General features: G+C 44.5%; 1 protein-coding gene and 1 non-coding gene across 3 annotated transcripts; one reads left to right on the forward strand and one right to left on the reverse strand.

Annotated features, from left to right (window-relative positions):
- Positions 1 to 78006: 78006 nt before the first annotated feature.
- CLIC5 (chloride intracellular channel 5) lies at positions 78007 to 242990 on the reverse strand. 2 transcript variants are annotated; one of them, XM_032647614.1, is made up of 6 exons: positions 242516 to 242990; positions 128550 to 128659; positions 124630 to 124755; positions 116709 to 116815; positions 88538 to 88722; positions 78007 to 82469 (listed from the first exon to the last, which is right to left on the reverse strand). In XM_032647614.1, exons 1-6 carry the CDS (start codon positions 242984 to 242986, stop codon positions 82302 to 82304), a joined length of 1167 nt encoding a protein of 388 aa, XP_032503505.1. In that variant the 5' UTR covers positions 242987 to 242990; the 3' UTR covers positions 78007 to 82301. The 2 variants fall into 2 exon arrangements, with proteins under 2 accessions (XP_032503505.1, XP_032503506.1); XM_032647615.1 differs by lacking the exon at positions 242516 to 242990 and adding an exon at positions 186434 to 186845.
- LOC116762948 lies at positions 189811 to 189916 on the forward strand. The gene has a single exon (XR_004352376.1). It is a non-coding gene; the product is annotated as a U6 spliceosomal RNA (small nuclear RNA).
- Positions 242991 to 259893: the final 16903 nt, after the last annotated feature.

Below are 259893 nucleotides of genomic sequence, written 5' to 3' on the forward strand. Positions count from 1 at the left end.
AGATCATTCTTCTTTCCAGACAGAACAAAAGCAAAGCAGGGGTCTGAGCACTCTACTTTCAGTATATCATCCTTCAAATATACAGCATGGACATCAGCTCCTAGGCTTCTCTCTGACTGTTCAGTTAGTCTGTGCTGGCCCCACAAAAAAATCTCTTCTGACTCTTGCATTGTCACTAACCTCACTCATCGTAGACCAGGGTGACCAACCATTCTGGTTTATTTAGAACTCTCCCAGTTTTAGCACTGAACACTCCATGTCCTGGGAATCCCTTCAGTCCTACACAAACCAGAACAGCTGGTCACTCTGTCAGGACTATGACCTCCTTGATACTCTTCTTCTGTATGTATATTCATGTGATATTCATGTTTGATTTACCATTTATCTTTTGTCTCTACTTCTGAAATACAATTCTGAGTTGTGTAAGAATACTGATTTATTTCAATTGCATTACCTTTTTTTTTTTTTTAATCAGGTGGAGACATCACTTGACTTCTATTGAGTAAAGGGATACTTGGGACTTTCCATGTGAGCATCCTGTGTGAGGCGTCAGAGCTGCTCGAGGAATTGGCTTGCTACTTAGGTTCTTTTCCTATTTGCAGATGAATTCTAAACCATACAGATCCTTCGTTTGACTAAGAGAGTGACACAAAGGATCTGAGACACCAAGAGGATGACCCTAGATAAGGAAAGCAAGCCAGCTGATCTGTCGCTCGGTACAGAAAGGCAGGAGGCTAAAGCACAGCCAATTCCTGGAGCTTAACAAGCCACCAAATGCTCACAAGGATGCCCAAATATCCCCAAGCTGATCCCATGCCTTCTGCTAATATCCTGCTTCTTGCACCTCTTGCTTCCACCTTCTGACGTGGGTGGTTCTAATATCATTTGGGGAAGGAGCAGAAACCACAAGAAGGCTGTGTTGTATTGAGTTAAGACAGGGGATTTCTTGAGATCTATATTAGTCTTAGAATGCACACATTTGCAACAGACTTTATACTCTCTCCTCTGTGATTCTTTGCCTTTAAATGGATACTAAATTTCTTAAAAATGACTTCAAGCTAGGCCAACTTTTAATTTTCTTTAAAGTTACATCAGGTCCTCTACTATTTAAAAGGGATATAGGAATCAGTACCAGGGGCTAAAATTAAATAAATCCCCCAAATTAACCATTCGATCTACTTGAGACATTTCCCTCTTTCCTTTCACTTGAGATCAAAAGATGGTTTTCCATCACAGCGATAACTGCTTCCCCACTCCTTTTTAAGATCTTCCCAACATTTTCTCTTGGCACTCTGCTCTTGGCACCTCCCATTATCTGCATCTGGGTGGCACCATCCATGCCCTCCAGTAGAACACAGTCTTCTCTGACCACAACACATCCTCCCTCCTGTCCTGGTCCCCTCACTCACTTGTTTTCCGGAAACCTCTCCATAGCAGATCTGTGAATTTTAACATAGCTGTCTATCTCCTTGACTTGTATTACTCCATCCCCTTTTCCCAAAAATGTCCTCTTCTTTGGAATTCTAGTTTTAAGATTCATCCCACTAGGTTGTAGACCCATCTCATTAAGACATGGGGATGCCTAGGAGAATATGGTCCATGAGATCATCTGAACTTCTCTTCGTTTATGCATCAAATCAAAGGCTATCTTGGTTTGCAGGTAAGGTCTCCTCTCTCTCTTCCAGACACAAGGATACCTTTAAACTCCACCTGGAAATGCTTAAGAAAACCTTAAGCACCCTAAAATCCCTCCACCATGATTGGAATAAATCCTCAGATTAACTTATCATGGTGGAACCAAAGAAAGAAAGGTGCTGCCTTTCAAAGTTATAGTCTTGCCACCTCCTAGAAGGAAGGCAGCCTTTCTACTAAGTGGGCAGCTGCTCTTTTTTTAAGAAGACACTTTAATGAGCCTTTGATTATACATCCTGTTCTATTTATATGGATGCCTTTGAGTCAAAGAGAGGCCTAAAATGGTTTTGCAAGATTTTTGTGAAAATTTTGGTGTCCTTTGGGTTAGCCTAAGGGCTCACCATTGGGGGAAGGGAGGTAATAGCAGGCAGAGGCTTGGGGAAGAAAGATGATGAGAAAGGAGCCCTGATTTGTGACGGATCTGGAGTCACCATCTTGGATAGTGGACATCCAAGCCCTCATGAAGGGCTAAGACAACCAACTTTATTAACATTCTTATCAGATATCCAATTTTAAGTTGTTTCCTGTCCTCTGCTGTAATCCTTCAAAGTCTGTTCCACACAAGATTGTTGGGTTTGCCTTGGGGAATAAAAGGAGGCTGATCTGCCCTTGGGGGCAGTGTTACGGGTGAGAGGAGCATGGGCTGAAATCTGAGATGACTGGGGGAAAACCAGGAACAAGGGTTTAGGGCTGGCAGGTAGAGGCAAGCTCCAAAAGATTGTAAATACCGTCGAAATCCTGAGAAATACTGGAGAGGCACTGGATTCCCCATAGTTATGGAAGATAAAGACTTGAATTATTTTATCTGACTATTAGACAGAAGATAATACCCAACTTGAGGATATGGGGAGTGGGAAGGGTAAGCTGTGACAAAGCGAGAAAGAGGCATGGACATATATACACTACCAAACGTAAAATAGATAGCTAGTGGGAAGCAGCCGCATAGCACAGGGAGATCAGCTCGGTGCTTTGTGACCACCTGGAGGGGTGGGATAGGGAGGGTGGGAGGGAGGGAGACGCAAGAGGGAAGAGATATGGGAACATATGTATATGTATAACTGATTCACTTTGTTATAAAGCAGAAACTAACACAGCATTGTAAAATAATTATACTCCAATAAAGATGTTAAACAAACAAAAAAAAGAAGATAATACCCAAAGCTTGTACACCTGGGGTCACTTGGGTTATATTATTTATGAGAATCCTTCTTTTTGAATAGCAGACAAGCTAAAACCTTCAGGGAAGATATCAAGTCTCTCAACAGACTTTCATAAACACTGTTACTTGGACCCCCGTCCAATGAAAATTTAACTTGCATAGTAATTTTCTCACGTTTTGCTACTTTCCTCTGACACAACACAGATACATAGCGGTGTGCAGAGACAACAGCTCCACTTTTGGACATGCACCGAGTACTTCTATTATTACAGCTGCAGGGTGATCTGAAACGTCCGACATAGGGCAACAGATGAGGGGGGTTGTCAGAATGTTTGAAACCAACTCAAGGTCCTGAAGGAGGATGGCTGAGTGTGTGTCACAGAATCATTCCCTGACCTTGGGTTGCATGTGTGTTGAAGAATACATCTTAGGATGTGGTGAGTGGGGCTTAGCAGCAAGAGTGTTTAAGCAGGGGTGATATTTTTTGTCTGGAGGGTAAGGTGCCTTGTGCATCCAGGAACTTCTGTTTGTGAGAAGCAGGACCCCAGGCAATGGGGAAGAGTATGGTAAACATGCCCTGAACCCAGGGAAAGATGCCTGGCTAGAACCATGTGTTCATTGAAATGAATCTAAGATAATGAACCTCTAGTACCAGATCAGCTGCTTACCATTGCCACAGACTCCTGAGGGAGAGCGACAGAGGAAATGTACTTTATTTCTAACCTAGACTTTGACCCCATGTCCTTATCTGGTGTCATGCCTGAGGCACTGGGATGAGTCATAAGTGAACTGTAAAGACATTTTTCTCCTGTAATCCAAGACCTAAAGTCATGGCTTTTTGTCCTCTTCCCACTGGTTTCTACTCTCACCTCTCTCTTAGTGAGGGTGCACCCAAAATCATGAACCCAAGAGAAAGAGAATATTGGCCAATTTCAAGCCCACATCATCTCCTCCTGTCCAAAGCTCACTGCCCAGAGCAGAGATCCAACTGTCCTAAGACTTTGTGATTTCAGAACTCTTCCTCTTGGAAATGGCAGAGAGATGAGAGTGTTGGGGAAGCCACCTAGAGAGGAGTAGGAGTCTTTGAGCTCCTTGTAGACGTAAGAGGCAGCCACAAATATTATGTTAGGGTGGAGACTCACGTCAGTGGGCTGTGCTTCAGAGCAGGGCACCCGTCCCCATGGAAATAACGGGATAAGGGGGGAACAATGACTGCGAGGATGAGGCTAAGGCTAGAGGTTTGGTGGACACAGAATGCTCACCTCGTTCCCATCAGCTCCCAAGACTAATTCTAAACTAGTACCAAACATGCCCATTGGTTGGGATGGGGCTTCTGATTTGCTGCCTGGCTTGGTTAGGGCTGAATTGGGGCCAGAATGGGGCTGGGATGGTAATGAAAAGAGATCAAGTCTTGCAGGTCATGAGACTGGGACAGGAGGGAGGGATAAAAGAATCATCCATAAGATACTATGGGCTCTGTCTTTCTTGACCATGGAGACCCACATTAGCCCTCTTTAAGCTTTCCTGTTCAGGCAGGATTGGGACAAGAAATTCATCTGTAGCAATTCTACAATGACATCTCTGATATACCTGGGAGAGGGTCATATTTTCATACAGCAGCAGGAAACTGTCAGATGAACTGCTCATTGAAGACTCAGCCATGTCTTTGGTTAGTTGTCACCTAGCTATTCTGATATATTGTTTGAACATATTGGTTTCTTGGCTAGATTTATTGCATTTAATACACTTACAATATGTACAAATCAGTGCAGCACTGATTCAAACAATAAGAAGGGACACCAGGACCAACTGGATAGATGCCACACCCAATCAGAAGGGATGCCATGACCCATCAAAACTGATAGCACCATACCTGTGTAGACCGGCCGAGGGGCAGCCCGGTTCCCAGGAGAGCTTGGAATAATTCATTCCAACAGGAGCCTTCTACGAGTGAGAATTTCAAGAAAGTATGAGAGGCTTGTCGAGTTTATAGTTCCTTAAATTCTTGCAAGAGGTGCCTTGAGGCAAGGCTGGTCTTCTTAGCACATTGCAGGGCAAATGCAGTGAAAGTTCATGAGGGTAAAGCGGCAACCAGATCTTAGCCACTGGCCACCACTCTTCTGCTGAGGACTTTCAAGCAAATGTGCGTGGGGGGCGGAGGCAGAAAGATACACGCCAAGTTTAGCCTGAATTCCGTCGAGACCGATATGCACACTCAGGCACATGTGTAGTTGCTCACGTGTGGGAGCTCACACAGCACTCCTTGCTGGCTTGGGCTGTTGTGGTTCAGGGGAGCTGGGCCCAGGCAGAGCCAGCGGCTGGCAAAGGCATTGTTCATTGTATTGTGAGTGACATGAAATCCACGTTTGCCAGCCAGCCCACATAGCTGTGGCGATGCGAGAGGCTCGCTTTAGATCACGCATTCCACTGCCGTGCATGGATTAATATGGCTTTGAAAGGGCTTTTATTTCTTTCTTTCAAATTTAATATGAGAGTATATGAGGAAGAACATGGTAGCAATTAGCTGCTGCTAGGAATTTTATGAGCAGAAACCACATTAATGACGCCAGGGGTAGTGCTGAGATCAATTTTGCTATGTTATTTTTTCCCTTTTTCCCCCTTTCCCTCTTAAAAGGCCAGGCCAAAGCTGCAGGATGGTATCAGGTGGGTGGTCCTAATGGTGAAGGTTCTTTCTTTCAAGACAGGTAGCCTGGCTCATCCCGACCTTGGATCTCGCACAGAGCCTGTCAGGCGGGTCTAGCCTTGTTCTGGAACCTGGAGCAGCCATAAGGATGGGAAATAGTCTCGCCTTGGTTCTGACAGGTGGAGAAAAATCCTTGCAAGAAGTGTCCACAGTGAAGCTGCTACCAAAGAGAAATCAAGTATCCTGCATGTTTCTCAGTTTCAGCAAAGGGAATCAGAATAAAACATGGGTATTAGCTAGGAAAAAATAAATGGAAGCGAACAGTCTTTATAAATTCTCAGGAAGCGTGGCAATGGTTTAAAAATATTTTACCTGAAGCCAAGGGAAAGGGTTGGTATTGGATAAAGGGACTGGATGCAGGAAGCCAGCCTCTGCATAGCTTTTGGGGACCATGTGATGAAGCCAACTGTGGTCTGTGTTCAAAAAAGATCTGGATTCTTGAAAGAAACGAAAATAAGTGTGTTGCCAAGTCACAAACCTTGATCTAGTCATGAAAGGAAAACCTGTAAACATAAAACAAGTGAGATAGAGTCCCAGCCATGGTAGCGAAGCAGCTGGCAGGAGAGGTAAATAAAAAAACCAAACCCAACAAAAACAAAAATAACAAAAAGCAAGAAATGCCTTAGGCTGCTTGAGGAAAAATCGATACGAAGGTGGTGAGAAGAGAGCTTTGACTTCTGATCCTTTTCTAGGATGAGAATGGAGAGCAATGGAGAGCTCTGGGAAAAGCAGAGCTGAGATGGAAAACTGAGGCTTCTTCTGGGATTAAGAAGAGACGGATATATGTCCAGGAGTGGAATTGCTGGATCATATGGTAATCCTATTTTTAGTTTTCTGAGGAACCTCCATACTGTTTTCCACAGTGGCTGCACTAACTTACTTTCCCACCAACAGTGTAGGAGGGTTCCCTTTTCCATGTGGACAGAACTATAATTCAAAAAGATACACGCACCCCTATGTTCAGAGCAGCACTCTTCAAAATAGTGAAGACATGGAAACAACCAAAATGTCCATCGACAGATGAATGGATAAAGTTATGGTACATATATACAATGGAATACTACTCAGCCATAAGAAAGAATGAAATAATGCCTTTTGCAGCTACATGGATGGACCTAGAGATTACCATACTAAGTTAAGTAAGTCAGACAAAGACAAATACTCTATGATATCATTTATATGTGGAATCTAAAGTATGACACAAATGAACCTATCTATGAAACAGAAACAGAATCACGGATATAAATAGACTGGTGGTTACCAAGCGGGAGGGAGTTGGGGGAGGGATGGATTGGGAGTTTGGGGTTAGCCGATGCAAACTATTATATATAGGATGGATAAACAGCAAGGTCCTACTGTAGAGCACAGGGTTTTCCATTATAAACCATAATGGAAAAGAGTATAAAAAAGAATGCATGTGTATGTATAACTGGATCACTTTGCTGTACAGCAGTAATTAACACAACATCTTAAATCAAAACTAGACTTCAATTTTAAAAAAGAAAAAGAAAAAAAAGAAAGGATGGGCCACCTATGGGTGAGAGAGGGAATCGCAGCTGCCTCTGGAGAATAAGCGCATGCACCATCCTTCACGTCAGCTGAACTGAGGGTTGTGGTTTAATGTCCAGGAAGCCTTTGGGCTTCTGACTCAAGCAGAGATTCAGGATGACCATAAAGGAAGATCTGATTAGCACAGATCAGATCTGTGTATTTTCCCCTAAAATATACAAAACGATAGTGGTTTGTTCACTTTGCTTCATGTCAAATGTTTGCATGAAGCAGCATCTTTTTGACCAATAGCAGGTAGAGAAGTCATGATGCTACATCTACAGGGGCTTGAATCTCTGACTCACTTGAATGCTGGGCACATCTGATACTTGGCAGTTTGTTTGGATGATGGAAACAATACCATCAAATATCATCTGCTAGAAACATGATTAAATGGCCTGTTTCCTGACATTTCCTGATGAAAACATTGTATTTTAGCTCAGACATGAATATTTCAATGATAGAGAACTAGACTGTTAGTAAACTTGGCTCAGTGAAAACATTCCGCATTTAAAGGTTTTTTTGATTTGGGTTCAGCTTTTTTTAGAATGGGCCACCTTATAAAATTTCTGATGCCTTAGCTAAATATTGTCAGATTGGAAAGAGGCTATAACAAACATGTGTGAAGGAGTTAAACAGCATCATTGGTTTAAAACATAGTGTGATTTAAATGTAAATGTAATTTAAACTACAAACAATCATGAAATGACTCTCCATCTCCTCTCAAATAAAGCAAATCAAACACAAGGTCAGTGTTAATAGAAAAAAGAACTTGTGCTGGGTATGTGAGTTCTCACTGTATTTTGTTTTTTAAACCATGCATGCATGTTATATAAATTCTTTCTGCTAGTTTTCACAATAAAAGAGTTTACAAAATTAACTTGTTGGAACTGCGAGCTTAACCTCCCTCCTATACATGCATGTACACATGCACACATTTAGTTAGTATGAGTCAAATCCTCATAAAAATTCTAGATTTGAGTGACACAGAGAGTCAGGAAAATAATGAGAGGAACCAGCACGATGAGGGAACTCTGAAGGCGTTGGCATCCATCGTGTAACCTACAGAAGACAAGGACCTGGTTGATTTAATAATGGTCTCCCAGTTTATGCAGGGTTTTTATGCGGAAGATGGTGTCCAGATGTTTTTCATTTCTAGTGAAGACAGAAAAAAAAAAAAAAACTGGAGGAGCTGGAATTGCATCAGGGGAGATTAGGTTGGAGATGAAGGAGCAGGTCCTGGTTGAAGGGTTGTGAGACATTGGAACGAACAACCAAGGAAGATTATGAAATCCCCATCTCTGGAATTCTTAAATGAATGTGATCTGCGTGAATCAACGCGGTGGATTGGTTTAGATATCTGCCTGGGATGGCTGAGCCGACCGTTTCCGTGGGCCAAGTCCCCCTGGGGCGCCCTGACTCTGCTGCACTGAGTGTATTGCATGTGGCAGGGAACCCAGTGCGTGGAGCCAGAAGCCTGCTGCCTCGTGGCGAAGCTGCTGGTCTGTGTGCTGGGTAAGCTGACACTTCACGATCCTGTAGACTCGAACGGCTCCAGGGGCATTTAGGATCGTTCTGACTGCCAACTGCCACCTTGAAATAGGAAAAGTATTTTAAACAAACCCTCCAGGACATGCAGGCTGAGGGTGTATTTGCAGTGCTCAGAATACACGGTCACCGGACACCTTGGAGAGGCAACTGAAAACTATTAGCGCAGCAGGAACCCCCGCGGAAAAGAGATGTGGGAGCTGGAAGATCTGAACATTAAACTTATCTCCTCTCTTTCTCTTTCTAAAACATTTTTTGACATAGAAGCTAAATGTTCTTGATGACCAGATTTCTCTCTCTCTCTTTCATTTTTCTTTCTTGAGTTCTTTCAAGCTTTTTTTTAAACATAAAAAAATATTTAAGGTACGACAATTAGGTCTCATGGATACTGAGAGGCAAACGCAGAGAATTTGAAGGAGGCAATTCAATTTTTTTGTTAAAAAAATAAAGGCCCAGAGCTTTGCTTTCCTTATAAAGGGATACTTTTCCTTGTGTCTGTTTTAAATATATTTCTTAAGGTGATGAAACATCCCAGGGAACAGAGCTGTATGTGAAGAGATTTGTGTGGAAAGGAGGATTTTAAAAACTCTTTTTTTTTTTTCATCTTCCCGAGGCAGCCCAGCCTCGTACTTCAAAAGAGCTGAGTAGAACTTCTACCTAAGGGACAGCTTACCTCCCCCGGCGGGCTTGGTTTCCATACCATGGTTTTTCTGGAAATGTCCTCTTTCCATACGCTACCTCTGAGTCACGCCTCATTAAGAGTGATGATTATGATCTCCTCTGGACGTTCTGATGCTGCTGAGAACCGGGAGGATATTTTGAGCCCTGGAATTCAGTCTCTGCCACATGTTTGGATTAACAACCAGTTAAACCTTGCTAAGGCAATATTTTTCTATGCAGTTAGTTTTTATACCAAACAAGGTTTGTAGTAACTGGATGCCCTACTTGAGCAAAACTGTTTACCAGAAAATAAATCACTCCTGGCATTAAGAAAACACAAGCCCAGGGATTCGCCAGCCGAACCTCATCCCGTTCATTTCTCATAAACCTAGCCCCAGACATGTGCATTCTCATCTACAATGACTTATGCTTTGAATTGTGGTCTCTTTATTTCCATGCCCATTATAATGCTTACCTAAACATTTCCCTCTGTTTAGCTGCGGTGCTTCTGGTAATGACTTCTATTTGGATGCTGGGAAGCATTTACCAGACTTCAGCAAGCCCTATGGAAAGAAAGAGAGAGGGAGAGAGAGAGAGAGAGAGAGAGAGAGAGAGAGAGAAGGCAGGAAGAAGGGAGGAAGGAAGGAGGGAGCAGGGAGGTGGAGAAGGAGGGAGGGAGGGAGAGGGAGAGATTGATTGAGGAAGGAAGGGGAGAAAGGGAAGGAGGGAGAGCAGAAAAGAGGCATAGTTTTTTCCTAAGAGGCCATAGAATAACAGAGAATTAGAACTTGAAGCGATTTCAGGCTTATCTAATTTCACCTCTGTGATTTGCAGATGAGATACATAGGAGCATGACTGGCTTTGGGTACCATAGGAGGCAGAAAGGTGGGCTGTGAACACAGGTCTGCCAACTCCTGTTGACCTTTGCCCTGCGCTGAAATTTCTTCTCTCCTCCGGTAGTTTTCTTTTCCACCGGACATCCTGAATGCCTAAATGAGAGGTTAGAAAAACAAGATATGGTTGGCCAGGTGCTCCTGGGAAGAAATAATGGAACTAAGCTGAAGTTGGCAGTCTTTCCATTATGGTAACCAAGACAGTCAGTGGGTTCCAGGGATCAGCTGCACGCTGCCCGTATGGGACAGGGCCTCTTATGAATGGTCCCGTCCAAATTCTGGCAGGCACTTAACACCAGTCAAAGCCATGTTGGAAGAAGCTGTTGGTTGTGCAAATGTCAGGGAAAAACAGGAAAATGATCCAAACATATGAGTTTGTCAGATTTTGAGGATTTTGTTGAAATTCTTATAAAAAAATGGAAGAACATTCATTCCTTGAGTAATGATTTGTTTATTCTATTGACCTCAAGTCAGAGCTAGTAGCTCTAATCACTTGGAGTAAATCTAATTGGCTTCCTACCACTAGGAAGGCCCGATCCTACTCAATTCTGTTCATAAACCATAAATGCCATACAAAGGAAAAGACACCCCCAAAATAATCCAAAAGATTTAGAATGAGCTCCCTCATCATTTCTTCAATCTGACTTTGGTATATTGGAATATTTTTGGAGAATTTTCTACTCATGTGTATTTTTGACAATAGGTGCAAACCCATGGGTTTTGAGAATCCAAAGTGAGTTGTTGAGCATGTGAAGATTTAGCCATTAATGAAATAATTTTTTTTTTTTCTTCCAAGTTGACTTTTTCCTTTGCTTTAACTGAGTACTGTCTTTTGTCAGAGAGACTGGGGTCATGAATGTAACTTCAAGGGAGTTCCCCCGGTTCACTTGTTTCAGTGATAAAGCCATATACGTGGAACCGCACTGAACTTGGGTTCTAGCGTTGAAACCACTTCTTTAGGCCTAATTTGCATAGGCTACAAATATCTTGAGAGCTGGGGCAAGACTTTTGAACGGACTACATTATCCAGCATTTTTCTTTGCAAATACAGTGGACGAAGGAACCCATAAATGAATGAAGGCCAGGATGAATCATTTCATAGCACAATGTGATTTAGATTTTCCTATGCACATAACCATACAGCAGTGATTACTGGGCCCTCGCTGTGTGTAACGCTCTGTGAGAGGCACAGAGTGAGACAAACAGGTGCATGTCATAGCAGATGGTTTCTGCCCTCAGGGAGCTTACACACTGCACAGGGCAGAGCCCCAATTCTCAACCTGTCCCTCTTGGTGATGTCGTGGATCAGGTCAGCTGTGGGGGTCACCATCATCCCCAGGGGTCCCCCATCACTCATAAGAGGTCTGGCATTGTCTCTCTTCTCCCTGTAGGTTTTCCCCCACCCCCTCTCTCTCCCCTCCTACCCACTTCTGATGTCAAGGCATCTGGCTGGAGGACCAGCGCTGATGGATGGGATTCTTCATGTATTTGACAGTTACTGAATATTATTAGGGGAAACCCATATGAAATTGCAGTTTTTGTAGGTCAGAAACAGTCAGTTGTCAATAAGTTCATATGATTAAATCAAACATTTAGCACATTTGTATGAAGTGGATAATCCATGAGCTTTGGAGGTGTTTTAGATTTTTCCAAGAAGTCTGTTTTCTAGGACCCTCCCTCAGCCAGACAGGCCCAGTGTCAGTGGCGAAGGGTTTTGGGTGCACTGTGCTTCTAGGAGGGGAGAGTTGATGAGGTTTTGTTCATTCCAGCTGAGGTACCCTGAGCTGGAGGGATGCCTTTGGTGTGAAGAATATTTTGAAAACTCTTGTTTGTTTGCCAAAATAATCTGATTTGGATAATTACATCATAAAAATTTAAACGTAAGTACAACTATATGAAAAGATCTAAGAGCTCAGAATGATGTGACTTAGTGAGTCCCTGTTTTTCCTGTAATCCCTCCTGTTTCACTCATTGTGCTGGCTTGAAAACCTACTGACTTCATTTGAATCTGAAAACATCCAATTTAAAAAAATAACTCAGGTATTAGCATTCTTGCTTTAAAGATGAAGAAGCTGAGATGGTGACTATAGTTAATCATATTGTATTGCATATTTGAAAGTTGCTTAGAGAGTAGATCTTAAAATCTCTTATCACCAGAGAAAATTTTTCGTTACTATGTATGGTGATGGATGTTAACACGACATATTGTGAGGATCATTTTACAGCATATACAAATATTGAATCATTATGTTGTATACCTGAGACGAATATAATGTTATATGTCAATTATACCTCAGTGAAAACAAAAAATTACTTTGTCAAAAAAATGCATAAAAAAATAACTCAGGGGGTTTCCCTGGTGCCGCAGTGGCTGAGAGTCTGCCTGCCGATGCAGGGGACACGGGTTCGTGCCCCGGTCCGGGAAGATCCCACATGCCGTGGAGCGGCTGGGCCCGTGAGCCATGGCCGCTGCGCCTGCGCGTCTGGAGCCTGTGGTCTGCAACCGGAGAGGCCGCAGCGGTGAGAGGCCTGCGTACCGCAAAAAAATAAAAAATAACTCAGGTAATGCATGAGCATGTAGATATTAAACGGAAGAAAAAAGGAAGAGGAGGAGCAGGTGTAGGGGGAGAAGGAAACGAAGAGGAAAAGAAAAAATGTTAAACCTCTATGAACACAGCCTAGAGAGAGCTGATTTTCATGTTTCGGTGAAGCTGCTTCTAGACTTTTTTCCAAACAGGTTATGCTTTGAAAATGCAAATATTCTAGGGAGGTGGAGGGGAAACTATTAATCACTTATAATTTACTGCAGATCAATGATAACAAGCGCTTCCAGAACTGAACATGTCTTGAAAAATATTTCAGACCAATCCTCAACCAGGGGTGATTTTAGCCTCCAGAGGACGTTTGGTGTGTCTGAAAACATGTTTGGCTGTCACAGCTCCTGGCGTCTAGAGAGCAGAGGCCAAGGATGTTTCTAACCATCCTATGCACAGGACAGACCTCAACAACAAAGAAGAATTAGCCCCAGATGTCAATAGTGTCAGTAGGTGAAAAAGCCTGTTTTTGACCGGTTCCCTTATTTTCAGAGTAAGGAGTCCAGAGTTGGAAGATCATTTATGCAAAGTCACTCAGCCAATAGCAGGGGAGGGATGAGAACCCTTGCCTCCTGATTGAGTCCAGGGTTCTTTTCACTGCCCTGGAATGAAAGGCTTTTCTCCCGATATCTTGTTGAGACCAGCAATGTGAGATGAGAAAGTAGAAATCTTGATAGCTAATGGGGGACTCAGGACAATATGAGGGGATAATTCCAAAACAGAGGTCTGGGAGGAGAGACAGATCCAGTTAGCGGGAGGTGAGAGCCTGCAAACAGCAGAAATGGAATAGCCACAGAGCACTGAGGGGGTGATGGAAACCAGTTCTAGAAAAGGCACAAAAAGAGCAGTGGGGATAGATCCCCCCCAAAGATTGCTTGCTTGGCAGTTTTGTATGGATATTTTTAGGGTGACTAACTTGTCCCTGTTTGCATAGGACTGTCCTGGTTTAAAATCTAAAAATCCCATGTTCTGGGAACCCCCTTCATTCTGGGCAAACCAGGAAGGTCAGTCACTCTATTTCCCATTCCCTCACATGAAAAGACCTGATAAAAGTGATTCTGCCACATTGCATATTAGTTTGGTGAATTGGAGAAATTTGGTGAAGGGTACCTGGGACCTCTCTGTACATTTTTGTAACTTCCTGTGACTATACAAGTATTTCAAAATGCAAATTTAAAAATAGATCATTAAATGTGATATGAATGAATAACTAACCCCTCAACTGAAACTTCAGGGCGATTTCATGGGGCCAGATGAACACCCAGGGTTGAAAGTTCTTTCTGAGTGTCACAGGTACCACATCACCACTGTGGGCAATGACTTCATGGGGTATGTGGAAAGAGCAGTGAGGGTGACTTTTGGACACAGTACAGATGGTGTGGTCGGCATATAGGCATTGTCGTTTTATCTTGAAGTAGTCCAGATCTCCTTGTGATGCAAACAGTGTCGTTTGGGGAATAAGCAAGGGACAAGGATTTATAGGAGAGAAAAATCACAGAAGCTTTCCACTGAGATAGCTGTTCGTTCATTCATTCATTCTGGTACCAAACCCTCTGCTAAGTGATAAAATTTGAATTGGGAGCTCTTCTCATCCCTGCAAGGGGTTTTGGTTTGGGGGCCAAAAGAAAGGCCTTGAGGGGCTTCCCTGGTGGCGCAGTGGTTGAGAGTCCGCCTGCCGATGCAGGGGACACGGGTTCGTGCCCCGGTCCGGGAAGATCCCACATGCCGCAGAGCGGCTGGGCCCCTGAGCCACGGCCGCTGAGCCTGCGCGTCCGGAGCCTGTGCTCCGCAACGGGAGAGGCCACAACAGTGAGAGGCCCACATACCGCAAAAAAAAAAGAAAAAGAAAGAAAGGCCTTGAGCAAAAAGGGCCCAGGTTGACTTTAACAGTGTAAATTTAACTTTTTTCATAAGAAGAATGGAACATTAGTTGAATACCTTCTGTGTTCAAGTCATTGCGGTTGTAAGTTAGACAGCTCAGCATCTGTGTCTTCAAGCAGATAAAACAACTGCACTTTACAGAGGCCCTTTCAGTTTATAGACATCTTTAAAAACATGTTTTAATTTAATGGAACTTGCATTTTTTAAAGGGGGACATCCACAAATTGAAACACATCAAGTAAAAAGTCTCCCTGATGGGCTTGGGAACCTGAGCATGGGGCAGAAATGTTTGACCAGAAGACTTCCCAATCCACTCCAAATTTCTTAGCTTTTTGGCTGAAATCCTGGAGAAATTGTGTCTAATTTTCCACTGGAGGTGGAAGGCATACAACTCTTCCGCATAACCAGGGAATGTACTATTCCACAGGGCTTGATTTTAGCCTTGCTCCAGACTCTTAGAAGTGTCCTGTCCTATTTGCTTGAGGACTGTAATTGCATTCTCAGGGTTAGAGGGCCTTTCATCTTCCTGTTACGGGTCATCCTTCCTGAGAGCAGGAACTCTTTTTAGCTTCAAATGAATGCTACTGTATGCTTTACCAAAAGCAGGAGGAAAGTACAGCGGGCAGTAGGCCATAGCAAGTGGGCCAGGAGAGAAATGGAGTCAGGAAACAGATGGTAATGGGGGAAAGGAGGAAGGAAAGCATAAATATGCTAAAACAGGAAGTGGAAGGAGGGGAGGCAAGCCTTGCTCTCTTCTTTTTGTTGAGAATCGCCCATGGTCAGAAAGCCAGAGCTGCCATCTTGTTTTAAGGTGAGTCCCCTCCAGCATTTTGTCTTTAGTCTTTAGCAAAGAAGATCAAAGAGCTGGAAGAAGCAGTGGGAGGAGCTTTTAAAAAATACCTGCTCCCAAGTCCCACCTCCAGAGATTCTGAGACCATTGGTCCCAATAGGATTCAAGCATAGGTATATCTTTGACGCTCCCCAGGTGAAAGCCATAGTTGAGAACCACTAGTGTAACCTCCCTAATTATTATGGATGGAGAAATCAAGTCCCAGAGATGTTAAGCAACTGATAGGGGTCCACACAGCTAGACCCAGAGGTGGATCTGCCACTCAGGTCTCCCGACCCCCGTGGAAGAAGTTTCTAATAATGCAAGTTGAATCCCTAACACATCAAGGACAAGGCCAGGCATGCTATAGATGTCAGAGGAGTGCTTCTTTCCCTAATAGACTTCTTTTTTAAAACACACCTGACATGGGGCCTGTCACGTAGCAGCACTTACTAAATATTTGCTGAATGAGTGGCACATGACATTTTCCTCCCCACTCCCACCAGAAGCGTTACAATAACATGTTCAAAGGTGCTAAAGCGAAATGGAAACGACTTTCACATTCAGTCCCTTTCTTGCTGACCACTGGTTACCTTTTTGTGACTCAACCTACAAGTCTGTGATTGAGTGGATGATGGAATTCGAGGGGATTTCCATTCAAATAATGAAGGAGCTGTTGGGTTTTCAGCTTCAAATTCTTTCCCTTGTTAGAGAAAGTGAAACATTATCTTGAGTATTTAAATCCTGCTGAATGGTTTTTCAATAGAAGTGATTGAACAAAAAAAACCATTTTTTAAAATAATTTTTGGAGGAATTTGTTCCATTCTGTCTTGTGTTTCACTCTAAACAATTTTTTTTTTAGCAAAAATTATTCTCCGTGCCATAAATGTGTGGTGAGTGCCTCCCAGCCATATTTCCACACAGAACACAGGTCTTTGCCAATTTTTTTTGTATGTAGAGCCCCAATGGGTGATGGCCCAGAACTGAAACCCTATCTAATGCTACTAAAGTCTTGGATTGAGAAAGGTCTTAAAATCACCTTTGGTGGTTTAGAGAGAAATCTCTAAAATCAACCCAGGATCTCTAGTTTCTCTTCTTTACTAGGACTGTTGATGATGAGAGACAAAGCCTTCTTCGTATTGGACTGGAAGCTTTTGAAGGCAAGGATCAGGTCTGTTTTCCACTTTCATATCCTTCACACATGGTACGTCCTCTAAACCATGCATTCTCCACAGAGGTGATAATGCCCCCAAGGGGTGAAAGTGATTCTTGGGGGAGGGCAATGAAAATGTCTTAGAAATGGTTTATGGCCCTTCAGTGGGCCACAGTACATAAAGAGGTATACAGTATATTGGTGGTATTAAAGTTTCATGAGGAGATGGGGCGAAATTTTTCTTAAAAGCCTCCTTAAGGGGAGTCATAATGAGAAAGAGGTCGGGAAACCCTGCTGTAAACATATTTACTGACTGAATGAATGAGTGTGATGTCGTGCTAGAGACAACGAATATTCCTGGAAAATTGCTAAGAGACAGTGTTTCGTGGCTCTGTTTTCTAGAGCTGAACAACTAACCTGGGCAAAGACTCCTGTGTGCAGAGATTTTGCCGAAGACCATGACATTTTGACTTCCACTGGACCTGTTCTCTACATTTCTCATTGTCATTTTGATTTGAGATTCGAAGTTAAACCACAGGCACCAGGGATGACTCCTTGGCCTTTTGCTTTTTGAGTGTAAAAATAGGAGAGTTGGATCCGTGGGAATCACCTGAAGGTCATAAATCTGGGTAGCACGAGAGCAGCAGTGGCAAGGAACAAAGCAAAGCAATTTAATAGGGACGGATCCACCACCTTTCACTTACAGAGCATCTGTTCAGCTGTGTGTTACCTCCACTATGGCTCCACCACTTACCAGATTCTATTAACACATGAATCTCAGTTAACTCATCTCTAAAATGGGGACAAGATGGGTACCATAGTTACATCACAGAGTTCTTGTTGGTATCAAATGAGACAATAGGTATGGACAAGCATTCTAAACTACAAATTATTCATTTTAGGGTGCTATTATTATCCTGACGATTGAAGTATTATTAGGAATAGATTCTGTACGAAGAAGCAAGGGAATATTTGAAGGAATAAAATTTTCCCATGCCCAGGGCAGTTAGTGGGCCCTGGAAGACCCCACGTGGCCCTACTTGAATGCAAGGGGGGCTGGGAAATGAGACCTCTGATAGAGCAGTGACCACCCAGAAATGATGGGGGCACAAGGAAGATGGATAACAGGCTCTGCCACAAGAGACAACAATGTATCTAAATACTAATCTTCCCTAGTGCAAGGGCATCCAGGAAGTTAAAACATTATAGGATGATCCCCTTGAAAGCATTCCCAGTTCCGAATCTTGCCACCCCCTGACCCTCCCCATCTCTGTCCTTGGGTCTCTCTTCCTCTTTCCAAGAGCACCTCCTTCTTTTCCACTTTCGCCATGTAAATTCCTAGGTTTGAGGAAGTGCCACTCCACCTGGTAGGAGTTTCTCTCACCAAAGGATCCAGCCCTTACCCTCCAGGAGATTTCCCCTAAATTGGAGTTCTTCAGTCTGGAATAATCTGCTATCTTTGGTGGTTCCTGAGGGGATACGAGGACAGTAAAACATTCCATGCTGATCTTTGACATCCCGAGACCTTCAGATGTATCTATGGGGGGGGGGTGGGTACGAGTGCAATCGATCTGGTCCCCACGGAGCTTTCCAGGTTCAAGATACGGAGCAGTTACACTTTCTTATTTTTCCAGGTTTCTAAAGTACATATTATTGGAAGAGGCACACACACGCACATCTTCTGAGGATGAAGATGAATTTTCAGAGAAATTCTGATTTCAACCGATGAAGAAGGGTAGAAACACTTTCTTAATTACCCCACATTTGGTGGACTGCTTCTCTCATAGTAGAATTAGTGATTCAAGTATTAACACAAAGTGTTGGTTGGTTGGTTGATTTTTTCCATTCTTCTTTGACTTTTAAAAGTACTCTAAAACCTTCTGAGAAATGTGAAGCGTTGGAATTACCACTTGCAATCGTCTATTTCAATTCCTAGACATATGCCTTCCCCTTGCCCAATCCCTGTAGGGGGTGGGAATGGTTTCATTCTTCCACTTCAGACGTCCTTCCACTATGCTTCGTCCTGTCATGCTTATTCGTGCCTCAGTACCTTTGCCTATCTCATTCCCCTGACTAGGAATGCCCTTGAATAATTTTTTTTTTCACTTTTCAATACACAACCTCAGTCTTACTCTCTCTGTAAAACTCTCCCTGGGTTCTCTGGCCCATGCCGTTCTGTTTCTCTGACCTTCCATTATATTCCACAAAGTTGAAAAAAATAATCATTCTATGTATTTTTTTTCTCTGTTGCCAATGTTGTATTTGCAGATACACATAGTATGTGCTTTAGGCACATTTATTGGCCGAAGGAATGTTAGTGAACGGCTAGAAGTAAGAGAATCCTGGGTGATTTTTTTTTAATTAATTAATTTATTTATTTTTGGCTGTGTTGGGTATTCATTGTTGCCCACTGGCTTTCTCTAGTTGTGGCGAGTGGGGGCTACTCTTCATTGTGGTGTGCAGGCTTCTCATTGCGGTGGCTTCTCTTGTTGTAAAGCACCGGCTCTAGGCGTGCGGGCTTCAGTAGTTGTAGCACACGGGTTCAGTAGTTATGGCTCACAGGCTTAGCTGCTCCGCAGCATGTAGGATCGTCCTGGAGTAGGGATCGAACCCGTGTCCCCTGCATTGACAGGCAGATTCTTAACCACTGCGCCACCAGGGAAGTCCCAATCCTGGGTGATTGATGACAGATGGTTTTCTTAAAACTCCTTGTGAGCAAGAAATGATCATATGATTTCATTATTCTCACTAGCTGGGCAACCTTAAGCAACTTACTTAACTTCTGAAAGTTTCAGTTTATCAGTGTATAAAACAGGTAATGATGACCACTTTATCCATTTTTCAGAAGAATCAGAAATAAGATACGAAAAGTGGCAAGCTCAGTGCCTGGCACGTAGTAGGTGCTCAGAAAATAGTAACTGCCCTTGCTATTACTGTTGTTGTTGTTATTTTCTGCAGTACCTGGTACAGTGGGGGGTATGTTGATTAGATCAGGGGGCAAGAAATCAACGGAGGGAAATAATTTGGAGGAGAAACAAGAAGACCCAGTAAGAGTGCCACATCTTAGCACCATAGCCCAAGCCAGGCAGAAGTGAAATCTTTCCCACTGCATTTCCTGGACTGGTGTGCACTGCTGCACCCACACCTTAGCTCAGACTACGTGAGGAGTGTGATAAACCAGTACTCTGAATAGTGCCTTTCATGAGGTGGTTCAGATAAAAATCTTACCATTCAATTTTTTATTTACAACTTCGAAATTCTAGATCGGTTGACATTGGCTCAAACCTTGAAACCAACTGATGGGAAGGAAAATCTGTTATTGATTTACTTTCTCTCTCTCTCTCTCTCTCTCTCTCTCTCTCTCTCTCTTTCTCTCTCTCTCTCTCTCTCTTTTTTTCTTCTGAGCACAGACCAAAATTCTCTCCAAAACAAGTATGGGGGCCTCACAATCCTTGGGAACTGACAGGGGAGGCGTGGGATGGGAAGCATTTACATCTCATTGCTGGCTCCTAGGGGTATCCCCTCTTCAAACTTTCACTCTCTGGCAAACCAGGCTTCTTCCACATCCCTAGGGAAGCCCTTGCTCAGCAGAGAGTCCTACAAACAGGACTCAGCAAACTTGGATTCTGTTCTGGCCGGGCTCTCTCTATAACCCCTTCTACCATGTATACACATTTTAGCAGACGCCTTCCCTGGACGGTCTCCTGCCTTTGCCATCACTTTCCAGAGGGGAGGGTTTAGAGGTGGAATATTCCAATCAAGTAGGTAAAGCCACAAGGAGAAAGAAAGGTTTAAATCCAGCCCTATAGGGAGCCTCACACTCCAGGTTAGCATTAAGCCTGATACAGGGCACAACAAAAGAATGATGGTAATTTTTTTAAATTAATTTTTATTGGAGTATAGTTGATTTACAATGTTGTGTTATTTTCAGGTGTATAGCAAAGTGAATCAGTTATACGTATCCACATATCCACATTTTTTAGATTCTTTTCCCATGCAGGTCATTACAGAGTATTGAGTAGAGTTCCCTGTGCTATACAGTCTATCCTTATGAGTTATCTATTTTACATATAGTAGTGTATACATGTCAATCCCAATCTCCCAATTTACCCCTCCCCCTTCTTCCCTCTTCGTAACCGTAAGTTTTTTTTCCTACATCTGTGAGGAACGATGGTAATTGAATGAGTGCCAGATACCGAGCTGGGTACTCATGTATTCTCTTATTGATTTTTCATAGTGATCTTGGATAGCGGAACTTATTACCCTGAATAAATTAGTCTCGGGCAGCCTAAACGACTTGTGCAATATCATAAGGCTGGTAAGTAGTGGGACCAAACAAAGCATTTCCCCCAGGCTTCACCATCCCTTATAGGAAGGTGTTTCAGGGGCTCCCTGGACTCATGGGGACTTACAGATCACAGTGGAGAATTGTTCCCAGAGAGACTGATGATGGAGCTCTGGCCCGAGTGGTGGAGCCCTGGGTCCTGCTCCTACGTTGCCAGTCCTTTAAAAAATACCCGGCATCAATCCCACTGTATTTTATTTGGTAAGTCTTTGCAGGACCAACAAGATTGAAGGGGAGGGAAAATGAACTCCCCTTCTCAACAGGGAAAGTGACAATGATTGGGTGGTCGTATCTAATCCACACTAGGTCTCTGGAGCTACTAATCCCTGAGGGGTCTGGAGAGCTAAAGTTTTCCCTGTACTTCATCTCTCTGTTGTGCTTTGTGCTTTTCAAAACCCCTCGGCAAATATTCTTTCACTGGATTCTCTTTTCTAAACGCAGCAGCTGGAGAAATTCTTTTCAAACTCAAGTCAGACTATGTCACTCCTCTGCTCCAAACCATCCAGCGACTCCTGTCTCCGTCAGAGTCCCAGTGAAAGGCCTTACCAGGCCCTACCCCGTCTGGTCCTGCTTCCCTGGGACCTCAGAGCGACCGCTCATCTCACGCCCTCTGCTCCAGCCACTCTGGCCTCATCATCTTTGAACTGCAGACTCACACTCGCTCCAGGGCCTTTGCCCCTGCCATTCCCACCACCTGGAATGCTCTTCCCCCAAATATTCCCTGGACCCACTCCCTTACCTCCTTTGGGTCCAAGTCCCAATTGCAGCGTCTTAGAGATGCCCTGCCCAATTACTGCACAGCACTTCCCACCTGCCTTTCCTGCTTTACTGTTCGCCGAAGCACTTAGCACCGCTAGAAATTCTGTATGTTTGGCTTATTCCCTTATTTCTCTGCTTCCCCCAGTGGAGCTTCAGGGGCAGAGAGACTTTTGCCCACTTTGTTTATGACTGAATCCTCCCCTCCCCAGGGGCTACAATGTGCCTGGCCCCCTGGCCCTTAGCGATGATCCCTAAAGACTTAGAATGAAATATTGGATAAAAGCATGAATTCTCATAGCAATGATACCTATTGGTCAGTGTAACTATTGTGTTCTCAGCTTTGCAGGTGAAGAAACAGAAGCCCAGGAGTTTCCGTGCCTGGTCTGAAGCCAAGCACATAGTGGCACGGCCGGCTTTAGAACCCAGCTGCCATGCCTTGGGTCCTTTGGGCAGCAACTTGTTCAGTTCCCATGTGGCTGTTTTCATGCAGAGATGTGAATGGTTCAGGACAGGCACGATCCACAGTCATACAGGCTTTTGCCACAGTGAGAAGAGGGTACCACACTGCTGTCATTTCCTGGACAGAGAAATATGCATCTCTGCCAGCTGGGTTCAGAGCGGTAGTAATTACAAAAGTCTGGAGGGAAGTGAGAAGAAGCGTCAGGGACGTTTAACAACCCTCACTGACCTGCAAATTATTATTTACAGTAACACAGAGCATTTCCTCTGCAGAGGCAAAGACATAGACCCTATTATACATGTGCTATTTTTTTTTTTTTTTTTTTTTTAATAAGCGTGAATCCCCATAGGGCTCTCCGGAAGCAGATAGAGAACAGAAAGGGTGACTGGGCAGTTCAGAATGGACTTACCCTTAGGAGACGAAAAGAATGAATGCTTGCTGTTTTTATTAAATTCCTCCCAGGAAGTCTAGGAAGATGATATTAAATATTCATCAGACATCTCCTGCTGGGTGAGCACACTGCTTGGAGATGGCGGATCTGGAGAAGTGTGTTGGGATTGACTGCCAGGGATTGGGGGCGAGGAGTGGGGGGCTTTGATTCTGGTCTCTTCCAACCTTGTCCCTGGGGTATAGACCTTCCCTGGCCTGTGACTGCCCGAGCTGTAACACTTCCACTGACAGGGAGCTCGTTACCTCCCACAGCCCTTTTGTCTTATGACACAGCCTCTGCTGAGCCACTGTCTGCCTCCTGTACATCCCTCCTTTCAGTTTTAGTTCTGTGCTCTGAAGTGACAGCGAATAACTCTACTACGTCCGTATCAAATAAGCGCTCTTAACACACGACCAACAAGTTCTTATTGTCTCGTTGGCTCTAAAAGGCAGAACGTGGCAACTAGCCGTTCTTGAAAGCAGGAGTTCCCTGGCAGTCCTCCAAGGGCGTGTGTGTGTGTGTGTGTGTGTGTGTGTGCGTGTGTGCGTGTGCGTGTGTGTTATGGGGTAAGGACCATATTTCTGGTGTGATGGCACAGAGCATGGCATTGGAGTCAAGCTGTCTGTGCTCCTGACTCTGTCACACAGCTGTGTAACTTGGGTGTAACACTTAGCCTCTCTGTGCCTCAGTTTCTCCATCTGTAAAATGGAAATAATAATAGTGACACTCTCACGGGGTTGTTGTGAGGATTAAATTAGCTAGTGCCTGTGAAGTGTCAGCACAGTGCTTACGTAGTGCATAGCGCGCTTACCTGTGCGCTTACCTGTACGCTCTTAATGCTGCCCATCCAGCATCCTTCGGGAGGATGCTGTTTCTACCTGGTCATAAGGAAGAAGAAGCCTGGGGGGCTGGTGGACTAGTCCTTGGTGCCTCCCCTTCAATGCTTCCCTGTTTCTCTCTCTCTTTTTCTACATTCATTCCTCGGTCCCTCCCCAGTGGTCTAGTCCCCAGAGACTGTACTCTCAGCTGGGTACCTGCCCCTTCCAGTCGCAGCCCCAGAGACCCTTGCACTGTCACAGGGGATTGGAGAAATCCAAAATTCTTAAAGGTCCAAAGGAGTGAATCTGAGGGTGACATCTCAGTATCATGAGTGAGAAAGGGGTATCTGGGGATAACTAAACGTCTTCCCAGTACCCCTTCACATCACACACCCATAAACTCACCTACTTGGAGTGTTGGTTGGATGTGTCAGTGGAATCACAGCTTCCTGCCAAATGTGTTCAACTTGACACCCTCCACCTCCCTAAGCTCATGACAAGCCCTTCGATACAGCCAGGCCTGCACATCAGAATGAACTGATACATCACATAACATGATAAGAAGAAAACATGATTGATAGGTGGTATTCATGTTCCAAATGTTGAAAGGGTTAAAGAGAAATATAATTAAGGAGTTATAGTCAATATCTTGTAATAACGTATAATGGAAAAGAATCTGAAAGTATATACATATTCTTTTTTAATTCTTTATATGTATATAACTGAACTATTTTTCTGTACACCTGAAACTAACAAAATATTGTAAATCAACTATATTTCAATTAAAAAATAAGCTACAAGGATATATGGTACAACACAGGAAATAAAGCCAATATTTTGTAATAACTACAAATGGTAGAGGATGGTTGTTAAAGCGCCTTGTTTTTTCTACAACACCATCTTCAGACACATTTAGTCATATTGTTCTTCAAGGTCTTGGGGCCAGTGACAGTTCACAGGTCCACATGACCCCCAGGAAAACTGGCACGTCCCTAGGCCTCCAAAGTCCTAGGGTAGCCCTGTCTTGTGCCCACCAGCCTCTTGTCTCCAGATATGTTTTCCAGGGGTGAGACACATGTCACCATGAGCTCCGCAAATTTCCTGAGGTCAAGCCCTCTCCCCCACTGAGGGATTGGAAGCTCCACCCTCCCTGGCTGTGTGACTTTGAGCAAGTAACCTAACCTCTCTGTACCTTAGTTCCCCCAGCTCCAAAACGGAGTTAACAATAGAACCTACCTCAGAGGGTTGGAATGGGAATTCAGGGAGTTAGTTTATACACGAAAAGCCCTTAGGACAGTGGTTCCCAGCTTCAGTACACTTGGAACCTTGATAAAACACAGATTGCTGGATCACTACCCTCATCCCAGAGTGTTCCTTTAGTTTGCATTTCTAACAGGTTCCCAGGTGATGCTGATTCTGTCCAACAAAGCATGCTGTTTTATTTTACTTTATTTATTTTTAATAGGTAAGAAGTGGATTTATTTAGAGAGAAACACACTCCACATACAGAGCGTGGGCCATCTCAGAAGGCGAGAGCCCCCAAAATATCAAACACCATGTTTTAGAACAATGCCTGGCATGGGACCAGTGCTGTGTGATTTGTTTGTTATTCATTATTTACATGAGAAATGAAAAAAAGAACACACAGTATCTTTGGAATACATGACATGATTAAATGTCACATTTAGAAGATTTTGGATATCAAGTGGATTAGCAAGTCCTCCTACTGCAAGAGAAGGTCCGTAGGAGGATTTGAAGATGGTGGGACATGGAGAGCAGCCTGATATGTCTCAGTATCCAGGAGTCCCACTGGCCCTCCCTCTGCTGCTGAATTTATGGGTAAAACCTGAGACAGGAGCTGGAGAGCCAGATAAGGCCTGCCTGGCCTCACTCCCCAAGTATTTAGGGCTCAGCCTGGCACCAGGTGCTATAGGAGAAAATGGCACAAATGATCGGGCCTCTACCTTAAATGATCTCAGTTAAGGAGCTGCATCCAACACACACCAAACAATGAAAGAACATCGTAGGTACTGGAGGGCAGACACGGTGCCACTGCAGATGCTGTAGGAGGTGACCCGTGTGTCCAAAGCTGGAGAGCCATGCGTCACACTGACCAGCGTCTAAAGCTTTATCCCCCGATTACCAGTTGTACAGCCTTGGAGAACACGCTCTGGCTGGCTGAGCTTCCATTATCCCATCTGTAAAGAATAGGACAGCCTACTTATTCCCAGGGTCCCTGGGATGCTATGAAGCACTGCAGAGCCCAGCGAGGACAGGGCCCCAGCCTGTCCCGTGCATTGCCGAATCCCTGCTCCTGCTGGTCCCCTGGCCTGTCATAGGCGCTCTTTACTTTTTTTTTTTTTTTTTTTTTTTTACGGTACGCGGGCCTCTCACTGTTGTGGCCTCTCCCGTTGCGGAGCACAGGCTCCGGACGCGCAGGCTCAGCGGCCATGGCTCACAGGCCCAGCCGCTCCGCGGCATGTGGATCTTCCCGGACCGGGGCACGAACCCACGTCCCCTGCAACGGCAGGCGGACTCTCAACCACTGCGCCACCAGGGAAGCCCCTTACTTTTTATAGAATGAGTGCACGGCTGAGTCCAGTGCTCACAGTGTCTGGCTGGTGCGGCTCCGCATGGGTGACTGTCCTTACTGATGTTTTCATTTTGGGTGACGACTGGCTTGATTCGGGGAGGCCAGTGGAAGATGAAGAGAGTGCTCTGGACCCGGAGGGCTGGAAGGCATGAGGAGGATGAAGGCACTTCCCATGTCGCCGAGGGTGGAAGCCATGATGGGGAAGCAAGAAGGAGGAAGGTGTGTCTGGGGAAGCGAGGGGACAGGAGGGCTGAGGACCAAGACGGCCGGGGAGGGGTTGGGGGAGGGGAGCTCCAGGGACTATGCTTCCAACAAAAGGCATTTCTCGTCCCCCACCCCCTTCTCAGGTCCATGTGGTTACGCACCACAGAAGGAGGCAAAGAGCCGAGGTCAACGTTTCTTCTTGTTTCCACTCTAGTAAATCATTTCGGTAAAGGGGATCAACCTGGCATGGAGGGGCATTTCTTAACGTTTTCAAATCAGCTTTTGGTGTCTTAGGTCAGCCTATAAACACGACTTGAGCCCCAGGGGCCCCCATCTAGCTCACCCTGGTATTTAAGATATTAGAAAGATAGCCTCAAAATAAGTTGTTCTTTCATCTTACTTCGTTTGAATACTCCTTTATTCTTCTAGACTTCTGCAAAGTCTAGACACCGATCTGGTCTCTCATGTACCCCCAAGATGAAGAATCAGAGGGGCAAGATGCTCCCTGCAGGAGGATACCAGCAGGAGCTATTAGCACGTGGAGAAAGAAAGATTAGAAAAGCTGCAGAGAGAGAAAAAGTGCATCTTCACGGGCCAACTGGGTGGCCCTCGGTACATGAATACTGTTAACTTTGACCTTGTCGGATAACTGCCCACACCCAATCCTCCCCCGCCGGCACCTCCATCATCTACCCTCCACGCTGCCACAGGGAACCTTTAATAAATGCGTGCCTGATTGTCCTATCTGCTTTTTACTCCTGGCTTATAAACCTCCCTTGGGCCTCCCAAACTGCGAGATTGGGTAGGTTTGGCATAGAAGGCTTTTCGCAATTTGCCTCCGATTTAACTTTCCAACTTCATTCTCATTTGCTTCTATCCTCTTGCTAGAATTTGATGTCTCCTTTCACTGGTGTCTTACCTAGAAAACTCCTATTCACCCTTCAGGCGAATTCATCCCCAGCCAATGCCTCCTCCCTTCCCAGGCCTACTACGAGGAGGATACTTCTGTCGCCCGCAGTTCCTCAGCCTCCAGCCTGGAGGGAGAAATGCAATCAGCAGAGTTCACTTCTCCATCTGTCACTATGGGAACCTCAGCCATCCTTCAGTCTTTCAAAAGCTCCCTCCTCTGGTTTTCCTTCTAGTCTCCAGAAGATGTCGTCTGAGTGTTCGTGTGTGCGGCTGTCATCTCCCTCATGGCAGTTGCCAGTTTCCTTCTCTGATGAGGTGAAGCGAGTTCCCAGGCCCCCGCAGCTGCTGTCAGCATGCTCTGGGGTAACTGTGCCCCAGTGCTGTCTTCTGCTGCCTGTGGAAGCCTGTGCTTTCTTTCCTGTATCCTATGCGTGCCGGTCTGGCTCACAGCTCTGTGTTGCTGAACCACTCCCAAACGGGGACAAGGAGAGAATAATCCTCATACAAATATACTGTGAAGAGCTCACACGCCCCTCACCTTTCCTGTGCATCAGACACGATGCTAAACACTTCTGTGGATTCTACATTTTAATACTCAAAGTTACCCTGGAAGCAAATACTATTATTCCCATTTTACAGGTAAGGATCACAACAGTGGAGGCTGGGAGAGACGAGGTACCTTGCTTGAGTTCTCACAGCTGGTAAAGTTTGGCTATGAGTTTAAGTTTGGCTCCAGAGTCCACAACCTTGACCTTTGGGTGGTGTGCCCTCCCACTTGGTTTGTACACCAGCTTCCATGAGATGGAGAGATGCCTTAACTCATAGATGGCCAGTTCCCTCGGCAGTCTATCACCTGGAACTCTCTATTTTACCCCCAAACAGTGCCTGCATATAGTAGAAGCTCAACAAGTATTAAATGGATGAATGAATAAGTACATAAGTAGAATCTCATTCCCATCTGACCCCCTCACCCCTAACTGATGGGCCTGAGGTTGCCCTATCCTTCCTCAACCTTCAAAATCAGAGCAATAATATTGCCTAGATGGGTTCCTTCTAAAGCGCAGGCAAAGATGCTAATGTCTGTGAAGTGGAACTCCCATGTCCCCAGGTCTCAATGACAACAACGCGACCTGAGCTGGGTTTTGCCCTCACCTGCTCACAAGGGTCTCCGCGCTCTGCACAGCCCCACCCAGTCACTTTGGGGATCCTGGGAGGATGTGTCACAGGTGCCAGCGGTAGTCAGCACATGGTGTCCTCCACCTCCCTTCTCTACCCATGATGTGCCCTCTGTGCCCGGCCTCCTGAGCTGCCTCTCCACCTCCGGAGCACCGCCGTCCACGTTCAGGGCCATCTCCTTGGAGAGTGGCGGCTCCTAAAGGTGCCAGAGCCGTGAGTGTTCTGTTTAGATGGGAAAGGGCTGCTACCCTACTCTTCGTCACACACCCAGTCACCTGGGGCTTGACCAGGTGATGATCGGAGTGCCCATGGCTTACCAAGTCCTTCAGCAACCCTCCCCTCCAGCTTCACGTGGCAGCCGCTGGCTCCGCACATTTGGACCTGGTGGGTGTGTGCGTATGTGTGTGTCTCTGTGCCGTCCTCCTCCCCCTCCCCCACCCCCTGCTTCCCACACTCCACGCCAGGCTGCTCGCTGGTCTCCTTCCCCCACGACGCTAATCAACCCCTGAATATAGATGTTTGCTGGTCTTGGTTCCTCACCCTCCTCCCCACTCATCCGACAAATCCAGCAACATATGGATTCATTTTAAGGATTATCCAGGACACCCCCCGCCTCCATCCGCGAGCTACAGACCTAGAAGATCAGTTCCTCAGCCCAGACATCTGATGAGCCAGCCTGCTGGGAGGAGGGGATTGCACCGAGCTTTAGCAACAGGTCTGGCATGTCCAGATTTAAGGGCTGGATTTACTATGAAGCTGATAAGGCTTAAGTTTTAGGACCTCCCTCCCCCGCTCGCATGCGAGAGGCCCTGGTGCTCATACGTCTTTGTAAAATTGGCAGAAGTAAGCTATTTTAAGGTAGTCAAGGTTTCTGTCTTTTCTCCCCAACCTTCCCTCCAATACCTCCCTTCCTGTCAGGTGACATTGGAGTGGCCGTGGGCACTTGGGGGATCTGGATAAAGGGCAATTGCATTGGGGATACATAAGTTCAGGTTTCTCGGGTGTATATTAGTGTCGTTTGTCATCATACCCATGTACGATTATGCTATTGCAAACCCTCCTCGTGTAGGAACGTCAGGGAAAATCCTACTACCCGCTGGGTGGACTTGCCCCCCATCATGGCCTGAAGGTGCAGAGTCAAAATCATCTCATTTTGACTGTGTCCTAAGGTGCCTGGCACTGGTAGGATGAGACTGAAGGAGAAGCCAGGTATAATGGTGTGGAGCCAGAAGCCAATCTGTGGGAAAGTCTTCCCAACATCACATATCTAAAATTGTAAGTAGAAGACTTTGGCATCTCATCACCAGAGGACCATTCCAGACAGGGACGGGAAGGGAGGGAGCATGTCAGATCCAGACTAGCTTCTGGTTTATATATCAGCCTCCTATGTGTTTGGTTATCAAACACCTGCCTGTAAGAAACTCATCTTTCATATCTGGGCACGTGTGGGCTAAATCTAACTGCTGCACCCACCGGGCTGAGGACCAGTGTGTGGACGACTGGAGTTTCATCAGGCTACTGCTTCTCTGGGAGCCGGCCAGCCTGCCCCTGACGACACCTTCCCTCTCACCAAGCTCCCTCTTAAGTGTAATAGACCTCAGAACATTTTGCAAAGAGGTAAGTACCACCACTGTGCTTTGGAATATACTACTCAGCCAATGCAAACAGGTTTTTGGGTTCTTTTTAACCAAATTTGGTAGCCTGGCTTATCGCTCCCTCCTGCCCTCTGGCAAGTCGCAATGTGTGCTGCAGGTTTGCTGCAGAGCACTGGCTCTTGGGGGTTGATGATTTGTCACTTGGGTCTATGTGGCAATAGAGGTGGATTCCAAGAAACACACGTTTAAGAAATTCAGGAAGGAGCAAGGAAGTGGATATGATCATTGGCTAATTGGTCTGTTAGGCCAAAAACGCCCTTTTCAGTGCTCATCACAGCACCGTCGCCAACTCCTAAGTAGTGGTGACCTCCCTTGAGGTTGTTCTGTGAATGACTGTGATAAATGGCTGGTTTGGGAAGGTTAGGGATTTTTCTCCCTTTGCTTGTTCTTTTCTCTTTTTCCTCCCCTCTTTGGTTGTTTGGGATCTTATTGAAAATCACAAACCAGAAAGAAAACGGCTGCCAAGATCTGTGGTGAACATTCCAAGAATCGGGTCACTGTGGCCTGTGGTTCTCAGCTCAACTTAAGTTCAGGTTGCTTTGGCAATCACTCAGTACATTCTCCTTAAAATACACACTTACCCTTGGTTTACCAGTAAGCAGGGGGTGGAAATGGGCGGAAGGGTCAGGCTCAATAATGTGGCAGGATATATTTTTATACATCTATCTATATATAAATATAGATAGATAGATAGATAGATAGATCCATCTCCCCACCCCCACCTAAACATTGTGTCTCTATGGGGCTGCCACTGAGTCAGATGCCTTGGAACAAAAACAAATCTAGAGGCTAAGTACATGGTTTTCGGAGGAAATTGAACAACTCTGTAGGCAGGTTCTCAGTGTAACTTCAACCAGGGATTCTGTGGCTGCTTGTGAAGGCACCAGGTCAGCATAAGAGCATTTATGACAGAGCAAGATGGTGCTAGTGAGGTTTCCCCCTTTCATCACATAAAGACTGGGTACTGAAAAAGCCTGAACCCATAGTCAAGAGCCATACTTTCTACGTATTGCTCCACTTCCTGCTAAACTGAGGAGGGAGCCGCATCGGTTTGCTTCTCTGGGCCTTACTTTGTTCATAATGAGATGATTGGGTCAATTATTTGACAACATGCATTCCTTCTGCATTTACCCAAACTCAACTCAAATATTCTTCCCACCACAAACGCTTTCATCATTACCCTGGGGTGAGTCATAGAAAGCAAATTTCACACTGTGATCGAACATGTCACATTTTCCAACACGGTATATTCTGTAGCAGTGATATTATTAATTTTTACTAAGTTGCAGCACCAGTACATCCAGAAAGGGAAAAGCTAGAATTGCAGAATGTATAAAAAAATGATTTCTGCTATAAACTGTGTCACAAATAATGGCCAAAAATATATTGTACAAAGAGGGGCTACTGTGTCAGCTTTGGAAATTAACTTAGGATCATTTGTATGTAGCACCCTTTTCTCTTTTTTAAATGCAAGAGTTGTTGTGTTTTTTTTGTACTTAAAACTATGTCTTCTTAAGCACGTTAAAAATTTCTTAAATGGCATTTACACTACTATTTGGCTTAGGTTTGCCTATGTGCCCCCAAGGTGCACAAATTCTAAATTAGTGAGGTCTGAATTAATGAGATATTATCACACTTACTTTTGGAATGTGTTGAATCAATTGATAACTAACTCTTGAAATACCCTAAACTAGAGAAATAAATATGATATGACCTAGGAGACTACATCTGAAGCAGAGAGTCCTTTATCTAACAAATGCTGGGACATATAGAGTTAAATTCAAAACAAAATGAGATTTGCTGAGGTCCTGAATGCTAATATGTACTGCATTAGCCTTGAGATGGGTAGGGTCCTTCATAACAAAATAGAACACTTGCCAAATCTGGTATCTTAAAACAGTAATGTAGACTCCAGCCTTCTGATTAAATTCTTTGGATATTAAAATTTGGTTTGACCTAGATTCGAAGTGACTAGATTTTTTTCTTCCCCTGTAAATTTCAGGGACCTCCATAGCGAGGCAGAGGGGCTGAATCTAAATCTCGCTTTTAAAGACACTCATAAAAACACACTCAGCATTAAAAGTTTCCACCCGAGGCAAAGAGCAAAACAAGTTTGATTCAAACAGCAAAAACAGCAGTAAAAAAAAAAAAAAAAAAAAATTTAGAAAATTCTGTAATTAGACCTCAACATGGAAATATGTTCTAAATAATTTAAGTGATTGTGGTCAAATAAAGAACAGAAATGGCAAAGCTGTTCCATTTTTGCAGGAGCTACTTTTCAGTTCCCTTCCCTGCACTCACCAGCACCATAAAACATTAGTGTTGGAAGGGTCATTAATGACCATCTACTCCAGCCGGCCTTATAGAGAAGGAGATCCAGAGAGGCAATGGAATTGGAATTGGCCAATGTCAGGAATCAATTAGTGATGGAATGCCAACTAGAACCCAGCTCTTTCTGAGCTACCACATGGCACGGCAGTGTGTCTAATAGGCACTTACTAGATGTTTGTGGAATTGAATGAACATACCCTTCGAGTTTTTACTGGGAACCGAATCAGTCAAAAGTCACCCATCTTTTTTCTCATATGTGTCTTTTCTCCAAGACACCTTTTCCGAGTCTGATTTCCTGGATTCAAGGAATGATTTATGGAGAAGGGAGTTGAGTTGGGGCCACTGAAGGAGGAGGTTTTTCTTCACACTGAAGTTTGGGATGGGAGGGAAGGGAAAAAGATAAAGAGAAAAAGGCTATGAAAATCCAGTGATTTTCCGAAACAAATTCTTGAATCTATTTTAATAGGATTGGTAGTTAGGTCTGCATTCTCATGTTTTTGAGGGAGTTAAAAGTCATCCCGGTGTAGAACAGAGTAGGCACTTACTAACTGTTGAATGAATGAATATGTGTTTTATATACAGTATCTCCTTGAAGTGTCTCCAGCTTTCTGGAAGTAGCTTTCATCCCCATTTTCTGAAGGAGGAAACTGAGGCTCAGAGAACATAATGGCTGGCCCAAGGTGTTAAATATCTTCTTTGAATACTTCATACTTTTCCTCTTGCCTCTTAGTGAAAGAGTTCCAGTCTTCCCATCAACTTCTTGCTCTACTATGAATTTTTTTTTATGTGGGCAAAAAGGAAAAATATAGGCCTCTGATGCATGGCTGAAACCACAGAAGAATAGGAAAAATCAAAATGGCTTTGGGTTGGCATATGCCAAATGCCATTGCACAAAGGAAATTGCATGCTTATTTGGAAGGAGAGAAGGGTGAAAGTAAATGACAGCTCAAGTGCTTTGCAGCTGCCTTACTTAATCCTGTTTCCAGTTTAATAACATGCTCTAGGTCAAGAGTCCTACGTTCAAAGAGACTTTGTGGGGTCTATATAATGAGCCTGGTATTGAGTTCCTGGGTTCCCTTTTCTGAAGAACCCAGCATAACTCCATTGGCATGGTCTCTTTCAATGGGAGGAGAAGAGCAACTTTGTTTATGCCTGTATGTCTAGCCTCTGTTTCAGGGAATGACATCACCTCTCAGCAAGTACTTCAGCTAATGGAAGAGGTCAGGAAAAATGACCGGCATCGCCCTTTTCTGAATCCCACCTCATCTGCAAAATGAGCTTTTTATGAAGGAAATGATTTGCTTATTAGGTAAAGTAAACAGAGACACAATATCAAGTTAAAAAGGAACAGGTTTAGATTCAGAGTGACACTGAGCAAATAGCCAGGCTGGACCTCTCAGGCCCCCATGGGAAGTGGGGAGGCCAAGACAAGAATGACTCCAATTAACCTCAGTGGGGAAGGGCTTGCAATGTGGCATGTTCACTCCACTGATGGCTAAACTGTGCAGCTCTGGAGAGTAGAAGGGCCGAGATGGGGAGACAGAAAGGCATCTGACTGCAGCATAATTTCAGCTTTTAAACTCTGAAAACCAGACTCTGATGAAGAACTGAGAGTCTCCAGGTGAATTCTGCCTTTCTAACCACAAGGAAACTGAGGCTCAGGGAGATTTAGATGCTTGGCCAAGGTCCCAGAATAATTAGCATCTGAGCCAAGTCTTATACCCAGGTTTCTTTGTTATCATAGCAGGGGTTGAAACTTCTACCTTCAAGCATTCCAAGCAAAACTCACCCATGCTTGCAGGAAACACATCTGTCTTGTTCACCAAAGTGCTGGGCACATAGCAGATGCTCACAAAATATTTGAAGAATGAAAGAAAGAAATCCAGATCTGAATATTGATTGGGACCAAAGAGTGAAGCAAACAAAAATTCCAGATTATAACCAGTTTGAGCCCTGAGCTGGTTCCCAGGATGTAGGTTGAAAATTCTATTCTGGTCCTGGACTAGACACACACCAAAGAGAACCTGGAAACAAAATGTTGTGGTGATCAAGTGTAAAGGTCAGCCACTTTCCTCTAGCTTATAGTATGATAAGGAATAAATGAGTCCTTAGCAAGTACCTAGTGGGGAGAGTGAATGCTCGATAGTTAGTTAGTGGTGATGATGATGATGGTGATGATGATCGTGTTGGTGGTGATGATGGTGATGATGGTGATGATGATGATGATGGTGGTGATGATGGTGGTGATGATGGTGATGATGATGATGATCGTGTTGGTGGTGATGATGGTGATGATGGTGGTGATGATGGTGGTGATGATGGTGATGATGGTCGTGATGATGTTGGTGATGATGATGATGAATGAGGATGATGGTGATGATGGTGATGATGGTGATGATGATTGTGATGATGGTGATGATAATGATGATGATGGTGATGAGGATGGTGATGATGATGGTGATGATGGTGATGATGATGGTGATGATGATGATGATGGTGATGATGATGGTGATGATGGTGATGATGATGATGGTGATGATGATGGTGGTGATGATGGTGGTGATGATGGTGATGATGATGATGATCGTGTTGGTGGTGATGATGGTGACAATGATGGTGGTGATGGTGATGAATGAGGATGACGGTGATGATGATAATGATGATGGTGCTTAAGATGACAATGACGAAATTTGTACTACACCAGATTCAGGTCCCTAACTTGAGGTTTCTTCCATTTTTTAGCAACTTGTGTGACTCGACCATAGCCATTGTTTTTCATAACTAGAACTAGTGTAGATATATTGTTCATTAAAAAAATTAAGAAAACAACAAGAAAAAAGGACATTGGAACTGCATCCCAGGCTTCTTTATAATTTGTGATGAGTGAAGGTGAATAAGAAGTGAGAAGATTCACAGAATATTCAGGATTTCCAACTGTGAAGAAGTCAGGGCATATGGCATGTGCAATTTCCTTTTCCATAGAATGACCAGATTAACTTTCCTAAACGTTGTGTTCATCACGTCACTCCCCTGCTCAAAAACCTTCAAGGGCTCGCCATCACCCACCCAGAAACATGCAGAGAGTACACATTCATTAGCCTGGTGCTCCAGAAGGCTTCAGTCTCACCTTGACTGGTCCCCATGATCTTCAGGGAATGTGTACTATAGCCTCGATCCACTTGTCCTCATCTGAACTTACCTTGCAACTTCTGCCTTCAGGTAGTTGACTACCTGTGATACTGTATTAATAGTAAGCATTCCAGCTGCAGTCTTCCCACTTGATTCTGGCAGGGGAAGACTGTCTTTCTGCCAAAGACTATGTGAATTTGATAGTTTCTACTGTATCAGATGCACTAAAGATGGTGGAAAGATCCGTGTCCCCAGGTGTAACACCAGTGAGAGAATGAATCCGATGCAAGCCCCATGTCTGCTCAGCCTGTTTTTCCTGGATGATCTGCCTCAGCCCCTGGGGGCCTTCTAAGTATTTTCTTCAGCTGGAGTCTTCAGCTCACTGGCTTTAACGTCTGCAATGCCCACGGTCCTCCCAGCAAGGTGCTCTTCTATTCACTGTCAAATGACTGAGCAGCCACTGCAACAGCTCTGAGTGAGTGTCTGTATGTGTCCATGTGAGAAGGGTCATGGAAGCTGAGATATTTCAACTGGAACCTGGCTATGTGACGAGGACTGGGGAATGGCATGAACATGGAGGAAGGATTGTACAGACGTGTTTAGGCTCAGGGAGTAACCCAGTTTGATTGGAGCTTCAAGTGTTAGAAGAGTGGAAATTTGAAGTGAAAGAATGAGGTCATGTTAGAGATGGCTTGAAAGCCAGGTCTGAGGCTTCAGATTCCAGGGAAAGGCAGGCAGGCCTGGTGACAGGAGGATCTGAACTAGGGTGGCAAACAAGAAGGTCAACTCTTGCTCTAGAATTTAACCTCCTGTGTGGTGCTTTATTTATCAAGTGGGACTATGGTAGTTTTCCTATAAAATTGTCATGTAGATTAGATTATATAGCATACGTAAAATGACTCTTTGTGAAATGAATGGTAAATGAATTTAGCAAATTATTGGTCCCATTTTCATAAAGGGTAAGAGGATAGATTCTACTAATTGCAGAACAATCAACATGGTGGGGTTCTTGGGTGAGATTCTAGATCAAACGATTGGGAATTTGGTTAGTGGTTTGCAAGCATGAAATAAGGAAGCTGTCACTGTCAGGAGGCAGCTTGGGTTTCATGAGAACTCTTCATGTGAGCACAGTATCATTCCCTTTGTTGTGATGGTTGCCTGTCTCACCCAGAAAAGGCAGCAGAAGTAGCATGTCTGGATTTCAGTGAGACAACTTGCAAGATTCTTCTTTGTAACAGGCTGATGACCAACAGAGAAGAGGGCACTGCAGGACAGTGCATTGGCTGGTTTGAAAACTTGTCCCCCAAAGTGGTGGAATCAGTCAAAGTGATGTCAAGCTGCAGACGTTTTCTAAGTGGCATGCTACCCATTTAGTTCAACATTTTAAGAAAAGAACATAGAGAAGCATACAGGTCTGCTTATCGAATATGCAAACGGCAAAGACTCTGGAAGGAAAGTAAAAGTTAAGTAATAAGACCAGGATTTAAAAAATTCTATTATTTAGAGATTGCTACAGTATTTAGGTTTTGACAATAAACACTTTATTTCATGATGCGTTTTCAGAACAATATTATCCATGCATCCAAATCACAGACACTCTCTCTCTGTCTCTCTCTCTGTCTCTCTGTCTCTCTGTCTCTGTCTCTCTCTCTCTCTCTCTCTCTCTCTCTCTCTCTCTCTCTCTCTCTCGGCTTCCTGAACTTCTATGAATATTCTGTTCCCCTGACACAGAACTAGCCCCATAGGAATGGAACAAAGACAGAACTCTCCTTCTAAAAGACCAAGCTGTAAAATTAGTAAAGGAATAAAAACCAGCTGGAGAAATATGATAGCTGTTATTCCGAGCCCATGAACCTGAAAAGATAGTTTATTTTAGAAGACAAACAAAATCTGCCTTCTGTTTGATCTGGGACAGCATCCATCGTCAGAAGCCATCCGTTTGCATTTAGTTACTCTGGAGGTTTGGGACAAGCCGTACAGGCATTGTAAACAAAGAACAGAAAGGATCGGTTTCCATCTTAATTTGACAGTAAACAGTACTAATTTGACTCTGTAGCTGTTTATCGATACCCAGGAAAAAAAGAAGTTGCAATTCAATAGAAAGAACAGTAGCCAGTGCATTGGGGCAGAATGGTTCATAAGATGGCAAGAACCAGGCTGTCTTGAATCTGTCCATGTTAGAAGAACATGATGTAAATTGCCACGTGATGTGGTTTTCATCTGGCAGCAGGGCCAGCAGTGGGAGTGTGTAGTTTTTTGCCTTCAGAGAAGGCTTTCTGTAGTGGCTTCATCTTGACTTGTCTTAGCAGCTACCAATGGGTCCCCTGTCAGTCACTTAATATTTTACAGAAAACCGTTCTGACCCCAGGGAAGTTTTTTTATTCACTCACTCACTTATTTGATAAATGTTTATTAAGTGCTTACTATATGCTGAACGCTGGGTTGTTGGAGATAAGAAGATGATTATAGGGGTTTTCCTGGTGGTGCAGTGGTTGAGAGTCCGCCTGCCGATGCAGGGGACGCAGGTTCATGCCCCGGTCTGGGAAGATCTCACATGCCACAGAGCTGTTGGGCCCGTGAGCCACGGACGCTGAGCCTGTGCGTCCGGAGTCTGTGCTCCGCAACGGGGGAGAGGCCACAACAGTAAGAGACCCGCGTACCGCAAAAAAAAAAAAAAAAAAAAAAAAAAAAAAAAATGAAGATGAATATAGCTATAGAGAAATTTGCAAACAAATAATGGTGACACAATAAGGTAAGCACAGTAATAGAAGCATACTCTAGTTAATCAGAGTCTGGTTAGTTGAGCTCCTGTTATGTGTCATCCATGAATTAGTCATACAGAACTAGGCTTTAGTATCGTAGATTGGATTTGAAAGCTATCACCAACATAGCTCATTTTTTCCTTCCTTCCTTCATTCATTCATTTGTTATATTTTGGGTGATTCTAACAAAGACACTTTGGAGAGTGCTTTTCATGCATTACCTCAGTTAATCCGCAAAACCTCATTATAAGATAGAGGCACTATTGTCGCCATGCATTTGGCCAATAAAGAAGCTATGGTGTGGTCTCTATGGAGAACAGTATGGAGGTTTCTTAAAAAACTAAAATAGAGTTACCATATGGTCCTGCAATCCCACTCCTGGGCATATATTTGAAAGAGATGAAAACTCTAATTTGAATAAAATACATCCACCCCAATGTCCACAGCAGCACTATTTACTATAGCCAAGACGTGGAAACAATCTAAATGTCCATTGACAGATAAATGGATAAATAAGATGCGATATATAGATATATATAATGGAATATATATATATATAATATATATAATGGAATATTACTCAGCCATAAAAAGAATGAAATAATGCCATTTGCAGCCACATGGATGGACCTAGAGATTATCATACCAAGTGAAGTAAGTCAGACAGAGAAAAAGCAAATATTATATGATATCCCTTACATGTGGAATCTCAAAAAGTGATACAAATGAACTTATTTACAAAACAGAAACAGACTCACAGACATAGAAAACAAATTTATGGTTACCAAAGGGGAAATGGGGGGACGGATAAATTAGGAGTTTGGGATTAACAGATATACACTACTATACATAAAATAGATAAACAACAAGGTCCTACTGTATAGCACAGGGAATTATAGTCAATATCTTATAGTAACATATAATGGAAAAGAATCTGCAAAAGAATATATATACATATATATATATATATATATATATATATATTCACTTCGCTATACACCTGAAACTAATACAACATTGTAAATCAACTGTACTTCAATAAAAAGTTGTTTGTTTGGGGAAAAAAAAAGAAGCTACGGGTACAGATGTTGCATTTCTTGCCAGTGGTCATGCAACTACTACGTGGAGAAACCAGGGACAGAATCCCAGTTCTGTGGACTCCAAATTCCATGCTCTTTATAATAATGCTTCCTTTTAAGGTACTTAGAGGTTGTGAATCCCTGTGGCTCATCATGTACATCAATTATCACTGTCATATATTTTTGAAAAATCATAGGTTTTCCAATAAAGACAACATTTATCCTAGTACTTTATTACAATTTACATCTCAGACCTGTTCACAGAACATTAAACTGCCACCTTGAGAGGACACTCAGGGTCTTCTGCTTAGAATAAACAGGCTACTGTGCTTTAGTTCTTTCAAACATATTTGTTGAGCACTTACTATGTGCCAGGAATGAATGCAGGCTTTGTCATTACTGAAAGTCACAACTCCGATCAAGACATTATCCCTGTGACATTTTCCCGATTCTTTACCAGGAACAGTTTCCTGCCTTCCCAATACAAAATTTAAAACAAACATAATCCCACAGGATTTTAAATAATTTTGAAGATATTGACCATTTGCTGTCAACCCAGGGAAAATAGTAAGAGTGAACAGCTATTAGAAGAAAAAAAAATCCTGTCATAGGTTCAGTTTAGTAAGAACATGCAATTTTACTACTTATATCTTAATTTATGTTCCTTTCGGATGCAATTGAATCTCTGTCATTAGGTCATATCTGGCCTGGCCAAATCAAGCATTCTATTTAGAAAATGGAACACTTGCTGCAGCCAGCATCTCTCGATTTCACTTTTTAAAAAGCTGAAGCGATGGACTTGTGACTTCCAGATGATTTCATGCAGTTGGTTTGCCTATGTTCTGATGCACAGTAAATGTCAGCTTTGGAAATCTGGATGGCAAGGGAGAGGGCATATGGATTTCGTAAAGTGGCAGAATGTGCTCCTTTATCATATGGTATTTTTTTTTTTTTTTTTTTTTTTTTTTTTTTTTGCGGTATGCGGGCCTCTCACTGCTGTGGCCTCTCCCGTTGCGGAGCACAGGCTCCGGACACGCAGGCTCAGCGGCCATGGCTCACGGGCTCAGCCGCTCTGCGGCATGCGGGATCTTCCCGGACCGGGGCACGAACCTGTGTCCCCTGCATCGGCAGGCGGACTCTCAACCACTGCGCCACCAGGGAAGCCCCATATGGTATTTTTTTAGGACACTCTTCTGTTGAACATAAAAATATGGGGGAGCATAGTTCTGAACATCGTTACAGGGAAATAAACTGAAGCTCAGTTAGGCTGGTTTTGAACCAAGGTTCTATTCTGCATCACTGATCTATGCCTTGTCACCTGAGTGCTATGACCCGCTGCGGTTTTGCTGGGTAATTTGAGTTTGGAGCATTCACTGCAAAAAATAGTTCCACAGATTCATAAAATAGTACTTTACAGTGACCTATCACCTCGGGGACGCTACGGCACCCTCAGACGTAAACAGCACAACACCCTGACTCCACTGCCCTTAAAGAATTTCAGAGATAGGCCATCTTAGGATTGGCTAATTAAGTGGCTCAGCAACACTGTCCGAGACCCGGGTGCTTTCCATCCCTCTTCTCTGCCATCTTCCCAGAGTTAGCATTGTGCTTAGGCGTGTCACCCTACGGTAGCAAGACACCTGCTGCAGTAGGACCAGTATCACATCTAGATGCACCATGTCCAGGGGAAGGAGATACCATTTCTTCCTATGCATCTTTTTAAAATCAGGAAAATCTTTTCCCCGAGTTCAAAGAGGACCTGGCCCCACATCCCAGTGGTCAGAAGTGAGTTACATGCCTGACTTCCACCAGTCACTGGTAAGAGGAAGGGATCTGCCTTTATGAGCTTAGACCAGCCAGAGCACATCCCCTAAAGGAAACGACTATGGAGAAGAGCAGAACCTGAACAAAGTCAGGCTTCAGTTACCAAGAAGTTGGGGTAAGTGGCTCTTAGGTAGGCAACCAAGAGTGTCTGCTAGAAGGGGCACGCTTGGTCTGTCTAACCTTCTAACAGCCTCATGTAGAAAGTAAGGCATGACAACCCCCAACACGCAGAAGAGAAAACTGAACAGTTCAGTTATCTGTTCAAGTCCACTTGGAATTAAATGGCAAAGTCAAGATTCCAACCAAAGCCTTCAGTCCTGAGTCTACTGGTCTCCTTGGTCTTGGGATAGTCACGGACTATGACTTTTCGTTCCTCTAGTTCTTACTACTCCCTTTCCTGGTGCCTGAATTCAGCTAAGATTTGTCTTCTCACAATGACGGATGACGAGCTACCATTCAGAGAGCACTTGCCGTGCCAGGCACTGTGCTAAAATCTTTACACAGTTAGTCCCACAAAACCCCAAATCATACAACTGATGTGAGGACCTGGGGCTTGATCCTGAGCTGTCGGTTCTAGAATCACGTCCTGAGCCATTACACTATTAGGGAGGGGATTGCCAGGACTGCATTGGGCTAATGTGAAGTGAATTCAACATTGCACAAACCAGAGAGAACTTCTGAATGGAAGTGGCTTTACAAGGATAGATCATGTGCCCTTGGAGACCACTGTCACCTGGGATGGTGGAAGAATCCTTTTAGTGAATCCACTTACTCCCAGTTACAGAGCCTTCCATGAAGGCTCCACCCTTCCTGAACTTTGTCCAGGAAAAAACAATCCCAACTGATCCTCGGTTTTCTTATTCGCAAAATGGGAATAAAATGTAATTCCTACCTCACAGCTTTGTTATCGCCAAGATTAAGGAAGGATCTACACAGAAATGTTCTGTACATTGCAGATCATTCTAATGATTTTTAGTAATCATCATTGCCCTTGGCATCCCTTGCTTTCAGAGATCAGGGTGTTTTATGCATGTGACTCATCTTCTCTGCCCTCTGAGACGGGCAGAGGGTTAAGAAATGAGAAACTGTGAAGTGCTACTGGCAGTCTTGCAGATGGCCAAGGACAGTCAGCTTCATCCCTCCCGAGGGCCCTCTATTCTCTGTAGGAGTTCACCGTCCACCACACCTCCCCTCCTCCTAGGATGTCTTCCTCACCTCTCCTGCTGTTCCCCACATGCCTCACCTCTTGCCCTCAAAGCTGTATAATTCCTGGGTCCCACCCCCTGAGTTTCTGATTCTGCATTTCTAATGAGATCCCAGGCGACACCCATGCTGCTGCTGCAGGGCTCGCAATTGGAGAACCGCTGCCTTACACCCCCTTGGCTCTCCTGTTAGGTGCTATGGCAGAAAACAGGTGTATCAGGTTTCTGATCCGAGGAGAGCTGTGACTTCCTGGATGCTGAAGCAACTTTCTACCTAGATAGAGCAAGCACTTGCCCTTGTGGTGTGACGTAGGGGCACCAGCAGACCAGCTGGGCCTTCCATGAAGTCTCCACCCTTCCTGAACTTAATCCCTTCTCTTTGCCTCCCTCCCTGCAGCCTTACCAAGGAGAGATTCATCTTCCTGCTTCTTTGTTTCTTTTTGTCATAAATTGCTTTTTTATAGTGTAGATGCTACTGGAAGTACTGAGGAACATCATCTGTCACTCATACGTAAGATTTAATTAAATCAGGCTCCCCTTTGACTTGGTGGAGAATACCTTCACGGGAGAAGGGGATTTTTGATTTGTTTGGAGAAATTGCAGGAGGAAGACCTTTTTTTTTTTTTTCACGGTTCGCGGGCCTCTCACTGTTGTGGCCTCTCCCGTTGCGGAGCACAGGCTCCGGACTTGCAGGCTCAGCGGCCATGGCTCACGGACGCAGCCACTCCGCGGCACGTGGGATCTTCCCGGACCGGGGCACGAACCCGTGTCCCCTGCATCGGCAGGCGGACTCTCAACCACTGCGCCACCAGGGAAGCCCGGAAGACCTATTTTTAAATGATGGAGGGTTGCTGGGTGCCCGGTGGGTGAGCATGCCCAAGGAGGCCACGTGCCATTTTGAGCTGAGCTGTTCCTTCTTGCTGGGAGGAGCTACTGAATCTGGGTGGGTGAGGGAGAGAGAGGGATGCAGATTTTCGTTTTCAGATCACAAAGGCTCGTCCTCATTCAAATATGGGAATCAAAGGTCGGGGGTTGGGCAAACACGAATGACTCCCAGGGCCTCTGCTGACCGAGATACGCCTTCTGGTGACAACACCCCAGCATCTGGTGAAGGAGTCTGAGCGCTGGGTGGTCTGTGCCCTGCGTTCGTGGGAACGTCTGTTGGCTTCTTTGCTGAATTCTATTTACTGAAGAGCCTTGGGTTTATTCCCAAGGACTGTAACAAAGGCCACTCAGCCTCTGTCTCCAGTTTCCTCTCTCTGTGTCTCCCTCTGGGCCTCCTCTTTCTCTCTTTTTCCTCTCGTCAGCCTCTCCATTTCTCTGTTTCTAGTCTCTCGTTCTCTCTCCCCATGAAGGGAGATGTGAAGAAACTTCTCTGGACAGAAGATCTAAATTACCAGCCCCTGAACAACAACTTTGTCCGTTTCTAGGAGGTGCCATTTGCAAAGAATTCCATCAAAATGGCACCCTCTCAGAGTCGAGATACTTTGGCGACTGTGGCCAGCGCTTTCCTTAGTCCCTGCTCCTAACTAGTTAGGAAGAATGAGGATAGAGTGAGCGTAGAGGTGGGTTGAGGAAGAGCAGAGACCCCCTTCAACAGGCCCAATACCAGGGAAAATTCCAGTTCCCTTTCATCTGCTCCTCTGCTTCTCCAGGACAACAGGCAGCTGTCCTAAGTAGCAGATGGGATTTCAGACCCCTGGCATGCTGGTTGGGGAAATAGTCTAGCTCAGAGATTTGGGGCTGGGGCTGTCCATAGCTTTCAGAGGACCCGTCTCACACTGTATCTAGGACAGGGATCTCCAGAGGGCAATTAACATCTGCTACCCCAGTCGCTGAGGCTTCTGGATCCCTTAAAGGAGAGTCTTAAAGCCGTCTTCTCTCTGCATTCCTGTCTTTTGTTCCTGAGACACAGGGCCATGCACAGCAAGGACCAACAGCCATGGAGAAGTGTGGAAATCATTTAGTATAAGTCTCCCAGAGGAATGCAGAATTTCGGATCAAAGTTAGAAGGGACCCGTCAGGCAGTATTTATCCTCCCCTTTCTGAGTTCTGATGACTGACATTGTTCTGTTTTTATTACTGGCCCTTGGAAGCAATTGTTTTAGAAAAATATTGTCTAGACCTGAAATTGAGTGAATATGACATTAATTACAGAGGCTTTCCTCGGAGTGTCTCTTTGCCAGCTGTGTTTTCTGTGCGGGAGCCGATGGGGGCTCCCAGAGAGATGCTGATGGCGAAGGGAAGGAACCTCCAGGGTGGAGGGCCTGCCGTCCACCAGGTTTTGAGCTACGCCTTTAATACTGGTTCCTTCATTTCCCCTTCACGAGGACCTTATGAAGTCGGCACCATTTCCCCTGTTTGACAGATAAAGAAACTGAGCCTCAGGGAAGTTCAGAGGGCAAAAAAGGTGAAGTCAGGATTCAGATCCAGGTCAACCGAGCTCTGAAATTTATGTCTTTCTATCCCATCCAGACCACTGCAGCAAGGTAACTTGGGATGAGACATGAGATATCCATTTAGTAATAGATTCACTTAAAATGATAATTTGTTTGTATAGATTTTTAAGGAAGCTTTTTTCTACTGGGAATCCTAATGCATTACTAGATCACTGCATCAATGTAGTGGGTTATAATGACCAGCATTAAAAAAAAAAAGGAAAGAAAGAAAGAAAATCTGTGTTTTAATAACACACAAGTGTGTGTAAGTATGTACATACATAGGCCAGGTTTTGTGGGCCTAAAGCTGACTTGACCTGGGGGCCCCTATTTATGAAAAAGGATATACAATTTTTTTAGAATGAAGGTGACATCACAAGACATTACTAATTTTAAAAAGGTGACCAGAAACATCACAAAATCCAGAAAACAACATGATGTTTTTATTAATTATTTGATGCACTCTATAATACTAGTTTTCCTATATATGTGGGCTGCATGCTCTTTGAGCATTTCTTTATATAATTGCAATATTATATCATTTTCTACAGAAAGAGACATTTTCTTTCTTTCTTTCTTTCTCTTTCTTTCTTTCTTTCTTTCTTTCTTTCTTTCTTTCGAAGGTTTGAAGTATAGTTAATTTACAATGTTGTGTTAGTTTCAAGTGTACAGCAAAAGAAATATATATCTTTTTTTCAGATTATTTTCCATTATAGGTTATTATAAGAGAAATAGATATTTTGACCTTTTTCAGTGTGGTTGATTGAAAAAAATTTTTATTATTGAGAGAAAAGTTTTTTTTTAGCATCATAACTTGTAATTAACAGTGCCATCTGACATTTTTAGACTGTTTGCAGATTTGGGGGGAAAAAAATCTATCATGTTTTTTTTCCATTATGTACTGTAAGCCTGGGTAGAATTTCCCATAGACTAGCTTCTGACTTCACACATTTCACATTTTCTCCCCTGCAACCACACACTTTCAACGATGGACGTCACAGGATGTATCCGCTGTGCTAGGACAGTTAAGCCTGTACTTTTATGTCACAATGACAACGGTTTGGCGCAGTGGGCGGTCAGAAGAGTCCTGAGAGTTATTCGTATCTTGGGAGGACTGGCAGAAACTTAATCTAAAGAGAAGTGCCTATGAAATAGCATCTCTCTGTCTCTCTCTATCCATGTCTCATGAAACCCAATTAGATGTATCCCCAACTCCCCATCTCAACTTCTATTTAATTGGATCCACAAAATTCCCACTTTCCTTCCAGCACTACCCAAGGCATGGAGAAGATTAGCGGAAGGGAAGCTGGAATGGAAAGACACAATAGTCTCTATCTCTTCTGTTTTCAAATGTTATAAAAACATCTAACCGTATGAACACATCCCTAGGGTCCTTCACAAGACCTTCTGCAAGTGAGTGACACGAAGCTTAAATTGCACTAGCTTCATGGAAAATCCTTACTTCTTAGAGGAGGTAGATGGTATTACCGATGGATATATGTTTTTTCCCTAAGGTGTGCTAGGGTTACAGAAGGATTGAGAACCAGAGTTTGGGAGTTGATAAAATATCAATCTTGGTGCTCTGTAGCTGGTGCCCTTTTTGGGACAAGAGTTGGCTAACTTTTTCTGTAAATGTAGTAAATATTTTACCCTTTGTGGGCCATGTGATCTCAGTGGCAACTACTCAACTCTGCTTTCCCAGTATAAAAGCAGCTCTAGACAATACATAAACAAATTGTGTGACTGTGTTCCAATATACCTTTATTAAAAAAAAAAAAAAAAAAACAGGAGTAGTTTGCTGACCCCTGTTTTAGCAGATCTCCCTTGAGTTCCTTTACTGAGGGCACGGAAGCTCTCAAGGAGGGAGTGTGCCTTCCACTGCTGCTATGTGAGGGGGTCTTTACTGGCGTCTGCCATCTCTTGGTGACTTCAGGACAGGAGGAAGGAAGAGAGATGTCTTATGAGATGGACAAGACCAAGCACTTTTCAGAGACACAGACTTTATTTTCTGCTTCCTCCTGCCATTTTTAAGTCAAACATACTGTAGAAGCAGACTTGTGGTTCTCCCGGCTAACCTGGGTCACCTCACCAGATGTAACTGAAATACTTGGTGAGTCGAATTTGTTTTCGTCTATTTTTTGAGGTTGTGAGGACCCCAGGAACCTTCTGGCACTGACCCGTATCACCCAGACCTGCCACTGTTGGTCCATGTCTATTTCTGCAGCATCTGTGCTAACATTAGCAACATCTAAATTTTCTTGGGTCAGAATATTAGAATGATTAAGGCATAGCTTCTGTAATTATCTTCTCGAAGAGAGGCCTTACAGGAAAAACACAGAACTCTTCTTTTTCTTTTTTTTGGGGGGGAAAACTTCAAACTATTTCACCAAATCGCTATGATTTGTATACTTCAGAGTTAAAATTAGGAAGAAATTTTAGTATTACTTTCCCTTTCTCTCTTCCCTCTCATTTTAACTGAGTTATAAGAAAGGACTTGATTAAATAAAGTGGGAGGCATCATGTTGTAATTTAAAGCATTTTGGAGTTCAGTTTTCCTCATATATACATTCTCTTTATTATATTATATTTCCACTCCCCCAATTAGATGTTTAGCATCAGTAACAGATGCCCATGTCACATCTAATGTGCACTGATGGGATAATGTCCAATATTAGCCCAGGGAGTTAGCTAATACTCAGTGTAAATAGTCTAAAAATATTTTATTTAACCCTTCAGATATGAGCAGCTCCATTTACCAGCCCTACTAAGAAAAGGAATGACACTTCAATTACATTTCAGTTATGGCAAAAAGAGCAAGTCTTGGCTAATGGTAAGTTAGTTCATTAGAGAAAGTTAATAATCATAATTTTTACAATTGCAAAGTATTTTGATTTTGGTTTTGTTTTTTTATAATCACTTTCCTGGAAATTATTTGAGAAGATTTTATATTTCTTCTATGAATGGTACAGGATCTATCAAAAGAGATGGGTCCGAAGTTACACTTTTGATAAACGGTCAAGTTGGGACCATTTATCCAAGTTGGTACCCTGTCAAAAAAATTCCCCTATGGTGAGTGAATTAAGATTCAGTGTTGGCTCTCTGATAGCATGAGGTAGTGATGGGTAAAGGGCAGGGCTTCTGAATCACGCTGAAATATATTAGCATCCTGTCCTTGCTGGTGTGAATTTGGGCAATAATTTAATCTCTAGAACCTCTGTTTTTCATGTGTGATTGGGAACAGTAAAACTCAATTTTTTAAGACTGAAATGAGATTATTATGTCAGAACATTTGATAAGCTGCAACTTAGCTAGTTATGTTAGATATCTTTTCTCTACCCAGTTTCTATAAACAGTGGTTATTGACCTTGGATGCACATTTGAATTACCCAGATAGCTCTTGATGCCCTGACAAACTCCAGATATTAAAATCTAATAAATAACTGAAAATTAGACTGCTTGTCTCTGAGATCATTTAATTGTCCCCACACCAAAAGTGGGCACAAGGGAGCCAGAAATCTTAGCTATAAACCCAACAATGTTTCATTTGTGTGTGGAAATTTGGTAGGAGGGAGGGAGAGGTCTTGTAACAATAGATTATATTTTCACAGCTCTTTTATGTTATGTTTTACAGAGCTCTTCATATATGTTACTGATTTCATTCTCTTGGCAACTGAAAGTTTTTTCAGCTTCAAAAATATTACACCCCTTGCAAAAGTTCACACAGTTTTTAAGTGGAAGAACCAAGACTCACTCCCAGGTATTCAAACTCTAATTCATTCCCAGTCTCCAAACTTTATGTTAAGTCAGTGTAGAAGATGCTCCGTTATCTGTTTAGCCAAGTGTTTCTTCCCTCTAAGCAGACTGGTGAAGGGAGGAGCAGAGAGGCTTCCTATGTCAGGAAGAAAGTTACCTGCTCCCACACTGGCCAGCCCCGGGAATCAAAGGCTGTTTTTGCAGAAAGATGCAAGAAGAGACTCAGTTACTCAGGGGTATCCCAGCTATAGCCTGAGAGCCCAGGGTAAGTGATTCTTGGGTGTGTGGCTTTCCAGAGTAGAACAGTTTCCCCCAAAATTGGAGGACTAACTTTTTTATTTTACTGAACAAGGACATAAAAAACAAAAGCAAAAACAAAGCAACACAAAATCTGTCATCTTACTACCAATATAATCTCCATGAAGATATCTAACATGACCTCCAAAAAAGACAGAGAGAACATACTCTCAGAATAAAGGACATCTTTTTCACAGAATAAATCTAGCTTTATGAACAATGCCCTCCCACCCTCCCTTCCTTCCTCTCTCCCCTTTTCTTCCTCTCTCTCTCTTTCTCTCTCTCTCTCTCTCTCTCTCTCTCCTCTTTACAGTGCAGTGCAGTCCACGAGCAGGTCTTTGAGCTCCAGAATCGAAGCTTTCCATTCTCTCTGGAAACAGATACCTCTTCGATTTGGTAGAGGCCCAGAGGTAGGAGTGAACTAAACCAATTGTGTGTTTCTTGGAGTCTCTGAGATCTGTGTGTTTCCAAGAAATGTTCAGGATTAAAAATATGAGTGCACCATGATGTAAGAGAGCATGTAGCAGAGCGGAGGCAGGGCACCAACGTACTGAAATGTGCCCACTGAAAACCAAAGGGACCCACCTCTCCTCTTCCCAAAGGAGGTGAAAGAGCTCAACTGCCATGGAAAACACGAAGTCTGAGCACTGCCCATGCATTTGACAGCCCTGAGGGCTCCTTGGGGAAGAGCCTGGGTGGGTCCGTCAGGAGAGGGAGGGGGCTGTATTGCTTGGAGAGCAGCGCTCCAAGTTGGATATTGCCCTTTGCAATAGGGAGATTGGGTTTCCCTCTGATTGTGTTTAATGCTCATGCAATCACAGTTGAGCATGAATCACTTCATTTCCTTTTGGTTGCCCCACCCTCCTACCCACTCCCTTCTACACACACTTGAACCTCCCCAGAAAGTTTCCAGAAACTCTCCACCAAGCCCAGGTCTTTGGTAGTCAGGGCTGTCTCTTGGCTTGGTTCTGCTGTGCCTTTCGAAGGGCAGGGGGTGGTGGGTGGAGGTGGGGACACAGATTTACAGATCCATCCAGTCTTTGGTGAAGACTATGTACATTCTACAGCCTCAGTGAAGTGTTGTCCATGGACCAGCATAGCGGGCATCCCTGGGAGGCTTGTGAGAAGTGCCCCACTCCAGAACCACCAAATCAGAATCTGCATTTTAAAAGGCCCCCAGGTGATTCGTGTGTCCGCTAGAGTCTGAGAAGTGCTGCCCTACAGCACTCTGGGTCTTAAAATACCTCTGACATTGGCCTCTGCCCACAGCTGAGATGTAGCTGAGAGTTTAAAAAAAAAAAAACCTCGTAATTCCCATACAACTGTAGAGTGAATTCATAGATTCATTGAACTCATTCAGCAAGAAAACTGCAGGATGCTAAAACTGCTTTACAAGAGAATGAAAGAGACTGCAGTATATAGAGTCAATGCAAGACAGTTTGATGAAGTAAGATAGACACTTTAAATACAAAATTAGGTAATGTCCTACAGGACCATACAACTCTATCCCTTGAGATTATGTTTTTTATTAGACAGACTTCACTTACATCTCTACCAGATAAAAATTATGTGTCATCTATCAATCTTCTATAAATTAACAACTAACTTTACAAAGTCCGGGCTCTTAATCGGTATTAAATAAGAAGTCAAAAAGGCTATATCCCCAGGACAAAATCAAGGCTTCTGAGGCAGTGCTCTAGTATGACTCCAAAAGGGAACTCAGTCATCTTTTGTGTTATTTCCAAATTTTGGATCAGAGTATGACTAGAGAGAGGGCGACCAGCTTCTTCCTGCCACAAAGCATCTTCTTCTCTGACCTTCCCAGGAGATACATCCCATTCCACTAGGTTTCAGTTCCTCTCACCGGAGGCACTTCAGGACTGGAAAGTAAGATTAAGGTCCGGTAGAAACAAGAGAAAGGAGAGGCTTGTCTATTTCTCTTCCTTTATCATGTTGACATGGATCCCTTTAACTATTACCTTAGATGGCAGAGAGAGCCCAGCCCTCAGGAGATAAGATGCAAGATGGGCCCAGAACAATAAGAAGATGGATTCAAGAAAAGGACAGGTTCTTGGATACCAGGATAGGAGCTGGAAGCACAATGGGCAGGTTCTGTGAGAGTCTTCCACACTGACATCCAGATCAGCAGGAAACTTGAGTCTGTGGCCCCAGGAGGGCAGATGGACGGAAGTCCCGGGGGCCAGAAAGTGTGGGGGAACACAGAATTCATTCCTATTCATTCAACCTTCAGTGACCAACTAGTGTGTTCTGCACATCAGGCTACCATGATAAGTCAAAGTCAATCTCTGTCTCGGGGATGGTTTAGTCCAGGCATTTTCACCTGGGTTTCATAAAGAGGCTTCTGGAAGCCCTTGAAATTACAAGCATCATTTTGTGTTCATGTGACTTCTTCTAGGGAACAGTCCATAACTTGTGTCAGAATCCCAAAGTGTTTGTGTCCACAGACAGATAGAATCCAATAACTAAGCAGATACCATATTTTAAGAAGAAGGCTCGAACTCAAAAGATTTGCATTATCAGCACCAGAGGCCAACGAAGTGGGCAAATCAGTCCATCTAGAATATAAGTAATGCTTATTTAGAAAGTGTTCTTATGGAATGTCCCACCAGCCCTCCAGTGTTGAACTGACCCACAGGACAACCGTGAGTGACATGCTTTTAAAGTTTATGGCTTCTTCTGTTTGAAAAGTTCTCCTAACTTCTCACTACTCTTCCTGGGCCCCATCCATCCTTCAGGGCCAGCTCTTCCATGGAGCCTTCCTAGAATCTTCCAGCCCTCAGAGGGCCCTTATTTCCTGAACTCCTATGGCCCTTGACCTGTCTGGCCTTATTAACGGTTCATGTTTTCCTTTTTTGCACATTGTAAACATTTTTAGAGCAAGGAGTGGAATGGAGGAAGAGATTATTCCTCATTGTACCAAAAGCATTTGACTCAGTGCTCTGCAATATTGCCTTTGAAGGGTGTTATGCTTTTATTTTTCTATTTTTTGTCTCTTAGACGCCCTCCCGCTCCACCGGCTAGGAAACGGGGGCCTCTTGCTGGGATCCTGTAGACAGGAACAGAAAATCGAGAAAGGCGCAGATGCAAACCAGAGGAAATGAAGTGGTAACGACCCGAAATCCAACATTGTGGTTACAGCCTCCATCTTACTCCATTTCTAACTCGAACCACTTCCTTTGCAAATCGTTTGGCACCCAAACATCGCGATACTGCTCCAGGGAGGTGGGAAAGAAGGTAAGTTCAGGAAAAGGGGAGCTCGAAGAGACAGAAGCTGTACAAAGGAATACAAAGGATGGATTCCAGAGAAAGGCAGGAAGCTGTGTGAATAAACAAAGATGGGGAGAGACTTCTCCAGACAACACAGGCTCATCGCTGCGCATGCATCGCCCACAACTATGTTTGCACAAATATATCAGGGGTATCAAGAATGTTATAACGATACTCCATCATCCGTGGTGCTCGTTTTAACCACTGTAATAAACAAAACATACAGAGCACATTGCTGGCTTTCAAGACTATAATTTTCTCTGAGGAGAAATATTGCAAAAAGGGAAAAAAGAGAGAAAGAGAAGAAAACATGATATTTTGTTCTGTTCCTAAAAAAAGCATTTTCCCCCTTTCTTTGCTGCTCTTTCCTTTCATTAAACTGTCCTTAAGTGCTTTTAGAGAAAACTAAGTAGGCCACAATTCTGGGCTGCTGACTGAATAATTATAAGTCTGGAAGGCTGTTGGGATGGCCAGAGAAAGAGGCCCGGGTCCCTTTTCCTGAAATCCAGAGACCCAGGGGGATTGTGCCAGTTGCGGCCGAACTCCTCACGTTGAAATGATTTCTCATTTTGAAGGAAAATCAGGGACATTCTTATCCTTATTAGTCCTCTGAGAACTTGGGCCAGGGCCAGATTTTATTGGAAAATTGCAACAAAAGAAATTAGAGATAGGGAGTTCTGCAAGGGTCTTATATTTTCGAAGGGTTACACGAGAGGCATATCGAAACCAGATTATTTCCAGATCAGCCCCACTCTATGAGCTAAAATATATGCTTTGCTTTTTAAACATTCACGTTTCCCTCAACTGAGATTCTTCTTGTTAACTGTTGCTCGTTTCTGTGCATACGTGTGTGTAAGTTGTTATAAGATTAGCATAGGGAAATTTACAAAATGGAGGCGGGTGGGGACTTGGCCACCATGGGGTTCGACTCAACTGGACAAGCCTCTTCTTGTCTACTGGGGCCCAGGGAATGGCTGGACATAAGGGGGTGGGGGGAAACCAGGGAAGAGACACAACAGGAATTAGGACATGCTACCCACTGTAGGGCAGGACAGAGATTTATGTTCTCAGGTAGAAAGTGGTCTTTGCAAATGGCCTGAGGAGAAATGGGTCTGATGCTTGAATCCCTCTGTGGTGTCAGTGTCTGAGCATCTCAGGGGTGGCTCAGCATGGAGAAAGAATCTAAGCTTGGGAGCCAGACACACCTGGCATTGTATCCTAGTTTTGCTCTTTGTTGTGACCTGGGTGCATTCCCTATCCTTTCTTGGCTTCTGAGAACGGATTGTAGCAGAGGATCTCTAAGCGGCTCCTTTATTCTAAAATTCAGAGATTCCTCATTTTCTAATATCTTTTCTGCCAATCTGATAGACTTTCTCCTGCTCATAAGTATAGTTTCAAGGGGGCAGGAGGGATTCGAAGTGGATGAGTAGCCCCTCTACATCCTAGCCCACGCTTCTCCCTCCCAGTACTCACGTATCAATCGCCCACCCTGGCGATTCTTTTTTTTTTTTTTTTTTAAAGTATAGTTGATTTACAATGTTGTGTTAATTTCTGCTGTACAGCAAAGTGATTCAGTTATACATATATATACATTCTTTTTCATATTCTATTCCGTTATGGTTTATCCCAGGATATTCCCTGTACTATACGGTAGGACCTTGTTGCTTATCCATCCTATATATAACAGTTTGCATCTGCTAACCCCAAACTCCCAATCCTTCCCTCCCCTAATCCCCCTCCTGCTTGGCAACCACAAGTCTGTTCTCTATGTCTGTGGCTCTGTTTCTGTTTCATAGATAGGTTCATTTGTGTCATATTTTAGGTTCCACATATAAGTGATATCATATCGTATTTGTCTTTCTCTTTCTGGCTTACTTCACTTGGTATGATAATCTCTAGATCCACCCATGTTGCTGCAAATGGCATTATTTCATTCTTTTTATGGCTGAGTAGTATTCCATTGTATATATATATATATATATACGTATGCCACATCTTCCTTACCCATTCATCTGTCGATGGACATTTAGTTTGTTTCCATGCCTTGGCTATTGTGAATAGTGTTGCTATGAACATAGGGGTGCATGTATCTTTCTGAATTATAGTTTTGTCTGGATATATGCCACCCTGGTGATTCTTAACGTAGTGTCCTCATGCGTCAGAAGAAAAATGATTGGGGGGAAAGGGGTAAACGTTAGAAATGTGACAGAAAACAAATCATAATATTACATAAACTCATCATAGTAAATTGACATCTGTTACGTATGTCTTTGTTCTCTGATTGTATAAAGATCACAAATATTAAAATCCGGAGAGAAACTAAAATACAAAGGAAGACCATGAGCACAGTCTCAGGAAGAGACCCTCCACCTATTTAGATTGTGTCTCTCCTCCCCAGCTGCCACGAATTTTTGTCACTCAGCATCTATGGAAGAAGGTAAGATTTGAGAGAGACAAGTTATTCTGGCGCTAATAGAGAAACACCTTTTTACCTCATTTGGCCCCGAGTTTTGCATTGTGATTAGGGTCTTAAGTTTTCAAATCTCTGTTGAAATTTCCAATTCTTCCCTCTAGAGCCCTTGGGGTTAGATGTCCATTCTAGATGCCAGAGCTTCTGAATGTCCATCTTTGAGGATCTCCGCCATGCCTGCTACACAGAATGAGCTGAATGTCAAGAGCCCTTGAACACCAAGACAATGGCCCGATGCTCATAAGGCTAGTCTAGGTCAGAGCCATTGGTTTGGGCACTCTTCATTTGCATAAGGGGTTTCCATGAGCTGTCATGAACTTGAAGGACCAATATAGGCAAGGTTAAAACATGGTTGGATGTGTGCTAGAGATCTTGTCGTGTTAATAAAGAACTTCAGCTGCTTAGAACAAGAATCGGGGAGCGCAGGGCAAACATTCTCTCCTCTCTTCTACCAACGTGATTTTTGGAGATCACGAAGCAGTTGACTCTGCTGAGGAACCTCAGCTAGAGGTCTGTCCCCCCCACCTCCCTGGCCCGGAGTGAGCCTGGCACACTGTCCCTGGCCTAGTACTGGGAGGCATGCATCAGGCCTTCTTCCAATAGATGGTTCATTCCTCTCTACGTCCCAGTTTCTCCCACACCAATTGGAGTTCAGTGCACATGTTTAAATCCCTCAAAAAAGCAGTCCCCTTGCTATTGTTATCAAATGCTGTTTCCAAACCTCCAGGCTCCTCTCTTCCTGCTGTCTTTCCAAGAAGAGGTTTTCACTTGAGGCTCCCACTTTAGAAATGTCAGGCTGGCTTCTCTCATTGTTCTCTCCAGGAGAGCTCCGTGAAAGGAGGACTGGGGCCATGTTTTGCAGATTCCCATGGGAGCTATAGAATAACTCTCCCTGAGCATTACAAGGGAGCGTGGAGCTACCTTGCTTGTGGTCCCACAAAAAGTAGCACAGGAGCTGAGACAGGGCCCCCATGCTTTGCACAGAGAGAGCATTCAATAAAAGCTTGTTGGGTGCGTGAAAGTAATGACAGATCCTCCTTTTATACTTCCTTTTGCATTAATAATGCTTGGAAATGGAGGGTATTGGTTAAAGGATTTTATACTTTACCAAGCACCTTTCTTGGCTAACTTTTTGTTGGCTGAAACTTGAGTCCGCCCCGGACGGAATTGTTGGTGAAGAATGTCCCTTTGGTAGTGTGCTTGCCTACTCCCTTCCAGCACTTGCTGTCACAGCCCCTTCCCCAGTCAGAAAGAGGCCCTTCTATAGCCCTCTCAAGGCCTGGACCACATTGTCCCCATCAGTCTGTCACCATGTCTGAGCTGGTGTTTCTGCTTACACCTGTTCCGTGACTGTTAGCCAAATCTTGCTGAAATATAATGCATCACTTCTGTTCTCTGTCCAAGGATAACATATTTGCATTTAATAGGAACCTTTAGGAGATCCTGTGCTCTTACTCCCAGAAGTGGCTTCAGAGTGAGGATTTTGGCAGGGAGAATTTAAAAGCAAGTATTATAATAATTTATCTCTCCTTCTGGATTAAAATCCTCTTGGCGGAAGTCCCCTGTTTTATACATCTAGTTTGCCTGGAAATACTTACTGCTATACCCTCATCAATAATATTTCATGAATAAATATGAGATTAGCTAACGTACTAAAGTAATTTGAGAGATGGTATATATGGATTAATATAATCCTGCCCACATCATGTATTAACATTATCCACACTTCTCTCCAATGGTTTCACCCACTTTGGTTGAGAGAGAAAATTTTCAGTATGGAGGTTCCCAATGATCCCCATGTACTGGTTTTCAGAGCCTTGTATATTCCCCTTCCCTTGAGTAAACTGCTTCTAGCCAATAGAATACAGCAATGCTAATTAAGTTATATGATCAAGTATACTTCTATAACTAGGTTACAAAGGTTGTCACTTCCTTCTTGGTAGCAGACAACTTTGTGGGCTTTGATGAAGTTGCCCATATGATCAGAAACTCTCAGAAGTCTTCCACTAATAGCTGACAAGGAACCAAGGTCCTAATCCAGCAACTTGTAAGGAGCTAAATGCTGCCAACAACCACGTAAGCTTGGAAGCAGATTCTTCCCAGTCAAACCTTCAGGTTAGACCTCAGCCCCAGATGACATCTCATTTGCAGACTTGTGAGAGATTCTGAAGCAGAGGAGCCAGCTGAGCTGTGCCCAGACTCCTGACCCACAGGAGCCGTGAGATAATAAATGTGTGTTCTTCTAAACTGTGAAGTTTGTGGTAATCTGTTATGTACCAAAGAAAACAAATACAAGGGGCTTTTAGCCCATTTGTCCTCCAAGTGTCAGACTTCTCCAGTGACATTTTCCATGAATTAGCCCTGGAAAATAAATGCCCAAGCTTGAGAGCTGGGTCATAAACCAGGTCTCAGGAGAGTTGCCCCTTCCCATCTAACATGATTCCTTTGAGAAAATTCACAGCATTGGACAAATTTCTCAGTCTCTAAAATCCCACAGGGCTCTGACAGACAGTGATTACATAGACCCAAGAGATCCTTACCTTGTGTCTTCCTGGCTAAGCGTAATTTCCCATCTCCATGGAGGTCTGCCTGGGTCCTTAGCGATATCCTTCTCCCTAGCCTAGGTCTTGTCCATGTGAGTCTTCCTTGGAGGAAATGCCAACCCCTCTGGCAGCAGGTACCAATCTTTGGTTCATAAAACGTCTGGACAGTTTGTTCAAATAGCAGATGTGAGCCTCACTCATAGAGACTCTTATTCAGAGAATCTGAAATGGGGTCCAGGAATCATAAATTTTAATAAGCACCCAGAGGATTCTGTTGGTGGTGAAGCCCCAGGCTTCGAGAAACCCAGATCCAGAGGTCCAGAAACATTTTACAAAGTTTCCGAAAGAGCACCCTTGGCACCAAAATGTCTGTATTTCAAGGACCTGCCAGCAGTACGTGATTGCTCCTGTGACCTTGAAAATATCCTTTTTAAAGACTCTAGACCTCAATCCACATAACTGCCATGTGAATTGATGGATCTGGATATTCTCCTTCAGTCTTGTAACCTAGGATTTAAGTAATGAAAGGGATAGTTTAATAGTAAAATGAGCGTATACAAATGGCATTCGCTATGTGTCAGACACTGCTCTAAAGTCATTTACATTAATTCCTTTAGGCCTTACAACAATCCTGTGAGGTAGAAGCCATTATTAATCTCATTTGACAGATGAGGAAACTGAGGCCCAGAAAGACCACGTGACTCGCCCAAGGTCACACAGCTAGTAGATACTATAGGCGGGAATCAAATACCTTCAGGGTAGCGGTGTAAAGTCCATGTTTTTAACCACCATGCTAGACACCCTTTCTTTCAAATTCTAAATGTTCCCAGGTTTATAAAAAAGCAACACTGGTGTGGACTGCATTTATGGGGGATGAATATGAATTATGAATTATGACTGTCCTTGATTGTAGAATAGAATTTTCATTGGTAAAGGTATAGGAGAAAGATATTGTAAACAGAGGGAACTCCAAGAGAAGAAATGTGCAAGTGGGCCTGAGCATGGCATATGGGTCAAGTAATGAGGAGGCTGGCTGGCCAGAGCAGGGTCCAATGGGAGAGCAAAGAAAGGTGGGGATGCGAAGGGGAGGTAGGGAAGGGAGTCGGGGCTTGAATACTATGTAAAGGAATCACTGACCACCCAATACTGCTGACTTTTCCCCCTTCCCCTTGCTAATCAGACCTCCACTTTTCTTCCTGAAGTCCCAGGATATGGATTTGATTGCTCTAATTCAATTACAGCCACTCTCTTCCCCTTGCCACCGACTCAATTCAGCCAATAAGACATAACTAGAACTCTGCTGGGAGCCTCTGGAAAAGATTTTTCTCATAATAACAAAAAAGGAAGTTGCATGAGAAAAAGCTCTTCTGACCCCTCCCCTCCTTCCTTGTTGGGATGCTGTGGTGTGAAGATGTGATGTTTGGCCCTTTGGCAACCATCTTGCATAAATGAGGGGGAAGACCAGAGAATCAGAGAAATGCCAACCGAGCTCCTTGGTGTTCTGACTTCACAGAGCTGCTGAACCTAGCACCACCTTCCTCCATCCTTGTGTTTGTGTAAGATAATATAATGCCTTTATCACCTGGGCCACTCAGTGTCCTGTTGCATGTGGCCAAATGAATGGAATCCTAACTGATAGACATTATACTAGGAAGCCAGGGTCTTTGGTGAAATAATACTGGTAAGAGTTATCAACGATATTGTACGTCTGTGCACATTATTTAGTTAGAAATGAAGGAGCACCAGCTTTGGAGTTAGAGGGCATGGGTATGAATCTCTGCCGCATCTAGAGGACCTGAGAAAGAAACTACCTTCTTGAGCCTCAGTTTCCTCACCTGTAAAATGTGCAAAATCATACAGTCCCTGTCAAGTTGTGAGGATTAAGTGAAATAATATTTTCATGGCATCCAGCACTAACTACATCTAGAAAGGAGACAGATTGGCAATGATAACAAGAGCCAATAATTATTGAGCTCTTACTGCATGCCTACCTCTGTATCAAGAACTTTAGGTTATTGTTTTATGAAATCCTCTTGGAGATGGGTGTTGTTAAAAGCCCACTTCCACTTATTATTCCTAGTCCCCAGAGCCTTTTAAGGAGGGCAGGTGCAGCCTCATACTTTCCGTTCTGAATTGAGGAGGTGGTCTGGTGAGCGGAAGTGGCTTGCTGAGGGCCACATGATGGCAGACCTGGACGTAGCTCTGTGTCCCTCCATCTAAATCCTAAGTCTGAACCACGATGCATCAGTGACCTGTCCCAGTCTCTCGGTGTCTCGTGCCCACAAGTGATGATTTGCCTTGCTTGTCAATAAACGTGGTAGCATCTTCGCTTGTCATTAACAATATCCACCTCCACAAACTTGAAAGGAGGGGAAATCGTAATGCCTTCCGTGTCTTGGGAGAGGCCTGTGGCTTCTACCTGATGTGCCCAGAGCATCCGTCTGACAAACCCAATCTAATGAGGTTGTTAGCAGGCGCCCCACAGTGGTCACGAGGGACCTTGTTAGAAGTGTCCCATCCCTGAGGAGTTCTTTGCCAGGTGATGGACAAAGTTGTTGGCAGTGGGAAGTCTGGAGAAAGATCTTGGGCTCTTCTTATGTGGAAAAGAATCCTCTCAGTGGGTACACGGTCTTTTCCACTTCCCTGCGGGGACCAGCCCCGTGTTGTGTGCCCTGGAAAGGGGCAGTGAAGTGGCCATGTGTTGTCACTTAGGCGTGGGGTGCTCAGTTGTGCGAGTGTCACCGCCTACGTGTTTCGGTCCCGTGTGGACCCGGGGTTCTGAACAGTGGCTCTGACTCCTTCGTGCTGTTTTTGATCACGCAAGTTGAAAAAGAATCACAGATGTTCCAGGAGGACTGAGGGCACCTTCCTTGCTGGTCAGAGGGTCATTTCCCAAGTTCACAGAGCCAGTTAGCAACACAGCCCCAAGTCAGAGCAGAATAAGCCAGACACGCCAAGGAGCACTAGGGCTCGGATCTGCTTTCTTTAAAATACCAGTGTGGCAGAGCTATCACGTTCGGAGTATAATCAACATTGATATTTCCGTTATCTGGCCTGGTCCTCATAACAGCCCACAAGGCACATGCTGCTTCTATATCTCCTGTACAGATGGTCGTGGTCTGAGGTCACAGAGCCGATAGGGGACAGGGTTTTTTCACCCTGCTCAAGTCTAGCCTGCTATTTAAACGGATCCCAAGAGTCTCGGGCTGTCCTCCCTTCTTCTCTTCCAGTAGTGGGGTTGGCTGTGGTGTGTGCTGGGAACAATGCTTTCCTAGCTTTATAAAGACCTCAGGGATTCTGGCCTGTCCTTGCAGGTGTTCTCATTACTGCTCATTTTTTTTTTTTAACATCTTTTTTTTTTTTTGGCTGTACGCGGGCCTCTCACTGTTGCGGTCTCTCCCGTTGCGGAGCACAGGATCCGGGTGCGCAGGCTCAGCGGCCATGGCTCACGGGCCCAGCCGCTCCGCGGCACGTGGGATCTTCCCGGACCGGGGCACGAACCCGTGTCCCCTGCATCGGCAGGTGGACTCTCAGCCACTGCGCCACCAGGGAAGCCCTTAACATCTTTTTTGGAGTATAATTGCTTTACAATGGTGTGTTAGTATCATACATTTTTGCCCTTGGTTCTCTCCCCGCCCCGTTATGCCCTATTTGGAGGCAGCTCCATATGGACGCGAAGTGTGGGCTGTGCACCGTGATGTGATTTGAGGGCTGCTGGAAACCCCCAGCCCTGAGCCCCTTCCCTGGAGTCTTGTTGCTGAGAGCTAAAATTTGAAGCCCAACTCTGGCTTCCAGCCCCCTGTGAATACAGCCCTTCCTTACAGAGAGAGTACACCCCATAATTCTTTTATTTTAACGTTATCTTTTTTTTTTTACATCTTTATTGGAGTATAGTTGCTTTACAATGGTGTGCTAGTTTCTGCTTTATAACAAAGTGAATCAGTTATACATATACATATGTTCCCATATCTCTTCCCTCTTGCGTCTCCCTCCCTCCCACCCTCCCTATCCCACCCCTCTAGGTGGTCACAAAGCACAGAGCTGATCTCCCTGTGCTATGCGGCTGCTTCCCACCAGCTATCTATTTTACGTTTGGTAGTGTATATATATATGTCCATGCCACTCTCTCACTTCGTCCCAGCTTAACCTTCCCCCTCCCCATATCCTCAAGTCCATTCTCTAGTAGGTCTGTGTCTTTATTCCTGTCTTACCCCACCCCATAATTCTTGACCATTCAACCTCCCTAATTTGTATCCGGAGGTTTCCCGGCTCCCAGACTGGAAGATGAACAATGAGGGAACGTTCGGCTCTCAGGGGTGAGGGAGGAACTGGCCTGTGGGGGGAAAGAGAGATAAACGGGGAAGCTGAACTTGGACTTGGACCACAGCCCCATTGGGCCACATCAGCGCCACATGAACCTGAACTCAGAGCTTCTCTGCGTCCAGTCTGGCTGAGGCCACAGCAGGGCTCTCAACCATCAGCACTCAGGAAGAAGGGACCCAGCAGAAAGGAGGGACCCGCCATGCATGGGTGTTTGCAGAGGGCTCTGGGGAGGGTGCTGTGGGTAGCACAAGAGCCCGGCTCTGGTATTGCCGCCCGATGAGGCCTGGCAGCCGGGTCTTCCCAGGGCAATTCCAGCACAGCTCATTTGTGCATGTTTTACAATAGTGTTGATAAAATCCCCATGGAGCCCTGGAGCATGTGTGAGGGGTTCCCACCAGAAATCTAAACAACGCCCTGGTGTTGCTGACAGCTTAATAATGTGACAAAGTTCAGCTCCTTCAATGACAGGGACAGGAATGCAGCTGGGCTGGGCTGACCTAGAGCTTTAAAAATACCCACTCTCCCCCTCCAACTCTGACCCAGCATTTGACAAATAACCTTTTCTTAGCCTCCTTGAAGGCACCAGACAGAACCGAGTGCCACACAGGGGCCACATGCCACCGTTAAAATGTTAAATGGAGTGGCAAGGGTCACCAGAGTCACTTGGGGCTGACATTTATCTTTATTATTATTATTAATAATAATGCATATATTGCTTCTTGGTGCATTCCAGGGTTTTTTGCACTCCAAAATCACGTGGCTGGACATCAGCGGGCCCGATAAATCACCCCACGAACCCAAATTCAATGCAGCTGTCAGGCCAGAGCAGAGAGAAGCAGAGTTTGCTTAATTGAGCTGCAGCCGGGAACCGATGGGCGTTGCCCAGAAAATCAGAATAATAGCAGTGTTGCTGGTGACATTTCAAGAGCGAGATGTGAACTGCTAGCTTCAGCTTTAATTTTACAAGAGGGAATGGGCGGGGCGGGGTGGGGGTGGGGGTTGATGGGGACGGGTGCAGGGAGAAATCCAGACTTCAACAAATATTTAAACTCTTAGGTTTTTTTTTTTTTTTTTTTTTTTCTGCCTCAAAGCCAGTACAGACAATGAGTTCCACATTGAGAAATTTCAGTAGAAGGAATTCCGTTTTTTCTTCTTTCTCTAGCTTCTTCTCATTTCTCTTGCCTGCGCACTCCTCTGCTCTATGCCCCTTCCCAGCAAAGACAGAGCTGAAAGGACAGGAACCATAGGACTTGAGTTGGAGCCAATTTAATGGGCCAAGGGGTTACATATGGAGCCAACAAATCATGGAACCATGAAGGATATTACTGATTTAAAGTTATGTATGTTAAAGCCCAAATCTTAACAACATTCATAAAGGTAAAGGTAACTAATGGAGAGGCTTAACAGACAGAAAATGGACTTTATTCCCCGGCTGCCCTGACTCCCTCTTCAAAAGTTTAGGGCATTTCAGTGGCAGATGGGCTCCCAGCCCCAGATTCTCGTGTTCGCTGATGTTAGCTGCTCCAAGGGGAGGTCTTAGCCTAACTCAAGGACAAGTTCAGCTGGAGCCTGCATTTATAGGAGCCCTCAGACACCATGGTTTGGTTTATTTTTGTGTGCCCGAGTGTGTGTGTTTCTTCTTCAGATGTTTTGGGGTTACCAGAAAACCCATTCCCTTTCCCCCCTTAATTTTTAAAACTGTGTGTAATTTCAGGGAAATTTGATCCATGTGTCTCAGATTCATTTGCACTTAATCACAAATATCCCTCTGGAAAGAGTTCTTTTCTCTCCCAGAAGATTTTGGAGTCCCTTTTAAGAAGCCCTGTAAGTGCCCTTCTACCCCAGGCTGCCCCGTCCAAGTACAGAAGGTTGTGTTTGGCCAAAGGAAAACCAACCTGACCGCTGAGGCCATGGGTCTGGTTTGAAATGTCGAACTCGTGAATTTGGACAGTGTTCTGGCAATGGGGAAATGAATTCTGGTCCCAGTGTTTACACAATCAGAGAAAGAAGCCTTCCGTTAAAAAAAAAAAAAAAATAGTGAAGATGTTCAGATCAACTCTAGAGCATTACCCCGTGGCCATTGGCATGTCAGTCTTAGCCTCTGGTTCGCAGGTTCAGAGTGAGCAATTGTTGCTTTTGTTTTAGGTTCTTTGAGAAAATGTTTTTAACCCAGAGACTCCCAACTACCAAGAAACACCCACGAACCCTCTTGGCTAGCTTCCAAGGGCCATGGCACAAGTGTACCCAGGACACACATTTCCCCACCCTCCGTCCACAACAACCCAACCACTGCACTGAAGCCACAATGGCATCCCTTCCATCCAAAACAAACATGTCATTACCGATCTCAGATTAATTGATGTCATTTGTGTGCCCTGCCTCTTGGGTTTCAGCTGGAGTCGGCCCAATGGCAATGGCCACCACCCTTGAAAACCTCAAGGCACTTACAACTTTGGCCTTTGGCAGAATTCCCTTCACTGTCCTTCTTTAGCCCTGTGACTACAGACCTTTCTTTCTCCCCACTCCCTGCCCACTCCTCTCCTACTCGGAGGCTTTGGGAAATTTCGAAATGAGTTTCCAGTGGAACGAGGTTATCTGTAGAACTGAGTTTTGCTTTGAGTAAGTGTCTGCTGTATTTCGTCAATTTTTTAAGATACAGATTTGTTTTTAACAGCCCTGAAATTAGGGCACTCCTTACAGTTGATGATGGGGAAGTATTATGGTGAGGTCATGGAAAGCATTTTCCTGTTTAGTGGAACATAGAATAATGATGGTGCATCTATTCTAGTCCCCGAAGAGGTATATAAGATCCCTTTTCAAAACACTGTGATAAACTTTTACCTCTCTCACTCATTTCTTCGCCATTCTGTCTTCGGTCAGAGTATATTGGCCCTGTGCCTGACTCTGCACTCAGGAGGAGAAGAGGAGAGTGTTGAAACGGCCCCTCCCTTTAGGAAAGTTATAATTTCGTTCTAGACAGAAGTGCATACACGACCAACCATGCAAAGCGCTAAATTAGTGGTGTGGCCAGAAGTGGTGGAGCAGATCAAGATGGAGCCTCAGAGTGAGATGGAGAGACTGAGCGGGAGGCAGGCAGCCTCACCGCTGGGTTAGCGCTGCGATCCAAGGATGTGAATTCCCACCTGCAGGACGAGGGGTCTGTGGTGGGTCAGTGTCCCACGGTGAGTTCTACAGAACCGAGTCCAAGCGGAAGCTTTGAGAGAAAAGGGTTCCACTGTGAGGGTGCAGTGAGAGGGCATTGAGAAATGGCACTCTATTCCTTTCTCAGAGACTCCCAACACATCCTAGCATATCATGGGCGAATATAATATTAGAAGTTCACTTCAGAGAAGTTCTACAGTGAAGGACTTATTCAGATTTTCTTTCACTCAGTGTTTTCCAAATATATTTGTTCCTCAAATCCTTTATTTCAGTCAATAGCTGCTACTGCTGTAATAAACCTTAGGCAAACTCTAAGGTCTCTTTCAGCATTCCAGGAATTCACGAGCCGATGTGGAGCTACAGCACACGGGAGAGGAAAGCCTCCGAGAAATGATGTGAGCTGAGTGCTGGGCTCCTGGCTCAGGCATAAAGTGTCATCGCTGAGAGGAACACTTTTACCAACTGATCAATCAAGAAACATGTATTAGCTATGTGGAATCTAAAACACAACACAAGGGGCTTCCCTGGTGGCGCAGCGGTTGAGAGTCCGCCTGCCGATGCAGGGGACACGGGTTCGTGCCCCGGTCCGCGAAGATCCCACATGCCGCGGAGCGGCTGGGCCCGTGAGCCATGGCCGCTGAGCCTGCGCGTCCGGAGCCTGTGCTCCGCAACGGGAGAGGCCGCAACAGTGAGAGGCCCGCGTACCGCAAGAAAATAAATAAAAATAGAAAACAACACAAATGAATGGATATGCAAAACAGAAACAGACTCACAGGTATCGAAAACAAACTAGTGGTTACCAGTGGGGAGAGGGGAAGAGGGGAGGACAAATTAGAGGTATGGAATTAACACGTACAAACTACCATGTATAAAAATAGATAAGCAAATATTCTGTACCGCACAGGGAATTATAGGCTTGTAATAACCTAGAATGGAGTATAATCTGCAAAAATACTGAATCATAACGCTGTATGCCTGAAACTAATAAAATGTTGTAAATCAACCATCCCTCAATAAAACAAAACAAAACAGAAACCAAATATTAATTGGACAAAAAGAAACATTTATTAAGTACCTATAGTGTACTTAATAAATAGAGTTAAATAGGTATAATTTAATAATAATAGTATATAGTTTGATAAATGTAGTGTTCTGTTGCCAGGAACACAGAGAAATGGAAAACACTTCCCCTGACCTCAAGTGGCTCCTAATCATGGAGAAGACTGGGTGTTAACAAATGGCCACAGTGAAACAGCTGGTAGCTGGTAGCTGTCACCGAGGTAGAAGAAAGGTATCCTAAGGAGACTATGCACGGCATAGAGAAAAATAAATATGATGCCATGTCAAGAAGCTTCAAGTGTGGAGATGGCCCAAGACGGGTGGGAGGCCCTCCAAATTCTGAAGACATAATAAAAACATGAGTTTTGGGAGGGAACAGAGGTCCCAACCTAAGGAAACCAATATAGCACAAGAACTTCTGCAAATTTCCACAGGATGAAAGTAGGGGAACATAACTGAAGATGGATGCTTAGGGGTGGGACCAATTGGCTGGAACAGTATCTGAAAGATTAAGTCCCAAGTGAGCTGAGCTTTTGAAATTCTAAAACCACCATAAGGGGCTCTTTGGGGGTCTTGTCGGAATAGGTCCTGACATGGATTGGTCTGTGGTTCGAGATGGTACCACGTGGCCAAAGAAAGCAGAATCCCCAACAGCTCTCCCGGGTGCCACCCACCGTCCTAAGGCTGCCCAGGCTTTTTCCTCAGCATCCGGGTCAGTAAAGAAAGGTGAACCCGGGGAAGAAACTTGCCCATCCCCCCCCAGCGCTCTGTGTGTGTCCTGATCGAGTGTGTCCTGTCCCCATCTACCCAAGTCACACCTGCACAGACGCTTTGCATCAGCCCAGCTTCAAGTGGCAATTTAAACCTTTTAAGACCACCTGTTGAGCACCCACTGGGTAGATTTCCTCTTATCACCGCCTCACGGGGAGTTACTGGATAACATAATTATGGGGCAGGAGGATGGGGCGTTTTGATTTGTGTTCTTTGAGGATTCGCCAAGGGCATCTCTGCCAAATCCATGATCACCTGAAAGGAAATCTGAAGGAAGAACTTGCTAAATAAATATTCCAGGTGCTCTTCAGGCAAATGGCTTTGAAAATGGGTCTTCTCTGCCCTTCGTCACTGCAGAGCTCAAAGGCGTTTGGGGTGGACAAAGCTGGGTGGGTGCGTCCTCGCAGGAGGAGGTGGAAGGAAGCAAAGGAAGACGTGTTTTCCAAATTGCCTGGAGCCAGGGCATGACAGGGTTGAGAAGCCCTTTGGATGTGGGATGATGCATAAAATAACTTCATGGAGCCAGACCTCTGATCTCCTGGGACTTCCCAGGACATCACCTGCACCTGCTCAGTGCAGATGCCCTCCAGTGCTTACGGGGGGGGATGCCAGGGAGGTGACATGAACAGGCCACTTGGTCTCAGACTTGAGGGCACAGGACACGGATATCCCACTTTTGATGCAGCCAGACAGCCTCTCTGAAGATGCTTGACTGACATCCCGTTTTGGCTGGAATATGTGGCAACAGATTTGGGAAGGGGCACACGCAGGACCTTTTTAGAAATGAGACAGATGCATGGTCTATTCATTTCCTAGGGCTTCCATAATAAAGTACCACAGTCTGGGTGGCTTCAAACAACAGAAATGTATTGCCTCACAGTTCTGAGGGCCAGAAGTCCAAAATCAAAGCCTTGGCAGGGCCTTGCTTTCCCTAAGCCTATAGAGGAGTCTTTCCTTGCCTCTTCCAGCTTCTGGTGGCTTCTGGTGGCTCCTTGGCTTGTGGCAGCATCACTCCAATCTCTGCCTCTGTCTTCACATGGCTGTGTTCCCTGTGTGTCTGTCTATGTTCAAATTTTCATCTTCTTATAAGGTTTCCAGTCATCTTGAATTAGGGCCCACCCTAATCCAATATGACCTCATCTTAACCTGATTACATCTGCAAAGACCTATTTCCAAATAAAGTCACATTTACAGGTCCTGGGGTTAGGACTCCAACATATCTTTTGGGGGGGACATAATTCAACCCGTAACACATGGATATGTGAAAAAGCAAAGATGCTATTCATATGATTTATTGGATCTATTGTCACTTCAACTTTGGGTTCATCCTCTAATAGAGGCAATGGCTTTTTATTTTTGGCTTTAATTTCAAAAAAGAGATAATCTTGTATGATGTAATATAATGTATAATAAACTCAGGTATAATGAAATTATAATACAGATATAGAAGGGGGCTGTAAACCTAAGGGGCAGGGAAGCTACTAGGGACCTAATTGTCACATGAAGTGTTCTTAGAAGGGGCGGGGAGGACTGAGAAGAGGGAGAAAAATGATCAGAGAAGCTTCATGGATTGAATTCCCCCAGTACCTTGGGCAGATTGTAGCATGACACTGACGAGGGAGCACAGTTAGAGAAAAACAAACAAGGCAGCACCAGCTTACAGTGTGTGGTCCTAACATTCCAGAAGATCCTAGTGGTGGGAGACTGTTGCGTGCTCACAGAAGTAGTGGTGCCAAGAAGAGGACTGAGGTGAGAGCAGGTCCGTGGGGTTCCCTCAAGGGGTACGCGTGGGGCATGAAACACAAAGCAGTGCGTGGTTCCATATCACACATGGGCCAAGTGGGCGGGGCCTTGCAAACCAAGGCTGCCCTGGGATTCCCATCATCTCTTCACCTGACCTTGGCCCCGATCTACATGTGATAAAGGGTATTATCTATCGATTACAGTTCTTAACTGAATTCTGTAGAAGGCTCTCTTAGCTGGTGTTTCTAATGTTCCTAGGGTTCCAGGAAGAGGGGCTAAGGCTAGCAATATTAAATTAAACACCTGGGGAAGAAAACACATGACAATCGATGCAGATGGTCATGCTACAAGTCAGGGTGAGCACTAAGGGCTGAATCTGGGGGAGAAGCATTATGGCCGTTTATAACTTTGCTTCCGGAGCCTAAAGATGCCGTGAATGGTCTGGCTTTAAAAAGTAAACCCTATGAGTTCATCCGAGCCTATCGTAAACAGATTCTGACACATATTACATAATTTTCAAAATTGGTGGATAGCACTGTAGCATGGTCACACGATTCAATTAAAACATAGAAAAATGTGTACAGAGAAAAATTTCCTTCCTACCTTTTCTGCTTCCATTCAGTTCCTATCCTTCCCAGCAAGGAACATTAATAGTCGTTTTTTATTTATCCTTCCAAGGAATTATTAAAAATTTGCCAGCCAACACAGATATATAATTCTGTTTCACCTTAATATTTTATACCAAGGTAGCATGCGATATGCTTTTTCCTACAACTATTCATATGAGTGTAAAATGGGGTATGTACATGTTTATTCATTACAGTGTTGTTTGCAACATCAAAAATTTGGAAATAACTCCAGTGTCCATCAAAAGGGGACTAGTTAAGTTATGGAACATCTCCACTTTGGAGTAATACACGGTGGTAAAAAAAAAATAGTAATGAGGATGAGCCCTATGTACTTATATGAAAAGATCTGTAGGATGCATTAAGTAAAAAGTTTAATGTATAAGTAGTGTATTTAGTATGTATTTGGGGTAAGAGAAGGAGATAAGAATAGATATATTTTCATTTCTTGCATCTGAATAAAGAACAATCTAGAAGGATTCACTAGAACCTACTAAAGTCTTTACTTACAGATGGTGAATGAAGGTAGTAAAATGATCAGAGACAGGGAAGGGGGTGAAATTTTCCAATATTTATTTTGTTATAGTATTTTAACTTTTGAACCATGCAAAGTATGTTTTCTCTTTAAAACAAGACATACAATTAAAATAAATTAATTAAATGCACATCCCCAGCATCTGATAAGCATACCACAAGGAACTTACCCTACAAATATTTCTCACACATGTTCAAAAATACCTTCAAGGAAGTTCACTGTAGCGTTATTTCAACAGCAAAAGACTGGAAATGACCTAAATACCTATTAAATGTAGACTGGTTAAGTGAATTAAGTTACGTTCAAACAGTGAAACACCATGCAGATATCCCAAAGAATGTGAAATATGTATTGATATGGAAAGGTCTCCAAGATATAAGTAAAAAAAATGCAACATAAAAAACATTGTGCCCCCATTTTTGATAAAATAAATTTGATGCATGCACGTACTCCCATGTATCCTGTATTTCTATTAAAAAAAAAACTTGAGGAGCTTCCCTGGTGGCGCAGTGGTTGGGAGTCCGCCTGCCGATGCAGGGGACGCGGGTTCGTGCCCCGGTCCGGGAAGATCCCACGTGCCGCGGAGCGGATGGGCCGGTGAGCCATGGCTGCTGAGCCTGCGCGTCCGGAGCCTGTGCTCCGCAGCGGTGAGAGGCCCGCGTACCGCAAAACAAAACAAAACAAAACAAAAAACTTGACGTGCAACGCTATGTGTATGTGTGTGTGTGTGTGTGTGTGTGTGTGTGTGTGTACACACGTGGAAAATTTCTGGAAGCAAATACGAAAACTTGCTAATGGTGGTGGCCTCTGGGAAGGGGGTGAGAGTGTGTAGGGTAGGAAAGTCACCTAATTTTCATTGTAATGACTTTTGAACTACATGCCTTTTTCTGTGTGCATTTTTTTTCGATTAAAAATATTTACAAATAAATCAACAAATAAAAGTATATCCATACAATGAAAACTGCAGCTGTAAAACCAACAACTGAGGAAGATTTTTATGTACTTATACAGAACAGTTCCCAAGATACGTTGTTAAACAATATATTTTTAAATTTTAGCTGCTTCAGGGTTTCCCATGCTATGTGTTACTTGGTTGACACTTCTACCTGGTGGTCAACCCACACCAATTTTCATTACTTGGGGTATGAACATGTCACATCCCTGCCTTTCAGGTCAAGGATGACTATTTTTGTTCTGGTATGTCTTCCTCACCTCTAAGACTTGATACCAGTCTTTTGGGTTGAAATCCTAGCTCCTACTGGCTTGTGGACACAAGCACCTTAACTGCTGTGGGCCTCAGATTCCCCATCCGTCAAAAAAAAAAAAAAAAAATAGAATACATTACAGGAATGCTGTAAGAATTTGCAATAACTATTTAGCACATAAGGACCCAAGGGTAAGCACTTTTCAAGATGGTGGCTGTCACTATCATTAATATTCCTTGGGATGTGGCCATCGGAAGTGTAGACAGGAGGGACCACACCCTGGTTTTGCACGAGGGGAGGCAAGGCTTTGTGCGTCATCAAGGCTGTTCCAGAGGAAGCCTAGCGTTTGGCTGGTCTATTTGGCCACAGTAGCCTTGAGCCTGTGTCTCAGAGAAGCAGCTACTAATAATAGTTCAGAATTCAATATTCTCTGGGTGCAACTGGGGCTGTGTTTTGCTTATACGGTGCATTTAAAGCCCCTCTTAGGGAAGCTTATTCTCATCTTTTAAGCATGAACTGTATCTAGTGGCTCCTCCCCACTCCCGCAAGATGCCTCTCGCTGCCTTCTGTTGCCCTGGGTCCATTAGTCCTATTTGTGTTTGAGTCTCTGTTTATAGCAATGTCTTTCAGAAGAGGAAGTGAGGATGCCCATGTTGTCTTTCTTCACTTTTATAGAGTTAAAAAGAAAAAGAACTGCCTCTCCACTGTCTCTCCGTTTCATCTCCCAGGGCAGCTCTGGGTCAACTGGTCTCACTGATTATCCAGTAGGCTTTCTGCCTTGATGCATTGACCAGGGTCTTTTATTATTGACTTTGGAGCTCCTTGTAAGGTACTCCAAAAAAGCATTTTAAAATAGTGTCTAGTGGGCAGTTTACATTTTAACTGCTCCTTTCACTACCCCTCGCAACACCCTCACGTAGTTCCCTTTTCTAGAATTAAATAACCACATCATAGCTTTTGGGCTCCATGTCTCTTTTAGATGTTGAACTTGGCCCTGTTATGGTCTTTATTTATATAGTGGTTCAGTTAGGGTCTCACGCTTGTCCCCATTCCTCATCTTCCTCCTAGTGTGTGTTTTCAGGTTATATGGCATCTTGATAAATTAAGGGCCAGATAGTACTATCTGGGCTTGTTTTTCTGAGAATCCCTCTGAGAATCACTGACGCTGTGATAAGCGATTGTGCTCAAGGAGTCATGTGATCACGAGAATGTAGTGGGTGTGAAAGGAAAGACTGAAGACCACCGTTTTCCAAAAGTCCTTTGGTTCCGGGTGAATGTCAAGTGTCTTTTCCCCATTAATTAATCTAGGATTTAAGATCGAAGATCTGTCTGTCTCTTGGGTTTTATTTTAGATGTCACAGTACTTTGGAGACCATTTACCCTAAATACAGACCTGGATTTCAGGTTCTCTCTCGTCACTTTCCTACCACACTTTTACAAATCCCAGTGGGGGACCTGCCAACTTGCCATTTTCCTTTCTCTTTCCTTTATCCACACTCATCTTCCCTAAGGGTGGGCCCAACCTTATTCTGAAGGTCAAAAGCTCAATGAATGGTGAGAATTTCTTGTGGAAATTTCTAGTAGAAAATAACACTTCACAAGCCCAATACTAATGTTTCCAAAGCTGCAAGCCAGCGAGGACCCCCTGTCTTTCCCCACCACCAACACACAAATACACCTTCCCATATTATGTTCCCAATACCCTGAAGACGATACTGGCAGGGTGTACACTTGGCTTAATCTTATGTGGCCTCAAGTAAGGATGTGTTTTTTATCTTTTAATTTTCTTTTATTTAAAGGAGGAATTCTACATTTTTTCCCCCTTCTACTTTAAAACTATACCAAGAAGTTACAAGGGGATCGGCAACTTCCTCAAGAAACAGTTTATACTCAACTCATTCCATGATGTGGCAGCCTCATGGGTATGTAGCAACTGAATTACAGAGGAAGAAATGAGCACAGTTTCTTGTGCTCTCCAAGACAGAGAAAACCTAAAGTCAGTAAAGAAAATGGAATTGTGCACTTGGGAGAGATCTTCAACAAGTAGACAAATAGATAGCAGTCAGATATATTTCACTTCTCAAATTGAGAAGAATTGAAAAATAATACAACCCGATACTGGCAATGATGTGAAAACATAAGCACTCATATTCTTCTGGTGAGAGAATAAGTTGGAACAATCTGGAGGCAAAGTTAGCAATACTATATATCAGGAGCCTTAAAATCTGCATGCCTTTTGATTTGGCAAATCACCTCCAGAAATTCCAAGGAAAAAATAGAGGTAACAGAATCTCACCAATCGGAACTTCATTATAGCATTGATTATCAGAGTAAAAAATTAGGAATACCCTAAGGACCAAGTAATAGGGAATTGGTTAAATGGATTATGATACATAAGAATGATGTCATAGATGAAAAGGGGCTTGGAAAGATGTTCTTGATATATAAGCAAGAAAAAAAATTAGAAAAACAGTATAAAGAGTGTTAGCTGACAATTACACCCCCCCAAAAAAGAACCCCAAACCAAACTAAACCAAAACAAAACAAAAAACACACTAGAAAAACTTGATTAAGAAAAGCTACGTTTATTAGATTTATTTCAGTAAAGAAGAATACAGAGTCTTAGCAGTAGAGCAGAAAGGGGAAGCTGCAGGAGGACGATATTCACAGGGTTTTACGCCAGAGCTGAGTGATTGATTATAAGACGGGTCTTACCAGGTGGGGAACTGGTGGGGATTGAACGATTTATGACATAACAGCTTTGGATTGATGGACACAGTGAGGTACGGTCTTGAAACAAACGTTGTTGAGCAAACTGTTGATCTTGATAAGTAAGCAAGTATTTTCTGGAGCAAATAGCAGGTTATTTGTGCCTAGTCCTGGTATAGTTTGGTACAGAAACAGGAATATATGTTTTGCTCACAATTGTTTACCATAGAGACAAGAAAGTACTTTGATTTCAGTTGTCAATAATAGCTCTTTTGTTAAAAAAAATTGTCTATATTTATATTTCAATCTCACTAGATAATTATGTGTAAATTAAATGTGGTTATCTCCTGGTGGAGGGGTTACAGGTATTCTTTTAGTTTCTTCTTTCTTGCTAGTTTGTATTTTCTAAGTTTCCTCTAATGAACATATATTCAGGAAAAAAGATGCATTCGTTTAACTCATATTGAGCCAGACAATTGCAGGACTATAGCATCCATAGTCACTCTCACTTCAGAACTTCTAACCCATTTCTAAGTACACCAGATCAAGGCAGAATCTTGTGGCCTACTTGGGAAACTGGCTAGATCATTACCTAATCACAACCACGCGATTCAATGTGCATTAGACGGCTTTTCATCTGTTCAGACAGATAAGCGCTGTACAGACTGTATTAGAAGGATCCATTCTTCAGATGTATAATGAAAGCATACTTAACAAACACAGACATGCATTTCTGTCCTGGAATCATCATTCCACGTTCAGAATTACGATACAGTGGGGATCAGGGACTCCAGGCAAGTGGTGAACCAGAAGTCTCGAATACTGTCTCATGTCTCCAATCAACCACTGATAAATATTTTTGAGCATCTGATATTTGCTGAGTGCTGGACAGGTGAGGCATGGCACAAAAATTGGATAACCTACGTTCCAGTCCTTAAAGGAGCTTAGTTTTTCATTGGGGAAGGGGCTATGAGGGGTGATTGACACACAGCGAACAATTCCAAGTAGCTACAAGATGGCATATAACCAAGCCACAGGTGGATCAGGTCTTGATTCTATGCTGGTCTCTGTCATGACATTTGTATTATGCATCTTGTGTGGTCTAGACTCCAAGTCCTATACAAATTCACTGGTTTGAAGGTTTGGGACATTGAGATATTCTACTTAAAGATGGGTTAAACTCAAATTTTTAAAAATGTCCTTCCTTTATATTGAAAATCTTTCCAAAACTTGAGTCTGCTTTACTTTCTGCATAAGTAACTGTAGCTCAGTGAACCTAATTGTGGGGCCCACAGTCATTCTCATTGCATCTAGATGTAGATTTCATTCAGTGTAGATGAGAAAGATAGGAGGCTGATGTGGATGTGAATTGACTCAAAAATAGCCTGAAATTTACAAGACACCCCCCCCCCGACACACACACACACACACACACACACACACACACACACATTCCTAGTATCCATGTGTTTTCTGGTGATCATCTCTTTCCATTAAAGACTACAGTGAGACCTTCCAACAGATTGAAGATTCCAATTGGCCAAAATGTCATTCCACTTGAAATAACCCTTTATTATTCATAAATACTCTTCATCAGGGATTTCATCATCTCATAGGCAAGAGGCCTTAATAACCCCTGGGGGAAACTGAGACTCAGAAAGGGACCTTATGCCAAGTCACATAGTAACTAAGTGATGGACCTACAATTAAAATCCTGATCTCCTTGTTTTTAATCCTCAGCCTCCTACCTCTCTAGTCTGATACCCCTTGCCTTTCCCCACAAGGCAAAACTTACTGGGGACTCTGGCGATCTTAAGCTACTAGACATAAGAGTAAAAAAGACACGGCTCACAACACCTTTGAGTATATGAGATGCTCCCATCTCCAAGTCCACCTTTTGGAAACTCCTCTGGAACAAGGCGCAGTTCTCCTCAATGCCAAGCACAGTGATTGCCACTCGCATGCCCCTTGGTTTTGTCATAGCATAGGGAAGGAAACAAGATGCAGAGAGATGAAGACCCATGTTCCCAGCCCTTGGTCAGCATGTAGAACAGACCCTCTGCACGCAAACAGTAGAAACACAGAACACCTCCTGGGTGAACAAGCTGATGATCTAACTGGCTATTAACAGCAACAACAAACTTGGCTAATATACCACTTAGGATGTTTTGGCCACTCATAATAATAAACAAAGAAGCAATAAACATCCTCAAACAGTCTAGGATGTATCACAGGACAGGAAGTGCAGAGGTAGAACCAGTCTCAAGATTTGACATTTCAGCAGCTCGGGGTCCCATCGAGGACCCAGGCTCTCTCCACTCTTGTTGCATTTTGCAGTGTATTAGTGCCTTTGCCTGAGGCTTGGCCCTCATGGTCTCCAGAGGGCGGCAGCGCTTCCAGACCTCACACCCACATTCCGAGGGAGCACCAGAGGCAGTGACTTAGGGAGTCACTTTCTGAAAAACAAGGAAATCTTTCTCAGCAGTTCCTGAACAAACCTCCCCTCACAACACTGGGTGAAACTTGGTCAAGAGTCCACTCTGAAACCAACCACAGCCAGGAGGACAGGCTCAGACCATTCATAATTCACCCCTGAACCTGGGGTTGGAACCATCCTCACCTGAGTCACAGGAGGGTGGGGAGAGAGTGGGCAGGTGGGGAGAAGGGAGGAATGGGGAAGTGGACTCCGACCCCATCAGAGATCACCAGAGGAAGATAGGGGTGGTCGGGATGGAGAGATGACCACCAACAGTATCTGCTCTGAGCTGCCGGCTGCCTCTCCCACCAGGACTTATTCCCTGAGTCAAGGGTCTGATCTCTTCCAAGGGATGAGAAGCTGTTCTGACAGAGCACGGAGAGCACAGAGGACTGCCAGGACCTTTGCACCTTTCAGCAGTGTGAATGCTCACAGAGGTCCTCCTCAGGTGCTATGCTGACTACGGGTAAATTCTTTTTTTTAATTTTATTTTAATAAATAAATTAATTTATTTTTTGGCTGCGTTGGGTCTTTGTTGCTGTGCGTGGGCTTTCTCTAGTTGCGGCAAGAGGGGGCTACTCTTCACTGTGGTGCAAGGGCTTCTCATTGCGGTGGTTTCTCTTGTTGCGGAGCACAGGCTCTAGGCACGCAGGCTTCAGTAGTTGTGGCTATTGGGCTCTAGAGCGCAGGCTCAGTAGTTGTGGCGCACGGGCTTAGTTGCTCCGTGGCATGTGGGATCTTCCCAGACCAGGGCTTGAACCCACGTCCCCTGCATTGACAGGCGGATTCTTAATCACTGAGCCACCAGGGAAGACCCTACAGGTAAATTCTTACTGAGGATTCTGGGGACCTTAATCCAGAATCAGTGACATGATGCTAAGGGTGGGAATTTCAGGCCAGGAAAGCTGATAGGGCGAGGCCACCGAGGGCCAAGAGAGAGCTTTGGGTGCAGATAGACCAGTCTTTTAAGGTGTTCCTTAAATCGCACCTACACTGTCACTGCTGGCCCACCCCCAGGTACAATACACATAGGAAATTGAAATAAGACCCACGAAGGAACATCAGTATACTTTTTTCACCTGGGCCATGTACCATGATAGACGTTTTAGCCTTGCTAAAATAAAAATCTGTTTTTGGATGGCTGAGTCACAAGCTTTTTGCTTTTCCTTCTGTTCTTCTTCCTCTTTTTTTTCTTTTCTTTCCTTTTTTTAATTGCAGTCTGGTTGATTTACAATGTCATGTTAGTTTCAGGTGTGCAGCAAAGTGCTTCAGTTTTATATATATATAAATATATATATATATATTCATTCTTTTCCAGATTCTTTGCCCTTATAGGTTATTACAAAATATTGAGTATAGTTCTCTGTGCTATACAGTAGGTCCTTGTTGGTTATCTATTTTATATACAGTAGTGTGTATCTGTTAATCCCATCCTCCTAATTTATCCCTCCCCCCTACACCTTTGGTAATCATAAATTTGTTTTCTATGTCTCTGGGGCTATTTCTGTTTTGTAAATAAGTTCATTTGTATCTTTTATTTTTCAGATTCCACACAGAAGCTATATCATGTGATATTTGTCTTTGTCCAGCTTACTTCACTCAGTATGATAATCTCTCGGTCCATCCATGTTGCTACAAATGGCATTATTTCATTCCTTTTATTACTTTTTTTTTTTTGGCTGCACCGTGGGGCTTGCGGGATCTTAGTTCCCCAACCGGGGACTGAACCCAGGGCCTCGGCAGTGAGGGCACCAAATCCTAACCACTGTACCACCAGGGAATTCCCTATTTCATTCTTTTTTATTGCTGTGTAATTTTTATTTGCTTTTGCTTTTTAAGAAGAATGAACATGTTTTCTTTTACAATGGGAAAATAAAATAACGTTTGGGGGAAAAAAGAGGTATTTCGTACACATTTCAAACAGCATAGGAAATCCCCACCTCCAGTAAGAAGTCTGATGATCGCCTTTGTAATATTTGAAAATAAACCAACTTTATTTGAATCAGTCAATATCAATCAAGACTGCAAAACAAATTTATAACTGGTTCAGATTCATGAGGAAGACACTCAGCAACATCTTCATTAAAAGGCATTTTACGTTATTAAGGCTTGAAAGCAAGACCTGCGATTTTATCACCACAGTTAAAGGTCCTGAGAAAATCAAGTTACCATCATTGGGAGTGTCTTTATAAAATGATATGTTTGATCTTTTATAAAAGCTACTCCAGCTTATAAAATGGGATAGGCAGGTGGTCAGGAAAGATAGACAAATTCAAACATCAGCTGGGTATTTTATATTTTAAATATATGCATAGTCAGTATTGCAAAATCTCTAATTATACACAAATACCTTAGACAACTGTATCCTTAAAATTGTATTTCGCCAAAAAAACAGATTGCTTTTAGAGAAACACAGATTAGCCCAAACCCTACAACGAGGCAACTTTACATTTTATTTTTGGTTGCAGAGGGTAGCATTGGGTCCATTTCCTTGAGTAACATTAAGTAAGATTACGTACACTTTGGATCATACCTAATTACGAAATGAAAGTATCCTGAAAGTAAACTGGGAGGAGAATACTGACAAAGGGAGAGGAGGATGCATTCATAGGAGGGCACGTGTTGTTTGGATTAAATGCCAAGAGCAGCGGATAGAAGATAATGGGCCTTTTGTGCTAGAAGGGCCCCAAAGCCAATGATGTGATCACTTCTGTCCCAACATCAGAACCAGGATGCTTCACAGGCACACTCCTTTCTCTAATGCTTTAGGTTCTTTTTAATGTTACATAAAAAATAAGAAAGTGATCCCTTGTGAATCATCGAGCATAGTTTTAACCACGAGTTACTGTTTCATCTTTCCAAGGAGGAAGACACCGGCATCTTGATTCCCTCTGCTGTTGAACTGGCTCCTGGTCAGTGGAAATAGGAGCCACAGACGTACCTACTGGACGTCTGCTGTCCCTAGACCAACTTAATTTCAGACAGACTCTCCCTGTTTCCTCCTGATGGAAAACTTGCTAGGTAGATCTGCACTTTCCTGACTCTGCCTCCCTTTTAATTCTCTTTCTCCAGACCTTGCTGACTTCTAAGACTCTTAGATCTTCAGGGTCCATTCTGGGCATGATGCATTTTGCAACAATTCTGAGATGCTTGGTCTTGTCTTTCTGCAGAGTGGCCAGTGGGCACAGGTGTTGTGAGCTTCTGTTATTTCATTCAGTGCTAGAAAATTCAGCCCAGGACACCTCACTCTTGCCACGGCCCCTTTCTAATGAAAAGATCAAACTCCTCAGTGGCCCCACCAGCACGAGAAGTGAACGCTGAAGACAGTGTCATTTCCTAGGAAGCTGAAACCGGTTTGGGATCCTGCGGTCCAATAACCCAGTGGAGTGTGGGTTTCACTTTTCAACTCACGAGCTTGGTGCCAGGTAGCTGTATCCTTGTTCAAAACGAGACAGCCACACTCATGCCTGTGATTCTGAATTGTCAGGTGATGAAGGTGTGCGATAGAAGGAACTATGCTCTGGACCAATCCAGATTTTACTGACCCAGCTCATCTTTTATAGCTATTAAAATCTTATCCCATACCCTCTTGGGGCCACCTGAGAGGCAGGCAGGACTGAGAAGATGGGTAAGTTCAACACAGTCGTTCCGAGTATGATTCTTGTTATATGCTACCCCACTATGCTACTCCACCAAAAAAGCCACGGTGATGTGAAAGTCGAAGGAGAGAATTAAATCCAGAGTAGAACAGGATCTTAACCCAAATACATCCCCTTTCAGCATCAGTGAAATGCTTTCTAAGGCATCGATATGCATTCCAGACCAATGACAAAGGTCACCTCCCGTCTTAACACTCTGGAGTTCAGGGTCAAACTGCAGACCATCAATACTCCCTGAGTTGGTTCTGGGGACACCTAAGGACCTCTCCACACTGTTGCTGGGAGATGATAAGCTGTGTACATGACAAGGTCATGGCCAAAACCCGGGGAGGCTGAAAGATCTGGAGAAAAATCTCTTTGGAAAAAAATAATCATAAGGCAATATTATTATTATTTAAAAATATTCTGATAAATCTGGTCATAGACATTAAAGCTTTTAAATCAATAGTCAGTTGCATCCCATGATAATCTCCTGTTGCAATAAAAAGATAGTCCTGGATTGAGTACCAGGAAGTGCCGTCCATCTATAACTCCTCTCCCTCTTCTAAGTGGTTACGATGGATCATATAACTGTCCCAACCTCACCCCCTCGCCTTAATATTGTTATTTATGTAAAACTAAGTCAACCACAGAAAGAACATCTAGAACTAACAATGTTGATTTGGTTTGGCTTGTTTGTTTTTAAAGGCTTGTGTTTAAAGACTCACCAATCGCTGAATTCTGAATATCAAAGCAGAGTCTTGGTGTGCAAAAACTCCTCTGGGGGAGCTACTCCACTTGAGCTCCTCCTGTTTTCTCTGTCGCTGGCTGGCTATGCTTCTCAGATGTGCTTTAAGAAAAGCGCCTCTCTGGGTCTCAGGAAAGTAAACTGCCTCTTAGATCATCACGCTTGTGCTGTGACGTTGAGGGAAGGATTTCTGGGACAACAGGATTTCACACTACTTAAAAGGCCTTTGGGATCATTCAAGCTTTCACCTCCCAGGAGGCCAGTTTGGGGCTTTTCCCTACAGTCAAAAGGACTGTCTCCTTACCAGTTCTTTTCAAACATCTCCAGGGACAAAATTACCAGGGAGTCTGTGGAAAGGTTCCCTTAGAGGTGAAAATGCATCAATCCCTTCTGCTTTTTGAAAGGTCTCAGGCTTATAGGATGTCTTGCTGAGAAACGTCGTCTTCCTCCCTGGGCTAAAGGAGACCCTCCTGCTTCTTCTCCTTGGCTCTGATCAGGGGGCCCTTTTATCTCCAGAGATCCCTGGAGGCAGGTAGGTCCGGGGATCGCTTGGGTTAGAATCTGGTGATGTTTCTACGGGAAGGCCCTGTGCCGTCCTGCCCTCACTGACCAGTGAGCCAAGTCCTGGGGCTTTCGGGCACTTGGGAGCCTCTCTCTCCACCAACAGGCAACACAGAAGGAAGGATTGTTGGAGGTGAGGGTCTGTGGCGGGTGGACTTTCTCCCAGGGTGTTCACGGGAAGAGGGAGCTGATGACTAGCTCATTTTTCTTCATTTCCTCTGCACAGGTCCCCGTGCTCAAGCAGGGTGAGCTTTTAAGGAGGTGAAATTCAAGGAGAATGACTGCAGAGCGAAATATTAGCTAAAAAACAGTTTTTTCTTTTTCATCTTGCAGTTGAGTCAGATGGTAGGAAAATTTACCCAGATGTGTATGTATTTTCTGTTCGAGTTTAAACCACATGGTTTCCCAATCAGAAAGGCCCATGGACTTTATTCCTAAGGCTCCGTGATCAAGCCACCTCCTAAATGTATCTGTCACCCATCAGAGGCTACAGTTGATTCAGAGAGCACCCGGCTTAGCAGACTCACATCCAGGAACAACTTGAAGAGACCGGACAGTCATTTTTGGCCAATTCTTGGATTTTGGTGGGTAGTTACATGACATCACCAGTTCAAGACTTAGTTAGATCATAAGAGAGAAGACCTATCTAAAAGATTCCCGGCAAACCCTGAGCCTCCTAAAGAACTTTTTTTTAATCCTCACCCATCCCTCCACCCCCCACTCCCATCTGCTTTCTCAGAGACCAAAATTCACTCGTGGATAAACACAGTCAAACCCAGGCATGTAATCTCCAATGAAACCACTCCCGTAAGCAAGCAAACCCCATGGCTGGTAGACCCCTTGGGCCTTTTGGCATTGACACTGTTCCCCTCCCCTCCCCTTCCCAGTCACCCCAGCTTGGAATTACATGCCAATTTCCCTTCCTGGCAAGGCCTGGACAGATAAAAATGGGCATCAGCATCAAGCCAGGTACTCGATAGCATCAGACTGCACCTGGCACTGCAGCGAACTGAGACTGTGTCTGAAATAGTTTTCCAATCTGGCCTTCAGTGCCCGAAGGGACAGGAGTGCCGGAAAGTGGTGAGTGACTGGAGGTGTGTCTGCCGGACGCCCAAATGCACACCTGCTCCATTCTTTCCATTCACTCTCTGTCTCCCCCTAACAAAGCACTGCATCTCTTTCTAATGAGAACTAAGATGGCGTTTGGCCTTGGCCTTGGAGTTACTGACAAAGAGGTGAGTGGACGAGGACAGGGTGTTGCACGTGTCTAACGCAGCCTAGGAGATATTTTGACATTGGCAAAAGGGGCCAGTGACAATCCCACAGACGGGTTCGTTCTCCCGCACCGACCCCAAATACACTGAACCCAGCCCAGGCCCGAAAGGCTGAGAGCTTGACGGTTTCTCTCATTTCTGCTTGCAGGTTCCTGCCTGATCAGATGGGGGTGGTGCCGACCTTCATCAAAGACAGCAGGCTGGGGTTCCAATGATGCCAGCAAGATGCGGCCTGATAAAAACAGAAGTTTCTGGAGGTGCCGTGGAAAAGGAGTCCGTGAAGCTGGAGTCCTTAGGGGAGATGGTGAGTCTTTCTGCAGCAGTGATGAGGCAAGACGGCCAAGTTCAGGATCGGCTGAGGCGCTTGGCCACATCCGCATAGGCCAACTCAATCTCACTGTCGGCCGCGCAGGTGTTGGTGAACTCGTCCCGGGCATAGGCGTTCTTAAGGTACCGCCACAAGCCCGTCATCTCAGCCGGGAAATCGTAGTTGCGGTATTTCTTGGCCACAGTCTACAACAGAGATGGCAGGATGGAGATGGTGTTAAAGCATGAAACAAACCACCGGGAAGGTGTTAGTGGTGTGACCGAGTGTGTGCCCAGAGGGAAGACCCTCCATGCATCCCAAGGGGCCAGCAGCAAGATGCCTGTCATACAAGATGGCAGTGCTGCCTTTTTAATGCAATTTATTTTATTTTATTTTATACTTTATTTATTTTTATTGTATTTTCTCAAGCAAATATAATTTTCCCTTTGACTTAGTAATTCTGCTTCCAGGGATTTTTTTCCTTAGGAAATACCATGGGTGTACAAGAAGATTTAGCTACACACATAGGACCGTAGGACTATTTGGAATAGCAAAACATGGAATCCGACACAAATGTCCAGCAACACGTGAATGGATAAATACGTTATCATACATATCTGGAGAGCCATGAAAAATGATGCTGCAGAGGAAATCCCAGTGACTTGGAAAACGCTTCAAGAGAGGCCGTTAAGTTTGAAGTGTAGTATAAGGCATTTGGAGAAATATGTAGGATGACTAGAAGTATATACACCAATCTATTACCAGTGGTTATGTCTGCTTGATAGAATTATAGACAACCTTTTTTTTTCTTTTTTCCCCAACCACTTTGCTTTACTAAGCATCCTTATTTACAGAAGAGAATACAAAGCATAAAACGTAAGTTAGGTATAGCAATGTATATGGAGGTTCAGGGTATGTGGGAGTGAACAGACAGTGATTTCTGTTCTCTCCTTAGTTTACCACACTCGGGGCTGTGGACTTGGGCGTTCTGGGGAAGTGGTGTTTGTGTTGAGAGACACAGTAGCATAGTGGTGAAAAGCGTGGGCTCTGGATCCCAGCTGACTGGATCTGCAATCCTGACCACACTACTTGACAGCTGTGTGACCTTGGACTAGTTACTTAACTTCTCTGAGCCCCAAATTCTTTTCCTCTAAAATGGAGGTAATAAGACGAGCTACCTTGGAGTAATAAATCAGTTAATACACATAAAATGATTGGAGGTGTGGGGGGGCTGGCTCATACTAAGTGCTCAATAAAGATGACCTGTTGTCAGAATTCACTGAGACCCACCTTTTGCCCACTGCATGCATTCCTTCCTAGGTAGGGGCTACGTGGTCTCTTTAATAAGGTCTCTCTGGCCAGGGAGGGCTTCAAAGACGTGAGACCTGTGAGTCACAGAGAGTCTCTTTTTCTCCAGTAGCAGCAGCTGAATCCAGTTTGCCATTTTGCAAACGCTCACAGGACCCGTGTCCTCACACCAGCTCAGAGAGGCCGGCACACAACAGTGAGCCCACCACTGAGCTTTGGTCCCAGCCCCACGGGCCTCTCTGAACCCAGTCCTCAGCCCCAGCTAAGCAGCACCCCACCTCGGAGGTCCAAGGTGTAGCTCTGTGGGATCCCTCATGGAGTTCTAGGGGTTTTTTGTTTTTTATTTATTTTGTTGAAGTGTAGTTGATTTACAATGTCATGTTGATTTCTGCTGTACAGCAAAGTGACTCAGTTATATGTATGTATTACACATTCTTTTTCATATTCTTTTCCATTATGGTTTATCCCAGGATATTGAATAGAGTTCCCTGTGCTGTACAGTAGGACCTTGTTGCTTATCCAGTCTATGTACACTAGTTTGCATTTGCTCATCCCAAACTCCCAGTCTGTCCCTCCCCCACCCCTGCCCTTGGCAACCACACGTCTGTTCTCTCTGTCTGTGACTCTGTTTCGTAGATAAGTTCATTTGGGTCATATTTTAGATTCCACATATAAGGGATATCATATGGTATTTGTCTTTCTCTGTCTGACTTGCTTCACTTAGTATGATCATCTCTAGGTCCATCCATGTTGCTGCAAATGGCATTGTTTCATTCTTTTTTATGGCTAAGTAGTATTCCATTACATATACATATGTACATATACGTATACACACACACACACATATATATATATAATATCTTCTTTATCCATTTATCTGTCAATGGACATTTAGGTTGTTTCCATGTCTTGGCTATTGTATAGTTCAAGTTTGGATCATCCCAACCTCTTCCCTCTGCCCTGCTGCCCTGAAGGAGGAACCTCAAGGGACATTTTGGCTTCCTAGTTCTTAGTACTTCTTCATATGACATTATCTCGGTTAAAATAACTGGTTTGGGGTGGTCACTACAGAAGCCACCTGGCAATGTGTGTCTAGCGTAGGTGTGGCCTGTAACACAGGTGATGGAATCAGGGTCCTTCGACAGAACCCTCTGCTCACTGCAAGACAGCAGCTCCTTGGGTTTGCTCGCGAACCCATAGAAAAGGCTGTCTTGGGTAATGAGAAAATCCATGCAGGGGTGGAGGCTCCACCAAGGGACGCAGTTGGAAATTTCCAGAGTGAATGAAAAAGGCCCACACGACGCAAATTGATGCAGCCCCTGTGGAAAACAGTATGACGTTTTCGCAAAAAACTAGAACTAGAACTACCGTATGATCCAGTAATTCCACTCCTGTTTATACCCTAAAATCACGAGAACTGTATTTCAAAAAGATACATGCACCCCAGCGTTCATAGCAGCACTATTTACAATGGCCACCCAAGTGCCCATCAACAGGTGAATGGATAAAGAAGATGTGGTCTATATACAATGGAATATTACTCAGCCTTAAAAAAGAATGAAATAACGCTATTTGCAGCAACATGGATGGCCCTGGAAGGCATTATGCTAAATGGAAGAAGTCATACAGAGAAAGACAAATCATGCATGTTATCATTTATATGTGGAATCTAAAAAAGAGAACAAACTAGTGAATCTAACAGAAACAGATTCATAGACACAGAGAATAGACTAGTGGTTACCAGAGGGAAGGAGCAAAATAGAGGCTAGGAGATCAAGAGGCACAAACTACTATGTATAAAATAGCGACAAAGATGTACAATACGGGGAATACAGCCAGTATTTTATAGTTAACTATAAGTGGAGTACAACCTTTAAAAACCATGAATCACTATGCTGTACACCTGTAACTTATATTGTACATGAACTACACTTCAATTTAAAAAATGGAAAAAAACAGAAAGAAAAAGGCCCACAATAAGGTCAAGGCATCGATCAAAAAATATTTTAAAAAAAAATATTTTTCAAAAGTATAAACTGATCCGTGGGGCAGCCTCAAGTCTCTACGTGTTGGAACGCATTTTCAAGTTTTTAAAGGATATATATAATATGAGCTTGAAAACGGCAGAGATGCACCTTATGAATATATATTTGTATTTATATATGTAGCTCCCTTCCTGTTTGCTTCAGCAGCTGAACAGGTCCCTGTGCCACGTGAGGGTCCAGGGGCCGAGGGTCCCAGGGGCAGCCACAAGAGTCCCGTGTGTCCCTCCCTGCCTGGAGGGACCATGACCTTGGCCAGAGCTGGTTCTTTCCTCACACGTTGGCTTGTGTGGGGAGATGAGAATAGAAGGCAGCCAGGCAACGAAAGTTCAAACCAGGCTGTCCGTGAGCAGTGGGGCCAGAGCAACTCAGCCTCCAAGGATGCAGACAAACTGAAGGAGAGCCAATGAAAGAGAGAGGGAGAGGACGCGCACGGCAGAAGCTCTGATGTCCGCAGGAACGTCCATGCTCATGTTCTGAATTTGCTTTCATATGAAAACAGTTAGCTCCCCCAGCCCAGATTAAGTCTTGGCGTCTGAAGCCAAAATGGAGGTCTGACTTGGCTGCCCCTTCGCGCTTTCCACACTCCAGAGGTTTGCCAGGGCTCTGGGATCTGATAAGCTGGGTCAGCAGAAATCCAAGAAGACGGGAGGTGAGGCCCAGCCTTTGTCCCCTTTGCAGGCCATCCTCCCTCTGATCCCCAGCTCCTCCAAGTAAATGACACACTGAACTTCATCCCAGGACAGGAGTGTAACTTAGTCGTCCAGGGCTGGAAGGAACTGGAGAAACCAGAGGATGAAGCACGAGGCCTGGAAGATCCATTTGTTCACCTGATCAGACACGTGATTCTTGAGTGGGTGGTCAACCCACGTGTGAGTGACAGGAGGAGGGACGGAAGTGAGGGGAAGAGGCGAGGAGGAATGTAATCCACATCTCTTCTTTTGGGTATGAGAGAAATGATTCCCCCAAAGAGTAAAAGGCCTGGCCCAACTCCTGCTGCACCCACGGGACCAGAACTTGGGTCTCCGGACTTCTAGAACAGGGTTCTTTCCATTACCTCACTCTGACAGCGTGACTGATAGAATCATATCACCCCTAATGGTGCCACTTGTTCCTCAGGAAATGAGAATAAAAGATGTTTAGGAGGTGGGGTGGGCATGCAGTAATTAATAACTTCAAAGACATAGCTTGGCTGGACTTACCAGTGACCATTGGCTTGGCCCAAACCCAAAGTGTCTTCCTATTAATAGACTGAATTTGCTCTGCCCATCAGCCCTGGCAAGCATGATTCTCTCCCAGCCTCCAGCCCTGACGTGTCCCGCAGGAGCACCGGTGTGTGCACAGCTAACATTTCAACTCAAGCTGGCGTGTGTTCTGATTGGAGGGCTCTGATTTCCAGCTCAGGACATCAGCTGAAAACCAGTAGGCAGATATCCAGCTGATAAATGATTGAATCTGGTTCTCCTTAGTGACAGGTGGAAAGAAACTGGGGATCACACGCTAGGTGATCAAATGGTCAATCAATGAGTATTTATTAAAGGGCCACCATGTACCCACCATCATGCTTGGAGAAGACCTGTCCTCACAGAGCTTTTTGTCTGAGACAATAAGATATTAACACATGTAAACGCAGAGAGCAGTCTAGCTCTACGATCACACTGTAATTTTCTCTGGTCTGGTGACAGTCAGAAAAGGATGTGATAGGAAACAAACTATGGTTACCAATGGGGATAGTTGGGGGGCGAGGGGTGGAGATAAATTAGGAGTTTGGGATTAACATATACACACTACTATATATAACATAGATAGACAACAACAGTATAGCACAGGGAACTATATTCAATATCTCGTAATAACCTATAATGGAAAAGAATCTGAAAAAGAATATATATATATAACTGGATCACTTTGCTGAACACCCGGAACTAACACAACATTGTAAATCAACTATACTCCAAGAAAGATGATTTTAAATAAATAAATATGGTTAAAAAAATAAAAATGAAAAAAAAGGATGTGAGAAGAAGTATTAGTGTAGAGAAGTGTGGGAGACACAACTGCCGTCTTCAAATGAGACGAAGAGAGCAGCCCTGTTTCGTGTTGCTCCAGAGAACCAAAGGAGCAGGGAGGCACGTTTGGGCTCCATATAAAGAAGGATGGTTTAATAACTGGAACCGTCCAAAATAGTAGGGCTGGCTCGGTAGGCAGAGGGCTCTTCATCATCAGAAACGTGCAGTCACAGCTGCACAGAAGCCTGTCACAGACACACAGGAAGGGGTCCACTTTGGGGTGGGAGATTAGGGTGACCTCAGAATCTCCCTCCTCTTTCCAATTCTCAGATCCTAAGGCTGGTATAGGAAAGGATTACACTGCAGGTTAACCGTGATCAGTAAATGCAGCGGTAGCAAGAAAATCCAGCTCTTCAACTGGTAGATGAGGGAGATGGCTGCCTGCCCCAGAGAGTGGCTACAGGGAAACAGAAGGTGCATCCGCCCACAAAGAAAACACGCATATGAGGGCACGCTTAACAGAGGTGTCGGGGTGGAGGTGTGGCCAGTGAAAACCTATGAGGAAGAGGTAAGGAAGAGGCCTGTGGAGTGACAGGACTATATATAACAGGACAATAATAGCAACTATTATCTATCGAGCCCTTACAATATGGCAGGAACGTTCAGGCCACAGTTAGTCTCCCAACAGCCCTAGTTAAACAATACACGCCTATGTTACAGGTGTAACCTGGAGCTCACAGAGGTTACACAGCCAGCATGCTGCGGAGGCAGACTTGGGGTCCCGGTTCGCGTGACTTCCGAGCTCTGACTCTCCATCAGCAGGCGGCACTGCCCTCGCCTCACCTCCACAGGTGACCCGGGCCTTTGATGGAGCTGGATCTGGGAAGCACCTGCGGATAGATAGAGCATTTTTACCTTGACCACATGGAGCTTGGGCAGCAGGTTGCAGTCGGCCAGGGTCAGCTCGTCTCCATCCAGGAACTTGCGCCGGGAGCCCTTGTCATCGTCCCCGCAAGTGCTGGAGTCGATCTCCTCCGGCAGAGGGGTGCTCAGGTAGTCATCCAGTTTCTTCAGTGCCTTGGTCAGGCCTCGCTCAAGGGCTGGCGTGGAACAGCAAAAGAAGTGTCTTTAGTCAACCTTCCTGCCGCTGGAGACAGCCACGGGGTCTTCAGAGCCAAGGAGCTTATCCGGAATCCTGTCCGCCTCATGGTACTGGCTCCCCCCATACTACAGAGCACCTGACAGCCAGGGACACGATGCCATAGAAGAGTATTAAACAGCCTGAAAGAGCAAACCTTAACCAAACAATAAACATTTGCTAATCCTTTTTTTTTTGGAAAAGATCATATAAATACAGAAATACAACCATCAGGATATCTGTCAAAGCTTGTACAGTTCCTCTCCAACAGATGAAATAATAATTGTCAGTTTTCACTTTCTTCTTTTGCTCATCTAAATCTTGCCGATATTCCGCAATCAACCCGCATAATGATTTTGTAGAAAGAAAGAACTATTGAATACGTAAACAACAACTGCATAGAGGTCCTGGGACAGAGATAGGCACCAGATCTGGGGGCAGCCTTAGCTATGGCTAACCCAACCTCAGAAGGAGAGGTGTGAAGGCTTCCAGGAAGCCATGACATACGACAGTGAGCACCCATGTCCGGGGCTGCCCCCAGGGAACCAGCGGGTATCAAGGAGGCATCCTTGAGTTTAATCTAGAGGGGTTGTTCTAAAAATCAGAGCGGTCCAAAATGGAATGGCCAACGCACCGGGCAGCAGGCTCCACCAGAAATGTGCAACCCTGCCTGCATGGAAACCTGTCACGGATACAGCTCAAAGGGTGAAAATCCGAGGGAAGACAATGTGGCAGAAGATTTTTCCTGTCTTGCCCCAGTGATTATCTAGCAAATAATTCACTTACGTATAAGAACAGAACAAAATACTCAAAAGAGCAGCTATAGAAAATCACTATCACTCAGAGTCATTCCACCCGAAATCTCACCGACCACTCCAGTCAGAGAACCCTAACCTAGAACCTGTCCACCTGAGCGCTGGAGGAGGTGGCTGGCCAGGTCATTGGCCAATGCACCTGTCATCAGCCCACCCTCCAATGACTGTTTTTTTCCAGACTCTAGTTTAGAGATTGACACCGAGACGGTGGGCATCAGGCTGGATGTTAACTTCAGCAGCTAAAAGGAGGCAGCTGCCTCTGGAGGAAGAGCCCAGAGGACTGTGCTCTCGCTCAGATTTTCCCCAAATGTGTCTTCTGTTAGCTCCTCCTCGCATAACCCGTGTTTGTCTTTTCATAGAAAGACTTTGTCTGAGACAATGGAACGACACCAGCCCAAGATACATCAACTGAACGCTTACTGGAACATGTGAAAACAGGCTGGAGGTTGGATGTGGTTTCTCAACACTTCCTTCTCCCTGGCATTTGAACTTGGACTTCATCATCTGCTTTGTGTTTCCAGTTTGGGAGAACAGAGTGAGCGGGGCTGGGAAAAATGCTTGTATTCCCCTTAGTAATTGTCTAGACTGGGATGGGACGGCAAGCCTATTCAAGCGTACCAGCAGAGGGTGCCAGCAATACTTCTTAGCACCCCAGCTCACCCCCAGTGAAGCAGCTGTGATTTATACTGGGTCTGTTTGCTTCCACAAATCCCGCCACCCCTTTCAGTTATGGAGATGATGACAAAATCTTGATTCTAACGGAGAAAGGAAAAATCAGATAGAATGCCTGCTGAAATTTGATGAGCTGATATCACCCGAGGGAAAGAGACATTGATGGGATACGAGACATTGCAGGTTCTAACTCCAAATGCCCCCAGACACCTGAGCAGGTTCCTGCCCGAGTGCCCAGTCTTGGAAACGTGAACTTTGGTAAGAGAGGCCTAGAACAGCAGCTGAAGCTCTCTGGGAGGATAGTTCTGGAGAAATTTCAACTCTCTCTCCAGCCGTCTCTTAAGGTGGAAGGGTAAAGTTTGGCAATGGGCAGGGTCATTGTCTTATGTCACAACGACGACACGCCATGTAACATATCAAGTCAGGATGTCCTGAGGACATCTTCCGAGTGTCAGCTGCATCACTCGTGTTTGTGCGTTTTTGATCAGGAACGTGAAGGCCAGAGTTGGCGATAATCACGGTAGAGAAAAGAGGAGACGAGGCAGCAGGGAAGGGCCCACGTGACAGAGCTAACCCTGTGTTTAAATTTTGGCCCCTCCCAGGGTGAATTTACTGTGATCTGCTGAGGTTTACACTCCAAGGCCTTGAACTTGACTTTTCAAATTCCCTATTTATTGTATTGGCTTCCGACTCCACAAATCCTGGAAATGACCCTGATCCTAGCTCTTACGAAGTGTGACGGTGGGCAAGTTCCTCAGCCTCTCTGAGCATCGCTTTTCTCATCTCAACTGAAGGATTAAAAATCCCTAACTCCCCTAAGGCCATCGGGAGGATTAACTCAGCCAATGCGGGGAAAGCGTGTCATGCAGTGCCTGGCTCCTATTAGGACATCAGTTAATGACACTTACTGCCATTGTGTTACCAAACGTGCCAGTCACCCCTGCTCTGTCCCTCACCCCACACTCCTGGTCAGTATATTCCTCAAAAAATCCGAGCTACGGCAGAGCACGAGAGATTCTAAGCTCCGATTCTGAAGCCCAGTCCCTAGAGGAGGAAATTCAATGGCCTGCAGCTTGGCTTCTCTTACTGACTGAATGTCCAGCCACAGCCCTGTCCCTTACCCTCCCTCGGGATCCTTCTCGGTGACAAGCTGTTTTGAGAGGCAGGGCCAGAGGGAGATAGACGTGCCTGTGTGCTAACACACTGCTGTGTTGTTGAATGACAAAGACCAGCGCCAATACATTCTCTGCTGGTTCTTTCCCCCCTACCTGCCAACTGATTCCTTCTGACCCCTGCTCAATCTGGCATCCATAGAATTTAATGATCTCTTTTGGCTAATGGTACCCAGGTCATGAAACCGTTGCTGTTAAACTTTCTGCTCTGGTGAGAGTGAAGGGGATGTGAAAGAAACCAGAGCGACAAGAAGATGTTAATTCCTTCTGTGTTGGCATTTGAAACCCTCCCTCCAAAAGACTTCCTCTGAGTAGCAGGACGGCGTTGGGCGGGGAGGTGGGGGGGAACCTCAGAGAGCAGCAAGCCAGCCTGAGGCCAGGGGACCCCGAGACCCGGGACCACTAACGTCCCAGGCACTTGATGGATCCCCAGTCCTTGAACTGCTTTCTTCCCCTCTCCACCCCACCCTTCCCGTAAAGATTTATTCCGTACCACACACAAACACACTGGGTAAAATATGTGATGAGGAAACAAGGGGAATAGTTCATAAATATTCTCAGCCATATGCAAACAATCTCAAATTTATTTTTCTCTTTTTTAAGGAGGAAAAAAAAAATCCACCCATTCCATGATCACTTCCAGATTCACTGAGGTTGATATTACATAAGACCCAATATTGTTTTCTCTTCGTAGAGAAATAATGACTTGGAAACGGCAATTTGAGCTAAGAAAATAATATACTCTTACCCGGGCATGGAGGCTGAATGGGGACCAGGGAGCCAAGACTCAGCCTCCAACAAGCTCTTGCAAGCAGGGCCCAGCCTGGGTTTGCTGGCATGCTTTGTGCAGCGGGGATATCAAGCAGCAAAGAGCCACGCAGACCCCGGGGGCTCAAAATTCACTTGGAGCTGAGCGATGTCACAGGTGGCCTTTGAAAGGACAGGAGCAGCCCTGTGGGCCCAGGTTGCTATGTTTTCAGTTTCTCGTGTGTTATTTTTCTCTGGCACGTGAACTTGCAGACAGGTAAGGACCAGGGGGTCCACCTCTGATCATGGTCCGCAGCCTGGACGGGGGTCTGTTCACCTCTCCCGTGGAGAAGGAGATGGTGGTCACTGGGAGCCTACCCCAGAGCGGGCACCCTGGACCCTGCTGTGTTCCTTCCCCTGCTCGAAACCTGTTCTCCAGCACCGGCACGAAATACACTCACTGATGTTCTGAAGTGGACCAGGGGTGTTTACGCCACTGATCATTTAAATACACAATGAAACTATCGAGATGAGAGTTATTACTCATCCCCATTGAACAGATAAAGACATTGTGTCTTAGTCCCATCCAAGGCACACAGGCCTGTGCCAGCAGGCTGTCCAAACAACTCCTGGGACATACCATGAAAAACGTACCTTGTTTTGTTTGTTTGTTTGTTTGTTTTGCGGTACGTGGGCCTCTCACTGTTGTGGCCCCTCCCGCTGCGGAGCACAGGCTCCGGACGCGCAGGCTCAGCGGCCATGGCTCACGGGCCCAGCCGCTCCGCGGCATGTGGGATCTTCCTGGACCGGGGCACGAACCCATGTCCCCTACGTTGGCAGGCGGACTCTCAACCACTGCGGCCACCAGGGAAGCCCCCTTGTTTTGTCTTTAACCGCTTTGCTCTTCCTGACAAGCTCCCAATGCGTGGGCCATGGGAAAACGACAACTTTAATTTAGTCCATTCTGGATTAGAATCTAGTTGATGTAATAATCTAACTAGTCCCTCTAGGGAATTCTCAGTCTCTTTTGCATAAAAATGCTCAGTTACTCAGAGAGCCTGCTCTCCCCTGCGCTTCCCTGTGGGTAAATGGGGGGTGGGTATGTGAGGAGCCTGGGACCTCCTGGCACTGGGGACATGGGAATCCTGAGGTCTGGTGGGTGGGCAGCTTGGGGAGGCTACCACAGGGGCTCTATCTCTTCTCAGTGACGCTGACCCTCCACATCCTTCCAGAGTGACCGTGGGGATGTTGACCCTTGGGTGGTGGTCAGAGGTGGGACGCTGCTTGCCTCTGTCTGAAACTTTTATTGGGAAGAATACCCAAGCAAAGCACCCCATGGGGCTCCCCAGACACGTCTCTGGTTCCCTTTCTCCCTGCCTCTCCCTCCTCCTTCATCCCCAAAACCCCTGTTTCAGTTTCCTACGTCCAAGATTCCATCAACCACAGAGCAGCTATCCTCCCTGTGAGCTGAGTCCTCCAGGCCTGGTTCCTGACGTGATAAAATTGAGAGAAAAAGGCATCTAGGACATTTTAAGACAATAGCTTGGCTTGCAAGGCTACTGTCTTGTTGAAAATGCTATTTTGAATATCAGAAGCTAAATATTAAATTCTTTTTTCTTTCTTAGAATTCGTTCTATAGAAACCCTCATCTCTCATGGAGTTGATGGAGGCCTAGGACAGATTAGAGTTATGTACTCAGGAAAATATTTTCAAAATAGTAAACCTATCATATGAATTAAAAGCAAAATGAGGATTCAAAACCAGGGCTGCTGGATTGTAAAACTTAAACTTCTTCTACTCTGCAAGGCCATGTCTGGATGCTATGCACTGGCCCACTGCTCCTTGGGGGTCCACCCAGCCTGCCGTCTTCCTTCCATACTGCAGACCTTTCTCACGTACCCTTATCCCCTGGCAAGAGTGTGGCTGTCAGGATACCATTCCTCATGTCCTAGCTTCCAGCTTTTTTTTTTTTTTTTTTGCGGTACGCGGGCCTCTCACTGTTGTGGCCTCTCCCATCGCGGAACACAGGCTCCGGACGCGCAGCCTCAGCGGCCATGGCCCACGGGCCCAGCCGCTCCGCGGCATGTGGGATCTTCCCGGACCGGGGCACGAACCCGTGTCCCCTGCATCGGCAGGCGGACTCTCAACCACTGCGCCACCAGGGAAGCCCTAGCTTCCAGCTATTTGATAACATATTTGTACTCTACTATTAACGGGTTGATTTTAGCTATAATCCTTGGTGCTCTCAGTAACCATGATTGGCTCTAGAAGGAGTAATCTCTGAAGACAGAGCCTACCAGGGCCCTTTACATCATTCCTCAATAACAAACAGCAACTCTGCCTGTACTCGGGCCAGTGCTGTCCCATTGCCTCAGTGACAGCAAAACATCTGGGTGAAGAAAGAAATACATTTGGGTTTTGCCTATGAAGGAAGAAATATCTAGATATTGAGAAATACCTGGCTGACTGAATGAAGTTTTTATTTTCATCTTCTCATTTGAGACCATGTCAATATAAAGGATGCAACAACAAAAAAAATGCTGCTGTGGTTTGAGGGAGACCACAACAGAGATGTTTCTGGCCATCACTGGAGGGAAAATACAAAGATGGCCTCACCTTGTTGATATTCGATAGCTTTAAGCATGAATGAAAATGTGATGGGAAAAACAACAACAAAAAATCAAATAGTCAGAATTTACTATCACTTCTTCCTCACCTTTTGGAGAAAGAAGGCTTTCTTTAGAAACCAAGGGAGGTCAAATTGTTCTTCCATGAGATGCCCAGGGCCAAAGATCCAGGAGACAGGAGGGGGCGGGGGCAGCAGAAAGGCCCAGGAGAGTTATGGGAGGTGGGGGAAGAGAAGCGGTGGGCCAGGTGAGCAGAAACGTAGATGCTGTCATAAAGAATACAATTTTGAGGAGAGAAAAAGATGTTCTAAGGGCATATTTAGGACTTTCAGCTTTGTGACGGGCAGTGTAATTTCCTCTCACTAAACATCTTCTGTAAAGATCTGAATTCCTCTTCCAGGTTTTGGAATTAGAGTCAGGTAGCTTTTCTCTGTTTGCAAGAGTCCTTAAAGAGAGGAAGGTGGCCCAGTTATATTTGGGTCACATGAGTATGAATGACCACATAGAGGGAAAATTATAAAGCAGGTAGAAACTGGGGGCCACACCCACTGTGATTCACAGTGACCCTTCTAGAACACAAAGCAGGTGAGGGGTGACTGATCCCCTCGGCCCCTTAACTCTTGAAGCAGTGTCTATGCCGGGTCCTTAGACCACAGTGAGGCAAAAATGGCAGCAGGGTTGTAGGAGATGGGAATGGCTTTCCTTCCGGTTTGGTGGGCCCTTCTCTGCTGTGCCTGGGTCCTCCGGCTATGTTGGCATATCACTGGTATCATCAGGGAAGGGGTGGAGAGAGCCTGGGTCGGGGTGTCAGACAGCCCTGGACCAGGCTGCCCGAGAGGGCCTGTGATAACAGGCATGATACCAGGCAAGGTGGTCCAGAGCTCCGGTGTTCAGGAGACCTGGGTTTGAATCCCGCCACTTGTTCTACAGAGTCTGGTGGGACTTAATGAAACATCATCGTTATTATAGTAATTATGATCATTATTATGGCTGTAGAATGTAAGTCTGAGGATGGAGCAAGGACAGAGCGGGTAAAAGATGAGAGCAAGAGATAAACTCAAGGCAGAAGCTGGCTGTCTGAAGTGAGGCTTATCCCATCACCCCAGAACTTCATAGGTCCAAGGAGAATCGAGGGAGCTCAGAGGGTGAAGCCCACTCCTGCATTCCCCAACATGCTCAGGACCCCAAGTCTCCTGGAATCATTTCTTTGGGTTGAGCGTTTTTCTCTCTGGGCTCTTTGGGTGCATCAAATATTCTTGGTTTGATGGTTTGGAGAATTCACGTCCACTTTGGCATCAGACCAGGAATGGTGGACTTGGCCTCACAGAGGGGAGCATGCTGTCAAATGGGCTCTGTCTGTGACGGGCTCATATGTGGGAAGCAGTTCCCAGGCCCCCATTTCTAGGCACTGGTGAAAACAGGAAAGGCAGAAAAACAGTAGTTTATGAGAAAGCAAAAAGCAATGACAATTTCAGCAGACCCCCTAGTGTTCCCTTGTGTGGCGTCACCTGGTCTTGAGAAGAGTCTGCAGCTCATGCTGTCATGAGTATTGTTCCTCCATTCTAGAAGGGATTTTGGCCTTGAATGAGAGGGATTTTAAATGGCAAATTCTTGTGGTTCTTCCAATAAGAGGCCAGTAGATAATTCTCTACTCTCAAGGCAGGATTCAACTCTTACAACTATGGTGGATTGGGATCTAGGACATCGTTGGATGCCTCCTTAACCCCCTTTCGTGGAGCGAATCACCGAGTGAATGGGGCACTCTGACAGATTTCCAAAGAATTCCAGAGGATTTTCCTTGAGGAAGAGACAGATCCTCTGCATAGCTCCCTCCTCAAACCCTGTAGGGCATCATTGTGAATAATCATCAACTTCATATTTGCCCTTTGTTCAGAAGTATGATTCCCAACAACAACAAACAACGAAAACAAATATTTTTCTTTAAGAAAGATGAGTCTTTGGCAATCACCTGGCTGTGTTTAAAACACCAGCGTGGTAAAGAAGTTAGGACAATCCAACATGCCTTTCATAAGCTATGATTTTAAAGTATGAGGGGAGGTATGGATCACATAGACAATTCCAGATTCAGATAATTTGCTAAATCTCCTAAAAGCCACAGTAAATTTGAAGAGAATGATTATCACTTAGCTCTTCACATGTAGGTTTCCTTTTGTGGACACAGTCTGTACCATGTAAACGCCCCAAATGTTTATTTATGAACAGGAGGAGAAAGAGAGACAGAGAGACACTGAATGCAGCCAGCCGAAGAGGAAAATGCAGAAACTCACCAGGGAGGGTAAAAACTAGCTGGAGCCGCCAGGAGGGAATGTGGTCCGCATTAGGGAGCCTGGCCCCGACTTTTGTGACGGGGAGGTGGCGCCCCCTACTGGCTGAAGGAGATTAAAAAAAAAAAACTCTTCTGCAACTTCCACAGCGAACACGTATGTGTGTTTTCTATTAGGCTTTCCAGAAACTCATAAATGGTTGTAAAACCCATTGTGCTAATAGGAAGAGCGACATAAATGCTGACTAAAGCTATTAATGCTGGTTGTAGTTTATGCAGCGGACTGAATCAGGCTGAAAACTGGGAGTTTTTTTTACAGTGACTTTCCAACAGGTTATTTTTAAGTATCAGGCCATAGATTAGCTGGAGTGTTGATGTTCAAACATTTGGAAGGAGCTGGTCAAGGGAGGTTCTAACTTTCTCAGTCATCTGTTCCAGCGTTTAGACCTAGAGACTTTCATTCTCAACTCTCAACCCCTCCAAACAGGCTGAAATGATTTAACCACATTCTGTCTTGCTTCATCCTCGAATGGCCACATCTTTTATGTAAGAGCTATTAACAGCTTTGAAAACGGCCACCCTGCTGTCACAGCTCTGTATTTAAATGATTACTGGTTCTAGTCATTTTGTGATTATAAATTCCTTTCCCGTTGGTCCATTCTTTCATTTGTTAAACGGGTATCTTTGGAGCGCCCTCTATGGGCCAGGTTTGGGACTCCTAGTCCCCCCCAGATTGCTGAGTTAGGACTCTAGAGGTGAAACTGGGATGGTTGGGTATATATAGCGAAACATACATGGTAGTTATTCAATCAGTATGTGTTGTTTTATGAGTTGATTTGATCCCAGTTTCCGGAATGACCTACCTACTCTCGTTCAAAAACTCCGTACCACATGCATTTTCAATAATGAACTGTATTAAATGCATATACTGTGCCCAGATCAAGTGCACAGGCCATGGGACCAGCTGCTTGGGTTGGGATCCCAGCTCTGCCACATACTACCTTAACCTCTGGTGTCTCAGTTTCCTCATGTGCAAAACAGACATCCTAGCACAGCACACCTTATAGGGTGGCCGTGAATAATGCCTGCAGAGGGCTTGGGACATCGCTTGGCAGGCAGTAAGTGGTCGTTATGTGTAGTGTGTGATGGTGCTGGTGTATAAGGATCAAAGCTACAAAACAGCTAATAAGTTCTTAGAGTTGCAAGGAAAAGGAATGTTTGATAAATATTGTGCTTGACTGGTCGTCTGCCTCGAGAAAGTCACCCCGGATGAATTAGGCAGAGTCTTTTTTTCTTGTGTTCAGCTGGTGCTTTCACTCTGACTCTGCTGCCGTGACCACAGTCCCACCAGAGTGGGCCTTCTTCCTAACAGTCATGCAATGAGGCAAATTTAGAGGCTAAGACGAGCGGGGGTTGGGGGTGACCGACACTTTTGCAGAATTTTCCAGACAGGCCACAATAACACCCGCCCCCTCCCTTGTTCAGAGCAGATCTCTGGGTGCCTGCTTTTGCCCCCCCATGTATTACAGTTTGGGGGGGGTGGAAACTCGCCTAAAACCTAGGTGGGGTAATGATTCACAATTGGTCAACCCCAAGGGAGAATTTGAAATAGTATGCCTTTTTTTGGCATGGCTAGCTGAGATATTTTCACCGCAGTTTTTTTAAAAAATCATACTAAATTGAAAGTGAATTATATGCAAGAATTCACTCTCACCTTCTTTGTTACCAAGAGAACCCAGATTTTTTTCAGAGTAGCAACATGCTAGGTCACAAATACTTATTTTCCCAGACTCCCGGACTAGAGGAGGCCAAATGATCAAGTCCTTGCCAATGAAATGTTAGGTGGAAATTGATGGATACGCTTCTGGGAAAGAAAAGACAAGACATAGCTGGCAGTGCCTGAACTCAGATGTAATGTCTGGAAGTGGAGCAACTATCTTGTGACATGAGAATGGGAGTCACACACTCAAGATGGAGAATCAGGTGCTCTGAGGAGCTGGATCCATGACTTCTTGAAGAACTGCAACTGCCTAGAATTCTCTCTTCTCTGGACTTCTTGTGATGTAAGAAAAGCAAACTCCTATTAAGAAGTAAACGTTTATAAAGATAAAGAATAAAATGCCTAGGAATAAACCTACCTAGGGAGACAAAAGACCTGTATGCAGAAAACTATAAGACACAGATGAAAGAAATTAAAGATGATACCAACAGATGGAGAGATATACCATGTTCTTGGATTGGAAGAATCAATATTGTGAAAATGACTATACTACCCAAAGCAATCTACAGATTCAATGCAATCCCTGTCAAATTACCAATGGCATATTTTACGGAACTAGAACAAATAATCTTAAAATTTGTATGGAGACACAAAAGACCCCGAATAGCCAAAGCAGTCTTGAGGGAAAAAAACGGAGCTGGAGGAATGAGACTCCCTGACTTCAGACTATACTACAAAGCTACAGTAATCAAGACAATATGGTACTGGCACAAAAACAGAAACATAGATCAGTGGAACAAGATAGAAAGCCCAGAGATAAACCCATGCACCTATGGTCAACTAATCTATGACAAAGGAGTCAAAGATATACAATGGAGAAAAGACAGTCTCTTCAGTAAGTGGTGCTGGGAAAACTGGACAGCTACATGTAAAAGAATGAAATGAGAACACTCTCTAACACCATACACAAAAATAAGCTCAGAATGGATTCTAGTCCTAAATGTAAGACCAGACATTATAAAACTCTTAGAGGAAAATGTAGGAAGAACACTCTTTGACATAAATCACAGCAAGATCTTTTTGATCCACCTCCTAGAGTACTGGAAATAAAAACAAAAATAAACAAATGGGACCTAATGAAACTTCAAAGCTTTTGCACAGCAAAGGAAACCATAAACAAGACAGCCCTCAGAATGGGAGAAAATATTTGCAAATGAATCAACAGACGAAGGATTATCTCCAAAATATATAAACAGATCATGCAGCTCAATATTAAAGAAACAAACAACCCAATCCAAAAATGGGCAGAAGACCTAAACAGACATTTCTCCAAAGAAGACATACAGATGGCCAAGAAGCACATGAAAAGCTGCTCAACATCACTAATTATTAGAGAAATGCAAATCAAAACTACAATGAGGTATCACCTCACACCAGTTAGAATGGGCATCATCAGAAAATCTACAAACAACAAATGCTGGAGAGGGTGTGGAGAAAAGGGAACCCTCTTGCACTGTTGGTGGGAATGTAAATTGATACAGCCACTATGGAGAAAAGAACGGAAGTTCTATGAAAAACTAAAAATAGAATTACCATATGACCCAGCAATCCCACTACTGGGCATATACCCTGAGAAAGCCATAATTCAAAAAGACACATGCACCCCAATGTTCATTGCAGCACTATTTACAATAGCCAGGTCATGGAAGCAACCTAAATGCCCATCGACAGACGAATGGATAAAGATGTGGTATATATATATACAATGGAATATTACTCAGCCATAAAAAGGAACGAAATTGAGTCATTTGTTGAGACGTGGGTGGATCTAAAGACTGTCATACAGAGTGAAGTAAGTCAGAAAGAGAAAAATAAATATCGTATATTAACGCATGTATGTGGAACCTAGAAAAATGGTACAGATGAACCGGTTTGCAGGGCAGAAGTTGAGACACAGATATAGAGAACAAACGTAGACACCAAGTGGGGGAAACCGCAGGGGGCTGGGGATGGTGGTGTGCTGAATTGGGCGATTGGGATTGACATGTATACACTGATGCGTATAAAATTGATGACTAACAAGAACCTGCTGTATAAAAAATAAAAATAATAAATTTTAAAAAAGAAGTAAACATTTATAAAGAGTGCTTAGAGCAGGGCATGGCACATAGCACTGATAAAATGCTACATAGGTTTTTGCTAAGTAAAATGAAATAAATATTTGCTTTAGGTTCTGTGATCAGGTTTGTATTATATGCAGCCAAACACAACCATTGCCAGTACACATAGATATTGCCAATATTTCATTATTACATTATTACTCTAGCACCTTGGGCAGTGTCTGGTACTGCATACGTATTTGTTGAAAGACTGAGCTATTCAGTGGGGTTTGAGGAAAGATGAGAGGCCCTAAATTGTAACTCCATGTCCCCCTATGTTTATGCAACTGGCTTCCTGTCCTTAGAGGACCTAGGATGGCTCCTTCCTTTGTGTGCTGAGAGCCCTTGGTTTCTGGGGGATGGATGCAGGGATTCCATTTGCTTGGCCTGGCATGCCCTCTTGCAGGGTCATCAGAGCCAAACGAGACGCAAAGGCCATCACCAATCTGCAGCCCCTGCCAAGCGACGCAAGCAGTATGGAGGCCAGGGCCGGACCTGGGCAGAGTGTTGAGGAAGCTTGCTTTGAGATCTCCACCATGGAAACAAAACATGGGTAGCCGTCAATGCAAATGCCAGTGGGCATGTGACCATCAGAGTTAGAGCTGGGCAGGGGGGTGCTGAGAAATCATTGGGTGGGACCCTCTTCCCTGGAATATTCAGGAATGGAAGGCGTTCTGGACATGCGCACAGAGAAACGCATTTCTTACTATGATCCAGATCATTAAATGCTTCTTCAACTAGGAGTTCCTAGAAAAATAATTTGACCCCTGGCTTCTGGCTGGAAGAACACTAGAAGTTCGTCTTGGGTGCTTACTCTTCCCACTCTTGGTGATGTTTCACCTTTAACACCAAATACAACGTTCCTTGAATGTAGTTATAAAAATGAGGGTGAGAAGAAAAATACCATTTAAGCCAACACCACCACCCACACTGACAGTTTTCGTGGGGGAACTGTTCAGATTTTTACACTTTCATTGATTGGTTTTTTTGTTTGTTTGTTTTTTGCGGTACGTGGGCCTCTCACTGTTGTGGCCTCTCCCGTTGCGGAGCACAGGCTCCGGACGCGCAGGCTCAGCGGCCATGGCTCACGGGCCCAGCCGCTCGCGGCATGTGGGATCTTCCTGGACCAGGGCACGAACCCGTTCCCCTGCATCGGCAGGCGGACTCTCAACCACTGCACCACCAGGGAAGCCCTATTGATTGGTTTTAAATGAGGTTTTTCTTTTTTTTTTCCTACCATGATACTGGATTTAATATAACAGAGGTTATATAAGCATGACATGTTCTCAGCTGAGAGACAGTTCTAGCCATAGAGTATCATAAAATTTAAAAGGAGACTGGGAAGTGTCAGGGGTAACAAAGAGAATGGAAGGGGCTGTACAGTGGGACAGGCTTAAAGGTGAGTGCGGGACGGGCTGGAACAGGAAGCATCCTGGAGGAAATGCTCCTGACACGGATGAAGCAGGGTCAGCCCTTCCATCCTCTCTCAGTAAATGAGCAGAGAGGGTTGGGGCAGCTCGAGGTGTTTGGGATATGGTTCGTTCATTCATTTAGCAAATGTTTATTGAGCACCTGTTCTGGGCTAGATGATGAGCTGGGCTCTGGGGATGAGGATGATGAATGAGACACAGGCAGCTTGTCTCCATGGAGACTGCTGCCTAGACCCTACTTCCCAAAGCTCCCTCCTGGACCAGCAGCATCAGGACCACCTGGGAGCCCTCAGGCCCCACCCTAGACCCACTGCATCAATATCTGCATTGTCACAAGACCCCTGGGGGATTCGAATGTACGTTCAAGTTGGATAATGGTCTGGATCACAAAGTGAAGTGCCACTTGAGCCTTAAGTCCTGAACTTCTGTGTCTCTTTAGTTCATGAGGCTTCTCAGGCTGAACTCACCAATAGGCTGGAGGTGGGTTGGGATGCCTTCTGGAAAGACAGGTCTAGAGCAGGGTTTTAAAGAAAGCTAGAGGTTTTAAAGTCAATATTCTGTGTAGCAACTTTGTTTTTCAATAAATTATCCTTGGGACTTCCCTGGTGGTCCAGCCAGTGGTAAAGAATCTGCCTTCCACTGCAGGGGAGGCGGGTTCCATCCCTGGTAGGGAACTAAGATCCCACATGCCGCGGGGCAACTAAGCTCGCGTGCCACAACTACTGAGCCCGGGCGCCTCAACGAGAGAGCACACGTGCTGCAAAACTACAGAGCTCACGCTCTCTGGAACCCACGCGACACAACTACAGAGCCCAGACGCTCTGGAGCTCGCGTACTACAACTAGAGACAAGCCTGCACGCCACAACGAAAGATCCCTCATGCCTCAACAAAGATCCTGCGTGCCGCAACTAAGACCCGACGCAGCCAAAAAGATAAAGAAAATAATAAAAAAAAAAGAAGGAAGAAAATAAAGTATTTTAAATAAATGAATAAATAATCCTCTCTAAGTTGCTGATAAATACCAGACTGGATTTAACCCCTGGTTTCAATTCTTATGTTTTAGTATTACTGGTTTGTAGCAAAAGAGTTTAAAAGCTGAGAAATGCCTGGTTTGCCCTACGTCCATCGCTGGCTCCATCATGTCTTCTGAACAGTTTATCCACGCTTCAGCTTTTCTCACGTGAAATGGAGAGAATGTTGCCCATCCTGCCTGGATAAGATCGCGACAGATTTGACAAGGAGGATTCATAATTGGGGTGAATTTGAAGTTTTGGCTAGAAGGTTCAACCCACTACCTGGATTTCACATCTTGTCATTTCCAGCCCCAGCTCCACCACAAATGGGGAACCCATTCTACGTGCTCATTTCCCCAGAGCCATTCTCCACCGAGAGTCAACAGAGAAGAGGGAGACTTTTCCCTCAAAGCTACTTTCTAATCACAGATGAGGGACTATGAGTGCAGTCACCGTATAAACCAACAACAGCCCTCCAGACCGGTACGCGCACAATGACAGGTAGACACCTGCACCCACACTCACCCCATGCTTTGTGGTCTGAACACCATGGGGCTTAACGGCAAAGCTACCCCATCATGTCTTGGCACTAATACAACTTTACACGCAAGCACTTTTTTTTTTTTTCAGATTAATTGATCGATGACCCTGTTTATTTGAGGAGCCATGTAATGGCCGTAGCTGGCACATAGAAATATCAGAACACACACTAGCTGTTTGTGTGTGTGTGTGTCTGCATGGAGGGGCAGAGAGAGAGAAAGGTAGAGATTGAGTTCCCACGTGCAGACTGTGTAAGAGTCTGTATCCGTTGCACAGGATAAAGTAACGGTAGCCCGAGGTGCAAGAACACTGAACTCGTGTTCGAATTAGTCATTTAATGCTCCTTATTCCCCAGGCCTTGACCCGAGGCCAGGCCAGACCAGGCGAGCTCGTTCTGGTCAGACGGCGGGAAATTCCAGCACATGGAATGGTGTTGGTGGTCTCAGCTCTACTGCTGGGAGCCCACACAGCTAACGGCGGCTCTCTCCACTAATGAATGCGCCCACCCACGCAGGACCCTGCTTGCCATCCCCCTTTCCCCCTCCTCCCTCCCCAGGCCTGCCGCCTTCAACAGCCCAATGCCACCAACCGCCTTCCTGAAGACTTCATTTCAGGAGCAACATCTGTGAAATTAGACATGGCCAGAGCGACGGCCTTGATCATAAGCCAAATCCAAGACCCTCTGGAGGGATGCTCTGGGCAACCGCTGTAGGTGCCAAAAGGAATTGTTCGACCCTCCCCCTCCCTCCGGCTCTCAGCCTCAAGGACCCTCCGTGGGTGTGAAGACAGCCGAGCATCTCTGCAGGGCGCTCCACACCTCGGAGGTGGGTCCCACCGAGCCTAGGTGGTTTTTCCTCGTAAGACTGTTAATCAAAGCAAAACGGTAACCCAACAAACAAACGAAATACCCTAAGTTGGCCCTGGGCACTGGGCACGCAAGGGTGGCCAAGGAAGGCAGGCTGAAGGGCTCCTTTATGACCAGAGGCGTTTTTGAAATGAGACAGCAGTGGCTGCTTTGTGAGGAAGTGGGAAGACAGTCCCCCGCATTACCCTCTGCACTGTGGTAGTCCAGGGACCACCCCGGAGATGCCCTCGTGATAACAGCCTGGGCTCAGGCCTCCTTCCAGGAAACCCGTTGTCCCAAGTTGGACACAGCTATCTTCCTCCAAAAGAAAACGTTGGGGTTTCTTATAGCATAGATCTGGAAGCCCACGCCACCTCAGGACCTCTGTCTCTGAGCAGCGCAATTACAACGCACGTTCCTTCTCCTTTTGACATATCGCCTTAGCTTTCATCTCTGAGCACGAGGTTGAATAAGGGAGGGTCGTGCCCATCCCCTTGGGAACGCCTGGCCTCCAGCCTGGGCCCACCGTGACCTGGGGCTGAGGGCAGAAGGGAGGAAGAGGTGAAGGAAGGAAGGGCCTGGGATGAAAACGGTTGGCTTGGAATAATAAATGCACACACTGGCTTCTGAACGCGGCTTGCCACATCCTGGGGAATCTGGAGAAACGCTCCACCCCTGCCCCCCACAGAAGCTGGCTTTCACGAGGCTGCAGGAAAAAGCACAGGGGGCTTTGATAGTAAGGGGCTTGTTAGTTCTGGGCTAACGGCCCTCCCAGGCCGCTCTGACTCCTTTCAAATACTTTCCTACTTTAGGTCAAGGAAGTTCATAAAAGCAAAGACTGGAGGTGATGGAGTGGGGAGAGGCAAGGGAGGAAGAAGTAGTTGATGGAGGACAGCTTATCACCAGGCAGCCAGCGACCTCTGGAGGATCCATCAGGCCTGGGACATATGCCCCACCCTGGGTGCAGGGGACAGATAAAGCAAGATGGCTTCAAGCCCCCGAAGGAGACCTGGCGTCTTCTGGAATTCCCAACTAAAGCTCAGGATAACCGAGTCCCTGAACGCAGGAGATGCTTAAAAGTCCACGGGCTTCCTTACACTAAAACATGAGGAGCTGTCCCTCGCGCTGATTCCTCCACCTGCCAGAAGAGGGCAGCACATACTTCTACATTACCGGGAAAGCTGGACTGCCCAGTCCAAAGGGTGGGTTCCATGGGATCCGGGGGAGGGTTCATGAAATGAATAGCAGAAGCAGTAGTAGCCATCACCTATTGGTGCCTACTGTCTGAAGCGCTTCAATGCATTCATTCGTTTAATTAACATGATAGTGCCAAAAAGGACACTATTATAGTCTCTATACTAGACATGAGGAGGATGAGAGGCATAGAAGTTAAGAGAACTTGCTAGTGTAGCCCTGGACTGTCTAAGACAGAGCTCAGCAAATTACAGTCCAAGGGCCAAATCCAGCCTACTGCCTATTTTTGCACTGCCCCGAAGCTACGAATGTTTTTTACATTTTTGGATGGTTGAAAAAAAAGTCAAAAGAGAATAATACTTTGTGATCCCTGAAAATGTGAAATTCAAATTTCAGTGCCATAAAGGAAGTTGTATCGGAGCACAGCCACGCCCATCGGTTGACGTATTGTCCGTGGCCACTTTATTCTTCCAGCAGCAGAGTCGAGCAGTGGCGACATCCTGCAGAGCCTGAAAAGTCTAAAAGTTTGCCAAACCCTGAGCTAAGAGATAAGCACTGCTTGTTTCCAGGCAGGAGAGACAAAGGGATATGGGGTTAGGACAGCCATCCCAGAGGGATCTGGAAGCAGTATTGACCTCAATTCGCTTTCCTTCCAACAGGGTAGCTCAAGGTCAAGCAGAAGGGAGGGTTTGACATTTCACGCTTAGACTCTAGGAAGTAACGGAATGTTAGATTTAAAAAGGGCTATGGGAGGGCTTCCCTGGTGGCACAGTGGTTGAGAGTCCGCCTGCCGATGCAGGGGACACGGGTTCGTGCCCCGGTCTGGGAAGATCCCACATGCCGCGGAGCGGCTGGGCCCATGAGCCATGGCCACTGAGCTTGCACGTCTGGAGCCTGTGCTCCTCAATGGGAGAGGCCACAACAGTGAGAGGCCCACGAAAAAGAGGGCTATGGGAATTGCCTTCCATATTTCATCGAGACTAAGATGCACATTTTTTCACATTTGTCATCTTCAAAATCAGACTGCGTCTTCCCATGAAAATCTTAGAGTTTAAGTGAAAGCATTTTTGTTTACTTGAAGGCACTTTTTGTTTCTTAGTGGTACTTAAAATAAGTGTCTTATAATAGTCGACCACTTAGGTTAGGAAAAGGTCCAACCTCTGAAGGTTCAGTCTCTTTTTGTACCCTTCCGTTGACGGGACCCTCTCTTCTTTAGTTGGTGGCCCATTCTGCAGATTTAACTGTAAACTTCTTAATACTGAGCTGAAGTCTTGTGAGCCTCAATTTTCTATACATCCAATGGTGATTGTCTTGTTTAATATATGTACTTAAGGGCTCTTACAGATCTTATTAAAAGGGAGTGAGGGGGCTTCCCTGGTGGCGCAGTGGTTAAGAATCCCCCTGCCAACGCAGGAGACACAGGTTCGTGCCCCGGTCCGGGAAGATCCCACATGCCGCAGAGCGGCTAGGCCCGTGAGCCACAACTACTGAGCCTGCGCGTCTGGAGCCTGTGCTCCGCAACGGGAGAGGCCCACGCACCGCGATGAAGAGTGGCCCCTGCTCTCCGCAACTGGAGAAAGCCCTCGCACAGAAACGAAGACCCAACACAGCCAAAAATAAATGTAAAATAAATTAATTAATTTAAATAAAAAAAGGGAGTGAGGGGCATGTGCTAGGGAAGAGGCACTTTGACGCAGGGGCAAGCATGAGCAGAGCTGGACGCAGGAGGAGTCTGTGTGTTGGTCTGATGGAGCCAGGCAGGCTGTGGACAGGGGTGAGCTCATGCGGACACGAGCCTTGGAGAACGTGGCAGGGAAAGATCGCCAGTGCTACAGGCAGATTCTTTTTCTACTAGCATCCACCCGGAGCATGGCCCACTTCGGGGGGCACCTCTTAGAAGAGAAGACAGGAGTGCTTTGAAGATTCGGGCCTGAATGGAGGAGGGAGACAAGGAAGGAGTAAGGAATCCAGCTGTGGCTGGTTTGCTCAAGCTGCCTTTCCTGAGGGCTCCGGGAGATGCTGGGGGCGAGAGAGGCAGGATGAGAGTAATTGATATTGTGTTGATAACCACGATGTAGGTCTTCAGTCACATGTCCATCCAGAGAGAATGACCAGCCCAATGATGAGATGAGCTCACCGAGGTTTCTAGATACCCTGAGGGTCTTCTTCAGGATACGTGGCTGTGACTATCAATTTTCTCAGAATAAACCCAGGGTGCCTGCTACCTGCTTCCAGGTCCCAGGAAGTGAAGCCGCTGACACAAGCCTCAGGAAGGGAGGAAACCTTGATCCTTATTTGGAAACAGAACCAAGACTGTTCAGAGAAGCTCATGGCTAATGGAGACTCATTTGTCTGGTCAAGGATCTGGGGCCAGGAGGTGGCAGGAAATGTGATGCACTTGCCTTCCCCCCACGCAGTGGCAGCCAGGTGTGGATTTGGACTGGGGACCAAAAAGCCAGGTGCTTTTCATTTGGAGACATATGTCCTGGATTTTCTGGGACAGTACTGATTTCTTATAATTTGATTATTTTCAATGAAGGCAATTTGTTAGACATGCGATTTTTCAGTTTGGAAAATATGGCCACTGCACTTACAACTAATAAGGTCAACAGCTAGAGAGACAACTCAGTGCAAGCATGGGACTCTAAACACATAGCACTGGGGCCAGCACACCATGGGTGTCCAAGGAAGGGGCTTTAGGACTTTATTTAGGAAGTTAGAAGTATCTTACTAGGGCAAATATTTTAGCAGGAGTATGTTAGGATATGCCAGTGTCTTCCATAGCTAGAAAGGGGGACATCTTTGCAAACACAGCACAGGGGCCCATCAGTCATAATGAAAAGAGACAGACATGATCCAGCAATTCTACTTCTGGGTATTTATCCAAAGAAACAAGAACACTAAAAATTCCACTTCTGGGTATTTATCCAAAGAAACAAAAACACTAACTTAAGAAGATATCTGCACTCCCACGTATACTGCAGCGTGATTTACAATAGCCAAGACATGGACATAACCTAGGTGTCCATCAATGGATGAATGGATGAAGAAAATGTGATATATATGTGTATACACACACACACACTGGAATATTATTCAGCCATAAAAGGAGGAAATCTTGTCATGTGCAACAACATGGATGGACCTAGAGGGCATTATGCCAAGTGAAATGAGTCAGAGAAAGACAAATACTGTATGATCTCACTTATATGTGGAATCTAAAAACAAAACAAACAAAAAACAGAGCTCATAGATAACAGAGAACAGATTGGTGGTTGCCTAAAGCAGGGGTTGGGGAGCAAGCAAAATGGGTGAAGGGGTTCAAAAGCTATAAACTTCCAGTTACAAAATAAATAAGACCTGGGAATGTAATGTACAACATGGCGACTATAGTTAATAATATACCGTATTGCATATTTGAAAGTTGCTAAAAGAGTGGATCTTAAAAGTTCTCATCACGGGCTTCCCTGGTGGTGCAGTGGTTGAGAGTCCGCCTGCCGATGCAGGGGATACGGGTTCGTGCCCCGGTCCGGGAAGATTCCCACATGCCGCGGAGCGGCTGGGTCCGTGAGCCATGGCCGCTGAGCCTGCGCGTCCGGAGCCTGTGCTCCGCAACGGGAGAGGCCGCAACAGTGAGAGGCCCGCGTACCGCAAAAAAAAAAAAAAAAAAAGTTCTCATCACAAGAAAAAAAATTGTAACTGTGTGTGGTGATGGATGTTAACTAGACTTATTGTGGTGAACATTTTGCAATGAATACAAATATTGAATGATTATGTTGTCTACCTGAAACTAAGACAAGGTTATGTGTCAATTAATAAAAAGGGAGGGGGAGGGCTAAATTGGGAGTTCAGGATTAACAAGTACACACTGCTATATATAAAATAGATAACAAGGACCTAGAGGGAACTATATTCAACATCTTGTAATAACCTATAATGGAAAAGAATCTGAAAAAGAATAGATATATATACATAAATATATACATGAATCACTTTGCTGTACACCAGACACTAACACAACATTGTAAATCAACTATACTAAAAATAAATTAATAATTAATTAATTAGTTAATTAATTAATTAAATGCCTGTTGGATTTAGCCCCACGTGCATCACTGATGACACTTATGAAGGTTGGTCTAGGCCATCCCTGATTGGGTTGCATGGAAACTGAATAAATGGAGATACAGAGTGTAGTGTGGATTTAAGAATCTGTCTATGGGGGACTTAGCTGGTGGTCCAATGGTTAAGACTTTGCCTTCCAGTGCAGGGGGTGAGGGTTTGATCCCTGTTCGGAGAGCTAAGATCCACATGCCTCGCGGCCAAAAAACCAAAGGAATATTGTAACAAATTCAATAAAGACTTTAAAATTCATCCACATGAAAAAAAACACCAAAACTTAAAAAGAAACTTAAAAAAAAAAAGACTCTGTCTATGAAGGAGATTAAAAAAGACAGAGAGAGAAACAGGCCTAGGCAGGGAAAAGAAGAACATGGATGTCAGGTGTAGTGAGGACTGAAGAGGAGACGGGCGGGGAGGGGTGCAGCCAAAGGGCGGGGTGAAGACGGAGGAGTCATACTGCCATGAAGTCAGCGGGCCTGGGCTCCAAGAGAACAGGAAGGGGAGTCACAGGAGGTAATAGACAAAGAAGATGACAATAACAGCTCCTCTATGACTACGACTCAAGCCCCAAATCGGGAATACTTGTCATTCTCCTGGGAGGCTGGTTTGCTTTCATCTTGACCAGGGTCTCGTGGTCTGCCGTCTGCATTCAGCACTGGGGCTCTGGGAGCTGCCTTTCCTGTCGTGCTCGTCCTGAGCTCGTTTTATGACCCGCCTTGTTCTTCTTTCTCACCTCCTTCTAGGGTATGTTGCTTTGCAGAGCTTTACGTGTCCCTGTGAGTGGCTATAAAGCCGTTCGTATACATTTCAAAATTAGAAAGAAAGCCCCCAAGACGGATGCATACAGAGGCGGAAATAAGAGAGAAAGCCAGACTTGAGGGGGGATGAGATGAGGGAATTTCGAGGGAGCGTTGAAGGACCAACGGTGGGAAAAACACCACTTAGCACAGAAATAGGTGGTACAGGCAGCCTGTGTCAGATGTGTGAAAAAGGAATATGCAAATGTAGGAAGGAAAAGCCACGAGGCTGCATATGATCTATGGATTAGATACAAACAGAGGGGTTTGGGACTTTTTAGACCTCTTAGCAGGGGAAGAGAGCCCCGTGGACATGGGCTTGTGCAGAGGATAAAGGAACGGTGATGGAAAATGGGGGAAAGTACATGAGAATGAGACACAAGCCAAAAATGAGATGGTCACGTGGGCAGGGATATTAACTACATCTAGGGACACGTGATAGGGCTGGAGGAATTAAAAAAGGACTTTAAAAATAGCGAATAAGAATAGAGAACTAAAAACACACATGAGATCCATTTGTTAACTGCCTGGACCCTGCAGTATGTACAAAAAGTGAAATAAACCAGTAGAATGGACAGGACTGAAGCAGAAGAAAAAAGAGAGGTTGGGGGAAAAGAAAGTAAAATATAGTAATTTATGCCCGGATTAGAATAAACAGCTAAAATGAGCTTCTTGAAAGCCAAGGGGTTTGGCATAGGTTTTTAAGAGTCTGTTCAAACGGCAGCTTGAGCGTAAAAAGTGCAAAATACAAGATGGATATTCAGAGAGAAAAGCCCAGGTCCTCTTACAAGATGACAGAGAAGAGTGGGAGTGACAAGGTAAAGTAGGGTGTCAAAGAAACCCCTCGAGGGAAGGGATACACCAAACTGACATCCCAGCGGGCAGAGCGCTGAGCAAGTTGTGGGGTTGGGAAGCGAGGGGAGCCGGAACTGCTGAGTCTGGGGGCTGCTGCCCAGTCTTGGGTCGCCTGGGGTCTGTGTGCCACGGTGGCATCTCTGAGGAAGGTGAACGGAGAAGTGCCAGGATGGGTACTCGCAGAGAGGGAGGACATTAGAGATGGGGCCACCAGCGTGGCTGAAAAGTGGCCTCTGCCAGGCAGAGGCAGGATGCAGGATGCAGGATGCAGGATGCAGGATGCAGGATGCAGGGCAGAGCTGAGCACGGCTAACTCCAGGCTTGTTACCGGACATGCCAAAGGTGGGATGGATCATGCTGGCGCCCTCCCCACCATCCTCTGCTTCAGAACTCTATAAACCTTCAAGACTCAACAAATGACAAAACCTTTCCTTGCAAGATTGAAACACGAATGTGCGGGGCCCAGGGCAGGGACTCCTGCAGCCGAATCTAAATGCAGGGCTGCTCTCTCCCATCTCCAAGACGCCCTTCCTCAGGCCACATGGTTTCTTGGTCTCTCGCTGCACCTCCGAGTTCCAAGGGAGAAGGGCCTGTGCTTCTGGGTCAGCCTGACTCTCCCGTTGAGTAGGGTCTGAGTTATGGGCTGATGCAGGTGAGAGAAGCAGTCGGAGAAGGATGCCTGAGGACAAGTCCAGAAAGCTGAACACAAAAGGCAAAGCCTCCCATGACCTGGGCAGTGTCTTATATCATAGATCAATCTTTTCTGTAAAGTTTTTCTTCCTCATCTTCACGACCCCCCAACCCCCTGCCCCCTTCCTCACTTGCTACTCTTTCTTTATCTTCCTCCCTGGCTCCGCTCCCTCAGACCCTCCTGACCCCGTAGCTGTGGGTGATCCTTGGGTGTCATCCCTAGAGCTCTTCTCACTCACGAACTCCCTCGGGTATCAAAAATCCACAGACACTCAAGTCCCTTTTATAAAGTGGCACTGGACAGTCAGCCCTCTGAATCTGCAGATTTCACATCCATGGACCAAGGGAGCCACTGTATACTTTGGAGAGGAGGAAAATGCACCAAGAAAATGGGAACCAAAATTAAACAAGTAGAAAAGAGACTAAATGAGTGGGAGATTTGGAAGTGCTGGTTGGGGGTCAAAAAGCAGGAGCTGAAGCAGCTGTTTCCGATGCCAGTATTCGTGTTTGTCTCATTTTTGTTCTAGTGATAATCAAAGTTAACATTTAAAGAGCGCTTACGACGTGTCAGGCAGTGTGCTAAAGGATTAACTTATAAATAAATGACTCTGCATGACAAACCTTGGATATGCTATTAATGGCCTTATTTGTCAGGTTGATGAAATTGAAAGCATTATTAAGTATGCTTTATAGATGCAGAAACGGAGGCTCAGAGAGAAGTCTCTCGGGCAAAGTGGTACAGCTCTAAGTGGCAGATCTGGGACTCAAACCCAGGTCAGTAACTGCACGTTTGCATGTTTCACAGGCCCCTGTCGATGGTCAGTTTATCGAGGACAATGGTGTTGTCTCATTTGTCTTGGCAAGTCCGGAACACAGCCCGGTGCCTGGCACACAAGGAGCACCCTTTAAACATTAGCTCAGACTTGGATCCACTTCGTGTAATCTGTGTTTGTTGAACGAATAAATGAATGACTGAAAGTACCAACTAACGGACAACTCCCTTGGGTGCTAGCTGTGGATGGCTCCTCCAGGATGGGGTCTTGAGTTCCAGTAGCTGGGGTCTTTTTTGAGGATTTGTGAACAACAGGGAGATTCTGAATGGTGGTTTCTGTATCCACCACGGGAGTGGAGAATTGATCCATCATGTAGAACCAGGTCACAGTGTGGGGTGTTTTCACGCTTTGTTGTTGACAGGGCAGAAAAGGACCAAGAAGACAGTCAGTGTGTTTCGGGGCTGGGTGGCGGGTGCTGGGGTATTATGTGGAGGGAGGGCTCTGCTCAAGAGAAAAAAAAAATTGAAAACACAAAAGGGACAGTCTGAAAAAAGGATGTTGGAAAAACAAACGCAGAGCTGAAGATGCAGAAGGCTGTCAGGGGAAGCCTGGGGGCTGACGTTGATGCCCTTGCAGAGACCTGTGAGTACAGAGCTCGGACAAAGCAGAGACAGGGTGTGGATGGTCTCACAGGCCAGCGGCTGGGTGGGGTGGCCGTGGTGCCAGCTGGCCGTGGTGCCAGCTCTCGGACGGGCCCACCGGAGCTCCGGGTGCTGGCTGGCTGAGCCTAAGAACTTGTGGAGCCAGCTGACCAGCTGACCGTGACTGAGGGTGTGGGCTTGGGGAAGAAAAGCGAAGGGGGCGGGAGGGGAAGCTATAGTCACACTGAAGGAAGAACTTGGTGTCTTGTTAAAAGGCAGGAGCGAACAGCACAGAGGACTGTGATCTGGGGGACAGGCAACTGGGGACAAGGGAAACACTGGCGCTTTGAAATGTGCAAATGAGTTTTAGGGGAGAAGGAGTCACAAGCGCAAAACCCATCATAGAGGAAAACAGGGTAAAACAGAAGAAGCGGAAACAATGAAAATTGGAGAGTGTTCAGTTTACGAGAGACCGATACATGATGTTCAGTGGTTGCTTTGGCTTTGGGGGCAGGAGAACTATAAATACGGCTCATATGTAAATACCATTCACAACCTGAGAAGTCTGGAAGGCTCGGCTAAGACAATCTGTCTGCTGGCGCTTCAACGGCTATGAAGGAAGATATTTGCGGCTGAAAGGACGCTGGATGTGGAATCTGAAAACTGGAATTGAGAGCCAGCTTAGGCCCTGGGGGCGAGGACAAGCCACTGCCATCCCATTGCTTCTGTGTCTGCAGCAGGGCGAGGGTGGGGGTTGCCTTTCACACGATCGATGGCTGTGAGGGCTGCATTAGCCACCTAGGGCTGCCACCACAGAGGACCACTGCATTTAAGCCACCGTGTGGCTTAAAACAACAGAAATCTCTCCTCTCCCAGTTCTGGAGACCAGAAATCCAAGTCAAGATGTCACGGGGCTACGTACCCTCCCAAGGCTCTGGGGGGGATGCTTCCTTGACCCTTTGAGCTTCTGGTGGCCCCAAGCGGTCCTTGGCTTGTGGCTACAGCACTGTAAGCCCTGCTCTGTCTTCACATGCCCCCACCCCCATCTCTGTGTGTCCCCTTTTCTTCTTCTAAGGACACCAGTCATTGGATTTAGGGACCACACTAAATCAGTATCATCTCATCTCGAGACCGTTACCTAATTACATCTGCAAAGACTCTATTTCCAAATAAGGTCACATTCTGAGGTCCCAGGCAGATACAGACTGCGGGATGATACTCAACACACCACAGGCTGCAAACATCAATGAAGCAAAAGCGCTGAGTACATTTAAAAGGTTTCCCTCATGCTTCTCCTTTTTCTTGTCCCTAAAAGGCCACTCTCGCTGCAGTGCCTCTTCATGCACCTCTAATGACTGCCTTGCCACGGATAAAATCCAGTCCCCCCAGCTGGCACTGCAGACTCCAGATGCTTCTCTGGTCTCTGTCACTGGAGTTTTCTCACCCTCCCCACGTCTTCCATCCTATGTTTCCAGCCAACTGACTCCCCCTGGATCTTCACCACCCAGGTGAAACCCCTTCAGGAAATCTTCTCAGATGACCCAAAGGTGAATCCTTCCTACTCCTGAACCCCTTTGGCAGATACTCTCCTCCTCTCATAGGGCAGATAATCAGACTCCCTTTGATGAAGCCACCATTTACATCTTGTCTTGTTATTTTTGTGAACTTAAGCCTTTTCTTCTGTACCAGTCAGGCCTTGAAGACTGCGTGTCTTTTTCTAGTTCTTTTTCTAGAATCTAGTTCTGTGCATGGCACGATCCAGTTCCACAGCGGCTGTTAACTGGATCATTTACTTCCCACCACACCACTGTTCCTGCCAAAAGTTCATCCAGGCTGGCTTTCCTGGTCACTTTGGTCCAAAGAGATGTCTTTCTCTTCTGAGCTCCTGCAGCAGTTAGCTCCAAGGTGGTCCAAACAAATGGACCACCTTGTTTCAGGAGCCATTGTGTGTTCGTCTGATATACATTCAGTTCCTTGTTCATTCATGAAGACTCAAGAAGTGCTGTCCAGCCAATCACCATTCATTCACTCACTCATTCACGAAGTTTTCGTGATGCCCTTGCTCTGCCTGGCTCAGCACTGGGCTCCATCCTCCTATTCGGACGGCAAGCAAACTTCCTCATCCTTCTTCCTTCTCCTCACAGGAGCTAACACTGTTCTAAAGTTACACATGCTCGATGTGACAGTTCTATTCAAATTGCTTCAGCTCATGCTTAAAGGACCAAGTCAAGTGAGGGACTAAAAGTACTACCAGCTTAAATGAGGAGCTCGAACCCCTCTGAGAAGGCACCAGAAGAGAACCAAGTCTGAGTTCCATGGCCAATGCTAGAAATTAAGGGCCGGGTGGAGGCTGAGCCAGGCTTGGAGAAGAGGCTTCCCAGCACCTTCTGCACTTGCCGTTGGGGGGAATGGAGAGGGCCGGGCTCTGCCTTGAGCATTTACCACCACGGTGATTGCCCTGTCCCACCATGGGCTCTGGTCAACCCCCTAGAAGCCGCAATGTGTTATTCCAAACAGGACTTCCTGTGAGCGCAGCAGGGTCATGAACTGGGGACAAACAGACAGTAGTACGGCCGAGGCAGGACGCTGTGTGCGGTGTATCATGACGTGCGCTATGGCAGGCTCAGAACACAAACTGCATCCCTCCTCCAGTTCCACAGTAAGGCTCACTGGCCGTTTCTCCTGCACTGGCCGGAAAGCAAGATCTACCACCCACTCTCCTGCATCAAGGGGGCCTCAGGGCGAGTGAATAAAAGCATTGATTCCAGCTGCTTCTCTGGTCTGAGCATCTGAAGATGCCCTGGGCAGGGGACAGTGCCACCAGGGTCTCTGGGTAGAAGGGAACCACTTACCAGCGTTGTTCTGCTGCTTTGTGTTTTTGATGTAGGCGGAGAACTTGGAGAAGATGTCGATGCCCGCTGTGTTGGATTCCCGGTGCTTCGCAGCCAATTTGGGGTACCTGGAATGCAAGACCAGTGTTCTAGGGTCAGTGAGAACTCAGACCCCCTTCCCATCACCTCACGATGAGTTTCTAGCGGGAAACACTCTTGTTTCTAGCAGGATCTACAAATCTTTTGGTGTTTTTCCAACCCATCCTCTAGGGAGGTGGGCACTTGCATCTCTAATGATAGAGAAAACTAGAGTCCAGTGAGGTGTGGAGAACTGCCCAGGAACGCAGCCTGTGGGCAGAAAAGCAGAGCACCACTCAGAGGGTCCAGGGTGTATTCTCTTCCTGGGACCGCCAACAAGGATGCGGCAATGCCCAGGCCTTAGTCAAAATTCTCAGTGAGTTCTCCTCTGCATCAGGTGGGGTCCCAGACTTTTCCCCAACCCGTGTTAAAATAACTATCCACTGCCAGGCCTGCGATTACAATCCTAGCTGCATGGAGCTAACTCTAGGAGCAAGAAGGTGCTAGGCACCTCGGCACTGAGGCCTCGAAATCATCTCTTGAAAGGAATGGTCCTCTTCTGAAATATTCTCATTTGTGTGCAGGAATCAGATGCAGAAACTACCAGGCTACGTCAGTGGGACAAGCATTTACAATTGTTTTATTTCCAGGCATGGAGATATATTTGCAATGACCCAGCGCCTCTCCCTCATGCATTCTTCCATTTTGAAGCCAGAAGAGTATAAGAGGCAAACTGGGGCTAGGGCTCTCTCCTACTGGCCTTGAGACCAAATGAGGCAAACTTGCTTTGACCCCACTGGCACCATCAAAACAAGCCATTCCAATTTTCAAAAAATATTATTTCACAAACATTTTACATGGATGGCCAGGCAACGGTGGGAGGAGACGGGGGACAACTGCTTCGTCATCATTATCACCAAGTATGTGGACCTTTGTGATCTCTGGGTGAATAGTGTGGACTGAAAACTATTTGGCTACTTTATGTTTAAAATGCAAAATCTTTTTTTTTGGTTTAATGTTTTAAATAACTTGAACCAAAATGCCTGTAACAAGTCTTTGTGTTCTTTCATTTTTTGGCTTCTCCGCTGACCACTAGCTAGGACCACCCACTCCTGGGCCACATGAGGTGGCTGTCAAATTTCAGGTACTGCCATTGGACGAGTCCACGGAAAGCCACTGGGTCCAGCCCTCTGCCAAGAGTCAGATACAGAGGCATTATCGTCCTCATTTTATGGGGAAGCAACCAGAGACCAGAGACGTTAAATGGCTATTTGAGGGCTCGTGGGGAATAAATAGTGGAGGGACCCTGAGAACCCAGTTTTGGGGCGCTGAAGCAGTGACCCTCCCACTGCATCACATCACTTCTCCAATATCAGCAAAAGGTAACTTGTACTGTGTCCACTACGTGCCAGACACTGTTCGAACCCCTTCGCAGTTTCATCATTTACTCCTCACAATTTCATTGGTATTGTCATTAGCCTCATTTCCCACAGAAGACGAACGAGACACAGAGAAGCTAAGCAATTCGTCTAAGTTCACGTGCCCAGGTGGCAGACCCAGGAGCCCAACCCAGGCAGTTTCACTCTGGAAGCCCAGATCTTAAGTTCCATGTCTTGTGGCCTCTCACCGACTCTGCTGTTTACCCTCCAATCTCTCAAACACCCCCTGGAGCTGGGCTGAGCACCATGGAGGAACTCCCCTCAACCACCAGGAGGGGGCGCTTTGCACAGGTTCTGCACACATATTTTCCTGAATACCCTGAGAATCGTCAATTCATCTGCTCTGACTTGGGGTACAAAGCAATTGTTCCTGCAGGATGCTGGGTTAATCTTCCAAGACAAGGGAATTTAGGATCATCCATCCCTATTTTGGCTTTCTCACATAGAATTAGGCATGCTCTTAAAATGGAATGTCTTAAATTATTTTAATATATACCAAGTGCTCCTTGTTTTTGCTTGATAAGGCAATAATGTAAAGAGAGAAGGGCCTAGATAATGCATTTTTCCTTTGGGTTTGTTGGTTTTTTTTTTATTTATGCCATCATTTGATCAGACTTCCACTAATCTGACCGTTTCTTCATGGCCAGTGTGGGCCAAACATGATTGGGTGGCAGCAAATCCAAGACAGGCAAAAAAAAGGGCCATGTGTTCAGGGAGACCATGCGAGTGCCGTCCTGTTTTCTAAGCACTATGATTCATCGAGATTTGACTTTACAGCATAATGTCCCACTTGAAGACTGTCCTTGTGGGAAGTGTGTCTTCATATATTAACCTTACAGAGTTTGGTAACTAGATTTGGGGCAGCTACTGTACCGGATGTTAAGTACTTTTATTTTAGCTCCATATTTACACTGCATTTTAAATATGCAAATAAGTGGGTTCCAGGGTACATTTTGTTTCTCTAAAAGGCTAACAAATAGTACTTCATTTATAGAAACATCTTTGAAATAAGATTGTGATGTCATCTGGTGACAATCAAAGAGATCGGCAATTTCTCTAACTCAAGGGTGAGCAAATGATGGCCTATGGGCCAAATCCAGCTCAACATTTGTTTATGTACCTCCCATGAGCTAAGAATACTTTGTATACTTTTAAATAATTGAAAAAAAATCAGAAGAAGTATATTATTTTGTGACATGTGAAAATAATATGAAATTCAAGTTTCAGCATTCACAAATAGAACACAGCCACATCCATTTACTTACATATTGTCTATGGCTGCTTTTACTCTACTAAGACTATATGGCCGCAAAGTCAAAAATGCTCCCTGGCTCTTTCCAGGAAAGTTGGCCAACCCCTGCTCTCAATAATGAAAATTTCTCCCCACTCTGTTTTTAAGATATCTTATTTCAAATGCATTCATTTTAGATATGCACTTAAGCTTCATTCTGGGAAGTAAAACAGTTGGCCACTCATCAAAACAATTTTTTTTTGTAAATAGTAGCAAAAAAAAATAAGATAGGATTGCAGATGGAAATGCTCTGATTGGCTTAGAGTCCCCAAAGACGTCTCACTGACTAACCATAGGCCACCACGCCCCTGAACAAAAGGACTCCATGCAACTAAACCAACATACAGTAAGCACCTACCAGGGGCCAAGCCCTGTCCCTGGCATTGGGGATACACTGGAGAAAAAGAGAAACAGTCATCTCGCCCTCATGGGGTGACCTCTGCTGATTCCAGGGGCTCTTCTGGCAGCCTGAGTGTTGACCCTCCGTTTTCAAATAAGCTGAAAAGTGGAAGGATGTCCCGTCTCTCCCTTCTCTGTTATTCCTGCTTCCTCACCTCACCAAACCCTCACTGGAGAAGCGGATTAATGCTTCTGACTTTTCTGCTCCAGAACTGTGAGCTTGCCTTGTCTTGTCCCTGCTACTTAAACAAATGATCCCTGGAGGTGGATGGGGTCTGGCTTATTCACAAAAAGACAACCCCGGGAACCGTGGATTTAAGACCTAAGCTCACCAGTTGTTTTTATGATTACTGGGAGACGGTCACAAAAGAGGCACCGACCTCTCTAGCTCTTCAAGCTGCCATATAAGGAGCTCTGACTCTACGTCAGCCACTAGGTTTTAAGCAGTATCATCTTCAATAATAGTCTCTCGAGATCAACATGACGTCATCAGTTTATAGATGTGAGAATTGATGATCAGAGAGGGAATGAGTCATTTATCTGCAGCAGAGACCACACATGCTCATTAAATACCCATGTGCCTCTCTGCATTTCCCTGCCCCTCCCTCTCAGATAGGTTGGGGTCATGCGACTGGATCCTGACCAATAGTATGGGAGGAGAAGTGATGTAACCACTCATAACCCTGGGCTTTAAAAATATTTTGCGTCATCCTTCTCCTCCCTCTTTCCCTGCTGAAGGAGTCTTGGAAGAAATGTATTTCAACAGCTACAAAATAGAAGAGGGCCACACTACCCACTCAGACTCTGCACGAGTGAGAAATAAACCTGTATTCTGTTAAGCTACTGAGATTTTGTGGTCAATTAGTTACTTCGGTGTAGCACAACCTGGTGGTTCAGATTAGAACCCAAGGCAGTCTGACTCCAAAGCCCATACAGTAAGCCCCCTACATACGAACCTTCAAGCTGCAAGCTTTCAAAGATGCAAACGTGCATTCGCATGTCCAATCATGTAAGTTAGTTCACGTGTCTGGCGTACACTGTCACGTGCATGCATCCTCTACAAGTGGTTGTGCTTTCTGTGTACTTTACTATACTTTACTGTATAGTATTGTATAGAGTACGGTATCTTTATTGCAAGCCCCGGATGTCCGGAAGCAAGCGTAAAAGCAGCAGTGATGTAGCTGGTACCGCTAAGAAGCACAAGCTGTTGTGCTGTACTACTGCACTTTCCAAGGTACTGTACTGCAAGATTAAAAATGTTTCCTTTATTTTTTGTGTTTGTTTGTTTTTTATGTATTATTTGTGTGAAAAGTGTTATAAACCTATTACAGAACAGTACTATACAGCCGATTGTGTTAGTTGGGTACCTAGGCTAACTTTGTTGGACTTATGAACAGATTGGACTTAAGAACACACTCTCAGAACAGAACTCGTCCATATGTAGGGGACTTACCGTACTTTCAGCCACTATGCCATCCTGTGCTTGGTACTGAGGCTGCTTCTCCACCTCCCAGAGGATCAGAAGAAACTTCGTGATTTTTACTATCATGAAATATCCATAAACATTTCTTAAAATAATGAATTCAAAGTGTCTTCCAATTCTGGTATGGCTCTGAACACTGTTAGTACTTGCGTGATAGTTGACTGACTAAATGACAAGACATGTAACTAGACTTTACCCGTTCACTCCCCTGAATTTTTACCACTGTTTACTTCAAACCGCAACCAGCTCTGGGAAAGCACTTTGAAAAATTCGTGGAATCATAGAACTTCTGCTGAAAGGCATCTTAGAGACTATGTAGTTTCAGAGATGAGGGAATGGGGAGGGTCTGAGAGGGCACGAGGCTTGGCCAAGTTCATACAACAGGCGCTGTGTAGAAAGGTGGCTGGACTTTGGTCTCCTGACTCTCACTTCTGGATCCCATTAACTCGGGCCATTCCACGAGGATGAGGATGAAAGGTAAAGGCAGCATGTCAACAATAATCCCGACGCTTCCCTGTGCAGCATTAACTGGGTCAGTCTAAGGAGAAGGATGGAAGTTCGTCTCATTTGGAAACTTCTTGAGACTTCCTAGATTCCTCACTTTGACACCAAATGCTTTGGGAACCCAATGTGATCTTTTAAAAAGATTGCTGGAGTGTTTGTGTGTGGGTTTTTTCCTTTAAAAAATAGAGCTAAGGGGAAAAAGGCTCCCACAATTTCTTGGCTCTCTGGCAGCTTTTACAAACAGCAGTGTGATGAGAAACACATGCTGACCAGCGTTTGTGGAACAGAAACGGGGGTTTTGCTGCCCCCTAGAGAACCAGAAGGCCAGGCTGCCCTCCTCCTGGGGCCTCTGGACATGGGCCACCTGACCGCCCTCCCAGCTAGAGTTGGTGGGAAGCCAGCCGAGGTGGGTGGCTTTGCTGTGGGCAGAACAGCCGGTCTCCCTTTGCAGGGCTGAAGCACAGGTTTGCTGACATTTCCTGGGAGGTAATTATGGCACCTACCCCAGTCTGATCCATACAAAGGCATCTAAAGGACACTTCTGGGGGCTCTGAAATGGTTGATGGTCTCACCACTAGGGTCCCACCTTGGTGCCCTTCTGGAGTTGTGCATTTTCAGAGTTTTGAGGTTCTGCTACTGTGGTGCGGTGGACCGTAGGGTCACTGACACGTCAGGAATGGACTTAGTAAAACCTCCTACACACATTGCAGTCCAGAGGGACCTGGACCAGATGAAGCAGAGCTCAGGACTGATGGAGAGAGAAGTGAAGAGGCGGCGTCTATGTCCTGCATAGCTTAGCCTGATAGGGATCATGGAAATTTTCCAGAATCGGATGATATGGTGATGAATCTGATCACGGCCCTTGTCTGGAAGAATCTACCTGTACACATGGCCATACAATTCCGGGGGCGGGGGATCCTCATGGGCCCCCTTGGTCCTGTTGGGGATGTAGATTAGACAGCCCTGAGTTAGAGAAACAGCCCCCCAAAGGCACCGCTGAACGGGGACTGAGGAAGCCTGGCTAAGATGGGCATGAAGGGTCATCCTTTCACAGGGGAGGGAATGGAGGCCGAGAGCAAGAAAGAGACTGGTTCGAGGGGTCACAGTGCATCACTGGCAGATCCAGGAGTGGACCCAGGCCTCCAGGCCCAGCCCAGCCCAACCCTGCATGCCTCCACCCACCAGGCTGGCTATCCATCCTCCGCATTGTTTCAGTTTCCCATTCCCATTCCCTGGCCTTGATGGAAGCAAGGACTCCTGCGTGCGGGTATTACTTCTAGAAGGGAAAATGTTAACTTAATCGTGGACTTTCCCCTCTGGATCTCCCAGACAAAGTCCAAACCCTATTTAGTTATTGAAAACAGCATTCATTTTCTGTTGTTGGATTCCAAACCAGAGCCAGCAGTGAGGTTGAGTCCCAAGAGAGGAAGAAGGAGGCTGAGCCCCCTGGGGGTCTTTTCAGCAAAGGGGCTGGCCTGGTATTATGGGTGGGGCTGCCCAGCTGATTTAATCAATGCATTTATTGGACTTGCGGCAATTGCCCACACTCAGTATGGAGATAAACTGTCCTAATGTGGATGGCTGAGAATACATTTTTAGGAAGAATGTATAAATGGTTGAGGCTTAATTAGATCACGACTGGGAGTTCTGATTTAACAGTGATCTGCTAGATGTGTGACCTTGGGCAAGTTACTTAACCTCTCCGATCCACAGATTCCCCGGCTATCAAATTAGGATAATGATAGCACCTACCTTTAAGGGCCCACTAAGTGAGGGCTATATAAATATCAATTGAAAAATAAAACTTTAAAATAAATGCAAGATGGTCATTTTTATAGTCAATCCCACTTATTTTACCTACTAAGTATGTCCTAAAATCCTTCCTACCCCTCTCCCCCCATTTCCCTGTCACTGCCTTAGCCCAGCCCTCCAGTCTATCTTACACGGAACGTCACCAGTTGGCTCCCTCCTAGTCGATTTCTAGGAGCTTTTCCTCCTCTGCCCTCCCCATCTCCCCCCATCCCCCAAAGTAAGCCTGAAAACGGATTCTCCAACACTTTTGCTTAAAGCTTTTCAGTGACTATCCCACAGGATAAAGTCTGTGCACACCTTACTCTATATGTAATATTATTGTTCCAGTTTTTTTTTTAAAAGGTGATTGTTTGAATCCCTGATTTCAGTAGAGTACAATGAACAAGTCTAGCTTCCAGCAGCTTTTAGAATTCTCCTCTCTTCTGTTCACTCCTTTTTCCCATCAGGAGCAGCTTATCTACCGGACAAGAACCCACAGCCCTCTGGTCTCTCCTCCCCCTGAGCTTGTTTTCAGAAGAGGAACTGCCTTCAGCCTGTGATTTTCATGTTTAATTATGGGCTCCGACCTGACAGGGTCAGATTTATGACTCTTGTTCATAACTTGGTGTGGTTTTAAGTCATGGGATTACCTCTCTCCTGGCTGACTTTTCACTTCGTCGGCCTTTCAGCTCTTGTTCTGCAATGAGGGAGCCTTGGCCTTCACTCAGGCCGAGGGACCTGGCGTTAAGGGGCATCAACTCTTGGGGTTGGACTTTGTGGAGCAGGTTTGAGACTGGCATCCCTTTGGGGGTGGGGAGGGCCATGCGGGACTCTCTCTTTGCAAAGAGGGTCCTGGGCTCTGGATTGATGAGGCTCCTTTGGAAATCTCCCCCAGGATCTAGAAAAGCACAAGGACCCCCTCCCTGTCATTAGCTCCAGAAACAAGCAGCTCATTACTTTTCGGGGGTCAAAGTCTCCTCCAGGAACTCTTCGATCTTATTGACGTCCGTCTTCACGTCTCCATTGAAGGTCAGGAAGGGCGGATGGGTGCCAGGGGCGAGGTTGTGCAGGTCGGCTGGCTTTCTGTGGAGAGAGCAAGGTTCAGGGGTGGCTTACACCAGGGTGCTTCACGGACAGGGAAGCCCAGGGCGTACTGTCCATTAGACGCCCGTCGGCAAAAACAGACCCGGTGTGAGGCGTAGGGCAGAGGAGGTCGGAGAGATTCTGGAAGGATGTGGTGTGACACAGGATATCCGATCGGTGGGATTCAGTGAGAGAGGAGCAAGTCGGATGGACTTTGAAAAAGCAGTGTGATCACAGGTGAATATCTAAGCTAAAGCCAAGCTTCTGATACCCAGAGAGGAAGTTGGGCTTTGCTTTCAAAAGGTCCTTCACCCACCAGCTTTACAAAAATGCACGAGGCAGAATCCCAAACTTTAAACGTTCATGAATTCAGTCACGCTTTTACACGAAGAACGATCTTCTCTGTTCTTTAAGGTTTGCGCAATGGGAAGGGAGTGACCTTGTGTTTGCCGTGGGCCCCTATTCACGTCCAAGGCTGAGCTTCTGGGCTCCCCACAGCCGGTCAGAATGGAGGTGCAGAGATGGAGCAAAGCGAGGGGAAGAAGGGCGGGCGGACGGATGGAGGGAAGTGGGCAGGGAGAAAGCTGCACAGAGGACAGAGGGAGGAAAAGGAGAAATAATGATGGAAACTTCCCCGGGCAGGGATGGACCATCAGTCACCCCAAACGCTCTCTCTGAGAATGCCACACTCCTGTGGGAGGCAAGCGTGGAAAACATTAGATGGAGGAACCCAAAAGGAGTAAACAACAGGGAAGAGGAGTCTGTAATGAAACACATTCCTGGCATAATCAGCTCGTGAGGGGAAGAGAAGAATTTCAATTAAGGTGCCCCTCCCACATCCTCGCCCAACACGCACACTCTCCAGCTGCCTTCTATGGCACTTGGAACTCCTCAGACAACTGACACTGAGAAAAGCATTTCTAAAATCGAATTTCCTTGGTCCCTGTGTTTGCTTTGTGAGTGTTCTTTCTTTCACACATTCTTTACCTTCTCCTCCTGTTTTTGAAAGCTCACCTAAGGCAGCAATGCTTGGGTTCTCAGCAGGGAGGGAAAATCTATACTGATTTTATTTTTCAGCAATGACTTCTCTGTGGCTTAAAGATCCAGAAATTATGAAGGATGATTTTCTTTTTCTAGGACTCAAGAGAACAACGGGCTCTGGAGTCTGGCATCCTTGGGAAGTACTGCCCTGACCGCTGGAGCTCAGCTGACATTGCCAGTGGACACTGGTCAGGGGTGGCCCCCTCTCTTTGTTGACCCTCTTCAGTAGTTATGAAATTATGTAATTAGAACTTAATTACATATTGCCAAGTCTAACTTACAGATTATTTAATGTATATCAGTTCTCCTTCCCTGCCTGGATTGCCAGCTCCCTGAGGGCAGAATGATGCTAAGGAGAGCCAGCATGTGCGGTGTTCTTGCTAGAAGCCAGCCCTACACCATGCAAGTGGTCCATGGCCTGCCTCATCAGATCCTCACAATAACTCTAGAAACAAGGCATAACTTTTATTCCCATTGTACAGGTAAGGCAACGGGCTCAGAAAAGAGAAGATTCAAGGTCACTCCACCAATTCATGGTGGTGCCAGGATAAGAAATTCGTTTTATTAGGAATTGCTAAACTTCACTGTATCATACATTTTTTAAATTCCTTAATTCATATACACATATATATATAATTTTTTTTTTCAGTAAGCAATTCTCCTTATCTATAAAACTGGAGTCGTGATACCTGACTGGCCCACCTCAAAGGGTGTTGGCAGGATCGGATGTGATGACAGCTAGGAAAGAGCCTTGCAAGGATCTAAGGAATGCTGGGATGGTTCCCTCTCCCATTCTGATCCCCAGACAAACACGAGTCTACTTTCACAGATGATACTCCAAAGGCCTCCTATTCTCCACTGGAGGAAGCCAATCTTTCCAACTGCAGGAAAGTCTGCTCTCTGTAGTTGTCACAGACAATGTCTGCATTTCGTGTGTGTTTTCATTCATTTAACAGAAATTAGTCAGGGCCCCGAACGGATGCATTGGCTGCTGTGGCAGATACAAAGAAACTTAAAACATGATCTCGACTTGCCCTTGAGGAACTGAAGGTCTGATGCGAATGACAAGACAAACTGCATAACTGATGTGTCCTGAAGAACGTGCCATTTGAACCAAGAAGATTGGGGTTTTAGTGGCAGCCCCTCCGATTCCAGGTGGGCACCTTGGACAAGTCATTTAAATGTGTCTGTCTTGGTTTCCTCCTATAGAACGAAGAAATAAGATCTCCTTCACAGGGTTACACTTTATGTGATTTTTTTATGGGAAAGCATGCACTAGTTGTAAAGCATCGGGATTGCAGATATCGTAAATTGGTGAGATGCAAAACGGACCATAGATGCTGGGTGAGTCTGGAGGGAGGCTGAGTGATAGATTTGCCTGAGAGTGGTAGGGTGGGAGGGGGAAGCTTCCCAGGGGAGGGGGTTGCTTCTGGGGGCTGGGCACCATCTCTCCATTCAGGAAAAACAGGGAGCCTCTGTGAGACAGAGCAAGCATCCCAGGCAACGGCTGGAGGCCAGAGGGACAAGGGCAGCAGAAGGTGGTCCAGCCCGCCAGAGGCAGGTAGGTCCTGGGAGATAATGTTGGGAAGAACCAAGGCAAAGACAAAGGAGGGCTGCAGATGCATTTACGCTGCAGGCAACGGGAAACGTCAGGAGGTTTTCTGAGTAGGGAGAGCCACGTGATGAAAGGATTATTTTAGGAAGACTATCCTTATGATAATATAAAGGATGGATCAGAGAGAGACAGACAGAAACCAGAAGGATGAAGACCAGTTTGAAGAACAGAGAAACAGTCCAGCTGCCCGTGGTGGGACCCACACCATGTGTGGGCTTTGGGAATGGACAAGAGAGCCTGGAAGTAAGAGACAGCGGGGTGAGAGAATGCCCTGGGCTTGGCGACTGATGGACAATGGGGGTGGCAAGAGAAGGGAGCTGGAAACGTTTCAGTGCCTAGAAAAATGGAAGAACAAAGGAGTTCAGGAGGGGACCCCAATCCAAAGGGAGAATGAAGGTACAATTTTTGAACACACTGATTTCAAAGTGATGACAGAAAATCCAAGTGGAAATATCTAGAAGAGAGCAGGGCTCTGGGTATGGAATAATTGACATCAAGGTGACAGGGAGAGTATGCTAAGCTCACTGGGGGAAAGCTGTGGCAGGTGATAAAGACCCAGGGAGGGAGCCTGAGCCAGTCCGCATTTAAAGGACAGGAGGAGGAGGGGAAAGAGAATAAAGATGGAAACGGTGTGGCTTGTGATGGTGAACAATGCCCGTATTTTCAACAGCTATTACAACTGCACTTTAAAAGCAGAACACTAGTAACTCTCCATCCCAGTCTCTAATCCAGAGCTCTCACACTAAGGAGTTCTAAAGATGGGAACATAGTGGGAGAAATAGTCTGGATCCCAGCTCCTTGGAAACTCAACCTCTCACACCTGAAGTCTGGCTGGGGTCCCCTAGGTTGGGGGCATTAGTAGGACCAGAATGGCTCCCTCCCAGATTTTTAGATGCTGCGCCCATCTCTGTGCCAGACACTCTCAGTCGAGATACCCATTGTCCATTCCCTCCTTCTTCCTTGCTAATCGGGACTTGCTCTGTTCCAAGGGTGTTGCTCGCTTTTGCAGCCTCCCTTGTAACTAGGGCTTTAGGGCTCTGGCCAGCAAGGTGTGAGCAGGAGGCTGCTGGGAGCCTCGAGGTTTTCGCCCTCCCTCGTGGAAGAGTCTCTCTTCCTGCAGAGAAGCATATTGCTTTACCTTTTCAGATCCACAGTGGTGACATTGAACACAACTCCTTTCAGCCAGAGGATCATAAAGAGACGCTGAGAGAAGGGACAGTTGCCAATGCTTTCCCCATCGATTCCAGCCTAGAAAGAAGAGCACCAGAGTCCTGAGTTAGCTTGTGCACATCGGCGAGAAGGAATATAGGACTGTAACAGCCAGACACCAGTCTGGGCAGAACCGAAAGTCCACGCCCCAGCCTTACTTTAAAGTTGCCCTCTAAGATTTATCCTTGTCTTCCTAATGTTTATGCAAGGTGACACCTGGCACAGGGTAAGGGCTCGATAAACACGTGTAGAACTGAATGTGAGTTTCCAGCATGGTGATTATGGAGAGTCATAACTTTCTGAAACCATTGAACCCTTGCATCTCGGGGTAAAAGGAGACCTTCAGGGCTTCCCTGGTGGCGCAGTGGTTGAGAGTCCACCTGCTGATGCAGGGGACACGGGTTCGTGCCCCGGTCCGGGAGGATCCCACATGCCGCGGAGCGGCTGGGCCCGTGAGCCATGGCCGCTGAGCCTGCACGTCCGGAGCCTGTGCTCCGCAACGGGAGAGGCCACAACAGTGAGAGGCCCGCGTACCACAAAAAAAAAAAAAAAAAAGAGAGACCTTCAGCATCACATAGTCTAACACAAATGATGTCGGACCAACTTCTATACTCTTGAGTAATCATCTTGTCTATGCTTGAATATCTCCACTCACCGGCAATGTATATCTCTCAAATCAGTCCATTCTGAGGATAGCTCTAAACCAGTTCTAACCAAAGAAATGCTTTTCTTTGGTTATACCTCACCAAAGTATGTTCCTCTGTCGTTTATCTTCTACCCTCTGGTCCTTACTCCATGAAGACGTCGTGAGTACAGACCCTCAGATTTTGACCCTATGTCTTTCTATCTTGTCAGCAGGCTCGAGACGTTACTCAATGTCCCACTAGGTTCTGACTACTACTTGACCTAGTGTCAATAAACCATTCATTTGTTAAATTATCCTTTTGCTCAACGAATACATATTGACCATGTACAAGGCACTGGAAGAAATTACACAGGGGATTCAAAACTGCATTTACTCAGAAGCTTATGGCCTCCTGTGGGGTGGCCTGGGGGATGAGATGGGAGCACATAGGAAAGCATGACAGATAGCATTATTGAGGACCTGCACACTTCTGCTCTCCACATTTCCCCTTCCTAGTACCCTCCTCAAAACAGCAGATTTCTTTTTTTTTTTTGTCTGAAAGGCAGGTCTATCTTTACCTCTGAGTAGCCTGCAGAGATGTGAATTTTATAAAGAATACACTTTCAGAAACATACGAACAAAAAGTTTGGGGAACTGATCTCTGTGTAATTTTTTTTCCAGTGAGTGGTTTACTGGCCCCAAAATGGTACTTGGAGGGAGAAATCACCCATTCATTCTAGTTTGCTGTTGGCTCCCCTGGAAATCGTGGTGGCATCAGGACCAGGCTCCACTAACAGGGAGGGTTCAAAGAGGGAAGGCCCCCAAGCCTTGTTTGCAAAGCTGCCAGCAATCCAACCAACATCCTGGAATGGGGGCTTACTAAGAGTTTCTTTTTCTGAAAGAGAAGGAGAAAAAAACTACCCTCCAAGCTCATCACATTATTTTTCCCCTCGAGGTTTGTTTGCTGTGGGGTTCGGGTGGGAAGGCAGGTTTGTGTCCTTATTTCTACCTGGCCCATCGCTCCCAGCAGAGGCTCAGGTTTATAATGGAAAACTGGCACCTTTGACGGTATTGCTTGTAGGTAATTGCTATGAAATTACAGTTATTTTACCTCTCTCTTAACTCCACCCAGAGCCCCTTCCTGATCCAGTTCTCACTTTCCTTAGTGCTGGAGACAGACCCACCCTGATTGTTTCAGACACCACGGCTAGGTTATAGAAAATCAGAAAGGTGGAGGGCAACAGGGCGGGCGCCACCCCTGCCCACAGGGCTAAAGTTACTGATAAAGCCACACTCAGACAGGCGACTATGAATTTAATAATAGCTCGTTGCAAAACTTGAGTTGATGACATCAGTTCCCTAAGACTTTCTTTCCCAAGAAGCACTCATCTGGCAGGTTCCTGGTCCTTTAAGACATCCTGACAAAGGAACTTTTCCCCAGGGCCGGTTATGGTGTAAGTGACAAGTGGAGAAATTAAAAAACAAAAACAAAAAACAAAAGCCACGGTCCACACACTCTCATCTGGTTTACCTCCGGGGGTGGAGGTGGTCATAAGGGGATTGAAGGAGGTACTATTGAATTATTGGAATTCTTATTAGCTGGACCAAAAATTCATATAATAATGTTAATAATACCAACGAATGTCTATATAGTCAGGCACTGTTCGAAGTGCTTTACGTATATTATTAACGCGCTTATTGCTCATGTGAAACCTGTGTAGTGAGATAGTGTCACCATTTTACAGATGTGGAAGCTCAGTGGAAATTACAGAGAGGGGAAATCACTGGTCTGAGGGTCCCTGGAATGAACCCAGGCGATCTGGCTCCAGATCCTGAGCTCTTAACTGCCATGCGCAGACTCCACCCTGAGGGCCCAGCCCAGACGGGTAGCACGTTCACCCAAGGTCGCAGAGCAGGAGGTGTGGGTGCTGGATGTGCGTGGTGCATCCCCGCCTTCAGTCCATGTGCCACAGCTCTGCCGGGGTGTACAGGCTGGTGGTTGTCACAGCTCCCCACATTTCCACTACTGTCTTATATTATAATTCTAGACCCAGTAGACAAAAATTGCCGAAAGACCAAGAGAAATAGTATGCGAGGATTTTATGATTTACACCCTTACTGTCTTTGCATCTCTCTTGAAGCTTCCCCTTCCCTTCCCTTTTCTTGTGCTAGGAACATTTAACAAGAGATCTACCCTCTTCAAAAATGTTTCGGTGCACAATGCGGTATTGTTGACTGTAGGTCCAGTGCTGTAAGCAGCTCTCTAGAGTTTCCTCACTTTGCTCAAATGAAACTGTATTCCCGTTACTAGTAACTCCCCACTCCCCGCTCCCCTTGCCCCTGGCAACCACCTTTCCACGCTTTGACTCTATGACTCTGGCTATTTTAGTTACTTTATGTAACTGGAATCGTGCAGTATTCCCGTTACTAGTAACTCCCCGCTCCCCCTCCCCCTCCCCTTGCCCCTGGCAACCACCTTTCCTCGCTTTGACTCTATGACTCTGGCTATTTTAGTTACTTTATGTAACTGGAATCGTGCAGTATTCCCGTTACTAGTAACTCCCCGCTCCCCCTCCCCCTCCCCTTGCCCCTGGCAACCACCTTTCCTCGCTTTGACTCTATGACTCTGGCTATTTTAGTTACTTTATGTAACTGGAATCGTGCAGTATTCCCGTTACTAGTAACTCCCCGCTCCCCCTCCCCCTCCCCTTGCCCCTGGCAACCACCTTTCCTCGCTTTGACTCTATGACTCTGGCTATTTTAGTTACTTTATGTAACTGGAATCGTGCAGTATTCCCGTTACTAGTAACTCCCCGCTCCCCCTCCCCCTCCCCTTGCCCCTGGCAACCACCTTTCCTCGCTTTGACTCTATGACTCTGGCTATTTTAGTTACTTTATGTAACTGGAATCGTGCAGTATTCCCGTTACTAGTAACTCCCCGCTCCCCCTCCCCCTCCCCTTGCCCCTGGCAACCACCTTTCCTCGCTTTGACTCTATGACTCTGGCTATTTTAGTTACTTTATGTAACTGGAATCGTGCAGTATTCCCGTTACTAGTAACTCCCCGCTCCCCCTCCCCCTCCCCTTGCCCCTGGCAACCACCTTTCCTCGCTTTGACTCTATGACTCTGGCTATTTTAGTTACTTTATGTAACTGGAATCGTGCAGTATTCCCGTTACTAGTAACTCCCCGCTCCCCCTCCCCCTCCCCTTGCCCCTGGCAACCACCTTTCCTCGCTTTGACTCTATGACTCTGGCTATTTTAGTTACTTTATGTAACTGGAATCGTGCAGTATTCCCGTTACTAGTAACTCCCCGCTCCCCCTCCCCCTCCCCTTGCCCCTGGCAACCACCTTTCCTCGCTTTGACTCTATGACTCTGGCTATTTTAGTTACTTTATGTAACTGGAATCGTGCAGTATTCCCGTTACTAGTAACTCCCCGCTCCCCCTCCCCCTCCCCTTGCCCCTGGCAACCACCTTTCCTCGCTTTGACTCTATGACTCTGGCTATTTTAGTTACTTTATGTAACTGGAATCGTGCAGTATTCCCGTTACTAGTAACTCCCCGCTCCCCCTCCCCCTCCCCTTGCCCCTGGCAACCACCTTTCCTCGCTTTGACTCTATGACTCTGGCTATTTTAGTTACTTTATGTAACTGGAATCGTGCAGTATTCCCGTTACTAGTAACTCCCCGCTCCCCCTCCCCCTCCCCTTGCCCCTGGCAACCACCTTTCCTCGCTTTGACTCTATGACTCTGGCTATTTTAGTTACTTTATGTAACTGGAATCGTGCAGTATTTGTCTTTCTGTGATCGACTTAATTCATTCACCATAACGTCCTCGAGATTCACCCATGTTGTCGCATATTTTCGAATTCCCTTCTTTTGCAAGGCTGCATAATATTCCACTGTGTGTGTATACCACAGTTTCTTTATCCATTCATCTGTCAGTGGACATCCAGGCTGTTTCCATATCTTGGCTATTTAAATAGTGCTACAATGAACACAAGGGTGTTAGGATCTCTTCCAGATTCCAATTTCAATTATTTTAGCTAGCCACCGGGAAGTTGGATTGCTGGATCACATGGTAGCTCTATTTCTTGAGGACCCTCCATACTGTTTTCCATAGTGGATGCACCACTTTGCATTTTCACCAGCAGTGTGCAAGGGTTCTAATTTCTCCATATCCTCACCAAGACTTGTTCTCATTTGTTTTTTCCAGAAGGGCTACCTTGACAGGGGGGAGGTGAGATCTCATCATGGTTTTGATTTGCATTTCTCTCGTGATTAGTGACATTGAGAATTTTTTCATATACCGGTTGGCCATTTGTATGTCTTCTTTGGAGAAACATCTATGCAAGTCCTTAGCCATTTTTCAGTTGGGTTATTAGGGTGTTGTTTTTTTTTTTTTTTTTTTACTATGGAGTTGTTTAGTCTCCTCTTTTCTTCCTTCACAACTCACCAGTTGCCCATGGAAACCATTTGCTAAACTCATGGGTTAAATGTGGTGAGCTTGTGGCAACCACTTAAAACATTAACCAAGAACTTGGTGGGGCTCAATGGGACCCCAGGCCCTGAAAAGTATGAGGGAAAATCCAGATGGGCTGTGGTCCAAAGAGGCTCTGAGCAATGTGGGCTGGGGACAGGCAAAAACATGGTGTACTGGGTTGAATAATGTTCCCCCTAAATTCATGTCCACACAGAACCTGTGTGCGTGACCTTATTTGGAGACAGAATCTTCACAGATGAAAGCAAGTAAAGATAAGGTCACGCTGGATTTGGGTGGGCCCTAAACACAACTGGTGTCCTTATAAGGAGAAGGAAGTTTGGACACAGACATAAAGGAGAAGGTCATATGAAGAGAGATTGGAGTGATCTGTCTGCAAACCCGGGAACACTAAGGATGGCCGGCAGACCCCAGAGGCTAGAGGAGACAAAGAAAGGGTCTTCTCTAGAGATTTCAGAGAGAGCATGGCCCTCATGATAACTTGATTTCAAACTTCCAGCCTCCAGAACTGTGAGAATACATTTTTGTTGTTATAAGCCACCCAGTTTATGGTGATTTATTTTGGCAGCACTGGGAAACAAAAGCGAACAGTAGGGTCAAAGGAGAATTGTGTACAGCTACTGGCAAACTTCCCAAGTTCACAGTTCTGCTTTGCCATGGGCCTCGTGTGCACACAGCTGCCAGCCAGCTATGACCCCAAAGTACTGTCTGTTCCCTAGATATAGTAAATTTATTTACTATTAAGCGTATATACTATACTATACCTTGTTATACTATACGGTATTATATACTATATTATTTAAGTTGTAATAAAACATAAAATATTATACACTGTATAATTTACATACTATATAATAATATTACATACTATAATAGTAATATACACTAACAAACGTAAGGTAGATAGCTAGTGGGAAGCAGCCGCATAGCACAGGGATATCAGCTCGGTGGTTTGTGACCACCTAGAGGGGTGGGATAGGGAGGGTGGGAGGGAGGGAGATGCAAGAGGGAAGAGATAGGGGGACATATGTATATGTACAGCTCATTCACTTTGTTATAAAGCGGAAACTAACACACCATTGTAAAGCAATTATACCCCAATGAAGATGTTAAAAAAAATAGTAATAGCATGATGTAATTATATAGGTTGTATGATTATACTTTATATGTTGTATGCCAGCTAAGTCATATTATATGTTCTGAAATATTGCCTTCCATATAGTCTCTCCCCCATATGGTGAGCTTGGCTGTCCCCAAAACACGACTATGTTTTATTCACGTTACCTTCAGCAGCAACAAGCACAGGTACCTGAAACTGAATTGATACTCAGTGCCTGTTAGAATGGATACATGTTGAGGGGAGGGTGATACTGCTCCACTTTTATGGCTTGAGTATCCCCAAATTTTGATGTTGGCCCTCTGAAGAGCATCCTGAGAAAGAAGCTTGGGTTGTAGAAGACATTACAGCAGGAGATCACGGTTCTAGACCCACCTCTGTCTGTAATTCACCGTGTGACCCTGAGTCTCAGTCTTTGCACTTATAGCTTCCCTCAGTGTTGTGAATTCAAGTGCCTAATGAAATTAAGCAGTTTAAGACAGCAGTTCTCAAACTCTTTGGTCTCAGAATCCTTTTATGCCTTTCATGATTGGTGAGAATCCCAAAGAGCTTTTGTTCATGTGGGTTATAGCTATCAATATTTACTGTATTATAATTAAAGCTAAAAAGTATTTCAAATATTTGTTTACTCATTCATCAAAATATAATACTAATAATAAACACATTACATGTTAACATAAATAACGTTTTAATTAAAGAAACCATATATTTAAAAAAAAGAAATTTAGTAAGTAGAGTGGAATTGTGATCTTTTTACAAAATCTTTAAAGTATGACTTAACAGCAGTTGGCTTCTGCATTCAGTCTTTTGCTAGTATATGAAGAAAATCTGGCCTTACCCAGATATGTAGTTGGAAAAGGGAGGAGTAATTTAATAGCCTTTTTAGATAATTGTGGGTATTTTTCTTTTAAACCACACCTAAACTCAACAAGTGGTAGTTTCTTAAAGGTTAGTCGATAAGTGGAATTTGACACCCTATCAATGAAAGTCTTCTGTTCCACTAAAACCCATTCATCTGTCTCACACTTTGAATGGGTCTTTTACCCATGAATGATTTTGTCACGTCACAAATTCATCTTTTGGAAAATAGCATTTCACGGAATTAAACAGATCTTCCAAATGGTGATACATCTCTTTATACAGTAGCAAAATATCTCCTTCAGTAATATGACCACCAAGCTCAGCAGAAAAGTTCAAGCAAAAAGAGGCTGCCAAGATCCTGGTGGCGAATACCTGTTTTCCAATATTCTCATTTTCTCCTGAAACCTTGTCTTTTATCATTGACAATGAATACTGTCAGCTGTTAGTCTTGAAATGACAAGCTCGTTTCCTTGATTTCCCAGGAAATGTCTGGCAAATAAATACCAAGTAGTAAAAACCATAGTTTTTCTGTTGGTTGTCTTTCAGGTAAAAACTGTTCTGCGAAAGAAACTTCTGGTCACAGCTCAATCGCACAAGTGCTTCTCCTGAGACAACCATTGTGCTTGGCGATGAGGCCAAAGAGCTGGATGTGTATTTCCCATTTCATCTGCCAGAATGTTTAAAAGACATGTACTTGTGAGTTGAGATTTAATTACATTCGATAATTTTTACTGCTTCATCAAGATCATTCACAAACGAGACTGGCTTTTTTTTTTCTTTTCTGTCCATGCATGACTCCTCCGTTATACCACTGCCTCTATTTGCCCTAAAATGCCAGCAAATTTTACCCACAAAACAGCAACCCCAGGGAAAAATGATGACTTTGAAAATAGTTGTGACCTCTCAGCAACCCCCCCAAAGGATCTCATGGACCCAGGAGTCCATGAACAACATTTGAGATCTGTTGGGATAAGATACCCCATGAACAGACCAGGTACGTAGAGCTTCCTCTCCAGACAATAGAGTGAAGTTGATAATTGCCCCCAAATCATTTGAGGGCCCCAAGGTCCAGAAGAGGGAAGAATTATTCAGAAAGGATCCAAAAAGGAATAGCGGAATGGGGAGAGATGACATTTAAGCTTGACAGATGTCGTGTCCCTTACCAATTTATTGTTTCCCAGCTCTGAAGGCACCCTTCAATAAATGCTGGGTGAGAAACAGTGGCAATTCCTCTCGGCATTTCTAAAGTGAGCACCAAGGTAGGATTTCCCAGAAGGGAGGACTGGAGGGACCCTGCAGGAAGAAGGGGCTCTTCCGCTGCCTCTGGCGTGGGCTGGGGGGTCAGCAGCGAGCCTGCCCCCGCCCCAACCCAGAATGTGATCCCTCCGGTTCCCTGCGGGCTCATCCTGCTGCTAGCCCTCCGGACACAGAAGGCAAAGCCTCCATGTAGCCTGCGTAAGTCTGCCTGTGGCCAGGGTGTCCACACAGATCTGCCACTTACTCCGCGAGCCCCGTGTGGCCTGAAGCCCCCCATTCCCGCCGGCACCTGGACCCCAGTGCACACCTATGCCCCCACTGCTGACCGTCTGCTCCCGTCCTGAGCGCTGGAGGGTGGCTATTGCTTGCCCAGCGACTCCAAACCAGCTCTAGCCTTGCCAGACCGGTGAACGTCTACGCTTTCTGCTGGGCTGACCACACTTCCCCTGTGAGAGTTGAAACCCTTCTAAGTTTGTCATCCCTTGGCTATTCTCCTTCAACTCTAGGGTACCATGTAGTGTCCTTATATGTAATGGTTACTCTTTTATCATAGTTAACTATTGCTCTCTGTTAAACTCCTGCTAAAATCACCGTGTGGTTTCTCTCTCCTGATTGGACCCAGACTACGACAGATGCTTAGATGTCAGATATAGATGTCAGATATTTCAAAATGGAAGATTTTTAGGCTATTTGACTGATTCCTTTAAAACTCTCACACGGTTAAGTCCTAAATGAGGTACTAGAAGAAAGAAACCTGAATTTTCTCCAGAAAGTTAATTAAGTCACCATTTATGTCACATTTCAACTTTGTGTTACTTTAGTCCATGAAAATTATCCTTGAAGACTCAAGTGATTAAAATTTTTTTTCAAGTTACAGATAAAAATTCTACAACAGTTGGACTAGAACTGACCTCAAGGCTGATATGGTCCAGCTCTTTCTTTTTACTGGTAAGGAAATAGGCCCAGAAAGTTTAGACGTTTTGCCCATGGTGGCACAGCCTGGTCCCATGGCAGAATCTAGGATATAATTTTTGTTTTTAATGCCGCGCCGTGGCTTATAGGATCTCAGTTCCCCGACCAGCGATTGAACCTGGGCCATGGCAGTGAAAGCCCGGAATGCTAACCACTAGGCCACCAGGGAACTCCCAGGGACACAATTCTTGATTCCCAATTCCTAGCTTTTCTCTACGCCAGGCTGGTTTTTCTCTTATGGAAGAGTGTTGAAGCGACAAAGACCACAGGAAGAGGACCTTCTTTGGATATAAAGTGACTCATCTTTATAGCACTAAACGGATGCATATCACGTGGGAGAGAAATTTTTTCTTCACAGTAGCGATATCTGGATCTGCCCACTTTCTCTTATTCATGTAAGTCAGATAATATTCCTTCCTATGACCATTCTTTTTAATACCAAATTATCTGCCGTTCCAATAATTTGGTTGGTCAGCTTCCCATGAACAGAGATGGGATTTGGGGCGGGTTGTGGTCCGCTTGAAGATGGCGAGTTCTACCCTTGAAGAAACAACATTCTTTTTCTCAGTAGTCACATAAGGCTTAACTCACTGGGGTCACTCAGGCATTTTTCATTCAATAAGCAGTCAGGTAATAAGTATACATTTGAGGCTTCAGAGATTCTTAGCATTTATCTGAAGCTGATTATAAAGGTTGAATCAGCTCTATGCAGAAGGCTGCCTATATCATGTCATATGAGGAATTTCAGGTGTATTCGTCAGGGTTCTCCAGAGAAAGAGAACCAATAGGATTTGTGTGTGGATAGAGACAGAGATAGAGATAAATAGAGAGAGCGAGAGAGAGAGAGAGAGAGAGAAAGATATATATATATATATATATATATATATATATATATATAGACAGAGCGAGAGAGAGAGAGAGAGAGAGAGAGAGAGAGAGAGAGAGAGAGAGAGAGAGAGGAGAGAGAGAATTGTCTCCACCCAATTGTGGAGGTTTGGTGAATCTAAAATCTCATCATCAAGTTGGAGACTCAGGGAAGAGTCGCAGTTAAAGTCCAAAGGCAACCTGCTGGCAGAATTCCCTCTTCCTCAGGCGTGGTCAGTCGTTTCTCTATTAAGGCCTTCAACTGACTGGATGGGGCTCACGCACAGGACAGAAGGTCACTTGCTTTCCTCAAAGGCTACTAATTTAAATGTGAATCTCAGTCCAATAAACATCTGCCTAGAAACAGTCAGCATAATATTTGACCAAATATCTGGGCACCACAGCCTAGCCAGGTTGACACATAAAAATTAAACATCACACCAGATGAATTTAAAAATATTACCTGAGACAGGTAACCCATCAATTTAGTATGCGTCATCAACACCTCAGCTTGCCAAATGGTTTTATAAACAACTGAACATAGTTATGTAAATATCCCCTCCCAAAGAACCTCCTAGGCTCCATGCCCAGAAGGCTACTCAGCTCAAGTGTCTGACTAAGAGAGCAGGGTCCAGGGGTACCTTGGACCCTGAGTTAGCAGCCTGGTCTGATAGTGGCTTTGGGGCCAAGGCTGCCTACAACTCAATGTGTTGCGTAATATTACTGTGCTTGAGGCCTCTTGGGAGTGACCTTCAACCTATGCTGAGCTTTATGGCTTTCTGCACTGAGTCTGTACTCACCTTCCTGTTCGTTCACACACCCTCCGGGAAAGAACTGCCCTCTCCAGCCCAACACCACACCCTAACACCATGACCCTTCTTTCCACTCCTACATGTTTTCCTTCCTATCCTTTCATGTCCAAACTATTTGAATAGGTTACTGTGTCTCTCTTAAAATTCTTGCCAGTCTTCTACCTTAACACCCACTTCTAAAGCGATTCTCTTTCAGTCACTTTCTGGGACTAAGCAATTTCCCTTCCTTCCTTCCTTCCTCCCTCCCTCCCTCCCTCCCTCCCTCCCTCTCTCCCTCCCTTCTTTCCTCTCTGACTTACCCTTACTTAACTCTGGTAGCTAGAACTTTCGATTATCTCTTCCTCTTAAAACTCAGCCCTCTGCTACCTGCCTTGTCACCTGGTGCCTCTCCTGTGTCCGGGGCCGGCTTCACAGACGTGCCATCTGTGTGGATGCACGAGACCCTGAGCTCAGAAGGGTCTCACACTTGGCTTAATGCTCTGTTGTTGCTGTCTCGAAATTCTTAATCATTTTTGAACAAAGGATCCCTGGTTTTCATTTTGCAGTGCACCCCGCCAGCTGCAGCCAGTCCTGCATGTGACTCTCCTGTTCATTTACTGACATCCTCCCCTTCCTGACCTTTGCCCTCTCAGCTAATTGTTCTCCCCCCACCATACTTTGTACACTTTTGAGAACTCATCTACTCCTAAGAACATGATTAACCTCCCCAAGACAGCAAGAACTCTGGCTTTTAGACCCATAAACATGTTATTTACCCGGAGCTTAAAAAAAAGGAAAAGGAAAGAAAGGGAACAAAGAAAAAGAAAAATGTTGAAATGTTTCAGGGCTTGCTTGCTTTAAGTCTTCCTTGTTAGTTCCTTCTCCTTTCGTAGTGTTCTCACTCTAGTGTTATGTATTGTTCTAGGATTTGCTTCATTTCTATTAGATTGTTTTAGAATTACTAGATACGTGAGGTTTTCTTATTAGTAAGTCAGACACTATTCCGTATTATTTCTTTTTATACCAAATGATCTGTCCTTCCAACCATCTAGTTGGTAAGCCTTCCATTAGCATGGATGTGACTTGGTGACTTGTTTTATTTTGGTTCTTTATTTTATGAAACCCTAGGAACCCGGTAAGGGCTCAAGAAATGTAAATTTGATTCCCCTGATATGTCTTCCAAATGACTCCATCGTGCTTAGCAAGGCAGAATGGCTCTCATTCATACCAAAAACCTGCACCAAGGCTTAGAAGGTCCCAAGGTCCAAATCCTCTGCCTCTAAGTTTGACTCTTTTGCTGCACTGGCCCCACATGTAACATTTAAAAACGAAATTCCATTGCACTAGAGGCAGGCTTGTGTCCTTGACTTCACAGAGTTCAGTAGTACAGTGGAAAGGGCCTGGTGTAGAGCCATGCAGACCTGGGTTCAAACTCCAGCCCTGATATCAACCAGCTGGATGTGGCAGATTTTATTTTCCCAAAGTGGCTACAGTACTATTTTCAGTCCCATATACTCTCCAGTGGAAAAGCCTATATTTTCTTTCTTGAAGTTGGGTGGACCTTTGTGGCAGCGTAGATGAATAGAAGAATGTCACAGTGTGAGATCTGAGACCAGATCATTAAAGGTGATTCAGATTCTGCCTGGACCTCTCTCTCATTTGGGATGCTTACCCTTGGAACCCAGCCACCATGTTGTGAGGAAGCCCAGAGCCCATGAAGAGGCACTGTGTAGTGTTCTGGCTGATCCCCAGCTAAGTTCTCAGTTGACAGGTGCCCTCAACCACCACACACATGAATGAATGAGATTTCAGATGATTCTAGCCCCCAGCCTTTGAGCTGTCCCAAATGATACTTAGTGAAGTAAAATGAGTCATCCCCACTAAGCCCTGGCCAAACTGCAGGTTCATGAGCAAAATAAATGCTGTCACTGTCTAAAGCCACTAAGTTTGGGGTGGTTTCTTATCCAGCATATAACTCACATACACACTTAGCCTCAGGTTCCTTGTCTGCAAACTGGGGGCAAGAAACGTCTACCTCGCAGGGTTGTTCCACGACTAGATGATAATATGTACAAAACACATAATTTTCGCTTTATAAATTTAGAGCTATTGTCATCGCGAGCACAGAAGACAACCATTTAGGAAGAGCTAATTAAACATCCCTGTTTGTGAAATGCTATGCCTTAGTAAAGAGTCAGTAGATCTCACTCTCTCTCTTTTTTTTTTTAACATCTTTACTGGAGTATAATTGCTTTACGATGGTGTGCTAGTTTCTGCTTTATAACAAAGTGAATCAGTTATACATATACATATAATATCCCATATATGTATAACTGATTCACTTTGATGGCACAAAAATTCAGCAATACCTCCATGTTCAGGGTTTTGTGTGTGGAGCAATACATTCAATGGAGATAGTAAACACAGGAAGAACTATGGCCACTGTCCACTGGCCGGAGGTGGGTGGTCCTAAGCTAGGGCAGAATCCCACTGACCATGAAGGGGAAAAGGGAAAGTGATTCATATTTGCTTAGCTCTGGGTACAATGATGGGCACATGCACATCTGCTCTCCACAAGGCCATTGAGTTTCTATGCAGAGTCAGGAACCAGACTCAAAGGTCTGGAATTCAAGGAAGATGGATGGGTAAAGCTAAGGGATCAGGTCTGTGACAGATTCCTGGCGGTTTTATATTGAAGCCCAGTGGAAGCCTTTGTGTCCTCTGAATATCCAGGAACCTTCGCCACAAATATTTATGGGACCGTCATGCTATTCTTTAGGCCTGATTAGGGCTCTCTATGCTCAGATCAGGAGAACTGAAAGCTGGAATTCTTCCACCTCAGAAATGCACCAAAGCATAGGAAACCAAAGAACAACGCAAATCTACAGCCTCATATAAACAGAACTCCTTCCCACATGGGTTTAATTTGAAGAAGACATCTTCTTACTTAAGCCTCCCCTGGAGAATACCAGTCCCTAATGGAGGAAACATGCCTTCCACTTAATTAGGCCGCTGTCAAAAGTTTTGCTTTCCTCCCATGACATACTTTTTATTAGTCAAGATGCTATAGAAATTAGTTCCAGCTTTTGATCATGAATCCGTTCCCCCCACATTCATGGAATGAGCCTGCAATTCCTATAATCTTCACACCAAATGAGGGTATCTTGATACTGATTCTCTGACAAGGAGAATGGTGTTTGGGATCCTGTGCTAATGGAAATTCTGCAATTGTTCTTCATCCTGCCCTCTGCTCTGGATGTCTGCGTTTTTTTGAGTATCTTAATATCACAATCTGGTCTGAAAAGACTTTAGAGAAATCACAAAATCTGTCACTGGGCCTCTCAGTTGGGTTCACTAAGCTCTCATCTATCCAAACCTCTCCAATATGAGAGATTAAAAGCCTTGTGGTACTAAAATCAAATCTGAATCATGAGATTCACTAAATAGGGCGATGTAAATCCAGGACCCTACGGAACATTCTTTGCAAAATTAGTATTTTATAATATGTCAGTGAAGTAGGGCTTATAGAGCTTGAAAAGTCTATTCTAATATTCATTTAATAATGCCATGGCCAGGTCCCATGGTCAGATACTCTGATTTATTTAATCTGGGGTAGGACTCAAGTGAGTTGGTTTTTTTTTTAAACTCTTAGAGTGATTCTAATGTTCAACAACGCTTGGCCATCTCTGACCCAGTGGTGCTCAAAATTGGGGATGGACGATAGAACCCCCTAAGGAGCATGATAAAAAAGAAAAGTGACGACAGAGCTCCCAGAGCCCACTCCAGACACAGGGAGGCCAGAGTCTCAGGAGACCCTTGAGGTGCCCTCCGCTCTGTTTGTTCCCTATTTCCCTATCTAACCTGGAAACTCCTTTGGATCACAGCCCCCTTCTCCCCACCGACACCACTTCTACTGCTGTTTCTCCCCACCATCAGTCCTTGCCCTGGAAGAAGTGCACCACTTTGAGTCATTCAGGGAATGGAGGACACATTTTGGATGAGAACATTGGTAGAATCTCAAGTCAACACAGCCACAACGTCAGGAGCTCCACTCACAAACTGACGTCTTTCTAGCTGCCCATCCACACAGAGCTCTGCAGGTGGGTCCTCCCTGAAGGTGACAGCACTGCGACCAGGTCCAGAAATCCTACCCGCTTGGACAAACTTCTCACATGGTCAGATGTGCTCAACCACCTTCCTCTCCCCAGGCACTATCCTCTACTATCCTCTAGCCAACGGTGGGGGGAAACTTTGCTGCTTCTCCAACGCAGAATTCCATCAAGTCCTATGTTCGGCTTTCCTGGCTGTGGGGGGGCACTTAGGAGGCTTTAGCTCCACCCTCAACAATGTGTAATCACCCAGCCATTTGGGCAAGGTGGGTCCTCGCAGTGAAGGGGACAAACGTCTCCACTAACGGCCTCCTCGGTGCAGAGCCCAGGAGGGTGGTGCTGAATGAGACCTGGTCATAAGTGGAGTGATAGAGCCTGGGTGGGGTGAGAGCAGGAAGGAGACCCCCTGAGACCTCAGGGAAGGTTTTGGGGCAGCAGAGGCTCCTTCAAGGCTCTACCTTCTCACAGCTTGCCTTGATATGAGACTTGAAGGGTAAGAGGATTTGTTCAAGCAAAGTGGTGGGGAAGGACATCAGAGCAAAAGTGACCAAGAATGGGTCTGGAGGCTTGATGACATGATGCCAGGTGTGTCAGGAACCATGAGCACGTGGGCTTGTTCTTCGTGCTCTATCAGGAAAGCCCACACAGGAATTCTCCAGTTCCCTTTCTTCCTCCAGCTTGAGGATGCCAGCCCAACCACACTCCAAGCCACAAAGCAGTCAAAAGCCTATCTTCTGGGAACCACCTGTACCCTGGGTCTGCTATTCCTACCCTCACTAGTCTCTAATCCTGCCAACCACCCTCGGCCAACATGGCATCTTTCCCACTTTCCTTTCTCAAAGCCAACTCTGAAAGTATTCCCACTGAAGTGTGGATTCTGGATAACGTCTCAACGTTGATCGTGGACCAGATGTAAGCAGAGGGGATTAAAGCTCCAGTGGTGGGTTTTCAGGCCTCTGGCAGGGGGGTGAGGAACCGGGAAAGGAGGAAGAAGGACTGCAGGAGCTTCCTGGAGTCTTGAAACAAGACACATGGGCTCTCACCTATCGCATCCTGTGTGAGATCCAGTCAGTTCTTACCTCTGCAACTTACAAGGACAAGCGTCTATAATGGGTGCCCAGGCCAAAGGGCAGCACTTCTTATTGCAAAGCTGCTTTCATTTCCATTCAAAATTCTCTATTTAAAATCACTTCAGGGCTGGTTGGAAGAGTAAGACTTAAAAACAAAACTAACACATTCCTTTCTAATTAATTTGCAAGTGGGAAACTATAGGCATATTAAGTGTTGCCTTTAATATCAGTACTGTGAATTTGGGATAGTTATGTTTTCCTATACGCTGTGCAATAAGGCCTTAGTCAGAATTTTTGGAGAAGCAGGATGGTCGGGTGAACTGAATGCCTTAGGTAGCCCTTTAAGCAAAAGAGCACGTAATGAAAAGCAGAGGATCCAGAGTCCTGTGTTCTAGACCTAGTTTGGGCACAAAGAACTGTGTGATCTTGGGCAAGTAATTTCCCCCTCCCTGGGCCTTAGTTTTGTTATTTACAAAGTGGATGAATTAGAAGAGATGATGTTGAAAGATACTCCAAAATATTTCTAAAGTGTGACTGGGAGAAGGTGAATATCACTGAATCGTTTATTTGCATTTAAGAATTCTGATGGTGTACACCTGAAATTAACACAACATTGTAAATCAACTACGATGGACCTGCGGGGTAGCGGCCAGCACTGTAAGTTGGAGGGCAAATGAAGACATAAAGCAAGAAGCCTCTGTGACCACCTTCAGAGGCTCCTTCGAGGCTCTGCCTTCTCACAGCTTGCCTCTAACATCTCTCCATAGTATTCTCAGTACACCACCTTCAACAGCAGTTAAAGAAGCATCCCTCTGGGAAGGCTCCCCACACCCACCCTGATCCCTCAAGCTTCATCCAACTCTCTTATGTTTCAGACCCAGCCAGCTGGAGGTCCAAAGACTTTAGATGACTGTCCAAGACACCGACAGTCAGTGGGGGTGGAGTTTGCAGTAGAATGGAGATGGCTGAAGTCTCAGCTGAAGTCCTTAATGTAAGTAATTCAGCCATAACCACCAAAGCCATGAGAACGGAATCCTTTCAAAAGTCCTGCTTACCTGCCCTTTGATTCTCTCAAGAGTAAAATGGTGAAGACATGAAAAGAGAAGTTCTGATTATTGTAGGCCACAGATTCTAATCAAGGTTTATTCTGCTTTAATGTGGAGGATTCCCTCAGGGGAAAGACCAGAAGCCAGTCTCACACTGAAGTTCCTGATCCCCCAGGGGGCAGATAGAAGAACAGCCGGGTAGCTAAATCCCTCCTCTCCAGAGTCCCTCCCCAGAGGTGATGGGGGAGATTAAGGAGATAACACAAGTAAAACGCGAGGGCAGGGGCCGGAAGAGAGCAAGCACTCAATACATCAGCTGTCATCGTTGTCCCTCTGCTTTCTGGACCACCTCTCCTTCCTCCTTCTCACACCCCCAGGTCGCTAAAGGTCATGGGCCTGGAGGGTCTTCTCTGCCAACCATGCAAGACAGGAATATTCTACTAGCCAAGTGCCTTCCGTCCCATGAGCCCACCCTACTCATTTCTTTCAAGCTCCTGCAGAACTTACTGTAAAGTTTCATGCTGGATGATTCTATTTCCTGCTTCAGAGGGGGGCTTTTTACAAACAGCATCCCAGCTACAGACACAGAAACGGAGCCAGGTTGTGCGTCAAGGAGACCTCATTTCATTTTCTCCACCTTTAAAAACTTCAGTCTGAGCTCGCTCCTGGCTGAGTTATATATTCAAGCTCAAGCCAAAGCTATAATTGAAAAGCAGTCTGTCTTTTGTAATTCCCTAGGCCCAAAGGGAAAATGAAAAGCTTTCCCAAATGGCAGACTAAGGCAGGAAATGTTCTATTTATTGTACTCCCATAAAAAAAAAATTTTTTTTTAATGACCCCAGTAATTATGCCACACACACAGTAGTCCAGGTCTTCACCCAGGAAGCCACAACCTGAGATGGAGTCTGCGTTTCTCTCCAAAAAGGGAATCATTCCAAGACCTACCATATTTATTTATTTTTCACAAGTTCTACGGTTACAAGAGACAGACTGCCCACCCTGCTTTCTGCCTGGCCAGTGGGAGTCAGAAGAATTTTCGGGCTGGTCCCAGATGTTCTGCAAGGTAAATATGTCTTTGAGAAAGCCACTGCCTCAGTGTGGTCTTGTGCCTCCTCGCCTGTAAGATGAAGGGATGACTGGACAATGTCTAGCTCTGAATTCTCTGCTTCTCTCCATGCTCACTTGTTCAGCATTATTAATTGGGCACCAAGAAGTTAGAAATAACCCTTGCTTGTGAAGAGCTATAATGCAAATTCTCCACTTAATGCCTAGGAGAAAACACTGAAAGTGGCCATCATAGAGAGAAAACTGCCCCAAATAACTCCAGAGTAAGTGAGGCGCAGAAGTTCCCTCTCCTTTCCTTTCCTTTCTTTACCTTTCCTTTGTTGCAGAAGTTCTATTCTCCTCTACCGAATCTTTTCTGTACATCTCAGAATTTGGTGTGATGCTTCTGGGTACCTCAAGTTCACAAGTACCACAAAACCCCTTGTTTGGGCTTCTGTATCCTAATACTGGGATCCACAGAGAGAATCCCTCAGATCAGCCATTTGGTAGTGCGGAAGATGTGAAGACACGTTTCCAGCTCTAACAGAGATCATCCATGGAAGTGTATGTCACTGTAGATAGTCATCAAAGCATATCATTTGTATTTCCATTTAGTATAAAGGTACCGAGTAGAATTGTTGCACCTGTGTGTTAAAAATTGCACTAATGTGGGCTTCCCTGGTCCCGCAGTGGTTGAGAGTCCGCCTGCCGATGCAGGGGACGCGGGTTTGTGACCCGGTCCGGGAAGATCCCACATGCCACAGAGCGGCTGGGCCCGTGAGCCATGGCCGCTGAGCCTGCGCGTCCGGAGCCCGTGCTCCGCAACGGGAGAGGGCACAGCAGTGAGAGGCCCGCGTACCGCAAAAAAAAAAAAAAAAAAATTGTACTAATGCCATGTCCTCCACACCCCAACCCCCATCAAACAGTATCCACCCTTATAAGCCAGGACAAACCAAAGTCACAACAGCTTCTCTTTACTTGCAAAACCTATCTAAGGAAGGAAGCCTGCTATTGGGCTATGTTTAGTCTAGATGATGCTAAGCGTCTATGGGCCGCAGGGATTAACAGCAAATAGTCTTCTAGATCGTACCTAATGTTTACGATCAACCCCTTCCAATGATCTTTTGATGGAGGCTCAGAAACGACATAGACTTTTCAACTTCGCTTCATCTCCCACCTATTGAAAGAGGCTGCTGGAAACATGATAAAGAAAATTCTGAGGTCTCAGCTAGGATCAGTGGGCAAGAATGTCAGTGCCATTTGGCGATCACATGCTTTGTTGACCATGCTAACATTAGATGGAATTCTGCAGACACTTCCACGCGTACATTTGAAGAGGTAGAAGAAACAGGGCAAAGCTAAAAGAAGAAGCAGCATCTCCCTCTGTGTTCTCCCATTTGGCTCTTATCACATCTTTCTTGAATGGAATTTCTTTCTGCTAAGTCATAAAACAGACCCTGTTTTATTTTTCTCTTTTCAGTCCCGTGATATAGTTAAGGGCCAGATATAACACTCTAGTTGTTCAACATATAGCTTACACGCAAAGACCACAGTCTTGGAGACATATGGTAGGGCTGAAGGGAAACAAGGCCTTAGGAACAATATAACGTGAGTAGAGAATATGATTATCCAGGACTTTTGCTCTGGCATATTTGCAGTTCTGGAACTAGCTTTGAGCATGGCATTTCTTCTCTCAACTGTTTCTCCCAAAGGGGAATAAAAGATGGCTTGAACTGGCCTCAGAGCTCTCTCCCTCATCTGTCACGGGGGATAAAAACAGCTGCCCGCCTGCATCAAGTTCTCTGTGAAGTTCAAATGAGATGATGTACACGCAAGTGCCCTGCAAGGAAGGGGTACAAGAATAACACTATGACCCCACATCTGGTCCTTCATCAGCAGTTACAGCTAGACTATGATGCCCAACAGCTCGACAGTAGGGGGATGAACATGCACCCAACCCTCCACCGAGTCCCAGAAAGAATGTCCGGTCTCTCCCACAGAATTCCCAGCAATGGCCCTGAAGGGAACAACTATCTTCAAAGGAGGGAATTCTAGGCTGTCTACAGCCGTGCTACTCAAAGTTAGGTCCACGGACCAGCAGCAACATCCTCCTCTAGGAGCTTGGTAGGTATGTAGATTCTCAGGCCCTACCCCAGACCAACTGAACACGAGTCTCCATTTTCAACGAGATCTCTAGGTGATTTATGCCTATTAGCGTTGGTGAAGGCTGGTCTTCAGAACCTTTGGATGACAAAGGCCTCGTAGAGCAACAATGCAAAGACGTTCACGATCTGTGCACTAGGTCAGTGATGTCCAGCTTTTCTGTTTGATCTTAAAAGGTACATTTTTGCACATCTGGATTTGACATCACTCCTGTTTGGGGGTGTGGGGGGGAAATCTCTACTCTTGTACCTAGGAATCTGGCCCTACTGGGTTCTAGAAATGTGAGTGAATCTCAGCCAAATTTCCATACCTTGCGCAGAGGAGGGGAGCCTGAATGCAAGTAGCAATGGCAGCCTGGCGCTGAAAGCGAACACTGCAGCTGAAACTGGAGCCGGGGCTAAATTATTTATTGAAATTCCATGATGTGGCTTGTCCATCAGGAGCCAGCAGAGCCTAGAGTCACTGAGCCTATCCATGCTGTGCAGGCCTCATCCCTGTGAAGCCCCCATCCCTGTGAAGCCCCCTGCCTCTTCGCCTGTGGGGACCAGTCAGATGTTGGACCCTCTCCTGAGAGGTTAAGTTATGGAAACCTGACAAGTTGTGGTTTGTGACCTGGGCTTTCTGAAGGTGTCATGTCAGCGCCCACGGCTGCGCAGTGCAGGCTTCCTGCCTGCCTGCAACCCCTGGGGCATAGAAAGCTTACACAGAGAGGGGCAGAAAAACAAGAAAGCCAGTATGTTGCAACTTACTCTTAAAAAATAAAATAAAATAAAGAATAAAAGAAAACCAGAAAAACATTCTCTGCCTCAGGGTTTCTACTTATACAATGGAGAGAAAAGGTTTCTTGGCTAACCAACGTGCCAATGTTTATAAAACAAATTAACCTCTGTCGATAACTTGTCCTTTTATAATCACGCATGTTCGATCCCCAAAAACAAAATACTGTTAACAGCATGTCTGTTGAGAGCAGAATGGTTGATTACAGGAGGAGCCAGCCATGTTTAATGCAATAGCATATGGCCAGTAAAAGGAATGAGTTGGAGTCTTAAGTCTTATCCTGGAATATCATGGTGGGGGAAAAACACAAGTCACAAAGTGTTGTGAGTAGTATGATCCCTTTTTATTTAAAAACAAAATGCTGTGTTACACATGAACACACACACCGGGCTTTGTTTTTAAGTTAAAAACGTGTGTGTATGTATGTGTGGCGTGTGTGTGTGTGTGTGTGCGTGTGAGAGAGAGAGAGACAATAGACGGAGGGGAGTGGAGGGCAGTACTTAACACCAATAACATCAGCTTTTCTCCAGTAGGAGGCATTTGAGGGGTGGGGAAGGGAGAGTCTTCATATTTTCTTTACGTGGTTTATGTGGTTTCAGATAAGGAAATATCTGAAACCCTTGGGCCGGATATGTTGCAAAATTTTAAATATTTTGGCATGTAGAAAGGTAACAAGATGCATGTAACCTCATACCATCCTCAGCAGGCTATGGGCACCACCCTGTAATCAAGTCCATTCACATTTCTGCAGCACAAAGTCGGACACATAGAGGCAACAAACAGCCTCCAAAAATTTAGGTCAGTTTTGCCTTCAAATGAATTAGCCACAAATTTCCAAAAGAACTTTCAGGTGTCAGGGCTTTTTGAATTTCAGGATTCTGGATCCATATATCTCTTTAGGGTCTGATTTGCCACACTGATCGCGTATTTGTAATTTAAACCAATAGAATAAAATAAAAGGGAAGGGACAAAAGAGAAAGGAAAAATAAAGGGGAACTCCCTTTGATGTACCCTTGGGTACTTGCACTTGTGCCTCCAAAGGGCTCTGACTTAGAACTTGAGAGTGATCCCGTGGACGCAGGTTTGGTGAAACACGTGCAGAGAGTGGGTTTGTGCATTTGAGACATTAGCAAATTCAAGCCGGCTGGACTGCTGTGTAGCAGATACAGGAGAACACAAAAGAAGATGAAAGAAATTGTTTTAACAAAACAGAAAAAGTAACTTAGGTGCTAGGGAGTAACCAGCTCCTAAGATGTGGCTCTTGTTATTCAATGTGCAACTGAAACCAAAGCAACTGTGTCAAAGTTAAAATGCACATTGTGTGAGATCAACAGGGAGAGGCCAACATACGTATCCATGGCAGCCCCAGTGCACCATCAACTTGTTCAGTGATGGTCTCAGATTCTCACTGGGGCAGGTGAGCTTTTGCTTTTCGTGGGTCTCCATCAATCTAGACACTTCTTATAAAAATATAAATAGTTATGCTGTTGATCTTTAAAATATCTTCAAAGGTACCAAGTGTCCAATTATACCAAATCACAAAGAACAAGACAGTATTTTAACTGTCAGTCTCCAAGCTGTAAGTCCTGGATAACCTAAGCCAGGGCAATTGGAGCCTTTGTTTCTCTTACTGTGAAATGGGGGGTTAGTACCATTCACCACCCTCACCTGGAAGGTAATCAGTAAAATTGAAAGGTGTTTAAAAGCCTTTGGATTAATACATGTTGTTAGTTATAAATGACCTATTTCTCTACATTAGGGAGGTGAAGGATCAGGGCCTGAATGTCACAAAGGGAATACAAATGATCAGTGGTGGTGAAATCACTGGACCAGGAATCAGAGATCCTAGGTCTGGTCGAGATGCTCCCCTAAAAGTGGGAGCTGCTTTCATACCTGGGTCTCTGACACCTGCCCTGTCCATCTTTCAGAGTGACAACAAAGGTCAAATGAGACCATGCAAATGGGAAAGGGCTCTGATCACCGGAAGTGGTTCCAGCTTCCAGCTACCTATAAAAAGATGAATATAATAATAATAATAAAGTTATATATAAGGCAGAATGGAATAAATGGTAAATACAGTCCCACCAATGTGTTCTACGTATCCAGGGGAACAGTGTTCACTTCTGGGTGGGAGATTAGGAAAGTGTCCTTTCATTTTCACCATCTCCTACGGATTTATTTTTTTGTCTGCTTGCTTGTTAAATGTGTAGGGTGACCAGCCATCCCAGCTTGCCTGAGACACAGGGGATTTCAGAGCCTTCAGGGCTTAAAACTGGGAAAGTCCCCGGCAAACTGGAATGAGTTGCTAACACTATATATGCACATTTCTACTTTCAAAATAGGATTTAAAGGGACATTTAAACATAGATGCTCAATTTAAGAAACTCATTCATACAAAGCCTACTTGTAGACAGAGTTCATTCACTTCAAAGCAGCTTAGAAATTTCAAATAATTCTTTCTTAGCACTTTTGGTCTATCATCCTGCAATTTTATCCTTCATAGGATCAAATCTAGTGATTCTCAGTATTAAGATTGGGAGTTTGGGATTGACACGTACACACTGCTATTTTTAAAATAGATAAACAAGGACCTACTGTATAGCACAGGGAACTCTGCTCAATATTCTAATAACCTAAATGGAAAAAGAACTTGAAAAAGAATAGATACATGTATATGTATAAGTGAACCACTTTGCTAAACACCTGAAACTAACACAACATTGTTAATCAACTATGCTCCAATATAAAATAAAAATTAAAAAGTAAAAGATTAAAAAAAAAATCATTCCAGACTTTGTTTAAGTGGGTGATGGACATTGTAGTGGCTCAGACCTATGAGTGTTCCTAAAATAACTAGAAGAGATAAAAGACAGCTAGTCAGAAAAACAACAATAGCAGATGGGTATTGCTGATTCTGTTGAGAGGTGGAGTTTTTGAGTGTGCCATGTGTATGTGAGGTGCGTACTGTATTGCCGTATTCGCTTGACTTTTGACTGAATGGGCAGTGTAGTTCAAACAGATCTGCCCACATATCAAAAGAGGAAGTTAGTTCCTTTCAGAGCTTTCTGCTTTGCAAGGAAGCTGTGTTTAAGCTATGTGATGATTGATAATAAATATTTGTAATAAACATTTATTTTAAATAAATAGATTGGGTACTTGCTCTTATTCTACCCTTGAATAACTGGGATTATAGCAACGTCTCCATTCTTCATTTTTGACCCTGTGGCCTTTTGGATTTTGCATCCCTCTTTTCTATGACAGCCCTTCAGGCTTCAGAAAAACCTCATTTTTATCAAATGCCACTGCAAGCTTTACAGACAGGCATACTGTAATTGTTAGCACTTCATGCAAACGACAATGAATCAAAATGGCTATGGGACTCTTTTGGAAAGATTATCTTTTTGCTGTCATGCCAGCAAACTCTCCCAGATCTGTAGTCCAGCTGACTTTCCTCTGTCGTCTGTAAAATTAAAAATAACAGACATATATACTAGAATGTTCCAAGTTGTTTCCTTGGCCCTTTGGAGCCCATATTCAGAACCCTCCAATGACCTCTCACTGATAACAGGATAAAGTCCAGCTCTGTGGGCTGCCTCTCAGGGGGTCCCACTCTCTCTTCCCAGTTTTAGCAATAGTCCCCTTTCAGGACCCCTTCCCTTACCTCCTCACTCCTCCAGGCAAACCGCTTGCCCACCACCTCTGTTGGAACTTGATTTGCTATAGTTGTACTGTTATCCGTACCCTTTCTCTCTTCTGGATTGCATTTTCCCTACGTTTCCATTTTCAAATACCAGCCCCGACCCGACCCTCCCTGGAAGGCTTTTTATGCCCACTCCTAATAGGATTATTTTGTGAACAGTTCATTTCATTCATTCACTAGACACATATTAGGTATCAACAATGTATTATGTACTGTTCTAGGGACAAGGGATGCCCAGTAAGTCTCCACTCAGCATCTCTCCCTATGACTCGCTACAGCGCTGATGTTCTCTGGAAGATGCAGAACATGAGAAGGCAAAATACAACAGTATGTAAGCTCCTGAGCTTTGGAATCTTACTGGGCTTTGCCACTTACTAACTTTGTAATCTTGGGCAAGTTTCCTGGCCTTGGTTTGTTCATCTGTAAACTGGGAATGCAATGTGGTACACACCTCATAAAGTTGTAGTGAGGATTCAATGAGATAGTTCATGTAAAGCATTTAGGGATAGTTTGCGGTACAAACTAAGAGCTCAATAAACGTTATTTACATTACGTTCTTCTGGCTGGTCTGATTCGCCCATCCATATCGTCTGTGTCTGTGATGCCTTCTTTTCTCTCTGTACCTTTCACACAGAGAAACAGGGCTGGGCCCCGTCTTCACTGTATGATAAAATACTCCTCTCTCCCACTGGGGATTGGTTAATAAGGGGTCATTGGAAGTTTTCAAATAAAAATATAAATAGGAGTTCTTAAATACTTTAAACATGTTAATGAAAGACTATTATTTAAACATGTTGAAAGGAATTCTAGAAAGTATTTATTCAACAATATTTATTGAAAACTTTTAGAACAGTGGTCCTCAAACTTTAGCATACCTCAGAGTTATCTAGAAGGCCTGTTAAAACACAGTAGATTTGGGGTGGAGCCCAAGAATTTGCATTTCTAACAAATGCCCAGGGGATGCTTCTGGTATAAGATCCACACTTTGAGAACCTCTGTGCTGGTGCCAGAGAGAGAAAACAATTCAGCCTTCCGAAAAAGTCACCAGCCAAGGTCTAAGGAAAACGCACAGCAGAGTGGGACAAACCCTGGACTCAGACAACCCAAAGTCCAGCTCTGGTTCCATCCTTCACTGGAATATGACCTTGGACGAGTCATTTACCTCCTCTGAGCCTTGGTTTCCTTACTCGTAAGGTTAGGATAAGAATATTCCCTTTATACCTCACAGTGCTGTCAGGATCTGGGACAAATGTAAAGTATTATATGTATGGACTGGAGATCAACTTAAGAGTCATGGGAAAAACAAATAACACATGTTGGCAAGGATGCGGAGAAAAGGGAAGCCTTGTGAACTGTTGGTGGGAATGTAAATTAGTGCAGCCACTATGGAAAACAGGATGGACTTTCCTCAAAAAACGAAAACTAGAATTACCATGTGATCCAGCAACCCCATTCCTGGGAAAAAATAAAAACACTAATTTGAAAAGATACATGCACCTCAATGTTCATAGCAGCATTACTTACAATCGCCAAGATACAGAAGCAACCTAAGTGTCCATCAAAAGATGAATGGATGGGCTTCCCTGGTGGCGCAGTGGTTGAGAGTCCACCTGCTGATGCAGGGAACACAGGTTCGTGCCCCGGTCTGGGAAGATCCCACATGCCGCAGAGCGGTTGGGCCCATGAGCCATGGCCACTGAGCCTGCACGTCCGGAGCCTGTGCTCCGCAATGGGAGAGGCCACAACAGTAAGAGGCCCACATACCACCAAAAAAAAAAAAAAAAAAGATGAATGGATAAAGAAGATGTGGTATATATATACAATGGAATACTACTGAGACATAAAAAAGCATGAAATTTTGCCATTTGCTAAAACATGGATGGACTTGGAGGGCATTATGCTAAGTGAAATAGGTCAGACAGAGAAAGACAAATACTGGATGACATCCCTTATATGTGGAATCTAAAAAATACAACAAACTAGTGAATATAACGAAAAAGAAGCCGACTCAAAGATATACAAGACAAACTAATGGTTACCAGTGCGGAGAGGGAAAGCGGGGAGGGGCGACGTAGGGGTGGGGCAGTGGGAGGTACAAACCACTGGGTATAAGATAGGCTACAAGGAGGTACTTACTGTACAACATGGGAAATATAGCCAATATTTTGAGGGGCCATATCTTTCCCCTTTCCCAGTCCAAAATGACCCCTTGAGTGGAAGAGATACCCTCTAAGCAGGTTGCATTCTTTCCCAGTTCACTGAAGTATTATTTAGTATCTTAAAGACCCAACTCCCTGAATAGATTCCCCAGTAACTCAAAACCTTAAAGCAGCTTTGAATCAAGAGCCCCTCTGGAAAGGGACATTTAGGGAAGGTATGCCCAGGGCTACAAGCAATCCGTCTACCCCTCCGGCCTTCTGCCTCGTCTGGAATCACCGTGCACTGCCAATAGTTAATTAAACACTTCTACCGCATAAGATTAGCACCTGTGAAAATCACCCTCACTAAATTACATTTTAATGTCATGGCCTCAGCCTTTGCCAGCTGTCACTAGAAGAAATCACCATACAAAGCTTTCTACTGCATTTATTGTTTTTAAAAAGTTGATGACATTATTAAATTCTTCAGTGTTTCCCCACACACAACACATAAAACATCATTTGAGAAGTGACCTTAAGACCCAGTGCCACATATAAAAAGACACTTAATGTTCAGGGGAAATGCAAGTGATATAATGCTGTGAATAAAGCATCCTGCTAAATGTATAGGCTATACGATCCCAATATTAAAAAAAAAAAAAAAGACTGAAAGAAAGAAACCAAAATGCTATCAGAAATTATCTTTGGGTGGTAGATTGTGAGAGGTGGTCTATATATTTATCTGTTCCCAATTTTCTTCAAGGAGCATGAATTACTTTTATAAATAGAAAAAAATTATTTTTCGAGGTAATGCAGTGGTAGGGAATTTTTTTTTTTAAACATTTATTTATTTATTTATTTTTGGCTGTGTTGGGTCTTCGTTTCTATGCGAGGGCTTTCGCTAGTTGCAGCGAGCAGGGCCCACTCTTCATCGCGGTGCGCGGGCCTCTCACTGTCGCGGCCTCTCGTTGTGGAGCGCAGGCTCAGTAGTTGTGGCTCACGGGCCCAGTTGCCCCGCGGCATGTGGGATCTTCCCGGACCAGGGCTCGAACCCGTGTCCCCTGCATTGGCAGGCGGATTCTTAACCACTGCGCCACCAGGGAAGCCCGGGAATTTTATTTAGATGGCTTCTTCCACTCTCAAAAAGAGAATTCTATAACTGATTTTGTTTTCTTTCCTCCCCTTGCCTTCCAAGAAGCTCAAAATCATATTTGAAACACACTCTCAATAGCTATGCTCACTTTGATCGTAGGTTCTTAGCGTCCTTATTTTCATTTTCTTGCAATTTCCTACTTTAAGCTTTTACTTATTAGACAAGTAGAACCTTCTTGTCCTACATAATTTCTGAAATTTCTAAACACTTTGGAGTGGAAAAAAATGCAATAGGGAGCCACATCAAGTGAAACATTTAATTCAACAAGTTAAATAATGCAGCTTCTAAACACCTGTTCCTTAAAGGCTTATGTTTACAACAAGGGAGAATTTGAGGCAGTGGGCAAATCTGAGTCAATGTTTTTGATTGTCAGAGGCCACAAAGTGTATAACATCCATCTTCTGTACGCGGGTGATACTCGGAGGGGGTACAATGGGGGCTCCTCTGACCATGGACTCTGCGGGGCTGCACCTCGCTATGGCTGTTCAGTGTTGACGGCGTCAGCCAAGAGGACCACTCTGAAGGAAGACCTGCTGTCTGATGGAACACAGAGAGCAGTCAAGGGTGACCCTGAGACTTTGCTCTGGGAACCTGGGGGATGGCAAAGCCAACATGAGGGAGCCTGGCTTTGGGGCAAAGTTCAGATGTGAGAGGAGGTGGCCACACAACAAGCAGTTCGGAACAATGAACAAACAGCGGACCACGAACCCAGCGGGGGCTCCTGTGCTTGTGCCAGCCCCACCCTATCCATTTGGGTGGCTTGGGAGAAGTCCCTCCTGCCCCCGCCTGGGACTCAGTTTCCTATGAGTTGAACTAGTTCGTCTCTAAGGCTTTTCCGGTTCTTTTGGTGGATGAGTCTATGACATTATATCCATATAAGCTCACGAGAGACTGCGCACGTGGAGATGCAGACTTGGATCCACTCTGTTTGTCTCAGATTGCCTGGCTGCGTAGATGAGTGGTTTTAATAAGAGACATTTAAGAAGGTAATGATTAGCGTTCAGCGCTGACTGGCATTTTTCTCTCTCATTTATCTCAGTCTAAATGACAAGCTATTGGAGTTGGGAAGAACTGAAAAGAATAACGATATATCCAGAAACGGAACAGCCTTGGTAAAAGATGAGAAACAATTCGAGGATAAGGTGAATAACTGAGGCTGGTTGGCTAATTTTATGGGCTGTCCAGGGAAAAGCCTGCACATTGTAGGACAGGGAGAAACATGGAAAAGCAATAAAAGAGAGGAGCTGAGCATCCTTATGGCATATATTCGGTGACAGCCCACAATTCTCAATAAATCTGCTAAAGCCTCAGACCTCTACCCAGGGACTCTCTCACAGCCTGATCGCACCTGATGGAAAGTTCCTGAAGCAGCGCAGAAAGGGAGGAGCAAAGGGAATCACTGGGTAAGGCTTTACCGGCACTCTTACTGGGAAGCTGTAAAAAGCCAGACCTTAGGGAAGGGGTGTGGGCAGTCATGCACCGAGCCACCCAAGTGTCACTGAAAGAGTAATGTCCCTCCTACCCTCCTGAGTGGGGGTTGGACTGGCGCATGAGGTCAAGACAGGAAACGTTCTCGCACAGCACGTGGTCCTGTTGCTTTCATCACAGCCTGCTGGGCAGGTGACAGTGGCATCCTCCAGAGCCCAGCTGGGGTCACACTGCTCCCCTACTCAGCTCTCCACAGGGAGTTATGGGATTACGGGGCAGAGGGAGGGTGAAGAGCCACATGGAAGAGTTAGGTATGGACCAGCTGGGACCAAAAGGCAACAGGTAGGTCAAGGTGGGTTGAGGGCACGTCTGATTTAAAAGAGGATACGAATAACCATTCACTCACTCATTCATTCATTTTAATTTATGCATACATGCATTCATTCACCAAACATCTCCTCAGCCCCTAATAAGGGCTAAGCCCTGAGTTCGGGGCTAAAATATAGTCGTTCCCAGATAGCTCTGTACCTTCCTCCCCTCTTCCAAATTAGCCCCTGCTTATTTCCTTCATAGCACCTTATATATATACTTTTAAACATTTTTTATTGAAGTATAGTTGATGTATATAACATCATGTAAATTACAGGTGTACAATATAGTGATGCACGAGTGTAAAGGTCGTGCTCTATTCACAGGAGGGAGGGGGGAGAGGGAAATATAAGGGTGGGGGATTGAGAGGTACAAACTATTAGGTATAAAATAAGCTACAAGGATATTTTGTACAACAGGGGGAATATAGCAAATATTTTACAATAACTATAAATGGAGTATAACTTTTTATTTCTTTATGTCCTGTCTCATCCACTAGAATATAAGCCTCATGAAGGCCAGCACCCTGTCTACTTTGTTCACTGCTGTACTCTGGCACCTAGAACAGTGCCAGGCTCATAGCAGGCCCTCAAAAAACTGCTTTTTGAAGGAATGACTCACAGAGATGAACAGACCTTGGTCCTTCGAGAAGAGATTCTAAGAGAGTGTAGAAAAACATGTAGTGAGGCAGAAAACGAAAGGGAAAACCAGCACAGAAACTGAATTCCACCACCCTCCCCAAATTTAAAAAGGTACTTGGCATCAAATAACAAAGCATCAGAGGAATCATCAATGCCTTGGTTCCTTGTGTTTGAGATGCAAGGGTTGAGCAGAATTAAGTCTGCAGTAATTTCCAGGCCTCCTGGTCTGCGATTCTACTGTCTTCATCTAGATGATGCCAACACTCTTTCACGTGGCCCGGGCCATCCTTAGACCCACTGTGCTCGAGCGGAAAGGACACTGGCAGAAATCAGAAGGCCTCTATCAATAAAATGGGGATGATGACATTTGGACTAAGTGCCCCCCCTCCAACAGTTTTGTTTTGAAGGACACATTAGATCATGTAGTGCCTGTGCTCCATAAACTGTGACATCACGTGTAGACAATCACGATTTGACTGTCACCAAGATGCCTTCCCCTGGGACTCACTGCAGGCAGAGGTCTTTGCTAGGGCTGGTTACTCACAAAATGGGGTTCTAAGCGTGGACTTTTAAGGAAAAAAGTCATGAGGAGCTGAGTGCCTTTGTTTACAGCCATCGCTCAAAACCACTCATGAAGAATGCACTGCGTTTCCCATGATACTTTGTTTTCAAGGGTGAGAAGACCAGGATGCAGGAAATCCTTTCTGTCCGCAAACATTGAGCAGCTCTGGGTCAGGCACTGTCCTAATACAAGGGCAATAAGGTTAATAATCACCATCCTTGACCCCACGACTGCCTCAAGGGCAGACACAGAACATTCAGTCTTTGGTACCATTGAACAAAGCCACCCAAAGGATGAAGAGCACCGGCTGGGAGTCAGGAAACCCAGCTTCCAGTCTCATCTTGGCCCATGAGTAGCTGTGTGACCTCAGGCAAGTACAAATCCTGCTCAGCATCAATTTTGGTGAAAGGACTTTGTTGCCTTAGAGGGCAGTGGTATCTGCAATTGGAAAGGGTAGGCATGAATTGAAGGTTTTGGACCATGTGGTCTCTGGAGTTCCAGTGTTCCGTGGAGGTGCCTCAGGGCCCCTTGGGGTCGGGGGCGGGAGAAGGGGAGTCAGAGCTCCCCTCCTTTTATCTTTTTTATATATGAGGTTCCATATATGATTTAGTGAACTCCAAAAAAGTGGAATCCAAAAAAGAATTCCTTGCCACCAGGACATACTTGAAAAATACTTGAAGCTGCGAGGTCCTTTCTGATTTTTAGAGCTGAGATTTCCCCTCTGCTCATTCATTGGGTAGAGAACCTCATAAGGATGCGCTCTCCTCTCAATCCACAGGTACTGTGGCCAGTGGCTCAAGCATGGATGGCATCACTTAACTGCTTAGATTACAAAGAGACAGTAACTGTGACCTTGCCCAACATAAGGAGGCTTGTGCAGGGACAGACGACCTGGAGCCATACTGTTTGTGCACAGTTTCAGAACAGCATTAACGTGAGTCATTTTCCATGAACTACTCATACGTATCAGTGGCAGTTGTGTCTCACTTGAAAGTCAGTGTGGCTCCAGTGATGCCATGAAACTGGAGACCTGATACTCTTCCACTGGCAGCCAGTGGAAGATGCTGAGAATAGCAACATGAGTGGTACTGTGGACTTCACCCAAGCATTTGACCCCATTAACCTAGCTGGTATGTGGGAAGCTCTGCAAAAAGTTTGCTTCCTAAAGACATTTACTAGCATCGCTTCTCACTCTACAAAACCTGACCTGATAATGCCCCTGCCAGACATATCCTTCTCAGTTCAACATTTAGCACGATCTTCTGCTGTCCTTTGAAGTTAGATACCTGTGGGTGTCCGTATCCACATTTACCTCTTCTGCTGAACTGCATTGGAGAAAGGAACATGATGTATACATCTCTATATTCTCTGCAGTGTTTATTGTTTATTGATTTTAGCTGATGGTAAAAGTTGGTCAGAGAGGGACTTACAGAATGCATTTTTTTTTGTTTTTTGATAATCACAACACTTATTCTGCTTGGGCTGCTATACAAAAGACCATAGACTGAGTGGCTTAAACAACAGAAACTTGTTTCTCATAGTTCTGGAGGTTGAGAAGCCCAAGATTAAGATGCCAGCTCATATGGTTCCTGGTGAGGGCTCTTTTCTTGGCTTGTAGATGGCCGTCTTCTGACTGTGTCCTTACACAGTGGAGAGATCTCTCTCTTTCTCATTTTGTAAGGCGACTGGTCCTATTGGACCTGGGACCCACCCTTATGACCTCACTTCACCATAATTACCTCCTAACAGCCCTATCTCCAAATACAGTCACGTTGTGGGGTTAGGGCTTCAACGTATGAATTGAGGGGGGGGGCACAATTCAGTTCACAGCATTCCACTCCTAGCCCCCCCGAAATACATGTCCTTCTCACATGCGAAATACATTCATTCCACCCCAATGGCTCCAAAAGTCTTAACTCTTTGCAGCATCAACTCTGAAGTCTAAAGTCCAAAGTCTCATCTAAATATTATCTAAATCAGATACAGGCGAGACTCCAGGTATGATTCATCCTAAGGCAAAATTTCTCTTCAGCTGTGAATCTGTGAAACCAGACAAGTTATGTGCTTTCAAAACACAATAGTGGGACAGGCATAGGATAGACATTCCCATTCCAAAAAGGGAGAAATACAAAAGAAGAAAGGATGATGGGTCCCAAGCAAGTCCCAAACCTAGCAAAGCAAATTCAGCTAGCTCTCAAGTCTCAAGAGTAAACCTCTTTAGCTCGATGTCTTGCCTTTCAAACCACACAGTCTTGCCCCCACGGCTCTGGGAAGCCTCCCTCCCAAGGCTCTGCGGGCGATTTCACCACAGCAGCTCTGGTTGGAGGCTGTCTGACCTGCGATGACTCGGGGAGAAAGCTTAAAGACCAGTCTCAGTCCATAGGGCCCTGGCTGTGAGTTCAGAGGTAGCAGCATGAATCTCCTACCCACCTGGCTAGAACTGCTTTGCAGTCTGGAGGTGCTGATGTGCACGGGGGACTTGGTCTGCCTTCCTAGGCTGCACTTGACATCCATTTGAATTTGTTTCATTCCATCAAAATGTCGGGAGGAAGGGGGTATATAAGTATGACTGGCTTTAACTCTGAATACTCTCCCTGCCCCCACGGATGTTTTCCAGGTGTCATTTTACATGAACTGTGTCCCCACTCCTGACTTTCATCATAAGACCTCAGAGACCCCCTTCCAGGTTTTCCTACCCGTAGCCCCCATCATCCTGCTAAAGCTGTATTATTCTGTAAGTATCCTAATTCCCAATACTACCTCTGTAAAGAAGGAATAATTTTGGCTGACAAAAGTCAGGGCTACTTTGAAATTTTGGAAAAAAGTATTAAGGGAAATACCCCGATTAAGATGTAGATCAATGGAAGTAGTTTCCTAGAGTCACCCTTTTTCTGTGCCTAACATCACTGCTGGACCAGTATCTCGGGTGCTGCCTTCACAACATCACATTCACAAAGTCAATAAACATGTAAATCAGGTATATAGTATAACCTGAATGGGAAAATGAGAAAGGCCCATCTTTCTCTCTACAAGGATTCTCAGCTTTGGCTCTGTTTTGTAAATGAGGGATATTAAAATACACAAAAAATTAGCTTGAGCAAGCTAGGCATCCCATTAAAAGTACCCAAATCCCCCAAGGATCCCCCAGGGCAAGTCACACTGGCCTCCAGGATGGGAACCAGTGGCACAGTACCAGACCTGGGCTAGTGTTTTGAGGAGTTTCACCAACAGGATGATGGCTGAATTCTGGGGTCAACTCTTGGGTGTTTCTGTGGATCCAGGATGGGATTTATTTCACATCCGTAAGCTTTCTTCAATGACATCTCCCCCCATATATCCATCTGTGCTCATGAGAGGGGAGTGGATGGGGAACTTGGCAGTAAATGCCTAGGCAGGAGACCCGACTCTTCCTCGTACACACTGTGTGACCTTGGCCAAGACACAGAGTCTCTCCCTGAAACCTTCCCCCATCTGCAAATTAGGGACGTGGAAACAGAGCTGTTAGGACAATTCCATGACATAATTATGCAAATATTCTTTATAGGCTGCAGTCTGTTTTACAAACAAAAGGGATGATGAAGATAAGCGAAACCAGGTAGATTCTTTGCACTCCTCTAAAAACCTCACCCTCTCTGTCACTGCAGGTGGCAATGACAGATCAGTGCTGACCAGTGTTGGACCATTATTTTTTAAAGTGGTTTCCATTCATGCTTAAGTTACCAGTTTCCATTCCAGCAAATGGGTCAGTGAGTTACAGAGTTGGCTAAAAATATAACTGTCTAAAGCAAACAAAAAGAAACCTCCATCTTGACTGTTGTTTCCATTTGAGCTGGCCCATAAGTGTCCGATGGAATGAAGTGTGATAGACAGATGGTGGGTTTAACATCTCTCTCCCAACAACTGTACGTGGAATGTCACAGAACCTCCCTGAGCCTGCGGGGGAGTTTCCTGGTAGAGAAAATTTGGATAACAACATTTACACTGCAGAATGTTTATAAGCGAATATATGCAAAAAAAAAAAAATGCTGTCACATAGTAAGGGTTTCCTTCCTCTCTCAGAAAACAGAATCATGCCAACTCCAAGGTCTTAGATGTGAGCTCATCTAAGCTTGGGAAGAAATATAAATAAAGTTGGTGAGCATCTAGCAAGGTCAAAGTAAAACCCGAGTTTCCAATGCAATAGTGTCCTCTGAGTACCTAAGACTGTCAACTCCCTTAAGAGGCTCATAAGTTTTTGGGTGATTGGCTTGATGTACGACACACCTAAATTCAAGACCAGGTTCTGCTCCTTAGAGCTGTGTGACTTTGGGAAAGGGACTGGATCTCTAAACCTCAGTTTCCTTTCCTATGAAATGGGCCCATATCAATTCCTTCCTCATGCAGCTGTGTCGATATGAGAAGATGGTGTATATGAAGTGCTGGGCTGTATTATTATTGGTAGAGGAAAGTAAGCTCAACCTACTTGTGACAGACCCTAAGGTAACAGCACCATGACCCCTGTCTCCTGGCACCTATGCTCTTGTATAATCCCCTCCCTTGAGTGTGGATGGGATCTAGGACGTGTTTCTAGCTAACAGAATATACTAAAGGTGAAAGGATTTTGCAGGTGTAATCAAGGCTCCAAATCCGTCGAACATAAGTTAATCAAAAGAGACTCCTAAGCAGACCTCACTTAATCAGGAGAAAGCTCATGAAAGAGAGGCTCTCCTGCTGGCCTTGGAGAAGCAGCCTGCTGTGATGTGAACCGCCCATGTGGAGGCCATGTGGTAGGGAACCGTGAGGAGCCTCAAGGGGCTGGGGGCTTCAGTCCTATTTCTGTCAACCCCCCGTAAAGGCTTGGGAAGGACTCTGAGCTCCAAGTGAGATGCAGAGAAGAGGACCCAGCAAAGCAGTCAGACTCCTGGTCCACAGAAACTCTGATATAAGAAATGTATTGGTTTAAGGAAGATGTAGTACATATATTCAATGGAATATTACTCAGCCATAAAAAGGACAGTAATCTGTAGAGACGTGGATGGCCTAGAGACTGCCATACAGAGTGAAGTAAGTCAGAAAGAGAAAAACAAATATCATATATTAACGCATATATGTGGAATCTAGAAAAATGGTACAGATGAACCAATTTGCACGGCAGAAATAGAGACACAGATGTAGAGAACAAATGTACGGACGCCAAGGGGGAAAAGCAGGGGAGCGGGGTGGGATGAATTGGGAGATTGGGACTGACATGTATACATAATATGTATAAAATAGATAACTAATAAGAACCTGCTGTATAAAAAAATAAAATAAAATTCAAAAAAAAAAGAAATGTATTGGTTTAAATCACTATGTTTCTGGTAAATTGTTACACGGCAATAGAAAACAAATACACCATTGCTTCTGGAAATCACTTCTAGAGACAGGCTTGGATGGAAGGAGGACAGGGTTTTACTTTTATCCATCTACAGAACTGTTGGGTATAGGGATGAAGGAAAGGAAAGGAAGCTTCCCCAGACACATCGGTCCCTTTTTCAAGGACTGTGCCTGGTGTGGCCGCTGGGAAGACTTCAGCACTCTGGAACCTCACCTGGCCCTTGCCACCCCAGTCATGCCCAGGTCTCCATGAGGCTGCCCAGTGGCCACCTGGTGCTGGTTTGCTGACCTGCCCTATAAAGTTGGGTTAGTCTCTTATTCTCAGCTGTGTGTGTGTGGGGGGGGTTGCCTTAGTTTCCACGTCTGCAAAATGGGTATAATTATATGAATTTTGCTCAGTTCAGAAGGATGTTGTAAGGATAACATAATCACAGTGGAAATAGATTTTGTAAAATTAAAATAAAAAAGAGTGGCAGCAATCATTCTTCTGACGAGTGGAGAGGGGCAATCTCTGGCCCCTTAAAGGGCGGGCTTCTAATGGAACCTGGAAACAGCCACTGCTCTCACCCACAGGGGAGAGTCAGGGTCAATAGCTCTGAGGTCTCAGTAACTCAAAGCTAAGTAGAGACAGTAGCTGTAAATTGTTCAGGAAATTTTTAAAAATTAGTCTTTAATTTCATGTTATTGATTTTATATATTCCACCAACTCCCCCCAAAAGTTATGAGGGCACTCAAAATCAAAACAAGCTATGATCATAACAAAAATCATTAACAAAAATAATAGTTCCAAACTCCTCTTCCTTATAGTCAGGAACCATCATGACTTGGTCACAAACAGAGCAGATATTCAGGCCAGTTGTTCAAGGACTGAAGTAACTGCACTGGTTGGTCAGCCACTGCTGTAGGGCACCTCCCCACCCCCCACCCCGTTCAGGATCCCCCTGATTCCCCAGCATCCAGCACAAATGGATTAATGGCAGACATGGCATGGGGCAACCCAGACCTTGCCCCAGCGCTGTAACTGACGCTAAACGTTAGAGCATCTATTATCTAGACAACCAAGCTTTCTAAGTGTAGCTCTTACTCATCCCCTGGGCATAACCAAATGGGTTTCTCACTGGAGGCCCCCACACCCACCCCGTGCCCTACACTCTCATGCCCTGTCATATTTCCGCTGCTGCCTCTGCCTGGAATGTCTTCTCTACTCCCCACTGCTCTCTGCAGACCATATAGGAATATGGCTCTGAGGTACCGAGTGCTGGCAGCCACCTCGCTAAGCCTCAGTGTCCCCATCCGTAAAGTGGGACTTCTCAGAGGACCTACAGTGCAGGTGGTGCCTGACCACACTTCTAGGTGCAAAGAGGTAGAGCGCGGCCTGTTCGTATCACCAGCCCTGCTCTTCCCAAGGCTTCTCCTCTAATGCAGGCATCCATGCAGCCTTCCCCCGGCCCCTCAGCCTCAAGTGGCAGCTGCCTGCTCTGAACTCTACAACCGTCTCCATCGGCCTTCCACCTGGCTCCGGCTCCTTCCATCTCCCAGCGTCAGGCAGGTGTGGAAGTGGTCTCCCCCTCCAGTCTGATCAAGAACAGACACCCTGATTCATTTTGTCATTGCTAAGCCCGGCGTGGTGACCACCTGGGATGCTGAAAGCCTCAGTGAAGCTTTGCTGACATAAGATGAAATGCCGGGATAAGTGCCTGTTGAAGGAGTAAAGGCCAGAAAGCTTTCAGTAAGAAATGCCATGGAGCTTTGTAGACAGGAGAGCAGCACAGGGTCATGGACAGTCCAGCTCTACTGAGCACTTACTAAGAGGCAGACACTGTCTGAAGCACTTGGCATACTTGAACTCACGTAATCCTCCCAACCGCCCTGTGAAGGAGGTCCTGAAATTGCGGATCATATGCTGCACACCTCACAGGAAGCGAGCTCACTGTAGGCGGGGACCGTGCCCTTCATCACCCGCCCTGTCTCCACACGGAGCGGCGGCCCACCAGCCAAAGGCAGGCGTGTTCCCTTCCACCATCCTGGGCGCCTCCCTTCCCCCCCGCGCCCGCTTCAGGGTCCTGTCTCATGATGCACCTCCCCCACCCGTACCCCACATCTGACTTCGGATGCTTCACTCACACTAAAGTACGATAACCGTTGAAGTCTCCAAGGGGAGGCGGCGCCATTTGGGAAAATGCAAGAGTTTTTCTTCGTGTCCCTGAAATCACACCTGTTTTAATCATACGTAAAGCTAGTACTGCAAATCCATATTCTATTAACTAAGAAGGAGGGTGCAAGGAGCCAGAGGGATGCAGGAGAGTCTTTGTGAATCAGAAGGGGGTTTCTTTAAAGCAACACAATCCTGAGCCGGTTTCTAAGAAGGTAAAGGGGAGAGAAGAAGGAGAAGAGCATTCTAAGCAAAGGATAGGGTGCATCGGAAGCCAAGGCTATCATGCGAAAATCTGGCATTAAGGCAACAGTAAATACAGATTTGTTCCCATACCAGAGGTCCTGGGTGGAGCATAGGGGCTTGTATTTTTCAGAAGCTCCCTGAAACGTTCCGATGTGCAGTCATTTGAGGACTTAACGGATTAAACCAGGGATGCCCAGCTCTGGTTGCATGTGGAACCCCCCGGGGAGCTTGTAAGAAATGCTGAAGCTCGGGCCCCAGCCACAGAAATTCTGATTTAATTGGTCCAGAGCGGGGCCAGTCATTGACATTTGTTGAGGCCTCCCAGGTGCTTTCTAAGGAGGGTTGGGAATACAGCATCAAGGTAACAGGCAGGGATGAGTACAAACAGAGGGTCAGGATAATGGCAAAGGAGCTTAATGAGATAGAGTGTGAGGGATTCAACATGGACACTTGACAGCCTGGTCAAATACGGGTATTAATTGAAACTGTTTTTAATAAGACCTTTAAAATTTTGACTTTTATGGATTTTGCATATACCATCTATTTCCCAAAAGGTATGATCATAGCAAAAAATAATTAACAAGAGGCCTCAGAATAAGGTGGATAAAGGGTAGTGATGCAAGAGAAAACTGGATAAAGAGTTCCAGAGGATGTGAGGTAAGCCCCTTCCCCTGTCTCGGGCTATTCAAGTCATCAACCATCCTTCGGCAGCATCTAGGGTGCTCACACCTGTAAGTTCCATCCCTCACCCTCACCCTGCCTTGGGTCCCTGACCCAGCGCCCTTGTCCTCCATCTTTTCGCGTGCCATGGGAGACACTGCAACTCCACCCACTGAGGAGGTGCTTGGCAGGTGACTGGTGAAATGAATTGCTGACCCAGCTCATTTTTAACAGGCAGCCTTTCCAGAGGATGACAGGAATATGGATCATAACATGGATTATCTGCGTTTGGAGACTGTAAGCCAGGTTAACTGAAGTGTTTCCAATTTAAAATGAGAACGACAGTTCACAAAAAATCATGGAAGTGAACGCAGATCCTTAGTTGCAGAAAGTGTCAGAAAGAACGCGGAATTCAGTCCTGCCCCTGCCACCAATTCAAATTTCTAGGTGAATCTGTTACAGCATGTGTTATCCCTGATAGGCACACATGTATGCATGGTATACATATGGATGCCCACATCCATGTGTATCTATGTGTCAGTCCATCTGCTGTATATCAGTGTTTCTCACCTCTTTTTTTTCATTATCACCTCTTCTAAGGAGACTTTTCACACCTTTTTTTCCCTCATTAACCCCCCATGAAAAGTTAATACCACAGATATACTGTCTACCTGTTGATGTGCTGTGTGTGTATTTGTGCTTTATATATAAGCAGAGTAAGATTTTTCACCCCTCAAGAACCAATTTTATCCCCCTTGGGGAGATATTGCCCCCGTTGAGAATGCGTGGCCTATACATTCATCTGTGCACACACGCAAACACACACACACACACACGCATGCACACCACTAGCCAGCTAGCTAGACGGCTCCTGGGAGAGAGACCCGCAAAGCATGTTGAGCTCTTAGAGGGGAGGCTCCCCACTAGTCACAGCCAAACCAGAGAGCAGCCCTGGTCCAGTGGTTCTTGTAGGAAACACACACCAGCAATTAGAAAACCGGGGAACTCTAGCCAGTTCTGAAGCTCACTGGGCATGACCTGGTTTCCGGATCTTCAGAGTTGGGAGAGATTTTATAGGCCACACAAGCAGAAGACATTTAATTGTTTATGAAAAGAAAATACCAAAATTCTAATTTTTGCATTGCCCTTGCAAACTACTATGCTCAAATGCCTATTTTAAAGTAAGTGAACAAAACACATTTTGGGCAAAAAGAACCATCGGCGTATTTATCATTTTATAGAGCTGGTCATCAGGGTAGGCAAGATTTTACTGAACAGTCAACCAGTGAATCCCTGAAAAACTCACTAAGTATCTGTCAAATGTTTAGTTCTGTGCAAAGACTTGCAGGGGCTGTGGAAGTAAAGGTCAATGTCTTCAAATGTCTTATAGCCCAGTTTTGTTGTAACTTAAACCAGGTATAATATCTGAGGGGCAAGGAGGCTCTCGGGAATTATTGTAACCTGTTTCCACCCAGTGAAAAGGCTTTACTTTGGTGGTACTAAAGGGGGTGAGGAGGGAGGAGAAAAAACTCACAATGTGATCTGCTTGACCCCAGTCTTTCTCCCAGTGAGTCAGGTGCTCCACATTCATAGCAAGAACTACATAGGAACCTGGATCTACGTTTCCGTCAGTCTCCAATAAAATCACCCCGAAGAATTTACTGAAGTCGTAAAAGAAATATTTGGTGTTAAATATCCTAATAGGACAGTCTAAGCACTCAAACTAGGTATTATAATTAATATCGTAGGATCAGTAAGACTTCAAAGAAGATTCTGTTGCACAATTCTTTCTAAGGAAATACTGAGAAGGTAGCAAACCACAGGATTCACTGTAGCTAATTTAAGCAGAAAAGGAAATGGGCTGGAAAGTCCACTTCTGGCTTCTGCCTTGAAGAAGCAGGGCCCAGAAGAAGGATGCTCAGATGGCGCTGGGTCGCCACAAAGTAGGACAAATGTCCCCTATATGCGTCAATATTGAAATCAGTTGAAAATACTCTCCAAAATATAAACATGTGAATAGTGAGCAAAAGTTCCCTTTATTATTACTTTGTTGGCGTTCAAAAGAACCAGTTTCCTGCCAGATCACTGTATCTGAGACTGCTGAAAAGAAAAGACCTTGAATTTGAGGAAACAAGGCATACACAGACATACACACACAGATGCACAGACACACACACACAGACACACACATGCAGACACAGACACATGCAGACGCACATTCAGACACATACAGATACACACAGAGACATACACAGACACACACACAAACACACATAATGAAACTGGCCAATGCAAAAGTTAATCAAAATAAGTCAACAGTAGCCAGAGACCGTAAGTGGATTCCATGAATTTATATAATTTGAATTGAGGCCAGGATCTAACAGGCCCAGGAATGTAGTTCCATCTATTTCATAGTTGAAGAATTCCCCAGAGAGGCCAAGTGTCTTGGTCAAGGGCCCAGGGGAGTCAAGGACATAAACCACTCCAAGTGTTTACTGTTAGGAATGTTTGCCTTATAAGACAACATTCTCCTTTCTCAGAAAATCTACCTCTTGCGGCAGATGTATGAGGCCTCACAGATTGGCTTGCCTGTTTGAATCGCTTACCTATCTCATGTGGGTACAAAACTGGTTGGGAAATGCAGTCATTATTGTATTTTTACCCAGTGACGTTCCTGGACAGACCCCCTAGCGACTCCCCATTGCCAGGTGGCTGTGTCCCAGCACACAGATGTCAGGGCACTGCCCAGAGAAGCAGCATGTGTCAGCAGCACAGGGCTTGGTGGAAGGCAGGCCAAGCAGAAAACGTCAAGGGGATCGTTTGACAGAACGACACCCCGAGTGCAGGGCATGAGAGAAAAATCATGCTGCCAGGAGCGGGGAATGAGTTCTGTTCACACACTGCTCTCCCACACAAGGACTTGAGTCCACAGCCACAGAAACCTTTTCCTGGGTCTGGTAACAAAGTCTAGAGCCTCAGTTTCCGTGAACATTTCATCCCGGGCAGAACAGGAATATTACTAATTTGGATTCACCCAGGAACATTCTCTAAGAAATTCAGAATGCTTCATCTTACAGCTCCACTCTGGGGTGGCCAGATCTCAGTGCTTAGTGGCAAGGACAGTGACAGGTGAGTATAGGCACCTCCACAGACGGCAGCCCCTCCAACCTCAGCACATGACAGCAAAGGCTAAGACCTTTGCTCTGGGTAACACACCACTGTCAGTTCATTTCCTTGTCAGCTGGGCCCCTTGGTCAGGGGTCAGCCCAACACTTGCTTTTGTAAATAAAGTTTTATTAGAACACAAGCATGCCCATCATCTATGTATTGTCTACGGCTGCTTTCTTGCTACAGCAGCAGAGTTTGGTAGCTGTGACAGAGACTGTGTGGACTTCAAGGCCGAAAATATTTACTATGTGACCCTCTATAGAAAAAGTTTGCTGACCTCAATCTAGGTTATGGGAGCACGAAGACCCCTCACCAAGTAGATAGTAAACTGCTTGAGAGGGTCCTTTTGGAATCTCCCACCAGGCCTCCCACAATGCTCATTACACAGTAGAATCCATCCGAGAATCAACTTGTGAGCTGAAAGGGACCTCAGATATCATTTCATCCAATCCTCTTACTTTAGAGATGAAGAAACTCAAACGACCAGTCCACAATCCTAGAGTGGCAGGAAGCAGTAGCAAACAGCAACTTTCCTGAATTCCACTGTATTGCTATGTTCCCCAGTAAATACTCATTAAATAGGGAATAAATGCAAAGATACATATGGACCTATATAGCAATACCATTAGTTGAGCATATGGTATATGCCAAACACCATATGAATATAGGCATTTCCGTCTTGGACCTCAAACCTTGGGAGAAGAGTGTAGACATAAAAAGTTTACATGTATATTATATATTATGTATAATATAAATATGATAATGTGTGTGTGTGTGTGTGTGTGTGTGTGTGTGTAAAGCAATACTAAAATGACGGTACACATGTTCCCTTGTAGGAAACAGCCAGCCATGAGGAAAGGCTCCATCTGATCTGTGACGTCAAAGTAACCGTGTCAGTTGGATACTGTCCTCCTTGCTTGAACCCAACAAAAGGAAATCAGCACGAGCCCAGGGGGCAGAACCATGGCACGAGCTGACAGTTGTCTTCCATCCCTGGCCTCTTTTCCCAGATCCTCGTAGACCATCCTCCCCCCACATTACAAGTCCTTCGTCATCGAGGGGCATCTGATAACCGCTCCTTTGCCCTCCTTGGCTGATGTCAGATCACACATCGGGAGGTACTCCTTCACCCCAAAGTGTTAACCCGCCAGACCTTCCCTCCAAGGACCCTTTATCTCCACTCAGGAATGAAAGGTGTCTCACCCTTGATAATGTGGTTCTTGGCACACAAGTCGAAAAAATGTTTTCTGAAGAGCATCAGGCCTAGATAGGCTCCAATTGCCCTTTACGATGACCTAAAGTGGGAGCGGGGCCAGAGGGATAGGCCTTGGGCTTTCTCCAGTGGTGCCCTTGCTCTCCTGGTCAAGAGCAGCGCCCGGGGTCCTGATGGAGAACAGAAGGCCCTTCACCACCTGCTCCTCCAGAACCTGCCCTGGCAGCAGGTCTGTTGCGGGGAGAGGTGGATGGCCTCATCCCCCTTCTTTGCCTCAGCTTAGCCAGGAGTATCCCCTCACACCCTGCCCCTGAACTGAACCCCAAACCCTTATCTGCCTATGTCACAAAGCTCAGCTCAGTGCCTTCCTAATACCAGGTGCCCTCGCTTCCAGCCTTGTATGTGCCCTTGGGTCCCAGTCCTCCTGCATACCCAGTGGCTGCCCTGCCTACCCCTCCACCCCAGACTGCAAGTTCTGCCCAGGCCCGACTGTGTCTGCCTTGTGTACCTTATTCCCTTCCAGACCAGGGGCTGGGCACCTGGTCGACCTCATGCAACAGCTACCACGTGTTAGAGTGCGTTGCAAGCACGTTTGTCTTGAATTTTGTTATTTTTCATTACTAACATATGTTACAAGATGTGGTTTTGTAGTCAGTCAGACCTAGCTTTGAATCCTAACTCTACTACTTTCCATGGGACCCCAAGTTAAGCTCTAACTTTTCCAAGCCCTAGGTTTCCCATCTGTAAATCAGTCACAAGGTACCCACCCCATGGCATGTCTGCCTCAGGGATACTGAATTAAATGGGGTGGCAAGCACAACGTCTAGTGCATAGGAGATGCTCAAAAAACTGAATTTATTATAAAAGCCTCCCACCGCTTTGCTACCTTTGACTATGCCATGTGTCTCAGAATGATTCAGAAAGGGCCTAGCATCTGTAAGGCTGGGCCCCCATAAAGTGAACCACAGCCAATAGCTCTATTCTCCCTGCTGACTTCAGTCTGCTGTGTGTGGCAATATAATAGCCTACCCTCTCTGGGCCTCAACGTCCTCTGAACAAAAGCACCACCAGGCTCCTCAGAAGCTGCTGGAATCCCGTGAGAACTCAATGGAATCCACTGAATTCCAGAAGTAACACTGTTAAATTTATTTTGATGTATTATTTTTCATCTTTAGAGGGCCCCGGCAAGTTGTAATTATTTTTATTGTAGGACTCTATCGTACCTCTTTAAATGAGTCTAGTTCTTAGTAATGGAGTAGGGGCAGAGTAACTGGAATAAACACAGGTTTCCTTCAAGCCAAGGGTTCCATCCTTGCAAAGATGAGTTTCAAAGCTTACCCTAGAAGCCTGAGGCACTTTGGCCAATGGCCATCTCTTGGCAAGGGGATGGGGTCTGCTTTGGGTAGCTACCCCCAGGTCGCACAGCAAGCATGACCTCTACTCCTGGCCTGAAAGATAGCAAGCTCAGTACACAAGCTGCTCTCCTCGTCTCTCTCTGCCCCTCCTTCGGATCCTCTTCCGCCTGCATCCTGACCTGATAAAGCAATCCCAGCCAATGAACGTGGAAGCAGGGGCTACAGTGTCCAGGTATAGCCCATCCTGGGTAACACTCACATTTTAAAAAGGACCTCTGGGGGACAGGCCTTAAAGCAAAGAGGCTGAGCAAAGGGTGGGAACTGATTGACATCAAAGTGTGGGAATTGATTGACAGTGGTAGAGAAATAGGAAGAAGACTTGAGAACAGGTGGGTCTCTAGGCGGCTCTACCTTCCATGTCTGGTCATCGCCTGGTTTGCCTAAGTGTAGAGATCTGACTTGGCCTTGGACTATTTGTTGTCACCTATGGAGAACTAAGGAAAGGCGAAGGCTTGGGCACCCCACTCTAGCTGGCCATTTAAAAAAATGTCTCTTGACTCAGCGCGAGCACTTCCTCTTCACGCAGCTCGGGGGGTCTGGGTGCGATGAGAAAGCAGAGAGCACAGATCCCACTGCCTGGGGACGGGGGCCAAAGCCTGGTCCTACCGTGTCCTAGCTCTGCGGCCTTGGACAGTGGACTCGGTCTCTCTGAGCTTCACTTTCCTCATCTGTAACTTGGGAGTAATAATAGGACCCACACATAGAATTCAAGGAGCTAAATAAGCAAGGCATTCAGACCAGCACAGGGCCATGGCTATGGTTATTCAGTTTCCAAACGTATTCTCTGACTTCTGAAAGTGCAGAGACACTCATGGGACCAAAGAGGACTGGGGAATGAGGGTTGATTTTTCTACTTCATAAGTCAGGTCAGCTCCCCTCTGTTTATCTCACGTTATTTCCCCTGACATCCCCCCCACCCATCAATTCCCGACATTTTCCACCGCATTATATTCCGGGAATAGGGGTGAACAGCTGTGCAGAAAACACAAGCCCATGACTGTTTTTTAACTCCAAAGGCCATGGAGCAGGTTCTAAAGTCAAGGGTCAATATTTAAGATGATTGGAATATAACGTACATTGAGGTGACCCAGGAGCAGCTGGAAGACCCGCTGCCCCTCAGATTTCTCTCCAGTGCGTGTCACGGTCCTTCACATTCCCACTGTCAGACTCACTTCTCTGGGTTCAGGGTATCCACATGGGCCCTTGTTAAGTCATGGGCAGTGTTCCCATAATGCACTGTGCATCAGAATCCCTGGGACACTAGTTAATTACAGATGCCCGGGACCTCCTCCCCACAAGACTCTGATTCCTAAGTGTGTGCCAGAATTTGTAAAGCGTCCCAGGTAGATCATGTGATCGTGCGAGGCTGGGACACCCTGTGCTGGTTGAGATCACTCAAGTCTGGGGTCAGGATCTCCAGGTTTCTCCCTCAGCTTGTGCAGAAGAAACCAGAGAACAGGCCCCAGAAAGTCATCTTGTCTGTCATGAGGATTAAACCTCTTCCTTCCTCCAAGGGACTGTGTGAGGATAAAATCAGATGAGACTCGAAAATGCTTCCGAAACTGTACGGACACATAAGGAACCGTTTTAAGGGAGTATAGGAAATCAGGCTGGGAAAGGGAATGCAGGCCTGGTTAGAGTGTCCTCAATGTCAGGTAGAAGCAGGGGAACTCGATCTAGCAGGTAGAGGAGTGGCTATGACAAAGAGAGTATTCCAGGAAGGTTAAGCTCATGGTATCAAACATGGCAAACAGGAGAAGAGAGAGGCTGTCGGCAGGATGCCGTCCTAGGGAGTGATGAGATGACATAGTGGTAGGAAACAAGGAAATAAATCATTTCTACGGTAGAGACTGGTGTGTTGTTTGTCAAACCTGCTTCCGCTTTTCCTGAAAACACAGCTCAATGACACTTGAGTTCTGGACTATGGAAAGAGGCTGGAAGTGACTTGGCTGCTTCCAGGCAGGGACCATGCACACTTTCCATGTGGTCCTCCGCCTCTTCCCCATGACGCTCCATCCTTCCCCCTGTGCTGGTCGAATGCAGAGTCCAGCAGAGGAGTTGGCAGCCTTAGGGAGTGGCAGGACCACAGGGCAGATGGAGCCAGAAGAAGGAAGATTGTTCACCAAACCCTCCACTGAGCTATTGTGGGAACAAGGTGATGGGTGCATACTGACCAATACAATGCCCTACACTTAAACAATGAAAACTCTAGTTTACAAAAGGAGTTCATGTTTCTGATTTTATTTGACCCTTATAATAATCTGACCAGACAGATAACACCTCTGACGTACTCCTAAAGTACTCCAAGGAGGAGAGGTCACGTAACCTTCCCCACGTGGCATCCTTCTCTCCCGAAAGCCCTGTGGTCCAGCCCTGCTCAGAACCCTTTATCTCCACAGGAAAAATCTGAGGCATTTGTGATAAAGGACCACAGACATATGGCTCCTTTGGTTTCCAAGGCGAAAAAACAAAGACAGAGTGGATGCTAGATTTTATGATATGTCTACAAAACGCCACAGAATCCAAATGTGAAAATGAATAAAAGGCAGGTGAGATTGCCCCTCCCTGCAACCACCCACCTGCTGTGTTTCCTGGGTCTCTGCTCCCCGTCAGCTTTGGGAAACACAGGTGGGCAGTGAGGGGAGAAGAGCCTTGGGCTGAGTCAAGAAGTCTTTATCTGCTGTCATGCCAACCTCCCAAACTGAGTTTTTAAGCAACAGTAACTGGGACGTGGTTTTCACTTCCTCTGCGTTCTAGGTAATGGGTTCGCAGTTGGCGTCCATTCACTACACACCCTCCCCTCCTTCACCTTTTGTGTTATCTCCAGTCTGATACTTGAGTCTTCCCCGCTTAGCCTAGAATAATGATAAACGGAAGTGGAAAGCATCGCCTTGAGCTCCGTAGAGGCTGGTATAGGGTATAGGGTAACCAGCACCAAACTTCCACACGCCACAGCCTGGGGGTCACCGGGACACAGTGTGACGAACTCCACTTCAGGATACCTCTCCTCAGATACAAAGGGGCCAGGCACGCCACGTTCAGATTATTAAGCACTTTCCTCGCTTTTAAAATATAATTGCCCCACAAGCAGGAGGTAACACATGCGATCTTCTGCATTTTAAATAAAAACCCAAATCGCTCAGTTTGCCTCACGATCCGACCCAAACTTATATATCTGCCTGCCTTCCCCACATCCCTTCACACGCTTTGCCAAAGAACAGTAGAATGCCTAGTTCTTCTAGACGCTTCCTGACACTCCTTGCCTCTACAAGCCATCGTCCATACGATGGTTTCCTCCGTCTGGGACATCATGTTTATTTCCTACCGCTCTGCTTCTTCATCACCTTTGCTAAATCCTGCTGGGCCTCATTCCTCCCTCTCAAATGGACATTTCCTAAAGCACAGTCCTTACCTCTTTACCCCTTCTCCAAGCTCCCTTGTCCGAACCCATGCCTTCAACGGTGGTAGGAAGGAAACACAAGTTCAGATCCACGCCCCTAGCCTGACTTTTCTCTCTTTGTTAGCTCTGGTTTTCCAGCACCCCAGTGGCCATCTGCCCTCCACTAGCGGGCCATCACCTCAAACAGAACAGTTCTAAAACCAGAAGGTGAGTCTCATTACCAGCAACTCCCTTCCTCGCGGCTCTATTTCTATCCTAGATCCGTAGGGTTTCCAGGTTTAAAAGGGACCATAAAGCTGAAGCTCAGTTCGTTCATCTGCACTCCGTTCACAACAGCTTGGACAACAGTGGTCAGGCCCACCGATAGCATCACCATTCCAGACCTGGAAACCAGTCTCTCCAGAGGTGAACTGACCATGAACCTAAACTCGGGCCTCCCTCCTGTGTTTGCACAGGCTTCTTCCAAGGCCTGTGCTCGTTCTGTACCCACATCACTCCTCCCCAGCAGGCTCCTCCTTTCAGCCCCAGTTTGGGCTCATGGTGGCCTCCCCGCAGCAAACACTGGAGGAGCCTCCTCCCCGGCCTCTGCTGCAAGGCTCTCCTTCTTCATAATCACCGCGAACACAATCATAAGAGCAAAGGCAAAAACAGCAGCAGCTCACGCGTCATCTCGCTTCTCTTCCTTAAACCCATAGAGCAGGTAACCGGAAATGCGAGACTGTGAATTTATCTGACAAGAGGGGGTCAGACCAGAAAAAAAAGAAAGAAAGAAAGGAAAAAAGAAGCCATGGAGGGCTTCCCTGGTGGCGCAGCGGTTGAGAGACCGCCTGCCGATGCGGGGGAAGCGGGTTCGTGCCCCGGTCCAGGAAGATCCCACATGCCGCGGAGCGGCTGGGCCCGTGAGCCATGGCCGCTGAGCCTGCGCGTCCGGAGCCTGTGCTCCGCAACAGGAGAGGCCACAACAGGGAGAGGCCGTGTACCCCCCCCCAAAAAAAAAAAGAAAGAAAGAAAAAAAAGAGGGGGTCAGACCAGATGACTTCTAAGAGGCTTTTCCCAATCAGAAATTCTATGATTTTATGACTGTGGAGCCCATCTTACAGAAGAGGAAGCTTGGCCTTAAAGAAAGCCACACAACCAATATGTAGCAAAGCCAGACCTGGAATCCAGGTTTTCTTACTTTTAATTCATTAATCTTCCCACCACATCGTGCAAAATAGCATAGCAACCATTCTAACGAAGCAGGGACCAAATCAAGCTCCTACCCTGGGCAGAACCCTCTGGTAACTCCCCATTACTTACCAGGGGACAAAAACCACTTACCTGCCATTCAAAACCCCTTCCCACTGCTGTGTTTCTATCTTATTTCCAACTGTGGCCCTCCATATACCACTCCCTTCAGCCAACCTCGTATACCCACTGGGCCCAGCACATCCTCATCTCCATACTGTTTCTGGACCTGACATGCTTGCCCGCTCCTAGTAACTCAGTGACTCTCGTCACTCTCCAGAGCACAACTCAGGCCCCAGCTCCCCGCAGACTAGACCTGGAGACCTCATTTGAGCCACATGGGTCCCGTCACCGGCTCCCCTCATTTCATTTCCTACCACTCACGGGGCATTATGTTGGCATTTTTACCCCTCAGCTGCAAGTTCATGGGCTGCTGAGACCCCATCTTCTTTGATCTCCCCTCCCTGATTTCAGCTTTCACTGAGCCTGGCACAGAGTAGGTGGCTCCATAAACATGTTTGTTAGTTGGTTAATTGATTGATGGATTGTTTTTAATCTCTTAACTCCCTACATTTCTTATCTTACTAATATTTCCTTCGTGCCCAGCTTTTTAAATTACTTGTCACACCTATATCATAAAAAAATTACAAAGGAAGAAAAGCAAGTGTAAAAGAAAGGTCAAAAGCATTCCCGGGCTTCCCTGGTGGCGCAGTGGTTGAGAGTCCGCCTGCCGATGCAGGGGACATGGGTTCGTGCCCTGGTCCGGGAAGATCCCACATGCCGCAGAGCGGCTGGGCCCGTGAGCCATGGCCGCTGAGCCTGCGCGTCCAGAGCCTGTGCTCCGCAAGGGGAGAGGCCACAACAGTGAGAGGCCCACGTACTGCCAAAAAAAAAAAAAAAAAAAAAAAAAAAAAGCATTCCTTTCTTCCCTTTTCTGGTTTATTTAGGGTCAATCTGGGGTGATTCATGCTAATAAGCATATCTGCCTCAGCCTCCTCCATCCCAGGAAATGCACGCTTCCAGTGGGGAGTCGACTTTCTCTTGCCCTTTGGATCCTCCACTGGGTAGGTTCAACCCTATTTACCCATGATCTAGGCCAGTGGTTCTCAATCTTTGATGAATCCCAGGATCACCCAGGGGTAGATGCCTGGGACTCAACCCCGCCTCCTGAATGTGAATCTCTGGGGACAGGGCTGGGCAAGTCCACATGAAAAAGCCTTGCAGTGACTTTTTCATGCCCCAAAGGTTGTGCGCCAGTGGCCTAGCCATTGTTCACCATAAGCGCTGCAATAAACATAACTCAAAGAAACTTCCAGTGCTAACAGAGCTAGAGGGGACTTTGTTTTAGAGGTTAAAAACTCCATTTCTTTTTACCAGAAAGAATTCATTTTAGTTCTGACAGCAGATTATCTATCTTATTTATCCTTAACGCACTTCACATCTCAGAACTAAGATACTCCTTGAATAAATATATGAGTGCGCAAAGTAGATTCTCACTCAGGGAGCTGGCAGAGACACTTCCTTGGTAGTTGGAGCTGACCCCTCACAAGCAGCGTCAGATCTAAGATGCCCCGGGGTGGAGACACACCTTCAGGAAGCCCATGCTTTAAACACTTCGCCTCTTCACTATTTCTGGTCTTCCAGCTTCGATGAAAAAGACAACTGAGAATGTCTCCCGGGTAACAGTTTTTAAAGGTACCAGATATTGAGAGTCTATTATGTTTTTCCTATAGTCCAGATAGATAATACATGTAAATGTGTGTGTGTGTTTTCTAGGAGAGTAACCATGGCTAGGCAGAGCTTGAAGTTTGCAAGCAGGTGAGAAAATCTACCAGGGGTCCTCTTGGAACTAAAGGACCTGGACTCCAGAGCCTTCTCCGTATTGAAGGGTCAAAGTTGTAGCACCTACAGGTGAGCCTGGGAGGCCCCACCTGGCATCCAGTGACAAGAAGGGGATAAAACCCCGGAAGTATCATCTCCATGGAGCTGAAAGGGGAGGGGCACCCCCAGTGGTTTGATGCATCCTGGTCCAGCCCCTCGAGCTATGTGGGAGCAACTACAGGAGGAATCAACATCCCTTGAGTTGGAAGAACCCACCCATTGGTCAGAGATCTACACTCTCCCTGTGGTTACATTACTTCAGACAGTGGCCTGTGGGGGACTCCAGCTCCTGAAGCAGCAGCCCTGTGGGAGGTGATCAGATCCAGAGACAGCTGCCCTGTGCTTGGGCTCCCAGCGGCCTTTGTCCCGGCTCCAGCAACGAGGCAGCAGAACATAGGACTGAGTGTCTGAGTCCTGGGACACATCAAGGAAGGGACAAGCAAAGGCTTGGCTTCTCACTTTTTGGGCTATACTGGGCCTGCAGAGGAAGCTTTACTTAGACCCCAGATTCATACACAGCTCATTCAGTGCTCACACCCACCCCAGGAAATAGGTATTGCCATTATCAGTACTGCAGTGGTAAGAAAACTGTGGCCCAGAGAGGTCAAGCAGCCTGTCCTAGCTCACACAGCAGACGACCCTCAGTCTGACACTGAAAACTGCACTTTTCTACTACACCTCCTGTCGCCACTCACATGGGCCCAGCATCTGGAATCTCAAAAGGAACGAAGAATGGAAAGCTTTTGACCTGACTGTCTAAATTGATGGGCTCTTTGCCCTGGGTGGAGAGAGCCACCAAACACCCAGAGAAACAGTACAAGTCGGCAGGGAGGCAGGACCTGACACCACTGGCTTGTGGGCTTTAGCACCTTGAGACCCTCAGTCCTCACTCCCACCACCTGCCAGGGAACCTGGGACGTGTATGAGTTACCCTTTGACACTAGCACTCCCATGGGTGTGTTACCACGTAAGGATGCACTCGCTGACACAGCAGGGCAGATGAATCGGTGTATTGGATTATTGACCGAAGATCAAAACCAGGAGGTAGTGGGAAAGAAAAACAGTGGCATAATGTGATAAAAGGAGCTTCAAAACCTGATAAACCCATGCTTGGGCAGGTGACCAGGCAGCCAGTGGGCAGCTGGGGTCTGAGAGGCAGCACAAGAAGATTTGATCCTGCCTGTTCTGGAAGTCAGATGACCACACCACGGGTCACCACGTCTTGACTGGTGCTCTGCACCACTGTCAGAGCCTTTCGGATCACTCAGTAAATGAAAAGACTAGTCATTTCCATCAGACAAACAGCAGGACTCCGTTCTGTTTCCCCCAGGCTGAACTGATGATCATTTACTAGACCGACCCCATGCACGGATTGTTCTGGAGTCCTGCAGATAGGGCTTTATAGTCCGTCAGCATCTGTTCACGGAGCACCGGTTGGCTGCAAGCTCTCTATCAACAATGCTCCTGATGGGGATGAACACGATGCCCAGAGGCTGTTAGAAGTTCTAGACATTCATCTGCACTAACAAGGCCGCCTAGTTCAGCTGTGGCAAAGCTGACTGCCTCGGGACCCGCCTCTGATGAGGACCCAGTGGCTCTCCACCAGAGCTGCACGCCGAAGTCACCTGGGGGTGTGGAAAAAAAATACCACTTCTGGGTCCCACCCACAGAAACTCTGATGTAATTGACCTGGGGAGCAGCCTGGCATCAGGAGTTTTAAAATCTCCCCCAAGTGGTTTGAATATGTAGCCAAAGTTGAGAACCACTGGTTTCTGTTGAAACTCACACCCTTGGCCCCAAGAGACACTTGTTGCCAACTGGTACACCATCATCACTTCACTTTGGTGGCTTTCTACCTCCGGGGTCTAGGGGTGGCACCGGGGGTGAGGGAGTCGACACAGATGGAGATCTAACTATGCAGTACATCCTGTATTTGTCTTCCCAAATCACTTTCTGTTTTGCTTTTATTTCCGTGCTCTTTTTTCTTTCAATAAACCACACTCACTGCCACTATCAACTCTAACCTGTTGTCCTCCCTTTGTGATCAAAGTCCCAGCTGCGTATGATCTCATTTATTCTCAAAATAGCCCTGCGAGTGAGGAATCAGCCAGGCCATTGTTCTCTAAGGCAAATCAGGGACCTGCAGATCAAGAAAGGTTCTATCTGCCATGGAACTCATATCCTTATCGAAGTCAATGTGTTCATGGCAATTTCCAATTTACAAAATGCTTTCCTCTATTTGTTCCTGTGGTATCCTCACAGCCAGTCTGTGGGGGAGGTATTTTCATAACCAGGGTGGCCACACGTCCTGCACAACATCGGTGACACCTGTTCCTAACCATTGGTAGCACCTCCTTTCTCTCTCAGAAGTGTCTTGGTTTGGACAGTTCAAGATACGGGCACCTTATTTGTAACCACCCTCTTGTTTTAAGAGGGGTGTACTGAGACTCATACACTTGTTCATACACTCTGAACTTGTTCAGAGTCACTCGACAAATGAGAGGCAGAGACAAGATCTGAACCCAGGTCTCTGTCTCCTCTTCCCCATCCACATTAGTTGGGAAATGAGAATCAGAGCTGACCTCCTCAAACCTCTGTGATCTCTTAAACATCCCCATTAGAAAGTTCCCTGGACGGGAGAGACTTGGAGTACAGAGCAGGGCTGGGCAGGAGCTTTGACAGCGTTTTATGACCACATTAGAATGGACTAGTAAGTTGCCAGGAAGTGTCCTCTTGGAAACACTTGAAAGCCTGACTTGGCAAAAGAAGGTACAAGACCTGACATATGGGTGTTTGGAAAAGAGTAAGAAATTTAGAGTCTAAACTGCTAGCTGAGGACTGCTCTTCACTGCCATCTACTTCTGGGCATTTCTCACACGCTCCCTGAGCACCTGAGTTCTTCAACCATAAAACGGGACAGATCATCATCCTTCGTTCCTGAGGTTGTTACAGGGAGAGCAAACGGCCGCTTGCCAAGTGCTCTGACAGCATCACGTCTCAGGAGGTCCCTGGGAGCCACATTTATTTGTTTACATCACTTTTCCTGAGTGAACCAAGGCTCACGAACAAGGATGCTGGGGACCTGATGAGATAAGGTATTTGAATGCGCTCCCTGAGTCCTAAAACGCTGCCGTTTACTATTATTATTAGCAGCGGCGGTAGTAACGGATGATTATCAATTGATGTGGCACAGAATCGTATGTCCTTGAAACTCTCTGGATTATGGAGGCTTTGAATGACACACCCAGGGGACAGGCCACGTTCGGGGGGAAGCGTGTCCCCTTCTGTTGAAGATGACCACGTCACAGCTCTTAACTGGGTGAGGCAAGCCTGCCTGGGAGGCTTCCTAGAAACCAACCCGCTGGGCCTGCAGAGATCACCTCGGATACCTGACCCCTTCAACAAGAAGGACTTTCTTGGGCTTCCCTGGTGGCGCAGTGGTTGAGACTCCGCCTGCTAATGCAGGGGACACGGGTTCGAGCCCTGGTCTGGGAGGATCCCACATGCCGCGGAGCCACAACTACTGAGCCTGCGAATCCGGAGCCTGTGCTCCGCAACAAGAGAGGCCGCCATAGTGAGAGGCCCGCGCACCGCGACGAAGGGTGGCCCCCGCTTGCCACAACTAGAGAAAGCCCTCACACAGAAACGAAGACCCAACACAGCCAAAAATAAATTAATTAATTAATAAACTCCTACCCCCAACATCTTCTTTAAAAAACAAAAAAGAAGGACCTTCTTCTGACGGGAATCATACAGCTAAGAGACACGGCAAACTATGGAAATGCCTGATTCTATAAATCAGGACATTGCTTCCCTAACAGGAAACCGTTCAAAACCTGGGCAGTGTCTTTATTTTCACAATTTTTTTTTCAGCCTTTACTTGTCCCTGTAAATGATAACTACTGACCAGAAGCTCAAAAGGGGGGTGGGGGAATCAAAAGAGCTTTCCTATCTGATTTTTTTGTTCCCTCATCAATCTGGTTTCTGCGCTGACCAAGAAGGCCTGCCTGGCTCTCATGGGTTCCTTTCCTTTAGGGAAAAAAAAGCAAATGACAACACGGGTACTTTAGAATTCTTGCGGGCACTGGGGGCTGCGAAGTGAGCTTTCTATACAAATGGAGAAACCCTCCAAGCTGCCAACATGAAATTCAGAAGGTGCAGGTAGAATGGTCTTCTCACCTAGGAGCGGGGCAAAGGGCTCCTTTGGCTCTAAAAGAGTCAATTTGTGTTTCAAATATCTTTCAGGAACTTGACACCGTGAAACTACCTGCTCCCAAGGAATCTGAGAAAGTCCTAGAATAGCTTTCCTCAAGAAGAACAGCAAGACTCCTTGCTCTGTAAAAGCTCTCCGTATTCACTCCCTAGATCGCAGGCTTGGACGCTGGGGGTCAGGGCAGACCTGCCGGGCCCTGGGTCCAACACTGCCCAGCCTGGGAGGACATGACCTCTTTCATTACCTGGTCTGCCAGAGAGCCTAGAAATCCTCCCAGAGGGGTCCCAGAAACCAAATGAGGGAAACAGAAGCCTCATCTGGGGGGAGAGAAACACGTTGAGGAAAGTAAGTCTCACTAAAAAACAAATGTAGTATCTATGGATAATTTTGAAAAATAACTCTCCAAAATGAAAAAATCCAGCCGAAAAAATTTAACAAAGCTTCGTGGTAGGCTGGACCAAACTGAGACAGAGCAATTTCCAAGTGTAAGATAAGTCACAACTGCTTTATTATTTTGTAGGTGACAAAAGGTACCAAAAACCAAAAGGTCATATAGATCTTATACTTTCTGTGAAACTCTATTTGTTTAATTAGTTTGTATTAGATAAGGATCCTTTGGTCAAAACAAATTTAAACGATGTGTATATTCCCCATCCCTGGGGAATATATATGCCTTTTAAATTCAGCCAGGAGGCCCCGGACAGGCACCAAGCTCTCTTCCCTTCTCAGTTACCTGTGTATGTCTAGGGAAACTGCATTCTGCGGGTGTTTCCCTTTTGTGAAAGGTCTCTGAGCTCAGGCAGCCAGCCGACGCCCCCTCCCCCAAGTTCTGGCGACTCTGCACCGCCCCGGAGGCAACTTCCCTGCGCCTCAGGTTTCCCCGCTTCTGCTGCACGAAGACCTATCAAATGTTTCTTTCTTATTACGCTCGAGGACCGGGAGACGCTGCCTCGGCCTCCATCCTTCCCCCTCCAGGTTGCAAAGGAAGTGCAGCAGGTTTGGATGTTAGCCCGTCTCTGCCCAGGGAGCAAGGCAACTTAATTTAATTTTTTCCCCTGTGCCCCTTCCTCCCAGTCTGCCCCAGGTTACCCTTAGCCTTTCCTGCTACAACCCCGCGGAAGCATAATTATGACAATTACAATAATGTGGGCGAGTGGAGTGTTTGGTTTCTGCTTTGCCGGTCACAGAGCAGGAAAACGTCTTTGTTTCCTTTTGCTTTTCTTTTAATAGCACTGAGTAAAAGAGAAAAGGGGGATTTTAAGAAATGTTATTTTTGCTTTGCCAAAGGTCATATTATCAGTAATGCTTTCTTTTCTCCCTCTTCCTTCCCCTCACCCCGCAACTTTAGAAGAAAGCTTCAGGGGTCCAGCCAGGTTCCTGCCATCTCCCTGCACCTGGAGATGCCCTTCAGGGCAGGCCAAAATCGCGCCGGGGTAGGGTGACGGCTGGTCCTGCGGCGGGTTTGACAAACTGCCTAGCAGACTCTCCGAGAAGACAGCCACCTGCCAGACTGCACCTGACTCCATCCCTCCCGGGAGCCCCGAAGCAACAGAAAGGCTACCCAAGGGACCGTCAGGGCTGGGCTGCGCTCCCTGGGGAAGGTCCGCGTCCCAGAGCGCTCCGCGCCCGGGCACGTGAGCCGCGAGCCTGGCTGGAGGCGCGGCAGGTGCTGCGGCGCCGGGACGCCGACCTACCTTCACGAAGAGTTCGATCTCGGGGTCCCTGTCGTCCCCGTTAGCCGTCGCCGCGTCCGTCATGCCGTCGGCGCCCGGGGCCAGCGTCCCGGGCCGGGGAGGCGCCACCTCTGCGGCGCCCGGGCCAGCGCTCCAGCTCCTGCCGCTGCTGCTGCCCGGCTGGGCCCCCTGCGGAGGGAGTTTATTTCCTTTAATCTATTTCTCCAGCCGGTGACAGCGGTGCCTGAGAGATCGGTGTCCCGGGCGATCGCACGGAAAGGAGAGAAGCCAGGAGGGGACAGGGGGCGGCGAGGGAGAAAGGTGGGCTCAGGGATGGCCGGCAGGTCCTGAGAGCAACAAGTGCCGCGCGCTGAGAGGTGTCACCGGATCCGCGCCCGGCAGCGATCCCGCGGTCGCCGCCCGCGCCCAAAATAGCCGGCGCCGCGGGGCGGGGTCAGCCCCGGCGGGCGGGAGGGGCTCCCCGCGAGCGCGGCCCCCGCCCCGCACCCCAGGCCCTGCGGGGCGCGTGCAGACCGGCCGGGCGGCACCGCCACTGGGGTAGGAGGATGCCCTGAGAAAGGTAAAGGGGGATGGGAGTGGGGGGATGGAGAGGATGAGAGAAGAGAAGAGAAGAGAACAGAAGAGAGAGAAAGGGAAGATGGCTTTAAGCTTTACGTTCATTAACGAAGCATCAGTTCCTCCAAGTTACTCTCTTAGCAGCTTTACCCACGAGGAAAGCCCCTTCTTGCCTTAGGGATGCTCAGAGTGGGGAGGGGCTGCGGGTAGCGCGGAAGAGAACGGAAGGACCCTGAAAACCATGCATTCGCCATCCTCGTGCTGGATCAATAGAGTAGGGCTGGGGGCAGGGGGAGGCAGGGATGGGCAGGGGGTGATGTGTAACCTTCTGGGCTGGTTTTCTTTTCCTTTCATTTTGTCTTTTGCGTTCTCTTCTTTTTTCTTTCTTTTCTATTCTTATTTTACTTATTTTCTCTCTTTTTTGTTTGTTTTTTTGTTTGTTTGCTTAGTGAAGGATAATACACGCATGGGGCAAAAAATGCACATATTATAAGTGGACAGTTAAATAAGTTTTCACAAGCTGAACCCATCCATGAAACCAGCACCAGATGAAGAGGTAAAATGTTAGCTACCCGCCCAAAAGCTCATTCTGATCTCTCCTCTCTGGCTCTCCTCCCTCTCCAAGGCTCTCACTCACCTGGGGTGAGACTTGTAACAGCACAGGGTAGTTTTGCCTGGAATCTTATAATAAACGTAGTATATTCTCCTCCGTGTCTGGCTTCCTTTGCTCACTAGTACGTTGGTGAGATTCATCCATTCTGCTGTGTGTAGTTGGAAACCACCCATTTTTATTGCCGTAATTTATTTATTGATTCTTCTGTTGATGGACATCTGCATAGTTTCCAGTTAATGACTACCCTGGGGCTGCTATGAACATTCTATAAAAATCCTTTCACGATACGTGGACACTTTTCTGTTGCCTATATACTCAGGAATGTAATTGCTTGGTTCTAGACTATTAGAATGTTCTTGAATAAACATTGCTATGGGGCTTCCCTGGTGGAGCAGTGGCTGAGAGTCCGCCTGCCGATGCAGGGGACATGGGTTCGTGCCCCGGTCCGGGAAGATCCCACATGCCGCGGAGCGGCTGCGCCCGTGAGCCGTGGCCGCTGGGCCTGCGCGTCCGGAGCCTGTGCTCCGCAACGGGAGAGGCCACAACAGTGCGAGTCCCGCGTACCGCAAAGAAAAAAAAAAAAATTGCCAGACAGTTTTCCAAAGTGGCTGTACCAGTTTACATTCCCAAACTCCATTTCTTTTAAAAAAGGTGCTAAGTCTTTCGCATCTGGTACCTGGTCAACTTCTATTTGTGTTCTTTGCCTTCTCTTTAGCTGCGCTTGTCTGTGCTCTTTCTTGCCTTACTTACAAATATATATTTGTTCCACAGCTTTCTAAGAAAAAAAAGTAATCACTTAATAAAAATAAGTAACAGTACTTACTAGGTACCAGGCAAAAAAATGCTAAGCACTCTGCATGTCTTAACTTATTTAATCTTTACAGATAGTGTTAGTATCCCAATTTTACAAGTGGGGAAAGTGAGGCATAGAGTTATTTAAGTAACTTGCCCCTAGTCATGCAGCTAGGAAATGGTGGAATCAGGATTTGAACTCAGACAGACTAAACCCATGCTTTTAACGACTCTACTAACTGCCTCTCTCAAACTTCAGGCACTTTGGGGAAACAAAGGCACTGCCCTGGTCTTAATGTAGATTAAAATCTATTTCAGGAGAATAGTCCCGTGAGAGGAAGACTAGGGCTGCCACACATGGCACATGGAGGGGCTACATAAGTCAGCACCTAGAGAGATTATTCACCACAGTTGGAGTGGCCGGAAAGAAAGACCTCCTAGAGCAGAAGGCACTACAGCTGAACCTTCCTGAATAGTCAGGCATCTGATAGGCAGAGAAAATGGCAAGGTATCCTGACCGCCCTTTATGGCAGGCTGTTTCCCCATAAACTCCAAGTGCAAATGTCTCCTATTCACTGAAGAAAACAGTCACCAAGCCTAACTTGCAACCCTCATGGTACGCTATAGCTTCATCAAGGTGAGGCTTAACTTCTCTCCTCCTCTTTGGTTTCTGGCTTACATCACCAAAGCCTTTAGAGAAGCAGTCACCTTCATAGCTGTACATTCCAAGCCAATGACCGCATACTCCGGGAAGGACAAGGTTACAGAGGGAGACTGCTACGTTCGCTGCATGCCGCACAGACTCATCACTTTCCTGCTCTGGACAGTGGACAATATTCACAATAGCAATGTGAAAGAGGTAAATAAAATTAGATGCCAAAGTGCCTTTGAGGGTTTTTGTTTTTTGAATGAATGAAAGATGCTTTACACATGTGATTATTTTCTTGGCTATGAGCTAAACAACGTGTGGTATGACCTCTACTTTCCCTAATCCCAAACCTAGCAGAGTTAGCTTTTATTTCATCTTCTTCAAAGATCTACCACTTACTGAAAAAAGGAACAGTTCCCTTTTAATTTCTAGATAATACCTCCCATTTGGACATCTCTGCAGATGACTGATAGTTTTGATATTATAAACTTTCATTTTGCAAAAAAAAATATTTCTTCTTTGGTTATAAAATATTTCTGTGCATATTTCTAGTTTTTATTTCGACATTTTGTTTTAGTTCATGATAAAAAAAGACCTTATTTTGTACCCTTTCATGTCAAAGCATAATTGGTTAAGCAATTCGAGCTTTCTTCAGAGAAAAACACTTCCCTGATCATATAGACTGTACTTCTAATAATCATAGTTTCACAAACTTGTTGCAAGTTTTGGATAAATCCTTATTAGGAAAGCACTTCAAAAACATATTCAGTGCTCACTTTAGCAGCACATATACTAAAATTAGAACAATACAGCAAAGATTAGAATGGCCCCAATGAAAGGATGATGTGCACATCTGTGCAACACCCATATTTTTGTATGATCGTTGAAATAAGAAATTATAACATATGTGATTGGATTTTCAATATATTCAGATTTAATGATATGACATAAAGGGTGAAGGCAAAGGAATTTATATAGGTGTCATGTTTCTATACTTGAAGTGGTGACCTATGAACTCTAAGCAGATTGAGAAAAGTTAGGTATGTATCTGGTAACCACTCCTAAACAACAGCTATAAAAGTTACACAAAGAGATTACAGTTTAAAAAAACCAATATGTAAATTAAAAGGTAATGACAAGAAATATTCAAATAATCTAAAAGGGGGAAAAAGAGAGCAAACAGAAAACTAATACATGGCACATTACAGAATCTCACTTCAAACATAATGATATAGATAAAGTAAAAAGATGAGGAAAAATGCCATGCAAATGCTAATCAAAAGAAAGTTAGTCACCATATTAACACCAAACAAAACAGACTCCAGAAAAAGGAAATCATCACGAATAAAGAGACGGGTATTACATAATGTTAAAAGAGCCAACTCATCAAGAAGCTATAACAACCCCAAATGTGTATGTACCTAATAACAGAGCTACAACGTACATGAAGCAAAAGCGATAGAACGGAAAGAAGAAAAAGACAAATATGCAATTACATTTGGAGACTACAGCACTCCTTTGTTAGAAATTGATAGCACAAGAAGACAAAAAAATCAGCAAGAGTATAGAAGACATAAGTAATACTATCAAACAATTTGATCTAATAAACATTTATACAATATCCCACCCAAACAACAGAATACACACTATTTGCAAGTACACACAGAACATTCACCAAAATAGACAAAAATAAACCATATTCTGGGTTACATAATAAACCTTATTATTTTTAAAAGAATGAAATCATACAACATATATTCTCTGACTATAACAGAATCCATTAGACCAATAATAAAGATATATGGAAAACCCCTAAATGTTTGGCAATTAAGCAATACAGTTTAAGAAATTCACTTGTTAACAAAGAGGTCTCAAGGATACTTAGAAAATAGTTTGAACTAAATACAAATGAACAGAGAACATACCAAAATTTGTGAGATGCAGCTAACGCAGCACCTAGGAAGAAATTTATAAGTAAGTTCTTTTGAGAAAAGAATAAAGGTCTCAAATCAATAACCTAAGCTTCCACCTTAAAAAAATTAGAAAAAGAAGAGCCAGCTAAACACAAAGCAAGAAGGAGTAAAATAATAAATAGCAGCACAGAAATTAATGAAATTGAAAAAAGATAAAACAATGGAGAAAATCAATGAAAGCAGAAACTGGTTCTTGTAAAACATCGATAAAATTAATAAACTTCTCGCTATATTTACGAGAGAAAAAGAATATATCATCATGAAACAATGATGATCCTTATAAGGAAGTTTTCCAAAAATGTTCACCTTACACAGTACCAGAGTATATCATTTAGTTATAGGCTCTAACTTTTATGTACCTAATGGTATTTAGTTGAATCCGCTCATTCTGCCCAAGGTAGCTATGTATATAGGAGTCAGGTTGTTCAACCCTTACATTCTCTGCGGAGGATCTCTTGGACAAGCTCGAGGGCTTCAGGTTCAAGCTGAGGAGACTGGCAGATTTTGCTGACGGCTGCCGAAGCACCAGTCGTATTGTGTCTTTGAAGGAGGATCAAGGGAGGGTAGACACAGAGACATGAGGGCTTCCACCCGCATGAGGTCACAGGTCGGGCCCTGAGGAGGACGGGGTGGGTTGCTAATTCTATTCCTTCATAAACTAACGTGCTCTTGGGCGTGCTCAACATCGCCAGTGATCTCTGTCCTAGCAGCAACCTGCCTACTTGTGCTCAGCAAAGGGAGAGGCCAGGGAGTAGGCTGGACTGAAGCCAGGGGTCCTTGTCAACAACTGTCACTCATCCCACTGATTCACTCATTACTCCACTAGAGTTCTGGGGGTGCCACGCTCTTTCTAGAACCCTCTGAGAACATGCAGTGTGCATATCACTTCCTGACAATGAGCAGATTTAGCTCCTGCATTATTTCTTCATGGAATTCCTTCAAGGGTTGAGTCATGTCTTTCTCACAAGAGTGAAAGCTCCTTGAGGAGAGGAATCCAGTTTTATGTCTCTTCTGCACAACCCACAGAATGTAATGGCCCCCGGCTATAAACCTGCAAACAAACTGATAATATTCCCAGCACAGTGTACATGCTCACTGAATAAAGGTTGACGGAATCAGTGAATAGATAACTGGCACCTATTTTATTCACAGCCTCTTCTTCCTCTTGGACTTCTGTACTCATATCTCTCAAAGGCTGATATTAGTGAAATGGACATTACAGTGTGAAGTCTTTATAAGTATTCTAGCTTTGAACTGAAACACAGGAAAGGGTTCTGCAACAAAAATAATAGTTCACATTTACTAAGAGGCCACCATGTGTGGGAACTCTGAATCTCTTACTAGTTTGCTTCATCTTCATAATAACCCAAGGCAGGTGCTATTAGTCTCATTTTGCAAATGAGGAAGCTAAGACTTAAAGAGGTTAAGTAACTTGCCCAAGGTCACATAGATAATTATAAACAACACAGCTGGTATTCTGACCCAAGTCTCTCCATCATTAAAGCCTATTTTCGTAACCACCAGGATTTACTGTGTATGTGAAGTAGGATGTGGCTGGACGAGGTTAAGATGCTGACAGAGACTTAGAAATTGCTTATTGAATTGGTAGGATCAGTGAATGGCTGGTCTTAGATTAAGGAGTGACTGGATTTGGGGACTCTGGAACCCTAAGAGACAGCCAGAGATACGCTGAAAAAAGAAATCGGGACCAAGAAGTAGCACATCAAAAATAAAAAATACCCAGCCCCGGGCTTCCCTGGTGGCACAGTGGTTGAGAGTCCGCCTGCCGATGCAGGGGACACGGGTTCGTGTCCCGGTCCGGGAAGATCCCACAAGCCGTGGAGCGGCTGGGCCCGTGAGCCATGGCCGCTGGGCCTGCGCGTCCGGAGCCTGTGCTCCGCACCTGGGGAGGGCACAACAGTGAGAGGCCCGCGTACCCCCCCCCCCAAAAAAGAAAATACCCAGTCCCTGGAGAATGGAAAACCACAGGAGACAAAAGGCTAGAGAAAAGTGATCTCAGGTCATGTTCTGTTGCATCACCATGCATTTTTGACAGAGTTTACTACTCTGGTGACTGCCCTCACTTAATGGCAAAGCTCATACTTCAGTCACAGCAAGATCACATAAAAACACAGCTATTACACAAATGCACTTAAAAAACCTTGGTCCAAGGTAAATACATATAACAAAATTCCAGAACAACTGTTGACCCATATTACTCTTACCCACACATCTGATTTTATTTTGGCCAACAGGTTCATTTTGCCAATTGACCAGAGACAGCCTTTAATAACTCAAAAAATGGTGTGCTGTTAAAGAGAGTGAGGGTTGGAGAAGAAGCAAGGTGAGGGACACTGGGGATGGAAAGTCAGCATCTATACAAGTGGGAGCAGAATATAGAATGTTCTGAGGGAAGTGGGCAAATGTCCATTACCAAACAGATTACAGTTCTGAAAGGAAAAGTTAGGTGTTATTATAATGATTGACAACTAGAATCCATTCTTTTTGTTAAAGGGGCCCCTAATTTTCCTTAGGATTCTACACCTCCTCCATTCACAGCCTCTTAGCTTCAAGTGGAGTTTCAGGGGAGGGTAGGTGACTCGTGTTGGCCAATGGGAGCCTCTGAATCCCTCTGAGCACAGTGATTGGTTCAAAATGGACACACGATCAACTTGGATCCAATGAGATCCAATTCTGGGACTTCTGTCAGAAAAGAGACAATTTTTCCTTCAGCTGGACTTATGGAGAAACTCGGATATGATCCTGGAGCTGCTTGCGCTATCTTGCCACCGCTAAGATGGAGTCTCACTGAGAGTAAAGCCAACAGAGAGAAAACAAGGGCCAAGAGATGGAGAGAGGAGGACCATGTTCTGTGAGGGACTGGACCTCTTTGTGCCTAGAATTTCCTGTCCTGATGGTCAGTAAAATCTCTTTTTGGCTCAGACCATCTTCAGCTGGGTTTTCTGATGTTTGCAACTAGAGATTTATATCCACAGCAGTTAGAACCTGCATAAACTAAAGAGGGCCATGGGCAAGAGATGGTCCATATGACAGAAATAAGATCTCAGCAACAGAATGATGCACTTTAAAAAGGAGGCCACATCCTGAGATGAATTAAAAGTATTATTTTTAAAGGTCTAGTCCTCATAAAAACACTATGTAGTCTTCTCAGGCTCATAAGCTAAGATATAAGATGAAAATAAAAATATGTTCAGAAATTGACAAAAATACAGAGAAAAGTCCTATGTGTACATTGAAGGTGATCATAGATAGCTACACAATAAAATGACAAAATCATAAAACAGTGTCTCCAGGAATTGATTTTTTTTTGAAAGTCTTACAATACAGTGGAAAAGAGCACTGGGCTTAGATCCTGAAGTTCCAAATTGAAGACTTGGCTCCTGCCATTTTCTAGCCTTGTAACCTGGTCATCCAACTCCTCTAAGTCTCAGTTTCTTTATGTGTAAAATGGGGATAACTGTATCTTGCCTCAACTTTATGTAAAGTTTAAATAATTCTATTTATGAATATCCATAATGCAGCCAACATACTGACTGACCCATAAACAAAGGACAAAAGAGCTCTTTTCCCCCAAATGTATATCATTTCACAGGCAGTTTCTCACTTAATCCCTCACTTCAACCCCACACACAAGGTAGCTACTATCATTACTCTATTTCGCAGATGAGGAAACTGATACACACAAATTAGTCAGTAAGCATAACTGACCACAGAGCTCTAGAGCTGGGGTTTGAATCGGGTCTGTTTGACTCCCTAGTGTCTACTTTAATGATCTCAATAAATAAGCACTATTTAATATTATTTTATTATATTTAAATGCATAGAAAAGTGAGAGAAAGAGAGAGACAGAGAAAGGAAGTAAACACCCGGTTGGAAGTGAAAGCTGAAGATCAGCTACTGGAACATTCAAAAAGCAATGCTCCCAGGTGAAGAGTGGAATTTGTACCCTGTAATTACCCTGACCACGCTTGATGGCCTTCATCCTTTATCTTTATCTGACTGTCTGCCTGCCATCGTATCAGCTCTTCAAGCTACATAAGGAATTATTTCCTGACAGGCATAGTATATTATTTAGAAAATTACAAGTTCCTTCTTGGAAATGGGCAGAATTGATCTAACTGAATTGTTATTATTATTTTAAAATAATCTATCCTAAAAGTGGGAGCAGCAGTATAAGTCTGTTCCTCTCCTAGAATTCTAGGAACATATCTGTGTTTTCAGTCTTTCTTCCTTTCCGTATATTTCCTTGTATCTCTCTCTCTCTCTACTTTAGGAACCCAGAGAAACAGAACATAACATTTCTGTGCTTTATTACCTGGTCATAGCTAGGCCGATACAGAGAAATTTATTTCTGCAGCACAGTAATAAGTGGTTCTCTTTAATCTATAGTCAGGGAGGAAGATTTGATTCTATTTTTGTCATATATTTTCGCCAACCGTGCAATCTTTTACAAGCTGCCAGGAAGACTAACCCTACTCCACAAAGCTTGGACAGAAAATCAGAGAATATTACCTTGAATTGCTTCAGTTTTCTTTCTTCCAGGGAGAAGGCAGAAAGCACTTCAAATATCTCACTTTGGTTAAATTCAGCAAACATGGTTGGCTGTTCTGTGCCAGGCACTATGCTCAATGCTAGGGATAAATTTATGATAAAACCCAGCCGCTCGCTGTCCCACGGAACTCACAGTGCCTAAAACAAGTGTGGTGTGTGTGTGTGCTGTGCGTGCGTGCCTGTGTGCGCGCACGTGCGTTGCGCGTGGCGCGAGTTGCGTGCGCGTGCGTGCTGCGTGCGTGCCGTGCGTGCGTGTGTGCGTGTGTGTAGGGTAGCGGGGGTGCTCCCATTCCTCAGCCCGGCTAGTTCAGTAGATACAATGTGTTTTTAGGAACACAGAATCAAAATAGATCTGATAGTATTGAGAAAAGATGCTCATTACCTACATTTCTGTAACCAGATAGCACTTGAATCTATACCAGCTGCCTCATGAATGAGTCCTCTTCCACTAAGACTTCCATGGCCGGGGTTACTTTCACATTCCTTTATCTATTGAGTACCTATTATATGCCAAATACTGTTAGAAACACTGGATGTACCTTGGGGGAAAAAACCATTGTGCATGGCCCCTTGCCTGGTGGGTCTTGCAATTCATTGTGGGAGATAGAACACAACATGTAAACAAATAGATAGATGTATAGTTATAAAATTGCTCAATATTATCTGGGAATCTGGTTACAGTGCTAAAGAGTCACAGTGAGGAATGAGGGGACCTCCTTCGTAGGGTGTTCCTGAGGAAGGCCTCTCAGGGGAGGTGACATTTAAGCCCAGCTCTGAATGATAAAAAGGGGCCAGTCACTTGAAGACTGAAGGGAAGAGAGAAAGGAACAGCATGTGTGAGGGCCCCTGAGGTAGATAGAACAAAGCATTTTACGTTGAAGAAATGAAAGTCTAGCTTGAAATCCTCCATGATACCCCTATGTGACTTTGCGGGGTCACATTTTCACCTTTTCTTATTTAGTTACATTATACAACCTTTGTAATTTCAATACATTATTGGAATTGTTGGAGAAAATCTGCCTGGAGGTTTTCATTCAGTGAAAAAGTTCCAGCCTGAAGAAATAATGACAGCTCCACTGAATGTATATTGAGTTTGCAGCCGATACACTTTCTGTATTGCTCTGTAATGATGCGTAATTTCCTCAGTTAAATACACTTTGGAAAGGTTTGCAATGTACCCCCATACAAAAGGTAGACATTAGTCTAAGACTCCCTTTGCAGTATCTGTTTTCACCTCAAGATACTCTCCCACTGCTTTGGCTCATTGGCTGCATCTAGACCAGGCTAGGACATTGACGGGGCTGGGGGGGTATGGGGGGGATGGCAAACCCACTTCCAAGGCTGATATTTTATCTAAGTGATTTTATGTTTAAAAAGTGCATTGAAATTCATTCAATTACAGTGGAACTAATTCTTTTTCACCTTGCTCTTTAGGAATCTTGTAAACCCAACCGTTTGTCACTTTTCCTCAGTCATAAAATTAAGCCCTCCGAACGAATAGAGCTGAATATGGAGTCAGTCACCGATCTTCCGTCACATAGCACAGGGTAATTGCATCACTAGACACCAGACTTAATGCCCTTAATGGAGCCTCCCAAAGTTTAAGGCCCAAAGGGACAAACGCTGACCTAAGCTCTGCCTTTCTCTCCACACTCGGCTCCCCATGGGAAGTCATCAAATTAAAGGGCAGAGGGATGCAAAACAGCCACGCCAAAGTGGTCTGGCTGAGTTCATCAGTCAAGGCCAACTCCCTCTGTTCCTTCCCTCTGGTTGTAGGGCTGCTGTGCACCCAGCCTAGTGGATGCTCTCCACTCAGCACCCCTCACCCCTGTCTCGGAAGGCCACAGGCATTTTGAAGCTGCTCGCCCCTGCAGTAAATAAGGCTGAAGGGGGTCTTGCCCTGAATGATAAATAGTACTGACCCCTCTGCATGCACGTGTCACGAATGAAGACAAAATACCAGAACAACAAAAAGGGAAGGCGCTTGCTTGCGCTGTATGCACGCAGGACTTACTCCCGTTTATCGACGTCTGAAGATCTGTTTATGTTCCTCTCTCCTCTAGTAAGCTGTAGGGGCCTAAAAGGCATACAGCATCCATTCTCTCTCTCTCTCCTCTCTCTCTCTCTCTCTCTCTCTCTCTCTCTGTCTCTAGGTTTACTAAAAAACTGAGCAGTAAGTACAGAGTTTCCATGAACCCCCTGTCCCCACTCTTGCACAGCTTCCCCACTATCGGCGTCCTGCACCAGATCGGTGCATTTGTTACCATCAGAGACGCTACACTGACCGTCATTATCACCAAAGCCCACACTGACATTAGGGTGCAGTCCTGAGGTTATATATTCCATTGGTTTTGACCAGTGTATGATGACATTGCGTCCACCATTGCAGTATCTTACAGAGTCGTCTCACCTGCCCTAAACACCCTCCGTGCTCCACCGATTCATCCCTCTCTCCCCCTAGCCTCTGGGAACCACTGATCTTTTCACTGTCTCCATCGTTTGCATTTCCAGAATGTCCTATAGTTGGAATCGTGCAATATGTAGCCTTTGCAGACGGGCTTCTTCACTGAGCGTTGTGCATTTAAGGCTCCTCCATGTCTTGCATGGCGTTCATTCTCTTTGTCACTAGCAGTGAGCACAGAGCCTCACACAGAGGAGGCACTCAACTGGCATCTGTCGAGTAAATGGGTTGATAAAGGAGCAAACGAATGAGCATAGTTCTTGGAGTTCCTTTGATGACTGCTGACGGAGGCCTGGTCAGTGCGGGCTCTCTGCCGGGCATCTTCAGACAGTAAGAACGTTTGCATGGGCCCTCCAAAATATTTCTATTTTATCATACCAGCAGTCATGAAGAGTAGGAGAACAGGTATTTTTCTTATTATCCCCATTTTAACGAGATCAGAAAACTCAGATTCAGAGAGGTAAAATAACTCATCCAAATTCCCTGTGCTGGAGAGCAGCAGAGCCACCACTGCCTCTGGAACTCTCTGATGTACTCTGATGTCTTTATCCTATACAGAGTCTCCCCTGAAGCAGGCTCTTGGTCATTCAAACTAGCGGAATAGTAAACAAGAAACTAATTCATGCTGAGATAGTGACAGGTGAGGGCCACCAATCCCAATCTTGTTATTCAGGGGAGCGCATCTTCTCACAAAACAAGAGAACCCCAATTTTCCTTTCACCACAAGCAAGCTATTGTTGGGCTGTGGAATTGAGCTCTGGGGAAGGAAACTTGAGCAAGGATCTATGAGCAGCTCATACCCATCAACAGCAAAGAATGCACTGCTGGGCTTCCTCTGCTGTGTTAGAGATCAAAAGCTTCAAGAATCTAGGCCCAAATTCATTTCAGATCTGCAGTGTGATGGGCCATCAGGGGACAATGAACTTCTGGGAGTGATGCCTGGTTATGAGTGAGTTATGAATGAGGCTTATGCCGTGAAATCCAAGACCATCTGGAGTTCCTTCATTCATTCCCAGATCTTAGATGTTAGCCTTTATCTCGTCCCTGATATTAGCCTCATGCTAATATATAACTGTGCCGTGTAAATCCCGTGGGTTATCCCAGTTTCCTCAAAGTCAACATTTCCAAATACCACACGAATAATCCTCTCCTATCCTGTATTTTCTTTCCCGGCCAGTGACATCATCATCTATCCAGTCACCCAAACCCAGAAACCAAGCCCATATTTTTGTTTGATTCCTCCGTCATCCCAAATCCAATTAGTCACCAAGTCCCTACTCTCAAATCTCCCCACTTTCCATTTGCACTGCCGCGGCTGCATTGCCTCCTGCCTAAACGGTCACTAGAACATTCCTAACTGCCCTCCACCCTCAGCCACTCACCTTGCCCTTAAGTCCATCTCCACCCAGTGGCCAGAGGAAGCCATCTACAAACCTTAAATGTCCATCAACAGAGGAATGGAGGAAGAAGATGTGGTACACAGATACAACGGAAATACTACTCAGCCATAAAAAAGAGTGAAATAGCACCATTTGCAAGCAACGTGGATGGACCTAGAGATTATCATACTAAGCGAAGTAAGTCAGACAAAGACAAATATTATATGATATCACTTATATGTGGAATCTAAAAAAATGATAAAAATGAACTTATTTACAAAGTAGAAAACAGACTCAGAAAACAAACTTAAGGTTACCAAAGGGGAAAGGTGGGGGAGGGTTAAATTAGGAGGTTGGCATTAACCCCTTATAACTACATATACAATAGATGATCAACAAGGACTTACTGTAAAGCATTAGAGAACTCTACTCCAGTACTCTGTAATAACCTATGAGAAAAGAAACTGTAAAAGAATAGATATATGTATAACTAAACCACCTTGCTATACACCTGAAACTAACATAACACTGTAAATCAAATATACCCCAATATAAATAACAATTTTAAAAAAAAGCACATTGGGTCACACCAGCCCTTGCTCAAAACTCTTCAGTGGCCTCAGTGTGGACCATGATGTGACAGGTTGTGGACATGCTGGCTTCAGGCCCCTTAAAGATTCCGGGAAGTCTATGACGGTTGATTTCCTATATACACACCCCTGCTGTTTCCTATCTCTGTGTCTTATGCTCCCTTTCCTTGAGATACTTTTGCACGTTTCCTCACCCAGCCAAACTCTTTCTCATCCTTAAACTCATGCCTCCATAACCCATTACACAAATCTCTCTTCTTGTTCTACTACATTGAAATTATTTATGTATCTGTTGCCCTTCTAGAGCTAAGATCTTCGAGTACAGGAGGCATCTACTCATCCCTTTACTTTAACCACCTTTTTGTATTGTACTCATCACTTTACACAGCGACAGCCCCAACAAATTCTCAAGCTTTTGAGAAAGCAGGGGTGATGTTTCTTTATCTTTGTTTCCCCTCATGCCCAACACATGGTATACGTTTAGCTCTATACTGTCCACATCTACTCCATTTGTTCAACAATCCTTATTAAGGTCTATTTTCTTCCTGTTCTTTGCAGAAATAAGTGTGTTGCCTCCAGTTCTTAAAGGTCTTACACACTAATAATATAGGCAGCGCTTTTTAATACTGAGTTGGTGGTTCTGATACCTTTGATTAATTGGGAAATGGCTCCCTTGCCCCCTCACCATCTCCATGGCATTACTCTTCCAACACAAGACTATTCACTCTTTGCCAGCAGATGCCATAGTGAAAATAAGAAACACGATGTGTGAAAACACAAAGGTGAGCCTGACTCTGGGTAAAAGATATGAACAGTTAGTTCACAAAACAGGAAGTGGGGACTAATTAATATTAGTCATGTTTAATGAAAAGGCATGCCATTTAGCTAAGAAACTGAAATTGCACCAATAAACAATTTTTCTCACTTATTTAGTTCGTAAAAATTTTTAAAGATTCATGATAAAATCTGCGGGTAAATATTGCAATATGGGTATGGAGTGTAAATTGGTATATCTTTTCGGAGGGCCTGTTATCCATCAAATTTGAAGACAAATTTGGGTCATATGAAGACCCAACAGGTCCACTGATAGGAAATTCTTACGTGAGCAAAGAGTGTAGATTCAAAGATGTTCACTGCATCATTGTTTGAAATAAGGAAAAATCGGAAGTGAACTAAATGTCCACCAGAAAGAGACTGGGTACATTTTGGTGCATCCACATAATGAAGGCTATCACAGGAAAGACATAGATTGTGTGACATGGAAAGATGTCCAGGATATATTGTTAAATAGAAAACGATAACAAATTGTGGAAAAGTGCATGCCTTTATTTGGTTTTTGTAAAATATATGTCATTCTACACAATTACACGTATTGTTTGGAAGGCTATACACAAAACTCTAGTGATTATTTCAGAACAGTGGGATGAGGGAGGGAGAAATTTTTTATTTTCACTTTTTACAATTTTTGCTTCGTATGTTGCTGGAAATTTTTTTTCAGGCAGGTCAGGAGACTGTCAGAGCTCCCTCGGGCGATGTGGGTCCCTCACTGCTGCAAAGTCAATCACGTTTGTCTTTGGGAAGCCAATTCCCTCTTCTACAGAGTTGCCCTGGATTCAGGACCCTCGTCCCCCACAGACATCCTCACACGCGAAGATCCTACTTTCCTCTGGAGACCCTCCCACTGCCCTTGTTTGTACATCTGCAGGCAGCACAGAGGAAATTAGCCAATGGCTCAGTCCGTCACATCTGCATTTACAAAGGACAATGCAGGTTGATGGCCATAAATAGCACAAAAGTCAGCCTTTCAAGAAGGGTGTGGGGCCAGCAGAGTTTCCTAGGACAGTCCGTTCCTGAATCACTCAGGGAGCATCTTAAAAATGGGCTCCTCTGAGCCCCTCCCACAAACACTGAATCGGAGGGTGGGGTCTGGAAATCTGCATTTTATAAGTTCCCCCCACCTCCCCTTGTGAGTCTCTTGCCCACTGAAGCTCTGTAGCCCCGCAGCAGAGGCGGAGAGGAGGGGAGGGGAGGGTGTGGCGGCCCGACACTTTCCCGTGCCCCTCCACAGCTTCTACCTTTATTCTGTACACACAGGAAGACCCACCCTGTTTCCTGATAATATCAGCCCAGGAAGCTTTAAGTCTTGACTTTGAGAGTCCCACAAAGACCCTGTATAGAGAAGAGAGAAGAAATGCCAAAGGGTGGGAAACTAGCATCACTTTGTAACAAATAAACTTCTATCCATAGATTCATTTATCTGTAGATTTATCTATATCTGGGGAGCATCTTTACGGCATGGTCCTCTCTGCACTGACTTCCATCACGATAGCCAGAACGGCTGATCACCACCAATTATCTATTTAATAGGAGTAAAATTTAAAAACAATCAACATTTGATACTTAAATGGCATCTGAAGAGCCAGCTTTGACAATAACCCCGGTGGATGGCCATCAAATGCTAAGTTAACACAAGAGGCTCTTAGTGATTTTGTTTGTTTGTTTGTTTGTTGTTTTTTTTTTTTTTTTGCAGTATGCGGGCCTCTCACTGTTGCGGCCTCTCCCGTTGCGGAGCACAGGCTCCGGACGCGCAGGCTCAGCGGCCATGGCTCACGGGCCCAGCCGCTCCGCGGCATGTGGGATCTTCCCGGACCGGGGCACGAACCCGTGTCCCCTGCATCGGCAGGCAGACTCGCAACCACTGCGCCACCAGGGAAGCTGAGGCTTTTAGTTTTTTAAGGCAACAATGGCATCTTAGAGTAAGAAGACTAAGGGTAGAGCCCTGGGACTGCTACTCTCCACTTGCTAATATATCAGAAACAAACAAACAACAAACAAACAAAGCTACTAATGGAGATGGTGCCAGAGTAGCTTCTCCCTGTTTCTGGAGAGTCTGGATCGTAAAATACTGGAAGCTCAGATTTGCCCTTGGGGAGAGCCTTCCTTTGTTCTCTAGGTCAGTGGTTCTGAAAATTGGCTGCATTCGGGGCCTATCAAAATATTTATTCCCATCTTCCATCACCAGAGACTCTAATGTCCTTGGTCCGGGGGTGTGGTCTGGGCACTGGGATTATTTTTAAAGCTCCCCAGCTGATGCAGTGTAGCCAAAGTTGAGCCAACTGCTTTTAAGAGAGTCTTTTAGGTCCACAGAAGGAAGGCAAGATGTCCCCTCCAGGTAGCCCTGAGCCAGGGGATAATTCTAACACAGTTGCTTCAGGCTGAGCCGGTGAACATATCGCAGCCCATGCTGGGGGCACTCCATGTCACATGCCAGGAGCCCACCCCCTTTTTCTGCTGTAGCTTCATCGGGTGGTTCAGTGTGAACTTGACACTCCCACCTCAAGGAGGACTACACTCTTTCAACGTTCTGTCTCAGACCTTCTCGGAGCAAAAGCGGCACCCAGCTGATGGAGGAGAGAGCAGGCATGCAGTGCGCCTGCTCAAACTGTGTCCTTTGGACAATAAAGGGAAGAGTGACTCCTAAGGTTTGGAGAACTGGGGTTGCAATGGCTGTGTGGCTTTTCACAAATCAGTTAACCTCTCCAATTCGTAGTCTCCTTAACTGTGAGTAGGGCTAATCATATTTAATATGGACTCTTGTCTTCATCATTAAACGACATAAAGAATGTGAAAGTACTTGGTTAAAAGGAGGTGCTCAAAACATTAAAAATTTTTACCTTACCTCCAACCCAAATAACCCTGTAAGATGATTAAGGCAGTCCATGTTTTCGTCATCTTGTGGGGCTAAAGCAAATCTAGAGCGTTTAAGTGACAGATCTCATATTTCAAATGGTATCAATGGCAGAACCAGGTCAGGAACTCAGATCTCTTGGCTACTACCAGTCACTGCCTTTTCCCTATTTTGTATTGTGCTGGGATCTTTTCCTCAAAAGACAGTAGGAATTTTCAACTTATTGACTAATGTTAGAAGAAGAAAAAACAAAAAAAAAGCTAATGGAACAGAAAATATTTCCCTTCAAGTAAAAGGCACTTTGACTCAGTGACAAGTAGTCTTTTGGTTTAGGATATGTTATTTAAACAAACCTGCTGCTTAATATTACCTGGCAATTGCCCGATGCTTCAATTCCTTTTAAATGATATAACCCGGCCTCAACTCCCCTCATAATGCCTCCATCTCTACAGTTCTCTGGGTCTGTTTGCCTCTGGACGTTGAATCTCTCCGAATTGTGTTTGAAAAACTAGCACTGACTTACATCAAGCCTGGGCACTCTCTGTATCTACCCCAGGCTCTCACTTGGGGCCTTTGGGCTGATGTACCTGGTCAGTTTGCACAATTAGTCAAGTCACTCTAAGGGCCACTTGTCTGATGGGGGCACCAGCCGACCCGGTGGCTGCATCACAGCCAGACTTGGCTCTTAATAAGCCCTCTCCACTCAAACAGCCTGATCTATGTCCTCCTTGTGTTCAAATGCTCAAGTCTCACCTCTCCAGAAAGGGTCTCCTATCCCTTCAGCCTGCAGTGATTTTTGCCTTTTGAAACTCAGAGTCACTTTTATTGTTTCATTTGGCATTTATTTAGCATTTGGCGATTTATTTATTTTTACCCTTATTGTTTAATCCTAAACTGTGTTCTATTATTAGTTTTCCTTTCGCTCTGTAAATCTTGTCTCCCTGATGAGACTGCAGTGTTTTTGAGCTTAGAATAATGTCTTACAGTTCTTTTCATTTCCCCACAGAGCACCCACAGTGCTAGAATTGTGCTCAGGAAGTACTTGTTGAATAAATGAACAGATGGTGACTTAATTCGGTGGCATTGCAGAATAGCAAGTATTTTATTAGAGGATTCCCAAGGGTTCAAGGTTTATAAACTTTGTGTGTTTTGCAGTATAAGAGTGATGATAGCTTGTTTTGAAAAGAATATGGGAAGTTTCTCCTTGGAAATCACTGCCCTCCAAATTCTGTCTACCATCTTACTCCAAAATTAAAAATAAAATAACATAAAGTCTCCATAGTATATTCTATAAAAGCTGAAAAACTGATTATAAGATTCCTGCAGAAAAAGAAGCATGGAAAAAAATACCCCCCACCAAATTTTTTTTCCACTCTTAGTTTAACAATTCTTATTTAACCTCAGGTCTTAACATTTAAAAAATTATTGAGATATAACTGACACAACATTATGTCATCTTAATTTCAGGTGTACAACATAATATTTCAATATTTGTCTATATCAAGAAGGTCTTAATATTTTTGCACGTACTGTATTTTATCTCCTTTGCTTCCCTTATGAGAATTCAAGGGACCCTCCCTCCCATAAGAAGAACATCCCTGTGATTCTGGTGGCGACTGACTATTAATTATTCCTCCACCCCTTACTCAAAACAGTGCTAAGAAGCCTTTTGTAAATGAATACCCAAACCTCGGTCTGGTTCTCAAAAATCAAAAGCACAAGCTTTTGATCACAGTTTTATCAACCTGAATGACATGCCTTGGCCCAGTTTGAAAGAACAAATTACTCAGTTGTGATATTGGGCAGAAAGGCCTCCGAGGGTGTGGGCACATGGGTTGTGCTCACTAAGAAATAATGAAAGCACAAGGACTAAATAAGTAAGTGGATGGACCATCTGCAAAATGGTCAGAGAGCTCCCCCAGTTTGCTGAACGGTGCTTGCCCATCTTGGGTGTTGTACCAGAGATGTAGTCATGCTGGGTGGCTGAAAGCACAGGGGAGCATATAACTGGAGAATCACAGCAAGGATTGGTAATTGGGTTACAGACAGGGATTCACCCAGAGGAAGATTGCTGAGTCGGTTCAGAAGTTACTGAAATTGTATTGAGAAGATTAAGCCAGTGACAATGAACCTCAGCATTAGAGGCTGGGTCTCAGCCTGAGCCCGGGACCTACTGCACTCAGGAGGGCCCCCACTTACCAAGACTAGCTTTTTATTTGGTCAGGACGCACTGGCCAGCCCCTCGGGCAGCCATTCTGTGATATCAGACATACTAACGCTAAAGTGAAGGGGACCCAGGAGCTCACCTCGGTCCCAATGCCTTCGTTTTCCCCCCTTTCACTTTTTATCGATGAAAAAAAAAAAATAATCAAATCCAGGTCCCATAGTTAGTGGCTTGTGAGACTCAATAATTATTTGTTGAATAAATGAAAGGAAGTGGACTCATCTACTTTTGCTGTGACTGCAAATCTAGTCTCCAAACTTAAAGACCTTGCCTGTCAGAGAAATATTGCCCACCCAGGTGGGACCCCATACCCCCAGGATCTCATTAGGACCCAGGGGCAGGGCTCCATCTTTGGGAGAAAGCGGGTAGACAAGGGTGGAGTGGGTTGACTTCTCAGAAGCCCTTCTCTGGAACCATTTTTCCAGCTTACACCCCAGTCTTGACTGTTACTCTCTGCCAAAGTCAGAACATAGGAGCCCCAGATGAGGGAAAAGGAGGGAACTGGGAGAAAGGGAAGTTTAGTGGCATCAAAATCCCACTTCACATCACAGTGTTGTAAAAACTCAGCCCTAGTGGGCTCAGCTATTTACATTAGTGAGTATACATGTGCCAGGAATCTCTCCCCCCCACCCCACCTCCTCCCACTGTACTCTCTCTCCCAGAATGGCTCATCTGGGGGCTTGCCTTTCTGAACTCTTTTGGCTTTAAAGAAGTTGTCATTGTTTTTATTAATTTGAGTGTTGTTTTTCAAGAAACACAGAAAATTGTTACAGCATCTGAACCATTTATCTTCCTAGATTTTGTAGTTACAGCAAAAGTTGATGAGTTGGGAACAGATTAATTCACTAAAATTAGTTGTTTCCGGATACTTAGGTGATGAATAACTTAATAATGCTATAAAATCTGTGTACTGTGGTGATAAAAATACCATTAAATGCTCAGATAATAATTTAGCTCCAAATGAGAAAATTATTTTGAAAGGAAAAAATCTTATAAGAGAAAAAGAATACTATGAATAAATGAGAAATGAAAGCTTATTCATGGATGGAAAGCCAAGTATCCTTAAGATAACAAAACTCTATTCGTATGATAACAATTTAAGTCTTCATAGTATTTTTTTTTTTTTTTTTTGCGGTACGCGGCCCTCTCACTGTTGTGGCCTCTCCCGTTGCGGAGCACAGGCTCCGGATGCGCAGGCTCAGCGGCCATGGCTCACAGGCCTAGCCGCTCCGCGGCATGTGGGATCCTCCCGGACCGGGGCACGAACCCGTGTCCCCTGCATCGGCAGGCGGACTCCCAACCACTGCGCCACCAGGGAAGCCCCATAGTATTTTTTGATTTTATGTTTTAGATTTTATAAAATTTGAAACACTGGTTTTAAGATTCCTCCAGAAGAACAAGCAGGACAAATATCCAAACTGTTTTTTCCCAAAAGGATTGATAAAGGATTTAGTGTTTGGGTTTTAAAACAAGTGACAATTACCAAAACTATATGATACTGGGTTAAAAGCAAGAAAAATATGGTATAGAATAGATATTTCAACGGTAAATAAAATTATTATAAGAACTTATTAATACATGAACAAAAGAATATACAAATGCAAGAAATAATTATTATTTAATACATGAGGCAATCAAGTCACAGTAAGGAGAATATATTAGATTCACACCTCATGTTGTATACTATAATACATTTTGGTCAAAGTAAAATGATGAACATATAAAGAAAGCTAGAAGAAAATAAGCATATTCTTTCCAATTAAGAAAGAAATACTTTTGATTCCTAATATATAATTAGATGTAAAATAGTTAGAATACAAAAGGGCTTAAAAGATAAAATATGAGTGAGAAAATTATATGTTATAAATGTTAAAAGAAAAGCTTTACCATAGAAAATGGAGAATTCATCTAATTATTTAAGATCAATATTCAGCTTTCATTCAAAATGAGGTCACAGGAAATAAATGGAGAGTTTACACCCGAGGAAATGCAGACAATAAATCACCACTTGGAAAAATGTTCAGTCTCCAAAGAAACTAAAGAAATGCAAACAAAAGAACTTTGCAACACCACGGTACATCGATTAAAGGAAGCAGAGACATTGGCTGTTCAGAGGATGGGCTGTGGAGTAGACAGATATAGACATGGATCCTGGCCTTGACACTTTTCAGCTGTGTCTTTGATCAAGGGTCCTAAACTCTCAACATCAGTTTTCTAATCAGTAACAGGAGGCTATTATATACTTACAAGAGTTACTGTGGGGACAAAGTCATTAACGTCAATGACTACAGTACTTGGCACATATTGAATATTTCCATTAATAGTAACAGCAGTGATGGAATATAGTAATGGTGGTATTGGTGCTGGTGCTGGTGAGGTGTTGATGGTGTTGGTAGTGAAGATGATAGTAATTGTAGTGTGGATGACCATCTTGGTGTTGATGCTCTTGGTGAAATTCATGGGTGGTAGTGCTGGTTTTGGTGGTGGTGGTGTTGATGGTGATGATAGCTGATCATGGTGATGGTGCTGGTGTTGGTGGTGAAGGTGAAGGTGGTAGTGGTGGATGAGGACTAGTGCTGTTAAAGATGGTGGTGATGGTAGCAGATCATGGTAGCAGATCATGGTGATGGTGGTGGTGGTGCTTGTGTTGGTGGATTTGATGATGGTGATGGTAATGAATGATGGTGATGGTGGTGGTTGTTTTACTGATGAAGGTGATTGTGATGATGGTGACATTGGTGCCATGGTGGTCGTTGATAAGGTGATGGTGATGGTGATGGTGGTGGTGGATAAGGATGCTGGTGGTGGTATTGATGGTGATGGTAGCTGATGATATTAATGGTTCTGTTTTTGCTTGTGTTGATTAAGGTGATGATGATGGTAGTGGTCGTGACGTTGGGGGCAGTGGTCGTGATGTTGGGGGCACTGGTCGTGATGGTGGTGTGGTCAAAAAAATGTTAAAATAACTACAATTCTTGGTGGATAAATCAGAAAAACGAAGTGTTAAAAATTCAGTGCTATTGGCCTCATAATTTATTCTGTAGTCTTTCTGGAAAGCAATCTAGAAATATATAGAAAAAGATATAATATATTGTACACTTTGATATAGAAATTAAATGCTTGGGAATATACATCAGAAAAATATCTCCCAGATTAAAAATGGTCTGGAAATGGGATAGCAGTGCTCTTTATAACTGGGAACAATCCAAAGCCTCAACAACAGGGAAATGACTAAGCAAATCATGATACATCAAGATGATGGAATAATATCGTGCAGTTATTTAAAGTGAAACATGAGGAAATATGCATATAAAAAACGGCATTAGACCAACACAAAACCATGTGTTTAGTCAGTGTGCTTTTACCAAGGAACAGAAGAAAATATAAATACATGTGCTTAGAGCTCAATAAAGGTTTATGAATTCAGTTTTTCCCTTTTAAAATTCTTGCTCCATAGACTCAATTTAGGAAAGGTCATGATTAAACTCAGGCTATACCTCACTCCAAACAACTGGTCGCTAACTGACTGGTTCTGGAGTCCATTTATCACCTGTCTTCTAGCCCCCATCCCAACTCTCATTTTATCCTCACAATGGTTAGAAAGAGCTTTCAAAACCTAACAATTTTTTTGTTTCAAAGCCCCACCCCCAAAAAAGAGGTCAGAAAAGAACCTAGAGGTAGGTATGTATGTATCAATAAGTCTGTATCAATTAATTTGAATGTGAGTTAGGTTTGTGGTTGAATATAAAAATCCCACAGGTATTGCTAAGTTGTGAAATTGGGAGTACTTACTTGACTTCTCTGTGTCTCCATTTCCCCAGCTGTAAAATGGTAACGACAATAGTAGCAAATTCATTGAGCTGTTGCGAGGGTTAAGTGAGGGGCTCCATGTAAAACATGGCAGAGTGCCTGGCACAGAGTAAGGTAATGTCCATTATTATTTGTATTGAATACAATCATTGCTATTATTATATGTACTCTTCCAGAAAGTACCAAGAGCTCTAGACCAGAAACAAAAGCATTGAGTTTCCAACTAATTTATACAATGGGAGGGTTAGTTCAGGTGATTTTGTGACATTCTGTGTCTAGGAAAGAATAAAGTTTTCTTCCTTTTTGCTTCATGTCAAGAAGAATAATAAACTCAAGAAACAGAAACTAAAATGGACTTCCTCCAAAACTCTTATTTTTAAAAAATTAAATATTGCATTAATAAAATACTAAAGTTTACCTCGCTTAAATATTCTGAACATTTTCTTTACTCTCTTAATGGAAGCGCCAAAAAGACTGTATTTCTTCTTCAAATGTTACTTATCATTGAAATAAATAATAGCTAATTTCTCTAAGTTGGACTTAATAAATTTTTTTCAATAATTTCCTCCTTGACTTGAGTTTCTGTATCTTCAATTTTTCACTAGGGTTTTTGTTTTTTCTGGAGTTTTTAAATTTTTCAAAACAAATTCAATTTCAATTCCCATCAAGATAGAAAAAAGGATGCAAGGACAGCTTAAGAAGCAGGCAGGTAACGTACGCCCTAGGAAGTACGGCGCCCCCAGGTGTTCACCCAGGCGTTTTTCATACTCTTACGTCCTCAATAGAGACATGCCTCTGAAAACCCCTAGAGGGCGCTGTTTTCCGACTTGTTTTCACCTCCCCCTTGTTTTCTCAATTGGGAAAGGCAAGGAAGAGTGAAGTAAACGAAACACAGAGACTGTGCACGCCCAAGGGGAACGAGAGTATGGACGCTAAGTTTCTGTTTCCCCGGTGAGGATGCAGAAGCCCAGAGAAGTGCGGTGCTTGGCCAAGGTCACTCTGCTATTCATTAGAAGTAGACAGAAAGCTAGGATCCAGACCTCAGACCCAGACCTTCTCTCCTCCACCACTTGCCCATTTCAATGGGTAAAACACAATATCCATCAGGCGGGAACCTTGAACACACACTTTGGGTGCACATTCTCCCTTGCTTTATAGTTTTTGTTTCCAAGGAGCACTGTCGATGACTGACAAGCAGGGATATATTTAAAAGTGTATAATTCACCGGGATTTTCTACCTTGCGACTCTACCCAGCCTGCTCATAAATCACACCTAATGATTTTGCCTCATTAGCACCAACAGAGTTGGTTGCTGCTACTGGATGGGATGGTGATGATGAGACCATTGATGATAATGATGATGCTGATAGCTAATGTTTACTGAGCACCTTCCGTATGCCAGGTACTGGGCTAGGTGCTTTACATACCTCTCTAGAAATATACATAAATTTGGAAGTTTCATGCTGTGATTCTGAATCCTTTTGCTTTCGTTACTGTTATGAACTTTCAGGGCACAGGTAAAATGTAAATGGAGACTTGCCGCCCACCTGGAGAACTGGGAATCTAGATTCCTTCGGGTGACCTGAACGAGGATGTTTTGGGGAACTGGATTCTCTCATTAAACAGTCATAGATTTCACAGGGTTTGTCTTTGGGGGACCATAGAGGTGTAAAGGTGTAAAAATGCATCTCCAGTAATTCCTAGGGTTACAACACAATGAATAAAAGCTACAATCTACGTTTTATCCTAGTGAAGCCAAAGAAAGTGAGAAATTCTCAGCTTGAATTCGAAACGGATCTGGAAAAATCATCCAACAATGAAAATCAAATGCAAAACTCTCTCCTAAATCATCAAGGCTGTGGGAATTCATTTGCTGTGTTTGAAGACTTCATTCTTGGGCACTCAGCTTCCCCAGAACCCCGCTGGCACCTAGCACACTTTCCATAAATAAATAATTCTGAGTTTGCTGACCTGGAGCAGTGAGGAGGCAGCTGCCCCTTCTCCACCCTGCTCTCCTCCGAGAGTAAAACGCCCTCTTACATTTTTAATGCCGCTCCCAAGACTCTGTGTCAAGTTTCCACAAAGTTTGCCAGAGTAATTAGCTGCCTCTTTTTAATAGGCAGTTCCAAGTGTTCAGAAAATAAACAAATTTGACAACAATCTTTTTTTAATTAAAAAAAAATCATGACTCAACACAGTTGATTTTACACTTTCAGAAAGATTGGCTTCTATAATTTTACCACCTGGCCTGACACACTGAAATTTACTTTATTTAATACAATAACAACCAAGTTATTATTATTTTTCTTACTTCCTTCTCTTCCTTCCGCTCACTGATATGGTAAGCATGACTCACCCTAGACTGGCTCAGAGAGAGTGTGACCTCATAAAGCACTCACAGAGTCGGGGTCTCAGGGGCTCCATTCTCCATGATGCTGGGTACCAAGAAACCACTGGCCTTCTGGGCAACAAGATAGTGTTATGTGTAAATTTGGGGATCTTATGTGTAAATTTACTTAATGTCATTGGGTCCATGGTTCCTGGTATATCAAACAAGATAACCAAAATCAGAAGCACTAAGCCAGATAAAATGAATTTCGTTATTATTCAAATTCAAGGTAATTTTATTTTATTTTTAAAAAAATATATCTAATTTTAAAAATGTAGTAAGTAATCTATAAATTGTGAATAATCTAAAAATTATAGAGAGATACAAAGAGGAAAAAAATGGCAAGGGCTAACTATGCAAATATAACCCCTGTTAACAATTCTCTCTCTCTGTGTTCTACACAAGATTTTTTATTTTTTTACAGCTGCAAAATTGAAATCATACTGTATTACCAGTTGGTATGTATCAAGATCCCACTATCTTCCACATCTTCTTCTTTCTTATTAAATAGTATCCATAAAATTTCTACCAGCCCTAGACATTGGAAGCCCTGAATAATTGTGTGATGAATATAAATATTTCATTATTATTTCATTATTAATATTTCATTATTATTATTTCATTATTACCTTCAAATACAAATTTCACAATCACCTTAACTGTGTACAGACAGGTGCAGACACTTTGGGGTAGGTAGGTGGGAGCAGGGGTAGGGGGATAGGGCTGAGAAGAACGATGCCTGAATTACCCCCTTAGTTTCCTGAATTATCTTCTCTACAAAGACTCTGAGTGAATGCCAGTTTACGTTGAAGGTAAACAAAGTGGACTTGATTTCCAGAGAGGACTCTGGCCTCACTTCCCAATAAGTGTGCCAATTTCCTTAACTCTGACTTGTAATTTTGCCTGTGGGACTTTGGTTCCCTCCACTGTGCCATGAAGAATATCTCCAAGGCTCCTTTCTCCTCTGACAGTCTGCTGCCATCTGGTCTGCCTCACTTAAAGACCTTCCTGGTCAAAGTAAAGTTATCAGCAAGACAGGCTCATGAATTCTATCTTAATGGAAACAAAAGAAACATGATTAAGGATTACAGTGTCCTCAAAACAACCTGTGACCCTTTTCTAACAGTGCCAAGAGGGTGGAAAGTCAAAAGCCTCTTTACTGTCTGACCACCCGGGAGTGACTGCCTGTCCTGGGATTAGACATTTTACATCAGCCCGTATTGTCATCAGTGTGGCCACCAGAGACCCCACTGCTCACCTGAAAACTGTGTTTTTTACGTTTAGTTGGGTGTATTCCCCAGGCAAAGCGCTTTGAAGCAGAATCCATTTAAAGTAGTTTTAATGTCCTTCTTTTAATAACAGTGATTTTCTATATGGAAGCAACTGGCAGTGAGATCTCTCACACAGGAGGTATTTATTCCTAACAGGCAGCACGGATTGGGCGGGAGGCACCTGTCTTTACAGCGTGCCTGGTGCAAGTGTGGAGTCCGCGATGGCCCAGCCTTCGCGTATGTGATCAGGACAGAGACAATCTGGGTCTATATACTGGGTCGGTATAGGAAGATGCTTAGCAACCTGTGACCTAACCCAAGCAGTTTTTATTGTGACACTAATAAAACTCAAAATCCTTGACACCCTGCCCCCACCACCCCTTGCATTCATCTCTTCCAAGGCTCAGAAAGGACCTACCATAGTGTTCACGTGATCTTGTTTTTCAAAATTTGCAAACATAAGATATTTGCGCTGCAATTGGGTGAGACCGGTGTTTTTCCATTACAGCTTCACCTCTGTTACATTTTGTCTAGTATCAGGTGATACTGAAGTGGCCATGGTCATTTTGGGGACTTCACTTCATTTTGGGGATATATTTAGTTTGGGTTTAGTGGGAGATATTTGTGTGGTCCTAAGTCATTTCTGTTAATATTATTGTTAGCTCTCCTCATGAAGGACTGGCTTCTAGTAAGACTCTTGCAGTCCAGTATGCTGACTTACCCAGGTCATGACACAAAGGTGCAAGGTCAGAGGTCATATTGCGATATAAATGTGTGCTAAGGCACCAGGCATCAGAGGTACGCGGGTGATAGAGGAAAATCAAGGTTTGAAATACACAGAGTCACAAGGTAGTCTCTGGTAAGTTCCCCCATTTATCAGATGCGTAAAATTGCAAGCAGAGGACTTTGTTCTCACCAATGCCTGGTCAAACAGAAGTTCTCGCCCATCAGGAATATACTCAATAATGCAGCATATACAATAATAAATTCACTATACACTTTTAAGGGGAAGTAGCCAAAACAGACTTTATGTATTCATAGCATGTAAACCTGTAGTCGTTCTATAACTAGTTGCATCTTTGCATCCCAACCATCAATACTAAAACTCATATATTGATCGATTGTTCTAGTGGAGGAATTAGACTTTCTTTCATTTCTCCCATAAAAAAGGGTATATTTACAAAGTCCTTGTCAAACGAGGAAGCAATCAAAATGTGTGCAGTCAAAAAAACCCAGGGAGAAAAGTATCGCAGGTGTGTGTTGGGGACCTAATAAAACATGGTTACTTTTCTGAATTTTTGGATATCTGTGGTATTTGACAGCTTTTTTGTAAGTTTCTCAGTTGTTTGATTTCTTTTCTCATTATAAATAAATATTCACTTCTGTGTCTAGTTTTATATTTGTAAGTTTGGATCCGTTTGTTGAGGACGGTTCCCTGATTAGACAAGCTTCAGGCCTCACGAGTCCAGGATCTGTCCTTGTTCCTAACCTAACCCTTGATGTGGGAATATTTTCAAGCTCAGCCTCTTCTCCATCCTCCCAATTTCAAATGCTCTTTCTACCTGCTCCCTGGCTTCCTGTCCAGCTTACATCCCTCTCCTCCCAGCCTCTTTGCCTCCTTATTCCAAATTTCACTTTTGCTGCCTGCATTACACCACCCAGCAGGGACCCCTGCCCCATGCTCTTCCCCAGCTCTGTGGTTCCAGTCCAGCTCCTGGAACCCAAACCCTGGTCAGGGTCTTGGACTCCCTCCTTGCGTGGGAGAGGAGTTCAGGCTGGCAGAGGGGACAGTTCAGGAGAGTTAGCCAATGAGAAGTTGACAGCTTGGTCAGGGGCCACTTGTCTCCAGGGAGAAGAAAGGGCTGAGAGCCTGAAACATCATCTCAGTAGGTCATGCCATGGTGGCTTAGCCGTCAGAATTCATGGTCCAGACGATGGCAATAGCAAGGACAATGGACGCTTCTTGGTTGCAAATGATGCTAAAAGTCATACAAAACTTAATTTGAGAATTCAAATTTGAAAATTTAAAAACCACAGTGGTCAGAGGCAAGGGAGGAAACAAAGGAGCTTGTTGTTCAAAGGCACTTTCCTAAATGCCTCCTGTATTAATAACCCCCGCAAGCCCTAGGGTACGTAGATTTGAAAAAGATAAGAGGCTGATTACATTAATACTATTTTGCTTTGCAAATGAAGGCTGAGAAGAACGGCTTGGGGGCTGCTCATGGGACAATCTTTCAAGAGTCACCCTAGACCATTTCATTCACAATCATCTTTGCCATCCTCTCCCCTTCCTAGGAAGACAGAAGTTTTTCATCCTGTAAATAATGATGTTTTTAACCTATGTCCAAGCATAAAATCTCCCAGGGAGTTGTGATAGTTGTTAGAAAGTGTAATAAGGAAACAAATGTTACAAGTGCTCAGAAGTATTCCTGTGGCAAAGTCCTACCCATGCTTCTACAAGAACTTAATCTTCCATTCCTTCCTCCCTCCCTCTCTCCCTGCCTCTCCCCTTCCTTCCTTCTTCCTTTCTTCCTTCCTTCCTTCCTTCTTCCCTCCCTTCCTTCTTCCCTCCCTCCCTTCCTTCCTTCCTTCCTTCTTCCCTCCCTCCCTTCCTCCCTTCCTTCTTCCCTCCCTCCCTTCCTCCCTTCCTTCTTCCCTCCCTCCCTTCCTCCCTTCCTTCTTCCCTCCCTCCCTTCCTTCCTTCCTTCCTTCTTCCCTCCCTCCCTTCCTCCCTTCCTTCTTCCCTCCCTCCCTTCCTCCCTTCCTTCTTCCCTCCCTCCCTTCCTTCCTTCCTTCCTTCTTCCCTCCCTCCCTTCCTTCCTTCCTTTCTTCCCTCCCTTCCTTCCTTCCTTCTTCTCTCCCTTCCTTCCTTCTTCCCTCCCTCCCTTCCTTCCTTCCTTCCTTCCTTCCTTTCTTCCCTCCCTTCCTTCCTTCCTTTCTTCCCTCCCTTCCTTCCTTCCTTCTTCCCTCCCTCCCTTCCTTCCTTCCTTCTTCCCTCCCTCCCTTCCTTCCTTCCTTCTTCCCTTCCTTCCTTCTTCCCTCCCTTCCTTCCTTCCTTCCTTCTTCCCTCCCTTCCTTCTTCCCTCCCTCCCTTCCTTCCTTCCTTCCTTCTTCCCTCCCTTCCTTCTTCCTTCCTTCCTTCCTTCCTTCTTCCCTCCCTTCTTTCCTTCCTTCCTTCTTCCCTCCCTTCCTTTCTTCCTTCCTTCTTCCCTCCCTTCCTTCTTCCTTCCTTCCTTCCTTCCTTATTCCCTCCCTTCCTTCTTCCCTCCCTTCTTTCCTTCCTTCCTTCTTCCCTCCCTTCCTTCTTCCTCCCTCCCTTCCTTCCTTCCTTCTTCCCTCCCTCCCTTCTTTCCTTCCTTCTTCCCTCCCTTCCTTCCTTCCTTCTTCCCTCCCTTCCTTCCTCCCTTCCTTCTTCCCTCCCTTCCTTCCTTCCTTCCTTCTTCCCTCCCTTCCTTCCTTCCTTCCTTCTTCCCTCCCTTCCTTCCTTCCTTCCTTCCTTCCTTCCTTCCTTCCTTCCTTCCTTTCTTCCCTCCCTTCCTTCTTCCTTCCTTCATTCCTCCCTCTCCTCCTCTCTTTTTTTTTCATTTCTAGCAGGGAAGTTGGATAATGTAGGGGAAATGAAAGTGCTCAACTATTACATGGTCTTCAGAGAGAAGGGGTTTATATGCACCCACATATCAAGTAGAATAACATATAGTTAAAAACATGGGCTTTGGAAACCAACAGATCCAGGTATGAGACCCAGTTTCAATAGAGCCTTCAGATCCAGGCAAGAGCCATCCAGCTGGCTGTAGGAATAGGCAGGACTAATTTCATCAAGTGACAAAACACTGGTTTGGCTACATCATCTCAAATAGATTTCATGTAAACTAAATTTTCTTTTCTTTGTCACTAATTAGTTTTTTTTAATATAAATTTATTTATTTATGGCCGCATTGGGTCCTCGTTGCTGCGTGCGGGCTTTCTCTAATTGCGGCGAGCGGGGGCTACTCTCCGTTGCCGTGCGTGGGCTTCTCATTTCGGTGGCTTCTCTTTGTTGCAGAGCATAGGCTCTAAGAGCCTGGGCTTTAGTAGTTGTGGCACGTGGGCTCAGTAGTTGTGGCTCACGGGCTCTAGAGCTCAGGCTCAGTAGTTGTGGTGCACCAGCTTAGTTGCTCTGCGGCACGTGGGATCTTCCCAGACCAGGGCTTAAACCCGTGTCCCCTGCATTGACAGGTGGATTCTTTTTATTTTTTTTAATAAATTTATTTATTTATTTATGGCTGCATTGGGTCTTTGTTGCTGTGCGTGGGCTTTCTCTCGTTGCAGTGAGCGGTGGCTACTCTTCGTTGCTGTGGGCTGGCTTCTCATTGCAGTGGCTTCTCCTGTTGCAGAGCACAGGCTCTAGGTGCACGGGCTTCAGTAGTTGCGGTGTGTGGGCTCAGTAATTGTGGCTTGCGGGCTCTAGAACACAGGCTCAGTAGTTGTGGTACACGGGTTTAGTGGCTCCTCGGCGTGTGGGATCTTCCCGGACCAGGGCTTGAACCCGTGTCCCCTACATTGGGAGGCGAACTCCCAACCATTGCGCCACAGGGAAGCCCACTAATTAGTTTTTGATGTGCTGTATAAATAGCTTCAGTCAGAAAGAATAAGATGCATTGATTCCACTATATGGGATGTTATAGTTACTGTTTCCAAAATATTGGGAAATGTTGGGTTAAACAAGGTTCAAGTTTTCTTAACTAAGTTTTCTCTCCTTTATAGGCTAATGTGCACTGTGGATTTGCAAGAGGAGGAAGTAGTAGGTCTTGTTTCTCAAATTTTTTTAGCCAGAGGATCCATTTTTGGGTGGAGTATGTCAAGGATGTGTGTTCTGTGGGCTATACCTTCAGACGTAATCACCAGTCTTAGGAGATCACACTATGACTATTGCCCACACATATCCTCAACAGTAAACCATTTTTGAGCCACATGGATCTCAGCAGGGTATTTATTTAGTTGCCCATTAATCTGTCTCTGTGTTTCTCTGGGTCCCTGTGGGTCCCTGTACCACACCCCTATGCAGAGCCACCAAAACGAATCTTCTCAACTGTCCTTGCTTTGTGGGCAGAATACCGCAGGGTGGTACACACACCCTTCACACTGCTGAATGCCCTGCTCTGGTTCTGGTTCTTTGGTTAAACTGAATTTTCCAACATAAACTAAAAAGAGGAGTCTTTCTAAAAAGATTTTTTAAGAAATGGGAACCAAGACAATATGCCATTTGTCCAAACACAGAATAAACTTGGCATCCTGAGATGTTCAACCACATCACTTCATCATATCTCCTAATGGGAGAGAGTGCCCACTAATTGCCGAGATTGAATCATCCCATCTTAGGGCAGAGTTACTAACAGATGTCAAACCAATTTGCTGCTCTGTTTAGAAATTAAAACACTAATAGATGCATGGGCTTTCCAAACACAGGGATAGTATTTCAATACTAAATAAACGTTGTTGCCAGGGAAAGGGACGTTTTCTCTTCTACTTCTTTGCCACAAAAGGAACATGGACTCTGAGGCACTTTGCCTCAGGTGGAAAAAAATATATTTTAGGCAGAATGGACTCCACCAGCAGGTCCCCATTTCTCTTGGAATTTTTTAAGGTCAAGAAATTTCCCTTGACGTTTACAACAGATTCTTCAGCTTGCATCCGTATACATCTCAAACTATTTTAAAGATAACCAAAAAGGAGAAACAGGAAGAATAATAGCCTCTCCAAATCACATATGTCACATATGTATGTGAAATTTAAAAGTGTATATATATTTATATATGTATATAAAATAAAAGTATATACATATGTGTGTATGTATGTGATATATAGTCTCCTTATTAAGGAATCTTTGAGGTAAGGGGAAGAATTTCTGAAAATGGAAAATACCAACTACAAAAAAATTTCTATCTCAGCTATCAACAATGACCCTTTCTCTGAACTCCTAGAACACTTAACTGAACAGTCCACTTCTGCTCTAGTGTTTGCTGTTACTCTCTCCTCTGAGCACTTGTGAGCTCCTTCAGGGTGGAAACCTTGCTCCCACTTGTGTGTCCTCCAGCCCCTGGGGCAGCGGCAAGCCGGCACCAGAGGTTGGGTAAATGTTTGCCAGGTTAAGTTATGTTGAACTTGGACACCTGCTTGCTAGCACTCGCTACCATTATTTCAGTATGATTGGAGGCAAACTCTTTATCCTCTCTGGGTCACAGTTTCTATGCATCTAAAACAAGCAAGTTGGATCAAACGACATCTGAGATCTTCTCTAGATCTGAAGATCCCGGAGTCTGTTTCTCTACCTTAAAGTCTTCACTAGCGAAATGGGGATGAAGTCCTGATTTAGCTCTGGGTACAGACATAGACATGAGTAGGGTTTCTCTCCTCTTTTCCTAAGTGCTTATCCCTGTGAGCCGTGACTCTAGATGTAGGATGAGGAGGTCAGCAGCCCTAGGATATGTTTAGAGAATGTTCAAATGTTCCCTTGCACATTCTAACTCCCATGACATAGCGACTAAATTTCACCACAAGGACTATAATTCCTCGTATTTGTTTACTGTTTTATATTTTATAAATACTGGCTCATATAATTTATGTTTTGATACTCACAACTGCCTCACAAAGTAGGAAGAGTAGATATTATTCCCAGATATGGAAATCAGGACTCAGAGAAGTTAATTTGCCTGAAGGCACCCAGTAGTTATGCTAGTCTGAATTCAGCCTGGGTGTTCTTTCCACTGTACTCTGAAGTTTGGCATCATGGCCAGGAAGTAAATCTGTAACTTGGGTGGAGTGAGGGTGGTACTTAGGACCCATCCCCTCAACCTCTTTTTGCACAAGCATTCAGCAAACATTGTTAATGTCTCGTGTATTTCAGTCCCAGAGCTAGTATAATGCCAGTAAATTAATCCAGTATTTTCCACAGTGTATTTCATGAAGCATGATGAGATTTCCCTGAAAAAAAGAAAATATTACAGTCAAATAATTGGGAAATACTCCATCTACACCCTTTCTTAGAGCTTTGCAGTAGGTATTTGCAAATGCAAGGGCTGAGAAGTTCTGCAGTAAAGAGCCCTATTTAAACACTTGTAAATTCAATAGTTCCAAACTATATTTAGAACCTTGAACATGAAATATTGCCAGGTTTCTGCCCACAGACCCTCCTGGGATCCTGCTGGAATAACAGTATAGACCTATGAAAAGGAATAATCTCACAAGAATAAAGGAAGTGAGACAGGATCACCAATGGATAAGGGATTTAGACAAACTTCTGGAGGAGAGAAGGCAACACATTGACTGATGATAGAGGACAGAGAAAACTGTAGCCCAGAATAAATCCCAAGGGGGCTGCAGAGGAGGTGGGGGCCATGTTCTCTGCCAGGACACCTGAGAAGCTGTGGGCTTGAACTTGGCCAAGTCCGCAGCAGGTGGGAGGTATGATGTGGTGCTTAGGTGGAGTGACTCACTAAAAGTCTATCTTAGAACAGCTGTCCCAGCTGGAGGTGGACTTTAACTCCAGGCTCTAAATGGAAGGTTCTTCTCCACAGGAAGCCATCTGAGGAGCTGGGGAAAGATGCTTCCAGTGTGGGTGTGGCAGCGCCCCCAATCCTTCACTTTTTTGGCGTTTGGAAATCCACTTCCTTCCTGCTTACCCAGTGGTGGCCTCCTCTGTCTCTCTTCCCTTGTAGGGTAGCATGGGAAGCTTTGAAAAAGGAACAAGTAGAGAATAAAACCAGAGTTCTGAGGAATTAAGAATGTCACTATCAAAAATGAAAAATGTAATAGAAGAGTTGGAAAACAAAGAAAATCTTTCAAATGCTGCCTGCCATATCAGTAAATGAAGGATGTTGTAGCCATCAAGCCATCAGCCACTGCAGCCCTGAGGAGACTCAGGATGGAGAAAAGCGGGACACTGGTCCTAGATAGTTAAGGTGCATATCAAAGGAATCGTTTCAATGAGCCCAGACTCTTGCATCTTCCCATATAGAGAAAAGCGCTAAAATCATTAACTTGAGATGTCTGGGGGGTTTTTGATTTGTTTTTGTTTTTGTGTTTTTAATTATCAGCAATCTTTTGAGGTTCTGACTACCTGGGCTTTGTTGCAAAAACTCCTATACATCCTGGTTCCTCCCCTACCGCTCGGGAGCAGTCCCCCAGAGCCATCTGAGAGGCTGTCTTCCCGGCTTAAGTCCATGGAATAAAACATAATTCTCAACCTTTAGGTTGTGCATTTTATTTCAGTTGATAAAACATAGAATAAAAAAAGAGAGGGCTTCCCTGGTGGCGCAGTGGTTGAGAGTCCGCCTGCCGATGCAGGGGACGCGGGTTCGTGCCCCGGTCCGGGAAGATCCCACGTGCCGCGGAGCGGCTGGGCCCGTGAGCCATGGCCGCTGAGCCTGCGCGTCCAGAGCCTGTGCTCTGCAACGGGAGAGGCCACAACAGTGAGAGGCCCGCGTAAGAAAAAAAAAAAAAAAAAAAAAAAAAGAGAGACAGGGGCTTCCCCGGCGCAGTGGTTGAGAGTCTGCCTGCCGATGCAGGGGACGCGGGTTCGTGCCCCGGTCCGGGAAGATCCCACATGCCGCGGAGCGGATGGGCCCGTGAGACATGGCTGCTGAGCCTGCGCGTCCGGAGCCTGTGCTCCGCAACGGGAGAGGCCACGACGGTGAGAGGCCCACATACTGCAAAAAAAAAAAGAGACAGATAAGATGAGAGAAGTAACAAGAAGTAGAGGCCAAACCCAGAAGGACAGCACCCAACTAATACAAGTTACAGGAAAAATAGAGGGCAGGGCTACGCCTGACACACCATATACTCAGCACAGCCATTCAAGAGCCAGACCCCAAACAGGCAAAGTCCCTGCCCCGGGAGCCAATCAACCTTCTAGTAGGGCAGACCGACAATAACAGAGTGCGATGGCAGGGGCATAAAGCAAACAGGGAATAAGGAAAAAGATTGGTAGAGCTCTGTTGTGGATGGTGAGGAGGTGATATTTGAGCAGAGACACTGAATAAAGGAATTGAGCCTCATTCAATCAATATTTGCTGAAAGAAGGAAAGAATGAAAGAATGTGGATGGAAGACTGTTAGGGCGCTGAGGAAGGCAGACCTCACTGTTCTCAGGTATAACTGTGCAGTTCCACTAGATAATCACCAAGGCCCATCCATGGTAATTAGAAAGCAGCCTTCAATCTCACCCAGAAGATCCACTCTAATTGTTGAGGCCGGGCATTAGTGATTTCGGGGAATATCCCATTTGACGATGTGTTAGGAGACCCAAAGCAATGCTTTACCACAGTCTGGTCTGCTTCTCTCAGCAAATTACCTCCCCAGCAGTCCTGGGAGCTGGGATTTTATACTGGGGCTATTTTTGGTCGCCTGCAGTGACTGCTGGGACCTACTGCCTCAGGAGGGGCTGATGAGAACTTTACCCAGGGGAGAGGCATTGCATTTTGTAATCTTGGCCTGAAGAGCTCTCTAATGACATTTGAGGATTTATAACCTCTGAGAACTGGTTGCCTCCTTCATGAAATGCAAGATCAGGTAGCTCTGCTGTGTACCCAGTAGTCAGCAAGAAACCGTCCAAAGTTACTTTGGTCAATGGGGCAATAGTTCCCATTCAAAACCTTTCGCTGAGATAGAAAGGACTGTCTTGCTTTGGGATTGATGCTTAGAAAGTCTTGGTTGAGGGTAGGTCCAGAGAAGATGCCTCCCATATTGATTTTTCACAAGGGCACCCCAGAGTCAGTGTCCCAAGCTGCATGTTCTTTCCTTACCAGTCAAACAACACACTGACTGGCGTTCAGAAAAGCAACTTGGAAGGTCTGGTTGGGAGATTCTGAGCTAGGTACTTAATCTGCTAGTGTTTCCACCTCCTTCTCTGCTCCAAGATAACAAGGGCAAGACTGGCTGTAAAACCCATAGCTGCCGAAATCATCTTGCCAAAGCACAGTTCTGAACTTGCAACTTCCTGGTTTAAAACCCTAGATACTCCCTGATGCAGACAAATTACCCTCTAAAAGTCTTAGCTGTCATTCCAGGCCTTCCGTAATCCAGGACAATCCCAAGGTTTAATTTTGCTTCTCCCATGCCTCCACTTTCAGCCCCTCTTATGCTCCAATCAAACTATATCATCAAATGTTCCTTATAAAGGTATTTTCCACCTCCAAGCCTGTGATGGACTTAATTTCTGTGTCCTCCCCAAATTCATATGTTGAAACCCTAAGTTCCAATGTGGATGTATTTAGAGTTGGGGCCTCTAAGGAAGTAATTAAGGTTAAATGAGATCAGAAGGGTGGGGCCCTCATCTGATAGGATTAGTGCCCTTATAAGAAGAGACACCAGAGAGCCTTCTCTCCTTCCTATGAGGACACAGTGAGAAGACTGCCATCTGCAAGCCAAGGAGAGGGTTATCGTCAGACCTACCATGCCTGTACCTTGACCTTAGATTTATAGCCTCCAGAACTGTGAGGACATAAGTGTCTGTTGTTAAGCCTCCTAGTGTGTGGTGTTTTGTTACACAGCCCAAGCTGACTGATACAATGTCTGTGTACATGCAGTCCCTATTTACAGAGTGTCCCTTTCATTATTTCCATTGGACCAAATCTTTCAAATAAATGCTTCTTTTTCTGTGAAGTTATCACTGATCTTCTTAGCCAATAATAATGCCTTTCTCTTCTAAATTTCAAGAGAACATTGTCAGCACTTCTCTTTTGAAAAATTTCACTTTTTGACTTAGTAATAGTTACTTGTAAATATGAAATCTTTCCTACTGAGCTGAAGGGCCTTGAAGAAAGGGACTGTGTCCTGTTTACCTTTGTGTCCCCTATAATAATCTAACAACATCTTTAATATATTAAAAATGATAGCTGTCCATTACTGAGTGCCTGCTCTATGCATGTGTAGAATGCTTTCCATGTCTAGTTGGAATCCTCACAATCACCTTACTACGAAGATATTGTTATCCTCATTTAAAAAATGGTGAAACTTACTGTATACTTCTACTATACGAGGTATTTAACACATACAGAGGGTTTAAAATTCATAGGAAATCTCATAAATGCTATGATGAGGTCACAATAAGAAGTGAACAGGATCCCAATTAGAAGGTGAGGCTTAGAAATTCTATTCTTCCCTTATCTCAAGCTGTGAAACCACTGAGACCTTGGGCAAACCAGAGTCACCTCATTGTCACATCCTGGTCAACATGCTCTTCAGCATCATTACAGGGCACAGATCAGCCACATCTGGGAATGGGAACTCTTCTGGCCAATCATAATCCAGATTGAATTCAATGGTTGTTCTTTTGTTTTTGTTTTTGTTTTTTTTTTGGCTAAAGGTATTGTGTCCTGAGATTGTAAGGGCAGTGCAATGCTTTACAAGGTTCCGCTGCATATCTTTCCCTTAGGAGAAGCAAAGAAATAATAGACTGGTCTCATTAACCCCATGACAGGGGAGACTATGCCTGACTTGCTCACCACTGGATCCCAGCATCTGACACTAAGCCAGGCACAGAGGGGACGCTCATTAAATGTGTTGAATGGAATGGAATTGAATTATGCTACCCTATAGGAGCCAGGGGGAGTTAAGCATCACTAGCTCATTTTACAAAAAGAAGTCCGTTTAATTCAGGCATCATGGACCAGCTAGGAGATGTCAAGTGCTATTCAAGATGCTGGCTGGGCACCCAAGGATGAAAAGGCCCAGTCTTTGCCGTCAAAGAGTTTGGAGTCTGATAGGAAAGAACACTGATGCAGCACAGAGGTCTTCCTAAACCAAATAATCCCTCTTGTATAATTTAGGTATAATCCTGGGAAACACATTAAGACCCAGCCTCAAATTTGGTGATTAACTCGATTCTACCCAGGGCTCCGATGACAAGAGTATTTTGATTAAAAAACACCCCAAAACTGAGATGGCCAGTAGGCACATGAAAAGATGCTCAACACTGCTAATTATTAGAAAAATGCAAATCAAAACTACAATGAGGTACCACCTCATGCAGGTCAGGATGGCCATCATTAAAAAGTCTACAAATAACAAATGCTGGAGAGGGTGTGGAGAAAAAGGAACCTTCCTACACTGTTGGTGGGAACAACAGTGCAGTCACTGTGGAAAACAGATGGAGGTTCCTCAGAAAAACAGAATTAGCACATGATCCAGCAATCCCACTCCTGGGCATATATCCAGACAAAACTATAACTCAAAATGATACACACACTCTTATGTCCATAGCATCACTATTCACAATAGCCAAGACATGGAAACAACTTAAATGTCCATCGACGAATGAATGGATAAAGAAGATGTGGTACATATATACAATACAATGGAATACTACTCAGCCATAAATGAAATAATGCCATTTGCAGCAACATGGAAGAAACTAGAGATTATCATACAAAGTAAAGTGAGTCTGAAAGACAAAGACAAATACCATATGATATAATTTATATGTACCTAAAATATGACACAAATGAACCTATCTATGAAACAGAGAGAAAATCAGGGACATAGAGAATAGACTGGTGGTTGCCAAGGGGGAGGGAAGTGGGAGAGGGCAGGACTGGGAGTTTGGGATTAGCAGATGCAAACCAGTATATACAGAATAAACAACAAGGTTCTATTGTATAGCACAGGGAACTATATATTCAATATCCTGTGATAAACCATAATGGAAAAGAATATGAAAAAGAATGTATATATTTGTATAACTGAGTCACTTTGCTGTACAGCAGTAATTAACACAACATTGTAAATCAACTATACTTCAAAAAAAAATAAATTAAAAAAGAAAACTGAGGCATTCACCAGGACAATTCTGTGGGTTGGTTTGACCTAAATAAGGTATATTTACTTATTGCAAAAATTAGAAATCAGGAAAACCAAACTGAATAAAGTCAGGGAAATATCAAGTCAATATGAATTATTGAGGCTTCTAGTAAAAGAAGAGATGTTCAATGTAAATACAGGTAAAAACAAGTAAGGCCTGAGAAAAAGAGATTGGAGTGGGAGGGGGCCACTAATAGTTATACGATGCTTATTTTGTACCTAAGACTTTTACATATATGAACTTATTTCATCCTCATAATAATCCAGTGAAAGGTTAAATAAATTGCCTAAGTCTACATAGCTAATAAGAGACAGGATCAGGATGTGAGTCACACAGTCTAGCTCCAAGGCTTTCTGCTGTTGGCCACTATGCTAAACTGCCTCCCAGTGACATAGGATTGAGAAGGATGATGTGATTGCTGAGGCCTGGCATCTTGTCCTTCGTCCTGTCTGCAACCTGTGTGCCTACATTTCCTTCAAAGTTTAAGGTCTGCCCCTTCCATGAAGCCCTCCCTGATAAGTCCAGCACTCTTACCTTCAGTGCTTATTTGATACCATACATCATGTATTCTGGCAACTGATTCTCTCTCAACTCTCATATTAATTTCTAAATGCTTCATGGTGTGTGTTAATCCTTCCTTCTAGCCAGCAGGTCAGAGCCTCACAGAAAAGGCTGCTTTTCTACCTCTCACAGCATCTGTACCCCAAGTGCAGTGCAGGCTCCATAAAGACTCATCAACCTGTTTATTGGAGATGGATTAAAGGGATACACAGGAAGGAACTGAGCTCATTCTTTCAGCAATACAATGTTTATTATGGAATAAGAACTCATCACACTTACAAGAGAACTGCTCAGCCTTCACCCTCATATCTTCTCAGTAAGCAGCCACCTTCCCCCACCCCAGATAACCCTCCCTGCTTTATTGTGGCAAGTTGTTTTGCTTGAGGAGAAGGACCTTGATCTCTGTATCTGGGCTCCAGGCTTAAGGCTATGTTTGGTCCAAGTGGCTGGGGAGGCAGCATGTTCAGTCCTCAAAGTTACTGCAGCTTTGGTGGGTAACGTTGCCACAGAGACACCTTCAATGGGTTTGGGCATGGCCAATGGCTATTGACAGATTTACTGAGATTCACAAGCGCTGGTTATGAGTTGTAGAGCTTTTCCTAAACAGTTGCCATTTTAAACCAATTGATTCATATGAACTTGTAGCACAGATACTATTTATCGATGAGAATAAATTTCACTGGTGATTTCTTTATTTTGTGGGCATGACCACTCTTCTGTCTCACTAAACGCAATCACCCTATCTCTTATTTTTAGACAAGGGAATAAAGACCCAAGGAAGGGCCTGTGACCACATAAATGATTGGTCTTCATGCCACAGCTGAACCCAGGACACTCTACAGTAGCACTGTCCTATAGAACGTTCTATAATGCTAGAAATGTTCCCTAGCTCTACTTTCCAATGTAGTAGCCAGTAGCCACATACAGATAGCATGACTAAGGAAAAGCATTTTTAAGATTTTTTCACTTAAATTAGTTTAAATTTAAATAGCCACACAGAGCTAATGGCTAGTGTTTTGAATAGCACGGTTCTAGAAGAACCAAGCCAGTTTATAGAGGGTTGCTATTGTAAATATAAAAAGACCCTCCACCAAATTCTTTCCTTTCTTGCCACCTTAGGAGAACAGGACAAAAATACTTCTGTAGGGGGAAGAAAATATGCAGTTGTACTGCAATTAACAAGAGGCGCTCACCTCAGTTATTCATTACCACCTTACATACTTACCCTGAAATTGCTATCCTTGAAACCTCAGAACCTTAGTGGTTTCCTAAACAATGCATTCTCTTGTTTATTTCAGCTGTTGCCATGTTACTGTTGTGTACCAAGTCCAGGCAATAATGAGAGGCTAGCACTTTTGCAAACCCACAGGCTCATGAAAGGAAGGTTCTGCTTATAAAGCATAAAAATGGGGCATGGCTTAAAGCTCAGGTTCTTTAATCTTTGACCTCGACAAGATTACACAAAATATTTGGTTTCAGGGCTAAACTTCATGCTCCACTCACAGGGAGAGTCAACTCATATTTTTAAGGGAGTGTCATTTGGGAGCAGAGCTGCCAGTCAGTGCATTTTCCCGTGTACACAATACAATTTATACACAAATCCATTCTGGACACTTTGGGCCTGGGTATTGGAAGGTAGCTTAAAAACAGGATTCCTGGGACTTCCCTTGTGGCACGGTGGTGAAGAATCCGCCTGCCAATGCAGGGGACATGGGTTCAATCCCTGATCTGGGAAGATCCCACATGCCATAGAGCAACTAAGTCCATGCACCACAACTACTGAGCCCGCATGGAACAACTACTGAAGCCTGTGCACTCTAGGTCCCATGTGCTGCAGCTACTGAGCCTGCATGCTGCAACTACTGAAGCCCGCACGCCTAGAGCCCATGCTCTGCAACAAGAGAAGCCACCACAGTGAAAAGCCCGTGCACCACAGCGAAGAGTAGCTCCCTCTCACTGCAACTAGAGAAAGCCCGCGCACAGCAACGAAGACCCAACGCAGCCAAAAATAAATTAAAAAAAAAATTTTTTTTAAACATAGGGTTCCCTTTTTTTTTTTTTCTTTTTTGCGGCATGCGGGCCTCTCACTGTTGCGGCCTCTCCTGTTGCGGAGCACAGACTCCAGATGCGCAGGCTCAGCGGCCATGGCTCACAGGCCCAGCCGCTCTGTGGCATATGGGATCTTCCCGGACCGGGGCATGAACCCGTGTCCCCTGCATCGGCAGGCGGACTCTCAACCACTGCGCCACCAGGGAAGCCCCTAGGATTCCCTTTTTATAGTAGTGAAGACCTCTTTTCCTAGGGTCATCCAAGGAACTCATGGAATCATCAGAGGCTTGAATGGTAAGAGGTTAAAAGATGAGAAGATGGAATTGTATTATGACTTATGTTGGTGAATGATTAGCTGGGACATTTGTTTTCCTGTCTTGTCATTACTCAGAACTTAAGGTACAAAATAAAGACTTTGCAAAAGACAACATAGTCTTAAAAGAAAATAGAAAGATGGAAGATCAGCAAGCAGTCTTTGCCTGAAGGCCAACATACTTGCGATAGCTGACTCCTACTATATCACTTTAATGTCATTATCATTAGACTTTAGTCTAGTTGAACTTCATGGCTATATTCCAAACTCCAATTCAAACTTGACTTTAAGGGGCCAATATCTGGAAAGAAAGGAGAAGCAACCCAAGTGAAATGGGGATCTTAAAGTCAATTTTGACAACCTCCATTTCTGGCCAGGATGGATTAAAAGGAACCAGATTTACACTTAACAATTGGAAGATTTCTTTAAACATTGAGTAAAGCAGACAAACTTCACAAAGTGATGGTTTTCAGACATTGGAGACAGACAGCATAGAACCCAAATAGAGGCTGGTGGTCTTTCTGAGTTGAGGAGACAACAGAGTTTGGTGTTTCAGAAGGTCAAGGCAGCTAGAATTCGCAGATCTAAATACCAGTAGGGATGGAGTTGCAGAAAGAGAGAGAGATTGTGATAAAGTTAGATATAGATAGATAGATAGATAGATGATAGATGCAAGCCATATTTGCACCCTATGAAAAATTAGCTCAAAATGGATCATAGAACTAAATATAAAACCTAAAGCTGAGAAACTTCTGGAAGAAAATATAGGAGAACATCTTTGTGACCATGGACTAGACAAATATTTCTTAGAACATAAAAAGCACAAACCATAGAAGAAAAAAAATTGATAAATGGACTTCATCAAAATCAAAATCTTTAGTCTTCAAAAGACACTTATGGGTGCTTCCCTGGTGGTGCAGTGGTTGAGAGTCCACCTGCTGATGCAGGGTACACGGGTTCGTGCCCCGGTCCGGGAGGATCCCACATGCCGCGGAGCGGCTGGGCCCATGAGCCATGGCTGCTGAGCCTGCGTGTCCGGAGCCTGTGCTCCGCAACGGGAGAGGCCACAACAGTGAGAGGCCCACGTATCACCAAAAAAAAAAAAAAGACACTTATGAAAATGAAAAGTCAAGTCACTTTGTAAACTATTTGCAAAATATTTACCTGATAAAGAAATCGTACCTTGACCATATAAGGAGCTCTTAAAATTCAATAATATGATAACGCTAAAATAACAATAATAAGCAAAATATTTGAACAGATACTTCATCAAGAAGATCTAATGATGGCTAGTAAGTACACGAAAAGATGCTTAACATTATTATTAGTCATTAGAAAAAATGTAAATTAAGCTGCCATGAAAGACCGTTAATATATTTATCAGTATACCTAAAACTTAAAAGACTGAAAATACCAAGTACTGGAAAAGGAGCAAAAAGAAATCTTTTATAAATTCTTACAGCCACTTTGAAAATAATTTGAAAGATTGTTTTTAATAAGATTAAGCATTCACTGACCATATGACCCAATAATTCCACCCTTAGGTATTCGACCAAGAGAAATGAAAACACAATCAACACAAAAGCTTATATGTGAATGTTTATAGCCATTTTATTAATAATAGCCAAAAACTGAGAAAGAATCCATGTCCATCAACTTCTGAATGAATGAATGAATTGTGGTATATTCACACAATGGAATACTACTCAGTAATGAAAAGGAACCAGCTGCTGATATATGTACTGACACGGATGAATTCCAAAGCATTATGCTAAGAGAAAGAAACCACATACAAACGATTACAGAGTTTAATTCTATTTATACGATACTTTTGAAAAGGTAAAACTATAATGATAGAAAGATGTGTGTTTTCCAGGATTCAGGGTGTGGCTTGGAGGGGACTCATGGCAAAGGGCCAAGAGAGACCTTTTTGAGAGTATGGAAATGTTCCATATCATGATTGTGATGATTGTTACACAGCTGTACATATTTGTTCAAAATTCATTGAAGAGTACACTTAAAATTGCTGAATTTAGTGTATGTAAATTATGTCCCAACAAAACTGACTCTCAAAAAAGGAAGGTACGTAATAGGATATGTAGTGTAATACCATCTGTATTAAATAAAAGGGAAAAGAGATAATTTCGAATATACAAACATACATATATTTGCCAGGATGTGTGTAAAATGTCTCAGGAAGCACATACATGAAAGTTTAGAATAAATCACCTCAGAAGATGGAAATGGGATGTCTGAAGGAGTATGGTGGGGGAGAGACTATCTTTTGTACCTTTCAAATTTTGAACCATGCAAATGGTAAACCTATTCAAAAGGGGAGAAGAGTCAATGGGGCTCCAAAACCTGTTACTATTCAATATGAGTTGAGTCAAAATCCTGTTTCTGTGTGAGAACATCTTTTTCTTTGTTACTCACTATCTCCCTTTTCCCCCATTTAACAAGTCACAGGGCTGTCTAGGAGTATGTTCAGTATATAGTTCAGAGAGCCTCGTGATAATATAAATTTAAGCTGGGGTGGGGGCGTGGGAGGGAGACTATTTTACTGTAGAGGAGAATGAAGCTTCCACGCTTCGCAGGTTAGAACCAGTGGGGGCTCTTGGGCTCAACTTATTCCAACTGTTTATTTTACAGTTGAGAAATCTAAGGCCCAGAGAGTGCAAACGACTTCCCCAACATTGCATGGTTACCCAGTGTCAGAATCCAGATGCGGACCTTGCTCCTAAGTCCTATTACAGAGATAATTTCAATAAAGCAGGTGACTTACAGCACATAGTTCAAAGAAAACATTCAGGTAATATGAATTTCTCCTTCTCTTTTCTCCCCCATATCAGCTGGCTTCTTACCATGACTTACCATTCACCCATCCCCCATCCCCCATCAATGGATGCAGGGACATAGGGCCTTTGCTTGAAAATGCTGATCACATTTCCCAGAATACACTAATAAGCTTTCCCTTCAAAAAAGAACTTAACTACTTTTCCCAAAACAAGTTCAGTTTAATTCAATTTGAAAAATATTTATGACTATGGGCCAGCCTCCACACTAGTGGTGGGAGTACAAACACAGGTGAGTAAGATGTAGCTAGAGAACACGGGGTGAAGGCTACCTGAAGGGTCAGTTCAGTTTGTCCAACATTTATGGAGCCCCCTACGACAAGCCCAGCACCCCACAGGACAATGCGTTGTGGAAATAAGAAAGACATCATCCATTCCGTCAAGGAGCTGACAGTCTGGTGAGTTACCCTTTAAAAAATGGGAGTCCAGAAAAGAATCCATCATCCGTGTCACTGTCCCTCTCCCCAAATATTCTGATTGTCAGCCCCATCCCAGTCAGTTGCCGTTCTTTCTCCCAGTGTTGACACTACTCACCTCCTCTTGGTCACTGTGTTTGATCTGGCTTTCATGTCTATTGTCAGAACAGCGTTTGGTCAATTATATAGATGCAGAAACACGAAGCTAGACCCAGGAACCAGGACATGTTGAATGAGCTATGGCCACACTGTTTCCGCAGGCCATTCCTTACACTGTTTCACACCAACCGCTGTGGGAATCCTCAAGTCCTTGGACTCAAACATCCCTTCTAAGCCCAGCAAATGACATTAAGCACTCAGTGGTTGGCTTCCTGCCCAACTTCAGGGTGATGCTAGGCACGTGCCAGGCAGTCTCATGAATGCTGCAGAACTAATGAGATGAAGGTGCAAACAGTCCACTGAATTCTCATAGAACCCCTTGCATTGGGTGGGATATGTGGGTCCCAGGAGTGGCTGTCCATGTCCAGAGTTCCCATGCTTCAACTCAACCCAGTCCAACCTTCAGGGGCTGTATGTAGTGGGTTGAAGTGTTCCTCCCTCCCCGAAGCTATGCCCAAACAGACTTGTAAATGTGACCTTATTTGGAAAAAGTGTCTTTGTAGAGTAATTAAATGAAGAATCTTGAGGTAAGATCATGCTGGATTAGGATGGGCCCTAAATCCATTAACAAGTCTTTATAAAAGAAAAGAAGAGAAAACAGATACAGAGACGCAGGAGAGAAGGCCATGTGATGATGGAAGCAGAGATGGGAGTGATGCAGCCATAAGCCAAGGAATGCCAGGAGCCACCAGAAACTGGAAAAGGCAGGAAGGATTCTCCCTTAAAGCTGTCAGAGGGAGTGTGACTCTGCCTATACCTTGACTTCAGAGTTCTGACCTCTAGAACGATGAGAGAATAAGTTCCTTTTGTTTTAAGCCACCAAGTTTATGGCAATTTGTTACAGCAGCTCTGTGAGACTAACACAGGGGCTTGGAGCACCGTTCTCATTACAGCTGCAGGCCCCTGGGACAAGCCTTCCTCCCCCACCCCCCATTGCCCTGAGCCTCCCTAGGAGTAACTTATTCCCTCCTTCCTTCCTAATTCAATCATCATTTAAGTAGCCATGGACTGTGTATATGAAAAAGGATAAAAGACAGATGCTCCTTCAGTGAGAGAATTATAACATTAAGTGTTATGGGCTGAGTTATGTCTCCCCAAAATTCATATGTTGAATCCTAATCCCTAGTGCCTCAGAATGTGACTGTATTTGGAGACAGGGTCTTTAATGAGGTAATTAAGGTAAAATGAGATCATTAGGGTGATCCTAATGGTATCATTAGAGTGGACCCCCTAATCCAATATGACTTGTGTCCTTATAAGAAGAGGAAATTAGGACACAGACACACACACAGGAAGGACCACGGGCAGACACAGGAAGAAGACAGCATCTACAAGCCAAGGAGAGAGGCCTCTGAAGAAACCAACCGTGCCACACCTTGATTCTAGCCTTCTAGCCTCCTGGAGAATTCTGGAGACTTCTAACCTCCAAATTGAGAGAAAATAAATTTCTGTGTACTTTGTACCACCCAGTCTGTGGTACTTTGTCATGGCAGCCTTAGCAGACTGGTACATTGAGGTAAGACCCACCCCAGCCCTGCCTGGAGGGGCCAAGAAAAGCTTCCGGAAAATGTGGCGTCTCGGCTGGGTCTGAAAGGATGGTAGGCTATCCCAGGAAGGGAGAGCACTGAAAGAGAACAGCTTGAGCAAAGACCCAGTGTCATGAATTGGCATGAAGTATGCAGGGAAATACAAGTCAACATTTTTCAAGGCAAAGTGTGAGTGAAGAATAGCAGGTGATGAGGTCTTGGCTAAAAGCCTGATGAGGCATGAAGACCTTTCTGTACATTCTCTCATGCCAGCCTTTTTCCTGGGGGCAGTGGGGAGCCACTGTATAGCTTGAAACAGGGAATGGTGTGTTCAGATGTCATTCTGGTGACTATGTGGGGCTTCTTAGGAGGAAGATAAGTCTAGAGGCAGAGCGACAAGTTGAATGACTGTGGTCAAGATGACCATGGCCAATGGCGGCCAAGATGGAGAGATGAGAACACTTTAGGAGGTGAAATTGACTGGAATGTTGGGCAGTAAAGAAGCAGAAATCTAAGTTACTAAAAAGTTTTAGTTTGTACAATTGGTGACACTGCCCACCAAGGTGGTGGGACGAGGTGCGGTTGAGTTAGCAGTCCCTCTGGGGAAAAAATGTCCAAAATTTCCCTTGGAAAATAGGTGGATTCTAATTTGGTGGTATGTATTTCAGAATATCACATCACCTTCCTTTTCAGAGTGGACATAATCCCCCCGTGATGATTCAGGTAATGCATCTTTATTACTCTTTCGTCAGTGTTCTTTCCCATGGTTTCTCAAGTTGCTAAAAGGCTTATAGCAAGCGGCTGACTCCACGGAAAGGACAGGAGTTAGTTGGGCTGCTCAGTCCTTCTCCCCCTCCCACATGGAGACACAAGGCATGAGGACCCAGGTAGGGAAGCGCAATGCATCACAGAGATAGACAACAGCAAGAGTTCATGGACCCTCCTGGAAGCAGCTTCCACAAAAAATTTGCACGGAGTTTTAGAATGTTCCTGGACCTCCTGTAGCACATTCACGAGCATCCAGCACCCCAGGCTAGGAATGCCAATAGGAAGGAAAGTGCCCTGGAAGCGGCGGGCTGGTTAAAGCCCTGGCTTTGCTACTAATTTGTCATCAGCCTTGGGCAAGTTATTTGACTCATCTGGTTTTCAATATTCTTGTTATAGCACTAGGATTCTGTTCTCTCTTTGATTGATGGCATTGATTCAGAGAGCAGAGTAGTTCATACGGGCACCTAGAAAGTGATTTTGGCTTGACTGTTCCCTAATTAAGAGGACATTATGACAAGAAGTAGAAACCTTTGTTCAAACCTGCCCCTTTTTCCATACTCATATGTTTCAAGGGTTCCACGAAAGCATAGTTGGGCACACGCAACTGGCTCAGACTTCCACTTTCTCACAAACGTTTCCAAGGACATATTTGATGTGTGCTTATTACTGACATGAGAGCAGGCTGTTCCTAGGGGTTGTGAACAGGGAGCCCCTTGCAGGGCTCCAGCTATCTCCAGGCATCTAAATGTAAAATTTTGAGTAGTCCAGCCAGGCTAAGACAGACCTCACAAACACATTTTTTTATTGGGAACTGTACTAAAACAACATCAATCAAAACTTTGTGCCAGGGCTTCCCTGGTGGCACAGTGATTGAGAGTCCGCCTGCCGATGCGGGGGACACGGGTTCGTGCCCCGGTCCGGGAGGATCCCACATGCCGCGGAGCGGCTGGGCCCGTGAGCCATGGCCGCTGAGACTGCGCGTCCGGAGCCTGTGCTCCGCAAGGGGAGAGGCCACAACAGTGAGAGGCCCGCGTACCGCAAAAACAAACAAACAAACAAACAAACTTGGTGCCAAATCCACATTATCCCTCTCCCCCAACCAAATATAAAGTACCTAGATACCCATATAGATAGTATATAAATCAGCATCACGTTTGGTAACTTTTTCCAGAAATTTGTCTGTATGAAATCAAGGATCTAAACACTTGGACATATTCAGACAGACAGCTGAATGAACAAAGAACTAAAAAAGGAGAGAATCGTTACACACAGTGTATTTGCATTCAAATGCTTGAACTAATCTTAGAAATGAAAGTGGGCAGATGTCTGTTTTGTCCTGTTCTACACCAGCAGGTGGAAATACTTTTTAATTGGCTTATCCATCACCCTAAACATTGCTTCGCTAATGATATTCTCTCCCAAAACATTCTGTTACACTCAGTTGCCTTCAGGATAAAATCCAAGCTGCTCAGTTTGCCATGAAAGACTATACCTAATATCTTGTAATAACCCATAAGGGGAAAGAATCTGAAAAAAATTATATATGTATGTATAACTGAATCACTTTGCTGTATACCTGAAACTAACACAACATTGTAAATCGACCCTACTTCAATAAACAAACCAACAGCAAAAAACCCAAAGATAATAGGAGAATAAAAAATATGATTAAAAAAAAAAAGACTGTACTCCTGGTTCTTCGACCTCAGCCTCTGCTCTGTACCAATGTGGACCTTCCCTCCCTTCCAGCCAAATATATCTCCTCACATATACGTGCATATGTGCTGTGCCTTTGCGTCTGCTGAGACCACCACCCGGCACATCCCCACTGCTCCTCACCTGAATCAGATCTCAACATGCAAATCTAGCTGCATGTCCCTCATTTCCTCCATGCGATTTCTTAGTTCCTCGACTGAGACAGCAAATTTTTGTTTGCCTCCAAAGCAAATGGACTCAGTGTGTTGCTTATGAAAACTCCCAGGAAGGACCCGGGAGGTGAGGGGACCTATTCTCACTTGTTCTTGGCTGAGCAAAGAGTCTCAGACCCCAGGTGGTGGCAGAAAAGGAAGGAAAGCCTATGAGTCAATAAGAGTGTAAAAACTGAGCATGCCTCTCAATACAGAACTTAAACATTTCCCCACAATATATGTATATTTATTCATTTACAAATTATATTAATGTACTACTGCAAGAATACACTGTACATGTGATGAAATATATAAAATAACATTTAAGAGGACTAGGTTAAATAGAAATATTGCTTAATATTTTTTATCCTAATTACAGTATTCTAACAGCCCATGGATTAGGTTGAATACTCTATTCGGATACCATGACCCCTGGAACAGCATCAGGCTCCTGTGTTACAGCAATAATAACAAGTTCTACTGACAATTCTGTGACTCTTTCCATTATGCTGAACCAAATTATAGAGAGTCACTCTTTTAGACAAAAATACTCCAGGCTATGAGTCTAAGAAACATTTATCAGGGCTCATATGTTGCCTGACTCTAGAAGGACGCCGTTTATATTTTCTGTAAATGGGGCCCCCTAACTTTGCTCAGTGCACAACCTGTGCAACTCTACATGGGGACTCTGTGAGTGCCTAATCAGAGACAGACCCTGAGGATGCCTTCCAAGGGACAGGCTTCACGTGAGCTGAGGGTGGAAAGGCGTGTTGATTTCCTGCTGGCGCTCCCTACCACACCCAAATCTAGAGACCCTAATCACTATCAAGCGGTCTGCTCAAGTGGATAATAGATGGTGCCAGACACGTGACACTGATACAGAGCTGGAGCCACATACCCTGGTCAAAGACTGTAAGAGCTGGAATGGACTGCACTTCAGAGATGAGGAAACTTGGGTCCAAGAATGTTTCATAGTGAATCATTGACAAAGTCGTGTTAGAATTTCCTGACCAGTGCTCTTTCCACAATATTACACCGTCACATTAATATCAGCTAGCAGAACATTTATAATGTCTAGTAACTATAAGGCATGGTGCCTAAAATAAAAATTGTTATTTTATGGATGGTTCAAATTCATCACAATAAACAATAATAATTTAGCCTCCTAAATATTGAGCATTTACTATACGTCAGATACCACACTAAGCAGTTTACATGGATTCTCTTATTCAATCTTCATAACCACCCTATGAGGAACATATCATTATGACATCCATTTTACCAATGAGAAAAGTGGTAAACAATGTAACAGAAATTAATGTGCTAAGCCAGGATTCAAACCATGCAACCTGACTTGAAAACGTGCTCTACAGCATACATATATATACGGCCTTCCATAATCAATGACATCAATTATGTGCAGGACAAATGGTGTTCATTTGTACCATTTTTCTTTGCAACTGTCATCGTCAGATTACTTTTTTTCCTTTGTGTGAAATACCAGAATATTTTTTTCTCTCTCTCTCCCTCTCCATCTCCCTCTCTCTTATCTCTCTTATCTCCATCTATATCTCTATCTCCTTTCCTCCCTCAGTCTCTGTCCCTCTCGTCCATCTCTTTCTTTCTCTTCCATACACACACACACACACACACACACACACACACAATTAGGAAAATGTCTACAGGTCCTTCAAGTTTAGCAGAAAGCAGCAAGAAATTCTTATAATCCTATCAGCAAATTCTGAACTGACAACTCCTCTTGGTTGCCTTACGACATGAATTGCAGCTCTCACTAGAGACTTTTCCTTCACTGGATCTCAGCCAATGACCAAGAAGCAGTTATTTCTTTCCTCTTATTATTTTCAAGAATTGTGTTTCTCTGTCTTTGCCCACAGGACAGTGCACTTGGGCTGTGCTGCATTCATCTCTTACATCCAGTACGTGGGACGTAGTATCTTGTAAATGTTGGAAAGAAAGAAGGAAGGAAGGAAGGAAAGAAGGAAGGAAGGAAGGAAGGGAGGGAGGGAGGGAGGGATATATGAATGACTGTGAACACATTTTCTGGATCATATGTTCCTGGAGAAGAGGTCCACAGGTGAAGTGAGAATAACATCTCCATTCACTCAATAGCTCTTGTCTAAACCCCTAGAGTCAAACTTAGCTCCTTCCCTTCCTTATACTACACATCAGACCCACCAGCAAAACCTCTGGGCTCTCTCTTCCCAACAATCCCAATCGACTTGGCACCAGCTCCACTGCTGTCACCATCGTCCAATCCACCGTCCTCCCCTGCCTAGTTTTTCAAGGGCCTCCAATCTGTCCTCCCTGCCTCTACCCTTTCTCTGCTGTAGTCTATCATCAAAAGGGCAGCCAGAATTTTCCTTCCAAAACCCTCTGATGACTCCCCTTATCGCTCAGAGTAAAAGTGGAAGCTCTGGGCTTCCCTGGTGGCGCAGTGGTTGAGAGTCCGCCTGCCGAGGCAGGGGACGCGGGTTCGTGCCCTGGTCCGGGAAGATCCCACATGCCGCGGAGCAGCTGGGCCCGTGAGCCATGGCCGCTGAGCCTGCGCGTCCGGAGCCTGTGCTCCGCTATGGGAGAGGCCACGACAGTGAGAGGCCCGCGTACCGCACAAAAAAAAAAAAAAAAAAAAAAAAAAAAGTGGAATCTCTGTCAAGGGCTCATCAGGCCTAGGCGTGACCTGTACCCACCTCCACCTCTCTTATCTCCCCCGCCCCCACGCCCCGGCTACCCCTACTCCTCCCACCCCTACTCAGCATCATTCTCGTCCCACTGTGGGAAGCTGAACAATGGCTCCCAAATAGGCCCATGCTTTAATTCCCAGAAACTTTGAAGCCAAAGGGACTTTGCAGAAGTGATTAAATTAAGGATCTTGAAATGAGGAGATTAACCTGGATTATCCTGCGGGCCCAAACTAATCACAAGTTTCCTTATAAGAGGGATGCAGAAGGAGTCAGATTGGAAGGCAAGGGGAAGCTGGGGGCTTCCTTGGAGGCCCAGTGGTTAAGACTCTGCGCTTCCACTAAAGGGGGCACGAGTTCGATCTCTGGTCGGGGAACTAAGAGCCTGCATGCTGCATGGTGTGGCCAAAAAAAAAAAAAAAAAGGTGAAGCTGGAAGCCAGGGAGAAAGGGAGATGTGACATGGGCCAGGAGCCAAGAATGAGGACCATCTCTAGAAGAATGGAGGAAACAAATTCTCGCCTGGAGCCTCCGGAAGGAGCACAGCTCTGCTGACTCCTTGTTTTAGCCCTTTAAGACTCATTTCCGATTGATCTCCAGAAGGCAGGAGAATAAATTTATGTGGTTTGGAGCCACTATGTTTGTAGTAATTTGTTACGGCAGCAGTAGGAAATTAACACACCCGTTGTTTTGTTTTATGTTTCTTTATGGCACTATCACCACTCGGCATATTTTATATTTACTTCCCTATTTGTCCATCTGTTGTCTCTCCCACTACGATGCAAAGTGCTGGGGAGCCAGGCCTTTGTTTTCTTCATTGTTGTACACCCAGAACCTGGCGCAATAACTCTCTGTTGAAAGAATAAATAAATGACATATTTTAACTAAGTAAGTAACAGGTCAACACCCTGAAATGGCCGAGCCTCAATGAAAAGTTGGTTGAACACAGTTAACCTGCATGACATTTTCTCTGACTTGTCTAGACGGGTGGAAACATACACAAATGAGTACAGGTGTACCTGCAGCCCAAGTGGTCTACACCAAAACAGCCCAGGAGGAGAACAACCCCAGAACACCAGCAACAAGCCCGCCAGGAAGATGGTGATCCCCGTCCAACACAGGGGTTCCAGCAGCCCTTCTGCAGCAGAGCTGGGAGGAGGGAGGAGCCTGGTCTGGTCACACACACGCCCTCCACTCCCACGCAAGCCCTGCAGCCCTGTATCACCTGTTTTCATATTACTCATTTCCCACCTCATTGAATAAAGGACCGCAGTGGAGGTGGGCTGGGGGGTGGAGAAGCCAGGATTATGACTGCCCTTCTTCTCACTGAGTGATGCTGAGAATCTCTAAAAAGGAGTTCACACATAGGAGCTGAGGTTGATGGTACATTCTACGTCCACTTAGTTAACAAAATTATACTAAAAAGAATGTAAGTGTAAAGAGTTAATTAGATCCAATATTTACTTTAGGGAACCACGGATCTTAAATAACTTAGGAACCACATGGCACTATCAAGTAGTTTTTCCTGTTGCTTGTACCAGCTAGAGATGCCAACACTTCTATTTCCTCCTACTTCTGTTTGGTTCAGCCTAATTTCTGATGAAATCAACACTTTGCCAAACATGCAAATAATGGTTTGATGTGCCCATAATGATGATGGTGATCATGACGATGATGACTGATTCATCTTGTCTCTTGCAGGAAGTTGCAGGGATGCCTCCGTCTTGAGGAAAATACACCTAGTCCTCACTTTTAAAAAGGTGGCGTTTTTTTGAAACTAACACAACGGTCATGTGAATATAATGGCTGGAATGCTGCTTGAATGCACCTGTTTGAATGTCACCTCCTCTGTGGAGCCTTTCCTTACTCCTTCGTCCACCCTTGGGCATCCCCAGAATACCCACAGCACAATGCTCTCTCACTCCTCCATTTCACCAAAATTCACAACTTGCAAGTCTGTCTCCTGTACCACATTGTTATTTCTTGAGAGCAAGGGCTCTGTCTACACACGCTTCTTTCTCCCAAATGCTCAACAAAATCCCAGGCAAGGTTTGCCAGGTACCTAAATATGAACCAAACCAAACGCTCTCGGTGCTTTTGAAATGGACCTTGTGGTAGAATAAAGGAGACGATTTATACACCAAACAGGTAGAGAAAATTAGAAAATAATTATGTATTAAGTTAGAAAAGAAAGCGCATTTCATTAAAGGAGTTAATTCGAAACCAGAAAGGGGAGAAATGAGTGTTGACTGGGTTTTTATAGGTTCATAGAGTAATCATTTTTGTTGTCTTCACATAAAAATTTGTGTAAATATGAATTTGGGTGGGGAATGTTGGGGAAAACATCATCTTGATCTATAAAGATGATTTGTTTAGCCCTGAAATGATTTTTATGTTTTGATAACATTCATAACCATAATCTTTATTAGAATATCAGTCTAATGCAAAGATCTTTGTTTAAATATACTAAGGGCTAAACATTAACACTGACACTAAGTGTATTACTACTAGAGAAATCATTTTATCTCATCAGATATTTTAGTTATATTGGTGCCAAAAGGGCAAGCTCGGTGACAGACGTAACATTTATCGACCATACATACGAAGTACTATCTGTGACCTTAGAAACGTTAAGAAAGACCATCGATTTGACTTCAACAAGCCTTAGTTTCGTTTTTCAAAATGATGATGATGAAAGAAATTTAACCAGACAGGAACAGGCACTTAATGTCTGTCACAAAGGAAAGGATCTGAGCAACAACTTCTGCTCCCTCATAAGTGAACTCTTAAAAAATGCTTTGCCTGTGGTATAGAGAAGTCAATGATTAGACACACACTTTTAAATGCACTTACCAATTCTTGTAATTTTGAGCGGTCCTGGGTGAACTATGGAACAACCCGTTCCATCAGCCCTACTCTTTAATATATATTGACCCCCAAGGACCATGACACCATGCATCTTTCCCTGGTCACTCAGAGCAAAATAAAACACCATCTGCGTGTGCGGGTGTGTCTGTCAGAGGCAGCCCTTACCTTCACAAAGAGGTTAACCTCAGGGTTAGTGGAAGCTGATTCGTTTTCTTCTGAAACATCAGCAGCAGAATAGCTGGTAGGGGAGTCCTCGCTGGTGGAGAAGGCTCTGCTGTGCTGGATGGTGAAGCTGGAAGGAGAAGTCAGATGTGCTTCCATCTCACTTCCATTCTCCTGGGGCTCCCCAGGTTGAGGATGCTGAGCCTCAGGATATACTTTTTCAGGCAGGAGGTATTCTCCTGTTTCTCGTTGAAAAGAGGCTGAGGTGCTCTCCTGACCAACAACAGCATAAATGGCCACAGAGTCATACCCATGGGTTTCCAACCCAGTGGCATATAAATTGGCTTCTGCCTTCAAGTCTTCATGGACATCATTGTAAAGGGGACCTTTGTCTTCTGCTGGCTGGTCTGAATCCTCATATGCCCTCTCTTTTTGGATTCTGTCACAGATGGTGCTGCAGTCTTCATCATTCATGTTTATTGATTTGGTGGATCCTTTTGCAGGCAGACCTGAGTAGGTCTGAAATGAGGAAAGGGATAGAGGATGCTGTATCACCTTGCAGAAGAATCAACGGGTTTTGAAACACAGCAACTAGCAACAGCTATCAATGACAGGTCCCTAAAAATTATTGACTGGAGACTTTAATCGGCAAACCACAAGTCCACTGGACATGAGGTAAAGCTTAAACACTCAGTTAACTCCTTCACTCCTAAGGATATTTTCAAGCAGACTCTATAGTCTTCCTCATTGCCAGTAACTCCAAAATTCTTCGGATCAACTAGAGGTTGACTTGAATTATCTTCCCAGTATACAATGAAATTCTGAATATTTAGCCATTTGTCACTAAATAGTGTTCCCTCTTTCAATTGCCTCCAAATGTTGACAGCATTCAAGAAGTCCCTGCAGTTCAGTGGAGCACAATTCTTCACAATAGTAACTCATCTACGAATAGCTGAATTCATTACACAAAACAATTGTTTGAGTATTGATACCCTATGATAAATGTGCTACACATGCTCCAGTTAGGTAATGAGTGCCATTTACGTTTCTTATCTGGAAACACCACAAGGTGATTAAATAACAGAAGGAAAAGAAGATAAATGCCCTTGTCTATGGTCACATCAGTACAGATCACCCAAACTAAGGGACTCAAAGATTTATGGCTTTGAGTTTTATTTTTTTCTCTTCGACCCGTGTGATCATCACAGTCAAGACACCATCACAAAGATCCTCTTATGTACAGGATACTGAGTTGAGCACTAAACATTTGAGTTAGCAGATACATTCTCTGTCCTCAAAGGACTTCTAAAGCAAAGAACCGTATGCACAAAGTTGTCTAGTTGATGTCATCTACAGATGCCTCGAATACACAGGCTCTTTGTTTTTTAACCTGGTACTCTATCCTGCTAATTCCTGCATCCCTTCACCCACCACGTACATTGTTCTCTTTGAAGTGACAACCCAGGTGGATTGTAAAGGGACTTTTGTGTCTAGAAATCGTGTAAAAATTGAGAAGCAATGCAACTCTGGTTGACAGGTTCCAAAGCATTTGATGAGCATTTTTTTTTTTTTTTTTTTTTTTTGTGGTACACGGGCCTCTCACTGTTGTGGCCTCTCCCGTTGCGGAGCACAGGCTCCAGACGTGCAGGCTCAGCGGCCATGGCTCACGGGCCCAGCCGCTCCACGGTATGTGGGATCTTCCCGGACTGGGGCATGAACCTGTGTCCCCCGCATCAGCAGGCAGACTCTCAACCACTGCGCCACCAGGGAAGCCCTGATGAGCATCTTATAGACAAAACTTCATTGTACCCTTGCCTCCAATGTTGCATCCAGGAATCTTCTGGAGCGAACTAAAGCAGTATTTCTAGAATTCAAGCTTTTGAGATAGCTTAAAGAATAGATAAAGGGAAAGAGACCAGAGACAGACTTTAAAGTCTATTGATGCTATCCCTTTCTTTTATTGAAAGGTGAGGTTTGATGGGTCCAAATACCTGATAGATTACCATAGTTCCCATAATCTGGTGTTTATAACTCAGTGGAGAGCCAGCTCAAGTCCTTCTTATAATTTTAGCACCAGAGAAAAGCTAAAAGGTCATACAGTTTACCTGATTTTACATTTGAAGGCAGGCTGGAACCTCGAAAGGGGAAGAAAGTGGTCCAAGTTCACAGAGTTAATGATGGAGCTGATTTTGGCTGTGATTTCCTAACCTCCAGTTCAGTGATCTTCCTGCCACTCACTCCCTTCTTAAGTCGGTGTTTTCCAACCTTTTTTATGATCATACAACCTTCCACTCCCACCCCATCCCTAAAGGATCCTTTTTAGGTATCTTTCCCGTGAAATTAAAATACTGCCAATATATTACATATCTGTTACATACTGTATGTACATCTGTGCTTTATACATCAAAAAAGAGTAAGTTTTTGTCCCTTAAGAACCAATTTTCACCCCTTTGGGGGTGATATCGCTCCTTTTGAGAATATGTGCTTTCACTGCTAGAACACTTCTAGATTATGTGCCACTCTACAACAAGATTATGTGTCATTCTGCATCACTTCCAAGGAACAGTATTCTACGTGAGCTTATATATACCGCATGATACCAGGTCCGCACCAAGGTGACCCAGTGAGTCTGAGGGGGCTAGCTAAGCTTAGGGCCCAATACACAGGTATTTTATAAATTTGGTCCCCTTGTTATCCCATTTCAGGACACACCTATCATGATTTAGTTACAGGCTGCAACATGGAACCGGTCATACCATTAAAGCATAAATCAGATCATCTCTCTCCCTACTCAGACTCCTATAATGGCTCTCCATTTCTTTCAGGAAAAGCCAAAGTCCATACAGTGACCCTCAAGGCCCTATAAAATCTATACAAACTCTCCTACATCTGCTTTTCTCCCCCTTGCTTAACCTGCTTCAGGGGATATGGCCTCGTTGCTGTGCCTGGAACCCTCCCAAATGCTCCCATATTAGGATCTTTACAGTGGCTGTTCCCTCTGCCGGGAATACACTTCCCTTGGATATCTGCAGTCAACTCTCCAAAATTCTAAGTTTTTGCATATGCCTCCCTTCTCAATGAGACCACTCTAACTGTCCTGTGTAAAATGACAACCCATCCCAACTCCTATCTGTACCCCCTCCTCATTACTAAAAACCCTTACCTGACTTTCTATTTCTTTTTCCATAATACATATCCCCTTCTAATAAGATATATACATTACTTATTTATTGTACATCTAGAGTTTGTTTTCTGTCTTCTCCCACTAGAATGTAAATCCTGTATGGGCACAGATCTGTCTGCTTTTTCATTATTGCTTCAGGCACCTAGAACAGTGCCTGGCACATATTAGATTCTCAATACATTATTTGTTGAATAAATTTTTGTGATTGTTTGATGTCTTCATCCTCCATTGGACACACAAATCCCATGACTATTTTGCTCATCAGTGCATACCTAAAGTCTAACGGATATCTGACACATAATAAGTGCTTATTAAATATTTGTTTTTATAAACAACTAAAATGGGGGAGATGTATCCAGAATTCAAGTCCTTTTACTCCTGGTCCATTTTCTTCCTGTGTTATGTGCGTAAGTGTTATTTCATTACTATATTGTAAATGCCTGCAGGAAGAAAACTAATACCTGGGTGTTCCACAGCACTTTGTATAAAACAAGTTGGCTTGTTGACTGATAAAAGAAAGAGTCTATCAACCAGTTAATCGATTGGAAGTATTCTGAGGGCTCCATATGGTTGTTACATGTAACCCAAGAAAGGAAACAAGACATATATTCACTTGATTGAGAAGTTCTGAGAATGAATTTGCGTGCTTTCTGAAATACAAGTTTGCCTATATCATACCCATGTTTGGAAATTTTTGATAAAGCAGGTACAGGAAGATGTGTGTTCCAAGAACTTTCACAAATGAAACCAAGTCTATCTGTCCAGGCAGCCTCTCCCTCAGCACCCCTTCAAATGTCCTACTCTGCAGTAGAAACACTGCTCTTCCCCGAATATACTATGCCATTTCCTGCCCCTATGCTTTTGCACATATGTTGCCTCCACTGGGCAAAATGCTACTCATTCTACTAGATACAGGCTATAAATACACAGAAAACGTGATCTTACCTGCATGTACAATGGAGGAGATTTACAAATTAGCTATTCCACAGAAAGGATCCAACTGGGACTACAGCAGCCCTGCCCATTGTCTTGGATAACTGTGGGGCCAATGTCTAGTCTTCTGTTTTGCACGTACAAAGACTCAGTTTGGTCAGTTTACACAGGGTTTTTCAAACATTGTAGAACTGAGTCACTCTAACTAAACAAACAAACAAACAAAAAATTCAGTTTAGCAACATAAAGGCCAATTTTTAACTTTACCCCCCAAAACATAACTGCCACATTGACTTGAATATTTGCTTGAGATAATAAGCATGATCTCTTCACGGTAGCAAATTCTACATAGGGAATCAGTTAAGGTAATATCCTCATATTACTTTTATGTGATGTTTGTAGGATCTGAGGCAATACCCCTATTAAAAATAGGGGTATTTTTAAAACCCAATATCAGTGATTTGTACCTTTTCTTCTTATCTTGATCAGTCTTATTAGGGATTTTAAAATTTTCTTTCTTTTTCTTTTCAGAATATTTGACTTTATTAATAGTCTCTAGTGTGCATTTCTTTGCAATTTCATTAATTTCTGCTCTTATCTTTATTATTTCCTTTCTTCTCTTTTTGTTTTTACTTGTTTGTTGCTGTTTGCTTTTTATCCCAAGATAATTGTAATGGACACTTAAATCACTGGTGTTCAACTTTTCTTCTTTTCTAATATACGCATTTAAGATTATTAATTTTCCTCTAAGTACAGCTTTATCTGCATCTCACAAGTTTTGATATGATTTATTTTCCTTATCATCCAGTTCAAAATACTTCCCATTTCTGTTTAGATTTTCTTCCTTTATCCATGAGTTATTTATAAATGTATTGATCAGTTTTAGAACAGTTGAAGGTTTTCTAGTTATATTTTTTGTTGATTTTTAGCTTAATTTCACTGTGATCAGACAATATAGTTGTTATGGTTTTAATCTACTGAAATTTGTTTTGAGATTTGCTTTATGGCCCAGCATATGGCCAACTTTGGAAATATTCCATGTGCATTTGAAAATAATGGGTGTTCCTCCATTGTTAGGTATAGTATTCTGTAGATGATAATAAATTAATGTCTGTTTATTTTTGTTACTCAATTATTTCATATTCCTATTGACTTTCATCTGCTTCTATTAGGTATTGAAAAAGGAAAGTTAAAATCTTTCCTATGATCATGGATTTGTCTAATTCTTACTTCAGTTATCTCATTTTTTGCTTTATATATATATATTTTTAATAAATTTATTTTTTATTTTTGGCTGCGTTGGGTCTTCGTTGTGGTGCACGGGCTTCTCGTTGCAGTGGCTTCTCTTATTGCAGAGAACGGCACGCAAGCTTCCGTAGTTGTGGCGCACGGGCTTAGTTGCTCCGCAGCATATGGGACCTGCCCGGGCCAGGGCTCGAACCCATGTCCCCTGCATTGACAGGTGGATTCTTAACCACTGTGCCACCAGGGAAGCCCTTGCTTTATATATTTTTGAGGCTATATTATTGGATGCACACAGATTCAGAACTGTTATATAATCTTGGTAGATGGACTGTTTTTTCAGTAGAAAATGTCACTCTTTATCTCTAGCATTATTTTTTGCCTTCTTCTGATATCAGTTTTCTTTTGGTTAGTGTTTATGTATATGTTTTCCCAAGTTTTTACTTTCAATTTTTGTGTGTGGAGAAGGGGGATTAAGGTATGAAATATGATGCAGAATCGAGAATTCACAATGATGGAGATAAACCAGATTGGATGGAGTATATGGATTCCAGAAAAAATAGAGAAGATGGCAGTACTGGGCTAGATTGTGGATAGCCTTGAATGCCATGATCAGAATCTGAGTTTTATGTTCATAGGATGATATCAAGGATAGGCAGACACATAACACAGAAAGTCGTTCAATCCCACAATCATTTACACTCCAGCTGGCTTCAAGACAGAGGCAGGTGCTCGGAGAAAACCATTTCCAGTAGCTGGTGTTGCTTACTGGAGCAACTTGGTCTACTGTCACATCACAATGTGGCAACCACATTTCAATATGGGCACAGGGAGGGGACTGTGTAGAAGGTACCTGAGAACTTCAGATGGTTCTCTAGATTTATTTCAGTCACTGTGAATGTGCCCCGCTCCCATTTACCTCTCCTGGCACTCTCTCTCCTCCTTGGAGCTCCCTCAAACACCATTCCCAGCTGGTCACTGCATAGCTTTATTTTTGTAACCTTCATCTAGTTGTTCCAACGTTTTGAATTTCATTCCTCACAATTCTGACTCTGCCATTATACCCACCATAGGTATCTCTTAAAATTTTACTGCACTTTCTTACTTTTCAAATTGTGAACAGTCATCCATATCTTGACTTGTCATTACAATAGTTGGTCCACCTCGGTGCTGTCTACTTTATACAATCTTGGAAAAGTCCTAAAGGTCCTAGAAGTCTGGGTAGAAGTCATTTATGATGTTTTATTACTTAGAGGAAATGAATACAGAAAATAGGAAAAGGGTAATATTAAACATTGGGAGAGAGATGCTCAAGTTCCTTATGTAAGATGGGATGCTCTTCACTCAAACAATTTAACATAAATGGAAGGGACAACAAGGTTATTTAAATAAATTTGATTTAAAAAATTGAACATGGAAAAATGACATCATTTTTAAAATTGGATGAACTATATACCCTTAAGCCCTCAGGCAGGGAAACCCTTGCTTCATCCTCTCCCTGCCCCTGGCATTGTCGACTTACCCAGGCTGGGACTACACACTCAACCACAGGGCCCCACCCTCAGGGATGTCTCCCAGCTGTCCCCTTGCCCTTCCTCTTTATTCAGACTGGGTCTAGTTTTCTCACTCCACTTCCTCCCTCTGCTCTCTCCAATATGACCAAAGTCTGACCCCTTAGTAGCTGTCTACCACTTCTCTAGAACCTTCTATCACTTCTCTAGAACCTTTAGTACTGGAAAAAAGCAACTTGAAGCAGATGAATTTGCAGATATCCAAAGAACGAAATGCCCAGATAGTCCATTGAGAAGAGAGGAAAGGAGAGCTGGGCATCCCTTTAGCTGGGCTTTTGCAGACAAGAATAAAGGCGTGCTGCATCAGTGTTGAAGGAACTTGAGGAAATATCAAGTTTACTTAGTAACTTAATGGAGTATTACTGGGCTATTTTTTTATCTCCATCATTCTGCCTAAAGGGAATGTGCCTTCTTTCCACCATAGACAACTTGACTCCACTGAGCTCTCTCACTCCACCTTCTTCCAGTACATTTTTCCATCTTTGGAGATTTTACTTTGTGGTTTGAGGGGTTTTAAGGTTTTACCGTTTGGGGATTTTTCTTTTCTCCAGACATCCAGGAAGTTTGATTCTGTATTATAAAACCAAAGGCAATCTATCTCAGTAATGTATTTGTGTACTTCTCTAGATAGTCATCCCTCGATATCTGAGGGGATTGGTTCCAGGACCCCCAGGGGTTACCAAAATCTACGGATGCTCAAGTTCCTTATGTAAAATGGAGTATAGTCGCCCTCTGCATCCTTGGATGCAGATACAGAGCAGACTGTATAACAAATATAATGTAAATTGTTACTCTGAGCCATCCAGAAAAGATGGAGAAAGAGCTGTGGGCTTTGAAAATGAAACTTGAGGAATAATTCCACTGGATTGGGTACAAATGCCTGAGTAAGCTGTCCTTTCATACTTTGGTTTTACATTTTCTAAACATTATTGACGAAGGAGACTGCCCTTAAGTTACTCCACAAGAAACACACTTACTGAGAAATAAGTAAGTACACAGCTGTCATTTTCAGCTTCTTAGGTTCTTTTTGTGGCATCAAAGATGTCTGTGTTCTTTTTTTTTTTTTTTTTTTTTTATTTTATTTGCGGTACGTGGGCCTCTCACTGTTGTGGCCTCTCCCGTTGCGGAGCACAGGCTCCGGACGCACAGGCTCAGCGGCCATGGCTCACGGTCCCAGCCGCTCCCCGGCATGTGGGATCTTCTCGGACCGGGGCATGAACCCGAGTCCCCTGCATTGTCAGGCAGACTCTCAACGACTGCACCACCAGGGTAGCCCTCTGTGTTCTTTATATTAAGGAGACTTCTTTCCATTATAAATGTCATTCATGCTTATTATAAAAAAAAAGATGATAAGAATCATCTGTAATTCCACTACCCGAAGGTACTTATGTTAATTTTCTCTTACTCCTTTTCTATCTGTATGTTTATATTTTCCATTGGAATCATAGTTGTCTTTGTATTCTGCTTTTTAAAAAATTGACATTATACAGTGTATATACATGGCATTTAAGCATATTTATATAAGACCAGTATTTTTCAGACAGTCAACTCAAATATTAGCTGATGTAATTTGTCAGTGTAGAAGATTCAAAGATACTTTTCTTTACTGTCTAGCCAAAAGACTTTTTAAAAGGCAAGGGATTTTGTTTAAGTAAGGGGTTGGCCCAACTAACGGGACAATAACATAGGAAACTTTCACTCTTCTTGCTTCCGTGCGCTTCCCAGGCTGTGACATGGTGACTCTACAGTAACATTGGGTGATACTCACAGCAGGGCAGGGCTCACTGAATGCTTTGCAAGCGATTTCAAGACTGCCTATGATTTTCCTTTAAATATCCCTATCTGCAGATAACATACTCAATTTATCTACACACATTTAAATTCTCTTTTGGTTTTAGTTTACATTTGGGTGCAGAGTGGCAGACCTGGGGAGCAGAGATGGGAAATTATGGAATTGTGGGGTGAACAAAAAACAACTGGAGGTTAATTGAAGTGTTTCTTGTTTATAAAAATTATGAAGATGAAGGGGGAATGTTTTAGCAACATGGGGTAAGGGAAACTTTGGTGCCAAACAGACCTGGGTGCAAATGTAGACTCTGCCACTTACCTTCTCTGAGGCTTGGTTTCCTTATTTGTAAAAATGTAAATAACACCTTCCTCAAAGTGTTGTTGGAAAGCTTAAATGAAAAAGATACGTGTGAAGCCTCAGAGCCTGATAGATTAGACAGGCGTGTTCAGTGTTAGTTTCCAATCCTTCTCCCACAGCTAAGCTGCATTGGTTTCAGAGCTCAGAATGAAGAGATTCTGGAGGGGAAAAAAAAAATGTATAAGTAACATCATGACATGTTAGTATGTTAATAGAACTTAGTTCTACTCTGAATTATATTTATTATTATGTATTTTTGGAGTTATTTTCTTTCCATAACCCTGATACCTCCTCTAAATCATAATTATATTTTGCATTTTGTAGTAACTGCAAACTTAAAAGACATTTACAGACAGTATTTTGCATGATTTGGCCAAGAACGCAGTAAGGCAAGTATTACCAAATCCGTTTTATAGATATAAAAGCCGTGGCTCAGGCTGCTTTTCTGGTGCATGTTTATAACACTAAGGTTAGGGCCCAGGTCCCCTAACAGCTGCCACTGAACTTAGTCCATAGCTCAAGAATGTTGTGATCATTAAAAGTTTAAAATGTATGCTCTGTAAAGTATCTCTGTAGAGTAAGGGAAAATATCAGATGTCTATAACTGAACCAGAATGATAGATTATGCAACAAAAATGAACACGTTTTTACCAAAGGCAAACACAATATACAAGAAAGATCAAGCTGAGAAACCCTCAGGGTTTGGAAAACTGAGCGTTTTCTTTCATTCCTAGTCCACTAGGGAGCACTGTTACCCACTCTCAGGGCAGACCTGGCACCACCTCAGGAGCTGTTTCCTTCTTCCAGTCTAAAAAGTTAGGTAACTATCGCAAGTTTACAGATTCCCTGGTCTAAGGGCTTTTTTCCCATTTCCCAATTATTTTGCTTTGAGGATAAGGTGCCTCAAATTCAAAACATATGTTTAAAATATTTTATCTATATACGTCCTATTAGAGCTCAATTCCCTCCCTTTAAAAAATTCCTTACAGCTCATTTAACATGTATTAAATTTTTCAAAAAAGAAGAAAGGAGCTCATGAGGACCATTTGATCTTCACAACAACCCTATAGGGCAATTCGTTTTTCTATTTTACACCCGAGGAAACAATTTCAGAGAAATTTTCCTAGAGTCAATCTACAAACTCCCTTTGAATGTGTTTTACTCCTGCTCTGGTTCATTTTATTAAGTAACTAAGTATTCATAACATTTTACCCCAAGTCTTAGCTCCTAACACTGATAACGTTCAAATCGAATAGAGAAAAAGTAGTGATAACTGTCTAAATTCTGGATTGTCCACACCAAAATTCGAATGGTTTCATTTTGTGTATGTACATTTGTCTATATACATATAAAATTACATTTGTACCCAATTTCCATACCAATACTTTGTGGCACTTTTGGTGTCCTGGGTCTTGATGTTTGCAGTTTCTTTACTGTCACTGAAGAAAATCTGTGTGATTTTCTTCAGTACTAATAATTATGGCACATAGTGTCTGTCTTATTAGTTCTACATCCTGAGGTCTCAAACTAAAAGCTAAGGAGTCTCCTTGAATGAATGAACATTATCTATCTACCTATCTACACAATCTTTTATGTGTACAGCATACAGGATTGGGGGACATGAGGTCACTGTATTTTCCATCTTTCTCTCTTATTTGGACTGTCACTCCAGTCCAAAGGTTGCTTTCTCTCTCTCCTACCACCACCTCTCAATCTAACTCCTGCTTTTTACCAGGGTAAGTAACCTACAGTGCAGCTAAGGTTACGTGTCTTCCTCCCTCTTTCCTATCTATTGCTTATGACCCAGATAGGTGATGCCTTCCCATGAAGGCCTCTCCCATCTCTCCAGACTTTGTTTTCATGTCTGATGGTACAAGCATCATATCCTACCTATTAAAATAGCCTCGCCTTTTTTCCCTCCCCAGCACCTTTTTTATCCTGCACCACTTCTTGAGGACAATATTATTTACCTTTACATCCCCTAATGCCATGCTTAAGCGTGAACGTGCATAAGAACTCTATGGGGATCTTGTTGAAATACTGATTCTGATTCAGTAGGCCTGGGGTGGGGCCTGCGACTCTGCATTTCCCAGAGAATATTAATACTACAGGTTCATGGGCCACGCTTTGAGCAGCAAGGCCCTTGCATAATGTTTTGCACATGGCAGGTGTTAACTCACATGTACTAGAAAATTAAAAGTTAGAAAGGAAATGCAAAGAAAATGAGATAGCACTACACAACCACCACTATGGCAACATCAATTGTTGGTACGGATGTCTGAGTGCCTGGATTCTCATAAAATGGGGATTTAAAATAGTGCACCTACTTTAAGATCTGGCTGTCCTTTTCTTTTTTTGACAAAGTTATCATATACTTACCCTATATCTAGTAGTTCCTCTCTTAGATATTTACCAAAGAGAAATGAAAACACACGTCCACAAAAAAGACCTGTACAAGAATGTTCAAAACAGCTTTATTCACAACAGCCAAAAACTGAAAATACTCCTGTGTCCATTAACTGGTAAATGGATAAATAAATTGTGGTATATCTGTACTGTGCGATGCTGGCTACTATTTCAACACCATGGAATACTGGCTTGAGTTCTCCCATGAGGTTGCAATTATGTAAGGTAGAGCTGCAGTCATCGGTAGGCTTGCCTGGGGCTGCAGAACTTGCTTCCAAGAAGGCTCACTCGTCTGGCTGTTGGCAGGGGGCCTCAGTTCCTTCCCACACGCTGCTCTCCATGGAGCTGCATGAGTTCCTAATGAAAGGCCACTGACTTCTGTCACTGAGTGATCCATGAGAGAGGACTGCTGTGGCCTTGCCTGGCTCCAACCTGCTGCCAGGCCTGTCTTGAGGCTTTCTTGGTCAATGTCGGGCCAAAGACTCCTAATAAAAAGGTATGAAGTATTGATACACACAACAACATGGGTAAATTTCAAATGCATCATGTTAGTGAAACAACCAGACACAAAAGAGTACTTATTATATGATTTTATTCCTTTTATATGATGTTACAGAGGGTAAAACAAATCTATAACTTTTAAAAAAGTCAAACAGTGGTTACCTGGGGAAAGGGGTAGACAGGAAGGGTTACAAAGGTACTTGCCCAGGGGAATGAAACGTCGTGTGTTTCGACAGGACTTTGAATTACACAGGTGTATGTATTTGTCGAAACTCAGAACAGTATGCTTTAGATTTGTACATTTTAGTCTTTGTAAATTTTATTTAAAAAGAAGAATAACTCTAAACAAATCCTGTGCTACCACTATTGATATGCTACTGCTGAAATGGTTCTCAGTGAGGTGTACTGATAACAATGACAACTGACATTGAAATGCATCAAACAATAAGATGAACTGATGGATGAACAGATGGCTAGATACGTGGGTAAAGCAAGTACAGAATATGTTTACAGCTGATTCTTGAAAAACGTCAGGTGAGGAGTGCCGACCTTCCGTGCAGTCAAAACTCCGATTATAACTTCCTTTATAACTGTATCCATGGTTCCATATTCATGGGTTCCATCAACTGCAGATTGTGTAGTACTATAGTACTATTTCTTGAAAAAAGCCCGTATATAAGTGGACCCACATAGTCCAAAGCCACATTGTTGAAGGGACAACTGTACTGCAGAATCTAGACGGTGGGCATATGGGTGTTTTTTAAGTTTTCTGAATGCTTGAAAATTCTCATAATAAAATGTTTAAAAGAAAACAACAGTGAGGAGACACTTCTGCTTATATCTGTACCCCTGATCCCAGCTCAGGGCTGATGCCTCTAACATCCGTTTGGAGAGGCCCTGACAGCACTGTGCAGCTCACCACCTGTGCAGAGAGAAAAAAATCAGGTGTGCACTCGGACAGATGGAGAGCAACATGGCAAAGGTCTAGAAATACTGGTCGACGTGGGACCTTCAGTTACTTACAGAGGATCTAAGCCTCCTGAAGAACACAGACCGACATGGACTGAAGCTTCCAGTGGCAACCAGAGTGGCTGGGAGAACAGGAGAGAGAAAATCTGAGACCTGTTCATCATTCCAGGCCATACATGATTCACAAATACCCTAATGAAATGTCTTGGTGGTTAAAATCTAACATATGTTGACATAGTTAACTTAGAAATGTCTGCAATTCTATGTGTAAATCTAACTCTTTAGTACTTTTTGTCCATTTAATCCATAGTCTTTCTGCTGGGTTAATTTGAAATGGTAACCTTCTCTGTTAATTGATTTCAGTTGGATATCAGCAATGTCATTCATTGCTGGACCATCCAATGGGGTGTAGGCGCCTCTTCTTACTGAGTGGAACACTGATTCCCCAAAGCTGGCTTACTACTAGAATCACCTGGGGAGCTTTTAAAGCCAGGGTGATGCTGGCCCCCCTAGGACAGTTGAATCTACATGGGAAGGCGGGTAGGAGAGAGGCCTGGGCATCTGTACTTTTTATTTTTATTTGTTTATATATTTTTTGGCCACGCCATGCAGCTTGCAGGATCTTAGTTCCCTGACCAGGGATCAAACCTGCACCCCCTGCAGTGGAAGCTTGGAGTCTTAACCACTGGACTGCCAGGGAGTTCCCTCCCCTGTACTTTTAAAATGCTCTCCTGGTGAGTTTAAGATGTGTCACATAACTAGACCTTAAATTTTCAAAGTTAAAAAGTTTTCAAAGGGACTGCGAAGAAGATAAAATTTTACTTAAAAAATGCCGTTTTGGGTAAAGGTTTTTAAGTTTTGTGGGCATCTATTTCTTCCAACTCTTAGAGATACATGTCAAAGTGCGATATAGGCTGATGAGTGCTCATTAAAACAGGACAAACTTCAGCTTTAGATTCCCAGAGTTAATAAGATCTCATTGGCAGAAATTAGTTTAATCCTATGGAAACTGACGTCTAGGAGAACGCTACCAGTGTCCCAAATTCTGACGTGTGTATATCTGATCAGCATAGTTGGGTTACCTTAAAGGTGGGCTCAGCACGGGTTTAGGGCAGATGCCAAAATATATACTTGGAAAAAAATTTATATTTGCTATTTCAAAAGTTGTGTGGGAGGAGTCATTATGGTAAAAAAGAAAAAAAAATAATTATATTAGCATTGATTACAGTTATTCTATCTATGGGAGGCTGGGAGGAACCATGGCCGTTGCCAGGACTGTGGACATGAAAGCTGCTCGCAGCCTGGCTGAGGGAGTGGAAGGGGCTTCTGCACCGAGGGATCACCTTGCTTCCCGCCGCCCTCTGTTCTCCTTTGGTCCCCAGACAGGAGTCAGCACCAGTCAATTAGAAAGTCAAAGTACCCGAGGAGGAGGGCGGCGGAGAGAGCTTGCGCCTGGCCCAGCAGGTTTTGCATTATGAACTCAATTGAGAACAACGTGCTAATTGTCCTTTGTTTGCTGAGCTAGGCCGGGAGCCAGTGCAGAGCTGGCCCTGAGAAGCTTCCAGAGCCTGGGGATCAGGTGTGGGGAACTAGCACTGGCTGCCTGGGGGTAGAAGTGGGGAGGGCACACAGCAGGTGTTCCACAGACGGTTAGAAACTTCCCACAATTTACAGGTTTCAGAGTTTCTCTTATTAGAGAAAGGGACAGAAAATGGCTAAAAAGTCAGGCCAGTAACAATCAAATCAGAACACTAAACTCCAGGAAGAACGCACTAAACTCCACTGGACTAAATGTGCAGACGCTCCTCCAGAGTTAGGGTTTTGTCCAAATGTCAAAACTCTTCTTGGCCTTCAGGATGTCTGACCTGTAGCAAGTAGGAGGGCCAGAAAAACGACCAGACCTAGTTCTCCAAGTTCTCCCTCCCGGACAACGTGGAATAATCCCTTCAACTGCAGGGCAGCCCCCCATTTTGAATAAGAGACAGTGAATAGGACTTCCCTGGTGGTCCAGTGGTTAAGACTCCGTGTTTCCAACTCAGGGGATGCCGGTTTGATCCCTGGTCAGGGAACAAAGATCCCACATGCCGTGTGGCCAAAAAAAAAAAAAAAAAAGAAAAGAAACAGAGAGAGAGAGTGAATGAAGCAACCTCCCTCAGAAGCAGGACTTTCTGGAAAGCAGAACAGAGGCTTTGCTCCATTATCACTATGCATTGAAAGGGTAAAAACTGTACAGCTATCATCTTGCTATTGGTCTTTCTGATGTATCAATGCAGGAAAAAAATTTAAATGTGTGCAAAAGAAAACACACTTTTCAAAAACACACACACACACAACTGTCACAAGCAGTTATCTTTGGGCAGTGGGATTGTGGAAGAACTTTATTTCTACATTTCTAGAACACCTTACTTTATGTGTGTATATATGTGTGTGTATATTTATTTATTTATACAAAGACCATGAACATCTAAAACTCAGGAAAACCATGAAGTTAGTTCTATAGTAAAATCAGTTTAAAAACTGCAGATATATTTACAGCAGCCAAGACCCAGAAGCAACTTAAGTGTATGTCAACAGGTGAATGGATAAAAAAGATGTGGAATATATACACAGTGGAATATTACTCAGCCATAAAAAAGAATGAAATAATGTCATCTGCAGCAACATGGATGGACCTAGAGATTATCATACTAAGTGAAGTAAGTCAGGCAAAGACAATTATATGATATCATTTATATGTGCAATCGAAAAAATTGATACAAATGAACTTACTTACAAAACAGAAACAGACTCACAGACATAGAAAACAAACTTAAGGTTACCAAAGGGGAAAGGGGAGGGGAGGGACAAATTAGGAGCTGGGGATGAACAGATACACACTCCTATATATAAAATAGATAAACAACAAGGACCTACTGTACAGCACAGGCAACTATATTCAATATCTTGTAATAACCTATAAGGGAAAAGAATCTGAAAAAATATATATATATAAATCACATGCTGTACACCTGGAACTAATACAACACTGCAAATCAACTATATTTCAATTAAAAAACTGCAGGTGTACGCTCTTGCCCATGCATTTAATTATGGATGCATGGATGGATAACTTGGCCTTGGAGCTGGCATTCTCTGGGCTTCCCTCAAGAGGAGAGGGAAGGGAAAAATTTTAAGTGTACATTTCCTCATTAGTATGACTGGCAGAATAGTGATCATTTTGATAATATTTTGTTTATGGAGCTTTCTTAAAGGATAGAGAGAGAGATTTATATCTCAAGAAAAGTCTCCACTGCTTTCCTGTGGTCATTTAAAATTCGTAAGACCATCAAACACAGGGCTGAGCCCTCTCTTCTGCCCCTCTGACAAAATGCCACTAGCTTTCTTTTCTTGGAAACGATGATGGTTAGGTCCTGCTTTTAGCTCTCTGGAGATGCCAAGCAGAAGTAGGTCATTACAACATGTATCAGGTCCTTAACTTGTCCCACCGTGGCTCCAGTCATTTTGTCTGCCTTTGACCCTTCACCTTGCTTCAATATCCAATCACTATGTCATACCCACAATGCATGGGAACATCAAGTCACCAGGAAAGAACAAAACCAAAGAAAAAAACAAAACCCAAATCCTGTGAGTTGGCTGAGACTAATGTCATCGCCCCTACTCCCATTTTAAAGATGAGGAAACTGAGGCATGGAAAGGTTCTGGGGGTGCCCTGAGTTAAAAGCTCCCCAACTCTGCTCTCGTGTTGCCTGCCCCATGGTGGTGCCAGAGTCTGGCCCATGATGCCATCTGCCTTGGCACCGGCTACAAATTTGTACCCACCCTCTGCCCTGCCCTGCCCCTCCTCGTGTGCCAGCTCCACACCGTTAAGACCACAGTGGCAGCGAGTTATCGGGGCCCAAGCCCCAATCATTCTAATTTTTACAAGTCATTTTATATATTTTAATTTTAAATTATATAAGAAATACATGAAAGCAGGCACAATGTAAGAAATTCAAAGGCTATCAAAGAATATAAAATAAAAAGTGAAAAGCCTTCTTAATCATCTCCCTGTGTTCATCTACCTCCTGCCTCAAGAGACATACTCGAAGACTCACTCTGTCTCCGGAGGCGACCACAAGGTCATTGGTGCACACTGTCCAGCAAAACAACTGTCAAAACGCTTGCTATGGTGATCGCTATATGCCTCCTGCTCTAGTTCTTTCCAGTTTCATGTTCCCGAAACATGAGGCCTGGGCTGGGATAGCTCGTAAGGAGGACAAGTCAAGGTAGGGGAGTAGCAATGCAGGTCTGAACAAGAGCGGGGGCCGTAGAAACAGCGCAGAGGGTACAGGTGTGAACAGAGTTTATTCTGGTGCCATGTCTGGGATCACCTCGTGGCCTGCCTCATCCCCTTCCTCTCATCTCTTCTTTTACCACAGACCAGCCCTGG

The sequence above is a fragment of the Phocoena sinus genome, chromosome 11 (assembly GCF_008692025.1).
Source record: "Phocoena sinus isolate mPhoSin1 chromosome 11, mPhoSin1.pri, whole genome shotgun sequence".
NCBI classification, from domain to species: domain Eukaryota; kingdom Metazoa; phylum Chordata; class Mammalia; order Artiodactyla; family Phocoenidae; genus Phocoena; species Phocoena sinus.

Excerpts from the sequence above, each read along its gene's own strand:
- CLIC5 (XM_032647614.1), bottom strand. The coding sequence starts at position 242,986 with ATGAATGATGAAGACTGCAGCACCATCTGTGACAGAATCCAAAAAGAG. Across the intron at positions 116,816-124,629 it reads GAGACTTTGACCCCCGAAAA|GTACCCCAAATTGGCTGCGA; the intron begins GTAATGAGCTGC and ends CTTGCATTCCAG. Across the intron at positions 82,470-88,537 it reads CCAAGCTCCATGTGGTCAAG|ACTGTGGCCAAGAAATACCG; the intron begins GTAAAAATGCTC and ends TCTCTGTTGTAG.